This window comes from Rhinolophus hipposideros, assembly GCF_964194185.1.
Source record: "Rhinolophus hipposideros genome assembly, chromosome: 15".
In the NCBI taxonomy this organism is placed as follows: Eukaryota; Metazoa; Chordata; class Mammalia; order Chiroptera; family Rhinolophidae; genus Rhinolophus; species Rhinolophus hipposideros.
Genome location: NC_138061.1, coordinates 64,645,040 through 64,933,397, shown reverse-complemented (window position 1 = coordinate 64,933,397; position 288,358 = coordinate 64,645,040). Strand labels below are relative to the sequence as shown.

Here is a 288,358-nt window from a genome sequence, read left to right as displayed (position 1 = left end):
ATAAGATTTTATTTGAGCCAAACTGATGACATTACCAGGAAGCAAGATCTTAAATGCTCCTGAGAATAACAATTTGTAGTTTCTTTTGTGTATTTGGAATTATGAAGGGAATGTAAGGAAGATTACATGAAGATGGGAGAAAGCAAGGTGGATTACAGAATAGTTAGCAAGATAATGTGCTCTCTTGAGGGTGGCTAAGCTTTTGAGGGGTCTGTAAAAGAGGCATTTCAAAGGTGTGTTAACTTAGATGCATAAGAACAATAAACAGGGCTGGCTTAAAACATTTCACTGAAGAAGTTATAGGCCTGGCTTGTGACTAGCCGCCATGACCTGTCCAGTAAGGAATTTATGATCAGATCACCCTGTGAGGTTACTTTTGGTCACTGAACTTGTGCATATCCCCTATTTCGTCCATAACTGCAGAAATGTTTAGAAGTTATCCCACCTAGAAATAGCCCAGAAGGTCCTCTCTCCTCGAAACTCTACAGGGCAGGCATTTATGCAACCTCTGTAAGAACTGGGCTGTTCTCCAGTTGATGGAAACCTAGCTCCAATTTGAGAATATTCCTGGTATTGGTTGTGGAATGCGGATCCTGTGGGGCACAAGGCAGGGAACATAAACACAGTGATGATTTTCTGGTGCTGCTCCCTCTGAACTCACTGAACAAAATAGGACTGAGATCCAGAACGTTTGGCAGGTCATTCTTACCCTCTAGAACTATATGCTAATGTAACCGCTGTATGATTCTGACTAAATGAATGTGCACAATAGTTCTGGTCATATTTCTTATCTCTGGGTAGTAGAACTCAGTGGTGAGTCTCCATTCGGCCCCTCACCAGCTATATGACCTTGAGCCAGGTATGAAGCCTCTTAGAAAATCTGTTTCTCCATCTGTAACATGGGATTAGAGATGCTTGATTTATACATCTGTGGTGAGGTAGATATGAGATACTGTATTTGAATGCCTGGTACACATTATAGGCCTTTGCTAAGGGTAGCTGTGATATTGTGAGTTATACAATATTTGGTCTTCATCCAAAGTATATGACTCACAGTCCCACATCTCTTGCAATTTCTTTTTTTTATTCTAACAGGAGAATAATAACCAAATTCAATGAAATATGTAGGTACAAAAACCCCACATATATGAGAGATTCAGATGCAGACAGGTAAAATGAGGTATATATGACATCCTAAGCTAAGATGTGAGGCAAGGCATGTTGGGATTTCAGAGGGAAGGAGGATAAGAGAGCAGATGTTCAGTACCCTTGGTATTTCTTAAGTGATGAGCATGATAATGGTGTTTTTTTGCTTTATTAAGAGTGATCTGGGGACCCCATCCAAGAGTGGGGGCTTGTTGCCAGGAGAACTAAACATGGGATTAGAAGATTAGATCTTCCAGTCCCACACCCTGAGGCAGAGAGCTGGAGGTGAAGTCAATCCCCAACGGCCAATGACTTAGTTAGTCACGACTGTAATGAAGTCTTCATGAAAACACAGGAGGACAGCTCATTGCTCTTTTTTGTGGGAGGAGCTTCCAAGTTGAGGAACCAGAACAATTTCACGTGCTACTGAGCAAGGCCCCAAAAGTTCCTTTGTTGGGGACCTCGCCCTATGTATCTCTTCATCTGGCTGTTGACTTATATTCTTTAAAATCCTTTGTAACAAATTGGTGCTCTAGTGAGTAAATGGGTTTTCTTGAGTTCTGGGAGCCATTCTAGCAAATTAATTAAACCCAAGGTGGCGGAGGGTGGAGGGTCATTAGAAACTCCAATCTATACCTTGTTAGTCAGAAGCACAGGTAAAAGCCTGGGTTTGCGACCTGCATCTGGTGTGTGTGTGTGTGTGTGTGTGTGTGTGTGTGTGTGTGTTTGTGTGTGGGCGCGTATGTGTGTGTGTGTGTTGGGGGGCAGTCTTGGAGGACTGAACCCTTAACCTGTGGAATCTAATGCCATCTCCAGGTAGAGAGTGCTAACTGGGTTGAATTCTTGAAAACCTCCCCAGTGTCAGCCAATTGCTTATTGGTGTGTGGGGAGCTGCCCCGCCTGTGTTGGAAATTGGGTCCAGGAACCCCATTCAGTAGCCACTATGACCCTGACAGTTACTGTTACTAGTAACTGTTAGTAGCCACTGCCTCTTTAGGGTAGTCAATAACTAAGAGAATATCAGAATATTTGCTTCACAAAATCTTGAGAAATTTCACTGGCCTTATGATGTCCACCAGCTTCATGGTGAAGGAGGAGCAGCTCGTAAAAGTAAGTATTCTTGAAGGTTCACATGAGAATATGTCCATCCATATCTCAACATCTTTCCCAGTCTCAGGCGCCTTTCATCACCCTGACAGCCCATATCCCATAAATAAGCAGGTAGGGCTGTTATCAAGTCAGGCAGCAAGGGAGCCTTTGCTATTTTCTCCTTTGCTCTTTCTTCATCTTGTGGATACTTGTCATTTTGTGGTTTCCAGCACTTTCCAGTTTGCTTTCTAACAGTTTCCTGTGGCTCCAAGTGTTTAAAAACTCCAAGTGATGTTTTTAAATGCCGCTTAACTCCACATGCCTTTTCCCTGACATGGAGTACAGCTAAAAGAGCACTCATGTTATGTACATCCTGCACGGGCAGGAACCACAGCTGTAGCTATTTAGCTAGGCTCTAAGCCAAAGAACAGGCTGTAAGGGCCCAAGGCACAAAGGACCAGGGAACACAGATGGCACAGGAGGCTGTTGCCCACAGGTGGGGTCATAAAGGAACTTTATAAGAACAAAGGGCCCAGGTACAACCAAACAGGGGGCTTGAAGATGCTCTCCACGCTGAACACGAGCATGTAAAGAACTGGAGAACAAGGACAAATAAAAGGCCTGACAGGTGACTGCAGATTTCTGACACTTAGTGGCAGGAGGCCCAGTGTTGCTTGTGTCAGTTCCATTTTAGCATCTACTTTTAAAAGCGTATTCATCAGTGATCACGTACCTAACCATTCTTATTTTTGATAAGTAGTCCCCATATGACAGAGGGATAGAAATCCAGTGGACCAAATGTATGCTAGTATTATTTTTTTCCTCCTAAGTTTTATTTTTGGAAAATAGCAAACATATATCATCTAGGTTCACTAGTCGTTAATATTTTGCCACATTTGCTTTGTGTCTCTGTTTATTGTATTGGAAGCAATTTAATGCAAATGTCATGTCACTTTCCCCCCAAAGTACCCAAAACAAGGATATTCTCCCACAGAACCATAATATAATTATCACACTCAGGACACTTAATATTGATACAAAACTATTTCTTAGCATATTGTCCATATTCAAAACCGCCCGATTTTCCCAATAAAATTTTTATAGCATTTTTTTCCTAATCCTGCATATAATCAAGGATCATGCATTGCGTTCGTGTGTCACGATTCCTGGTAGTGATTTGCTTGGCTTCCAGGTTAAGAACTGAACCGTATAAATTTCCTGATGACAGCTGCATTTCACAGTCTCTCCAATTCCCCTTTTCCATGTGGATCACGGTGATTAACCCTGATGCAGCATCATCAGGCCACACCCATCACTTGTCTCTGTACTTCACTACCACCGCTCCCACTCATAGCCAATCAAGGAAAGCCCCAAATAGCCCAGGGTCCTCTGCAGCTGTTCCCCAGGGATTTCCTCACTTTGTGCCCCTCACGCTCCAGTCCATTCCTGTTCTATCAGCTATCAATCACGAATTGCATGTGAGTGTGACACCAGTTTTAAGGCCCTTGAACATGGTGTGATTCTTGGTTTCCTTGTCTTTGACCGCAGGCAAAATACTTTGACTCAGACAATCTGCTCTGATTTTTCTCTCATTTGGTCACTCCAAATGTTAACAATGAAAATGCTTATTTTGTAGGTCAAAACAGACAAATATTTCAATGGTTCAACATACAAAATTACCCTTGGGTGATTCATACACCTAGGTACCCAAAAGCTGGCACAAGCCCCATGGCCAGCCCGGCAGTGAGACTGGTTTCCAGTTCAGTATGCATTCTGTTTCCTTTCCTTTTTCCAAATGTCTAATTATTGTATTAGACTCTCTTTTGATGCCTGGTAAGTCCCTTCTTGTTCTTTTCAGAATTATTTAGACTACTGTTTCTTGTTTTCTTTTCCCTCATGTACATTAGAATCAGCTTGCCTGTACCAAAAATATACTGTGGGTGTTTGAAAATAGATTTATAGATCAATTTAGAAAGAACTGACATCTTTATAACTTTAAATGTTCCTATTCAAAAACAGAATATGCCTTTCCATTTACTCAAGTGATCAATTTATTCCTTGGTAGAATTAATTCTTAATGAAAATTTTATTGCGATATAATTCAAGTATCACAAAATACACCATTTAAACTGTGCTATTTACTGGTTTTTAATATAGTCAGAGTTGTCCATCACCACAATCAATTTTAGAACTTTACAACACTTCAAAAAAAATCCATACCTTTTAGCTCTCACCTCTCAGTCCCCTATTATCCCACCCCCTAGCAACCACTAATCTACTTTCTGTCTCCATGAATTTTCTTACTCTAGATATTTCATATAAATGGAATTATACACTACATGGGCTTTTGTGACTGGCTTCTTTTATTTAACATAATGTTTCGAAGTGTAAGCCTTGATATATTGATCAGTACTTCATTCCTTTCTACTGACTAATTATATTTCATTGAATGGATATCCCATATCTTTTTTATCCATTCAATAGTTGATGGACATTGTGTTGTTTCTGCTTCTTAACTATTAGGAATCGTGTCCAGTACTTTTGCAACAGCAGACATTTTTGCTACATAACTAGCTATAAGGAAATGTTGCTATAAAAAAGATAAAATAACTGGTTGACAATTTGTTTGTTCATTTGGTTGATTGGTTGGTTGACGGCATTTCTCCATTGATGAATCAATCAACTGCCATAAAAAAAGATAAAATAACTGGCTTACATTTTTTTTTTTTTGGTTGATTGGTTGGTTTCATTTCTCCATTGACAGATCAACCACATTCAGCAGACTAATTAAGCTAGTTGTCAGTTTGGTTTCATTTCTCCATTGATGAAATTCTCAGTTATTCTCATTTTTATATTATGTATAAATCTCAGCTGGTCCTCTAATGGTCTATACAGTGACGAGTAGATGTGGTGGTGGTGGTCTTAAAATAGTGAGCATTTCTTCCAGATGATAATGATTTGCCCTATGAGTTGGTTTCTTATTTTCGAACACACTACAACAGGAAGGAAAAAGCAGGTGGAGAGCCCACTTGAGGGGATAAAGTTGAACCCTCATTTCTCATAGAATAAAGACAAGTGCTTAGGTGCAATCCACAAAATAAAATCAGTGATTTGCAGTGTTACCAAGAGTCTACACACTTTTTAAATGTATTCAAATATTTTGTATTTCACAATAAAGCCTCTGGCTTTTTTGTTATGTTCTTTTAATGTCCCTCTTTTATTTTTCATGATTTTATCTTTTTTAGAGCAAAATTGCCTTACAGCCAATTAGGTATGCAGCAAACATGCTTATAGCAAAGATGCCTACAACAAAGATTCTTACAGAGAAAGTATCTAGAACCATTGTGAATAGTGCTGCTAGGAACGTTGGTGTAGGAGTATTTGTCTGAATACTTGCTTTCATTATTTTGGGTATATCCCTAGGAGTGGAATTGCTGGGTCATATAACTTCATATCTAACATTTTGAGGAACAGCTAAACTGTTTTCCAAAGAGGATGCATCATTTTACATTCTCACTGTATGAGGGTTCTAATTTCTCCAAATTCTTTTTTTTAAGGCCTGTTAGCTTGTGCAGTCTTTGTTTATTTGTGTGTTTTTTTATTAGGTTCAGGTGTATAAAACAATGTAATAGACGTTTACACGCCTCACAAAGTGATAACTCCCCTCCCCCAATCTACTACGCCTCTGACATCGTACACAGCTGTTACAGTTCCACTGACTCTATTCCCTATGCTGTACTCCACGTCCTATGACTATATATATACATATATATATATTAAATTATAGATGACATTCAATATTATTCAGCTTCAGCCTTAGGTGTACAGCACAGTGGTCAGGCATCTACCCTGTCCATTAAGTGGTCTCCCTAATAAAACAAATGCCCATCTGACTCCCTATAAAATCTTTACAATATTATTGATTATATTCCCTAAACAGTCTTTCGTATCCCCATGGCAATATTGTGGCTACCCACCTCTTATCTAGCAACCATCAGTTTTCCCTCTATATCTCTGAGACTATTTCTGTTTAGCTTGCTCATTTATTCTTGTCGCGTCCAGCACAACACAGGCAGTGAGTGAACGAGAAGGGGCAGCGAAGGCTTAAGAAAGAAACAGAAATCAAGAAAGTTATGAAACAGGGGGCCAAGGGTCTCCCAGCCTCAAAGGACTGAGAGCCCCGAATCGGGCCACTTTGTTGCTTTTATTGATGTACACACAAGGAAGTAGCATTGTTTTCTCTACCGTCTGTGAGTCTCATACATCATACCAGAAAACTGGTTCAAACCAATCACCCTTGCCTGCAAATAGCCGGAATAGAAAGTCCTATGATGTCTTAACAATTATGGTATGTGCCTCCCCAGGGACAAATCCTTTATGCTGAGGCTTATTTATAAGAATAGAAGGAGAACTGATGTTAGCACATCATTGAATCACTTCCCAAGCAGGTTGTGGGAAGGAATATGGCCACATAGGCAGAGGCTCTCCTTAGCCAGGGAAAGGTGGGGGCTGTGCCCACCTCTATTGACCCTGTGAGTTCTCCTGGTGGTCCCCACGTGGCTGTGCCTGGCTTGGGTTGCTCCTTCCGTGGGGAGTCTTATCCGTCATTGGCTGACCAACCATCTTTTGGGGACCAAACAGAGAGACATGAGGTGTTAGCACAAAGGTGAAGCAAAGTCCCTGAAACGAACAGTCTCACAGACTCTTCTTCTTTACGGATAGGCGCAAGGGGACAGAAGGTTAGGCTGCTGCGTGACATATTCTATTCTTTAGATTCCACATATAAGTGAGATAATATGGTATTTATCTTTCTCCATCTGACTTATTCACTTAGCATAATGTTCTCTAGGTCCATCCATATCGTTGCAAATGGTAAGATTTCATTCTTCTTTATTACTTTCTCCAAATTCTTACAAACACTTGCTATTCTCTGTATTGTTGATTTAGCTATCCTAGTGGGTGAGAAGTTGTGGTTTTGATTTGCATTTCCTTAACAATTACTGATGTTGACTATCTTTTCATATGCTTTTAGGTTACTTGCATGTTTTCTTTAAAATGCCTGCTCAAGTTATTTGCTCGCTTTTAATTGTTATTTGAATTTTTAGTGCTCAGCTGTTGAAGTTCTTTCCTGGATACAAGTCTCTTAACAGATATATAATTTGCAAATATTTTCTACCATTCTATGGGCTGTCTTTTTATTTTCTTCATGGTATCATTTGAAGCACAAATTTTTTAATTTTGAAAAAGTCCAATTTAGCTAATCCTTTTGTTGCTTGTACTTTTAGTGTCATTTAAGAGGCTTTATCAAACCCAAGGTCACAGATTTAACTGCTATGGTTTCTTCTAAGAGTTTTATAGTTTTATCTCCTGCATCTAGTTATATGATCCATTTTGAATTAATTTTTATGTATGGTGTGATGTATGTTCCTACTTCTTTCCTTTCCACATGGCTATCCAGTTGTCCCAGTACTCTTTACTGAGAAGACTATCATTTCTCTACTCAATTGTCTTGGCACCCTTGTGGAAAAACCAATTTACTATAAATGCAAAAGTTAATTCTGGATTCTCAATTCTATTCCATTGGTCTATATATCTATCTTTATGCCAGTAGCACAGTCTTGATTACCTTAGCTTTGTTTTTAAGTGGGTGAAGTGTGAGTCCTCCAATTTATTTTTCTGTTTCAAGATTGTTAGCTATTATGTACAATAATTTGGGAAGTATTGCCATCTGAACAATATTAAGTCTTCTGATCCATGAACATAGCATGGCTTTCCGTTTATTCATATCTTTTTAAATTTCTTTCAACAGTATTTTTTAGTTTTACGTACTTTTGTTCCTAAGTATTTTTCTTTGATTCTATTGTAGTTTTATTTTTAATTTGCTCGTTGTTACTGTATAGAGATAATGGATTTTTGTAGATTCTTCTTGTATCCTGCAAAATGAACTCGTTTATCAGTTCTAATTTTTTTTAGTGTTGCTGTAGAGTTTTCAATATACATTTGCAACTAATCCAAGTTCACTTTCAAACAACATTGTACTGCTTCATGGGGAGTGCAAGTGCCTTCTAGCAGAGTATTCCCACAATCTTCTTCCTACCCCTTACAACATTGTGTCATTCATTTCACTTATCTATAAGGTATAATCACGGAACACTTGGTTTCCTGTTGGATTTTGAACAAATTGTTATCTGTTGGATCCATTAAAAATAACAAAAATACAGGATTTTATTCTACTGTTTTTCCTTTTTTAATATAGATCCAAGTTTCTAACCTATATTATTTTCATTTTCTCCGAAGAAGTTCTAACATTTCTTAAAAGTAGGTGTACTGAGGACAAATTCTCTCAATTTTTGTTTGTTTTTGAAAGTCTTCATTTGCCTTCAATTTTGAGGAATATTTTTACTGGATACAGAATTCCAGTTTTGTTGTTGTTGTTGTTGTTGTTGTTGTTGTTTTAACATTTTAAATATTTCTCTCCAATCTCTTCTTGTTTGCCTGGTTTCTGAAGAGAAGTCCAATGTAATTCTTATCCTTGTTCCTCTATAGGTAAGATGTCCCTCCTCCCACCTTTTTTAAGGTTTTCTCTTTGTCTTTGATTTTCTGAAGTTTGGATATAATATGCCTAGCTGTAGATATTTTGGTATTTATTATACGTGATGTTCTCTGAGATTGCTAGACCTGTGGTTTGGTGTTAGCCATTAATTTTAGACAATTGTTAACCATTGTTCTTTCAAATATTTCTTCTATTCGTTTCTCTCTTTCTCCTCCTTCTGGTAATCTGATTAAGTATACATTATTCCTTTTGTAGTTGTCACACATTTTTGAAAATTCTGTTCCTTTTTTTATTACATTTTCTCTTTGCATATCAGTTTTGGAAGTTTCTATTGACATATCTTTACGGTCAGAGATTCTTTCCTTGTCTGTGTTCAGGCTACTGATGAGCCCATCTAAAGGCATTCTTCATTTCCATTAGTTCTTGATTTCTAATGTTTCCTTTTGATTCTTGTTTAGAATTTCCATCGCCCTGCTTTGCATTATTCATCTGTTCTTGCATGTTGTCTGCTTTTTCCATTAGAGCCCATAGCATATTAATCATTGTTATTTTAGGTTCCAGTCTGATAATTCCAAAATTTCTGCAATATGTGGGTCTGGTTCTGATGCTTGCTTTGTTTCTTCAGACTGTGTTTTTTGCTTTAACGTACCATGAATTTTTTGTGGAAAACATTATATGATATATCAAGAAAAAGAACAAGGGCAGGTAAGCCTTTAGCATGAGATTTTATGTGTATCTGGCTAGGAGTTAAGCTATGCGTACTGTTTGCTGCAGCTGTGGGTGTCAGACGCTAAAATTTCCTCCAGTGTCCTCAGGCTGGTCTACACTAAGCTTTCAACAGTTTATTGATTACAGTTTAAAGTGTTTCTGCCCATAGTGGCTCCAGCTGAGGACTTCTGCTTCAGAGCTGCTGCTCCCAGTTAGTTGGAATTCTCTATACCTCTTTCTGTCTCTCCAGTTTTTGAAGCAGTGTGTCCTGTGACCTCAATTCAAGATAACTGTGAGAAAAGTAGTTGATGTTTACCGTATTTTCGGAGAAATATGGTAGTTCATTTAGCTTTTTTCTTATGGTGAGGATGGGAGTGATGATTTTTAAGCACTTTATATATTGAACCAGAAACCAGAAGTCTCAACTCTTAATATTATCTTTCAATAAGATGAATCACTTCATCACTTATTTATTGCTGCTTTCAAGATTCTTTCCTTGTCACTTTGTTTTTGAAAAGTTTGATTGTAATATGACTATGTATGGATCTCATTGAAGCTATTTTATTTGGAATTCACTGAGCTTCTTAGATGTTCAGATTAATGTTTTTCATTAAATTGGTGATGCTTTCAGGTATTATTTCTTAAACTACTCTATTTGCTGCCCCCTCTCTCTCCTTCTTGGACTCTCATTATGCATATGTTGATACTCATAGTGTTCCACAGTTTTCTAGGCTCTGTTGATTTTTCTTCAGTCTTCTTTCTTTTTGTTCCTCAAACTGTCTGATCTCAATCAAATTATCTTCAAGTTCACTGATTCTGCTGTGTGCCAACTCCTGTGATATTGAGTCCCCTAAGTGAATTTTTCATTTCAATGATTGATTGTACTTTTCAACTCCAGAATTTCTATTTAGTTTTATTTTAATATTTGTATATCTTTGTTGATATTTTATATTTGGTGAGACATTGTTCTATACCGATTTTTTTTTAGCTCTTTAGACATCTTTTTAGATCACCTTTAGTTTCTTGACCATGTCTGTAATAGCTCTTTCAAAGTCTTTCTCTAATAAATCCAATGTCTGGGCTTCCTCAGGGACAGTTTCTATGAACTTCTTTTTTCCTGTATATGAAGCATACTTTCCTGTTTCCTTGCATATCTCATCATTTCTCATTGAAAACTAGACATTTTAAATAATATAATTTGGCAATTCTGTAAACCAGATACTTATGACCCCGGATTTATTTTAATTAATATTTGTTGTAGTTATTTGTTTGTTTGGTGACTTTCCTATATTAATTCTGTAAAATCTGTTTTCTTCATCACGTGTGGCCACTGAAGTATCTGGTCACTTATTTTAGTTGTTAACCAACGATTGGACAGAGATTCCTTACATGCCTGGAACCAATAAGTCTCCCAGCCTTGCCAAGGGGTCTATGTTTCTACGTTGCAGCACACCTCAAATGCTCTGTCAGTTTACAGCTTAGCCTTGGCCTTCACTTCCTGTGTGCACTGAGCCTCAACACTAACCAGAGCTCAGAGATTGGGGCCTTCTCAGGTGTTTTCTGGGCAGGTGCACTGCCTGGCATGTACATATGACCTTAGATCCCCAGGAATATGTTGGAGCTTTTCAAAGTCTTCCATGTACAGCTTATTCCCAAACTCTTCCTTTTAAGTTTTTGGTGAGTCTCTTCTTTGCCACCACTGTTATTTCTATTTCAGGTACATGCAATATTAATATTACTGATTTTTTTTTTAACAAATGCCCCAAGAAAAGGCTTTTCATAGTGAGTAAGCTCTGAGTGAGGTTAAATAAGGATGAACCCTGAGAGTGTGGGCTCCCAGGAGCCCCCAAACAGGTCAAATTATATAATTCTCTGAGAATGGGGCTTTTCCAAGAGCTCCAAACCTGTTCTTCTCACTCCAGTGTCTGCTAAGCTGCTGGGTTCCATGGCTACCTTGTTAGTAAGGCTGTTGGTTTTCAAGGCTACCACAGAGCTGGGAGGAAGGGAATCAGAATAGGGGAAGTTACAATGCCTCAGAGCTCCTTGTTCTTACTGAGATTCAGCCATATTTCTGAATAAATGTTTGTTAGATTGTTGCAAGCCTTTGGTTCATTTTCAGAGCTCTGAAAATACTGATTGCGACAATTTTTGCCAGAGTTATCATGCTTTTATGGAGGAATGGATTTTGGGAGATTCTTAGTCTGCCATTCCATTCTTGTTGAATTGTTGTATTACTTATAATATTTGTTGTAGCTTATTTGTAATCGTTTTTTATTTTATCTATCTAATTTTATTTATAATAGTTTATTTGTTTTTGATTCTCATGAATTTCTAGGCAAATGAAGATATTTTCTGCAGATAATGATTCTTTACCATACTTTTCCCCTCCAATGTTATACATGTTCTTCTTATTTAAAAGTATTTGTTAACACCTCCGAAGCATGTTAATAGTAGTGAAAATAAGCATCCATGTATTGTCCTGGCTTAAGTGGATGTTCTTCCATTGTTTTCCCACTAAGCTTTATAGTGCCTTTTTCCCCCCAATCATCTTTGTAGTTTTTAAATATGTGCAGATGACTTGTGCATGCCCTCTGCCTCATTGCTCTTCATCATGGCTTCATTTCAAGGCAAATCTATCGCAGCCTTCTCTTGTCTAAGCTGGGGTCCTCCTTATCACAACACCCGCATATCTCCACCTTGATCAGAGCAAAGAGGACTAATCCTCTGGAGGAATACCCCAAACAGAAATACAGCACAGAATTGAGAACAGCATTAACAACATACCAGAGGGAAACTTTTGAGACTACGAAAGTGAATATTTTAAATCAATATTAGCAAACAGAATACAGAATCACATAAAAGTAACGATGTTTCAGTAACATGTCTTTTTTCCAAGCATGCAACAGTCTTCCAATAAAATGGAATCTAATAATATAAGCTCACATCTTAAAAAGTCAAAGAAGATAGATTATCTTACACCATACACAAAAATTAATTCAAAATGGATTAAAGAATTGAATGTAAATCCTGAAATCATAAAATTAGGAGAAAACATAAATAATAAGCTCCTTGACATAGGTCTTGACAATGATTTTTTTGGATTTGACAACAAAAGCAAAAGTAAACAAGTGGGACTATATCAAACTAAAGAGCATCTGCATAGCAAAGGAAACCATCAACAAAATGAAAAGCAAACTACAGAACAGGAGAAAATACAGAGGGTGCCAGAAAATGTATACATATTTTAAGAAAGAAAAACTGTATTAAAATTGTAATACTCAATATATACCAATAACAAAAGATGAATACAAGTCACATTTGATTTCTGCAATTACAAGAGGTGCTCAAAGTGATTACCATCGGCGTCCAGACACTTCTGATTATGGTGAACTACCGCTTGAGCAACGTTGACCAAAGTGTCCATATGTATACATTTTTTTGGCACCCTCAGTATTTGCAAATCATATGTCTGATAAGGACTTAATATATAAAGAATTCATAAAACTAAACAACAAAATAATAATAATAATAATAATAATAATAATAATCTGATTTCAAAATGACTAGAAGATCTGAATTCCAAGGATATACAGATGGCCAACAGGTACATGAAAAGAGGTACAATATCACTAATCATCAGGGAAATGGAAATCAAAACCACAATGAGATATCACCTCACACCTGTTAGATTGCCTATTATTAAAAAGACAAGAAATAGCAAGGGTTGGCGAGGATGTGGAGAAAAGAGAACCCTGGTGCACTACTGGTGGGAATGTTATTTGGTGCAGCCACTATGGAAAACAGTGTGGAGGTTCCCAAAAAATTTTTAAATAGAACTACTATATTACCCAGCAATTCCACTTCTGGGTATTTATCTGAAGAAAATGAAAGCAGTAACTCCTAATGATATATGCACCCCTTTGTTCATTGCAGCATTATTTACAGTAGCCAAGATATGAAAACAACCTAACTATTCAACAATAGACAATTGGATAAAGAAGATGTAGTACATATATACAAAAGAATATTACTTAGCCATAAAAAAAAGAAATCTTAACATTTGTGGCAACATGGATGGACCTGGAGTGTATTAAGCTAAGTGAAGTATGACAGACAGAGAAAGACAACTACCATATTATCTCATTTATATGTGGAACCTAAAAATAAAAACATAGATAAAGAGACCAGATTGATGGTAGCCAAGGGTGGCGGGGAGGGAGTGGAGAGTGGAGGGGCATGAAATGTTGTGAAGGGGCTCAAAAAAAAAAGTAACAGAGAAAAACCATATAATCATCTCAACAGCTGCCAAAAAAGATGTGAATACGTACAAAATCTATTGGGTTTTTCAGTTTTTTTTTTTTTTAATTTTATTGGGGAAGGGGAATAGGACTTTATTGGGGAACAAGTGTGTTATTTCCAGGGCTTTTTCCAAGTCAAGTTGCTGTCCTTTCAGTCTTAGTTGTGTAGGGCGCAGCTCAGCTCCAGGTCGCATTGCCGTTGTTAGTTGCAGGGGGCATAGCCCACCATCCCTTGCAGGAGTCGAGGAGTCAAACCGGCAACCTTGTGGTTGAGAGCTCACTGGCCCACGTGGGAATCAAACCGGCAGCCTTCAAGCATTAGGAGCACAGAGCTCCAACCACCTGAGCCACTGGGCTGGCTCCTCTATTGTTAATAAACAATAACAATAGTAAAATTGTTAGTAAAATTAATATACTTCTTTAACATAATTTTTCCAGGGCTAAAGGAACCCTTGGACTTTTTCATTTCTTTTCTAGTCACCAAATGTGTGTCTGTGTTTGGGGTGAAGGGTTCAACTCACCAAGCAATGCTCTGATTCTCTAGACACCAGCTAGATGTCTTAAAATGTAACTCAAGTCTGACACTATCTACCGAGAGACAGCATTAGATACCACACATTGAGGGCTCAGTCTCTCAAGACTGTCCCCCTCCCCAATTCAGATGCCAATGGCAAATCCGGATTGTTACCTGTGCTTCTAATGGGTATAAATTGGAGGTTCCCATGACTCCCTCTTTGGGTTTGATTAATTTTCTAGAGAGGCTCACAGAGCTCAGGAAGACATTTTAGTTCCTATTTGTTGGTACAAAAGTAATTGAGGTTTTTGCAATTATTTTTCGTCTTTTAAACCACAATTACTTTTGCACCAACCTAATAGATTGCCAGTGGATTATAAAAGAATATAATTCAAGAATAGCCAGATACAAGAGATGCATAAGGCAAGCTGTGGGGAGGGCATGGAGCTTTCAAACCCTCTCTGGGTGACATTCTCCCAGCACCTCCCAATGTTCACCAACTTCAGAAGTTCAGAACCCCATCCTTCTGGGTTTTTGTGGAGGCTTCATTACATCAGCATGATTGATTAAATCATTAGCCACTGGGGATTGATTCAACCTTTGGCGTTTGTCCCCTCCCCTGAGATCAAGGGGTAGGACTGAAAGTTCCAGCCCTTTAATACCATGACTGGTTTTCCTCATAATCAATCCCCATTCTTAGGGACATTACAAAAGTCACCTTATTAATATAAACTCAGGCTTGGTGGAAAAGTACTTGTTAAGAAAAACAAAATACACCTTTATGGCTCTTATCACTTAGGAAATTCCAAGGGTTTTAGGAACAGAAGAAATTACATCTGATTACTTTCCATACAGCAATTTAATTTTGATTTCAAGTCCCCGTTCCACTGGGATGATAAAGAATTCCATCTCAGCCCTTTTGGGGAGTGTTCTCCTGTTCTCCAGGGTATGTCAGGGTTATGGAGATTACAGAGTCAAGATTTTAGAGGGGGTGTCTATATGGTGTTTGGTCTTCTGTCTCCCCATGTTCCTGGGGAGATACTCATTGTCTCTGGCCATGTGGTCCCTTTGGATCTAGTGACTCAAAGAGAATCCCTTGGGTAGGAGAGACCTGGGTCTTCTAGTTTCATCTCCTGGATACATCCCTCAACCATTCCTCTCTAGTGTGCTTTTACCTCCCCAGGAAACTAAAAAGATGCTCTGTTTCCTAGCCACATAGCTCCTCCTATGGAATAACAAACGATGTGTAGTAACCTGAGTGCTGTGAGCCCAACAGGTAGGGCTTTGCACTAGGTCCGTGTCCCTAAGGCCTTTATTGTCCCTCATCTAACATGGTTTCTGTCACGTTGTGGAATACGGAAGATCAGTGTGCAAATCCCACCACATACTAGCCATGTACTCTTAGCAACTCACTTACCTCTCTGAGTCTGTTTCCTCATTTGTGAAACAGGATAGTTATACCTTCTTCCCTGGATTGTTGTAATGATTAGACAAGACTGTGCATGTAAAGCAATGGCACAGTGTTTGGGTGCAAGAGTTTGAAAAATTGAAGCTATTGTTATTCTAACCTAGGCCTCTAGCTCACTTGTAATACAAACCCAGACAAGAAGACCCATGGGAAAAACTCACTGTGGGGACAAAGCCCCCAAAAAACAGTTTCCAGGCTCTCGGCCTCACATAGAAAGGTGCTGGCTCGGGTAGTAAATGGCCATCAACTGTGATCAGATGGCCAGCAGCTGTGGCTAATTGGCCGTCAGCTGTAACCCGTAGGCCACTGGCCACTAATATAACATCTGTGGCTATGCTAGCAGAAAGGAATGGGGGCTAGCAAGAAGATGGTGGCTGGCAAGCGCGGACTGCTGTTAGGAAGATTATGTAGATCCTGCTTCCTGTGTCTCCAGCCCAGCTGCCAGCGAGAATATATTGGTTTGACTCCCCTATCTATGGCTCCGTGGGTGTTCCTTTTTGGCCTTACCGTGTCCTGCGTTCTTGGGCAGGGAGTGGGAGCTGAGACACTGCACGACAAATGGCGCAGTGAGCAGGGTCCCCTGCGTGACACTCACCCCTGCTTCTGACCTGGCTGCACTTACAGAAGTCTATTAAGACTATAGTGAACCCTGATTTACACACATACACCCCCAGACCCATCAGAACACTTCTTTATGTTCTTAAATAGGTTTAATCTGCCTTATGAGACTCCACTCAGTAAAGGAGTGAAGGTGGACCTTAAAACTACCAGTCTCATTCTATTCTGATTCAAATAATCTGAGGATGGCTCAGACTTTTCTGGGGAAAGACACCGTTGTTCACATTTCTTTGCCCCTCCCTTCCTCTGTCTAACTCCAAGAGTATGGACCCATGGAGATGGGTGACTGCCATCAATAAGAGAAGTGGCCTTGGAACTATCTTCAGTGTCTTTGCAGGTCTTGTTACTGAACTAAAAGGGCTGTTTTTACCTGCATGCATCAAAGCCAAGCAAGACACAAACAGGGGTTTGCAACAAATAAAGTAAAGGTTTATTTAAGGAAAATGGCGCCAAGCCAGAGACACAAGTGAGCTGGTACTCAGAGACCTGCTTCCTCGATGGCCTCTACGAGATGGGTTATACAGGGTGTGGGGACAAAGCCCCAAAAAGCAGTTTCCAGGCTCTCGGCCTCACATAGAAAGGTGCTGGCTCGGGTAGTAAATGGCCATTAACCGTGATCAGATGGCCATCAGCTGTGGCTAGTTGGCTGTCAGCTGTAACCCGTAAGCCATTGGCCACTAGTATAACTGCTGTGGCTACGCTAGCAGAAGAGAATGGGGGCTAGCAAGAGCGGATTGCAGAGAGGCGGATGCCGCCGGTGAGAATATATTGGTTTGACTCCCCTACTTATGGCTCCGTGGGTGTTCCTTTTTGGCCTCACCATGTCCTGCGTTCTTATGTGGGGAGCGGGACCAGAGACCCCGCCGGACGCCCTGCATGACAAATGGCACAGCGAGCAGGGTCCCCTGTGTGACACAGGGGAAAATCATTAGTCACGGTAGCTAAGAGAGGTGGGATCATGGGCTGGAGCTGAAACACAATTGAGGTCAAGACGTAATCTTTAGTTTGACCAAAACTCTGTTTCTTTGGTCAACAGACCTGAGACTTTCTTCCTAAGACTGTTTGATGCTGTCTAGAACCTGACGTCCTAAGGCCTTAATGACGGAGGGAGTGGTCAGCTGTGCAGTGTGTGCAAAGGTGGAAGGATATGGATAGAAAAGCAAGTGAGTCATGGTGCTATTACACTAAGACAAGGTCAGTTTGAATCAAGGAGCAAGAAAAGAGAGAAAGTCATTTTAAAGAAGTGAAGTTTTTGCACAGTTACAGTCTCTGCTACGTAGTCATGTGTGTCTGTTGGGTCCCTGAGTCCCTTGTCTATTACATATGGCTGGTGAACTAGTGACCTGTTCTCTTGGCTCATCTAGTCTTCCCTGACTGATTTGGCTTCCCTGTGGTATTGTGGGTGCTGCCACTTTCCTAAAGTTCTGGTTGTTATTCCCATTCAATAGGGTTTCCGTCACCCCCAACGGATTAACTGCATCCCATGTTCCCATCTCTCCTGGGGGCATGTGTCATCAGAATCACTGGCGCTTCCCACACAGGCTGTGCCACCCAGGCGGTTCTCTCTGCCATTGCTGTGCTTTCACCCTCCTGGTTGCTACAGGACCTCCAGGCAGCAACATGCTGCCAAGATTTCAAATGGTTTTCTCCTTCATCTAACATGTTTTATCAATTAGAAATGTTTTTGCCTGCAAGTAATGGAAACCCCAACTAACAGAGATATAAATCACAAGGTTATTCACAGGTAGGTCCAGGAGCGGTGGCATCAGGAATGGTTTGGTAAGTGTGGGGACAGAGCCAGGAGTGCAGTTTCCAGGCCCTCGGCCTCACATAGAAAGGTGCTGGCTCAGGTAGTAAATGGCCATCAACTGTGATTGAATGGACATCAGCTGTGGCTAGTTGGCCGTCAGCTGTAACCAGTGAGCCATTGGCCACTAATATAACTGCTGTGGCTACGCTAGCAGATAATGGGGGCTAGCAAGAAGATGGTGGCTGAGTCTGCAAGGGGAGCAGTGAGGGTTGCGGACAGTGTGGATCCAGCCTCCAGTGAGACTGTAGTGGTATGACTCCCCTACCTATGGCTCCGTGGATGTTCCTTTTTGGCCTCACCATTTCTTGTGTTCCTATGTGGGAAGTGGGAGCAGAGACCCGCAGGCCACCCTGCACGACAAATGGCCCAGCAAGCAGGGTATGGTGCCGGCCAAAGCTCTCCGAAGGGTGGTGGAGCAGTTTGTGCATATAAACACTCAGTCTCAGGAAGACCAGGAGGAGAAGCTGGACCTCCGTGGAGGGGTGGGAAGACATGGACGGTTCCCCAACCAGCAGAGGCCGGAGAAAGCGAAGGTCGTTGCAGCCCTGTGGGCTGGGAAGTGCTTGCTGAGGCAGCCCAAATGCAGGACTTGTAGTCCCAGGAGGAAACGCTTGCTGAGTCCTCCGTGGGAGATGAGGGTGAGGTCAAGGTCATTCCTCACCACCAGGACAGCTCTGGCGAATGACTATGGACTATGGGGAATTGCCTTCCATCTTTAATTTAATGGGCGGCTTGACTGTTTGCTTGGGAACATGCCACCATGTAGTGGAACTGGCAGATGTTTGTGTGGGGACAGAGCAAGGAGTGCAGTTTCCAGGCTCTCGGCCTCACATAGAAAGGTGCTGGCTCAGGTAGTAAATGTCTATCAACTGTGATTGGATGGCCAGCAGCTGTGGCTAGTTGGCCGTCAGCTGTAAACAGTGAGCCATTGGCCACTAATATAACTGCCACGGCTACGGTAGTAAAAAATGGGGGCTAGCAAGAAGATGGTGGCTGAGCTAGCAAGCGGAGAAGTGAGGGTTGCAGACAGTGTGGAGCCAGCCTCCAGTGAGACCACAGTTGGTATGACTTCCCTACCTGTGGCTCCGTGGGTGTTCCTCTTTGGTCTCGCCATGTCCTGCGTTCTCATGTGGGGAGCGGGAGCAGAGACCCCGCAGGCCGCTCTGCACAACAGTAAGTCAGTGATGTCATTGAGAGCCCAGGTCCTTTCTACTTTTTCTCTGGCATTGAGGTTCTTGGATTCCCCGTGACAGAAATCGAGAGGAAACCCCATAAAAATGTCCAGATGAATTTTATTAAGCTTATGTTGGAACACACAGGAAGAGGAAGGTCTTCCAAACTGACTCAGTCTGGCTCTGCTTGGCTGCTTTTATAAACTGGGGACAAAGCAGGCTTGCACAAAAAGGTGGGCTTTTTGAAAAAAGAGACCTTTTTTTACCAGTTATATTGCCTGATAACTATGTCCGCACCTGCGCTACAAAATGGCGGACTTCTTATTATCGCCAAGGAAGATCATACAGCGGTCAAACCTTGATCAGCGGGGCATGCAGAGCATTGGTTTCTACATCTATATGGAAGTAAATGGTTAGAAGGGAGTTAATAAGCAGCTACTTGTGCATTTTTTGCATAGGGAGTGATGGGGTGGACATTCTAGTGGTCAGCTTATCCAGCGTCCTCCTGGCCATCAGGCATTCCTTTGGCCCCAGGACTAAGTGCCTATGCTGGCTCATCTCTGTTATCCTTAGTATAATTGTTTTTCAATTTTTGTCATCTAATTATTATAAGATGGCTGTCTCAGCCCCAAATATTACAGTCACATTCAAGAAAGTAATAAGTGGGACCAAAAGGCACCCACACCTCTCTGTTGACGCCTTTTATTCAAAAACAAAATCTGTCTCAGAAGCTCTAGAGAAAACTTACACGTGTGTCTAATTGGCCAAAATGAAGTCACACAGCTACCTCTAGTTTAAAGGGAAGTTGGAAAAGAGAGTATTTGGCTTTCCAGCCTCTCTAAGAGATGATTACCGGGGAAAAGGAACTTGGGAGTACATGGTGAGCAGTCACCCAAAATGTTTGGTGATTATACCCACTTTCCCTCTCTGGGATTTTGGAGTAGAAAGAAGAGGTTGGGAACCATATGTTTTACCACTAGGAACTTGAGCAATGGGGGCAGAAGGCTAGATTATATTTCCTCATATGAATGTTGTAAGAATTAAAGAAAATTGTTTATGTAAAGCACTTAGCCTAGTACCTGGCACAGAGTAAGTGCTCAATAGATGTTAGCTATTGTTATCACTGAAATTATTATTATTAACTCTGGTTTTTCCCTTTCTTTGTTTCTTCATGCCATAAGGGACAGGCTTTCTATCTCTTCGCTGAAGAAAATTCTCCAATTATATACCCTAAGTTTTTTCTACATCAAAACTCTTTAAGTCAGGCTTGTTTTTGAAGTCTCCATGTAGCTTAAGAGGGGTGAACATACAATTTATCATACAAACTAGAAGACTTCATAGAACAAAAGAGAACACTTGTTTTTACAGCTTTATTGAAATAAAATTCATATACCATACAATTCAACCTTTTAAAGTGTGCAATTCAATACTTTTTTATATATTTACAGTTGTACAACCATCACCACAATCAATTTTAGAATATTTTATCATCCCCAAAAGTACCCACTGCGCCTTTAGCTATAACTCGCCAGTCTCCCATCCCTCTAGTCCTTGGCACCCAATATTTTACTTTCTGTCTTTATATATGTTTGTCTATTCTGGACATTTTACATAAATGGAATCATATATGGTCTTTTGTGACTGGATTCTTTCACTTATCGTAATGTTTTCAATATTCATCCATGTTCTATAATATATCAATACTCACGCTTTTATTGCTGAATAATATTCCATTGTATGGCTATACACATTGTGTTTATCCAGTCACGAACATTCAAGTAGTTTCCACCTTTTGGCTATTGTGAATAATGCTGCTGTAAACATTCATGTACAAATATGTATTTGAGTACTTGTTTTCAATTCTCTTGGTTATATACTGTTAAAGAAAAAGTTCAACCAAACAAATTTGAATATCTAATTGACTATTAAGTGATCCATGAATTGGGCAACCCATCTAGCAACTAGAAGGGAGCTGGGAGGGGTTCTACAAAACAGAAGGTTTTTATAGGCAGAAGAAGGTGGGAGCAGGCACAGGAGCTATTGACAAAAGAAAAGAAAGGATTATGTTTAGACCAGGACAATTTCTGATGGAGGAATGCGATCAGCAAGGGTATTTATCATGCAGACTGCCTCTCCTTTCAGGGTTTCCCAAGAGGTTGGGGGTGAGGCTCCATGTGACACCTGACTGATGACCTCATTGATGTTGACCAGAAAATTCCAGCTCTGTTGATTAAGATTATGTTTCTGGGGGAGGTTGAAACATCAGTTAGGTTTGGAATTCAATCTAGGTTTGGTATCACGGGCTTTAGCACCAGAGACACCATTTTGGGCCTGTGGTTTTCTCTTTAACAATACCCAGGAGTAGAATTGCTCCTTTAAATGGTAACTCTGTTTAACTTTTAAAGGAATTTCCATCCAGTTCCTGTATCTCCTCATCGTTGGCAACACTTTCTATTATCTGTCTTTTTGATTATATTGTGTTTTCCCGAAAGTAAGACCTAACTGGAAAATAAGCCATAGCGTGATTTTTCAGGATGCCATACTCTGAACATAAGCCCTAATGCTTCTGTTGTGCTAGGCGGCAGGCGGGGTCTCTGGTCCTGCTCCCCACATAGGAACGCAGGACATGGTAAGGCCAAAACGGAACACCCACGGAGCCATAAGTAGGGGAGTCATATCACTATATTCTCATCGGCGGCATCCACCTCTCTGCAATCTGCCCTTCCTAGCCCCCATTCCATTCCTGCTAGCGTAGCCACAGCCGTTATATTAGTGGCCAATGGCCTACGGGTTACAGCTGACGGCCAACTAGCCACAGCTGCTGGCCATCTGATCACAGTTGATGGCCATTTACTACCTGAGCCAGCACCTTTCTATGTGAGGCCGAGAGCCTGGAAACTGTTTTGGGGGGCTTTGTGCCCACAGCGTCTTTTGGAGCAAACCATAATATATTTTAAGACCCGGTCTTATTTTCGGGGAAACACTGTGCTATCCTGTAAGTGATATCTCACAGTGGTTTTGATTTGCATTTCTTTAATGAGTAATGATGTTGAACGTTTTTTCATGTGCTTGACCATTAAGAGGACACTTTTTAAACTTTTTAATTTTGGTATACTTTTATATTTACAGACAAGCTATAGAATAGTTCAAAAAAATCCTGTATACCCTTTATATACGTTCACCAACTGCTAACATTTTGTTCCACTTCAGTTATTCTCTCTCTCTCTCTCTCTCTCTCTCTCTCTCTCTCTCTCTCTCTCTCTCTCTCGCCTCTACACACACACACTGTTTTTGAACAATCTAGGAGTCATTTACATTAATCATGCTCCTTTATTCATGAATACTTGTCTGAATTTCATGAGAAAAAGGACTTTTTCTTAAACAGAACCTCGGTATATTTATCAGAATCAGAAAACTTAATATTGATAAAATAATATTGTCTAATACACAGTCCATATTCAAGCTCCTCCAATTGTCCCCGAGTTCTGTATTCAAGTCAAGGATCTGGCCTAGGATCAAAGACTGCATTTAGTTGTCACATTTTTTAAGTTGCATTTAATCTGAAAATCTCCTCCACCTTGCTTCACCTTTCATGGCCATAATTTTGAGGGATATGGGCCAGTTATTTTGTAGAATAAGTTTGTCTGATTATTCTTTGTGATTAGATTAAGTTATGCATTTTTGGCAGGAACTCCACAAAGAATGTCCTTAGGGCATCATTGGAGGCTGATTTTTGCCGTGTTACCGGAGAGCACGCCCTTCTCAGAGCGATGTCCAGGCTTGGTTTCCACACCAACGGTCGAGCCCAGCGGAGACCGGGCTAGATTCCAACACCAGGGGTTGAACCTGGGTCTTTGAGCAAAACTGGGACTCTTCACCGCTCCAGCTGCCGGAGGGTGGGCCTTCTTCGGCGTGGTGTCCAGGTTCTTGGCATCTTGAGCAAAGAATTGAATGAGACAGAGGTAAAGTGGTGAAAGAGCAGTTTATTACAAGAAATAGTACACTTCAAAGAGATAGAAGCAGGCCTGAGCAGAAGTCAGTGGCTCAAGGGCCATTATCAGAAGAGAAAATACAGGCCAAGCAAAAGTGGTTCAAAAGGCTCAAAGGTGCTGACTGGCGAGGACTTGGAGTTTTTATCCCTTTTTTTCTCTAAAATGGGCTGTTCCTCTCTGGGTGTGGGACCACTTGATTGACACCTGTGACAAGGGGTTATTACCTCATCTTTTTGTGTTATTACCTGCACATGTTCCTTCCCAGAATCAGTCTGTTATAATGATATTAATGAACGTCCGGGCATGTGTATGATGTTATAATGATGGTATAATGAGGCCCAGGTGAAATGAAGATCGTTGTGGACTTTACTGTGCAGGTGTGAGTGACCGGTTTAATCTAGTTGGGTATTTTGTACCCATTTGTTTCCACATAGGGGTAGATAACTATAATGACAAGGGTAAGTTTTGGGCAGTCGCATTCTGTGGGTTGTGTTGGACATGCAGGAATGCAGAGACCCAATGCCTGTCTCTAACTACCTGCCTTGTCTTTCCCTGGAGAGATGTGATCCCCATAAAATGTCTGTGGGAATTTGAAGGATAGGAGGTCTTTTCTTCTGTATCTGCTTCCTGCTGGGCAGAGGTGTAGAGATGTCCCTACCTACTGGGGGATTCACAGAACTCTCACCCTATCTGATCTTAGATGAGAGGAAGGGGTCTCAAGATCTTCCTGGTTGGTTTCTTTGGTTGGGACTGGTAATCTTACTGGTGTATTATATATATCCCCAAGGCCCCTGAATGAGGAAAAATAGATTTTAATTAATAAATTTAAAAGTGGTTGGCTTAAAGAGCAAAGCTCAAAGCTATTGATGTGAGGTGGCTATGTGATGGAAAATCCGCTCTAGGAGTCTGTGGCTACTCAACCAGTTATTCAGGTGATGTTGGTTTTTCAGGAGCTGAGTCCAGAATGGGTTGGAAAGAACATTAGGCTTCAATGATTACAATCAACAAGGATAACTCACAAGTTTTAGGGTAATTATCTAAAGCAGGGGGTAGGAGAGTGCTATGATTCAGGTTAAAAACAATCTATTGTTTATGATTAAGAAACTGATTTGAGGGGCCAGCACCATGGCTCAGGTGGTTGGAGCACCCGTGCTCCTAACGCCAAGGTCGCTGGTTCGATTCCCATATGGGCCAGTGAGCTGCGCCCTCTACAGCTAAGGTTGTGAACAACAGCTCTCCCTGAAGCTGGGCTGCCGTGGGCTGCTATGAGTGGCTGGTGGCCAGCGTGAGTGGCCAGCAGCCATCGTGAGCGGCTGGCAGCTGCCGTGAGCTGCTATGCACGGCCAACCGATGACCGGCGACCAACTGCCTTGGGGGGGCCGGGGTGGGCGGCAGCGCAAGGCTCATAACACCAACATGGGCCAGGGAGCTGTGTCCCACACAACTAGACTAAGAAACAGCGACTTGAACCGTAGTGGCGGTGGGTGGGGGAGGCTGAAGAAAGGAGGGAATTTTTTTTTAATTAAAAAAAAAGAAACTGATTTGAAAAATTATTATAACCAGGGGTTATGGGTCCAAAACACCAGGGAAAAGAAAACCCAGAGTCTCTACTATAGTGTGAGGCCCTCTCGTCTGGCCCTTGTCAGCCCCATCACTAGAGATTAGCTTTGATTACTTGGTTATTACTTGGTTTGATTACTTTGGTTACTCGGTATCACTTAGTCTCCATTGAAAATTACTATATATTTTTCCTTTGGTAATTAATAAGCACTTTGCAGGGGATAATTTGAAATAATATAATATTCTTGTCGACAAAAGAACATTCAGTCTAAGAAAAAGTATTATAAGAGCTTATTTGAGCCAAACTGACAACAATTACCAGGAAGCAAAATCTCCACAGATTGAGAAAATGCTCTGAAGAATGGCAGTTTTGCAGTGTATTTTATAGATTAGAATTAAAGAAGGAGACATAAGGAGGGCTAGATGAAATCCACTGGTGGTAGGTTAAGGGGGTGGGAGAAAGCAAAGCATAGAAATTTCTGGGATTGGATAAAAAGCTAAACAGAGAGATACTTCTTTTACGCTGGTGGATACAGGATCGTTAACACAGCACACAGAGATGGTATGTTGCCACAAGATTACAACGTGCTCTTTGTGCTCTGATGTTGGTAGTTGTACCCTGAGGGATCTGGAATAGACAATTACTCTGACAGGGGCGGATGGGTGGCTCAGTTGGTTAGAGCGTGAGCTCTGGGCAACAAGGCTGCCAGTTCGATTCCCACATGGGCCAGCGAGCTGCGCCCTCCGCAACTAGAATGAAGTCAATGAGCTGCCGCTCAGCTCCCTGGTGGCCAGATTGCTCAGTTGACTGGAGCGTGGGCTCTCAACCACAAAGTTGCCAATTGGACTCCTCAACTCCCTCAAGGGATGGTGGGCTGCGACCCCTGCAAGTAACAACAGCAACTGGACCTGGAGCTGAGCTGAGCCCTCCACAATTAAGATTGAAAGGACAACTTGAGTTGGAAAAACTCCCAGACTACACACTGTTCCCCAATAAAGTCCTGTTCCCTTTCCCCAATAAAATCTTAAAATATATATATATATATTTTAAAAAATTACTCTGACATTTCAAAGGTATGTTATCTTAGATGTGCAAAGAAAATAGACAATTTCAAAGGTGAAGACTGATCTTTGTCAAGGAAGCTACAGGCCTTCATGACCTCCTTTTGAGGCAGGTTAGTTAGTATGAAATCAGGCAGTTAAAGACTCCTTGGTAGACTGAGCAAAAACAGAAAAAAAACAGAACACAGGGCAACCGTAGGGATAAAAATGTCATCAATGATACTCTGGGAAACATGGGTTTGTTTCACAGGCCTCTGAGCAGTAGAGCGAGACTGGGAAACATTGTATCCATAGGCACCAGCATCCCAACATTCCCCTTCCAGGTAGAAATAAAGGTATATGAACACAAGCTTTTTGCTTTAACTAAAGGGCATCCCAGCTTCGGGTACCCCCTCCCGCTCGGGAGCTGTAACTGCTTGCTATAATAAATTATCTTCCTGTGCAACTCTTTGCCTCTCCTTGGTCCGTGTATCCATTCTTCAGCTCCAGGAGACTACAAACCCCAGCATTCACTAAGCAACATCCTACATCACTTTTAGTTATGAATGTTTACATTCAGACCACTCTGTGTAGTTATTCTCAGTGTCTGAGTCTGTATGGCCCACCTCACCTCGTGGGCCTCCCCTGAACTTGTCAGGTTTAGTATGTGGCCCCTTTTTCATCCACATTCTGTTCCTTGTTAAACTTCTACTCACTAGTTTCAGCATCCTGTGTCTTTTTTAAAATTCAGTTCTGAGATTTAATTTATATATAATAAAATTCACCTATTTTTAAGTGTCCAGTTGGATGAGTTTTGACAAATGTCTAGAGTCATGTAACTGTCACGACTGGTAAGAAACATCTAAACCTGTAAAGAATTTTTATGAGTTTATTCAAGCCAAACTGATGATGTATGCCAGGGAGCAAGATCTCAAATGCTCCAGAGAACAGCAGTTTTACAGTTTCTTTCATGCATTTGATATTAAGGAGGGAATGTAAGGAAGAGGAGAAAGCAAGCAAGCAGGGGATCAGATTACAGGATAATTAAGACTCTGTGCTCTCTTGCAGGTGGTCACCCTTCAGCAGGAGGGGCCTGAAAAGGCATTTCAAAGGTGTGTTAGCCTAGATGCACAGAAACAAAGCGCAGGGCTTACTTAAGGCAAAGAAAAGTGTTTTACTAAAGAAGATAAAAGTCTGGGGTGTGACTACCCACCATGACCTGCTCAGTTAGGAATTTATGATCGGATTACCCTGTGAAGTCACTTTCCATAGAACCCTTTTCCATCTACATAACTACCACCGTAATAAACATTTAGAATATTTCCTTCACTTCAAAAAGGTCGAAAGGGAGTCCTTCTTAATAATGTAGACAATAGACATAGACATAGACATGGGCTATCCTAATCTTAAGGAACTGCAAATCTCTTCCTGAACCAGCCTGACCCTCGAGATCATTGCCTTGGTAGGAACGCAAATAGGAGACAGTATGGAGACACAAAGCAAAACAATGAACCTGTGTTCATGGTGGCACCGGCCTCCTCCCTAACTCAATGGGTGGGAGGCCATGAGGCAACAGGACTTAAGGGCATGACAACAGATCTGGACATGTTTCCGGAGTATCTCTCCACACACAGGAGTCTTGCTTGTCCTCATTGCAAAGGTGCTTACAGGCCCCACGACCTCTCAGAGAGCATGGGGACACTTTCAGATGTGCTCCCTCAGCACCCCGGGGGTCCTGGGGACAGAGAAGCTCCATACTGCTGCCATCACCAGGCCTTGTGGTATGGGCATGTTTGAAGACCTCTCTCGCTCTCGCTGGGCCCCACAGGAAGTGAGCACATCCTTTCCCCACTTGAAGATCCCATTGTCCAGCCTTTCCTCTGCTGCCAACACTGGGTGGGGTAATGGGTCGTACACGGAGCTCCCTTTCAGGAACCCACATCAGTGACTCACTCTATTGCTCCCCTCTCCAACTCTCTTTTCCCCAGGCCTATGGGATCTTCATCTAGTCTGAGTGGGTGCTAAGTATTTTTCAATGCCGAGTGTTCAGCCTAAAAATTGGATTTATTGATGCCCCAAAAGCCTTTTCTCCTAAAGTTATTGTCTCTTCCATGGGTTGTGAAAGTCTATTGTGAAATTAAAAGTTGAACATTCAGTCAAATCTTTCTGAATTACTGCAGGAAGTACCCTATTCTCAGCACAAAGGTACCAGCAAGTAGAGTAGGGTGAGAACAAAGGGCAAGCCTCATTGGCTAATATTTGTCAATATCTTTCCACTATTGTGCAGTTGATTTGGAAAAATAAACACAGGACTTCTTGTTTATCTACCTTATCATCATTTATCTACCTTTGTCCCTCCTCCTTTTGACTTCAGGACAAGCCAGTTAAGGAAATATGCTTATTTACTTTTTTTCCCTGGTATTGTAGCAGGTAGGAGGAAGGCAAAGGGAAAGTAAAGCTGACTGGTAAAGCAATACTGGATTCGATCCTGTGGTGGGCTTTGAGTCTGAGCTTTACAAAATAGAGGGCCCGGGCCTGAAGGGAAAAGGAGGGCCTTTCCCAGCAGTGTAGACAATGGTGTGTGCGCTGACAAAACAGTGTGAGGCTAACTGGGGAGAAAAGGAGGTCCTCAAACTTCACCTCAACCTATGTATGTTCATTGTACAATAAATGAAACACATTAATAAATACCATAATAAATAAAGAAGTACCATAATAAACCTAATACCATTTCACTTCTCCGGGAATCATGGATAGTTTCTTAATGCTACTCCAGACCTTAGGAATGTAGGCTTCATTCTAGTCATTCTGGTGACTATGACATTTCTCTTCCGTGTGGTGAGATTTGGGGCATTGCTCTAAACAGTAGGAGGGAAAGGGGTCTCCATGTACTTGGATATAATACAGAGGGTGTCAAAAAAATGAGTATACATTTTAAGAAAGGAAAACTATATTAAAATTGTAATACTCAATAAATATATACCGATAACAAAAGATGAATACAAGTCACGTTTGACTTCTGCAATTACAAGAGGTGCTCAAAGTGGTTCCCATCAGTGTAGAGACACTTCTGATTATGGAAAAGTACTGTTTGAGCAACGCTGACCAAAGTGTCCACTTGTATACATTGTTTGGCACCCCCATAGATGGTGGAATTTGAGAGGAGATCTAACTTTGGAAAACATTAGAACGGGCCGAGTTCCTAATTAGCTAGGCATCAAGGTCATTCAGCATGCCCATCTGCAGCATGAGTACAATGGGACTACAGAACTAAAATAAAAAGGCAAAGTAAAGGAACGCAAAAAGTACTATAGAGTTATAACTCTCATTGCTATTTAAGCTAACCAAACGCTTCCAAACTTGAAATTGTATTCCAAGTTCCCTTTCTACACTTAAACTTCTGGCATAGTTCATGTATAACTTATGAAAGAGAATAGTAGCTCCATCTGCCACCTCCTTGTGTACTCGTGCTTACACAAAGATGCACACCCTTGTTTTTTTGTGTGTGTCTGTTTGATTTTACATTCTTGATAGAGGGACTTGGCATTAAAAAATTGCCAGCTGTTGACATACAAAAGCTTCCATTTGGTGGAACCTGCTAGACACATCTCTAAGAGAGGCCTCTTGATACTCTGAGAAAGACACTGGAATCACAGTTAGAATGAAAGGAAAGAAATGTAACATTTATGAAGTACAAAGAGTAGGAGTTTTACCTGTATTACCTTAGCCTTCCCAAGAACCCTGAGGAATAGTCATAAATGCGCATATTTTACAAATGAAGAAACGGACTCAAAAGCCCGTTTTGTTACCTGTCCAAGGTCACATATGGCAGAAACAAGATTTGATCCCACTTGTGTCTGATGCACTTCGCCTGTTGTTCTCTTTATACTTTTGAATGCTGACTAGCTAGATAATTAAACTTAGATAAGCTGCGTTTTCTTTCCATGACTATTTATGTCTCAGTAAAACAATACCTTTCTTACCAATCTGTCCATTTTGATATGAGACTCGATAAGCAACTTATAAACTCTCATTATGTTCACATAAAAGATTTCCAAGATTTAAAGAGTCCAAAGAAATTTCTTTGAGAAAGATAAAAAGAGAAAACTGGGTTATGTAGACATTCTTACTCCTTTTCCATCCAGCCATTCATTCAACAAACATTTATTGAGTGTGTCTACCTTATGCAGCATGGCTTTAGACAAACTGGAGGAATGGTGGAAGACCGGGGGCACCCGACTGCATCCTCTTGTCACTCAGGTCAGTCGACACTTGGGAGCAGGGGAGGCACAGCCATTGAGCAAGAGCCTGTGAGGTGTGGAAGCAGAGACCCTGAGAAAGAAGGTTTTGTGTGACAGCAAGGACCAAGGCGGAGAGCCGATAGGGCAAAGAGTAGTCTACAAACTCAACAAGGAGCAGTAGAGTGCCTGAAAACGTGGGCGGTAGGATTCTAAGCGTGACACTGCATTCTCTATTTTCAGGACCTAACACCCTAAATTTCATTCCATTCAACAATGCATTTTAGCTTAAAAACTTTTTCTTTTCTTTTCTTTGTTTCTTTCCTTAATGCAGTTCAGTTTGTTTGTTTTTTTAAATTTAGTGTGGAAGGGGAATAGGACTTTATTGGGGAACAGTGTGTACTTCCAGGATTTTTTTCCAAGTCAAGTTGTTTTCCTTTCAATCTTAGTTGTGGAGGGTGCAGCTCAGCTCCAGGTCGCATTGCCGTTGTTAGTTGCAGGGGGCAGAACCCACCATCCCTTGCAGGACTTGAGGAATTGAACCGGCAACCTTGTGGTTGAGAGCCCACTGGCCCATGTGGAAATAGAACCGGCAGCCTTTGGCGTTAGGAGCTTGGAGCTCCAACCACCTGAACCACTGGGCTGGCCCTTTAATGCAGTTTTAATGACTACTATGCATAATACCAGTTTCTGTTTATTAATACTATGCACATCAGTTTCAATGACTCTGTTTACATTGACTTGGAAGAAGTCTTTTCAATATCTGCATAAGATCCACCCTTATACCCCTTTTTTCTCTCCCCTCTCACCAAACTACTTGGAAGCACCTCCTTTTCTTTTTCAAATCAACCAGGAATTGCTAGACCACTACCGTCTTTCCTTTATTCTGCCTCTACGAGTCTATAAAAATCTCTTGATCATGTGGGAAATGAGGAGATGGCCTTTGGACAGGAGTCCACCACCCTCCCAGTCTTTCCACCAACCTTGTCTCGCGATTTTGGCTCACAAGGAAGCAAGCAGCAGGACTTTAACCCGGCAACAAGATTAGGTTATGAGAGTTTAAATATTGACTCCATCACATACTAACTATGTGACCTTGGGCAAACTGTGCCTCAGTCTCCCTGTCTGTAAAATAGAGACTACAATGTGGGGTGTTGTGAGTAATGGGCTTTGCTTTATACAAACTTTATACATAGTGCAAAAGAAGGTGTCTGCCTTGAAGTGAGCTCTCAAGAAATATTTGGAAGAAAATTAAAAATGCTCTGTCTTTGAAAATAAAACAAACAATAAGTGAATCTTAAGAAAGGTTTAATAAAAGAATATCATAAAGCATGTGTTATGGATCACCTCTCCTAGTTGAGGATACAGAATATTTAAATCCAGGAAGCTAAACAGAAAGTGCATATTTACTCGAGGAAGACTAAACTTGAATCCAATCTGTTGTAAGTGGTAACATTTCCTCTGTTGTATTTTTCTGCCATTCAATGCAAAAAGACAAAAACTCTCTAAAACCAAAACAATGTTTATCAGGAATTGTGCTGGCTGAGGATACCCCTGGTCATTTACAGAATGTGAAATAATTCACAAGACACAAAAAGAAAGGAAGTTAGAAAGTTTATTTAAGAAGAAAGGCACAGAGAGGCTGCTGGGCGGTAGAGTCTTAAGCAGATTGCTGCACAGCTATGCTGATTTTTAGATTAGCTTTTTCTTGTATAGGAAAGGGGGAGTCAGCCAGGCAGGTCTGAGGGCTGACATCCCTTCCTGGGGTCTGGTCTGTTTGAAGACAGTGTTATCTCCGGACTCCAGACTCAGACTCAGCCAGAAGCCTGGGGCTTTATGCATCATCAGTAAAAACTGCAGGGGAGTTATAAACTGGATTCCCGGTGTCTGGGTGCCTGAGGATTAAGAAATTGCCCTTTCCACTGCTAATTAAACGGATTAACGATTTATGTGTAGTCTTGAGAAAGGGAACAGAGTTTTTTAGTTAATCAGTGAGGGGAGAAACAAAGAAAAAACAGCTGAATATCAGGATGGATCAAACTGCAAACTAAGTGCTATTACAGGTGGCTAGATAGCGAACTACGTGGTGAGTCACACTGCAAACTAGCTCAGTCTAATTACATATTGATTCCCTGAATTTCACTTTTACAGGAATTATGAGACATGACCAGCTAATTAAGAGAAATCATAAAATATGACTGTGTAGATTTTAATGGTTCATAAAGTGTAGGTATTGTTAATGACTTCGAACATGAAAGGAGTTTAAAAATGGACTTACAGCATTTGGGTAGTTTTCATTCCTATTGTTTTAGTCTACTTGGCTGCTATGGGGACAGAATCACAGAGAACAGTTTCCAGGCTCTCGGCCTCACGTGGAAAGGTGCTGGCTCAGGTAGTATATGGCCATCAGCTGTGGCTGGTTGGCCGTCAGCTGTAACCAGTTAGCCAATTAGCCACTGACATAACTGCCGTGGCTGTGTTGGTTGGTCAGTCGGTTGGTTGGCAGTCAGAGAAGCGGACAGCAGGTTGCAGGTCGTGTGGATTCAGCCTCCAGTGAGAATATAGTGGTATGACTTCCCTACCTATGGCTCCGTGGGTGTTCCTTTTTGGCCTAGCCATGTCCTTCGTTCTTATGTGGGGAGCGGGAGTTGAGACCCCACAGGCCGCCTCACATGACAAATGGCGCAGCGAGTAGGGTCTTCTGCATGACAGCTTCCATAACTAAATGCCACAAACTGGGTGGCTTAAACAATGGAAATTTATTTCTCACAGTTCTGTAAACTGGGAAGTCCACGATCAAGGTACTGGCAGGGTTGGTTTCATTTGAAAGCCTCTTCTCTTAGCTTGTAAACAGCTGCCATCTTGCTCTGTGCTCACATAACCTCTTTGTGTTGGTGCTTGAAGAGAGGGGAGCTCTCTGGTATCTCTTCTATAAGGGCACTAATTCCATCATGGAGTTCCCACCCTCGTGGCCTCATTTAACCTTAATTACTTCCATAAATGCAGTCACATAGAGGGATGAGGGCTTCAATATGTATTGGGAGGTAGGGGAGGGCAGCAAAACATTCAGTCCTTAATACTGGTCTATACCTAGTCCCTCTTGTCCAATTGTATAACCCCACCCCACCCCCAACTATGATTTCCCAGTATTTGCAAATAGCTGATATGTGTTGTCTTCCTTCACAAGGAGTTCACAATGAGCCTAAAAATATTAAAATGCTCTTGGCCATCTCAAAAGCAAAAGACAGTGGGGAGCTTTCATTATCCCTCAACACAATTATCCCCCTCCCACATCGAGAGCCCTTAATACTAACCGAGACCCTGGTATTCTTCAGAAAGTTCTGCATATAGGAACTTTGTTGGAAAGAGGGAAGACAGCATTTAAATTGCTGGCCCTCTGACCCCAATTTTTAAAATACTGCTTACTAGCATTCTTAAAAGTACAGAAATATGCAAAGAAAATCACTTAGTCCCAAATTCCACTTCCCATAACACATATTAGTATTTTTAAAAAACAATATATACAAAAGATTAGAAAAATTCAGATGATACAGAAAGTGAAAAGTAAAGCCTTCATCCCTCATTGTTCCAACACTTCACCCCAAAAGTAACTACTATTAATATTTATTCATTCATTTTAAAATACTTGCTGAGCACTGACTATGTGCTGGGCACTGTTCTGGGTGCTCGGAGTCCAGTGGTGAGCAAGATACGTCAAGTCTCTGCCTCCTGAACTTGCATTTCAGTGGACAAGGCAGATGATAAACAAGCAAATACATAAGAAAGTATCAGGTAGTGGTAAACACCGTGAATGAAAAGCAGTGCGGAAGGAAAGAGTATTGGAGAGGAGGACTATTCTGAGCTATGAGCTGCAGTGAGGGAGTGAGTGAGCCTGTGAATATCTGAGGGAAGCTCATTCCAGAAAGGGAGAACACCATCCCTGGGTGAGAGTTCTCTTGGTTTGAGGAATACCAAGAAAGCCTAAGTGGCCAAAGTAGAGTGCTGAGGGGGCGGTGGGAGGAGCTAAGACTGGAGAGCAAGTTGAGGGCCAATGACACAGAGCAGGGCAAGTACTGAGATCTGCCCTCTCCGTGTGATGGAGAGCCATGGGAGGGTTTAATCAGAGGAGCAACTGGTCCTATATGTGTCTTAAATGTCCGTTCTGGTACTATGTGGCCAATAAACAGCAAAAGGGTGAGAGTGGGAGTGGAGAGGCCAAGTTTTGAGTTATTACCGTAGTTCAGGTGAAAGCCTTGGCCTAGGTTGTGAGAAGAGGTTGGATTTGAGATGCACAGTGAAACTAGAGTGAACAGAGATTGCTGGTGAATTGAATGTGTGAGGTGAGAAATAAAGGATTCCAGGATGGGTCCAACTTCTTTAGCCTGAGGAACTGAGGGCCCCATTTCCTAAACAGGTGACACTGGAGGAGGGTTTTCTCGGAGATACTGCCAGAAATGTTTTTATGTATATATTAACACATAAATCCTTATCTTTTAAAGGTATGCACATGGCATCGAGTTGTATACAGTGTTACAGTGATCTGTTGCAGTGTAACAAACCAGTCTAACAGTGGCTCAAAATGACCACTGTTACTTTGTTATTATCTTTCCCAGTCCTGTGGGTTGACTGAGCTCCACTGAAGGGTTGCCTCTTGGGAGCATCGCTCATGCAGCTACAAACCAATGGCAGTGTGATCAGCCCAGGTGATTTGGGCTGGACATGCAGACCTGGTCCCCTAGGAGCTCAGCTAAGTTGACAGAAGAGAGTGTTGGCATATGGTATGGTATGAAGCTTGGGCTTTTCATAGCTCGGCCCGTGGGTTCTGAGGAGGCTTGTCCCACGAGTGCCCAAGGCAGACACTGCAAGCTTTCTTATCACCTAACCTCGGCAGTCCCAGACTCCCCAGCTGCCAGCCATAATTCACTGACTAAGCAGGTCACTTAGCCAGCCCAGATTCAAGGGGAGGGGAAACAGACTTTGCTCCTGATGGTGGGGAGACAAGATTACATTGCAGAACAGTGGATATTATGGCCGTCTTTGAAAAGTATAATTTGCCCACACATAGTCACACAGTTTGGCATCTTGCTTTTTACCCTTAAAAGTATACTTAGAGTCCTTTTAATATCAGTACATAGAGAATGACTTCATTCTTTTTTAACAGCCCTATAGTTGTCCATTATGACTATGATAATTTTGTAATGAGTTCGCTATAATTGTATTTAGATTCTCTCTCTTCTAATAGAAACAGTGCTACAATGATCATTTTAGTGCTTATATATTTGGCAGACTTTTGCCAATATTTCCAAAGGGTAAATGCATGCATTTTAAGTTTTATCATTGTTGCCTACAGATTCATTTACAAACAACAACAACACAAAGTATCAGAAATCAAAGATATTTTAGGCCAATATTTCTTACATGTGCTTCCTGCACCTTCTGTGTCAGAATTAAGCGAGAAGCTTACCTAAAATGCAGATTCCTGGGCCCCAGACCTATGAGATGAGACTCTCCAGGTGGCATCCTAGGAATCTGTATTTTCAGAGATTCCTCCGTGATTCTTATGCACTCTAAAGTTCGAGAATAATGATTTGATTCAACTACCTCACTTTGTAAGTGGGAAAACTGAAAGCAGATTGATGGCTACTTGTACTTCCATTATGTTTCTGTCATGTCCGGTAACATGAAATACTCTCTTCACAAAATGGAGAGCTATTCAAGACAGGTCAATATTAAGTGTCTCAAATCCCAGAACTGAGCACCACACTTGGTTTGTGATAAGAGCTCCATAAATATTTGCTAGATGTCAAAATCAATTGACCACACATATAGGGTTTATTTTTGAACTCTCAATTCTATTTCATTGATCTATAAATTGTCCTTAGGCCAATACCACACTGTCTTGATTACTGTGGCTTTTTAGTGACAAAAGCTGTCTCCTTGACCAGACTTCAATCAGAAGCCTATGAGCCCTCTTCTGAACTGGGCTTCAGCTTTGGAGTCTGACAACTGCAGACTCACAGCACAAACAGTTTTGTCCACTCTCTAATAGTAAGAAACGTGAACAAATGCTAGCCTAGTTTCTAACCTGTATCCTTAGAATGACAACCCAACCCCCTTAAGTTCCTCCCTGAGAAAGCTAAATGCTGCCAAAAGAATTTGCTGTCGGTTCCAGTCAAAACATGACGATAGGCCCCTGACCTCCCTTTTCTTAGAACATTCACTACAGAAAACTTGCAATTGTAAATCCTTTCTCTGTCTCCTTGAGATATATCTTTTATAACCCAAAAATTGTTTTCCCCAGGACTCTAGAGCTATCCCTTCGAAGTGTAATCACCAAGAAGGATAGAGCCCCCATCTCCCAATCTCTGCGGGAGGGCAGGAGCCTAAGTACACAAGTGGCCTAATCGCAATGACCAAATCTCTCCCCACCCCAGTGTCTTCCAGTACTTTTTCTTTAGGACAACCCAGCATGTAAATGCCTCCTGCCTTTTGTTTTGGTGGAGTTGAACCCAGTTTATACCAGAGACTCTGTCCCCTACTGCAGTTGTCTGAATAAAACCTACGTATCTTGCCATTTTTAACAAGAAAGAGTCTGGCACAAAATTTTGGGGGGGATGAGGCGACTCTTCGCTAACTGAAAATTCTCTGAAGACCTTTGGGGTATTGGCTCCTGGACAATGGTGATAAACCGAGCTGAGCTGCGAGTGGTGAAAGAGATCAGCCTGCCCACCAGCTCTGGTATGTGCCTTCCCTAGCAAAAGGGGCCTTTTACTTTTGCACCAACGGCTGGAAATCAGAATTTTGGTGGGTATCCAACTTTTCTAAATACCTCCTTGTATGAAACGATACACCTCCCTTTGCCTGGAATAGTGTGATTAATCTGTCACTTGTAGTATCTTATTTCTTTATTTGGCTTATTAAGAGATGTTATCCTGTATGCCCCGGCTTGTAAATTTATTATAATTCCACCTGTGCAAACCTGTGCTAAATAAATCGCTGACAAAGACAACTCAGTCTCTGAGCATAACTTCTGCTGCCTCTCACAAAACACTACCGCTCTCCTCCCGCCTCGGAGCCCTCCCGCCTGAGGGGCTTCGGGAAGACGCTGCCCCGAGTGAGACGTGAAGGTGGCTGGCTGACTTTCTTCTTTCTGATTCTGGTGGCTGCATTGACTTTGCAGGTTCTGGGCCATGAGAGCTGATCAGGGCTGGGGGTGTCTGTGTGCATCAGTCCAGACCTACTGGTGGATAAGTGGCCACTGCCATGAGACCCCTGAGGGTCTCCATTTAGCATGCTGAATAGCCCAGCCCCTCCGTACCTCAGCAGACACAGAAATGAAAGAGGTAGCATTTGGCACAGCAGGGTCCCCCAGATAGACTGCTGGCAGCTGTGCTGATGGGGCAGTGGTTGAGTCGTGCTGCTCGTTCAACATTTTAAATATCATCCCAGAAAGGAGGAAGACACTGTCACCAACAAAAGCCATACTGTCAGTGCCTTATCTTCAAAAGAAGGCAAGCGTCAACTCCACAAAGGTACAGCAAGGTCAGGGAGGCAGTGGTTTCTGGGTTCTTTGCACAATTGCTCTAAGCTGTAAACACAGGATCTTTGACCAAATAACCTTTAATTCATTTAACAAACAAGACTCTGGGCTTCCTTGGGGACCCCTGGGTCTGCCTTTCTCTGCAACAAAATCTGGTTAGGTTCCTCAGTGGTTAATCCCAGACATGTTTGCTCTAGTTTCATCTCTTTGTTTCCATGTTTATTGTTTTCAAGCTCCTCTAGGTACACTTTCCAATTGCCTTACAGAAAACAGAAAAAAAAAGATTGTTTGACAGTGGTCTTCCCAGTCCTTCTTTCAACACCTCCCCAGGGTGGACAGGCCTCGTAGAGCTTGCAGTGTCCCTGCAGGGCCCAGGAAACCCATATCTGCGACAGTTCCTGCTGGTAGAGAACCACAGGTGACAGAAACCACTGATAAGTGGTTTCACAGTCTCACTATAAGTTTTCCTTGGAACTGCAGAATCTGTGTCCCACTGTCACCCTTGCCCAGTGTGGGGGTTCACCTTATAGCACCCCTGATGCTGTAAAAGACCCTCTGCTGCGTCTTTTGGCATATGGACTTGGACTTCTCTTACTGTATTAAAATAGATGGAAATATTCATTTTGCATAAATGAATAAATGCACTTCCTTGGCCTCCATCTTTCTAGTTTCTGTAGAGTGAAAACTCTATTGAATGTCTGACATAGTCTGAGCCCCTAAATCTAGAAGCTAGTTCACGTCTGGACTGAGCACTTGAACCCAAAACATTTCCTTTTGCTTCTGCTGTTTAAGTTCGTTTTTCTAATATGACTGACAATATCCTGATGTCTCCAGAACCTGGTCCTGCTGTGGGGTTTCACAAGTATCAGATCCAAAATGAAAAACCGATAGGGGGTTGGATTTCTCTTTGGTGAGGATCTCCCTTTCCCTCGTTGAGAACTCAATAATTCACATGCCCTGGATACTTTTCATTTGCCCCTTCAAGCCCACTTGTCACCAGGGAGGTTGGATGAAGTCCCTGAGAAGGTGTGTGTGTGTGTGTGTGTGTGTGTGATGGCACGTCTGGGATAGGGAAGGGATCCAGAGGGAAAGTTGGAGGAACAGGAGAAGGTCAATGTGTAGGAAACAGGTGGGGCAGTTCTCACCTCTGTTCTCTGAGAGATAAGCAGTGAGATTATTTTCTAGGTATGAAGGAGACACAGGGGGGTGGGAGTTTTAAGAAATGTGATAACAACGTGCAAAGGCTCCGAAGAAGGACGTATGGGAGACAAGTAATCAGCTTGAAGATCGGTGAGAGGGGCCCCGTGATCCAGAGCACCCAAGCCTGCAGCGGCCTCCATCAAGGACTGTGTGGCCATGGGTCCTGAGCAGCTCTGTGGAGGCAGAGGTGGGGGCAGGGACCGGCAGGGTCCATCCACAGGTGGGGAGAGGGTGGCACAGTGGAAGGCAGGTGCTGAGGAGCTCACACTCTGCCTGACATCCTACTTGACTCAACCCTCCTTTGTCTGGCAACCTGCAGTCAGGTGAGGTAACACCTCTGATCACAGTGGCCAAAATTCCCTGAGAGAGTTAGCAACAGGAGTGATGTCCATTATGAAGACTCCACTTCAAAGCCTGGCTCACTAAGGCCACCTTACACAGCTTAGTAGGTGTTAGGTGGTGAAAGAGAATGGCATATTTCCTCCCATTGCCACCTGACTAATCAAGTGTCAGCAGGTCTGAGCTTCTGCGGGCAAAACAGTATTTCCCATTTCAAAGACAGTGCATCCCAAGGGATTAAAAATTAGACCAATGGTGTCCACCAGAAATTCCTGAACATTCTGTGTTACAATTATAGGAAGAAAAGTCTAGTTTAGAAAGAGAAGTTTAGAGAGAAAGAGTACAGAAAGAAATGCCTGGTCCTCATGATAGCCCATGAGGGAAGCACCTGAGGCGACCCTACTCCCTGAGACCATAGTCATTTCCCTGTGACAACGTGTGGAACTCTACAGCTTACTAGGTCGTCACTGATCCCCTCAGTCTCAGTGCAGAAAGTCAGAGCAAACACTCCCCGGAGGGCACCTCCAGGTCTGAGGGGCTGCTCACTATTACCACTGCTGTCTAACAGACAGAACATGGTGTGGTAACATTTTAAAGGCTCGCTTGTAAAATCAACTGGGCAAAGACATAGATACACACAAAGGGCCAGCGATACTTTTTTCTGTAGCATCTATCTCCCACCAGAGTCAGGAATCTGTGTTAATTTAATTAAAAGACCAGCCACTTATCAATTTAGCAAACATCAATCCCTCTGGGTTAAGTTAAGGAAGATGTATTTCTGAAAATAAGATAATTCTGGATTGGGACTTAAAAGGAAGGATTTGCTGTGCAATCACCAGGCCTTGAATGAGCACCCAACAAGTATTTGTCAGACAAATGTCCTGCGTGTGCCAGTCCGTTGCTCATCTTTTGTCAAAGGCCCACCGGTGACATTATAGAAGAAGACCAAACTATAGGAAAGTGAGGTATGGGGAGCCTCAGAAAAGGCGTTTACCTAGCAGATATGATTGGATTTCACAAGGTATCTCATAAAATGTGAAGTTGAGGCTACCTGAGAGGAAATTAGCAAGTAACAACTTACATGTACCAAGATCACCCACCTCCAGGAGGTAGGTGCCCCCACCTTGCCTCTTCACCGGAACCACCAGCTGCAGGATGGGAAGGGTGTATTCCTGCTGAAAGGGGGCCTCATGCTTGTGGCTCGTGGGACTGTCCCCAGTGTGAAGGCAGATGCTGTATCACAAAGACAGAACTGAGCAGGTCGTCCCTTACACTCCCCAGAGAAGAGGAAGCTTCCGCCACCAGACTCCAGTGGAGAAGGATGCAGCAAACTCCTGTGACCTGAAGATGCCGCCATTATAAAAATAATGTCATCACCTCCCTTTATCTGGAATTGGGCTGAATGCTTTAGACACATTTCTCACTTATTTTTCATGCCAATCTTTTAAGGGGAAGAACATCATCTCTATTTACTACACCTTGACCAAGGTAACACAGCTATGTGGGAGCAGAAGTTGGATCAGAACCTACTTCTGTTCTAACCTCTAGGCTAAGTCTCCTTGCCGTGATTCTGCATTTACCTGGCTCCTCAGGCAGTGTTTTCTAAAGGAAGAGACTGTCTTAGAAGCAGTGAGGTACAGGACAGGGTGAAGGTTGGGAGTTCCAATGCAGATACTCTCATTTATGAGCTCTTGGGATAGTGACAGGATCTTCCGTTTCCTCAGATGTAGAGACGGGACACTTAGAGACCTCCCTGGGAAAAACTCCCTTACAGTCTGCAGCAGAGCAGCCTCTCCATACACATTGTTCCCTCTCCCTTCCTGTCCCCAGTGTGATGAAGGGAACTTGTTTGGTCGATACTCGCATATGGGCTTCTTGGGGGTTTGGTACAGCCTTGTGAGGTCACAGATCAAAAACAGCAGTGATTTGGTCCATATAATCACATGGCGAGCATCACAGCCTAGAACATGGTAACCCCCTGGGACACTATTCCCCATAAAGGCCTGGCAGCCAAGCAAGCCAGCTGCCCGGGAGAGTTTCTTCATTTCATCCCTTTTAGCTATAGCAATATGAAAAACACACTGGTACAACACTCGTTGCCGTGAAAATCCATTTCAAAGGAGAGTGATAGAATATTTTCTCTCCTGAGGTGGAGCCTAGAATGGCATGGTAACTGCTCCCGGAGGCCATAAGTGACCTGAGTGGAGGAAGAGGCTGGCACATGGCACAGAGTGCACAGACTCCTGGGGCAAGGTGGAGAGCACAGGTGCCCCTCTATAAGCGTTTGTTATGGCAAGCTGGTCGGGCAGAACGGAGAGCAGGAGCTTTTCCACGTGTTGGGGACAAGCTACTTGTGTGTGGTTATTCTGTGACAGGCTGGTAGCTCTGCTGAGACGCAGGAACTAGTCCAAACAATGAACAAAGTCTCTCGTGAGTAAAAAAGTTTATCAATAAACAAGCCTCGTAGTAACTCTCACCCCCTCCTTGCATAGCACTTTACAGTTTCTATAACCCCTTCCACATACAAGGTGTGATCAAACAATACAGTGAATGTTTAAAAAAAATTATTACAGTAAAAGACACATTGCCATCAATTCCCCTCTCTTCACACACACTTATCCCATCCTTCTTGCTACTTTCTGAAGCAGTTCTGGAAGTCCCCTTTCATACGTGTCTTTAGTTGTGCTGTCGTGGCTGCCTCAATATCCTGAATCATTTTGACTTTGGGGAAGAGCCAGAAGCCACTCGGTGCCAGATCTGGTGAATAAGGTGGATGAGGATATGCTGTAATGTTTTTATTTGACAGAAATTGCCATATACCAGAAGCGATGTGTGACACAGAGCATTGTCATGATGGAGGATGATTTATGGCACACTTTAAACACACCTTCTCTCAGCCACAGCTCACACCTGACTGACGGCACCAAACAAGTTGAAACTTGTCACACACTGTTCCTAAGGTTCGACCTCTGGCCTCCCGTATTGAAGATCCCGCCTTTCTGTTGGAGGGCGCTCGGCAGCAGCGTTCACCATATTTTGTGATCACAATGGAAAAGCTCCGTGTCAAACATCACTTCTAGTAAGGCAATTTATGTCAAATAAAAACATTACGATGTGTCACATGCACTGTTGTGCATCTTCCTTTCTCCTCTTAGTACTGTATTCAAATTTAGATAACCAGTCTCCTATCCTATCACTAAGATGGCTGTTGAAGTTGATTCTCAGTTTTGCTATTACCAACCATGTTGCTACAAATGAGTGTTTACATGCCTTTGAGCCCAATTTCCATTTTTTAAAACTTTTTATCTTGAAGTAATTTGACACAAGAAGTGCAAAAACAGTACAGAGAGTTCCCATACCCCCATCTTCTGCAATGATAACATCTTAAATAACCACAGTCCATTTTCAAAACCAAGAAATTGGCATTGGTCAAGTAGTGCAACACTATAATTAAACTATAGACTTAATTCCAATTTCATCAGTTTTTATATGCAGTTTTTGGTGTGTCAGCTCCCATTTAACACCATTCCCCTTGGCTTCCTTGGTCTTTTCCACCCATGTTACTTTTGAAGCAGGGTTGAGTAAGTGTAGGTACATCAATGCCTGTGACGTCTCACACTGACTTTGTCACTTGCCCAAAGTAACACAGGACATAGTATAACCTCTTCATAATTGACACCATTGACTAGATGGCTTTTAAAGCTTTTGCCCATCCCCTTTCTTCTGACCCTGGCCCATGCTGGTATGTGAGCCTTGTGCTTCCCCCCAGCTGAGGCAATTGGTCGCCAGTCATCGGTCGGCCGTTCACAGCAGCTCACGGCAGCTCACTGCCGGCCACTCATGCTGGCTGCTGGCCACTCATGGTGGCACACGGTAGCCCACAGCTGCACCCAGCAGCTCACGGCAGCTCACGCCAACTTCCGACTGCTCATGGCAGCCCAGCTCCAGGGAGAACTGTTGTTCACAATCTTAGCTGTAGAGGGCGCAGCTCACTGGCCCATGTGGGAATCAAACCGGTCACCTTGGCGTTAGGAGAACAGCGCCCCAACCACCTGGGCCACCGGGCCCGCCCCTAGATGGCTTTCATAAAGGTCCTTGATACATTTTCTATTTATTTATTTGTGTGTGTGTGTGTGTGTGTGTGTTTGTGTGTGTGTACACTAAATCTGATGTAGCTGGAAAACCTTAGGATTCATACCACTTTTTAAATATTTTACATATTTGCTTCATATCTTTTCCCATAAAGGCGGAAATTATAAATTACCGGTATTAACAAGTATAAGAGATCAATCCAAGAAAAAAAAAAGATTTCAAATATGCCAACTACTCCACGGCTTCTGGGTGTATGATCCTGGGCAACGTATTTGAAACAAGTGGCACAGTTTCCTGGTTCTTGAAAGTTAGTATCTCTTAGGGTAGGCTTAGGGTTGTGGGCTATGTAGGCAGACATGCCAGGGCTGGAATCCTGCTTCCAAAATGTTTACCATATGATCTCAAGCAAGTTATTTAATCTACCTGTGCCAAATTATTCATCTAATATGGGGATCATAATTAAATGCGATAAAACGTGCTAAAAGTAAAGTCAGATCAGGTCTCTCCTCCAGAGGCTTCTTATCTTGCTAAGAATCCAAGCTGGAGTCCTTCCAGGGCCTGTCAGCTTCTCCATGACCCTTTTCTTCCTCACACACTCCACCCCAGCTTCCCTCACAACTCCTTCTGGCCCTTAGACACCTCCAGGTCTTTACTCAAATGTCACCTTCTCTGTAGTTCTCTCCCTAGATGACCATACAACATCTCACCCACACGTCGGCTATTACACTCCCTTCCTTCCTACCTTCGCTACCTTCTTTTTCTACAAGGCCCTGACAATGCGTGAGCTCTAGTGAGAGGAACTGAGAGACTGGGAGACAGGTGGGAGAGAGGCTTTTGTTTGTTTTTTAAATAGTGGTTTAAATGTTCATGCATTACCAATTTAAAAGTTAAATATTTTAAAATGTGATGAACCCTCCAAAGGAAGCCTCACAACCTTTCTAGCTATTAACCATATATGAATAAAGGCAAAGAACTATATTATAAATACTTGATAGATCTAAGTAAAAGTTTAAAATCTCTATGTCAAAACATATCACTTTAAAGGTAAAAGTAAAAATGAGGAAAATTTCTCATTCCTTAAGTCTAACTCCAGAGTCTGTGTTCTCATGATGAAAAAGTGAGGAAAATATATGTAGCATATGTGACAGTTGAAGATTAATACCTTTAAAATATTAAGAGCATATTTACTAATCCAGAAGTAAAATACAAACACCCCAAAACAGAAAAACAGGTAAAGGATACAAGTGAACAGGCTACTCACAAAAGAAGAAATACAGTTGACTAATAAGTATACCACAAAATGTCTACTTTGGCCAAACTTCAAAGAAAAGTAAATTAAAACAAAATAACATTTCCCACCTATCAGATTAGCAAATAATGAAATAATACCGTTTACCCAGAAATTCTATATCTACAAATTTATCCTAAGGAAATTAGCATAAATGTGGGGACATTTTTATCTAAAAGATGAAATTCCTAGTTAAAAAAATGTCAGAAACACAAGAGGAGATTGATCCAATAAATGAGGGCTTAGCCATTCTGTGTAATAAAACGTAGCCATTAAAGCAGTGATCAGATCTATATTTATTGATAGGCAAGAATGGTCATAGCATTGCTAAACGAGCAGAGCAGAGTGGATAACAATATGCTACACCGATGTATCACAGTAGGTACAATGTTCCACCTTGGGGAAAAGTGCATAGGATTTTTGTCTCTCCTAAATGATAATATACCTAGAATCCTCTTAACCCTTTCACCGCATTGATTCCAAAATGTGTCAAAAATTCACAAAAAATAAAAAGTTGATATTTTGGCTATTTTATGCATTTAGTAATAACGTTTTGAGCTGCTTTGTACATAAATGACATTATTTTTATTTTAAACCTTTGTTTATGGTAATAAATTTAGCAATATATTGATTTTTAGCAAAAAAAATACTCAAAACATACTAAGTGGTATCAATTAGATTTAAGTATAGATAAATTAGTATCTAATGGCATTGACAATATAAAATATTTATTACAAAATGTTACACAATATGGCATACAAAACCTCTTTGTTGTTGGTGGTGCAAGCCACAGGAAAACATATCCGAATGTCGCAGCAAAAGTTTAAAAGAAATCCTCCAAGATGCTGACGGTGGCTCTTTTGGGACCAACCACAGCATTTTCCCTTCTGCTTATCTCTGTTCACTCATTTTTGACCACACATATGGAGTGTGTGTGTGTGCATGTGTGAAATAAATAAATAAATAAATGGAACAGTAATGCTTGTTCAGTCTGTTAAGATAAAAGTTGAAATAGGATCAAAATCAGGCAGGTTTGGGCAAAGCTGGCTGCAACACATCTGGAAAATACTGATCATTTTTTTTCCTTCTTTCCCAATCCAGGTAGGAAGCACTCACACCTGCTCACAACATCCCTGCCCCATCACAAGCCATAGTTCATGTTTGGGGTGGGGGTGGGGTGGGAGGTGGGGGACCAAGAGGGGGCAGATAGGGACAGCCTTCTTGCAGCACCTAGTGAGTGGCAGATGGGCCCTTTCTCGCTTTGGCACTGGTTGGCCATGTGGAACTCCAGCGTTAAACCGGGTGTGATTGTATTCTGCAGGGCTGCTCGTACCAGGCACTGAGCCAAGGGAAGGCTGTAGATGGGAACAAGCTCTGGCCACTATCTCAGTCACAGAGTTCTGAGCTGGAAACAGCAGCATCTGTTCCAGCATGTGTGAGCAGGAAAAGAATTTAGTAAAGGTGTTAGTCAGCTCACAGGCTTTGTGGGAGGCCAGAGACATTGACTTGGCTGCCACAGGCCAGGTAGGTCCCCCGACCCCTACTGCTGAGTGCCACAGCAAGGCCTCACCGCCAACGCTCACTGTCACTGCCCTGCACACGGGCTGCAGAAATCCTCGCCCTAGGAGCCTCCTCCTCTACCATCACTCCCAGGAGACTCTGCATGATGCCGGTTTCCAAGAATGCTCTTTGAGGGGGTCCTGCTCTGTGTATCTGATTGTGGAACTGAGGTCACATGCCTGTGATAAGGATGTTAGGACACAAAATCTTAGGTATGGTGGGACTTGCACTGCAGCAAATTCTTCAAACTTGGTGTTTCTGAAAAGGCTAAGGGGCCACTCACTATGACCAACATGCTCCTAACTTCTAGGAACCTAGAGTCCACAGCAGTTTAAATGAGCAGGTGACAGCAGAAGCATGCAGGAGCCTGTGATGACCCTAGTGAATGGGGAGGCAGCCCTCCAAGGGAACAGGAGAGCTAAGCCACGTGGTATTGGGAGGTGGCAAGACTGGTTTTAGGGGTGGTAGAGGTTGGAAGAGGACAACATGGCTGTGACCAGCTCTGAAGAGCTTTGAGAGCCAATTGGCTTCTTCAAGAGGCCTGAGCTTTCACCTGCGGGTGGAGGGAACCCAGGGTGGGATTTTAGGCACTGTAGCAAGCTGTGGAGAGATAAAACGGGATAAAATGGTGTTACAGGCCGAATTGTGTGCCCCCAAATTCATATGTTGAAGTCTTAACCCCTCAGGACCTCAGAATGTGATTGCACTGGAGATAGGGTCTTTAAAGAGTTGTTGAAGTTAAAATGAGCCCATTAGCATGGGTCCCAATCCACTATGACTGGTGTCCTCATAAGAAGAGGAGATTAGGACAGATGCACACAGAGGAAAGACCCTGTAAAGACACAGGGAGAAGGCAGCCATCTGCAAATCAAGGAGAGAGGCCTCAGAAGAAACCAACCCTGCCAGCACCTTGATTTCAGACCCCTGGCCTCCAGAATTGTGAGAAAAGTAATTTCTGTTGTTTAAGCTGCCCAGTCTGACGTATTTTGTTAATGGCAGCCCGAGCTTGATTAACTCAGAAATGGAACGTTCCTCAAATATACCAGAAGTTTCTGCTTGCTGCTGCTCCCCAAAGCCATCCTCGGCATGATGAGGCCAAGAAGGCTTTTGTGGAAGATGATTGTTGAACAAAGAGAAGGAAGGCTTGCTTGATGCAGCAGGCAGTAAAGACTTGAGATTCAAGAAGAGTTTTAGAAAGTTCAAGCTGCTTAAGCCTAAGTAACTTGTCAAGGAAAGTCGGCCGCGGGGTGCTGCTTTCTCATTCCACCGAAGTAGCTCGGGGCTGTCTGCTCTCTCAGAATAGACCCCAAGGACAGTGCCCTGGTGGGCCTGCTGGCCTGACCCACTGAGTATTCTAACGCCTCCTTGGAACCCAGCTTCACTACCTGGCTGTGTGATGGGCGTCCCTGAGCCTGTTTCTGTGTGAAATCATTTTAGATAGCATTCACTCAGCATGGGGGAAGGCTCAGGAAACAGGAGTTCTTTGCTTGCTCATGTCAAGGGCAAATACATTTTAGGGGTGGATATGACTAAACATAATTTATGAATAACTCATAAATCACCTGAAGCCAGTTTCCTGTTGATACTCAACCCTCTGTAATCAGAGTGTCCTTGGCACGTTCTTCCCTAATGATGCCGGATGTGTTGTTGCTGGCTCCTATATAAGTTCACTGTGACTTTCCCTGGATGCACTTGCCTCTAAGGACTCCTGCTTGTCATGATGGTAGGTAACTAACTGATTTTGTACATAAAGTTCAGAAAAGAAAAAAAATGAATATACAGCATATTCCTTATGTTAATGTACTGTGATGTGCGTTTCTGCTGGGTATAATTTAATGGTAAATGTGACTTAGTTATGAGTCTTCTCTAGATTACCTGCAGTTCCATGTGTAGTGTGTAATAAAGGTCTGCGAGCTTGGGGAACTCTTAATGCATTTAGGGCTATATATACTCTCTAAAATCAAAGCTGTTCTTTCTTTTTCTTTTTTTAAATTGGGGAATATTGGGGAACAGTGTGTTTTTCAACGATGTCAAGTCATTGTTTTTTCAATCTAGTTGTGTGTGGGGCGGGGGCACAGCTCAGCTCCAAGCTCAAGCTGTTGTTTTCAATCTAGTTGTGGCGCAACTGTGGAAGGCGCAGTTCACTGGCCCATGTGGGAATCGAACTGGTAACCTTGTTGTTAAGAGCTTGCTGCGCTCTAACTAATTGAGCCATCTGGCCGCCCCCAAATTTGGTATTTCTTTCATGAATTTGGGATTCAATTAGGTTTCACTCAGGGCTCTAATTCTTGGGCCTTGAGTGAGTGATTTGTGAAATTAAACATAATCTCAGAGCTACAGCACTGCATCATTTTACAGCACTGCATCATGAGAAATCGAGCCTGGGGAGGGGAAGAAGCTACCACGGGGGTCTCACCATGAGCCTATGGGGAGCTGAGACGGAAACCCAGGTGTCCTCCTCTCTAGGCCAGGGGCTTCCAAACCCAGCTGTGCCTGGGGGCTCTAATAAATACTGATACCTGACTCCCGCACCAGCCATTCTGAGATAATTGGTCTGCAGCGTGGCCTTGAGAACTGGGCTTTCAAAAGCTGCCCAGGTGGTTTTAATGTTCGGCAAAATTTGGAAACCACGAACCCTTTCAGTGTATCATGTTGTATTAAGCAAGAATTTTGCATCAAAATCTATAAAAACTCATCTAGGCCCCCTTTTTATCTTTAATTCAAACTTCACCTTTTAAAAGTATCCTTTGCTAGAACCAGTGAAAGGGAACGGACTGAGCTGTTCTCGGGATACAAAGAAGAGGAAGTGGCCGAGGCACAGGAGCAGGCAAGTAAGGTTGGAGGACCCTCAGGGATGGCCTCTGGGTCTCCCTCGGACTGGGCCTCAGAAATGGTGTCAGGGAGATGGCAGTGGAGTGGCAGGAAAACGGCAGCTGGGGCCCTCCTGCTCTCCTCAGACCCTCCTTCAGCCTCAGAGTGAACTGTGTAAGCTGCACATCTGGCAAGGGCCTGCTCTGCTTAAGACCCTGGATGACGCCTGACTTGTGGGAAAGACCCAAGGAGCAGCAACTTACATAAGGGGACAGGATCTCTAGGGGCACTGCCAGCCTGCTTCACCCCAAGGCTGGTACAAAGCCACACCATCTAGAAAGTGTGACAAATGCCGGCCTCACAGCTGCACTGTCTCCTATGCCTGCACGTGTCAGGTTCTCAACTTCACTGAATGCAGGAAAGGAAGTGTCCTGCGGGGTGGCCGGCGGGGCCTCTGGTCCCGCTCCCCACATAAGAACGCAGGACACGGTAAGGTCAAAAAGGAACACCCACGGAGCCGTAAGTAGGGGAGTCAAACCAATATATTCTCGCTGGCGGCTGGGCTGGAGACACAGGAAGCAAGATCTACATATCTGCCTAACAGCAGTCCGCGCTTGCCAGCCACCATCTTCTTGCTAGCCCCCATTCTTTCTGCTAGCGTAGCCACGGCAGTTATATTAGTGGCCAATGGCTTACAGGTTACAGCTGACGGTCAACTAGCCACAGCTGACGGCCATCCAATCACAGTTGATGGCCATTTACTACCCGAGCCAGCACCTTTCTATGTGAGGCCGAGAGCCTGGAAACTGTTTTTTGGGGGGGCTTTGTCCCCACAGGAAGCAAAGGAGGTGGGAGGAATTGAACATGGGAGCAGGAAGGGACATCAGAGCTTCTGTACTAAGGTGGCCCTCAGGCCAGCAGCACAGCCATCACCTGGGAGCTTGTGAGAAACTTCCGGGGATTCATACCCACGTTAAAACAGCACCGGTTTTGATCATGTTTCTCGTACTCCTTACCTGGGGGATTTGGTCAAGAAGCAAAGGCCTTGGCCTTGTCCTACTTGAGCTAGAGACTGTGTGTTTGTTATTAGCAGCCTGGTGACTTTGATACCCACCCAAGTGGGAGAACACCTCTTCTTATGGGGAGGGAACTGAGGCAGAGACAGAGAGAGAGAGAGAGAGAGAGAAGAAAGAGGAGGGGAAGCACCAATGGCAGGCTATATGTGAGATATTGTCAACTGGTTAATCTCAAAACTCCATCCTCTGCTCTCCCGTCACCATGTTTGAACTCCATCCCGGAGTCTCTGCTCAGAGCAGCAGGAGATCTGGGAGTTCTGCACCCCTCACCCACCTTGGGCTGCAGCCCAGCTTGTGCCCACTGTCACCTCTGTTCCATGCCGAGGCGAAACAAGACCTCCAGAATTCCTGTAATTACCACCACTCCCCAACAACATCCTTTCTGGATGAAGGGAGCAGAAATTCTGTCAACAAGGCTGGATTTGTTGTGGGTTTGTTGTTGTTAGTTTTTTTTTTTTTTTGAGAAAAAAAATCAGGTTACACAGAATGAAACAGAGAGCTGGTGCAAACTTAAGTTCTGGTGTGAGCTAAATGTATTGAGGGTTTCTTGTAAGTATTGATTTTTGTTGTTGTTGTTATAAAACCAATGCATTTCATTGTAGACAATTTAGAATATAAGACGAAGAGCCCAGAGAAGAAAGTTGTCATAATCTCTCAGCTCAAAAATGACTTGTTAAAATTTGGCACAAAATTTTTAATCTCTTTCTGCACATACTCCTCTATGTGTATCTTTTTACGTCATAAGAATCACACTGTGCACACTGTTTTGTAACCTGTATTATTCCACTGAATGATACATAGCGATCATTTATGTCATTTCATATTCTCTTACCTCCTCAGTTTACCAGTTTTTATTTTTTCTGAATCACCATGTTCTCAACCAGCCCTGTTCCTGGGCATTTTGGTTATTTCTATTTCCCCACTGCAGTGGAGAAACCTATCTCCTTCTCTGTGCTATTCTTCTTAGGATCAAGTCTTAGAAGTGAAAAGGTGATGTAAAGTGTTGTAAACAGTTTTAAGAATTTGGATACACACAATCAAATTATGCTCCATAAAGACTGTTCCAACATACACCATCCTTGTGCATTTTACTTCCCATATATGCCTCTATTTTCCTCTGAGTACTAGAAATCATTCTTGCCATCTCATTACAGTTCTATTTTATCTACATATTTACACTTATTGTGCTATCGGTAAGTTAAACTTTTTCATGTGTTTGTTCATAATTTCTATTTATGTCTGTGTATGTGTTTGTGAAATGTCCCTTTATTTCCTTTGCCATTTTTCTACTAGGATATTTTTCTTTTTCTCATTGATATATAGAAATTGTTTATGTAATGATGTCGTTCTCCAAATTTGGTAATTGCTTTTTAATTTTGTTTATGGACTTACATAATCAAATTAATTTTTTTCTTTTTCTTTTATACTTAGAATAAAATTAATACTTACCTATATTTTCTGTGATTAGTTTATGATCTTTAAAACATTTTTAAAGTATAATAAAGTACAGTAAAGTAAAACAATTTTAAAACATTCAATATTATATTAGTTTCAGGTATGCACATAGTGATTCAACATTTATATACCTTATAAAGGGGTCTCCACAATAATTCTAGTAACCATTTGTCATTGTAAAAAGTTAGTTTACAATCTTGTAAAAATTCAACCTTCAAATCCTCTTAGAATTTCTTTGTGTGGGAACTAAAGTAGAAAATTAATTTTGTTTCTTTTCAAAATAACCCACCACTTGTTCTAGTACCGTTTATTGAATAATCATTCTCTACAGATTTCAAAGACTAAGTTTATTTTATAATAAATTTTGATATGTATTTAAAAGTACACTTCCTGGGGTCTCTATGTTGTTCCTCTAACCTGTCTTTCTATTCTTATATCAGTAATGCACTACTTCAGGTAGTATCGGTGAAAATTAATTTTAGACATCTTACAGAAAAAGTACCCTCACCCATCTTCTTTTTGAAAAGGTTCCTGGAAATTCCCACATTAAAGTTTGTTTATTTAGCTTGCTCGTCTCAAAATGATGATAAGCATAACTTGATATTTTGTTTCTGTCCTGCAGATCCAGTGTCAGCTAGAGATGAACTGATAACATTCATTAGCCATCAACGATTCCTTTATCATTTAGAAAATGAAGTTCTTAGCCTCGTTTCTTTCCTTTAAATCATACATACTCTGCAAAGCAGTTAAAAAATCAACATCTTACAAGGGTTTCCCGAATCTCCTCTGTTATAAAATATCACAATATAACTGTTGGTCTATGATCTTTGACTCACATTTAACTCTTTTTCCAGTCGATTTTAGTAGCTTGTCTTATTCCTTTGCTAGATTACTGGAGGGTATAAGCTCTACCTTTACATCACCTTCCAGGAGCCCAGCAGTGATCCTCGTACAGGCTGCTTAGTCAATGACTACCATCTGAATTCATTGTTCTCCTTTCCGATATTTCTTTCCATTATAGAAAGCTTTTCTGGGCAGCCTCGTGGTTTTCGCCACCTTCGTGACTTTGTGCAATACCCAGTGCCGTCAACTGCCTAACACGAACTTTCCGAATGATGTCTCTAATGGTAAGTTCTGGCTTTTCAAATTGATTCTTTTACTGCAGTCCGGTAGTTGTAACCTTTTGGCAGATGAAGGCCTTTAAGTCTACATGAGAAGGAGGGCTAGGGGCAGATATAGTACAATGAGGGACTTCAATTTGCCACTTATATAAGATAGTGGTTCTCACCCGAGCTTTTGAAACCTACCAATGCTCAGGGCCTATCTAAGACCAGGTAAATCGGAATCTCTGTGGTAGGAGCTATACATTTGAAAGCTTTTCCATTGACTTCGTACGTGCAGCCAGAAAATCATCAATTATTCCAAAGCAGTACTTCTCAAACTTTAATGTACACGTAGCTATCTGAGAATCTTGTGAACATACAGGTTCTGATTTTGGGCCTGGAGCGAGAGAGAGAGTTGGCATGTCCAACACAGCGTCAGGTTGTGCTGATGCTACTAGTCCCCAAAGCACTTGGACCACCAAGGACTAAAGCAGTGGTTCAACCTTTGGTTGAACATTTGAATCACTTGGGGAGCTTTCTAAAAATATGGTGGCCTGGGCCCCACACCAAAGGATCTGAGTTCATTTTTTCTGGGGTAGGACCCAAGCATAGATTAAAAGAAAAATACCCAAGATATTTTCCATGTGCATTTGAGGTTGAGAAGCAAAACAAAGGGAAGTGGGAAAATGAGACATTTACCCAGAGATAATCCTGCAGAAAAAAACGTGGCTCATAGTACCTCTAGGACCATAATAGCTATCTGATTAAAGAGGAAGGTCTTATTTTTCCTTGAAATGTCTGTTCTGAAATAAAATCTGGAAGGATTTAAGCTTGCTGTAAGAAAATATCAGTGGCATGAACTGGACAGTCCTGGAATTTAGCTGTGGCTGATCACAGAAACACTTTCTTTAGATGCCTTCAGAATCGATGAGATTCTCCTTAGGGAGGGGTGCAGATGGCAAGGGCTGGCCTGTATCCTGCAAGCCTTGTTCCGGGTGCATGACGTGGGGATTCCACTGACGATGCCACATGTATTATTTTAGAATGCAAAGAGGTCAATGGAGTCACACACCCGCTGAACTCAAAGTGGAAGACTGAAAACTGTGAGGAGTGTTCTTGTAGCCCAGAAGGAATTGAGTGTTGCAACATGTAAGTCGTCGCCAGCCAGGCTAAGAGGGGATGTGGCTGTTGTTGTTGGGCTGCTTCCTGAGGTACAGCTGCTCCATTTCAAAATCCCATCCTGAAGAGGGTTTCGTTTTCAGTACTATTTCTTTCTTTTTTATATTGTGGCAAAATATGTATAACATAAAATTTAGCATTTTATCCATTTTCAGGTGTAAAATTCAGTGGCATTAAGTACATTCACATTTTTGTACACCCATCTCCAACATCATCTCTAGAACTTTTTCATCTTTCCTAACTGAAGCTCCCTACCCAATAAATAACAACTCTCCATTCCCTCCTCTCCCCAGGCCCCGGCAACCATCATTCTACTGTCTCTATGAATCCGACAACTCTAAGTGAAATTGTACAATATTTGTCCTTTTGTGACTGGCTTCTTTCGGTATAATGTCCTCAAGGATCACCCATGTTGTAGCCTGTGTCAGAATTCCCTCTCCTCTTAAGGCTGAATAATGTTCCATCACATGTATAGACCACATTTTGTTTATCCATTTATGTGTTGATAGACATTTGTGTTGCTTCCATCTCAGTCTTACTTCTTTTAAGTTGTTTTTGCAACTTGATAAATATCTTTACTATTAAATACTTATATCCTGATGTGTTGCTGAAGATAGGAAAGGGTACCTAAAGGTCTGAAGCTATTGTAAAGGTTATCTGGTCTTCACTTCTGCTTTTGCCTGTGGTGATTTGGAAGAACAGCAGTGAGTCAGAGCACAGGCAGAGGGTATAGGGTGTGAGGAGGAAAGGATAATATGTACTCAAAACTCTAGTTTCTTCACTGCTAAAGTTTAAATTGTCAGCCCCAAATCACACAGATGTTTTCTGCTGGGTTGCTGTGGACGCCAAAGGTCCAGTACTTGGGCCGATAGAAGAGAGTACCTGCAGTGTGATCCTAATTTTCTTGTTTTTGTTCCACCGCTAAGTCTATACAGTCACTCCACTCCACCTCTACTCCCCACCCCCTGGCAAATTCCACTTGATGCCTTCACTTCAGCCTTAGCCTATAGTGTTTTGGAAGAACAGGAGTGGCTTTGATGAAAGAAGCATTGGTTAAACACAAACAAAGTAGTGTTTCTTAGATTTGCCTGATCACAGACTCATCTGGGAAGCTTGCTGAGAACAGGTTTCTGGGGCCCATTCAGAACCTACTGAATCAGAAGCTATAGCGACCTAAGGAATCTGAATTGTAACAGGTATCTCAGAGTTTTATGACACCACCAGAGAGTAGAGCAGCAAGCACTTGACTTAAATCAGAACATCTGAATGCTACTGAGTAAGTTTAAGTGTCTGGAAAGTTCCGAACACATTTATTGAGGATGCTCCATGCTAAGTGCTTTATGGAACAAGAGAAATATCAGGTCAGGTCAGGAGACTTTCTGGCTGCCTGAAGCAGGTTCCCAGGTATTGCCTTGGCTGGGTCACTGCATGTTACAGCTGAACCTTGATTTTGTGGCTCCAGAAATGTGACACTGTGTTAGTATCATGTGTCAGTGTGACTCTGGAGTTTGATTATATCAGCCAAGTTAAGAGCTAGTGAGCCTTTTCTCCCTGGCCTTGCAGCACACCTCCAAAGTGGCCAAAGCTTCCATGTCACCAGGCTTTGACACGCCCCCACCTGCTCAGGGCTGCATCTTCAAAGCCACGTCAGTACGACTGTCTTCTAGGGTCCTACGGGCAGAGCGTAGAAAAGAGTGACGTGGAAAGAGCCTTGATACCGGAGTCACAGTAATGGAGTCTGAATCTCCATTCCTGGCATACCTGCTGTGTGACCATGAATATGTTTCTTAATCTCTCTTAGCCTCGGTTTCCTCATTGTAAAATAGGGATAATAGGGGTTTAATGAGAATTAAAGGAGATTCTGCATATAAATTCAGTAACCTAACAAATATTGAATGCTTTCTCTATGCCAGTTCTGTGTCCCCTAAGCCTGGGACAGTAACCAACACCTAGTTGGAGCTCAAGGTACCCCTTCCCTCTTTCCTTCCACCTGCCTATTCCATTTGGCACACTTCTCCCTACTGTTCAGAGCCAACTCCTTTCCCCTGTAATTGCCCCATAGCCTACCAAGTTGTTCTCATGGTGTTTTTTTTCACTACAGCAAAATACAGCTTTTGATTAAATTTTCTCTGGGAGAATTTTTTTGACACATTTTACTCTCTGAGGGACACTGTCCAGATTGCAAGCTGCCCAGTGGCCTCCCCACTACCCAGATCCCTGCCCCACATGCCCAGGGAAAATATATTTCCAGTTCTCACTTTGATTACTAGATTACCCTTTGGGAGGAGGACTGAAATGTCCTCTTTGGTTAAAATACGTCAAGGGTCACCTTTTGGAAGGAAAATTGTCACAAAGTGCCCTGGGGATGGCTGCTTCTGTGTACACATTGGGCAGGGGTAATTAAATCTTGGGTGTATGGATTGGTTCTGGGAAAGTACTGACCCGTAACATTGTTTGCTCTCTTGAATGTATGGATGGACACTCCTGGGAAGAGGGCCCCGAGTTTTTGTCAGCGTCTCCCTGGACTCCATGAGTCTGGCCTGGAGTGACTCTTTGCTCATGTTGGCTGAGCCAGCTCCTAGTCTAATAGGTCCCCATGACAGAGATGTTCCCTTTCCACCTTCAAGTAGCAGTACTGCTGGCTATTACCTGATCAGGGAGCACAAGAAGAGTCAGGCTGGAACAAGCTGCTTGGTTGGCCCTAGAACTTGCCTTTGGGCCTCTTAGAACTTGCTGTTGTCCTGTGCACACAAGATGGATCTCAGGAACAATGTCAGGGATGGTCTAAGTTTTCATAGCCCAGGTTCCATGAAGGCATCACTTAGGGGTTGCAAACCAAGGGGTGCCCTTAAGTTGGTGAAGGGCGTCCTGCACAGTTGGAGTGTGGGCTGCTTCTACCACAGAGCTGGCCCTGAGGAGGCTGGGCATCCTCTCCCTTCTAACACGCCTTCTTTTGTCTCAATGACAGGGCAGCTACACCTGTGAATTATGACCACGTCAAGTGCGAGAAAATCCTAAACAAGGAAACCTGCACCTATACAGTGGTGGAGCGGAAGGATCCAGAAAAGACTTGTGATGTCAGTGGTTGGGTGATATAATGTGCTTCTAGTAGGCCTGGGTCTCCCAGCCAGACGGGGCCCAGGTCAGGCCTCCTTGTTCTATGGCCTCTAACAGTCTCTGATTATGTAACCCTTCCTATCAGTAAAAACATATTGAGCAAACACTTGAATATGTGTATACTTTCAACTTATAGATTATGTATGCATTGAGTTCTGGCGTGTGGATGGGGAATGGCTTGCGCGCAGCATTCCAGTATCAGTTATTTCTTGCTGCATGCAGACCACCCCAAAATTTGGGGACTTAAAACAGTGACAGTGCTGATCATCTCTTGCTTCTGTGTTAGAGAACATTTGTTCACCCAACAGGACTTTACTGCGTGTCTTGGCCAGGCAGTGCTCTGGGCTGGGGGTACAGCAATAAACGAGAGAGACCAGGTCCCTGGTCTTCTGGGGCTTGGAGTCAGGTGTGTGTGTATGGGACAGATGACAAACAAGCAAACATGACAAACAAGCAAACAGTTTTCTGTTGAACAATCCACGGGCAATTGGTAAAGGGCTTTAACCCTATCTGTTCAAAAACGTTACAGGACCAGCTGAGCAATCCTAGGCTCCCTTAGATTTTTTTTGGTCACTCTAAGATAATACAAAAAAGTGCTTTGGTCACTTTTAGTGAATCTGCATCTGAGTTGAAAAGGGAATGGGGATCAGGGAAGTTAAAGGTATGATGCAGTCTTGGCTCCCTGGGTTTGCGGGCTGACATTTTACACTGCCCCTCTTTCTCCACAGCTCCCCTTCCACCTACAGGCTACGACTGCCTTCTTAGCTTCTGCATCTGAATCTGTTCCCTGGTGTTCTCAGGGGAGATTGCCTTGCCCCTTGGAGGAGTCACTCTCGGGTGGGATCCATAAAAACCTATTGTGATCATCTTTGTAAATCCTACTTAGATGGCTCTTTATCTTGCTGTGAAACATGGGGCACAGTTAGCACCAAGTATGGGGACCTCTGTCTAAATGGAAACAGAAAGATTCCTATTTTAACACCTGCTCACAAATAAATAAACAACAACAAGAAAAGCTCCAAGGTGATGATGCCGCCCATGCAGAGTGTAGAAAGCTGTGCTGTGACACGGTGCAAACAAACGCATGCTTTGGAATCAGATACTGTGGCTTGGAATGTGGACTCGGACATTTATTTATTTAAAGAATTTCTAAAAAAATTGTGGTAAAATATATATAACATAAGATTCACCATTTTACCATTTTTAAGTGTACAATTCGGTGCTATCAAGTGCATTCACATTGCTGTGGAAAGATCACCACAATCCATATCCAGAACTTTCCATCATCCCAAACGGAAACTTTGTACCCATTAAACAGTAATTCCCCTTCCCCAAGCCTGTGGCAAACACCCTTCCATCTTCTCTTTATAGATTTGACTACTCCAGGGACCTCATATAAGTGGACTCATATAGTATTTGTTCTTTTGTGTCATCTAACATTTATTTTTGCGTCCGTACGTTAACGCTAAATAACACCTACCTTGTGAGCACATTTGGTGTGAGAGAATCACTTAGGGTATTCCTCCCTACGGAGTTTGCCTTCAGCAAAGGCTTGTTTCCTTTAATCGTTTAATCCGACTTACTCAGTGAGGACAAAAGGACTGGGATCAAGAGCTGGGGAGAGAACGTGCGCGTGCGCCTGCGCGTGCGCCTGCGCCCTGCGGGGGGCGGACCGCGCTCCGGGCTGACCCCCAGCGGAGATCTCGCGAGGTTGTCAGCCGGGTGGCGTGAGGTGTGGTGGAAGGCCGCGTCTCGCGAGAACTCCGCCATTGGGCCCTGGGTTTGTGTCGGCTGGTGTCTCTCCGAGCAAGGTCCCCTCGCGTCGCCGGGAGTTGCGCTTGGAGCTGGTAAGGACGGGCGGGGGCGCCCCCTCCGGAGCCCCGGGCTGGTCCGAGGACCACGACTGCTTGCCTCACGGGCTTGCGCCGGCTTGGTGAGGCCAGTTTCTCCTGCGACCCACCCGGCTCGTGGGCCGCCTTCTGCCTGCCCTCTGCCCGGCCACCCACACTCGGCCTGCGGCCGCCGCCTCCTGCGTGCCGCCGCCTCCTGCGTGCCGCCTTCCCTCCGGCCCCGGGTGTGACAGCTCCCTGTCACAGCGTCTCTTGGAGTGAGGGGGGCCGTTTTCTAGAACGGGCCGAGGCTATGCATTCCTAGCCTGTTGGGTGGGAACGCTAAGGAGACAGATGTTTTTCCGGCCTTCTGTGCCAACGTAGCTGGATTGTCTCCTTTTCTACAGATGAGAAGAGCGAGGCTTGCTCATTCACTGATTCATTCCCCCCCCAGTCATTTATTCAGTGCCTATGTGTTCAGGGTGTTGAGGACATAGCAATGAGAAAAATGGACACAGCCCTGTTTTCATGGAACTAAACACCACGTCAGGGACAATAATTATATGGTCTTGTGCGCCACGTGGTGTAACGTGGGATGATGTGATCAAGAATGGCAGAAGTCAGACTGCCAGGGTTTATGCAAAGAGGGTTTTTTCACTGTACCATTTCGTATTGTTTTCTCATCACGGGTGGGTACACCATAGTGTGACTGTTTCCACCACCCGCTGGGTAATTTGGAAATATGAGACTCTTGAGTTACTTCTTGGGGTGAGGATGGGGACCTAATCATAGTTGGCTCACTTCTGCAGTGGGGTCCCAGTGTGACATTTCTGAACTTTAAATAACATCAGGCCCTTGCAGGAAGACTTACCCATTACCCAGATGCTACAGTGGAGGTGTATTTTGTATACATGTATTTTGTGGCTTAGGCAAGTTACTGGGTAGGCAAGTTACTGGGTACGCACGTAACAAGGTTTGCCAGCTTATGGATTTGTAAGTGAGAATATATGTAAAGTCTAGCACAGTAACATTTCTTTTGTTTCTCCTTCCGTCTCTTATGTGGACTTTTGTCCTTGGGTCCCTAGGGAAAATCCTAGAGGTTTAAAGTTTTATGATATTTTGTGTACTCTGTAATTACATTATTAATTTTGGGCAAACAGGTATTTTAAAAGTGGGAAAGCATGGAGAACTGTGGAAGGAAAGGAAGATGTGATTTTCAAAGGAGGAGGAGATATTTTAGAATTACATAGGACTTCCCACCCCACCCCCCTTCAGTAAATCAGCTTAGCTGTGCCAGAATCTCAGGAACCTATGTGAAGCCTTCATAAAACTGCACAGGATATTCTGACACATCCTTCCCACAACCTGAGAGCCACTTACCAAGTGTTTTATAGTTTCCCTTATAGAGTAAGTGTGAGCATACTGGAAGACATTCACAGCCATTCATTGTTGCTGCTGATGGACTTTTAAATTTGTCTCTTGTTTCATAGAATTAGTATTTTCTGCTAGATTTTTGGTGAATCAGTGGCACAAATTCTCTAGATGGCAAGTTCATCATTATGTTCTAAGGGACCCTCATGGTACATGTCAGCTTAGGCACTCAATAAATATCTGTTGAATGAATACATAAAGCCTTAATAACTAAATGTAATAATTTGGTTCAGTGAAGGAATGAATAACTTACAAGATAGGTTAAAATATTTTGTTTGTCTGCTTGGTCATAGATAAGATGTTAAGTCTTTTAATACTTGGATGATTACAGATTTCATAAGAACATAATCTTTGGTATATGGTGACTTTTATTTTGTCATTATTGCTAGTCCTCAGGCTTTACAAGAGGGAAAATGTTTTATCAGTTGTTTACTTATGTGGGGGGAAAACCACAAGATGTTTACCATATAAAATCGGGATAAAGTGGTATTATTACTGTAATGGCAGATAAATAACATGTTTTTCTATCCTTGTCTATATTATGGTAAGAAGTTTCAAGTTGAAGATTGGGCAGGGCCCCTGTTCTGAAAGCCTACTAAACTTCTGTGATGTCAGCTGGAATTTCTGTGGCACTGCAAAATCTGAGCAAAAAAATCCAGGGGTGGCTGTAAATACAGCACTATTTCCCATTTTACTGACAAACATGCTGGTGCTTGTGGATCTGTTTAGCTGAGTTTTGAAGGGTCTAGCGTCAGGAAAGACACTTTATCTCTGTGTCTATCTTGGAGTCATGGTTTCAGTGGCAATATCCTTGCCAATTTTGTCTTGTTTGAAAGAAAACTGAAAGTAATAGTTATGCTAGAAACATTTCCACGTTTGAAAAATCTTCCTGAAATAATGCAGGCCTTAGTGGGACGTCAAGTTGATTATCTGTGTTTAAAGCAAAACTATACCTTACTTATTGTAGCTGGTCTTAATTTAAGCATTTGTTTATCATTTATTCATTTATTCAAACATGCATGAAGCCTCTGTTGAGTTTAGGACCACAGCATTGCATAACTCCAAGGACACCATTCTCTTTGTGTCAGTGCAGTAGAGCACATGGACTGTGAAAGGGGTTGGTAATACCAACATACCGATACCAGGCTGTCTGTTCAGCATTAGGTGTACAAAGCCAAATAATATAGGGTCTCTTCTCTTGGGGAGCTCTCAGGCTAAGGAGACAGATATGTGACAATAAGGGTAACGTGTTACAGGTGTCATGCTGGAAACCTGTGAGATTGCAGAGGGCCAAGGGGACGCAGCAACTAACTTGATTGACCAAAACTATTGAGGGACGGGTGCTTGGTCAGGAAATGCTTAGTAGTGGCTGTGACTTGAGCATAGTCAGAAAAGTGACAGATGGGGAGAAAGGAAGGAACTGCCATTGCTGGCAGAGAAAGCTGAGAGACCAAGCTGGACAAGGTGAACCAGCCTGGACTACGCACGGGACAGCTGTCTGGCAGATCATGGTGTTGGTGGCTGCTCTGGGGAGAATGCAGGAGTCAGGCTGAAGCCAGAAAATAGAGACCTTTATTGTCTTTATAAGAAATTTGGACTGCATCCTGTAGGCAAGTGTGGAACCATTGGAGAGTTACTGTTTACGCTCTCTTTAGATGACATGATCTGGTAGGAAATGGATGGTTCTTTTGTTCTGAGACAGTGTAAAAATCTTGAAGCAGAAGAGAGGTAAAATGCTTTATGAATTTTTCCCCTTTAGAACCTAAACATTTTATAAAGATCCAAGGGCAAATAATTCAGCTTAAGGGAGTAAAGAGGTGCCTGCCAAGTGGTCTGAATGCAGAATTCTGATAGATTTTTATGATTTTTTCCCCCAGTCTTTTTATGTTTATGTAATATTTAATAAATCACATCATTGTAGTAACAGCTAACGCTGGCATAAGCTGATAGAATAAACACTGACTCCCAATAATTGTGTAACTCAGTGGAAGTTCAAGGGAGGGAGAGCTGGAACATTTTGTGTGCTGAAGCTTTGGTCAGGATCTTTTGATGAGGACATAGTGACCATCCACACTAAGTTTCAGCTGTATTTACGTTATGACTATTTTATAGGGGCACATAAAAGATGAAAGTTCTTGGCATCGGTTATATTTTAACAGACTGAAAATTCATCCTTTCTAGCCATTGACTTAAAGTACAAAGGGCCATAAAATTTTAACTTTTAGAGGTATGTCTAGTGTTTTTTTGTACACTTACAAAATGTGTTATCTAATATTTTGAATTAAGAGTGAAATTGTTTTCTCATTATTTTTGTTAATGAATATCTGAAACGGGATCCCAGAAACTGTGCATAACAGATAAAGCGGGCACCTCCAATAACTATTCATCTGAAATCTGAAGGATGCTTAATTGTGGGTGATGGCCTTTAGTGTTACCTGTTTTTTGCTTTATTAACTCTTACTATTTACAAAATAGGTTCATGTGCAAAGACAAGAGCAAGTATTTCACATTTAAAAAATTAATTGAAAGGGAATGACAGTGCTGTCTGTATTTTGTCTTCTGGTCTGATTGGATATGCAGACTATAAGGATTTTTGGAGAAAGGGGCACCAAACTAGAAGTGCCATGAACATCATAATCAGACCGGAAACACTGTGCCAGGCAGTGTCCTAAACATTTTACATATATTAATTCACATAATTCTCTTTGAGTTTTTTCCGTTATTGTCTCCCATTTTATAGATGGGAAATTGGGGCATATATTGGTTAACTGACGTTACCCAGCATCTAAGAGGCAGAGCCAGGTCTAGTTCCAGAGGCCATTCTCTTCACTACTGTGTATTACTGGCTGTCCGGGTAGGACTCTCAATTTTACTTGTGTATTCTCAGCACCGAGAATGGTGCTCGGCATCTGGTAAGTACTCAGTCAACTTTTGTTGAATGAAAAGCATCCACGAGTGTTAAAGTATAACTGAACTGAGGCTCGGCGGGGGGAGGGGGTGAGACGGGGAGAGAGAGCTAGAAAGAGGAGGGACACACACACGGGGTGGGGGTGGGGCAACAGTTAGAGGTGTGTCAAGGATGCGAGGTGTCTGACAGCCTGAAGTAAAAGCCCAGGGCTGAACCCCAGCTGGGCTGACAGTGGTCATCTTGGAGTGGTAAGGTATTGGCCAGGAAGATTCCAATAATGTTATAAGTCGGTAAGCCTGACTGCCCCACGTTTGTTCTTCTTCTGTAGTGATTAGCAGCAAAATCCTTAAATCATAGACGTCTTAACGATTTGCGGCTTGGAAGGGGTGCGCGCAGGCCAAACGCTGGGGCAGGTAGGCCGGAGAGAGGCTGGAGAGGAGCCGGAGCAGGAGGGGCGCACGTCCGCCCCTCGCGGGAGGTTAGGGGCCTGGGGCTGCCGGGAGGGCGGAGTGCGTGCCCGGGTGGGCGGAGTGCGTGCCCGGGAGGGCGGAGTGCGTGCCCGGGAGGGCGGAGTGCGTGCCCGGGTGGGCGGAGTGCGTGCCCGGGAGGGCGGAGTGCGTGCCCGGGAGGGCGGAGTGCGTGCCCGGGAGGGCGGAGTGCGTGCCCGGGAGGGCGGAGTGCGTGCCCGGGAGGGCGGAGTGCGTGCCCGGGTGGGCGGAGTGCGTGCCCGGGAGGGCGGAGTGCGTGCCCGGGTGGGCGGAGTGCGTGCCCGGGAGGGCGGAGTGCGTGCCCGGGAGGGCGGAGTGCGTGCCCGGGAGGGCGGAGTGCGTGCCCGGGAGGGCGGAGTGCGTGCCCGGGAGGGCGGAGTGCGTGCCCGGGTGGGCGGAGTGCGTGCCCGGGAGGGCGGAGTGCGTGCCCGGGAGGGCGGAGTGCGTGCCCGGGAGGGCGGAGTGCGTGCCCGGGTGGGCGGAGTGCGTGCCCGGGAGGGCGGAGTGCGTGCCCTAGAGGGCGGGGCCTGCAGCCCCGTCGCCGACGTGCGCGCTCCCGCCCTCTGTTCGTTGCCGCCCGTGGCGTGAGCGGGGCGGGGCGTAGTCCGTGCTCTTGGGGACCTTTCTTCCCCCAGGGCCTGCCTAGAGCAGCCTCCGGCTTGCCGAGCAGCGTGCGCGGCGGGGACCTGGCCTTGGAGGTACGTGGGGCAGCCCAGGGCCGCGGCGGAGCCGTCCGGGTGGGCTGGCCGGCGGGGCCCCGCCGGGGCTGCGCGCATGCGTAGTGAGCGTGACCGTGCCCGCTCGGAAGCCGGGCGTGAAGGCGCGGCTGCGGCTTCCAGGGACCTGGGCTTGGCAGGGTGACTGTTCTCTTAGAAAGTGTTGGAGAACCTGGAAAGTCCCTTGAGCCACTGTTGCTTTGAACTAGAAAAGCCTGGCTTAGCGTTAGATGGTAAAGCCCAACTTTGTGGTCAGTTTTCCGTGACTGCTTCGGAAAGTTGAAGTGCTGGGATTGATTGCTCAGGCTTGTATAAAGGTAGACAAATCTGAGCGCAGTAAGCTCTGAAGTGCTGAGCAATCTTAAAATATGCTCTCGTGGTTTCATTATTGCTTTGCTTTGTTTAAGTCTCTTCAGGCATTCTCCTTTATTTGCGTGGTTTTAAAAAAATTACGGAGAAGCACATCCTGAATTTCAGAAATTAGTCTTGATAAAGAACTAAAAGTGGGCTAGAATAAGATACATGTAATCTTCGAGTTAATTAATATGATACTAAACATTTTTATTTTTTTTAACTGAAGGAGCGTGTGAAAGAAAAAATGTCTCAAGGTAAAATTGAATGTGGAATAATTGTTTCATAATTTTTTTCCTGAAAATTTGTACATATGGTCCAGGATATTGCCTCATCAAAGATAATGAAATTGGCAGTTAGTATTTCGAATTTAGTAATCCAGAGAACACATGGGTATTCTGTGGATTGCTTTTTAAGGGCTTGGGTTTCTAGCAATGATTTGGATGCCAGGAAAATAAAAATAATTTATGAGTGATGATAATGAACTAAAGGAAGAACAAGCTGGACAGAGAGAGAACCCAGGACTAGACCTTAGGAACCCAAACCTACCTGTTATGGCTGTGGCCCTTTAGATGTGTCACGTAAACTATCTGGGCCTTGCTGGCTTCATCTATAAAATGAGAGCAGTGTACTAAAGAGATGGTCAAGTTTTTTTTCAACTTCAGATTGTGGTTTGTGTTGGTCACAAGAGGGTCATAGCTCTTTGGAAATTTTATGGTTAAGCCATATGATGATGACTTAGCTTTATTTGTGGTTAGTTGCTCAATTCTGTTTCCATGATCTTCAGACTTGATAACTAGATTTGTGCAAAGCATTGTGCAAATATGGCAAATAAAGTTTGTAGAGCTCCTCTTTGAGGAAAGCTCCAGGTTTTCCTGGAGCTTTATTTATTATTTGAGGGGTATGTGTGTTTCTTCCTCCTCCCTCCCCCAAAGCCTAGATGCAGGCTTTGCCCTTTTTTAGAAAGGACTTAAACTTTTAACTTTGTCTCAAAAAATTACCTTTAAGGCAATTCTCTTTGGACAGTGGCAGGGCAGTAGTTTTGATGGGAAAGGTGAATATGGAAAGACATTTTTAGTAGTCTTTCATTGATTTGACTTTTAGAATTAGAGCTGATTTGGTCCAGTCTTTCTACAGGAAAGAAAACAGGCAGAAGTGTGCATACTTGGTTTAGACTATTGAGTTGATAAATGGCTACATGATTGTAAGTAAGGGCTTCATCACTTCAAAGCTTTCTTTGGCATTAGTGTTCCTTTCTATAGTCCAAAGATGGAGGAAGTTCGTAAGGTCCCCATAACTCCTTTAACTCGGCTGAACCGAGTAACATAACAACTAGAGCGTTAAAAAGTACAGGGGCTGGATTAAGTACTTATAGGCAGAAATGTCACACTTTAACGTCACTGCAGGCCTTTGTAGCTGCTTTCATTTTCTCCATTTTTTCCAGGGAAATTGATGTGGGAGAAGTTAATTAGTTTATGGATCGCAAGCTTGCAGATGCAGTTGGAATTCTGGTTTGTCAGACCTCAAAGTAACCTCTTAACCATCATGCTCGCTACACTGGCACTTGGACCTGAAAGTGCCCGTGTGAACTAGAACCAGTTACCTCACGCAGGTCTCTGGATGTGGCGTTGCGTAGCTAGCTCAGGCGTCACCTCACTGTGCTTTGAGTTCACTAGTGTAGTGAAGTTTTCGTTTTTCGCCCTGAGGGCTTCGTCCTCTCTGCAGTACAAGAGGACAAGCTTTCCACACCTCTCTTCCTGGGATCTAGGCTTTGGAAGCTGACTCGTGAGGGAGAGGAGGGGCAGAGCCAAGGGCAACAAAGGGACGAGCACCCTGGGACTGGCCACAGTGAAATGAAGCACATCTCCTTAGTGGCTGACAAATGGGCTCTAAAGACCTTATTCTAACAAGATGACTGTTTTGAAGGATAACACTCATTTTAATTTGAAAACGTGATTAGTATGTGGGGAAAAATCAGTTTTGTAACTTTCAAATCTCACCCTACCTTCTGTTCATAACTGATAAGAGGACATTTCAATTTGTGTACTTTTGCCATGTTCTACTCTTGTTAGGCAGTTTTATATAGTACATGTGATTGAATTGAGAAGAGTTGTTACTTTAGGGAATACAGTCATCACTGTATGCATTTAAATTTGTCTTCTACATGGTCTAGAGCACTGGGGTTTTGACTTTGTGAAGCAACATTTTAATTTTTTGATTACATTTTCCATTGTGCCAGGCATTGTGGCATTTCACACAGACGGTGAGGACCTAAGAGTGGGAAATTCGGCACAGGTGAGGTTTGGTGAATATATTTGAAAGACAGCTGAACTTGCCTTGCGTGTAACTAAGTGCCAAGTGAAGCAACTTGTGGCAATGAGGTGGCACTCTCGCTTTCTACATCTGAGCCAACAGTTTACTGGTGTTATACAGCCGTTTTCCAAAGTCTCTACAGTGTGTACCAAGTGTACACTAATGTCTGTACTTAAAACAGAGCAGCTTACAGTGTGAAAAAGAAGGCAGCAAAGTGTTTTCAAGGGTTGGAAAAAATTTCAAGGATTCCTGTCAAATCCTGGGGAAACAGACTGAGGAAAAAAATAGTAAGGGGAAGTTAGAAAGTTTCCTGAGTCTTTCAGTTTTTTTTATAGAAAGCCTGTAGTTGCTGAATGTGAATCTTTTGCTGAGATGGCCAAAGAAAGCCTGCTGGGCTTCTTTCCGCAGTTTTATTTCAGAGGGTGGGGATCACACTGATTCTGTCCCTTTCCAGATTCTAGCCAGCTACCTGGCTCTAAACTTAGGCCTGAAAATGCACTTGAAGCCAAAGTTCCCTGGGCCCAGATGAGCAGCCAGCCATTTGGAGGACTGCATGTGGCAGGCTACTGTTCCACTGAAAGCTGGCTTCTCTGAGGCCTTCTGGACTGTTGTTGGGAAGTTCTTTCATACACTGCCTCAGATACCTCCCCCCCACACACATACTTTGTTACATGAGATTACATGGGAAATATCTGTTCCCATGTAAAGTGTGACTAAACGGTTGTATTTGACACATCTTGAGAAATTTGAGAATAGTAATCATGTCCTCCCAGAGACTTCTCTTATCAAGGCTAAACAGCCTCCCTTCTGGAGAAGGTTTTCATAGTTTTGAGGCCTCTTTCCCATTTCTAAATGCTTCTTTCTAAAGTGTGTTATTCAGAAGGAAATTCCAAATTTAGTCTGATAAACATGGAACAGATTAGTCCTGTGACAAATGCTGTACTTGTAATCAATTCAGTCCAATAGTGTGTAAGTTATATTTTCCTCAGAGCCAGCATACTGCTAACTCACATACAGCATCATTTCAGTTAAAAATCTCCGTCCTCTAAAAAATTTATTCTCTTCCACTTTGTCCCACCACATTCATCTTCAAAAAATTTACATTTGATAAGATACAACCTCTTGTAGAGATCATTTTGGAATCTTTCTTTCACAGACTCATGTTATCTCCAACTTTAATGTCTGACTACTATGTTTTCTTCCAAGTCATTAGGGAAAACAGTTGAGTAACTGGGAAAAATAGGGACATACCTCTAAAAACTTACAGTCTGGCTTCAGTCCATTCTCCTTTGAGTACTTTGTAAAAATAATCTTCTGATTTAGTTGTACTTCATTTTAGCCCATATTCACTTTGTCTACAAAGGTAGCATGCAGCCTTGTCACAGTCCTATTGTCCAGGTATATCGTGTGTACAACGTGACATTGACTGGCCAGTTTCGTAAAACGATCCAGGGGGGAAATCACTTTGGTGACACAGGGCTTAGGGAACCCATGCTGGGCTACAGTGATCACTGCTTTCGTTTTCTGCATGTTTAGAGGCCTTCTTTGATTTTAGATCTACCCAGGATCGACAGCAGAGGCTTCTGTCAAGCTTTACTTCATTGCATCTGTGACACTCTTCTGTCCCAGTCTCCTGTCATTATATCTTTGATTATGTGCTGTTCTATCCACTTCTATTTCTTATCTCTAACGCTGAGCTTGTTAGAGAACTCTCTATAGTTTCCCACACTAATTTCTGTACCTCCTTTATATCAGAATCCTATGAAACTATTCTGTTAGCTTCCTAGCTGTGAGACCATCTCTACATTGTTTCTAAATTAAAAACAAACAAACAACAACAAAACAAACACTGAAAAAAGAAAAGAGGAAATAAATGAAAATTCCATCTTCTGAAAAAATTTCGGTACATGCCAGATCTAAGCAATGTTCTAAACTCTGTTTATTGAGTTGTGTGTTTTTTTTGGCAGCTTTTTTCAAAAGTAATTATGGATGCTTTAGACCTTTTAGTCTTCGCTTCTAAATCTGTAAAACAAGAATACATGCCCTCTGTGACTTCATGTGTGTTACAAATAGAAAGAAACTTACATTCTAGTGTTGTTTTAACTTTTTGGAGGCTGTATGCCTTATTGATTTCAGAAAAATTAGTGTATTTTTTTTCAGAAATATCTGTTCCCATGTAAAGTGTTACTAAAGCAGATTCATAGACTCTTACGACAGGAACACAGTGGTGGGCAGGGAGGGGGAGGCAGTGTTTATGAAGGATACACTATGTGCCAGGTCCTCTGCTGGAAGTGATCTAAGTGTTAGTAACTGGGAGCTGGTTGGAATGATCATTTGGGGGTGGAAAGGTGGTTTTGGGTTGTAATTATGGTGCAATTGGATTGTTCTTTTTTCTTTTAAAGGAGCAGTGAGCAGAATGAGTACTTCCCAGGACCAGAATGGCTCCAGTTCTAGAGAACCCCTTTGGAGGTGTTGTGATGCACGGAGGGACTTGGAGCTTGCTATTGGTGGAGTCCTCCGGGCTGAACAGCAAATTAAAGATAACTTGCGAGAGGTAGAACGTGTGCTTTTCACTTGCCTTGTCTGGACTTAGCACAGGGATGGTTAGAGTATGGCCGCGGGCTTGGCTGTCAGTGCCAACCAAGGAGTTTCACCCCAGGCCTTGCATGGTCTGCTGACAATGGTGATGCCTTTGTTTCCAAAGGGCAGCAAAGCACTTGTTAGAAGGGTCTGGAAAACCTTGTACCACCTTGGAGAATTAACTTTCTAATGCATTTTGGATTGCTTCTCAGTATGGCCTCTGTGCCAAGCTCTGCCATCAGTACAGAAATAGCAAAATGCAAGAGCAGTATCCTGCTGAGTTATGTCCTTGATGCATAAAGGATGATGGCACAGCAGCCTGACCTCTGCCATCTTTTAACCTGGCGGTGGCATGGTTTTGGTGGTGGCCTGGTTCTATAAATGACTTTATCTTAGAACAAGCCAGAATTAAATACAAGTATGTTCATTCTATTGGTTTAATAATATTTTCTTGGTGAGTGGGTAGACCAGGTAGCACAACATGACTTTAAAATCCAGCTGTATTGTACAGAAGAATGTGTTTTAGAATAGTATCTTAATGGGGATTCTCATCGATAATATATTGCTGATTTGATTTTTTTCCTTCGGATTTTTATATTTATCTCCCTTTTGAATCACTGTTTATACTTCCAGAAACCTTTAGTTTGTACTTAAACCATCTACTCTAGTGGTCTGTGGCCCTTGACATGTAGTGGCACATCTCTTTACTGAAGTAGCGTACTGTGAACGGATCGCTCGTTTGTCGGGTGAGAATGAGATAAAGGCTAGCTATTAAGCCAATACTCTTGTCTTACTTACAAATTTGTGAAACTATAGGTTTTCAGATTATATGGGAAACTGATGGGGATCAGTATTACGAGACATACGAGTCTTTTCTCCTGATTACTTTAGGATGCCCAACATAAACCTGATCCTCTTGGGAGGGAGAGGTATTGAAGGAGGATTTCAGAGCTGAAGTCTGCCTTTATGGCTGGAATTCTCAAACTGGGCCCCTGGGTCTTTGGGACACTAAACCCTGAAATTATAGGCAAAATTTTGAGTATATGCATTTTTCTGGGGAGATGCTCTGTAGATGTCATTGGATAATAAAAAGGATTTGTAACCCCCAGAAATTTAAGAACGTCACAGTTCTGTGGGAAACACCATTCTTTGGGTTTGTAACACTAGTGAAACTAATACATGTTTCTTAGGTCAAAGCCCAGATTCACAGCTGCATAAGCCGTCACCTGGAATGCCTTCGAAGCCGTGAGGTGTGGCTATATGAACAGGTAGATCTCATCTATCAGCTTAAAGAGGAGACGCTTCAGCAGCAGGCCCAGCAGCTCTACTGGGTAAGGCGGCTGCAAGGCTGTATGAAATTAGTTTCCTATGGTTTCCAGGTTCCGGACAATGTCCTTCCTATAATGTAGCATTAATACAGATCAGATAAAGAGTTTAATCTCAGGTGCTATTTGTTAACTTGGATAAACATGGTGCTTTTCGTATCATTGTGGCTAGAGGGTTTAATTTTTCTTACAGTTACTGGGCCAGTTCAATTGTCTCATTCATCAACTGGAGTGCACCCAAAACAAGGATCTAGCCAATCAGGTCTCCATGTGCCTGGAGAGGTAATGGCCCTTTTTGCTTATTTTATATTTTGGCTCTTTGACTTTGGTGTATCCAAAAAAAGTCAATATTGTAACTTATTGCATGTGTTGGACTTAACTTGACTTCTCTAGTCCTGGGATAAGATCATCTTTATATATTTAATATTATACTTCGTACGTGGGTAAGTCATCTATCTTTGGTTGAGATTCTTAGAAAAGTATGATTGTTTAAAATAATTTATAATTTGGCTTTCGTTTTGGATGAAGTAAAAATGGATATTCCTTAAAAGTAGGCAGGTTTTATTTATTTTTTTTCTCCAGACTGGGCAGTTTGACCCTCAAACCTGAAGATTCGACCGTCCTTCTCTTCGAAGCAGACACAGCGGCCCTGCGTCAAGCCATTACCACATTTGGGTCCCTCAAGAGCATTGTGAGTAAACATGATCTCGGAGGGCTCTTTGCAGGCCCACAGCCTCACAGGGGCCTTAAACACATCATATTTGTACTGTGAATGCTGACTCTGCTCAGAATTTGGTAGACTTCAGAAATTTCATGTTCTGATTAAGTCTATGGAGCACTGGTCTGATAGTTCTTGGAATGTGGTATTGTCTCATGGATAATCTCTAGAATTCATTTTTTAAATACCTTTGACATATTATATAATTTATGTCTTAATAGTCTTTTTCTTTTTTTTTTTTAAAGATTTTATTGGGGAAGGGGAACAGGACTTTCTTGGGGAACAGTGTGTACTTCCAGATTGTTTCCAAGTCAAGTTGTTGTCCTTTCAGTCTTAGTTGTGGAGTGTGCAGTTCAGCTCCAGGTCTAGTTGCCATTATTAGTTGCAGGGGGTGCTGCCCACCATCCCTTGCGGGAGTCGAGGAGTCGAACTGGCAACCTTGTGGTTGAGAGCCCACTGGCCCATGTGGGAATCGAACCAGCAGTTTGGAGTTAGGAACACGGAGCTCCAACCGTCTGAGCCATCGACCCAGCCCTGAATGGTCTTTAAAGAACCAAACATGGTCTCATTTGGGTCTTGTTAAAGTAGTAATACCAATTCTGGTGAAGATACCATATGACAATAGTTAACTGGTAGAGAAGTCCCAGATTTGATAACTACTTCGTAGGTCATTGGATTTATTGTAAAGATTATTCTAATGAAATGGTATTGCTTTGCTTAATACTTTTAAAATTTGGGAACTACAATTTTACTTTTTTGGGGGATGAAAGTAAAACATTAATAAACACAATTAATTCGTTTTTATTTTACAGCAAATTCCTGAGCACTTGATGGCTCATGCTAGTTCATCAAATGTTGGGCCCTTCCTGGAGAAAAGAGGCTCTATATCATTGCCAGAGCAGGTAAAAATGTCACTTTGTTTCTCATAACTGAGTTATTACTTGACTTGTATTTCTTTTGGGTTTTGACTAAATCACTGTTTTTTGCTACCGTTTATAAAAAGGCACCAGAGGTAATGAGTTAGTTTCTACAATTAAAGGCTTCCCTTGAAACTGAATGTCAAATAGAAATTCAGAGGTTTTATAGGTGTTGAATAAGAGAGAAAGTAATTGTTGTCGATTAGTTCATAAGAAATTGTCATTAGGTCTCTTGATTGGGTTGGTTCTCTCTTGGGGGTCCTTCTCTCTATAATGCACAGAGATGATTTACTTCTAAAGGCAATGCAAATATAGGTTTCTAGATGTTTTGAGTTGAGAAGAACCCTGGAGATCAGCTATACTGCTTGTTTTATAATTGTGAAAATGGAGGCTTAGGCAAGTCATGTGACTTGTACAAGGTCAGTGGTAAATTAAGATTGGAGAGCGTGGATCTCCTGCTTTTCTCGTGAACTTTCTACTGCATTTGATATTGCCTCGTTAAGCAGCAAAATATTGTGTGATTAGCAGAAGTCAGCATCCAGCACCCCAGCTGTCTCTCTCAGTGAATGGCTCCTTGGAAGCAAACCTGCCAGTGGTCGTCAGGCTCCTTACACACCCAGCACCAACCTCCAGGACTGGCTCACCCAGAAGCAGACCTTGGAGAATAGTCAGGTGTGTTGCTGCTTTATTGTTTTTGAGGTAGATATAGTAGCAGATGGGGTTAGTTAGTAACTGAGAGTATATGTCTTTGTTTAGTCTTTCGTTCTAGTCTAGAAACATATATTTTTCTATCACAATAGTAACACCTCTTCAGAAGTACAAGCCCATAATCCCAACATGCAGAGACAACCACTGTAATTTTTATGTACTTCATTTTTCTATCCGTACATACACTTTAAAATAATCTTTAGTAAAAGGTGAAGATTTATACGATCTGAAGAGAAACCAGAGTACATACACTTTAAAATAATCATTCTGTAAATCCTATTTTGGCTAGCAGATCGTTTTCACTAATAAAGCATGAATATATTTCTTCCATAAAATCCTTAGTAGTATATAATATTTCATTGATTGGCTATAACTTAAATTTCATTGTTTCTGGATATAAACAGAGTTCCTCTAAACATCCAGGAGCTAATTATTTGTATTCATTCTTGGTTAGCTCCGTAGGAGTAAATTCCTAGACATTGCATTCCTATATACAATTCTGCATACCCTTTAAGACTTTGGATACATATTGCCAGCCTTGGCTTTCTAGGAAATTGATACTAATTTATAGTCCCGCCATCAGAGTATTGAGGGCACTTGCTTCCCTGCAACTTCTCTAATAGTGGCAGTCATACTGAAGTTTTTTTTTTTCTCTCTGAATTTGACACAAAATAACTGTTTTGTTTTGAGTTTTGTTGATTACTAAGGAGGATGAACATTTTTCATGTTTATTAGCCTTTTTTGATGACTAGCCTAATCATATCCTTTGCTCATTTTTGTCTTCTTTATTCATAAAGGCATATTATGTAAAACTTCCGTCTTTTCTGTCAAATATGCTACACATGATTTCTCCTAGTTTGCCATTAACATTTTTCAGTTTTTTTAAACTGCAGAATTCCCCCCCCCCCGCCCCCGATTTTATTGGGGAAGGGGAACTGTGTGTATTGTATTTCCAGGACTTTATTTGGGGGAACAGTATGGTTTTCCCAGGACCCATCAGCTCCAAGTCAAGTTGTTGTCCTTCATTCTTAGTTGTGGAGGGTGCAGCTCAGCTCCAAATCCAGTTGCCATTTTCAGTCTAGTTGCAGGGGGCGCAGCCCACCATCCCATGCGGGAGTCGAACCAGCAACCTTGTGAAGAGCTCGCTCTCTAACCAACTGAGCCATCCGCCCGCCCAGAAAATTAAAATTTTTATGTACTCGTATTTTAATATCACAACAGAGAAATCCCTTGTCTCTTGGCTTTGTATACTTAATTTACAAACATTGGGCAATGCAGTAAATACGCAGTTAGAACGCTTTCATTGTTGAATACCAAAGCAGTCAGAATGTTCTGGTGAACTGACATTGTGTACTTTTTGTGTAGACTTCTGCCAGAGCCTTCAATTTCTTCAGTAATGTCTGGGGCAACCGAAAGGGCTTGGAAAACTGGCTCCACAAGAGTCAGCAACAATTTCCTGAAAAACCGATTTACCAAAAGTGTACCAGCAATTCTACCACTGATTCCTTTTCTGATATTGAGAAGGTTGGCGATCTAGAGCTTCTTGATGAGGTGGACTTTTCTGATTGGCTGGTGACTCCCCAGGAATCCCAAAGGCTGGAAAAGCCTGGGAATGGCAGCAGTGAAACCACTGAGAAGTTTAAGCGCTTGTTCCAGGTGTTCCAGGAGTCCTATTGTGTGAATGATTGGCTTCTCAAGCCCGATTCCTGTACCAGTTGTCGGGGCAACCAGCCCAAAGGTGTGGAGATTGAAAACCTGGGCAACCTGAAATGCCTGAATGACCACATGGAGGCCAAGAAACCCTTGTCCACTCCCAGCATGATTATTGAGGATTGGCTTGTCCAGAACCATCAGGACCCATATAAAGTAGAGGAGGTCTGCAAGGCCAACGAGCCCTGTACAAGCTTTGCCGAGTGCGTGTGTGATGAAAATTGTGAGAAGGAAGCTCTTTGTAAGTGGCTGCTGGAGAAAGAAGGAAAGGATAAAAATGGTGTGCCTGTGGAACCAAAATCTGAAGCTGAGAAATGTATCGGTTCCCTGAGCATGTGGCTCTGTCCTTCCAGAAAAGAGGCAGCAGAACAAGCTAAGTCACTAAAGGCAATGGTTCCTTCTAGAATTGCTGATTCCTTCCAAGTCATAAGGAACAGTCCCTTGTCCGAGTGGCTCATCACGCCCTCATGCAAAGAAGGGCGTCCCAAGGAAGTGCCTAGTACTGAGGACAGTGCTGGCAAGCAAAACGTTACAAGCCCCGCGGCCTCTTCCTGGTGTCCCTTTAACACAGCCGACTGGGTCTTGCCAGCAAAGAAGACAGGAAACCTCAGTCAGTTATCCTCAGCAGAAGACAAGTGGCTACTTCGAAAGAAGGCCAAGGTGGGCAGACACCAGTATAGCACCATTTGAAATAGGTTTAACAGTTTTGCTTTCTTAATCCCAAACCTTGCACATGGCCCAGATCCTTAAATACATTAACTTAAACTTGTCTTTATTAATTTTGGTGCCATGTTAGCAATAGATGGGAGGATTTATGATTATTCAGACTGAAATTTTTGTGCATTTTCCAAAATTTTGTGCATTTTGTACATTGTCCCAACCCCCACCCTGCAGGAAGAAACCCAGCCAGTTTTGTTGCTATTTACCAAAAAGATTTAGGGGTAGAGAAAGCAATCACCACCCTTGCTCCTGATTTTTAGAATGCCCAACATTTACATTATCAAGACCACACTATTGGGAAAATTATTTGGCAGATAAGTTGGTCTCATGCCTCCCAGTTGTCATGTAAAAGCCACCCTTTTTGTCTTGCAGGAAGTATTATTTAATTCGCCTCTACAGGAGGAACGTAACTTCCCCCCAGACTGCTATGGCCTCCCAGCAGTTTGTGATCTCTTTGCCTGTATGCAGCTTCAAGTTGATAAAGAAAAGTGGTTGTACCGAACTCCTCTACAGGTGGGTACATGCCACTAGTGAATGTTACAGATTTACTGCTTATAAATGTTTCATCTTATATGCGTTCATACATTGCCCATTGAACCATATTCCTTATTAGCCAAGTGAGGGTGGGAGAGGGAGACCATAGAATTTCATGTATTTGAACTTTATAAAAGATGATGTAGCTGTTGGGAATTTTAAGAGTCTGTGTGGATTCTACTAGCATACTAAGAAATGAGTCAGTCAGTACTTTAAAGAGGGGAGAAATTCGCTTTTATGCTACAATGAAGTAACTTGTTATCTGTGGCCTTTTCTTTCCAGATGTGAAGGAATGGAGAACTTGAGTCAGGCAACTTTTCTGCAAATTATCACACATCCATGAGCCGACTACAGCTTGCCAAATCATTGTGTTTCTGGGTCTGAGCAGTCAGCTTAGTTTCTTTCTTGCCTAATTTTGAACTAGTGAAATGTCATCAAATTATGAGTTACTGTGTAAAAGAAAAGGCTGTTTGTTAATGCTGAGGTGATGGTTCCTTCTTCCAGAAGCATGAGTTCACCCCTAGGCTAGAAACAGCATCCTGGTGGATAGCTCTCTCATCAGCCTCCATGGCTCCTCAACCTGGGTGCTTACTAGCACATTAAAACACTGTAGTTTTCAAAATTAAATACGTCTATAACCAAGCTGTGTTGGTGTATTGTAAAGCAGTTAACTTCCTTAACCTTTAATTACCCTTTAGTTGCTTCCTTTGCTGTGAGTTTTCTAACTTTAGTGGTGAAAATGATTCTTTTGTTTAATTAATATATAGTATATTTCACAAATAATTAACCTTGAGAATATAGTGATTTTTTTCTTACCAAAATGTGTATCAACAATTTTTGACATTATGAAATATTTTAGCCCATATGTCAGTCTGCGTGTTTTTTTTTTTTTTTTGAAAGAAATTTAGCTACTGCAAATTTTGTCTTTCTTTGCTTTTCTGAATGTTATTGAAGTGTCTAGTGAGCTCTTTTAGAAGAGCTCCGTGTTGCTTCAAGATGGTATTCTGGGTTGTCCTAGCCTCTTTCAATATATTCTGAAGAACTGCAGGCAAAAGAGCCCCAGTGCCAACTAATCAAAAAAAGGAAAAGGCGACACGTTGGAATGCAGTACTTGAACTTCACTATCCTACCTAAGGGTTATTGGTGCATCCTGTGTAAATGGAAGCTGAGCTTGACACCTGGTGCTTTTAACGAGGGATAAATTCTGTCCTCTCACTGCAAGCACAGCATACCTATACCTCTAAAAGTACAATGCAGTGACGTTTTAGTGAACAGGCTGTTTTGAACACTTGTGCCTTGGGGTGTTTATTGAAGCTTTATGAAAACCATTCATGTTCTCAATAACCTTAAACTCACATCCATGCTTTAAAAAGTTTCTCTGTAGGAGAGAGAAGGGATTTATAATGTTTTAAAATTCTCTAAGATATAGCTGCTTTCCAGGCCTTTAAACTGTGAAGCCACTCAATTTGCCTATGTGGTATTGGAAAACTTTTCAGTTTGTGATGTGATCTGGAAAGCCCTTTTGGGGAACCTTCACGGTCCGGCAGTGTCATTTGCCATACACCTTCATTAGAATTCTTGAACCACAGCTGAAAAAATCCTATTAATTTTCAGTCACCCCAGACACTATTTAGAACTTGAATAATAAAGGTGGGTAAAAACTTAAGGAGCCTTTCCATTATCTTAGGTTGCAAGAAACTTTGTAGTTTTTGAAGTTTAACACAGTGTATTCCTAAATTTACATTAATCACTATGCTAATGAGTATGTAAAAGTATTTTGCATTGATGCATTTTGTACCTCCCTCCATTAAAAGCATAACAGCCATAGTTGTCCTGTGTATTTATAAGACTGCATTGTCACAAAATATTTGGTCACATTAGATAAATGTGATGACCTTAGGCTAGTTAGTACAGCTGAGAAACAACATGAAAAATTGTAATATTCAATAAAATATCAGTGTTTTATGAATCTTAAATTAGCAAAGAATAGGTGTTATTAATAACTTTCAGTCTTTTGTTGCAGACTCTTCACATCTACTTTTAATTTTTAATCTCTGTTGCAGATGAAATAATTAAACTTTGTTTTTACTAGAGGACCTCAGGTAAAGTTCAGTGCTTTTCTGCCCAATTCCTTCTTACTAGATGCATCCAAAAAGGCCCTACTTTACTCTTTCCAATCGTAATAATCACCAGTTGTTCAGTATTTGTATGTGTAATGTGCAGTGCAGTTTTATTCCATAGATGAGAAAACAGACTGAGAAATAACTTGCCTTATTTCCTTTAACTTTCCCAAAGCTTCCTTTAAAATCTTAAAGCTCTAGTCTATTTCATCTTTTTTTCTAATTATCCCCAGTAAGGAGATGAGTTAATGCATACAGGATTAAGCACAGACTGTTCTAGCACACTAATGGTATAATGGTTAACCTGAAATATTTGAGGTTGTTTAATGTCAACTTTGATGGAGAAAAATTTTAACCTGTTAATGTCGCCAGTATCCTCTTCATTTCAACACAAACATGAAAACATGTTTTAATTTATTTAGTTGGGGCAGAAAAAGATACTAACAGTAACTTTCATTTTATACCCAGAAAGATGCTTTTAAATAGAGGCCACTATGTTTACACTGGAGTTAGGACTTTGGTTGTTTTCACCCTTTATTGGGAATACAGGACAATTTGAGAGTTTGGATCATGAAATGAACAAATGTGGTGACTGTACTGACAACAAGCATGACCTGAATTATGGGAGTGAGTGCTTTTCCAGTTCAAGGGTGGGAGCGAGAACAGGTGCAGGTTCTCCAGAGGAGAAGAGAGCCATATTACTCAGTCACTAGCGGGTTTTGGCTTCAGCCGTGAGCCAGTCCTGGTCACCATCCATGATCCTCATCACGGCAAATCGGCATCTCCACACGTTTTCAAAGTAGGTAAAAGAGTAACTCCAGACTGACTGGTAGTGGTGTGGATGACTACTCAAGTGTCCTCTATTCAACTGGCGAAGTCTTCAGAGTGACGGCTGCAGCACAGAGCCTTTCATATGCTCCCAGTTGTTATACAGTGCGTAGAGGCTGGTGAGCGTCAGTCCTGCCAGGCCACCGCGTGCCACCCCTCGGAGACCACCTGGGAGAGAGCAAACCAGACCCATATGGCACAATGTCCCAGCATCAAAGGGTTAAGTAAGAGCATCATAAAATTGACACATACATGTTTATAAATACTCCATCCCCAAAACGAGAATCTTTTAAAATAAAAAACCAAGACTACAGTTCACGAGAAATTCTCTGAATAAACTTGTCAATACACACACTGTATTTCCATATTTAAAACCTATTTTACTTTTAATGTCACAATTTGTACTTAAGACCATCAGCGTTAACATTTTTTTTCTCCCCCAATCTGGCTTGGGGAGAACATAACACTCAGAAAATAAGCTTTTCAAGCCCCAGCAAATCAGTAATTGCCTGTGAGTCATACAGTTTAGACTCCCCTGGCACTGTCAACTGATAATAAAGCTATGATGAAAACAAGGCAACACCCTCTGGACTGCACAGGTCCTCCAACACTCACTGAAGACTACGACGAGGTGATAAGGCGGCTGTAATCAAGCTTGGAGTTAGATGCTGATGAAGCACCTCCCCCCCCCCCCCCCCCCCCCCCCCCCGCTCCCGTTTCCTACACTGCTGCAGCAGACAACCTTACTAATGAGCAACGAAGCATTCAGTGTCCACACACTAGTTGACAAACATTCAAGGATTAGAGTTTGGACTGTTGCTTAACAACAAAAGAATAGTTTTCATCTGGAAAAGGAGTGCTAACATATTTTGAAATGGAGAAACAAAAATGTTTGTTTCAATCAGTTATCTGAAAATAGTCCCCAAGTCTAATAGGAATGGGATCACCCAAAGAAGTTTTTAAGTGCTTGATGTTCTCTTCCCCTTTCACAAACATCAGGACTATAAACTTCAAGCATCTTGTACCTGTGGAGTCTGTCTCAAGTGGTGTTATTAGGAAGGCAAAGGTGGAACGGAGCTGTCGTCCAGTTGTTACCTTACTAGAGGCGCTTTGGTGACAAGCCAGTAAATTCTGTGAAAGTCAGTGATGTTGCTGAGTCAGAACCCTTCAGACCAATCATTTCTGCAGCGAATGTCCTGCCAGGTGGCTTCAGCTGATAGATTAAAGGGCCACTCCCTCCAAGAGTGCCTCCAGTCTGAAGCGTTCTGATAGCCTACCTGCTTCCACTATGAGATGCCCTAATAATCTCTCTTCAACAGACTGAAACAGAAATTGCACCCATCATCTATAAATAGCTGTCAAATATGTGGGAGGGGGATCAGAAACATTAAAAGTACTTCAGTAAATGGGATGTATCTTCAGGTCCCCATCATCTTTTCATATCATTCTGCCATAGTTAAGACTACGTGTGGCAGTTGAACTTGGAACTGTATTCAATGTGGTTCAAACATAAAAGCAATGTATATTCAATCTGCTCATTTAGAACACTCTAATAAGGATCTACCTCATACCTTTGATGAGTAAGTCAATAAAAAGTTGCATGGGCTGAAAGTGAACTATAATTAAACCAAATTTCTGAAAACGGAAAACTACCAAGTATAGGGGAATACAGGCTAAGCTATCTGCAGTAGCATTATGATGGCTTCGTTATTACCGTGTTTCCCTGAAAATAAGACCTAGCCGGCCCATCAGCTCTAATGCGTCTTCTGGTGCAAAATTAATATAAGACCGGGTCTTATATAAGACACAGTCTTTATTATATTAATATATTATATTACATTGTATTATATATTGTATGTTATACTATACATATTTATTAAACCTGATCTTATGTAAGACCCAATCATATAAGACCCGGTATTATACTGTATTATATAAAACCTGGTATTATATATCATACCCAGTCTTATATTAAAATAAGACCGGGTCTCATATAATTTTTGCTCCAAAAGACGTATTAGAGCTGATGGTCTGGCTAGGTCTTACTTTCGGGGAAACATGGTAGACCTAAACTTGTGAGTGTAATGAGGGTTCTTTCAAGGTTACAAAGATTTTGTAAATACTCTAACCCATTCTGAATCAACAAAGCAAAAGCTAAGGTGGCCTCGCTGCTATTTATTAATAGAAAAATGATGGAAGGCAGGTAATCGAAAGCACACTTTTTGCAGATACTATTTCCTGGGACCAAACATCAACTTCAGATCAACTCCCTTAGTAGAACCTTTAGTAGATTTACAGATCCACAGGACTCTGATGTCTGCCTACTGGTTTGGAATTAGCTACAAACTATTCCTGCCAGTCAGCCCTTTGCTTTCAGTGTCCTAAGAACATGTTTTCTACTGAGCCCTTTTGGAATGCTTTTCACACTGGTTTTCAGCTCTCAAATAAATCTTCGGGGTATAGGCACTGGGGTAACAAAATGAAATGGAACCAGAAGGCTTTCAGATACTGGGGACATGCGTGGTTATTAAGTGTTCATTAAGAATAATTCATCCCCCAGAAAGCTTTCTATCTTCTCACCACAATGAAACAAATTTAGTTCAAATCAACTGTTGCTTTTTTAAAGGCTAGAAAAAAGTTATTTGCAGCAAGAAGATACCAAAAATATGCTGTTTGACTTTCTAAGCAGTTCATCCTGACTCAAGGGTAGCTTTAACCACATTCCAGCCATGTTTTAGTTTTAACTTTCCATTAATTCCAGGATTTTCCGACTGGCTGATCTGTTAAACCTTCTGAGGACACAGTGGTTTTGGGCTTTCTGTAATCAAAGAACTTCTAACTAAGCACAGGAAGTTGATTAGCAAACACACCTGCTTTGAACACAGAGTAACCAAGTAAGGCCAACGGTCAGTCAGTCTCTATAAAGCACAACAACCATGTGATGTGCTTCCCAGTTTTATCTTCAGTCCAGTAAGGGCACATATTAGCTCTTCTAAACATGGGGAAATGAGGCCCAGAATATTTAAATGCCTTGTTTGTGGGGCAGGGAGCTAGTCAGAGGCAGAGTTCACACACTGAATTGACAATTACTTGAGAGTAGGAATCAGCAAATTTTTCTTAAAATGACCAGAAAATAAGTATTATCAGGCTTTGAGGGACCAAAGGCTGTGACTTAAATAATCATTTCAAATGTACCTTAAAAAACATAAAACACACTCTTAGCCTGCAGGCGCCGTGGCCCCTGGTGTATCCTGAGATGGCTACTGAACACCATTCAAAAGGTTTGTGCACTCTTTAACTTTAAAAAATTATTTTTAAAAACTGTGGTAAAATACACATAACAAAATTTACCATGTTTTAGTGTACAGTTCAGTGGCATTAAGGACGCTGGCACTGCTGTGCTGCCATCACCACCACCGTCTCCAGAGAACCTTTGTACCCACTAACCAGTAACCCCCCACTCCCCTCCCAACCTGCCTAATTTATTATGTTGATACAGATTCGCATACCTTTTTTCTTTTTTTTAACCAAAGTAGCCCATATACATAAATTTTAAGTCAATACAGTACTAAGAGATTTCAGTGATGCACAAGTCTGGTACTAATCCCCACCCTCCCTACCTCCCCCTGCTTCCCAGGTCCCAAAGGCAACCACTTTAATTCTTTGCTCATAATCTTCATGTTTCTAAAGAACATGATTATCTTGCTATTTCTTGATTTTTCTAGGAAAACTGTTAAGTCTTGTAAGAATTGTACAAACTGTGCTTAAGGCAGAAAGGAAGTCACTAGTTTTATATGGGTTATCTTGTTTACAAGTCTATGATGGGAACAGAGGTCCTTCTTGTTTTACAGGCAAAGAAACGGAAATTCAGACAAGTTACTGTCTTTTTCACACAGTCGTTTAGTGATCTAGTGCCAGTCAAGCCCAGCCTGACTCCAAAGCCTACGGTCTCTTTCAGCACACCACATCGCCTCCAGGATAGAGAAAAGAGCAATGAGGGAAATGTCTTGAAAGGGGGAAGGAATAACAGTTGAACTGGGCCTTAAGGATGGACTGGGTTTCAAATTGATCTGTCTGGTCATCTGACAGGAATAAGGAAGGTAGGAGAGACAAGTTTGGAAAGATAGATTAGGATCACAGGATGGAAGACGGGTGAGAAGTTGCAACTTAGGTTGAAAGACACCGTGTCACCACTGAAGGTTTTTGGACAGGAGTTATCAGATTTAGAACCATCCTTGAGGAAGATTAAGCTAAAAATAGTGAATACGTAAGATGGAATCGAGGTAGAAGCCTAAAGTGAAAACGGTCAATGAAAAATATTGTTACACAAGTTTAGGGCTTGTGATCAAGGCCTTCACTCAGGTGATAGGTGGTAAACTTCACAACTGATGAAATGAGGGGATGGTGAGAGAAAGACAGAAAGGTTTATCCTTTCTTTGCTTTGGAATCAAAGCAGCTAACTTCACTGGGCTTCTCTCACCACTGTCCCATCCACCTTTTCCCTGCAATCCCTGTTCTTCCACGCAAGAGTGAACCCACTAAAATATCTCAGTTGTTTCTCACTCCCTACATTACTGTGTACTTTTAGGGCTATCTTTTACTAGATTCTTAGTCTTTTGGTGGTTGCTTTTCTGTGGGTGGTAGGGAATGTCCCAGAGCCCTTTGAGAATCTTATGGAAGATTTAGAGGGTTTATCAACCTTGAGTGAACATCTCTTCATGTAAACTCTGTATTCAGGAGAAAGGTGGAAGTTTAACTCCGGGAGTTACAATTTAAGGCTTAGAAGTAAATGGAAATGCAGTACTCAGGAGGTAAGAACGAATATCCAGGAGAGCAGCCCCTTCACAGTGGGCCATGCAGCTGTCTTCTCCACCATCTGGTCCCTGGTGACATGTACGAGTCCGGATTCTGCTGCTCTTCCCACTGTCTTTCAACTCCCGCTGTCACCGTCACCTCAGTCCCTCCCTCCACACTTGTCACATGAGTCCTCATCTGTCTATGTTCAAGTACCACCTTCACCGGAAAGCCTGTCGCAAACACCCCGGTGCAATTTTGCCTGGATGCCAGTTTGCTGCAGAGTAACCTGCCGAATGTCAGATGACTTGAGCAAAGAATCTTCATATTGAAAGCATCAATAATGCCGAACTGCCCTGAAAGTGCTTGTTTATCTTTTGCTGATAGTAAGAGTCATCTACCATCACTTCTAAGCCATTTGGTGAAAAACACTCATTTATTTTGATTTTTCCCTGGCTGCTTGTGAGACCGAGCAACCTCTACTGTTTAGTAGTCATGTGTATTTTTCTCTTAAGTGTTGTGTCATGTGCTTACTCCATTTTTTTATTCGGTTATTGGTTTAAGGAATTTGTTGAAATGTTTTATATATTATGGCAGCTAACCCCTTGCCTATGATGTTTTTTTTTATTTTTATTTACTGCATTTTTATTTACTGGGAGGATGTTGACGTCAGTAACAGACATAAAAAAGATACCAAAAGGCTCTTTCTGGCACATACAATTTAATGTCGAAAGCCTGGCATTCATAGGTAAACAGGACCTTTTAACAATAACCCTGATAATTGCTTAGTTTGATAAACTGGACATGTGTGTCTTTTTACTTTTACTTAATTTGCTTTTTATAAGATGACTTTCTTATAGAAGGAATAGGATTAACAGGTCAGGGAGTTTTTGTGAGTGGAAAGGGGGCGCCCATGTTTTGGTTCCTGAGGACTTGTTTTCTGAAGATGAAATGACCAGGCCTCTTACACATTTCTAAGGACGATAGCAGAACTACAACTGTCTTTGTCCTGGTAGAATACTGGTCATTAAACAGATTTTCATGTGCCACAGGGAATCTAATGACATCTCACACCCTCTGGAAAAGAGTTCCATGGCTCATTAAATAAGCATTAGGAACTAAAATCATATTAGAATTATTATTTTAAAAGTTAGCCTCTCTTTGGTCTGACAACTACCTATTTTCTCATGTATTTTTCTTCATGATTTTTCTTTCTACTACAGTAGCTGCATACCTGAGTCATACTGCTTTCGTTCTAAAGTTCTTCCTTTAAAAAAAAAAATCTGTTTCTGAAGAGCATGTTGGAGTTGGAAATATTTCAGGTTGGCAGGAATTAGCCATTTCCTAAATGTAAACTTTGTTCCTTAACAGTTTATGCTGGGTCTACACTAAGAGTGCCTGAACTCTTTTCCAAATCTGGAAGTTGAAGTTATATCTGTATTCCTGCCACACAAACTTCACAATTCTGTGCTCTGTCTTCTTAAGTTTATTCCAAAGCAGACATCAGTAAGACACACTGATTTCTTGTCAGGCTGACTTTGGTGTGTGAGCCAGGGCTGTGAAGCAATGTCGGAATTCTGGGTCGGAGGACGATTTACTTCCTCTGTGCTCCACACTGCAAGGGAAACTGCAACCAGCTTGTCACCCGACACAGGATTCACGGATATTCTTTTTCCTTTTTCTCGTCTGAGCCAAGGACCTTTTCTTCCGTAATTTATGTTGGAGGTGTCCCTGGCTGTTATAAATGCCATTACGGCAAGGAAATCCTTGACACAGAAAGCTAGGCTCTCATGTCTTTTGATAATATCAAGTATTCAGCCTTTCCCTTCCTATCTTTTAAATATGCACACGTCTTAAACCAGAGGACCAATCAGTTCTTACATTCAGGACTGCCCGCAACACAGGCTATGCCATAGGGCTTTCCGTGAGTAAGAACACAGGAATGGTGAGCACTGAGCTGGAGCTTCGGTGCCTGTCCCCATGGCAGAACCCCCTCACCCCCACCCCCAGCGCCAGCCACATGACAACACACAGTGGGAGCTTGGTGTCTCCCACTCACTTGAAAAAAGCTGGAATTCCAGATGTTTGTGTGAAATCTCCTGGTTTTAAAATATTAATTTGATCTTTTCAAATACAGTTTGCGTCAACCAAACTCTTGCTGACTGAGTGTCACTGCCAATTAAAATTTTAAATTTGTTTGTCTGATACTACAGATTTTCAATGTGAAAGTACTTTTAGGTTTTTAACAAGGTTTTTCTATGCCAAGGTAATGTTTACATGAACATAAAATGTATTTACTGTCTTATTCTACCTGGGAGCTCTGTTTGTGTGTAAATACAACTACACGTGCTGCAAGAAGTTTTGTGAACTCTTAGGAATAAAAGTCCAAATGCAACCTATTACCTTACTCTTGGATATGTCAGGAAAGCTTTAACTTTGTAATCCTGTTGAAACTTCTCTCATTTCTTTCTAGTAAAAATAAAGCAAAAATGCTATTTGACGGTGGAGGAATTACTAAAAAACAATTGCTCAGTTAATCAAGTGTCTAATACATAATAAAACAATCAAACAAAAGTACTTTTCAGAGGTAGGAGTACAGGACATATGCAGTTTAATTAAACCATTTTAAACAGAAATGTGCTGACAAATTTGGAGTTATCACTAGTTATACGACATTTTGAAAGAGGTCGCCTTAGTAGTGTGCTCATTTATAAAATTGGGGTGTGATTATCTCTTCACAGAGTTTTAAATTACACAAGTTAAGTGCTTATTGCTGAGAGCATAATCATAATTCAGTGAATGTTAATTTCTTCCCTCACTTTAGAGGAGAATTTGGTATCTGAACTTCATCCAGATCATTTTGGTTCAACTCTTAGGGCTTTATTTTCTCAAAACTGAATATTAGTTACCTATGTTCGTTCATTAACAATATTATTCACAGTAGCCAAAGGTGGAAGCAACCCAAGTGTCCATGAAAGATAGATGGATAAATAAAATGTGGCATATATGTGCAATGGAGTACTACTTCAGTCTTAGAAAGGAAATTGTGACACATGCTACAACATGGATGAGCCTTGAGGACATTATGCTAAATGAAATTAGCCAGTCACAAAAATACAAATATTGTATGATTCCACTTACATAAGGTACCTACCAGAGTAGTCAATTTCATAGAGATAGAAAGCAATTTGGTGTTTGCCAAGGGGCTGAAGGAAAGGTGAAATGGAGAACTGTTTAATGGGTAGTTTCAGTTTTAGAAGATGAAGAAAAGTTCTGGAGACTGGTTGCACAACAGTGTAAATAATACTTAACATTGTGGAACTGTACACTTGAAAAATGGTTCAGATGGTGAATTTTATATGTATTTTACCAAAATTTTTAAAAAATCATAAAACAAAACCCAAAACAACCACAAGGTTTCAGAGAATACTAGATTATACTACAAAAGAAAAAAAAAGAAAAAAAAAAAGAGTAGTTTGCTTTGGAAACTATGGATAAAACACATACTTCAAGTATACTAAGAAACAGCTCTCCATTCAACAGAACCTACCTGTGCATTTATACAACATGCCTGTCATGGTTCCAGCTGCTACTGTATTGAGGTCATCTTCGGCACCTCGTGTTTTCTCAATGATGACGCCAAATGCACTATAGAGCAAAGCTACAGGGGAAATGGAACTGATCAGTAATAAAAAAGGGACTGCAAGTCAGTATGAAAATTCTATTTAGATAAGTGTATCCTACAGATACCATTCTATAAGTATTCAAAGAAAGAAAGAATGATCAAACACTGTAAAACAAAAGCCTGGGTACAAATAAAATGCCCATCAAGAGGGGACTGATCCAAAACGGGGCTTTCCATATAATGGAATAATACACACTCACTTAAAACAAAAAAGAGGAAGAGCTATCTATGTTCACTAATTTGTAAAGCAGGCACGTGTGTATGACTCTGGATTTGAAAAGAAGGTACTTGGGAAGATTCAGAAGAAACATTAATAGTAGGTATTTACGGAAAGTCTGGAGACTTTACTGGACTTTACTGGAGAGTCCCAGGAAGAATATCTTTAATTTTTACTTTTATTCATAATAGCTGTACTTTGGATTTAGAAACAAACACACATGTATTTCTATTTTAAGAAAAATATAACTTTAAAAAAAGATGAGGTTTGGTTCTTGCATGTATAAAAACTATAACACTAACACTATTTAGTTTTCACGAGATCTCCTATGCCTGCAGAGATTCCTATTAGCCACGAATGCATTCATCCTTTTCCTCACCCTTTCTCAAAATTGCCACATTTGATCCCTGAACATTATACCAAGCTCGGTCTTACAACTCCTCTGTTGTGATGTTTTTATAGTTTTATAAAGTCTCTTCTTCCTGTTTCAACTTATTTACTTGAACAGAACACTGTAATATGATCGATATTACAAAGGGAACACACATGGTGACTGGCCATCCCAGTCTGCTCAGGACAGGGTTTCCTGGAACACGAACCCATAGTACTGAAATTAAGGAAGTCCCGGGCAGAACAGGATGGCCGATTACTCTAGGTAATAGGAACAAATAGGAACAAAGGAAGATAGGGTGACTGTATACGGGGGTGGGGGCAATTGGGGCATGAGCAGCATTAAGGAAACAGCCATTTACTAGGATCCCAAACATGAGTTTGACTTTACAGTGTGAAAGTGCACTACTTCCAAATTTCATGACAAGGCTAGGATCTTACCTTGTCAACAGAGGCCTTTTCTATCTTTCAATTAGATGTCTGCATTTCCCCTTACTGAATCTGCCACATTTAAAACGATTTTCAGACTTTCGACTAAGTTACAAAGAATCTTGGATGTTAGGGCCTAAGTGCCACAAGTAGGTTTATTTTAAGTCACGAGTAATGAAAAGATCAACCATTCATAAAAAATATAGTATGAAATATAGTATGAAAACATCTTGCTCTGCCTACTACTATATCACCCCTTGCTTAGAACTGCAAATGTTTTCATTATCTGCAAGGGCCCCACTTCAACTCTGGCAAGTAAGTCTGGGAAATCTACTCAATGTAAACAGAATGCTGAATGGGCTATTGGGAAAACACAGCAAGAGGGCTGGATGAACCTAGCCGATCTCATATAGGACCAAGAGCCACCTATTATATCTCACTACAGGATCATGGACCTTTCCTAAGATACAAATCCATTGGCCTTGGACCTAAATTATTTGCATTTCATTTAGTTAAAACACAATTTTATTTGGTGTCTTGCTTGGACAAAAGAGTACGTACTATTTAAAAAGATTTAAAACATTTAGAGATAGTATTCAAGGTAGTATTAGCATCGGGGATTATTTTGTCATCTAGTTCACTGTCTTTTCCTGAGTGGTATCTACATTACTCACTAGAGTGTGGATTGAAACAATATTTATTATCCTAGGACCAGAATTTTGGTTGATAAAACTGTCCGTGATATGTGTGCATTCTTTCTTTGCATTAATTATTTATTCTCAAGTGAAATCTCTACTTACCTAGAGAACCTAGAGTATTAGCCCAAAGTGCCCCTTGTCTGGTCACCATGTTCAAAATTCTACAAGGGCAGAAAGAAAAAGAATCTGTATTTAGAATCATTATTTTTCTAGTAATTTGAAAAACCATGATTGCAGTTATTTAAAAAGCAGAAACCTAATATCCAAAGTTACCTTAATTTAAGAATGTACTACCTCCTCAGAATTCAGTAAGAATGGCTTTTATTTTATAGAAATATAAATGAAGGTAGGTTAAAACCTCCAATCTTTTGGGAAACAAGTAGGGAAAATTCTTCTTATTAAATATATAAAATTATTAAAAATATATCGAACATATAAAGACTTTGAATGACAGCCTGGAATGTATTTTATAAAGAAGTTAACAAAACTGATCTGTGTGAAAAAAAAAGCCATTATAATGGACAAACTAGCTTACAATTAAGTTTTTTTTGGGGGAAAGGGGAATATATATTTAGAATATTAAGTAGAATCAAAGCATGGAATATTATAGAATATAAAGCTGAATTAAAGAAATATACTCAAAGAAAGGGAAAAAGCGAATAGAATACACAGCGAAAGCATACTGTGTGTGTGCTTCCAGACTAGAACTAAGCAGCCAAAAGGAACGCTTAGCGCACTCTCAAGGAAGCACAGTTCTGCCGTCACCAGTGCTAGACGCCACCAGAACAGTGACGGAGGCAACTGAAGGAAGAAGACAGAACATTACTCTCCCAGCAGTGTAACACCATCACAGGAATGGTTTTGTCCGGACAGCTGACTACTGCTGGAGATTATGGAATTACAGTAACAAATAGGAAGAATTCATTTAATTAAAGAATTCATTTGAATTAATGCTCAACAACAAATACTTGTATTACCACTAAAAAGTTGTTTATGGAGAAGTAATTGTTTCTAATTATGTTACATATTTACTAATGTATTTTAAGTTTAGCACATTGTTTTTTCATTTGTAACAAGCTTTTAAAACTGTGAATTTTCATTATTGTATTGCTGGTAGCACTGCAACCTGGTAAAATCCTTTGGGTTGCAACTAGGCAAGATACCTCCATTTACTGGTTCTTTACCTACTTCTCACTTTAATCATCTCTCAACAACCCTTAAAGGCAGAAAGTATAGAAAACTTACCTAAGATCACGAAATAGTGAGTAATAAAACGAGGCTTTAAAGCTACATAGATCAGTCTGCCCGAAGCCCTATCTTCTTTCCATTTTTAAATGCTGTCTCCCTATCTAGGACAATTAGAATGATATTAAAAAATGGCACAGAAGACTTAAAAAAAATGCAAACCCATTTGACTCTCTCCAAAAAATTATTATTGTTTTAAGAAACAAAGGTTATTTTTCTAGACCTTCCACTTTCAAATTGATGTTTAATGATCTGTCATTGGGGAGATGTGTATTCCCTTCCAAAATAATATGGAAGGGAAGAAAGGGATGGGATACAATTGGTCCTGGGTGATGGTTGTTGAGGATGGCTTAGGGTTCACAGTTGTTCACTGTACTATTTTGTCTATATTTGGATATATTCAAAATTCACCATAATACAAAAAGTTAAAAAAAAGTTATTGGAGTAAGGAAAAAATATTCAATATAAGGATATTCAAGGATCTGGGCTGGTAAAGCAAGGGCACCGACTGACACAGTAACAGGAATATGAAAAACTTCACACTGCCTTCAGGAGTCCAGTCCCAAGGTCTAATTCTAGCACACCTGCTGCCATCTGCTGGCTCAATAACAAATAATGAAGATGAAGTTTAAAGTATCCTAAAACAAAACTATGAGCCACCATTGAAGAATATATACTGTTGATTCCACTCACATGAAGTACAAAAACATGCAAGACTAAACAATTGTTACTAAGGGCATATCAACAGGGACTAGTCATGTTTATTTCTTAAGTAGGGTGAAGATACACATTATATATGCATTTTCTGATCTTCTAAATTAAACTATCCCTTCTCTGCAAATCAATTTCCTGGGAGAAGACTGTCTTATTCCTTTCGGAATGATCTCTAAGTTCTAGGACTTTCAATTAAATTTTCTGCAGCTTTCCATTTCAGAAATGGAGAGTGAACTTAAGTTCAGGTCAAAGAATAGCAGATCTAGCAATCACTCTGATGTGCTTATTTCTTCATTACCATGTCCTCTGCATGACCCTGAACAGTCCAAATAATGTACTTGTAATTGAACTATTTGAAAAGCAGGTTATATAGGCCCACAGAATAGAACAGGTGTATCTAAGAAGTCAGGATGGGGTGCCACCAGCTGACTGAGGGACTCAAAAATCACTCCTTTCAAAAGCTTAGATTCAGTAATCTGAATCCTTAGTTCCTTTTATTTTGAATAAGGAAAAAAATTGATCAAAAACCACATCAATACTCTAAATATTTGTAATTTCAAAGTTGTGTTCATCAAGGCAGAGTAGAGGTTAATATTCAAACATCACTACATCAGATGATTACATGAGACTTACTGTACGTTTCTTGGTTTGGACCAGGCCATGTTCTGGGTTTCCTTCAATCCTAGCCGTAGACCGTTCATTGCCCCAAATGCAGCCCCTAGTAAATCATAGTAACAATTCATCCAAATAATATGGCTTTGTATTAAAAACAACTGCACTTCTGATTCTTTTTCATTTTTATTTAATAGGAATAGATTAAAACTGTAAAGAATGATTCTTAAAACAACACTGAAAGCAATATTCTAATTGCTTTTGATTTTAAGCAACTTTGACTACTACTTGGATTGAGGACACGTAAAAAAATTATACTTACCTGTCATACAACATCCTCCAATGGTGAAGAAGGCCAGTTCAAATCTGCCCCGGGTTTTATTAGCTCCAGTTGGTAAAATGAACTCATCTGTATCCTAAAGAGATAATAATGAAAAGCAAGCTTGAAGTAACCCTTCAAGACAGTACTTGCAAAATATTTTTGAATTTGTTCAAGTAATTTTTCACAGAAAGTAAAATCTTAAGTTAACTAAAACTATACTTAGTCAAACAAAAACTTTCTGCAATAACAGCACCTAAATCAAAGTGAAATGAAATATACAACATGTATAGTTATGCTCATTAGTTCTTAGGAGGGATTAAGTTCTTAAGGCAGGATTCTCGCTCAGAACTGTTTCTCAATGTAAGTTTGATAGATTGTATATAATTTGCCTTATTTAGTGATAAATTTGAAGCAATAATGTAACAGTTTAGGAAGGCCAGCTCTGAAGAAAAGAAAATTGAAAGCTATGAGAAGTAACAGTTGATAGAATAAGGCTGGAAGGAGAAAACTCATTCTGTTGCTACTATTTATCAAGCACCATTTTAACACCGGTAAGACCAAATTCATTAAAAAAAAAAAAGAGCAGAAACAACAAAAGCACAGCAGTTTGGATCATCTATTTAAGGGCAAAATTCCTTTGACCATCTTAGAAAGTGTTAACTGTTCTTTCCAGTAAATGCATACACAGAATTTGGTACAAACCTCTTGAAGGTCACTCAAGAATCCTAGGTTTGGAAATGCTACTATAAGAGCACAACATGACTACCTGTGCAATATAATACACTCTTATGAAGAACACGGTCCAATACATTTTTGCAAAGCTTTCCATACAAAAAAGGTTAGAAAAAGCTTCTGTCGTACACTCACTGGGCAACTCACTGACAGGTCCCTTTGCCAAATACTGACCTTTGGCAAATATATCCCTGATTAGGAAAACCATATCTCTGCACTGATTTCTGGCTTGTGCATACATTCTCAGCAAAAATTGCACAAATAAGCAAGCACATCTACTCTTAATCAAACAGAAATGGTCTGTTGGGCAGTAATAAGTGAACTGTGAATAGATATCATGATTTATTTATCATACATTGTTTTGTAAATTTTGGGTGTTTCTTGATTTTAAATTAAAGACTTAGTTTTAAATTTAGATTCTGGTTTGAGGTTTTTAGAAATGTGATATTTGACTTGAGGTAAATAATTATCTTTCAATCTAGAAATGGGTCACAATTTACAAAAAGGAAATTAAAAAAAAAGGTTGCAATGAACATTACTTAGCACACATGCATGTTACTCATCAATAACTTACCCTTCGCTGAGGTCAACTACAAGGACAGCACTATGAGGGTTGAAAGCAAATGTACATCAATTCACATGCAAAGCACTTGAAAACAATGTGATGGTTACTTGTCATTGGGGCTTTTCAAGTTAATAAAAATGTACTGTTTCATAAAATGAAAATTTGCAAAGATTTTTTTTAAGGGAGTAGACCCTGGCCAAACTACATTAATCTTTTTTGGGGGGTGGGAGGAAGCCCCTATTAAATTAAATCTCTTGGTTTCTATAAAATTATGATGAACAGCTTTTTTGACTGTCTTGGCACCCTTGTTGAAAACTTGACTATAAATGTGTTGTATTTCTGGACCCTAAATTTTACTTTGTTGCTCTGTAGACCTAGGCTTATGTCTGCACCATAATGTCTTTTTTTAACTTTCATTTATTTTAAGTGTGTTTTTCCAGGACCTATCAGCTCCAAGTCAAGTAGTTGTTTCAATGTAGTTGAGGAGGGCATAGCTCACAGTGGAGCATGTGGGGACTGAATCGGCAACCTTGTTGTTAAGAGCACTGTGCTCCAACCAACTGAGCTAAAGAGCCACCCCACAATGTCTTAATTACTGTAGCTTGGTAGTTAAGTTTTGAAACCAGTAAGTGCTCCGATTTAAGATTGTTGGCTATTCTGTATCCCTTGAATTTCCACATGAATTTTAAAATCAGCCAATTTCTGCAAAAAAAACGAAAAAGCCAACCTTTTTTTTTTTTCAACCTGCAGGTTGATTTAGAAATTATTATTTTAACAATATTAAACCTTCCAAGAAACTGGAGTATCTTCCAATTTATTTGTCTTAAGGTTTTTTCAATAATGTTTTATAGTTTTCATAGTATAAGTTTTGCATTTTTGTTGAACTTACTCCTGAATGTTTTATTCTTTTTGATGTTATTGCAAATGGACTTGTTTTTGAACTTTCACTTTTGTGGTGTCCATTGCTACTGTATAGAAAAATAAATGATCATGTATACTGATCTTCTATCCTTGAACTTTGCTGAACTTATACATTAGTTCTGTTTTTTTGTGGTTTCTTTAGGATTTCCTATACACAAATTCATGACACCTGCAAACAGGTAATTTTTTCTTCCTTTATCAATTTGGATGCCATTCATGCTCTAGCCTAATTGCCCTAGTTAGACAACGCTGTTTAGAAGCAAAGACAGTGGACATCCTTGTCTTGTCCCTTATTACTGGGAAAGTATCCAGATTTCCACCACTAAGTATGATGTTAGCTTTGGAAGTTTTGTAGATACCATTGATTAGATTGAAGAAGTTCCCTTCTATTCCTAGTTTCTTGAGTGATTTTTCAAGTCACAAAGGGATGTTGAATTTTGTCAAATGCTTTTTCTGCATCTATTGAGATGATCATGTAATTTCTTTACTTATATGGCATAGTACATTGATTTTCAGATGTTAAATCAGCTTTGCATTCTTCCGATAGCCAAAAACCACTCTTTGAAGTTTCTTGATTAGTTTAGTCCCCTATCCTGATATTGTAAACTGAGCTTTAAAAAAACCCTGCCATTTGCAGCTTTACCTGTAGTGAATCAGCGTCTTCTGTAAATAATCAAAAAACAAATAAAACCAAAAAACCAAAACAAAAGAATGCCAATGTGTAAACCTCAAAATGTATAACCCCAACTTCAAATATTTGTGTTCATCTGACCGCTCTTATCTCACATGTCTGAATATTAATGTGACCTAACAGACTCAAGAAATTAAGTACATTTTTTAATATGTAAGGATTTGATTCCAGATTTCATTTAAAAATTTCCAAGGCTTTACGTTTTCATTTAACTTATTAGGTTGGTGCAAACGTAATTGTGGTTTTTCGCATTGTTGAAATTTGCCGTTTGATACTGGAATACATTCTTAAATAAATGTGGTTATGTTATAATCATTTTAATGCACATTTCTCGCTTTACATTTTTTGCCAATGACGTATTACTTGCTGTTTATATTTATTTTACACTATGGAAATGATGTTAGACAAAAAGCAAATTCGAGCAATTTTCTTATTCGAGTTCAAAATAGGTCATAAAGCAGCAGAGACAACTTGCAACATCAACAACACATTTGGCCCAGGAACTGCTAAAGAACGTGCAGTACAGTGGTGGTTCAAAAGTTTTGCAAAGGAGACAAGAGCCTTGAAGATGAGGAGCTTAGTGGCCGGCCATCGGAAGTGGACAACGACCAACTGAGAGTAATCATCGATGCTGATCCTCTTACAACTATACGAGAAGTTGCGGAAGAACTCAACGTCGCTGATGCTAAGGTAATTCAGCATTTGAAGCAAATTGGAAAGGTGAAAGAGCTCCATAAGTGGGTGCCTCATGAGCTGACCGCAAATCAGAAAAATCGCTTTTGTACTGTCATCTTCTCTTATTCTACGCAATAACAAACCATTTCTCGATTGGATTTGATGTGCAACAAAAAGTGGATTTTATGTGATAACCAGCGACGACCAGCTCACGGGCTGGACCAAGAACAAACTCCAAAGCACTTCCAAAAGCCAAACTTGCACCAAAAAAGGTCGTGGTCACTGTTTGGTGGTCTGCTGCTGGTCTGATCCACCACAGCTTTCTGAATTCCAGCGAAACCGTTGCATCTGAGAAAGATGCTCAGCAAATCAACGAGATGCACCGAAAACTGCAATGCCTGCGGCCGGCGTTGGGCAACAGAAAGGGCCCAATTCCTCTCCACGACAACACCCAACTGCACGTCGCACAACCAACGCTTCAAAAGTTGAATGAATCGGGCTATGAAGTTTTGCCTCATCTGCCATATTCACCTGATCTCTCACCAACCAACTACCACTTCTTCAAGAATCTCAACTTTTTGCAGAGAAAATGTTTCCGCAACTAGGATGCAGAAAATGCTTTCCAAGAGTTCGTAAAATCCCGAAGCACGGATTTTTACGCTACAGGAATAAACAAACTTATTTCTCATTGGCAAAAATGTGTTGATTGTAATGGTTCCTATTTTGATTAATAAAGATGTGTTTGAGCCTTGTTATAGTGATTTAAAATTCAGTCCAAAAATGCAATTACTTTTGCACCAACCTAATATCAATGATCTCTTACAAATTTGTAACTAATAACTCCAATATTTTTACTGGAGTGCTATTTCCTTGTTGCTCTTAAAAATAAACTTTTGTGTTCTAATCACTCACTTACTGCTGCTTCTCATCACATAGGTACAGACAAAGAAGCAGGAAGCCATTTTTGTTGCGTGCGCCCCTGGCCCTAAGTGACTTTCAGGGAATGTAAAGAGCTGGTCCGTTTTTTGTTTCTCCCTTTATTTTTTTCTTTCTCCTTCTTTGGGAGCCAGACATCAAAGACCAGGGCATTTAAAAGCAACTGCTGACAAAGGCAAAATTAGAAAGTGACATTCCCAGGAAAAAGTATAGGCTCAGAAAAGAAGGAGAAGAGCTTAAGTTTACACCTCAGGCTAGTCCTCAGAAAAGACACAGCCTGTAATAATATATTTAAAAAACAACCAAGAAAAACAAAACAATAACAACAAAACAAACTTTGGGAAAAAAGATAAATCTGATTTCCAGACTGTCCAGTTTTCAACAGCAAATCATAAAACATACAAAGAAACAGGAAAGTATGGCCCATCAAAGGAAAAAAAAAATAAACAGAAATGTCCCTGGAAACAAAAATAAAGAAACCTGGTCGTGGATCTACTAGGCAAAGACTTTAAAACAATTGTCTTAGGATGCTCGAAGAACTAAAAGAGATGTGGAGAAAGTCAAAATAATGCCTGAACAAAATTAAGTATCAATAGAAATAGAAAATTTCAAATAACAAAAACAAATTTTGGAGTTGAAAAATACAACTGAAAAATATCACCAAAGGAATTCAAAGCAGATTTGAGCAGGCAGTGACAAAGTGACAAAGATAAAAATCACTGACCTTGAAGACTGGACAATAAAAATGACTGAGTTTTAGGAACAACAAGAAAATCGGTTGAAGAGAAGTGCACACAGCCTAAGAAACCTGTGGGGACACCATAAAGCAGACTAAGATACAGATTGGGGGAGTCCCAGAAGAAGAAAAGAGACAGAATAAAGAATGGCTGGAAACTTCCTAAATTTGATGAGAAGTAAGTATGAACATCCAAGCAGCTCAATGGAAGCTAAGATAATTTCAGACCCACATTGAGTCACATTAAAATCAACTTTGAAAAGCCAAACACAAGGAGAGTATCTTGAAAACAGCTCATCACACATAAGGGATCCTCAATAAGATTACCAGCAGATTTCTCAAGAGAAACTTTGAAGGTCACAAGGCAGTGGGATGATAATACCGTGTTTCCCCAAAAGTAAGACCTAGCCGGATAATCAGTTCTAATGTGTCTTTTGGAGCAAAAATTAATATAAGACCGGGTCTTATATCACATAAGACCCGGTCTAATGTTATAGTAAAATAAAACCCGGTCTTATATTAATTTTTGCTCCAAAAGACGCATTAAAGCTGACTGTCCGGCTAGGTCTTCCTTTCGGGTAAACACAGTATTTTTAAAGTGCTAAGAGATAAAAATGTTGACGAAGAAATCCTCTCTTTACTAAATCTGTCCTTTAAAGTGAAGGAAATATTACGACATCATCAGATAAACAAAAGCTGGGGGAGTTCATGATCACTAGATTTCTCCTAAAAGGTATGATCAAGGGAGTCCTGCAAAGTGAAATGAAAGGACACTATACAGTTAACTCGAAGCATTTTTAGGAGATAATCTCAATAAAGGCAAATACTTGGGAGATTTTAAGTTAGTCTTATTGAACTGGTTTCTCACCCCCCATTGCTGTCTACGTAATTTTAGAGTAGGCATTTAAAGAATTATTAGTATGTTTTTGGGCTCACAATATGTAAAGATGCAATTTTGTGACATTAACAACAGAGACAGTGTGTTAAAGGAGCATTTTTGTTGTGTTACTGAAGTTAAACTGGTATAAATTCAAATTAGTATTACAATTTTAGGATGTTAAATGTAATCACCATGGTAGCCACAAAAACAAAGCCATAGAATATCTGAGAGTATACAAAAGGAAATGAACAAGAAATATTTCACAAGTAAACAATGCAGTAATGCAGGAAATGAGGGACAAAAAAGCTGGAAGGCATATAGAAAACAAATAGCAATGAAAAAAATCTCTCCAAATCAGCAAGTACTTTAGAAGTAAATGGATTAACTCTCTAACCAAAACACAGAGCTTGGCACAATGGATTGAAAAAGCATGATCCAACTATATGCTGTCTACAAGATTCACTTTAGATCCCAAAACACAGAAAGATTGAAAGTCAAAAGGATGAAAAAATATGTTCCATGCAAATAATAACCAAAAGAGAGCAAGTGGATATACTAATATCAGAAAATATAGATTTTTAAGTCAAGTAAGGTTACGAGACAAGCAAGGACATTATATTAATAAAAGGTTTAACACAGCAAAGAGACATAAAAATTATAAACATTTAGTTACCTAATAACAGACCATCAAAATATATTAAGAACTAAGTGACAGAATTAAAGATAGAAACAGAAATATCTACAATAATAGTTAGAGCCTTTAATAGTCCACTCTCAATAATGGATAGCAACCACGTTACCAGACATGAGATACAGAAATATAGGACTTCAACAACACAATAAACAAATTAGACCTAACAGACATATATAAAACACTACCCAATGAGACTACACATTCTTCTCAAATACACATGGGACATTTTCCAGAATAGACCATATATTAGGCCACAAACTAAGTCTAAAAAAATATTAAGGTACCACATAAAGTACCTTCTCCGACCACAAGTTAGAAATCAGTAACAGAAGTAAAACTGGAAAATGCACTAATTTATGAAAATTAAACACCCCCTTAAACAATCAATAATGGATCAAAGAAGGAATCAAAAGGAAAATTAGAAAATACTTTAAAGATGAGTAAAAAAAAGAAAACACAACATATCAAAACCTATGAGACTTGGTGAAAATGGTGCTGAGGGCAAAATTTATAACTATAAATGCGTACATTAAGAAACAAAAAAAACTCAAATCAACAATCTCACTTTACAACTTAAAGAATTAGAAAAAGAAGAAACTAAACCCAATCTAGTAGAATGAAGAACACGATAATGATTAGAGCAGAAATAAATGAAAGAGAGGGGAAAAAAAAAAAAAACAGGAGAGAAAAATCAATGTAACCCAAAGCTGGTTCTTTAAAAAGAAAAACAAAAACTGAAAAATTTTTAGCTAGACGGGAAAAAAAAGGAGAAAAAGCGATAGAAGGCTCAAATTACTAAAATCAGAAATGAAGGCGAGGTCATCATTTTGATTCTACAGAATTAAAGATTGTAAGAAAGTACTATGAACAACTAATTGTATGCCAGGAAATGGGATGACCTTGATGAAACAGACAAATTTCTAGGTACACAAAACTCACCCAGAAAGAAAAAATCTGAATAGACTTGTAAGGTGATTCAGTCAGTAACAAGAACAAAAAAGTATCTCACAACAAAATCAAGCAAAGCACTGAACTCAATGGCTTCACTGGTGAATTCTACCAAATATTTAAAGACGAATTAAGAATTATTTTCAGACGTCGTCAAAATGGCGGCGTGAGGTGAGCCTTCGTAAAGCTCCCCTGGAATTTAAAACTAATCGAACAACCATAACTCCACAAAAGACTCCCTGCACAGCAGACAGGCAAGACGAAGAGGCTCACTACTGAATGCACCTAAAGGTGGGAGAATCGCGCGAGCGGGGGAGGGGAGAAGGGAGAAGTGTGGAGACGGAGCCGCACTGGCGCAGGACGCAGACCTAGCTCAGTGCTCGGAGCCCGCTGCATCCCGGAACTACCGCAGCTGCGGGAGAAGGAAGGACTCGGACTGCTAGGGCTCCGCTTACGGCCCACAGGGCTGAGGGGGCAGCATATAGCACGGCTGAACCCAACACTCACGGCAGAGACCTCGGAGAAAAGACTGAGGGAAGAAGGCTGAAAACGGTGGTTTAAGCCCTCACTGCCGAGCGGAGAACGGAAGCCATAGGCACTGAGCCTAGCCGCCTCTGACCTACCCTCCTGGAGCTCACCCCGCCCCCACCTGCCGGGTGCTAGAAGTGGAACAATAGGAGTGTCAGAACAAAAGAACAGAATATTTGCTGTTCTGAGAACTGGGGACCCCAGACAGATTCACAGCCCAACAAGTTCCGGCAAAGGGGAGGGAGCTGTGGAAGGGACCGGTTGTGATGATGGTCACCGCCATTGCTCTGGGCCAATTCTCACACTCACCACATGTGGGGCCCTACCTATCTGGGTGGATCCCTGCAGAAGTAAACAGAACTGCTGAAACATACGGGCTCTGAATCTGGTGCAGGAAGAGCTTTGGAACTTCAAAAGCTCTCCGCATACCCAAAGGACACTGTGCCCTGTGACCCAGGTTAACTATTAACAGAGGAGAAGCCCGTCTCCCAGGGGGAGATCCATTGTGTGAGAAGCTGTAATAGTGCAGAGAAAACATAGCACTACCGTGTGAGAGAGAAAAAAAGGCTGCAGTTGGAGAGAAAATAAAACATTCTACCAACAAGTATTGGAAAACAAAAGAAAGACCTCTTCCTATCAACCTGTTGCAGAAGCCACTCCTGTAGATGTCTAGGAAAAGAAATAATAAATCAGTAATTGCCATGAATAACCAAGGCAACAAGACAGCTCACAAAAAAAATGAAAAGTCTCCAGAAAAGGAACTTAAAGATATGGAAATACGTGACTTAAATGACAGAGAATTCAAGATTTCAGTTCTGAAAAAACTCAACGAGATGTAAGAAAACACAGAAAGGCAGTTTAATGAACTCAGAAACACAATCAAAGACAACATGAGCATTTTACGAAAGAGATTGAAATTTTAAAAAAGAACCAAATAGAATTTCTGGAGATTAAGAACTCAATAGAAGAAATTAATGAAACAACTAGCTTAGGTAGTAGAGTTGACCAGATAGAGGAAAGAATCAGTGACATCGAAGATAGAAACCTGGAAATTACAGATGGAAGCAGAAAGAGACTTGAGACTTAAAAGAAACCAGAGAACTTGACAAGAAATTTCTGACTCCATCAGAAAGAGCAATATAAGAATAATGGGCATACCAGGAGGAGAAGGAAGAGAGAAGGGAACAGAGAATATATTCAAACAAATTGTCGATGAGAACTTCCCAAACTTGTGGACAGAACTGGATCCTCAAATCCAAGAAGCAAAGAGAACAACTAATTACCTCAATCCCAACAGGCCTTCACCAAGGCACATTGTATTGAAGCTGTCTAAAATCAACCGCAAAGAAAGAATCCTGAAGGCAGCCAAGAAAGAGAAGACGGTAACCTACAAAGGAAAGCCCATTAGATTATCATCAGATTTTTCAGCAGAAACTCTACAAGCCAGGAGGGAGTAGACCCAAATATTCAAACTATTGAAAGAGAGAAATTATGAGCCAAGAATAATATATCCAGCAAAGATATCCTTTAGATATGAAGGAGGAATAAAGACCTTTCCAGACATGCAGAAGCTGAGGGAATTTTCTAATACACGACCTGCACTTCAAGAAATACTAAAGAGGCCATTTGACCATGATCAAGAGGGACAATTTGTGGCAACATAAAAAGGGGGAGAGTAAAAGCCTGAACCGGACTATGGGAATGGAGAAAGTAAGCGTGCTGAAGAAAATGGAATACTCTATATATCAAACAAACTTTCTTTTACATAAACTTAAGGGTAACTACTCAAAAAAAAATCCAGAACTGAAATATATACTGTAATAAAACAAAAGAGGGAAACATCATACGTACTGTAATAAAAGAAGAAACAGAGGGAAACATTATAGAATACAACCACACAGAAATAATAGACAACAACAAAAAGGCAAAAAAACAATGGAGACACAGCCTTACCAGAAAACTAAAGATAGAATGACAGGAAATCCTCACGAATCAATAATCACCCTAAATGTAAATGGACTGAACTCACCAATAAAAAGGCACAGCGTAGCAGATTGGATCAAAAAACTAAACCCAACCATATGCTGTCTCCAAGAGACACATCTCAGCTACAAGGACAAGCATAGACTCAAAGTGAAAGGGTGGAAATTGACACTCCAAGCAAATGGTACCCAGAGAAAATCAGGTGTAGCCATAATGATATCAGATGAAACAGACGTCAGGGTGAAAAAGATAACAAGAGACAAGGAGAGACATTTGATAATGGTAAAGGGGACTATCCAACAAGAAGACGTAATAGTCATCAATATTTTTGCCCCGAATCAGGGAGCACCGAAATACATCAAGCAACTATTAACAGAACTAAAGGGAGAAATTGACCAAAACACAAATATATGAGGGGACTTAAATACATCAATTGACAGCTATGGATGGATCATCCAAACAGAAAATAAATAACAAAATTGCAGCCCTAGATAACACATTAGTTGAAATGGACATAACTGACATATATAGAGCACCTCATCCAAAAACATCAGACTATACATTTTTTTCTAGTGTACGTGGAACATTCAAACACAGACCATATATTGGCACATAAAACCGGCCTCAGCAAATTTAATAAGATTGAAATCAAGCATATTCTCTGATCACCAGGCTTTGAAATTGGATATCAACTGCAAAAAGAAAGTAGGAAAAAACCACAAATACATGGAGATTAAACCACATACTTTTAAAGAACGACTGGGTCAAAGAAGAAATTAGAGGAGAGCTAAAAAAATACATAGAAACAAATGACAATGAAAATACATCCTACCAAAATTTTTGGGATGCAGCGAAAGCAGTTTTAAGAGGGAAATTTGTATAATTACAGGTCTACCTCAAGAAACAAGAAAAATCCCAAATGAGTAACCTCGTGTTATACCTTGAAGAACTAGAAACAGAACAAGGTCAGCATAAGAAAGGAAATAACAAAAATCAGAGCAGAACTCAATGAAACAGAGAACAAAAAGACAATAGAAAAATTAATGTGAGAAAGAGCTGGTTCTTTGAAAAGATTAACAAAATTGACAAAACCTTGGGTAGACTCACTAAGATAATAAGAAAGAAGACACTAACAAAATCAGAAATGAAAAGGGAAGTTATCACGGACACCACAGAAATACAAAGGATCATGCAAAAATACTATGAAGGATTATATGCCACCAAATTCAATAATTGAGAAGAAATGGATAAGTTCTCGGAAGCATATAGCCTTACAAGGCTGAACTATGAAGAACTGGAAAATCTAAACAGACCAATCACCAGTAAAGAAATTGAATCAGTCATCCAAAACCTTCCCAAAAGTGAAACTCCGGGACCAGATGGCTTCACTAGTGAATTCTACCAAACCTTCAAAGAGGATCTAATACAAATCCTGCTCAAACTCTTCCAAAAAATTGAAGAAGACACAGTACTCCCTAACTCATTTTACGAGGCCAAAATTACCCTGTTACCAAACACTGGTAAGGACAACACAAAAAAAGAAAACTGCAGACCAATATCTCTGATGAATACAGATGCAAAAATCCTAAACAAAATTCTAGCAAATCGAAAACAACAATGCATTAAAAAGTTTATTCATCACGACCAAGTGGGGTTCATCCCCGGGGCACAAGGATGGTTCACCATCCACAAATCCATCAATGTGATACATCACCTAAACAAAATAAAGGACAAATATCACGATTATATCAATTGATGCAGAAAAAGCATTTGACAAGATACAACATCCATTTATGATTAAAACACTTAATAAAATAGGTAGAGAAGTAAAACATCTTAACATAATAAAGGCCATACATGACAGGCCCCCAGCTAATCTCATAATTAATGGTGAAAAACTGAAGCCCTTTGCTTTGTGGTCAGGAACAGGACAGTGCTGTCCCCTATCACCTCTGCTTTTCAACATAATGTTGGAAGTCCTTGACAGAGCAATCAGGCAAGAGAAAGAAATAAAAGGCATCCAAATTGGAAATGAAGAAGTTAAATTATCACTCTTTGCAGATAACATGATGCTATATATAGAAAACCCTAAAGACTCCACCAAAAAGCTGTTAGAAACAATCAACGAATATAGTAAAGTTGCTGGCTACAAAAATCAACCTACAAAAGTCTACTGCATTCCTATATACTAACAATGAAATCTCAGAAAAAGAAATACAAAAATCAATTCCCTTTGCAATTGCAGCAAAAAAAATAAAATACCTAGGAATAAACTTAACCAAGGATGTGAAGGACCTACATGCTGAAAACTACAAGACACTTTTAAAAGAAATTGCAGACGACACAAAGAAATGGAAAGACATTCTGTGCTCATGGATTGGAAGAATCAACATAGTTAAAATGGCCATATTACCCAAAGCAATATACAGATTTAATGCAATCCCCATCAAAATCCCAATGGCATTTTTTAAAGAAATAGAACAAAAAAATCATCAGATTTGTTTGGAATCACAAAAGACCCCAAATAGCCAAAGCAATCTTAAGAAAAAAAAACAATACTGGAGGTATCGCACTCCCTGACTTTAGCTTGTACTACAGGGCTACAATAATCAAAACAGCATGGTATTGGCAGAAAAACAGACACATAGACCAATGGAATAGAATTGAGAACCCAGAAATAAAACCACATAAATATGGACAGATAATTTTTGACAAAGAAGCTAAAAACATACAATGGGGGAAAGACAGCCTCTTCAATAAATGGTGCTGGGAGAACTGGATAGCCACGTGCTAAAGAATGAAACTGGACTGCTATCTGTCACCATGTACCAAAATTAATTCAAAATGGATCAAAGATTTAAGCATAAGAACTGACACAATAAACTGCGTAGAAGAAAACATAGGTACTAAACTTATGGACCTTGGGTTCAAAGAGCATTTTATGAATTTGACTCCAAAGGCAATGGAAGTAAAAGGTAAAATAAACGAATAGGACTGTATGAAACTTAACAACTTCTGCACAGCAAAAGAAACCATGGACAAAATAAAGAAGCAACCTGTTGCGACCTGCACAACACAAGCCGTGGGAAGGCGAGGGAGGCAGCGAGGGTTAAAGTATAATGAAGAGAGAAAGACTCAAATACAGGTAAACCACAGAGGACCAAGGGACTCACAGCCTTAAGAGACTGGAGCCCCGAATCGGGTCACCATGGGTATTTATTGATTTTTTACAATAGAAATCACATGATTAGGGGCAGGGTCTGCGAAACTCTTACACCACACAATAATCATTCATTCCAAATCCCATAATAGTCCCAAAGCAATGGATGCATCCCATCCCCCAAATGACCAAGGTGTGGTGCATACAATCCCTGGGGGAACAAGTCTCACAAGATGAGATTATCCCAGGAGCCACACAGGAGGAGCAAGATGTTATCGCTCAAATGGGTCCATTACACCTGAGGGTATAGGATAGTAGTTGAGGCATGAGTCAGCAGCTTCTCAGAAGAGGAGGGGCACAGCTACCTCCTAACTTTACATTAGCTCATGGGGGTCCTAGGGGGGTTCCGTCTGGCTTAAGTCGGTCCTCCCATGAGGAAACTTACTCGTCTTTGACTGCAGACCCTGCCTACAAGGACCAAACATGGAGACTTAGGGTAACATAAAGTCAACCCCAATGAGGGACAATCTCGCAGGATCATCTTCCACTAAGGAAAGACTGGGGAGGACAGAATGCTAGGTTGCCGTGTGACTACAGCAACCAACTGAATGGGAGAAGGTTTTTGCAAACAGTGCCTCTGATAAGGGGCTAATATCCAAAATATACAATGAACTCATGCAACTCGACAACAAAAAAACAAAAAACCCAATTGAAAAATGGGCAGACGACCTGAAGAGACATTTCTCCAAAGAGGACATACAAATGGCAAATAGACATACGAAAAAATGCTCAACATCACTAATCATCAGAGAAATGCAAATGAAAACCACAATGAGATATCACCTCACCCCAGTCAGAATGGCTATCATCAAGAAGAGAAATAATAAACAAGTGTTGGAAAGACTGTGGAGAAAAAGGAACCCTCATACACTGTTGGTGGGAATGCAGACTGGTGCAGCCGCTATGGAAGGCAGTGTGGAGGTTCCTCAAGAAATTACGAATAGAATTACCATAGGACCCAGCAATTGCTCTCCTGGGTATCTACCCAAAAAATCTGAAAACATTTATCCATAAAGACACGTGTGCTCCAATGTTCATTGCAGCTTTGTTTACGGTGGCCAAGACATGGAAAACCCAAAATGTCCTTCTATAGATGAATGGATAAAGAAGTTGTTGCATGTACACAATAGAATACTATTCGGTGTTAAGGAAAGATGATATAGCAACATTTGTGACAACATGAATGGATCTTGAGAGTATAATGCTAAGCGAAGTAAGTCAGACAGAAAAAGCAGAGAACCCTATGATTTCACTGATATGTGGTATATAAACCAAAAATAACAAAAGAACAAGACAAACAAATGAGAAACAAAAACTGATAGACACAGATAATAGTTTAGTGATTACCAGAGGGTAAGGAGGGTGGGCGAGGGAGATGAGGGTAAGGGGGATCAAATATATAATGATGGACGGAGAACTGACTCTGGGTGAACACACAATGGGATTTATAGATGATGTAATACAGAATTGTACACCCAAAATCTATGTAATTTCACTAACAATTGTCACCCCACCATGAAAAAAAAAAGAATTCTTTTCAACTTGATTTTCAACTATTGAAGTCCAGGAAGTACCTGGGACACTTCTATAACTCTTCGTATGAGGCCAGTATTATTATCCTACCCTGACACCAAAGCCAGAGAACGACACTACAAGAAAACTACAGACCAATATCCCTTTTATGAACACTGAGGCGAAATCCTCAACAAAATACTAGGAAACCAAATACAGTACCACATTAAAGGGATTTTATACACCATGACCAACTGGGATTTATTCCTGCAATGTAGAATTTTTTTATTATTCCTGCAATATATGAAAATTGATCAAAGTAATACACCACATTAACAGAGTGAAGTGGGAAAAAAAAACCTCCACAGGATCACCTTAATTGATGCAAAAAAAGCATCTGACAAAATCCAACACACTTTTGTCATAAAAACACTCAACAAGTTAGCAATAGAAGGAAATTACCTCAACATAATAAAAGCCATATATGGAAAATCCTGTGAACATTATACTGAAACGTGAAAGACAGAAAGCTTTTCCTCTAAATTGGGAACAATGCAAGGATGCCCATTTTTGCTACTTCTATTCAATAAACAGTACTAGATGTTTTAGCCAGAACAACCAGGCAAGAAGAAATAAAAGGCATCCAAATCAGAAAGTAAGAAGTAAATTTTCTTTCTTCACAAGTGATCATACATGTAGAAAATCCTACAGACTGCACAAAAAGAACCCTGTTAGAATAAATGAAGTCAGCAAAGTAACAGGATACAAAGCCACACTAAAATCAGATGTATTTCTATCTACTAACAATGAATGGTCTGAAAAAGAAATTATGAAAATAATTCCTTTTATAATAGAATCAAAAAGACTAAAATGCTTAGAAATTAATTTAATCAAGGAGGCAAAAGTGTTCTAACTGAAAACTACAAAACTTGCTGAAAGAAATTAAAGACATAAATAAATGGAAACATATCCCATGTTCATAGATTGGAAGACTGAATATTGTTAAAATGTGAACGTTACACTCAGCAATCTACAGATTAAAATGCAATCCCCATCAAAATACCAATGGTTTTTCTGTAGAAAAAGGAAAACCCATCCTAAAATTCATATGGAAATTCTCAACGATTCTCGAACAGCCAAAATAATCTTGAAAAAGAACAATCCAAACTACAGTAATCAAAATAGTGCTGTATTGGCATAAAGACAGACATATAGACCAATGGAATAGAATACAGAGCCCAGAAATAAACCCTCGAATACATGGTCAACTGATTTTCAACAGGAGTGCCAAAACCATTTTACGTGGAACATGTCTTTTCAACAAATGGTGCCGTGAAAACAGGATAGCCACATTAAAAAGTGAGTTGGATCCTTACACTAAAACTATACAAAAATTAAGTCAAAATGGATCAAAGACCTAAATGTAAGGCCTAAAACTATAAAACTCTTAGAAGAATACATAGGGAAAAGCTTAATGACATTGGATTTGGCAATGATTTCTTAGATATGATATCAAAGGCACAGGCATGAAAAAACTTGAAAAAATGACCATGAAAACTGGAAAATTTTGTGCATCAAAAGACAGTATCAACAGAGTAAAAAGGCACAGAATGTTACAAAATATTTGCCAATCATGCATTTGATAAGGGGTTAATATTCAGAGTATACACAGAACTCCTAAAACTCAATAACAACAATAAAAAAATCCCCCACCAGATCAAACATGGACAAAGGACTAATAGAGATTTTTCCAAAGAAGATACACAAATGGCAACATGAGCACATGAAAAGATGCTCAACATCACTCATCATTAGGAGAATGCAAATCAAAACTACAATGAGTCACCACCTCATACTCATTAGAATAGTGATGAATAGAATAGCCATGATCAAAAAACCCCAGAAAATAACAAGTGTTGACCAGGGTGTGGAGAAACCGGAGCTCTTGTACAGTATTCGTGGGAATGTAAATTAGTATAGCTGCTGTGGAACACAACATGGCAGTGCCTCAGGAAATTAGTAATAGAATTACCATATCATCCAGCAATTCCACTTCTGGCAATATAACCAAAAGAATTCAAAGGAGGGTCTAAAAGAGCTATTTATACATGTACATCAATGTTCACAGCAACAGCATTCACAATAGCTAAAACATGGAAGCAATCCAAGTTTCCATGGTGAGATGAATGGATAAGCAAAATGTAGTAGTATTATTCAATGGAATAACATCAGCCTTAGAAAGGAATTTTGACATATGCTATAATATAGACGAACCTGAGGACATTATGCTAAATGAAATAAGCCAGTAACAAAAAGACAAATACTATACGATTCCACTTATTTGAGGGACTTAAGAGTACACAAAGCAGAGACAGAAAGCAGAAGGGTGGTTGTGAGGGGCTGGGGAGATGGCAGTATGAGAAGTTATTTTGTAATAGGTACAGCAGTTTCCCCTTACCCATGGGTGAAACATTTTAAGACCCCCAGTGGATGCCTGAAACAACAAACAGTACTGAACTCTATATATACTGTCTTTCCTATACATATAATCTAATTTATAAATTAGGCACAATAAAAGATTAACAACAATAACAGTAAAATAGAACAATTATAACCATATACTTTAATAAGCTTTGTGAATGTGGTCTCTTTCTCTGATAACCCAGACATCTACTAAGTGATTAAGGGGTAGTTAGTGTATACATCACGAATCTGCTGCACGAAGGGATGGTTCACGCCTGGGTGGGATGGAGTGGGACAGCATGAGATTTCATCGCACTACTCAGAACAGCATGCTATTTAAAATGTATGACTTTTCCATTTAATATTTTCAGAGTGTGGCTGACCACAGGTGACTGAAACCACAGAAAACAAAACTGTGGATAAGACGGGGACCACTGTACAGAGTTTCAGTTATGGATACAGTAGGTGGTGATGGCTGTACAATATTACAAATGCACAGAGAAACACTGAACAATACACTTAAAAATGGTTAAGATAGTAAAATATGTCACTGTATTTTACCACAATTTTTAAAAATGGTAAAAACCAAATCACCAAACCCTTTAAAGGGATTTAATTAACTAGTGTCAGGGAGAGATGCAAGCCATGTCCCCAGGATTTGTGTGGAAAAAAAGGGTGAATTTGGAGACTAGAGACTTGGTGCCTACATATCACAGATCAGGGCCGCATAAGTACCTGGTATTTTTAATTTTTTTAAATGGTAAGATTAAACCTAACTATATAGTAAAATCATAAAGACTAGTCTTAATCTTACCTGCACGAGATATCGTGGATCCACATTTAAATAAGGAGACAAAGGATTCATACCAGTCACTAGAGAGAAAACAAAGCATATTACAACAAATTTTTTAAGTTATTTCATTTAGTGTTAATACTGTTCTTGTTTCATGTGTCTTGCAATTTTATCTTATAGGCTCACTGAATGTGAAGTTTTCTCCCACTTTTCTGTGCTATCTTTCTTGTCTGGCAGTTTTGGGGTTGCCTCCTCCAGGGTTACTCAATCCCAAACCAGGTTTTGTACTAGTGACTCAGGCTCTCACACAAAGATATTGGCAGTAACGTGGAATGAAAAAAAGCAAAGTAGCTGAAAGCATAATACAGGTCAATTATAAAGTTAATTTATTTCTACTTTGCTACAAGAATAAGTGACAAATGTACAAAATACAAATAAGCTTGACAAGAGACCGATGAATTCCATGGGAAAAACAGTGTTTGGGTTATGTGTTGTGTACAAATATTTTATGGCAGTCCCTTCGGATCTTAGTGTTAACAGTTGCTGACAATTGATTTATTGTGGCAGAGTAAAGAATTCTTGGTTTATCGCCATAGGTATGAGGTCAGGATAAAAGAAAATGGAAACTCAGAGTGACAGACTTGAGTCCCACTAACTTTGAAATTAGAAAAATCTATCAGGGAAAATCAACTTTCTCATTTTAAATTTAACCTTTGGATCCTTCTGTATCTCAGCTGATTTCTCACAATCTATGCAGTATCTGTGACTATGCAAATCTATGACAGATCTTTGCATCAACTGAAAGTCCTATTCTATATTCAACAGCTATCTTGTATTGCTATTTATAACCATCTTTATTGCTACCATCCTAGTCCAACCATTAAACATCACCTAGACTACAGTAACAATCGACTACCTAATTGGACTCCTTAATCGCTCTAGTCCCTTCAATTCACTTTCTACACAGCAACTAAAGTGGTTTCTTAAGTAGAGGAAATCAGCCTTAATGGTTGTCATTTACACTTGCAATCAAATGCAAACTCCTTACCATGGCTTACAAAACACATTAGCTGCCATTCTTGGCCCCTCTGATCTCAGCATCTCTGACCACTCCAACCCCTCCAGACTTTGTACACACGATGACCTAACAGACGATCCTCAAACAGCACGTTTGTTTCTGCCCCCAGGACGTTTTTTTCCTCAGGACATCTGAACTAGTCACTTTCACTGGAATACTGGCCTCCTCCCAGGCATCTGTATTCTGATCACAGCTCAATGCCAATACTCCTGACCCATTCTAAGATGGCTTCCTGGTCCCATCACCTCCTCATGATCCTGTTTCATTGCCTGCACACACTTATCACTAGCTCAAATGTTTTTGTTACTCCACTCACTTCAATAGGGTGTAAACTCCACGAAAGCAGCAGCCATCCTTTAAAACATTTAACTGCTGCAGTCCTGCTCCCCGAAAAGCCATTAGCCCATCGTGGTGCTTAATGAATGGTGTTCACCCCTGGCTCTCTCACTTTACCGTCCAATCTTAATCAAATTAACGTAACAATGTCTTGCCACATTAAGGCAGTAACCTCTGTGCTCCAAAACTCAGAACTCCTAAGACTCCTATAAACTGCGTTCTAGATGCAGTTTTGACACATGACACTAGGAAATTGAAAGGACTTTTTTGTTCTTGAGCATAAAGGACCTAGAGAAACAGCACGATTCTCAAAAAATTGGATAGTTTTATAAAGCACTTATCCTCCGACTTCCTACAATCTTTAAGCCCGCGTTGTATTCCTCCACAAAGACCAAAAGATCTGGAATACACATTCGGAAGGTTGGGGAGAGGGCACAGACGTGGCACTCAGGCTTCCGCATCCTGGATCTTGCGTGTTTCCTTCCCCCGAAATCCTTCTTCATGGCAGTGAGAGCGGCTCGCTTCCCAGCCCCTCCGGTGGTCTCGACTCCGATTTCTTTCTCGTCTACCCGGTACCACTGAGCGTTCTGACCTGACAGCTACTTTACGGTTTGGAATATGCGACCTGGTGCTAAGATGATTTCTACGGGGTCGCAATTTGACCTGCATTTCCGCGTAGAGCTGGGCTCTCCTCTTAACCTAGGGCCAAGCACACAGCCCAACACACAAGGAACGTGTGGGAAGCACGACAGGCACAGAGCTTGACTGCAGAAGGAAGCACACACGCAACATCTCCTGAGTCCTGGTCAACCAGAGAACTTCTCTGGGATCCATGGCTCCAAAACTCGTTCCGTCACGAGAGCGGGAGGGCGGACACACGAACCCCCCCACCCCACTAATACTGCACAATGTGAACGCCACTCAGAAAAAGAACAGGGCAGCGGCACGTCTGGCGGAGTCGCCAGAACCAGTCAGAAATGTTCGCAAGCTAGGCCCGATACTTACGCGGGACGCCGGCCAAATCCGCGTGCGAGTAACCAGCTCCGCCGGCTCCGAAAAAGCCGGCCAACCCCCCTGTGGTTTTGTTGCCGCTTCCCCCGCCGCCCTCCATAGTGTCGCAGCAAACTGCCCGTTTGCTTCTCACCGCCGCCTCAGGGCAGGGTGGTCGGTACCGCCGTCGCTCCTCGGTAACGCCGGAGACACCGCGCTACCATCGACCCCTTCACACGCTGACCTTCCGGGCGCCCGGGCCGGCCAAGCCTCTCACTTCCGCTTTGCGACAGTGCACGCCCCGGAAGCCGAAGGCGCCTGACGGCAGTTTTCCGGTGGTGGGAAAGGGAAGGAAACCAGAATCAGAACGGCGCTTCGTGAGGCAGGCGCGGAGCCTGTGGAAGAGGGAAGGCAGGCGACTGGCTAGGGCCCGGCTCGGGAGGGCGGCGGAGCGGCAACTGCAGAAGCGGGCAGCGGCAGGCGGGCATGGTGCCCGGAGGCGCCGAGAAGGAAGTGCAGTCCGTCCCTCAGGGTTAGTGAATGAGGCTCTCCGCCCGGGCCGGCCGGGGACTGTGCGCTGCGGGTCCCAGCATGAGTGCGGGCCCCGGCTGTGAGCCCTGCACTAAGCGACCTCGCTGGGGCGCCTCTGCAACTTCTCCGCCGGCCGCCGCGGACGCCCGGAGCTCCCCCCGCAGACAAAGGCGCGTCCTCGATCCCAAGGACGCCCCGGTGCAGTGCAGGGTCCCACCTTCGTCAGGCTGCGTCCCGGGGCGGGCGGGACCGCAGCGAGGCAGCACCACCTCCCTTGGTACGTGGGGAAATCAAGATTGTTGTCCTTCGCCTCGGCCCACCTCTTCGTGCTCTCTGTCTGAGGACCCAGGGGCTCCGAGTCGCCCCTTTTGGACCAGTGTGCACACTCTGAAGTCCCCTCGCTGAGCTCCCGAGGTCACGCGTGGAGGAACGGGACCACAGTTTCCCCGTCGCGACTGGTTGATGAGAAACCCTGATGAGCAGTCACTCGCAGGGTGGGAAATGGCGGAGGCTCTGCCTGTTGGTTTCCCGCGGGTTTGGCTGAGAAGTTGCCTTAGTCGTTAGGTGGTGTGATTGTGTACGTGACGCTTCAGTTCTAGATCGAAAAAAAGGTACAAAGAAAGGCACAACTTCCCTCACTTCGGATTGTAGGCCCCTGGGAGCAGAGCCCCTCCTCCTGGCTGGCGTCGTGCTGGGCTTCGGTGTGCGCTGTTGGCCAAGAGGAACCGGGCCTCCGTGTTCAGGAGAGGTGGACAGTTAGAGACGGCGGCGTGGGGAGAGGCGACGGTGAGGGGCAGGTCGCGGTCGGGGAGTCAGGCCCACCTGATGCGGTGTGCAGTCAGGCCGTCTCCCAGAAGGCGCGCGGCTGCTGCCGAGCACTGCGCAGCGAGGGGGAGTTAGCTAGGTGAAGGGGAAGCGAGCACGCCCCCAGCGCGCCGGGCGCCCGGGGAGAGCAGTGGGCAGTGGGCAGTGGGACTCGGGGGGGGGCTGAGGTGAGGGCGCACTGGGGCGTGTCGGCCCTGCGGAGGGTTTGAACTTCATCTCCAAGGGCAAGCGGGGGCCACTGCAGTGTTCTCAGCGAGGGAGTGACTTGATCACACACACACACACGTATGTTTCTTTTTGAGGGGTAAAGGTCCCTGTGGCGGATGTGTGAAAAATGAAGACTCGATGGAAAGTGAGCAGAAGTGCAGGCCCAAGACTCATTAAGGATTAGTCTAGGTCGGAGGTGAAGATGGGTTATACTAGGCTGGGGGCAGCAGGGAAGGGGAGAGGGGTTGGATTCAGGAGAGAATGGGCTGTGCGAGTTTGGGCATTACAAATATCTGTGCTGCAAATATAGATAGGGGAGTTCTTGGCATAAACACAATTGATATTATAGAAGCAGATTAGGTCATATAAGGCATGTAGAGAAAATAACGGCGACCTAGGACAGAAACTCTAGGAGCACTACCACTGAAGTACAGACTGAAGAGAAGCCAGAACAGTAGGAGGAAAGCCTGGCTTTGTTGTGTCATGCAGAGAAGAGACTATTTCAAAAAGGACGCATTGGTCAGCAGTGTAAGGCCGGGAGAGGTGAGGCAGTCCTCTAGGGAATGGTGCACACTTAGTTCTCCCAGGAGTTAGAGGCAGTGGGGAGCAGACCCAAACCAAGTATTGCAGGATACGCAGGGCTTGCTGTATAAATCAGAGAGAACATGATATAGGCAGAGAGAACAGCGTGTGCAGAAGGTGGTAGGACTGGAGCACAGAATGCCATTACATGAGGCAGGGAAGGCTGGCAGGAGCTTATGGACAAACGAGTGTCATTTCAAGGCGTTTGAACGTTATTTATTCTGTGGTTAACGGGAAGTGAGCCACTAAAAAGCTTTTAAGAAGGGAGATATTGTTTGGTCAATATTTTAGAAAAGATGGCTTAGGCAGTGGCCTTTGGACTTTTCTGACTACAACCCACAGTTTCAATTTCACCTGGTACACAGATGTACCTGGTAAATATGCCATATTTATAACATGTTTTATGAAATAATACCCTTACTATGTGTGATGCATTCTTATATTGTGAATTATTTCATTAAAAATTTTGGTCATTTGTATTCTGTAAAACACTGGGTTAGAGAAAGTCAAGACTGTAGACAAGGAGACCAGCTGCAAGAAACAAGTGCAGTTCCAATAAGAGATGTACCTGTTCTTTTAACATTGGTGTTATTTTGAAGATAGACAGGAAGGGATGGGTTTAACATTTTACGTTAGATTTCAGAGGACTTGGTGGTAAAGGAGCTTGGGGAGGAGGAGGCACTCCAGGACTTGTGACAGGCTAAGCTGTGGTCCATTGACTTCATTTGCATATAAAAGGAGGAGTTAGTTGCAGGTGGGAGCAGTCTTCCATACAATCTTCAATGGTTGTATCCTCTGGTTTTCTGCAGGAAGATTTTCTTTGAAAGAGGAACCAAATTAATGCTTGGGCTGTACTTCATGTGTGTAAATGTTTTCAGTATACCTGGCACAGGACAGAAATTAACAAAATGTTCGAAGTCTAAATTTGTATCAAAAACTATTGTTTCAAATTCTGGATTTTTTTAGGAACTTCGTATTTAAAATGTTTATATATATACATATATATATATATATGTATATATATTCTAGAAGAAGTAGGTGAGATAGGAAAGTGGATATTTATTCAATATCTTTACATTTTGTTATTTATCGTCCTGGGCTTGTTTTTTATATTAATTAAAATCTGCAAATCTGCACATAGGCAAAACTCAGCATTCTATTCACATTCTGATGGGGAATGGTTTCTCCAGTTGTGTTGCTACTGCAGCTCCCCTTTTCTGCCTGTTACAACTACTTAGAGTTTCTCTGCCCACTCCAGAGATAGTTCGAGTGTAGGCCAGTGGTTGGTGAACGGGGGCTGGAGCTGGCTTGTCCCCTATCCTGTCATTCTTTCAGACTCAGTGCTGTCAAAAACATCTTCAGATATCTTTATTCATCTCAAAATCTCCTCCACTGTCCATGCTCTTTGGTCTCACCACGTCCTTCCTCCCATATTTTATCTTGCTGCTGCTAGAGGAAAGAGACTTTTTGTGGAGTGGGATGTTCCTTTGAAGTGTAGGTAAATTTTACTTGTTTTGTGCCTTTTGCCTGCCTTTGTAGTGCCTAATTGAATGATTTGCTCATTGAAATAAGCTGGTTACTGAGTGATGTTACTGATTAGATTATGTGTAAATGGTGTGAAGTCAGAATAAAGTTGGAGAACTACTGATCTCAGTGAAAAAAGATTGGGTGAAAGTGTTGGAAGAGAATACATTTGTTGAGTTTCTGCTCTGAGACCAGATACTTAATGTTTTCTCTTATTGATCAACATAAGCCTTGAAAGTATGGATTGTTAACCCCATTTTATAGGTGAGAAAAATAGAGGCTCAAAGATCTCTATCTCATTTGATTCCAGGTCTTGTATCTTTTTCATCACCTATTGCCTTCCTTTTTGTTTACTGTTATTATATCTAGTTAAAGAAAGAAATTCCCAGGAAACCTGAGAAGTATCATTTTATGCTTACTTCAGGAATAAGAGGGGTAAAACTGAAGCAGCCCTGTGATGTGTTGTGAAAGAAACTTTGGAAGCCAGAAGTAGTGGTATTGGAAAGAGAAGTAGTAGGCAGACGTTTCTCTGGGGACCTCAGAAGGACACAGGAATGTTTTGTTAGTAGGACATATTGGTTCCCCACCTGTTGCTTCTCCTTTTTCATCCTGTTCTCAGGCTTTGGGAATGATAGTGCGTAGCCTGAAGCTAGAGGGGGAATAGGCTCAGTGTCAGAGCTGCAGGAGAGAGCGCTCCTTCAGCCAAAGTGGAACACTTGGTAGTTTTTTATGAAGGGATGTTGTATGTAGTCTTTAGGTTCTGTAGACTTGTCATCATAGTATTGTTTTTCGTGTGTGTTACAGGGAACCTAGCCACTGCATACCCTTTAATCCTCACAGTTGTGGAAAAGAGTGTTTTAAATTCTACAGACTCAAAACATGACGTTTTTTGCTCATTGCTCTAATTGAAAATTAGAGGATTTTCAATACGTGGCTGTGTTTGATATAATGAAATTAAGTAGAGAAGAAGAAACTATAGAAAAAAATCTCAGAGTCAAGGATTCATCCTCTTCCCTCCTTCTGGCTGAAACTAATTTTTTCTCTGAAGCCGGATTTGCTGTAGAAGTACTAACTTAATAAAATTGCTGGAGTAGTCATGTGTAACAAGAAATATCAGATATATTCTTCCCACCACTTCTTCACCACAATCTCAAAGATTACTTCTGTGAGAGAAACTATTTTGAAAATGCTAAACAAGGATTTTTACTAGTTGGAATGTTAGTATTCTGTGGAAAGTACAAATTATGTGGTGCTCAATTACAGTGACAAATAAGCTGTTGATTCCCATATATTTGGGACAGCATCTGTTTTTCTCATGTTACTGTATATGAGGGGACACAGGTAGATGAGAATGAGTCTATGACATAAGGTGCCTGGATCCTTACATTGCAATTTAGACGGTAATTGAGAATGTTTAAGATTATGTGTGTGTTTTATACTAAAATATATACATTTATTACACATGCAGTGCATTGATTTTGAAAGCGTGCTTATTTCTAATGCTCACGTAAATTGTGGCTGGCATTTATTTGTGTTGCATTTCCCTCTACTGATTCATCAATTCTACTTTTGCTACTGGCTGCTGGTCATTTCTATCTAGTTACCTCTTTGGCATCTCAAATTTAGTATGTTCAGAATTGACTTAATCATATTTCCCCCCAAATCCAGTTCTCTTATCTTCCACCTTTCTAATTAATGCTGTTGCCATCTTTGAAGTCTCAAGCTAAAACTTATCGTCACCTTTAACTTTTCCTATGATTGTGAAGTCATTGTGGTGACTCTCACTTCTCAACTTTTACTCTATTCTGACAAGGATTAGTTTTGGTCCTTGGTCAGTAGTTCTCCAACCTAGTTGATCATCAAAATCCGTTTTTGAAAAAATACAAATTCTAGCTTTCCCCGCACCTCCATCATCACATATATAGATTCTGATTCAGTAGGTCTGAATGTGGCCCTGGGATCCATTTATTACCAGCCTCAGTAAGAAATGATTCAGATGGTTTGGGAACCACTGACCTAGACCAATAACTTCCTGGCTGGTTTCTACCAATGGTCTCTTCTTGCCCCTTCAGATTTGCCCTCCAGGCTACTTGTGCCTGACTGGGAGCTTCCTAGATTTGAATTCTGGAATTACAGCTCTGAGTGTGACTTTTGACAGTTTTTTTGTAATCCCAGGGGAGAGACTATTAATTTACATGTTTACAGATAAGGAGACTGAGACATACAGAAATGACCCCTCACAACATCACGTGGGGATACAGTGGGAGAGCCAGGATTTGAATCCAGGTGACCTCATTCCAGAGCCTATATTCTCACCCATTAGGCCATACCAACTCTTTCAGAAGCCAGTTACTCTCTATTCTATTGCAAATGTATTTATATTTATGTTCTCTCGTGTTGTCTCCCATTTCTTGAGTGTGGAAAGAGTGATTAATTTTTGTTTAACCCACAGAACTTAGCATAATGCCTCACATGTATTTATACCGCTATAGGTATTTTCTCTTTGAAGGCATGTATGCATATACATTAATGTTTTGGGTGTTTTTGTTTTGTTTTGTTTTTTACAGTTTTCAAACAAAAGTCTATTACCAGTTGGATGGACACTAAAGGAATCAAGACAGCTGAATCAGAAAGGTATAGAAACATGTCTGTATAGAGAAATGAATAATGTGATATATGGATGTTTTATCTCGCTTCATGCTATTTCCTCTCTTTCTTGCTTTCCCATTTTTCTTTATCTACATTTATTCATTCTTCCAGTTTATGAATAATAACTTTTTAGAGTCTCCTATATGCCAGGGACTGTGCTATATACTTGAGATACGGAGCTGAAGGAGGAATAGTCTGTGTCTTTAAGATACGTATAGTGTAGTGGTGGTGACAGATAAAAAACACAGGATTACAGTAAGTCCTCACTTAACATTGTCAATAGGTTTTTCATCTTTAAGTGAAATGACACATAATGAAACCAGTTTTACTATAGGCTAATTGGTATAAACAAGAATTAAGTTCTAACTGCACTTTACCAACATTATAACAAAATGACATTGAATGAAACAATGTTATTTGAGGACCTGCTGTATTACTTAGTATGATAACTGCATAAAAATAAGGTACAGTGGTGGCTAGCATACAGAACAAATAATCCAGTTTACCTTTGCTGGAAAGACTGCACAGGAAGTGAGTAATTTTAACACTTCATTCTGGCGGGTACTTGTTAGGCACATAGTTAGGGGAAGGGCATTATAGGTGTATGTGCAAAGTCATTGAGTCATGCTACGTGCTTTAGTATCACAAGTAGTTTAATTATTGCTGTGACATTGTGGGAATGTGGTTGGGTAAGTGGTTTTTACATCATAAGTTCTTTATCATAAGTTCTGTTGTATCATTAGTTCTTTCTATTTTCTTGTAGTTTGCCTAGTAAAGAAAACAACAATACAAGAGTAGAGTCCATGATGAGTTCTATACAAAAAGATAACTTTTATCAACATAACATGGAAAAATTAGAAACTGTTTCTCAGCTAAGTATTGATACATCACCAGTTGAAAAAAGTATACAGTATTTGAACCAGCATCAGACTGCAGCTATGTGTAAGTGGCAAAATGAAGGGAAACATACAGAGCAGCTTTTGGAAAGTGAACCTCCAGCAGTAACTCTGGTACCAGAACAGTTCAGTAATGCTAACGTTGATCAGTCACCCCAAAATGATGATCACAGTGACACAGATAGTGAGGAAAGTAGAGACAATCAACAATTTTTTATACCCGTAAAGCTTGCAAATACAAAGCAGACTACAGAAGATGAACAGGCCAGAGAAGCCAGAAGCCACCAGAAGTGCAGCAAGTCTTGTCATCTTGTGGAAGACTGTGCAGGTTGTCAGCAGGAGGAGATAGATGTGGTACCAGAGAGTCCCTTGTCAGACATTGGCTCTGAGGATGTCAGTACTGGACTGAAAAATGCCAACAAGTTGAGTAGACAGGAAAGTAGTCTAGGAAATTCTCCTCCATTTGAGAAAGAAAGTGAGCCTGAGTCACCGATGGATGTAGATAATTCCAAAAATAGTTGTCAGGACTCAGAAGCAGATGAAGAGACAAGTCCAGGTTTCGATGAACAAGAAGATAGCAGTTCCTCCCAAACAGCAAATAAACCTTCAAGGTTCCAAGCAAAGGAAGCCGACCCTGAATCAAGGAAATGGTGCTCTGCTAAGGGAGGTGAAATTCAATTGCATTTCCAGTTTGAAGGAGGAGAGAGTCGTGCTGGAATAAATGATTTAAACGCCAAACTGCCTGGAAGTACTTCTAGCCTGAATGTAGAATGCAGAAATTCCAAGCAACAGGGGAAAAAGGATTCTAAAATCACAGATCATTTCATGAGAATGCCGAAAGCAGAGGAAAAAAGGTAGTTTTTGGCCTCAGGAGTATCTCCAATAGTGTAATGTGTTTTATAATTTTGTAAGGGGGGTTTGACAAATTTATGTTTTACACCGAAGCAAAGAAACAGTAGGGTTTCTTGATAACTATTTATGTTGAATTTAAACCTAGACTCAGAGTTTTAAATTTCAAAAAGGTCAGAAACAGAAAACCAATAAATAAATATTATTAGTAAGATTTTTAGTTTCATGAACTTCCTTCTGAAATTTATGTGAATTATCAGAACATAAAAATATTTGATTGGTAGTAGCTACTGTTTTTTAGCCATTTTCCTAGGCCATTGTATACTGCATTTTCTCTAATGCTCTGACGGGCAGGCAGGTGGTATTGTACTCACTTCACAAATGAGAAAACTGAAATTTGGGTTAGAGAATTCACTGAAATTATGTCATTGGTGGGTGGTAATGCTGGGGTTTAAATCCCAGTCTGTCTAATTACAAAAAAAAAAAAAAAATATATATATATATATATATATATATATATATATATATATAAATTACATTTTTGCAATTATCTCATATGGACTCTTAAAGCCCACTCTGTAATTTCTGTGATTTTTTTTCCTAGTAAGCATGTCATAATAAGTTCACATCATTGAAAATTACTGCCTAGAGTCCTGAGAAGTAGCTGATACTATGAACTATGACTCATTTGTCAAGCTCATATTGTTACATGGTCTTTTTTCAGAAAGTGATTTATGTGTGTTTGGAAATTTCTTCCACGGACTATTGAAAATAAGCTCTTGAAACTCTTGGGTTTTACTATACGCTCTATAAGATTTTTTTGTTTGTTTTTGGTAATTACCAAGGAGGGAGAACAAACTTGGCACATTTAAAAAAATAACATTCTGGGTAAGTTTTGTATTGTGTATTATTAAATGAATTTAAGCAGTGACTGAATACTTTTGTTTTGACCTTAGAAAAGAACAATGTGAAATCAAGCATCAAAGAACAGACAGGAAGATCCCTAAATACATTCCACCTCACCTTTCTCCAGATAAGAAATGGCTTGGAACTCCTATTGAAGAGATGAGAAGAATGCCTAGCTGTGGGATTCAGCTGCCTCTCTTGAGACCTTCTGCCAATCACACAGTAACTATTCGGGTAGGTATTACCTCTCACCTATAAAGAGAGAAGATTAAGTCTTGATTTCTTGTGATACTATTGTTAATGTGAAAAACAGACCGAGGTCTAAAAAGTGCTTCTTTTTCTGCATGTAAGAGGTGTGATCAACGAATATGGTGAATGTTTAAATTGAAAAAAAATTTATTACAGTAAAAGAAACATTGCCATTAATCCCCCTCAAAATACTTCTCCTTGCTTTGAACACACTTATCCCATTGTTCTTGCCACTTTCTGAAGCAGTTCTGGAAGTTCTCTTTTCGTGAGTGTCTTCAGTTGTGCTGTTGTGTCTGCCTCGATGTCCTGAGTCATTTTGACTTTGGGGAAGAGCCAGAAGTTGCGCGGTGTCAGATCTAGTGAATAAGGTGGATGAGGACACACTGTAATGTTTTTATTTGAGAAAATTGCTGTATACCAGAAGCAATGTGTGGCATGGAGAGTTGTCATGGTGGAGGATGAAGTAAAGATACTCATGAAAGAGAACTGCTTCAGAAAGTGGCAAGAACGATGGGATAGGTGTGTTCAAAGCGAGGGGGAGTATTTTGAGAGGGATTAATGGCAATGTGTCTTTTACTGTAATACATTTTTAAAATTTAAATGTTCACCGTATCTTTTGATCACACCTCATATAAGGTATAGAGACATCTACAGAATGTAGAAATATGATAGCTTACTTAATACTATATTTAACAAATCTGTAACATGAATCATTGTCAGCTGATGAAGAAACTGGAATTTTCTATAATTTTAAGAAAATTCATTGGATTCTCTTGTTAAAAATATTTAATTGACAGTATTTATTAACACTACATGTTAAGTATTGGGTTGGTCTCTAAAATTCAAAGTTGTATGTTTTCAGGATCCTCAAATAATTCTCCAGTTTTGCCTTCTTTTCTGAGCTTTAGATTCTTCTAGATATTTCCATCACTGTTCCATAGGTATCTCAAACTCAACATGTCTAAAACCTACCTCATTTTTAAAATTATAGTTAAATATACATAATATAAAATTTGCCATTTTAACCATTTTAAAATGTATGTTTCAGTGGCATTAAGTACATTCATAATGTTATGCAAGCATTGCCACTCTCCATTTTCAGAAATTTTCCATTATCCCACACAGAAACTTGGTACCTCCTAAACAATAACTTCCCATTCCTGGCAAGCTGCTGGAAACCTCTTTTATTCTTTCTGTGGGTTCTTTTTTTAAACTACAGTTTTATTGAGGTATATAAAACTTACCCATTTTAAGTGCTCAACTCAATTCAGTAATATTTAGTGAATTTACTCAGTTAGATAACCATTACCATAATCCAATTTTAGCAGATTTACATCACACATTGGATAGTTTTTTGGTTTTTTTTTTATTGGGGAATTTTGGGGAACAGTGTGTTTCCCCACGGCCCATCAGTTCCAAGTCATTGTCCTTCAATTTAGTTGTGGAGGGCGCAGCTCAGCTCCAAGTCCAGTCATGGTTTTCAGTCTTAGTTGCAGGGGGTGCAGCCCATCATCCCATGTGGTAATTGAACTGGCAACCTTGTTGTTGAGAGTTCCTGGTCTAACCAACTGAACCATCCGGCCGCCTTGGATAGTTTTAAATAGTCATCTCATTGATTAGTCACACTGTTACTAGATTTTACAGGGACTACTTTAAAAAATCCCTTTTATGGTACAACTTAGTCTAGATGTGATTAAATATATTGAAGTACAGAATTCTTTAGCGTGGTTAGAGATAGAAGTGATGTTTAGCAGGGTGGTGGGGTTTGAGCTGAGCTCAAAAAGATGAGCAGAAATTTCTGAAGTGGAGTTAGTAAGGCAAGAGAGTTCCAGACAGATACATAACCTATGTAAGAAAAGGCTGTGTAGTTGAAAAATATGTTTAGGAATGGAAAACATTTGGTTTGCCAGAGCTTAGAATTTGGATGGGAAATGGTGGAAGAAAAGGCTTGAAATGTGGATTGGGTTCAAATCAGAGAGGGCTTCAGGAGCCAGGAACTACACTTGACTCTGTAGGTTTTGGAAATCATTAAAATGTGTGTGCAGACAATAGTTGTGCTGCAGCAAGAGTAATCAGACCACTGTATGTAAAAAAAAACAAAAGAGAAAAAAATTGAAGTGAGGATCACTTCAGTTTTACATTACCAGGGAAAGGTAAGAGCTCAGATAAGCGATGAGACAGTAATTATCAAATTGTACTGCATGGAAATGGTTCAGAGGTTCTTTTGAAAGTGTACCCGTTTCTTTCCTAAATTATAATTTTAACCAGTAATACAAAAACTAACAAACAATTTGAAATTGTGTTTGTTAGTTCAAATTTGAAATTTGAAAATGCTTGATACCACCTTTTAAACAGCAGATTTACCAAGAGAAGTCATTTTTGTGCAGACCATAGAATCAAGGTTCTCTTGCCACTGCTGTTTAACTGAAGAATTTCCTTAACATCAAAATAACAATTAAGAAAATTACCATTTGCTACTATTTAGGTGAGTAGGGTTTTCTTAACAATGTGTAAGAGGTATAAATGTGAATTAAATAGTTACTTTAGCTGTCATCCTTAACTCCCAATTTCAAATTTTGTACTTCTTAAAACAGTCATCCTCATTTATTGATGTTAGAGTAAGTAAAAATTATTGTAAAAATTTTATTTATTAAAACAGCTTTCATTTGATTTTAATGATTTCATGTCAGATTTCTTTTTTTTTTTTTTAAAGATTTTATTGGGGAAGGGGAACAGGACTTTATTGGGGAACAGTGTGTACTTCCAGGCCTTTTTTCCAACTCAAGTTGTCCTTTCAGTCTTAGTTGTGGAGGGCTCAGCTCAGCTCCAGGTCCAGTTGCCGTTGCTAGTTGCAGGGGGCACAGCCCACCATCCCTTGCAGGAGTCGAACCGGCAACCATGTGGTTGAGAGGACGCGCTCCAACCAACTGAACCATCTGGGAGCTCAGCAGCAGCTCAGCTCAAGGTGCCCTGTTGAATCTTAGTTGCAGGGGGCGGAGCCCACCATCCCTTGCAGGACTCGAGTTGTTGAACCAGCAACCTCGTGGTTGAGAGCCCACTGGCCCATGTGGGAATCGAACTCCTCAGCCTTCGGAATTAGGAGCAGTGAGCTCCAACCGCCTGAGCCACCGGGCCGGCCCTCATGTCAGATTTCTTAAAGAAAAAACAATTCTATTTTAAAAAGTTTGAAAATCACTGAGATAGGGTAATGGTGGAAATAAAAAAGGAGAAAATAGATGGTTGCACTGTTTTGAGGTAAAACTGATAGGACATGGTGAATTCTTAAATAGTGGGCGATACAGGAAAAAGAGGTATTGCTAGTGTATGTAAAATTAAGACACCCACAAAGAAAACTCAGAGGATCCTATACAATCGTTACTTAATCTCTATAATTATTGTTTATTTATTTGTTAAAAATCTTTTTAAAATTCCTTATTACAAAAGTAATGCAGTCATTGTAAAAAAAAATGCAACTATTATGTAAAAGTATAAAACTCAGAAAACCTGTCTCTTAGTCCTGTTGCCAGTTTTAATAATTTGGTGTATTTTCTTGTAGATTGTTTTTCCTGAATATGGTAATATATATGTGTAATTAATTGTTACTATTAGTAAGTTAACAGTCCTTAGTTATATTTCTAAGATGCCAGGTATTAATAGTTACAGAATTTGAATAAAATAAAGCTGATATTTCGCATTAGAAATGTAAGGCAATCTGAAATGCATGGACATGACGTTCAGTGCTTGATTATCTATAAACACGTGGATGAACACACATAAACATACATACACGCACATAGATGCACACACATCACCACATGCACATCCTCACATTCAGACACAATGTGCGTGCATACACGCGTACACGCACATAGATGCACACACATCACCACATGCCTGTACTCATGTTCAAACACACAATGCACGCACACACACACAAAGTATATTCTCATATGTGCAAGCTGGACTGGTACCTGTTTTATCACCTCAGATTATGTGGAACAACTTTACAAAATCACCTCTGGGGTCTCCATCTGGAGGTGAAAATATTTTCAGCGTAATTGATGACTCAGCCACTTTTGACCATTCTTTTCCTCCTTGGAATATTCTCATCCTTTGGCTTCAATGACACCATGTAATCCTAGTTTTCTTCCTACCTCCTTAGTCACTTTTTATGTTCCTTTAGCTCTTCTTCTCTGTGTGGCCATTCCCCAAGGCTTTCTCACACATCCACTTTTCTTCTCACTCTCTCTCTGGGTAGTTTCATTCACAGTTATGGTTTTAATAGTCACCTATATAGATGGTCTGCAATGTAGTTCTCTTGAGTTGCAGACTTTTTATGAAGCTGCCTATTTGACAGTCTTTCTTTTCATAAGCTGTTCCCTTTTTAAGGAATAATCTTCCTTTCCCCCTTTTCCTGGTTAAGTTCTTTTTATCCTTTAGAGTTCAGCTCAATTGTCACTTCTCTATGTGCACAAGTTAAGCTAAAATTGTCTAGAATAGCTTCTCTTAACACCACGAACTTCTTGTTCATAGCGTATTACAGTTGAAATATTTATGTGATTATTTGATTATCTGCAATGAAGTACTGATTCCTGCTACAACATGGATAAATGTTGAAAACATTATGCTAAGTGAAGAGGCCAGATACAAAAAGCCATGTATTGTATTATTCCATTTATATGAAATGTCCAGAATAGGCAAAATGTAAAATTTTTATGTTTTAAAGTATCTCCTTCCTCAAACATTGATTGAATGCTCATTATAAGTAGCAAATGTGAATATATGCACATATGTGTATATTTACATATATATATATATATATAAATACACACACACACACACACACACAATGTACATATAAAAATACATGCCAGGCTCTGTTATAAATATTCAGAATACAATGTTAATATGGTTATTATTTTCAAGAAATTTAGAGTCTAGTAGGGGAAGGAAACACTAGTGTGCTCTAGTATACTAATCTAATAAAAAATAGGAGGGAATAAACTACTGCCTTTTAAAAAGTTTCTGAAGACTTCTTAGAGGAAATGAAAATTGGGCTGAGCATTGAAGGTGAAATTAGATGTTTAACCAGATAGTGTTTGGGTAAGAGGAGAAGTTTCAAACTGGGAACATCATTTGGAATCAGTATAGGCAGAGGGGAGCCATATCAGAAGCCTGGGAATACTTGAGAAAGATAATGTTATTTCCAAGTGACATAAGAGTTTAAGGGGGATGATGTTCTGGGAGCAGACGGAGTTAGGGAAAGGGAGGGATAGAAAGCTGTTGGCAGAAATTCAGGCAAGGGATGAGGACCAGGCTCCTAGAGAGATTGGAGGTAGAATGCCCAGGACGTGGTGACTTGGAAACTGATTAAATGGAGATCAGGGGTGGGAACAGCTGAAGATTTCTTGTCTAGGAGCTGGTATTTTATAGCATTTGCTTTGGCTGCTTGATTTGGATTCTTTTGTAGACAATACACCTAGTTTTTATGCACTTACAGTTTTCTTGCTAACCTCTATTTCAGGTAGATCTTTTGCGAGCAGGAGAAGTTCCTAAACCTTTTCCAACACATTGTAAAGATTTGTGGGACAACAAGCATGTTAAGATGCCTTGTTCAGAACAAAACTTGTACCCTGTGGAAGATGAGGTAAGAACAAATCTCATGTTCTTTTAGTATCTGATCTAGTACAGTACATTCTTACTTGACTCCTGATTCTATGATGTGGGAGATCCTTGAATAGCTTCCTCATTTATTTTTCCTTTTCCTCAAAGAATGGTGAGCGAACTGCAGGGAGCAGATGGGAGCTGATTCAGACTGCACTTCTCAACAAATTCACACGACCCCAAAACCTGAAGGTGTGTTCTTTTTGTTATTGCCTCCTACAGGCCTTGTGTCTCCTCCCTCAAAGACATTTTTTGATCTCTAGTGGACTTGGATAATGGCATTATTTATATGCAATGTGCTTGCTTCCTGAGGAACTGTTTTCAGAGACATTCTTGGTTTCCATCTATCACTAAGAAAATGAGTAGAAGTATTGAGAGTTGTAAATGACTTGCCAGGGGCCTCACAGAATAATTTGGAGAACCAGGAATAAGACCTCTGTTTCTTTTTTTAAAAAGATTTTATTGGGGGAATGGGAACAGGACTTTATTGGAGAACAGTGTGTACTTCCAGGACTTTTTTCCCAAGTCAAGTTGTTTTTTCAATCTTAGTTGTGGAGTGTATCGTTCAGGTTCAAGTTGTTTTCCTTTCAGTCTTAGTTGTGGAGGGCTCAGCTCAGCTCCAGGTCCAGTTGCTGTCACTAGTTTCAGGGGGCGCTGCCCCCCATCCCGTGCGGGAGTCGAGGAATCGAACTGGCAACCTTGTGTTTGAGAGCCCATACTCCAACCAACTGAGCCATCTGGGAGCTCAGCAGCAGCTCAGCTCAAGGTGCTGTGTTCAATTCTAGTTGCAGGGGGCGCTGCCCACCATCCCTTGAGGGACTCGAGGGGTTGAACTGGCAACCTTGTGGTTGAGAGCCCACTGGCCCATGTGGGAATCGAACTGGCAGCCTTCGGAGTTAGGAGCGTGGAGCTCTAACCGCTTGAGCCACTGGGTCTGCCCAGACCTCTGTTTCTTGATTCCACATTCAATTTCCTTTGGTCCAGGCTTCTCTTTTATTTTTGTTTCAGAATTGTCATGTTTCCGAAATGTCTTTAAAAATAAATGAGGAAAGAATTATGACTTCAGCAATATTTGCCTTAAGGGAAGCTGAGTTTCCTAATGATTAAAGTATACATTAAGCATTCTTTTTTTTATTGCTTTTAATATAGCTTCTAGCAGTTTAATAATTTGTTCTTATATTTTGGCAGTAATTTATTTTTGATTTTTTAAATATTTAAGACTGTAAGGGCAATCATGAGATTGCTTTTCTGGTAGCTAAAATATTGGTGATATACGTTTATTTTTGGCACTACAGCTATTTAAACTTCTAAAGTTTTTCTAATCTTTTTTAATAATTTTATTTTGCAATTAGAGGGACATACAATATTATATTAGTTTCAGGTGTACAACGTAGTGATTAGTCATTTATATAACTTTCGAGGCGATCCCCGCAATAAATCCAGTACCCATCTGACACTATATATAGTTATTACAATATTACTGACTATATTCCTTATGCTATACTTTACATCCCCGTGACTATTTTGTAGCTACTAACTTGTACTTCTTGAACCTTTCCCCTTTTTCAAACACTGCCCAGCCCCGCTCTGAGCTGGTAACCATCAAAATGTTCTGTGTATTTATGAGTTTGTTTCTGTTTTGTTTATTTCTTTATTTTTTTCTTTAGATTCCACACATAAGTGAAATCATACGACATTTGTCTTTATCTGTCATATGTAAGGGTCTTGTTTTCTTATCCATTCAGCCATCCTCGTCTTTTAAGTGGAGCAGTTAATCCATTTACATTTAAAGTAATTATCGATAGATAATGCAGTTTTTGCCATTTTATTATTCATATATTTGATCAGTTGTTTGTTTTGTGTTTTTTTTTTTGTCTTATACAAGTTCATCTAACATTCCTTGTAATTGGTTTGGTGTTGGTGAACTCCTTTAGCTTTTTCTTCTCTGGAAAGCTCTTTATCTGTCCTTTGATTCTAAATAATAGCTTTGCTTGGTAGAGTAATCTTGGATGTAGGTCCTTGCTTTTCATCACTTTGAATATTTCATGCCAATCCCTTCTTACTGCAAAGTTTCTGTTGAGAAATCAGTTTACAATCTTATGGGAGCTCCCACGTAGGTAACTAACTACTTTTCTCTTGCTGCTTTTAAGATTCTCTCTTTCTCTTTTTAATTATGATGTGTCTTTGGTGTGGGCCTCTTTGGGTTCTTCTTCATTAGTAGTCTCTGTGCTTCCTGGGCTTGTATGTCTGTTTCTGTCACCAGATTAGGGAAGTTTTTAGTCATTATTTCTTCACATAGGTATTCAGTTTCTTGCTCTCTCTATTCTCCTTGGTACATGCTTAATGTTTTCTTAGAGGCCCCTTAAACTCTCCTCATTTTTTCGGATTATTTTATTTATTTATTTATTTTTGCTGTTCTGTTTGGGTGTTTTCTGCTACCTTAACTTTTAAATCTCTGATTCGATCCACTGCTTCATCCAATCTGTTGATTCCCACTAATGTATTCTTCATTTCATTTATTTTATTCTTCATTTCTGACTGGTTGTTTTTTATGTTTTCTATCACCATTTTTCTGTTTCCTCTTTCTTGAAGTTCTCCCTGAGATCATTGAGCATGCTTATAGCCAGTGTTTTGAGCTCTGCATCTAGTAGATCGCTTGTCTCCATTTTACTTAGTTCTTTTTCTGGAGCTTTGTTCTGTTCTTTCATTTGGGACATGTTTCTTGGCCCATTTTGGCTGCCTCCCTGTGTTTGTTTCTGTGTATTAGGTAGAGCTGCTATGTCTCTCAGTCTTAATAGAGTAGCCTTATATAGCAGGTGTCCTGTGTGACCCAGTGGCACAGTCTCCTTGGTCACCTGAGTTGTGTGCTCCAGGTGTGTCCTTTGTGTGGGTTGTCTGTGCCCTCATGTTGCAGTTGAGCCTTGGTTGCTATTTGCACATCAGTAGAGGACTGGTTGTGACTACAGTGGAGGAACTATTGTCCAGGGGCTGATCCTATGGAGCAGGATTTGCTTTAGCAGGACTCTGTTGCGTGTCCAGTGTGCCCTTTGGGTGTGTCTCCTGTGGAGGCGGCTAGGTGGTGTTCCAGCTTGGTCTGCAGCCAGCTGCCACGCATGCCGACCCCAGGGCCTCCTCTGAGGAGCCCCACCAAGGAGCAAGCCAAGTTCAGCCAAAGTCTGTGTTCTGCCTTGGGTCGTCTGACATGAGCCACAAAGCAATCTGCAGATGGCAACCACTGCTCTGTGCTTGGAGGTGCGTGGGAGAGGTCAAGGTGTGAACCGAGGCCAACTTCTGGGCTTGGGGCTGCTTAGCAAGAGGTACAGGGCTCTGTGAGGCCACAATATGCTTGTTTGGGTCTTGTGAATGTGGAAAGATTTTAGGAAAGTCTGCCGCATGACACAATACAGGCTGTTTATATGGCAAAGCCACTGGAAGCGACTTGAGTGGGTTTCCAAGTGTGTTGGGCACCGTCTCAGGGAATCACCATGGTGAGGTGAATCGTGTTAGCTTGGTTGAGGGGGACTGAGATATGGCAGCTGCCTTCATCTGCACGCCAGGATGGGGGAGGGCTCAGTAAAGAAATAATGGCTTCTTCCACACTTTTATCTGTGAGAAAGCTGCTCCTCCAGCTTTTGCTCTGAAGCCAGAAAACTCAGTTCCTCCCTGTAGGTACCTGGCACCTGTCAAGCTGCTGTCCCAGTGCTGGAGCTCACAGCGAGTGAGTCGGTCTGTGCGCGGGCCCTTTAAGAGGAACGCCTGGAGCTCCAGCCGCCCTCCGTCTTCCTCGGCCACCATCTCTGCTGGTTTTCCCAGCCAGAGTTATGGGGACTCCCCGCACTGGAACTTTGGACTGAGGAGCCTGGTGTCGGGCTGGGACCTCTTGCTCCAATGGGGGGCCTCCACAGCCGAAATATTTCTCCCCATTTTTAATTGCCACATGCAGGTGTGTGACAGCTCGTTCCACGTTTCCACCCCTCCTACCAGTCTCGAGGTGGCTTCTTCCTTATATCCTTAGCTGTAGGACTTCTCTTCGGCTAGACTTCAGGCAATTCTCAGTGATAGTGCTTCTGTAGTTTAGTTGGTAGTTTTGATGTGGCTGTGAGAGGAGGCAAGTGCAGGGTTTACCTACCCACCCCACCATCTTGACAGGAAATCAACTTTTAACGGTTTTATAACTACAAACTGTAACAGGTATTTCTACATTTCCGTGAAAATGGGTTTCATTTTCTTTGAGACACTTATTTTGTTGTGTACAGTTTCTCAGGTTTTATGCTCTTTCCATTTATAGTTACAGTTTATTCTTAAACTCTCTATACCTTTTTATAGCTCCTGTTTTTTTTCTTAACATGAAAGATGTTGGTATATTGTACCATAATGTATTTTGACAGTTTTATTCCTTAGAGACAGTGTTTCTCAATCTTGTAATGTACTCCTTAAAATGAGAGAAATTCTCAGGATCTGACAGAATTTACTTATTCTTAGTATAAAATTAATTACATGTGTACTAACATAAAACTAAATATAAACTCTTTATACTTACTTTGTACGGCTATATCAATTTGTTTTTTTCTATTTTAAGCCTTACGAGTTGTGTTCATTATCATAGTGAAAACAGTTGGTAGTCACTATTCCCTTTTTGCACAGAAGTTTTTTTAACCACTGATTTAAACCCCCAGTTAGTATGCTGAGAAACTACAAAATACTATATAAAGAAAATACAAAATTTTTCATTTTGTATTATATTTACTACTTTTCTTATTAATCACAAACAGTTGGTGAATCTTGGTAGATGCAAAGTTGGAATCTGTATGCAGAACGTCAGCTTGCAGATAAACATGATAGTGACCACTTTGGTACCAATTTTTTATAATTTGATATTCCTGTACTGCGGTGTATCTTAGGATGGCTTAATCTTTCCTTCAGTTTAATCTACTGAAAGTACCAGCCTTCATTCCTATGGTGTGTTGTCTTTTGGCCATTTATTCTAAAACCACACTTAAAAAGTCACAAACACCAAAGTAGGCCACCCAAGAATACCTTCCAGACTCTATTTGAGAAACACTGCCTAAGGGTCGTTTTGGCCTTATATACAGGATTATTTAAGCATTTTCCTATTTTTTCTTTAAACTTAAATGCCGAATAATCATAGTGTTCTCTAATAAATTACATCGCTCACTCACCTCTAGCAGTTCCTTAGTGCACCACGATTACTTTAGAAAGGGATAATTGCTTTAGTCTGAATTTCCCTTTTTTTGTTTATTTTACGGTAGATTCTGTAGAACAGAGTAATCCATCGAGATTTTCTTCTATCTGCTTATGATAGTTGTTTCCTTTGCTGTAAGAACACTGTGAGAGGGAGGGGAAAACATTAAATCCCTAATATATAAATATATAAAATAATCCTTTTGCTCTTTTTCTGCATTTGGTGTTGATTTAAGAGGGATTAAAAATGTTAAAAGTTTAAAATAGGAGCAGTGTCCTCAAAGGTTGATTTACACAGTAATATTTTTATAGATGATGTGTCTGGTAATTTGCAAAGAATGGACTTCTTTGTGTTTTAGTTAATGGTGCTCTTATGAATTATGCACTTTAAAAAAACCCTCACTCAGTAGTTGATAGTTAAGGACACAGACTAGCATCCAGTTTTTCTAATGATAGGAGACCTACCTCATAGTAGACTATTTTGGAGACTTGAAGACTGAAGTAAAAGTAAATAGTAATAGTTAGGAGTTAATGCTAATTAGAAAGCCCCATTACATAATTAAAGTCTAAATGCCATTTAAAATGTTTTTCCTTACCAACTTTGAGGAATAATTTACATATAAGAAAGTGCATCCTTTTAAGGTATGTGATTTGTTGACGCTTGACATTTGCATGCACCCATGAAGGTCCCACTACATTCAAGACACAGACCATTCCTGTCACGGCAGAGATCCCTCTTGACCTTTGTGGTTGACTCTTCTTTCTGCACTGGCCCCACACAACTGTTGATCTGCTTTTTAAACTATAGATTAGTTTATATTTTACATGAATGGAATCATACAGTGTGTGTGCTAGTGTGTTTGGCTTCTTTCACCGAGAATGAAGGCTTTCAATATTTATCCATGTTGCTGAGTGTATCACTGTTTTTCTTCAGTATTTTCAGTATATGCATTGTTTATCCATTCACCTGTTGATAGACACTGCTATTTTAATACTTTGTGTGAGGTTCTGAAATCAGTTACAAGTGATTAGGAAAAAAAAAAAATCCTTAAAATCTTTTTTTTCCCTGATGGAAAATTTTATATTATGGCTATGAGAGAAAAATAAAAACTTCTTTTGCCATGCTATTTTATGGTTGATACTTTTTTTCCCTTTTTGAAAGAACTTGGATATCCCCCGATTCCAAGTAAATAATGTACATTTTGTTGGCTCATTTTTTAACCAAGATGCTTGGTAATTATTTATATGGCATGAAGTGTTTTTCAGGAAACTCTTTGGCAGTGTTAATTTTGTAAAACTTTTTTAATGATGAGGAAATTTGGAAGATTTATAGTAATAATTTGTTTTTCAGATTTATATACACCTTCAGTAAAATTTTGGGGTGTGTATTATGAATATTAACAATTGTTTATAAATTCTACATATTTATTACTTTATTAATATAATGTGTAAATTATAAAATATAATCATAGAAATTTAAAAGGATGTGATGAAGTATAATTGTAAATCTTAGTTTTTTCTGCATAGCTAATGGATTGTCTTATGTATATTCCACCCTGGTGTTAGAAAAACAAAATTCACCTGAGTAAATTTTAAAGCTCTTACTGGTATTATTCAGTGATTCATGAATTTGGGTAGTATCCCATCTAGCAGATAGAAAGGAACCCTCGGGAGCTGTACAAAATAAAGATTTTTTTTTAAGGAAGAAGGAAGCATGAACCATGATGTTATACTAGCAAAAGGTGGGTTTGTTGTTACAAGTTTACTTCCTTTAGGGGATGGCAGGGGTCTGTTGTGTTGATTGCCTCACTAGTACCGACCAGGTGATTTCTGATTGATGGGATTAAGATTCCATTTAGAAGATTCCATTAATTAGAAGAGCTGAAACTGCGATTAGTCATATTTGGGTGATAAGGGGTTTAGCATAAGCAACTCCAATTTGAACCTGTTGTCTTGTTTTTAACACAGGTAACCACATATAAAGTACTGTTTATTCAGACAGTTAAATATTTGACCAGTAGATGGCGTATTATTTTGACTTCATTCTACATAAATCTGTATGTAGTTTATGTGAACTGTTGGGAGAGGATAACCATTAATATGTAGCTTATAAAAATAGCTGATAATAAAGGAAAAGAGACCACTGTATGCTTTAGGACAGTGTCCTCAATCTTTTTTTTACTATTACGCTCTCCAGCAGGAATGCTTTTTAGACATTTTTTCCCCTAATTTACTCTTCCCATGAAAATTTCATACTACAAATATACTATATATGTATTTGTACATATTGAATCATACTACATATATATGTATATATATACCTTTTGATGGCCAGAAATCATAATATTTAAATTTTTTATCTCCAGGATCCTATTTTTGTCCAGTTGGAATATGTCATCTCTGTTTAGAATGCATACTTTAGAGTAATTATGGTGTTTTTTCACCTATTACTTGACCTTTCTAATCTCATTTTTCTTAAGTGAATAACAAATTAGCATGCCTTCTGTTTGTTCATAGATACTGATGTGGAGTAGTTAATGGTAGGCGGAAGCTTGTCTAGCATTAAGAAATTTACTGGATGTAATTCATAAAGGAGACAGGCTATTCATAGATAATTCATTTGACTGTATCATGAGGGTTCTTTTTCTGCTTTTTCCATAGGATGCTATTTTGAAATACAATGTGGCGTATTCTAAGAAATGGGACTTCACAGCTTTGGTTGATTTCTGGGATAAGGTAAAAAGTATGCTTATTTCCTTAGCTATGAAAATAATATGACAACTCTGTAAGAAAGTTTAAGAAAAGTACCTGTAATTCTGTCACACTAACACGATTATCTTTTATTTTGTGAAAAATATTTCCTGTTGTTTTATATGCATGTTTTAGAAGCTAATTTTGAATTTTGCTTTACTCTCATAATATGCATTTTCTCTTTTATGGTTGTACCATTAGCAGCGTTATCAAAAGCTGTCATGATATTTTACAACTAGATTTTGAGAATTTAATGATTCTCATATTCTCAAACATCTAGGTTGCATCCAGTTTTATTCAGTTCTCAATTACAGTGTAGTAATATCTTTACATATATATGTGTATATATAGGTATACACACACACACACACACACACACACACACACACACACACACACACATATGTAGTCATGTGCTGCTTCACAACTGCTGCTTAACGTCCTGAGAAATGCATCGTTATGCACTGTCCTCACTGTGGGAACATCACAGAGTGCACTTACACAGACCTAGATGGCACAGCCCACTGCTCACCTGGCTGTGTGGTGTAGCCTATCGCTCCTAGGCTACAGGCCTGCACAGCATGTTACTGTACAAACAACACGAGATTAAATCAGCACAAGAGAAACTGATGTGATCAAGAGACGTAAACACAAGATGTGTGAAGCTACTGCTGCTGTAATGACAGGTGCTGTAATGACTTTTTTTATAAGTAAAAAGAGTACGTACACTCTAAAATAATGAGAAATAGCAAGTATTATGTACTTTACATAATTGTACGTACTATACTTTCATACAATTGGCAGTGCAGTAGGTTTATTTGTACCAGTGTCACAACAAACACATGAGTAACACATTGCACTATGATGTCTTTTGGTGATGGATATTTTTTGGTTCTGTTATAATCTTATGGTACCACTGTCATGTATGTGGTCTGTCATTGACTGAAATATCGTTATGCAGCACATGACTATATATGTTTTCCCAAATTTTATATTGTTTCTTTAGGTGATATCCAGAAATTAGATGATGAGGTCAAAGGCCACAAAATTTTATGGCCCTGGATTTATGCTATAAAATCATTTCCCACAGGAAACTAATAATTTAGTATGCCATCAGCAGTGGGTAAGCATACCACTTTCATAGTACTGTTAGAGGAATGAATGGGCATCATCCATTTTGAAGAAATGGCATTATATCTTTTTTAGCATTTTCTTTTGAAATAATGATAGATTCACAAGAAATTGCGAAGAAATGTACATGAGATCCCACGTGCACTTCATTCTGTCTTCCCAATGTCAATCGCTTCAATAAGTGTAATGCAATATCAAAACCAAGAAACCAAGAGCTTATTTAGGTTTTACCATTTATACCTGTACTTATTTGTAAGTGCACTTTTGTAACTGGAGCTTTATGTAATCACCATCACAGTCAAGACACAGAACTGTTCCATCACCACCGTGCTCACTGGTACTGCCCAGTAGAGCCCCACCAACACCCTCGTGATTTCTGGCAACTATTAATCTGTTATCCGTCTCTATAATTATGTTATTTCAAAAAGATTACAATTTGTAACCTTTCAAATTGCCTTTTCTCACTCATAATTCCCTGAAATCCACCAATAGTTTCTTCCTTTTTCTTGCTGAGTAGTATTCCATGTTGTAGATGTATTATAATTTGTTTTACCATACATGCGTTGCAGGATGTTTGGGTTGTTTCCAGTTTGGGGCTGTTACAGCAAATCTGCTGTGTACTGTCATGTGCAGGTTTTGCATGCACCTAAGTTTTTATTTTTCTGGGATAAATGCCTAGAATTGTGATTGTTGAATTATTTGATAAGTGTATTTTTAGTAGTAGAAGAAACTTCCAGTATACTTTTGCTAGGTAAGTAAGTCCCCTCCAAAGAATTATGTTTTTACATACAATCTATTTAAAACATTTTTATAACTTTTCCTCACATTATTTTTAGTCATCTATATTATGTATGCTTTATTTACTAATAATAGAAACTGTAACTGATTTTTGAAATGGAAACATTTTGATTTGTAATTTTTTTCAATATTACGTAATTTTGATTTACCTAATAGAGAATGATTATTGAACTTTGAACATGTCCTATATTTTTTATGTTGGGGCCTTGCCTTCTCCGGCCTTTTTTTTCCGATAAATAACTGAGGTAAATAAGAGAATTGTTATTATTGCTATCATAAGAGAGTAGTTGTGATTTAGAAATAGACTTTCTTTGCCAGAGTGATGGAGTTGGTTCCTGGGAGGGCCGTATAAGCCAGTCATCGTTCTTCCTGCTGTTGCTTGCAGTCGCAGTATGGTGTCCCTCCGTCCCTCTGCACATACCCTCCCCTCCAACTTGCTGCCTCATTTGCTCTGTAATAAGAGACTGATATGCCCACTTCCTCCACTTTTCTCTACTGAAATTCTGTCTACCAGATTCACATTTTCCTGTCCCCTCCAAAATGAGACGTCACCTTTCTTTGAATTTCCATGGCACGTTTTAAAATTTATCTTGTGGCACTTCCTCTCTTTGCCTTTCTTTATTCTTGATGAAATGTTGATGTTCTATAGTACGTTAAAAGTTTCATGGGCAGAGATTGTCTTTCTTAGCTTTTTGTTTCCTATAGCACCAGTGCAATGCCTTACATATAGCGAGTACTTCGAAAGTAGTTATGGCCTGAATTTCACAGGAGATCAGGTAGTTATATTGGTTTTCAGGGTTACCAAGGTCAGAAGAATATTACCTAGAAGTAATGGTTCAAGTTAAAAAAAAACAAACTTGTTATGTTTCTGTTTCCTATCCCCGCTCCTTGCACACGACACACCTAAATACAACAGACTCTTCCTTTTCTGAGCATTTTTAGCTAGTTATATTCCAACATGCTCATCAGTTCATTTCCTGTGACATTACTGTACTTATGATTTGTCTGTCCTCTAGGGCTGCTAGTGACAATACAAAAGAAAGTGGTTGGTTAATTTCATTGTCAGGAATCAGACATTAAGATTATTGTGAATTCTTATAGTTACCTTCTGTTAATTCACAAGAGCCTGAAAATGTGAAAATGCCATTGACAGTGGTATAAATAATACCACCACCACCCCCTTTTTTCCAGAAATGATTTTGATTATCTCACAAAGTATTTGTGAGGCAGCATGAATCACAGCAGTGACTCTCAGATTCATGGTAGACCTGAGTCCTGTGGCGGGCATGTTAAAACACCCCACTCTGAGGTTTTGATTCATAGGTCTGGACTAGGATCTGAGACTGCATTTCTGATTGGTTCCTAGGTGATGCTTCTGCTGCTGGTTCAGGGACCACACTTTGAGAACCACTGGTGGAGACCAGGCATAGAATTAGAAATGAGAACCATGGGTTCTTAGTCTCAACTCTGTGGCCTTGGACAAGCCATGTGACCTCATGTAGTTTCCTCATTTGTTAAAATGACAAAACAACCACTTCATCCACCTTAATGGCATGTATTAAGGATCCAGCTAATATATCTGAATTCACTTTTAAAACTCTGGAATGACAATCAAATATGTTGTGACTTTCTTACCTCTGAAAACAGTGTTTTGCCACTTAAAAAAAGTTACTGGGATCAGGAAAAAAAAAAAAGTTACTGGGTTTTTTTTGTGTTTTTTTTTTTTACCATTAACATATTTGAATTGCAGAAAATTTGGAAATTACAAAGAGTAAGACAGTAAAAATTGCCCATGATTTTGCTAACGAGAAACAAATCCCTTTTTAACATATAAAAAAAAATGTGATTCTATCCACCTATGCACATTGAATGTAGATTTTTAAAAGTGTTACTTTTTACAATGACCATCTTGGTGCCTGAATCTTTTGTATCATTGATTATTTCCTCATAATCAATTTCTAGGAAGGTAATTATTGGATCAAAAGGTATGTTGGTTTTGAGGCCTTTGATACATACTGCTAATTTTCCTTCTTGGAAGGTTGTGCTAATTTTCATTCTCACCGACAGTGTCTGAGAGTCCTGCATCATCATACGCTTCTCAGTGTGTTTACTTCAAAGTGTGCTTTGAATACATAATACATAATACATAAAGAGCCCTGCATACTATCGTCTTCAGAGAAAGGCCTTAATATGTTTGTTAAATTTGTTGCCTAAGAAAGTGTAGCTATAATATTCAAGCCTCTTGGAAAAGCAAATTTTGGTTAGAATAAAGTAATTTTCTAGCAACTACATAGAATCACTGTGGGATAAGAGTCCTGTCATTTAAATGTCGTTACTTCTCAGACTCCGTAGGTAATTTTACTAATAAGACGTGGGGTTCATAATATAAATTATAAATTTGAAATTACTTGATTTGAAAGTTTGAGATTTTTATTCTGGGTATGTCCTCTACATACAACATTTTTTTCATAGACCTAAAGAGGTATGTTCAGTTACTTTGAGGAAAGGAGAAAAAAAGGAAATGGCATTTTTTTGAGTACATATGTATACCAAAAGGAATATATTATTGACTACAATCCTCAAACACTTTTGTGATGTGTAGGTAGCACATTCAATTGAGAGAGGAAAATAAATTTAGAGACCTCAAGTAACTTGTTCCACATTAAATGGATGAATCTAGATTCGAGCTCAGTTCAGTTCCAGCACAAAATAGGTGACCAACCGGTAACCATTTACTGGATACATGAAGGACTATTAGAGTCCTAAGCCTGTGTTCTTTTTAATTGTAATGATGTTTATCCTTTAAAGAACACTGAACACCCTTACATATAGTAAGTCATTCTATGTGAAAGATACAGAATTGACTGACAGGCTTATCCTCAGAAGGCAGGGGCATAATTATGCAGAGTGGAGGAAATGTTCTGGTAGCATCTGGTGCGTTGTAAAAGGGCAAGAGTTTTATTTTGGATCACAGGGCAAATGTTATAGAGGACATAGTATTTGGATGGTGGAGTGTAAAATGTGTAGAGGAGAAATACTAATAGTTAAAGGAAATATATTACACACATAGCCTGTAAAGTGCACTAACTTCTTTTAATTAGCATAATGTTTTAAGGTTCGTCCATATTGTAGCATATATCAATACTTCATACCTTTTTATTGCTGAATAATATTCCATTGTATGAATATACCACATGTTGTTTATCCATTCATCAGTTAATGGACATTTGGATTATTTTCACTTTCTTTCCAGCTAGTAACAATGCTGCTGCTATGAACTTTCATGAGCAGGTTTTAGTGTGGGCATGTTTCCGGTTCTATAACTAGCATTCCTAGGAATTACTGGATTATGTAATAGCTTTTGTTTAATATTTTAAGGAACTGCCAAACTGTTTTCCATAGTGGCTGCATCACTTTACAATCCTACCAGCAATGCAAAGGGGTTCCACTTTCTCCACATCCTTATTTGTTAATCTGTGTCCTTTGGATTTTCATCATTCTAGTGGGTGTGAAGTGGTATCTCATTGTGGTTGTGACTTGCCTTCCTCTAATGACTAATGATGTTGAGCGTCTTTTTGTGTGCTCATTGGCCATTTGCCTTCTTTACATACCTTCTTTACAGAAATGTCTACTCAGATACTTTGTCCGTTTAAAAAACGGGGTTAATTGTCTTTATTATTGAGTTCTAAGTGTTCTTTATATGTTTTGGATGCAAGTTCCTTATCAGATATATGATTTCCAGGTATTTTCTCCCATTCTGTGGGTTGTCTTTTTCACTTTCTTGATGGTGTCCTTTGAAGCACAAAAGTTTTTATTTTTGATGAAGTCTAATTTGCCTATTTTGTTTGTTCTTGTTTTTGGTATCATATCTAAGAACCTAACAGAAAGTCTCAAAGATTTAATTCTGTGTTTTCTTCTAAGAAATTTACGGTTTCAGTTCTTACCCTTAGGCTCATGACCCATTTTGAGTTAATTTTTATATATGGTATAAATTAGGGGTCCACTTTTATTGTTTTTCATGTGAATAGCTATTTTGTGTTAATTTTCATATATGGTGTGAGGTAGATATCAGATTTCATTATTTTGCCTGTGGATCTCTGGTTGTCCCACCACCATTTGTTGAAAAGACTATGCTATCACTACTGAGTTGTCTTGGTACTCTTTCAAAAACCAATTGACTGTAAACATGAGGGTTTATACTGGCCTCTCAATTCTGTGCCACTGATCTGTGTGTCTATCTTTATGGCACTAACACACAGTCTTGATTTCTGTGACTTAGCAGTAAGTTTTAAATTGGGAAGTGTGAGTCCTCTAATTTTGTTCTTTTTTCTAGTTTGTTTAGGCAATTTTGGATCTCTTGAATGTCCATGTGAATTTTAGGGTCAGCTTGTTAATTTCTGCAAAAAGTTAGCTGTGAAGGACAATTTTATAATTATATTAATAGAATCCAAGCTGATTCTGCATCTTGAGATAGGACCAATGATATCAGGGCACCTTTTTGCGCTTTGGACCCATATGATATTTAAAGTCAGGCCTAAAGTAAGTAATAGAAGCATTATGCCTGTATCAGAATATCCTAGACTCTCGTTTTCTTTCTTCACTCTTACCAGAGGTGTAATTTTTGATACAATGAAAAGTTGACCAAACTGATATAATCTTTGTCATTTAATTATAAAATATGGAGGGTCTGCTTTCCTATATACCAACAATGGAATCTCAGAAAAAGAGATAGAAAAAACAATTCCTTTTGCAATTGCAGCAAAAAGAATAAAATACCTAGGAATAAACTTAACCAAGGATGTGAAGGATTTATATGCTGAAAACTATAAGACATTTTTGAAAGAAATTGAAGAAGACACAAAGAAATGGAAAGACATTCCGTGCTCATGGATTGGAAGAATCAACATAGTTAAAATGGCCATATTACCCAAAGCCATATACAAATTTAATGCAATCCCCATTAAAATCCCAATGGCATTTTTTAAAGAAATAGAACAAAAAATCATCAGATTTGTTTGGAACCACAAAAGACCCCGAATAGCCAAAGCAATATTAAAAAAAAAGAACAATACTGGAGGTATCACACTCCCTGATTTTTGCTTGTACTACAGGGCTACAATAATCAAAACAGCTTGGTATTGGCTGAAAAACAGACACATAGACCAATGGAATAGAATTGAGAACCCAGAAATAAAACCACATAAATATGGACAGATAATTTTTGACAAAGAAGCAAAAAACATACAATGGAGGAAAGACAGCCTCTTCAATAAATGGTGCTGGCAGAATTGGATAGCTACGTGCAAAAGAATGAAACTGGACTGCTATCTGTCACCATGTACCAAAATTAATTCAAAATGGATCAAAGACTTAAGCATAAGACCTGACACAATAAACTGCATAGAAGAAAACATAGGTACTAAACTTATGGACCTTGGGTTCAAAGAGCATTTTATGAATCTGACTCCAAAGGCAATGGAAGTGAAAACTAAAATAAACGAATGGGATTATATGAAACGGAAAAGCTTCTGCACAGCAAAAGAAACTATTGACAAAATAATGAGGCAACCAACTGAATGGGAGAAGATTTTCGCAAACAGTTCCTCTGATAAGGGGCTAATATCCAAAATATACAAGGTACTCATGAAACTCAACAACAAAAAAACAAACAACCCAATTGAAAAATGGGCAGAGGACCTGAAGAGACATTTCTCCAAAGAGGATATACAAATGGCAAATAGACATATGAAAAAATGCTCAATATCACTGATCATCAGAGAAATGCAAATGAAAACCACAATGAGATATCACCTCACCCCAGTCAGAATGGCTTTCATCAACAAAACAAATAGTAACAAGTGTTGGAGAGGCTGTGGAGAAAAAGGAACTCTCATACACTGTTGGTGGGAATGCAGACTGGTGCAGCCGCTATGGAAGGCAGTGTGGAGGTTCCTCAAGAAATTACGAATAGAATTACCATATGACCCAGCAATCGCTCTCCTGGGTATCTACCCCAAAAATATAAAAGCATCTCTATAGAGACACGTGTACTCCAATGTTCATTGCAGCTTTGTTTACGGTGGCCAAGACATGGAAACAACCAAAATGTCCTTCGATAGATGAATGGATAAAGAAGTTGTGGTACATATACACAATGGAATACTATTCGGCGTTAAGGAAAGATGATATAGGAGCATTTGTGACAACATGGATGGATCTTGAGAGTATAATGCTAAGTGAAATAAGTCAGACAGAAAAAGCAGAGAACCCTATGATTTCACTGATATGTGGTATATAAACCAAAAAGAACAAGACAAACAAATGAGAAACAAAAACTCATAGACACAGACAATAATTTAGTGGTTACCAGAGGGTAAGGGGGTGGGGGGTGGGTGATGAGGGTAAAGGGGATCAAATATATGGTGATGGAAGGAGAACTGATTCTGGGTGGTGAACACACAATGGGATTTATAGACGATGTAATACAGAATTGTACACCTGAAATCTATGTAAATTTACTGACAATTGTCACCCCAATAAATTTAATAAAAAAAAAATATGGAGGGTCTGTTTGCATTTTGTAATTTTTCTGGGCTTATATCAGACAGTGTTGTTAATTTTGGTAAGAAGTAATATTAAATTTGATACCTTGTGATGGTAGTAACACATGCCATTGGTAAGAATACCTCTGTCACCTTGCTATAAGGTAAAGTAGTCGTTTTTTCCCCTTTTGTAATCAGACTACTCACACAGAATCTCATTTCCCCTTTGTCTAGTGACCTTGTCCAGAAGTAAGGGTAATATATAGCACGTTTGGTGTGTTTAATGTAGATCATAAATGAGGTGCTGATGATAGTTTCACATTTCTATAGAGAGTGGATTTTTGACCTTCTGATTTTTATTTATTTTGTAAACATAGAGGATTGGAGGAGTCTCCACAATTGTACTGTATTCATTTCTTACTATTTCCTTGAAGTCTTTACCCATATATATAATATTTTATAGTTTTATCTAGATATAAAAGCATGTTTAAAATATTTTATGATGTATTATAAAATCTGTGTTACATAGCTTTACCATACTTAGTCTTAATGGTTGCATAACATTCTATCAAATTGATACATTTGCTCAGCCATTCCAGTGTTAGAGATTTAAGGAAACCTATTTGTAAAGATTATCTAGAGTCTCAAGAACGTTCTTTCCTGTGACTGTTTTTTATTCTATTATTGTCAGTGTACTTAACACAAGACCTTGGATATTTAATACACTTTTGTGCTTTTCTGTTCATTCAATGTACAAAGGTATTATATAGACCTTCACTATAGCACGGCCCACAAAAATAATATTCCCCAAGCCTGCCAGTGGTTAGTAAGCAGGAGTAAGTGTTAGGTGGGCTTATGTGGGTTGGGTTGGAGGAGGAAAAGGAGATCTTTAGTGCAAGGGAAACAATTGTTTGGCTAAATTTTAAATTATAAATGAATTATATTTGTTTTGCATTATCTGTGTCCTCATTTTAGAATCAGAATACTTTTTTAAAGGAGGTTCTTAAATGTTGCTTATTAACAGTATTTGGAAATTCTTTGTCACATTGAACTGTGAGTGGCTTGCTTTGCTAAGGTAAAAAAATGAGGTTCAAATTTAACATCAATTTTAATGTTATTTGGGGGCTGTTAATACATACCTCCTTAAAACCTTGTTTTGGCTAATTTTGTGAGTAACAAATTTTGTAGTCCGAACTACCTGAAATAGGAGGTGTTAACATCAATAGTCATTTAGTATGGTTCTATGTTACAGCTATTACTTCTGCACTAGTAGTATCTAGATCAAGAAGTAAGAGACCCAGAATCCTGTTAATCCTGCCATGTGAGCATCCTTATTTGGGGTGGAAGTGAGGAGTATGGCCTAAGCTTTTGTTATTTTGTCAGAGCCCACCTAGCAAAAAGGTCACAGAGATCAATCTGTTATTTTGTAATTTATAGTTAAATATTTAGGTGCTACTGAGTTGAAATGACCATTATTTAGTGTTTTTTGCATATTGAGTGCTGATATTGGTCTTCCTCACTGCCAGCTGTTAGAAGGGTTAAGACCAAATAATCTGTGTTTTATGGCTCTCCTGTGTGGTGTTCCACAAAATTAAATTCAAACACGTCTATACTTTGTATTCTAAATGGATCAATACACTTACTGCTGGCATTTTCACAGGAAATGTCCTGTGTGTTAGAAAAGGTTCTCTATTAATGCATTTTATGTTTTTAAAATATTTCCATCTTATAACCCCTTTGTGGCACTATTTCTTTTCTCAGTGAAGTAACTTGTGAAATTTACACAGCATATTAAAGCCACAGTGATTGAAGATGGATGGGTGTGTGTGAGCAGGACAGGTATGTTTCAGAGAGGTTACTTCTGTTTCTGTGATCCTGCCTCCTATTTCTAGACTTGGATGGCGTTCAAAAATGGATGTTTGCTTTATAATTATTCATTAGACCATGCATCTATGTTTTATGTACTTTCTGAATATATAATTTCACAATAAATATAAATGTTATTCAATATAGAGAGCTTTAAATTCTGAAATTGATTTGTATAGCAAGCATTGTCAGCAAATGCGTTAGCTGATCAAAGGAAACCTAAGGTTTTTAGTGACTGTTATATCTTCCTTTCCATCTTTAGTTTTCTGTCTGGAATAGATAAGATAGGAATGAGTAGGCCTCTTATTTCCTCACATATGTTGATTTATCTATAAAGACTGCCATAACTAACAAAACGTGTGTTTATTGTTTTTTTTTTCTTTTAATTACATCTGTGGCTGTTAAATGTGAAGAATGAGAGCTAGGAGTACAGGAATGAGAGAGCATTTAAAAATAAAAACTGAAAAAAATTAGAGTTTAAAGTAGAAATGTTCTGTTGCAGTTATTTGGCTATTAATATATTACTCTTTGGAAGCCACACTTTTTTTTTTTTTATAGTAAATACAACAGAAAGTCTGTATCTCAGGTAATACATACCCAATAAATTATTTGTTGCAACTTAGAAATGATGCATCTTTTGCCTTTGCTATAGTTATTAAAAATTTAATATGTGTTGTCCTGTGATTTAACAGAGAAAGGCTGTGTAAAGCCTCTTTCCCCGCAAATGAGGGTGTGTGAATTTATCAGCTTGCAGTCTTGCTTATGTACTACTAAATTTTAAAAGGTAAATGAGGGTCGTATTGAGTTTTGGAAGATGCAAATTAACTGGAGCAAATTACTATGCCTAAGTCATCTTTTCCTTCAGAGTTCTTTATGTGTAGTTTTAAATTTTAAAACCAGGTATATTAGAATTTATTGTCCCTAAAATTGAGGTGTATACTGTTATATTCATGCCTGATTAACATCTTTTTGAACTTATATGACCATGAGAAACTTTAAAAATTATAATTATTAACAGAACATCAGTAGAAACTCAGAAAAAAACAAACATAAGCTTGTGTTAAAATAGATTACCCAAAAAGTCATCTCACATATATGAAATAGTGGCTAGAAGAAATTGTTAAATTTTGATTCATATCTTTATTATGTGATAAAAAGTTAAAATATGATGTTGAAATTATTAGATAAAAATCAGCAGAAATCACCTGTCATTAAATAGCATGAAATACAATAGTAGTGTGCTTACTCATCACTTGATGGACCCTCAGTGCATTCCTACGTAAGTGGTGTCTGTGAGCTTCCTGGCCTCCGGTGTGGGGCATACTATTATGGGCAGCTTATGCAGTAAGAGCTATATCAAATATACGTAGTGCTTTTGTATATTAAAAACTTTAGAACAAAAGTATTAGAGGATCATTTCTTTTTGTCTCTTCATTCCACTCACTCCCACTCCTACTCCCTTTACCCCCACCTCCTCCAGAATCTCTGTAAACATTTCATGAAACATTACTGTTTTTTAGAAGAGTTTGTGAAAAGCTGACGTAAGGCAACAGGTTGTTGTAACCACTGTCTGAAATCAGAACAAATTTCTTTAATAACCAGTAAAGATTGTGGTCTTCCACAGCAGTCTTTTGTGTTTTTGGTAATGCAGAAGTAAGTTTCTGAATGTATATAAACACATTACTCCTTAGCTTTCAATTCCAAATTGAATTCTTCGTATCTAATCTATTTTCTGGATCTTTCTTCAAAGCTTAAAAGATTTAAAGTGTCCTTGTTATATTTGTCATAAAGAGCCTGTAGCAAATTCCTAATCAAATGAAAGCAGCCTAGCAGCCTTGAATGTTTCATAAGACTACGGCTAATGTCTTTATCTCTCTAGCTTTGGAACCTCTGATTTGGAGGTCAGTGGAAATTTAACCTTTTTGGACTTCTTCCCTTGGTGGTGACTCACAGTCTCTAGAATCAATAAGCTCTGCATTGCTTTACAGCTTGACTTAATTTAATTCACGAGAACTGTAGGAGCCAAAAGAGAGCTAATCAGAGTCACGAAAATATTAAATTTTAGATTTATATGAAATATGTGGATTTTCCTCTCTTCCCCCCCGCTACCCTAGTTTGGTTAATGTATGCTTTTGGATTGGCACATATGTTGAGGGCCTCATATTCATGAATTATTTTAAATAGTGCATATTGCATAGGACTAATTGCTCCAATTGAAATTAGGTAACTTGCTTTATAAAGTTGTTAATTTATTATGGATAATTAATCTTAGTTGAGCCCTCCATGCACTAGATCATTGATGAAATTAGAGTTGTTTTTCATTTGTGAAATGCTGCCTGAGTTGTAATTATGTGTGTGGAGGACAAAGAAGATGGAAATTATAGATACCCAAAAGTGGAAATCCATTCAGTAGAATTCCTCCTGTATTCTAATAATGAAATTAAGCTAGTACATTAATGTCCTTTAACTCCAACCGTATTTATTTGATTCAAATAGCCATGGAAGCCATTAGTTTTAAATGTTGCTATGGCATTGATTTCATTATCCAGAAATCTCCTAGAGGAGTGATAATAATTCCATGTTTTAATCTCTCGCATGATTTATAGCCTTATCAACTAGCTCTGAGGTAAGGTGATTTTTTTTCACACAATCCGACATGATGTCTTGATTTATAATATCTGCTAAATTAATTTACATTTACTCTTCTTATGCTCCTACTCATTAAAAATAAATTCTGTATTCCTTTGGAGTAAGCTCGTAACACTTTTATCTACATGTAGGACCTCATATTTAACAGTAAAGGGATATTTGTGGTATATATTGTCTGAAGATAAAAATAATGAGGAAATAAAAACAGAATGTAAATCTGCTTTTCAAATTTGTATACTGTTTCAGTGTGTTCCCTACATAAACCATGTAGCAAACTCGGTCATCAAGACTAAATAGGTCCATTGTCTTCTTGCTGCAGAGAGTACTCCGTTAGTGCCATGGTAGCTGCATCTAACGGGGACTGAGCCCGAAGTCTCCATATTCTACTGTTGGTACTAGCTGTGAAAAGGACTTCTATGGTAATGACAGGTAATGGTTACCTGTATGAGGCAGTCAGATTCTAAGCTGTCTGATCAATTATTCTGTATAGTGTTAAAGAAATTTTTTGAAAGCTGAGTGGCACAGTACCTTGCTGCCTCAGATGCTCTTTGATTGCATGAAACGCACTATAAAAAGACATTTTCTGCAACAAGAACCATTTCTAGCATAGTGAAATATGGAATATTTTCAAAAGAACTCCCGAGTGATACTATTGGGCTAATTTGCCTCAGCTCTGGGAAGTCCCGCTCACAGATAAATAAGGTGTCTTAATCCACTCAGGTTGCTGTAACAGACTATGACAGACTGGGTGGCTAATGAACAACAGAAGCTTATTTCTCACAGTCTGGAGGCTGGCAAAGTCCAGGATCAAGGTGTTGGTAGATTCAGTGTCTGGTGAGGACCTACCTCCTGCTTCACAGATGGCTGTTTTCTGCTGTGTCCTCACACAACAGAAGGGGTGAGGGAGCTCTCTGGAGTCTCTTTTAGAAGGGCACTAATGCCATCATGAGGGCCCCATCCTCATGACCTAATCACCCCAAAGGACCCACCTCGTAACACCACATTTTTGGGGAACACAAGCGTACAGTCTTTAGCACAAAGGCATGGGGAGTGGAATGTTGAACGTGCTTGCTGTCATAGCTCACTGGATTGAGCAGCTGTGTACACAGCCTCTTTCCCCAGCATTGAGTTCTGTCTCGCTTTATAAACCTCTCCTTCTTCCTGGCCTACTGCTTAACTTGCAGACCATGTCACCTTCAATTCATTTGCAAACTCTTATCCATTAGGGGCTTAGCCCTAGCTCCTCCTACACTTCTACCCTTGTAAGTAATCTCCTCAGTGTTTGCTGGAACATTCGGTTTGATTGTCCGGTGGAGACTGTGGTGGTGCTTATTATTGGGAGGTTTACTGTTACTTCTAAGTACAGTGGAAGCAGTATGTTTCATCATTTAATTCTCACAACAACCCCATTAGGTAGACACTTAACATTTCCATTTTACAAATGAAGCACTGAATACCAAGGCTTAGAGTTTAAGTAACTTACTCAGGTGATGAGCCAGGATTTCAACCCAGGTGCCTCTCACTGCAGAGTCTTAGCTCTTACCTACTATATCCTGTTGTGGTAGTTCTCGTCTGTGAACGGTTCTGCTTCCCAGGGGACATTTGGCAATACCTGGAGACGTTTTTGGTTCTCACAACTGCGAGGGAGGTACTGCTGGCTTTTGGTGGGTAGAGGCCATGGACGCCACTGAACACTATAGGAATAGGATAACACTCCCCGTGACAGAGAATTATCCAGCGCCAAAGGTCAGTAGTATCAAGATGAAGAAACCCTTCTCTATTGCAGTGGCTCTCAAGGTTGGGTCCCTGAACCATCAGTGACAGCATCCCCTGGGAACTTGTTAGAAATGTGCATTCTACTGCCCCATGCGAGATCTACTGAATCAGAAACTCTGGGGGTGAGGCCCGGCCTTCTGTGTTTTCACAAGCCCCCAGGTAATTCCGATGCACTTGAAAATTTGAGAACCACTGCTCTCATCTTTCTTAAACCTCTCCTTGGATAGTATGTGTCCCACAAATTTTTACCTTACCTGAAGGAGCTTTTTCTATTGGCACTTTTTCCTTTTCCGGTGGAACTTGTTAGAATGAAGAGTTGTTTTTCTTCTTAGCCTCCACTGCTGGTACCTGTCCAGTGTTGAACTCTTTAACCCTGTTGTAGACCTGGGAAAATCTAGGGTGATAAGTGTAGATCTGGGTTGATGGGGGCCTCGGCTTTTGTTTGTGTGCTATGGTGCGTGTCATCAGAACCAGCCTTTGGCGTAGCACCCAGAGAGGAACTGGGTCAGTCAAACATGATGTCCAAACATTAGGTCAGCTGGAACTGCTCAGGGAAACGGGCTGAATCATCACAGAAACCAACTGAATAAAGCTAGGGAGGCCCAAAGATTTGACTTATAGTTAGGAAAAAACTCAGAAAAATCCTCTAAAAAAGTGATGTTCGCAGCCAATGGCCTTCAATCTGGCATCATTTGAAAGCACTGACATAGAGAGGGCACCTGCCACCATCTGACAGCCGTTGTTCCTTTGAATCCTTTACCGTCTGGTTGTGTCCCCTCTTCTCATTCTTACCTGCCCATCTTGAAACCTCATTTTCTCTCAGCTCTGTTACCTGACATCAACTTGGGCAGCTTTGGTTGGTATTCATGTTGATGACCTATGTGCTAATGTGACTCAAGTATATATTTGAGACCCTCTGATGTATTAACCTATATGATCACATACAATCACAAGTTGGACCGGGGTATCCACTGGGCCAATTCCTTCTATAAGATCATAATTTTCTCCTACCATAGCCTCCTAGTTTTCTACTGTCTTATACCTTCTCCACTCTGTTGTTAAGGCTACTTCTGCTGTCCCATTTGGGCCACTGTTTCCCAGGTTGCGCTGCTCAAATACTTCGTAAATAAAGAGTTGAATGGTCAGGCTATCCTGCTGTACAATATATCCTTCTACGGGAAATAGTTCTCAGGAGTCTTATAGTAAAGAAACATGCTTGGTTTTGGTAAACTAGACATTTTCCCCAAACTTACTTATAAACAGAACCCCTTTCTGTGTAATAGCCTGTGCTTTCCTTTGTAGCCAGTATTCCATGGAACACACCTGGCAAAACAGGTGTACCTGTTGATTCTCTCCTGCCCTCTTCCTGCCCAGCCTGGTACCTGTCATCTACTTTTTCTTTCTTTCTTTTTTTCAGTTTTTTAAAATTTATTGGGGTGACAATTGTTAGTAAAATTACATAGATTTCAGGTGTACAATTCTGTATTACATCATCTATAAATCCCATTGTGTGTTCACCACCCGGAGTCAGTTCTCCTTCCATCACCATATATTTGATCCCCCTTACCCTCATCACCCACCCCCCACCCCCTTGCCCTCTGGTAACCACTAAATTATTGTCTGTGTCTATGAATTTTTCTTTCTCATTTGTTTGTCTTGTTCTTTTGTTGTTTTTGGTTTATATACCACATATCAGTGCAATCATGTGGTTCTCTGCTTTTTCTGTCTGACTTATTTCACTTAGCATCATACTCTCAAGATCCATCCATGTTGTCACAAATGTTCCTATATCATCTTTTCTTACCGCCGAATAGTATTCCCTTCTGTATATATACCACAACTTCTTTATCCATTCATCTATCGAAGGACATTTTGGTTTTTCCATGTTTTGGCCACCCTAAACAAAGCTGCAATGAACATTGGAGCACACGTGTCTTTATGTATAAATGTTTTCAAATTTTTGTGGTAGATACCCAGGAGAGGGATTGCTGGGCCATATGGTAATTCTATTTGTAATTTCTTGAGGAACCTCCACACTGCCTTCCATAACGGCTGCACCAATCTGCATTTCCACCAACAGTGTATGAGGGTTCCTTTTCCTCCACAGCCTCTCCAACACTTGTTACTATTTCTCTTGTTGATAATAACCATTCTGACTGGGGTGAGGTGATATCTCATTGTGGTTTTCATTTGCATTTCTCTGATGATCAGTGATATTGAGCATTTTTTCATATGTCTATTTGCCATTTGTAAGTCCTCTTTGGAGAAATGTCTTTTCAGGTCGTCTGCCCATTTTTCAATTGGGTTGTTTGTTTTTTTCTTGTTGAGTTTCATGAGTACCTTGTATATTTTGGATATTAGCCCCTTATCGGAGACACTGTTTGCAAAACCCTTCTCCCATTCAGTTGGTTGCCTCTTTATTTTGTCAGTCTCTTTTGCTGTGCAGAAGCATTTAAGTTTCATGTAGTCCCATTCGTGTATTTTAGCTTTTACTTCCATTGCCTTTGGAGTCAAATTCATAAAATGCTCTTTGAACCCAAGGTCCATAAGTTTAGTACCTATGTTTTCTTCTATGCAGTTTATTGTGTCAGGTCTTATGCTTAAGTCTTTGATCCATTTTGAATTAATTTTGGTACGTGGTGACAGATAACAGTCCAGTTTCATTCTTTTGCACGTGGCTGTCCAATTGTCCCAGCACCATTTATTGAAGAGGCTGTCTTTTCTCCATTGTATGTTTTTTGCTTCATTGTCAAAAACTATCTGTCCATATTTATGTGGTTTTATTTCTGGGTTCTCAGTTCTATTCCATTGGTCTATGTGTCTGCTTTTCTGCCAATTCCATGCTCTTTTGATCATTGTAGCCCTGTAGTACAAGCTAAAGTCAGGGAGTGCGATACCTCCAGTATTGTTCTTTTTTCTTAAGATTGCTTTGGCTATTTGGGGTCTTTTGTGATTCCAAACAAATCTGATGATTTTTTGTTCTATTTCTTTAAAAAATGCCATTGGGATTTTGATGGGGATTGCATTAAATCTTTATATTGCTTTAGATAATATGGCCATTTTAACTATGTTGATTCTTCCAATCCATGAGCATGGAATGTCTTTCCATTTCTTTGTGTCGTCTTCAGTTTCTTTTAAAAATGTCTTATAGTTTTCAGCATATAGGTCTTTCACATCCTTGGTTAAGTTTATTCCTAGGTATTTTATTCTTTTTGCTGCAATTGCAAAAGGAATTGTTTTTTTGTATTTCTTTTTCTGAAATTTTATTGTTAGTATATAGGAATGCAATGGACTTTTGTACATTGATTTTCTAGCCAGCAACTTTACTGTATTCGTCGATTGTTTCTAATAGGTTTTTGGTGGAGTCTTTAGGGTTTTCTATATATAGCATCATGCCATCTGCAAAGAGTGACAGTTTAACTTCTGCATTCCCAATTTGGATGCGTTTTATTTCTTTCTCTTGCCTGATCGCTCTGGCGAGGACTTCCAACACTATGTTTAAAAGCAGAGGTGATAGGGGACAAACCTTTCGTGTTCCTGAACGTAGAGCAAAGGGCTTCAGTTTTTCCCCATTAATTATGAGATTAACTGAGGGTTTGTCATGTATGGCCTTTATTATGTTAAGGTATTTTCTTCTATACCTATTTTAATAAGTGTTTTAATCATAAATGGATGTTGTATCCTATCAAATGCTTTTTCTACATCAATTGATACAATCATATGATTTTTGTCCTGTATTTTGTTTAGGTGATGTATCACATTGATGGATTTGCGGATGTTGAACCATCCTTGTGCCCCGGGGATGAACCCCACTTGGTCATGATGAATAATCTTTTTAATGCATTGTTGTGTTCGATTTGCTAAAATTTTGTTTAGGATTTTTGCATCTGTATTCATCAGAGATATTGGTCTGTAGTTTTCTTTTTTTGTGTTGTCCTTACCAGGTTTTGGTATCAGGGTAATGTTGGCCTCATAAAATGAGTTAGGGAGTACTGTGTCTTCTTCAATGTTTTGGAAGAGTTTGAGCAGGATTGGTATTAGATCCTCTTTGAAGGTTTGGTAAAATTCACTAGTGAAGCCATCTGGTCCCGGAGTTTTGCTTTTGGGAAGGTTTTGGATGACTGATTCAGTTTCGTTATTGGTGATCGGTCTGTTTAGATTTTCCAGTTCTTCATGGTTCAGCCTAGGAAGTCTATGTTTCTAAGAACTTGTCCATTCCTTCTAGGTTATTGAATTTGGTGGCATATAGTCCTTCATAGTATTCTTTGATGATCCTTTGTATTTCTGTGGTGTCCGTGATAACTTCCCCTTTTTCATTTCTGATTTGGTTAATTAGTGTCTTCTCTCTTTTTAGCTTAGTGAGTCTAGCCAAGGGTTTGTCAATTTTGTTAATCTTTTCAAAGAACCAACTCTTTGTCACATTAATTTTTTCTATTGTCTTTTTGTTCTCTATTTTATTTAGTTCTGCTCTGATTTTTGTTATTTCCTTTCTTCTGCTGACCTTGGGTTTCATTTGTTCTTTTTCTAGTTCTTTAAGGTGTAACATGAAGTTATTTTTTGGGATTTTTCTTTTTTCTTTGGATAGGCCTGTTATGATATAAACTTCCCTCTTAAAACTGCTTTCGCTGCATCCCAAAAATTTTGGTAGGATGTATTTTCATTGTTTCTATGTATCGTTTGATCTCTCCTCTAATTTCTTCTTTGACCTGGTCGTTCTTTAAAAGTATGTTGTTTGATCTCCATGTATTTGTGTTTCTTCCTGTTTTCTTTTTGCAGTTATATCCAATTTCAAAGCCTGTGATCAGAGAATATCCTTGGTATGATTTTAATCTTTTTAAATTTTCTGAGGCTGATTTTATGTTCCAATATTTGGTCTATCTATACTTGAGAATGTTCTATGTACACTAGAAAAAAATGTGTAGTCTGAAATTTTAGGATGAAGTGCTCTATATGTGTTAATTATGTCCATTTCATCTACTGTGTCAATTAGGGCTGCTATTTCGTTATTTATTTTGCATTTGGATGATCTATGCATAGCTGTCAATGATGTATTAAAATCCCCTCGTATAATTGTGTTTTGGTCAATTTCTCCCTTTAGTTCTGTTTGTAGTTGCTTGCTATATTTCGGTGCTCCCTTATTGGGGTCGTAAGTATTGATGACTGTTATGTCTTCTTGTTGTATAGTCTCCTTTACCATTATGAAATGTCCATCTTTGTCTCTTGTTACCATTTTCACCCTGAAGTCTATTTCGTCTGATATCATTATGGCTACACCTGATTTTCTCTGGGTACCATTTACTTGGAGTGTCAATTTCCACCCTTTCACTTTGAGTCTATGCTTGTCCTTGTAGCTGAGATGTGTCTCTTGAAGACAGCATATGGTTGTGTTTAGTTTTTTAATCCAATCTGCTACGCTGTGCCTTTCTATTGGTGAGTTCAGTCCATTTACATTTAGGGTGATTATTGATACGTGAGGATTTCCTGTCATTCTATCTTTAGTTTTCTGGAAAGGCTGTGTCTCCATTGTTTTTTTGCCTTTTTGTTGTTGTCTATTATTTCTGTGTGGTGGTATTCTATGATGTTTCCCTCTGTTTCTTCTTTTATTATAGTACGTATTTCAGTTCTGGATTTTTTTTTGAGTGGTTACCCTTAAGTTTATGTAAAAGAAAGTTTCATATTTAGAGTATTCCATTTTTTTCAGCATGCTTACTTTCTCCATTCCCATATTCTGGTTCTGACTTTTACTCGTCCCCTTTTTATGTTGCCACAAATCTTCCCTGTTGATGGTGGTCGAATAGCCTCCTTTAGTATTTCTTGTAGTGCAGGTCGTGTATTAGAAAATTCCCTCAGCTTCTGTATGTCTGGAAAGGTCTTTATTCCTCCTTCATATCTAAAGGATATCTTTGCTGGATATATTATTCTTGGCTCATAACTTCTCTCTTTCAATAGTTTGAATATTTGGTTCCACTCCCTCCTGGCTTGTAGAATTTCTGCTGAAAAATCTGATGATAATCTAACGGACTTTTCTTTGTAGGTGTCCGTCTTTTCCCTGGCTGCCTTGAGGATTCTTTCTTTGTCGTTGATTTTAGACAGCTTCCATACAATGTGCCTTGGAGAAGGCCTGTTGGGATTGAGGTAATTAGGTGATCTATTTGCTTCTTGGATTCGAGGATCTAGTTCTGTCCCCAAGTTTGGGAAGTTCTCATTGACAATTTGTTTGAATATATTCTCTGTTCCCTTATCTCTTTCTTCTTTTTCTGGTATGCCCATTATTCTTATATTGCTCTTTCTGATGGAGTCAGAAAGTTCTTGTAGAGTTCTTTCATTTCTTTTAAATCTCAAGTCTCTTTCTTTTTCCATCTGTGTAATTTCCAGGTTTCTATCTTCGATGTCACTCATGCTTTCCTCCATTTGATCAACTCTACTACCTAAGCTTGCCATTTCATTCTTAATGCCTTCTCTTGAGTTCTTAATCTCCAGAAATTCTATTTGAAATTTCAGTCTCTTTCGTAAAATTTCAATCTCTTTCGTAAAATGCTGATGTTGTATTTGATTGTGTTTCTGAGTTCATTAAACTGCCTTTCTATGTTTTCTTCCATCTCGTTGAGATTTTTCAGAACTGCAATCTTGAATTCTCTGTCATTTAAGTCACATATTTCCATATCTTTTAGTTCCTTTTCTGGAGACTTTTCCTTTCTGAGCTGTCTTGTTGCCTTGGTTATCATGGCAATTGCTGATTTTTTATTTCTCTTCCTAGACATCTACAGGAGTGGCTTCTGCAATAGGTTGATAGGAAGAGGTCTTTCTTTTGTTTTCCAATACTTGTTGGTAGAATGTTTTATTTTCTCTCCAACTGCAGCGTTTTTTTCTCTCTCACATGGTAGTGCTATGTTTTCTCTGCACTGTTCCAGCTTCTCACACAATGGATCTCCCACTGGGAGACGGGCTTCTCTTCTGTTAATAGTTCACCAGGGTCACAGGGCGCAATGTCCGTGTGGGTATGCGGAGAGCTTTTGAAGTTCCAAAGTTCTTCCTGCACCAGATTCAGAGCCTGTATGTTTCAGCAGCCCTGTTTACTCCTGCAGGGATCCGCCCAGATAGGTAGGGCCCGGGGTGAGGTGAGTTGTGAGAATTGGCCTAGAGCAATGGCGGCGACCATCACCACAGCCGGTCCTGCTTCCACAGCTCCCACCCCTTTGCCGGAACTAGTTGGGCTGTGAATCTGTGTCTGCGGTCCACAGTTCTCAGAACAGCAAATATTATGTTCTGTTTATCTGACAGTGCTACTGTTCCGTTTCTAGCACCGTGCAGGTGGGGGAGGGGCGAGCTCCGGGAGGGTAGGGAGGGGGCAGCTAGTCTCACTGCCTAAGTCTTCCGTTCTCTGCTCCGCAGTGAGGGCTTAAACCACCATTTTCAACCTTCTTCCCTCAGTCTTTGCTCCGAGGTCTCTGCCGTGAGCATTGGGTTCAGGCGTCTTATTTGCTTCCCCCTCAGCCCTGGGGGCCGTAAGCGGAGCCCTAGCAGTCCGAGTTCTTCCCTCTCCCGCAGCGGCGGTAGTTCCGGGATGCAGCGAGCTCGGAGCACTGAGCTGGGTCTGCGCTCTGCGCCTGCACGGCTCCGTCTCCGCACTTCTCCTTTCCTTCCTCCCCCACTCGCGGGATTTGCCCACCTTTTGGTGATTTCAGTAGTGGGCTCTTGGTCTTGCCTGTCTGCTGTGCAGGGGGTCCTTTGTGGAATTATAGTTGTTCGATTAGTTATAAATTCCAGGGGATATTTACGAAGGCTCACCTCACGCCGTCATTTTGATGACGTCTTCCCTCTACTTCTTCATCTAGATTCTTCTTGAATTTTGGTTCTGCTAATTTCCAAATCTGATGACATAGAGCTACTTGCTTCCTTTGCTCTTAAGAAGCAGAAAGTTATACTTGTTTAAAACGGGAGGGAGGGAGGCAGGAAATACACCATAAATTTTACAGATGGGCCTTACTGAGAGTTTGTGTTATTGTATCTTAACTTGGCCTTTGGTTCTTTTTGTCATCTTTTACTTATTTCCTGATTATTCTATGGCTCTGAACCTTTTCATTCTTCTCTAATCTTTGCCCTTACTCTACTATCCATCTGCTTTGCTCCTACTTCACACCTCACTGGGAGATTTGAGACCATCTAAAAGGTAAATTCTTACAGTTTGTTCATTTTAGGTTTTCAATATTCTTCATCTCTTGATATCTCAAAGGAAAGCTAGTCTTATTCATTTTCTCAAACTCAGCATGTCCAAAACATAATTGTACTTTACGTTACATATGCTTTATTATAAAAAAAATATGGTGAATGCTGCTGTCAAGTACCATCCAGTGGAAAGGCAGGGATCTTCAATACAGGAAGCGGCATGTCGAGCCTTAGTGTGACAAGCTTTAACTTGTCAGTCGGTCGGGTTGAACTACAGTTGAGAGGTGTGTTTTACAGTGTACCATAAACCGTCCTCTTATCATGACAGCACTCCATGTCACACACGTTGCTTCAGGTACAGCAATTTCTGTCAAGTAAAAACATTATGGTGTGTCTTCATCCACCTTATTCACCGGTTCTGGCACTATGTGAATTCTGGCTCTTCGCCAAAGTCAAAATGGCCGTGAAAGATAAATCTTTTGAATCGATTTTGGACATCGAGGCAGCTGCGACAGCACAACTGAAGGCACTCATGAAAGAGCACTTTCAGGACTGCTTCAGAAAGTGGCAAGAATGATGGGATAAGCGTGTTCGAAGAAACAGGGTTGTATGGCAATGTGTCTTTTATTATAAATTTTATAAATTAAAGATTCACCATATTTGTTGATCACGCCTTGTATGTCATAGTATCTATTCTGGCCTCATCCTTCTTCCCCCGAAGCCTGTTGTTTCTCGCTTGTCCTTTAGTGTTCAGTGTAACTGGCACTTCTCTGTTGTTGACTTTTTACTTGTCCATCTCCCATGCTCTTACTTGAAGGAGGCTGTGATTTCTTCTTTGTTAGGTCTTGTCACTTAATAAAGTGCCACGAGCTTTACCCCTCAGTGCTGGGCACATTCAAACCTTTTATTTCAGTTCCTTCTCTGTCAGCTTCCTAAATAAAGACAATACTTTTATGTCCTAAGCACTTGTTGACTCTCACTTCTATTTCTGTTACATTTGTTTAATTGATTCTGTCATCATGACTCAGATGGTATATTGCAGCCGTCATCCAGCTGACCCTCATGTTTAGACTCCCATGCTCCCTTCAAATCCATCCTTCCTGCTGCTTACACAGTGAGCTATCTGAAGCATATATTTTCAATCCTTACGTGGCACCTCATCTGTTCTCAGCTCTATTGGGTGACATATATGGTATTCCACACTTTGTCTCTGCCCACCTCTCCAGCATTGTTTCTTGTCAATGTCCTCTAAACCTGAGATATATATATATCTCATATATATATGTATATATATATATATATATGTACATACATATATGTATATACATATATATGTATACTTTTTTTAAATTGGGGAATATTGGGCAACAGTGTGTTTTCCCAGGATGTCAAGTCGTTTTCCAATCTAGTTGTGGAGGGCGCAGCTCTCTGGCCCATGTGGGACTCAAACCGGTGACCATGGTGTTATGAGCACCACTCTCTAACCACTGAGCAAACCGGCCACCCACTGGTGTTTCAGCTCCAAGCTCAAGCTGTTGCTTCTCACTGGTCCACGTGGAAATTGAACCTGTGCTGTTGGTGTTATGAGCAACACGCTGTAACTACTGAGCCAACCAGCCGCCCACCAGCGGCTCAGCTCTAAGCTCAAGCCATTGTTTTCAATCTAGTTGTGGAGGGTGCAGTTCACTGGCCCATGTGGGAATCGAACTGGCACCCTTCTTGTTAAGAGCTCGTGCTCTAAACAACTGAGCCATCCAGCCACCCTAAACCTGATATTTTATTGACTGAATTGCTTGTGGTTCTTTGGCATGCTGTTTTCTTGCTCTTAATTCGTCCTTTCAGACTCAGCGCAATCTATACCTTTTCCGGAATCTCTTTTCTGTCCTCCCAGCCTGTGCTGAAAACTCTGTGCTCACAGTAGGACCTGTGTATGCCTCCATGCACTTGCCACAGAATGCATGATCTGTGTGTAAAATGTCTGCATCCTTCATGATGCTGAATTTCTCCAGGCAACCTAGTGTTTTCCTCAGTAAATGGTTCTTAAACTACAAGATATTCAAGGAGAGTAAGATCAGCATACAGAAGTGTGGGACTTAAGCCACAGTCTCTTACTTATTTGTATGAAGTGAGAGTTGACAATTTGAGATTGGCAGTAGGTAGAGAGAAAAGGTAAGACCAGTACACATAACCCCATAGCTGTTTATGGGCATTTTTACTTTCAAAATTAGCATGTTTCCAGAAGACTTCAGCCTCGCATTGTTTGCCTCGTGTTTGTCGTTCACAGAGTTCGGTGTGGTGTCCTGGGCACAGTGGGTACTCAGTCCGTGCTAGAACTAAATAGCAACATACGCTGGAGCTAAGCGTGAAGTACGGGCTGCACCTGCGGGGCCGCTCTCTTTCTTGGAGTCCTGAGCTCAGCTAATGCACAGTTCAGGGACCCGTTTAGCGTTTTGTTCTCTCCATGTAAGAAAAGAAAGAATGAACCGGCTGATAGACTGAGCCTGAGCTCTTTAGCTGTTTTATTTGATGTAGCTAAATGCTGTATGAGTTGTCACGTGACTTCAGTTTCATATAGACTATAAAGCCAAAGTTATTTCAGAAGAAATATTTGACTATTTTTAAACTCATCTGTATTTTTAAATGAATTGCAATTTTCAAAATTAGCCCAATGCAATTGAATAAAATTAGGTGCATTTAAAAATCTCCAAACAAAAAGGTGCAGATTCAGCCTTATGGATTTGTAGCATCTAACAGTACACATGTCTGGGAACCTTTGAAATCTTCCTTGGATCATTCTGGTGAATATTTTATTCGAATGGAGTAGCAAATAGGACTAGATCTGTGTTGTCTAAACAGTAGCCAATAGCCATATATGGTTATTTAAATTGAAATTAAAGTGAAATAAAATGTGAAATTCAGTTGCTTAGTCACCGTAGCCACGTTTCAGATGCTGGATCGCACTTGGCTACTGTCTTGGATGGTGCGGGCAGGTTTGCTCTGCACTGCGCCTTGGTCACCTCTGAGGTTCCTTCTGTGTCTGACATCTGGCTGTTCTCACTACCTGGAAGTGGCTGCTGGTCAGATCTCCTCACAGGGAACTTCAGAGATTTATCAACATTCTTTGGTCACATTTGGAATTGTTTTTCTAGATTGGATATTACCTGAAATAATTGAGCTGCTGAGCAGAACTTGGGAGTCATTTTTTTTTTGAAAGGTATTTTCACTGTAATAGCATTTAACTACTAATGGATATGTATTTTTTCTCCAAAGAATCTGCCACCAGAGGGTGCCCTCAAACCTTTTGGGAATGTTATGTTTCAGCCTTATTAATAAGAGTGAAGTTTGGACTGCAGTATTGATTATTAATTCATACTGAATAATTTAAGAATTAAATGAAGAATTAAGCACTATAATATGTATGTATGCACATTACTTGATTTGTATAGCAAATTATTTTCCTAGTAGTGTTTGAGAAGCTATCATAGAACTCTTAAAAATTACTTAAAAGTTTTTAAGTCTTATAATTTAAAAGTATTTCTTATAGTTCAAAAATATTCTTATTAAATTTAAAAGTATAAACTATAATAAGAGATTGAAGTTATTGCTCACTTACAGTTCTTGGACAAATTAAATTAAGTCCATTTTGCTTCTAGGACTAGAAAACTTACATTACCATTAGCTATTTGCTAGTTCTCTGACATCTTGTCATGTTGAGTTTGATTGCCTGTCTGTAAAAGATGGATAATAGTGTGACTGTATGGTATTGAAACTATCTGTTGGCTTGTATGTAATAGCACTGTGGCTTGGTGGTGTTTGCTGAAGTGATTGATGGATAGGGCCATATAGTCACACAGTAATAGAAATGAGAGACGAGAAAGACCTGTCAGAGGTCTTGTGCTAGCATGCTTTCGGGATTATGCCCTAAAGATAACATTTACCATAACAGTACTGAGGAATAAATTCTTCTTTGGAGACAGAAGATAATGAGGGCATATTGTTATGTTTTGTCCTTTCTAAGGTAAGAGTACTCTGTGAATTTTATTATTAGCATGAAAAAACATAGTGATTATCAGTGAATACTGTTTAGAGAAGAGCTTCTTTCATGTGTCATAAACCTACACAATTCTATTTTTCATATGTAGTTTAATGAAATTTGTTAGTGTGGCTGTTTTTTATTAGAGGCATATTTTGTTTCAAGAATTGGATGAAGATATTCTTCCTCAATTGCTTGTGTTCTCAGATTAGTTGTTAATTATTTGAATTTAGGAGTCCACGATGGTGAAATTTCCATACCCATCTATAAAAGCCTGTGAATTTTAAGCCACTGATGGCTTGTTTTCTGAATGAAGTAAAAAAGTAATGCAGAGTACAGTCATGAGAAACAGAACAGTGATTGGGAGAGGTTAGAAATGGAGTTGTGGTGAGGCTTAGGAGGAGGGACTCCTCCTTACTTCATTCCTCTTTCCTCTTCCCTGTCCTGGCTAATGAGAGTTTGGCTATGGGATTGGAGATTAAGAACAAAAGGAGATTCCATCGTTTAGCACTCTTTTTTTCTCCTTCTGTCAACCAGTGATGGGGAGGAAAAGGAAGTCTCTTAGCAGCCTGATTTATCCCATATTAAACAGCTATCAAATTAACATAATGATAAAGATTGTTTCCTGTGTAAGTATTAGGACAAATACTTTAAAAGGCGCTTTTGTATTACCCCTAAAACAAATTATTTCCAATGCCTGTAATGAGCTGTGATTTTTATCAATGCTTCCTGGACAGATTATAGTCATAGCACTTTGAAAATTCATAGGGAAACTCTTAATAGCTGTTTGAAGATGAAAACAAAACAAAACCAAAAGATGATAGAAAGGCTGACTAGCTTCTCAGCATTGTAGATTTCCCTGTGTCAACCTCTGTCACCACTGCCGACCCTGTTAGCACTCAGCCTTTGAGATTGTCTTGCCCTCTGCTACCACATTCGTTTTGTACAGTTTTTGATTCCATGAGATAAAATTTTTGGACAATTTTATTTAGGTCTACAAATTAGTTCAATAATTTGTGAAATATGCCTTCTTAAATATGAATATGTTAGACTATTTCCTGAAAACCAACTGGACTTTATTAAAATTTGGAGAACAGTTTTATTGAAGCCATAATTGTCACAGGTGATACACATGAGAAAGCACTCTGTTGTCGGTCTGTCAGACTTGCATAAGGCTTCAGAAATATTAAGGGGAATGAGTGAGTTTGTTTTCTTGTAAGCTGTCACGTTCTCTTCAAAGTGTCAGCCTGAGTCGTGAACACATAAATGTTAGAAACATTCACCTTCTCCAGTTGATTTTATTACCGTTACATAATTTAGTGCTATAATTGTTTTTTCCCTCTAATGTTTAATTTTTGTAGTCTAAAAACATGCTTGAAGAATAAGTGGATCTGAAAGATCTTAATAATTCAGACTTGTGTTATTTCTTTTTAATTTTTAAAATAGGAACCTGTGTGTTGGACTTGGGAAGCTCCAGAGGTAGCTCCAGTAAGTTGAAGTTATATTATAGAAAGCTCAGTCCATATGCAGTTTAATTTACTTTTCTTAAACAAACAAACAACTCTAGTGTTTGTCTTAAGCATTGGTGGTTCAGATAGGCAGTAGCAAGGAGGGGAGCTTTTTAAAATCACCTAACTTTGATGGAAAGCATCAGTTAATTTAACAGATATTCTTACTGAGAATGTTACATATAAATATCACTGTTCACGGCATAGTAAATCAACATAAATCTTGTCTCAAAGGAACTTCAAGTAAGCACTAGAAGACATGTCCATAAATACTACAGCATAAAGCAGGAAGTCTTAAGTGTCTTGTGAAAAAAAGTACGGATAAATTACAAGAGGGAGAGTTACCTTCCAGCTGGCAAGTCTGTTTGGATAGACTTTGAAGGAGTGAGTTGTTTGAGCAAGACATTAAAAGGTTAGGTAAGTTTTAGAGCTGAGTAGGAAAGATATTCTAGGCATAGTGCAAATTGTGTCTGTGGAATCATAGGTAGTGCTAGAAGAGAGTGAATGGCTGAATTGCCTGGTAGGTAAAATGCACAGAAGTAGTGTGCCTGTGTATCCTTAATAAGACTAGACAAACATCTGTATATAGCCAGAAGGCTCGATTATTAGTTCACTGAGTGCACTGTATTGAAAAGGCAATAAAAAGCCATTGAAAGCTTTCAAGTGGAGCAATGGACCCACCAGGTGTACTTGGGCAGAAACTGAAGTTGGGCTAGCAGCGGGACAGCAGCTAGATCACTGTGGTAATCTTGGTGAGATTGGATGAGGGGCTGAGTCAGGGTACTTTAGTAGCGATTAAAAAGGTAATGAATATGGAAGGCCCTGCTGGATCAATCAGGAGGACTTGGCAGTTAATTGATGTAGGGGTGATGAAAGGAGGAGGCTCCAGAAAGGTGCTGAATGACTCGCCCATTAGATAATAACACTTTACATTTGTATATGGAGCTTTAGAATTCATAAAACACAGTTATAGCTGAGCTTTCATATCTCTGTAAGCTAAACAAAGTTATTAATTCGGTGCAAAAGTCATTGCAGTTTAAAAGGTTAAAAATAATTGCAAAAACTGCAATGACTTTTGCACCAACCTAATAGAATGATCCTTATTATGGATGAAGAAGTAAAGAATTCATGGATTTTTCTGTGTTAATACAGGGGAGTAAACAGATTTGGGCCTCCTCTACCTATAATCTTCGTTTCTTGGCTAGTGTTCTGTTCTCTAAAATACCTTCCTTGTGAGCCTAGGGAGAAAAGTCCTGACATCTAGTTCTAGTTATGTCACTAAGTTTGAATGTGGGAAACTGCTTTACCTCCTTTGAATTTCAGTTTCTCCAGATATCCTATGCTTTTTACTTTGCAGGGATATTTTCAGGATAAAATGTAATGTTTATTATTTTCATTAACTCTTTGGCAAATAATAATGAGTACTAAATACTCTACTTGGTACTGAAATGCAAGCTGTATAAGATAGAATCCTTGCTTGTGCAGTGTTCCATAGATTAGAGAAGGAGAGCTTCTCTAAGGAAAATATGTAAATAAATAATTTATAATAAGCTGTAATAAGTGCTCTAGCAGTCTAGGTACATGCATGTGACTGTAGAGTCACAGAAGCAGCAGCAATTAGGAAAGTCAGGAAGGTTTCACGGAGATGCAAACTAAGTCTTGACACATAATTAGTGGTTTAACTGTAGTGAAATATTAAACAAAGCAGAGGGTGAAATATACATCGTCATAGTAGGAGCTACTATTTGTTGAAAGCTTCTAAAAGCCACAGAACCCCAAGGATTGCTTGTAGGCACCACAGACGAGGAAGAGGCATAGAAGGATTCTTCTCTGGAGCCTATAGAGGGAACGTGACTCAACGTGAAATCAAGCCAACACCTTGATTTCAGACTTCTAGCCTGAAAACTGTGAGGAAATAAATTTTTGTTGTTTTAAGAGACCCAGTTTGTGGTGTATAAGTTGTAGCAGCCGAAGGAAACTAATATAGTGTGTTAATGGCATAAGAATCAGATTGATCACTGGAAAACCCAGAAATAGACCCATAATGATATAATCATTTGATTTTCAACAAAGATACCAAAGCAATGTAATGGGGAAAATAAATGCCTTTTTAACAAATAGTGGTGCTGGACAAACTGGACATCCAAATGGGAAAAAAATGAATTTCAACTCTTCCTACAGAGGATACATAGAAAGTAACTCTAAATGCAAAAGCTAAAAGCATAAAACTTCTAGACGAAAGCATCATTGTCACTTAAGCAGTAGACAAAGATTTCTTAGAACACAGAAAACATTAACCATAAAAGAAAAAAATAAATACTTGTCCTCAAAAGACATTAAGAAAATGAATAGACAAAGCTTAAAGACAGGGAGAAAATATTTGCAAAATGTTTATCTAATGAAGGATTTATATTTAGAATATGTAAAGAACTACACTGTTTCTGGAAGTGTAAAATGGTACTACCACATTGTAAAAAGCTCTAGCAGTTCTTTAGAAAACTAAACATTTACCTACCCTAAAACCCACTAATTCCATTCCTTCCTTTACCTACCCAAGAGAAATGAAAATATATGTACACAAAAAGTCCTGTGTATAGAAGTCCTGTGTATTCTTATATAGAAGAATGTTCCTGGCAACTTGATGTAATAGTCAAGACCTGGAAACAGCCCTGTTGTCCATTAATAGGAGAATGAATAAACAAATTGTGGTATATTCATACAATGGAATAAAACAATAAAAGGGAACAAAATCACAAATACACCTCAAAAACATTGTGCTGAGAGAAAATGTCCTATGTTTCCTATATATGAAGTTATATACAGTCTAAATCCATAGAAGAAAACATTTAGAACAATGGTAGTCTATCAGGTGTAGGGGCAGGAGTTGCTTGGGAAGGGGCCCAAAGGAACTTTCTAGGGTGATGATAATGTCCTGTATCTTGATAGGACAAAAAGCATATATCAAAATCCTTAAAAAAAGAAAAAGAAAAAAGCCTATGCTTTTTGATGTAACATTTTCACTTGTAGAGATATTCACGCGGATGCACAAGATGTATGTACAATGATATTCATTACAATGATGATTATAATAGTGGAAAATTGGTAACAACCTGTAAATCTGTCATAATAAAATTGGGGAAGTAAATTGTGTGTTCAAATAGCAGAATAATACCCAGCTATTAAAAATAGTGATATAAGGTTATATTTATATGGGAAAATGCCCACTTTGTAAATGAAAATGAAATACAAACTTTAATAGATTGTAGCCTGGAAGGATGTATCTCAAAATGTTAGCCGTGGATATCTTAATAATGGGTTTATGGGTGATTTTTTTTTTGTTTATTTTAATTTTCTATAGTTAAAATGCATGACTTTTTAAAAAGGAAACATTTTTCTAGTGATGTTTATGAAGATTATGTAGCAAAAGAGAAAATTCTTTTGTTGTCATATTAGATGAAAATATATATTAAATTGTTTGAGCACCTTGATTTCAAGTGATTCCTTATGTTTATGAAGAAAAGCAACATGCACTTAAGAGGTTATATTAATTCAGGATCACAGAATTATGAATTTTTCCTCTGTGTAGATTTTGGAGCGACATACTTTTTATATTGAAAAATTGCTTAATGAAATTTAATGTTTTAGATCTTTTACATAATTATTAGTAACTTTAAAAAATTGTACTGGCCTCTAACTAGATTTAGACCAATAGATAAAATGGAGTGATTTGAGGTGTTTATTACATTCATTGATTTGTGATTGGTCACTTTAAATGTTGTTTGCTGTGAGCTATTTGAAGAACTAGATCTTTGGAAATTTTCTCCTTTGGTAAAGTAACACTAGTTTTCTGATTTTTATAAACTACAGATTTCATTTATTCACTCAAAGTTCAGTAGTCATTTTTGTATTTAGTACTATCTGTTTGCCAGGCACTGTACTTAGTCTTGGATGACTATGTCATTAGTGTTAGAGCACTGCTAACAGTTTTATTTTTAGTTGATCAGTTATTCTAAGAAAGAAGCAATAAGTAAAAATCTCTTCTATTTGTATACTGCTACATATTTAAATCATTCATGATGTTTTGAAATTTGACAAATTCAGTTACTCTGTTTCAGTAGTTTGTCCATGTTTCTGTCTGCTGAAGGAAGAAAGATAGCCTCTCCATGGTCACTGTGATGAGGTTGCAGTAATTACTATCCTTCAAGGTTAGAGCTGACATATTGAGGGGTCGTAGAAAGAGCATAGGGCTTTCTGCTGTGAGATTCATGAGGTCAGTGATCATGTCTATTATTGTTTACAGTTCTGTCTTTATTCCTGGTACAATGTCTGGCACGTAATAAATATTTGTTTACTGGCCAGTCAAATGAACAAACAGACCTATAGTCTAAAGAGAGGAGATGGGCAAAATAGCATTGTAATTTGAAACTCATTGTATGAATTCTGAATGAGACATATGTATAATCAATTTGTCAGACTAGAATAAAATGACAAATACATACACACACGTACACACACACACACAAATATGCAGAATACTTCCTACTTATATTTATGTAGACTGTCCATTAGAGGGCAAGGCTTGACTTATGGAAGCATTTAATGAAACTTCCCTTTCTACCATAATGTAAATGCTTATTTTTCCTTGTCATCATCATCATCATTGTAAATAAATAACATTATATAATATAAAAAAATGTTTATTTAGTATTTAAGGTTCTTACTACTCTTGAAATTAAGAAATAATTTGTGTTCTACGAACCTTTTACTGCTTATATCTTGGTTTGCATTGTACAGATTAATAATTATTAGACGAGATCAGGCGCGTTCAGGGTGGTATGGCCGTAGACCAGATTAATAATTATTAAATAATAATCTGTAAAAGGTAAGATTTGCATAAAGATACTAATAATATGTACGAAGGTATAGGTCATGCTAGAGTTATAAATTATGCATTTCATCTCAAATAGTAGTTGGGTTCTCAAATGACATTTTTTTATGTTACCATTTTTGTTTCCAAAGCAGCATTAGACATTAGACATATGTCTGAAGTGTTGACAGTTTTGAAGAAGTCCAGTGAAATAATGCTTTATCCAATAAATAAGTCATATTCTAAAGCTTGTGACAGCCAGCAAAGCATGGCAGTAACTACTCATATGACAGTTTTAAAAGACATGGACAGGTACCCAAAGGAGAAGAATCTGTCAGTCTATTTAGACACTTAAGGTTAAATATGTTTTGGTTAAAATGTTTAGACAGGCACATCTCCCTATCGCTTCTGCAAAATACAGCAACCCCCCCCCCCATGCTATGTAAACATAAGAAATCTCTGAACAATGGAGAGAAGACTGACTAGCTTGGATCTGTGGGGCCTTAGGAAAGACACAACACCAGGGTGGTATCAGCAGAAGCCTGGTGGGGAGCCTGAACTCTCATCCTCACCCAGTGGTATCAAGATTCCTCTCTCCCTCCTCACTCTGGAACTCAATAAAGGCCAAGTAGAAAACCTGAGTTTCTACTCCCAACTGGCAGTAATGAGGCAGCCCTCCCTTCCCATGTCACAGAAGGCCTGCTAAAACAAGATTTAAATAGGATCCAGTCTCATAACATAAATCCAAAATATCCAGATTTCAATAAAAAATCACTCATCACCAAGAACCAGAAAAATCTGAATTCAAATAAGAAAAGACAATCAACAGACACCAACCCTGCAATAAGACAGATGTTAGCATTATCTGACCACGATTTTAAATCAGCCATTACAAAAAGGCTTCAGTGAGCATTTACAAAACTGCTTGAAACAAATAAAAAAATAGCCCTAGCAGAGAAATAGAAGCTATAAAGAAGAACCAAATGGAAATTTTAGAACTGAAAAATACTGTAACTGAAATTTTTAAAAAATGCAGTGGATGTCCTTTGTGGAGAAATGAGATGACAGAGGAAAGAATTGGTGAACTTGGAAAAGAACAATAGAATTACTCAATATGAACAGCAGATAGAAAATAGACTAAAAAAAAAAACAGTTTAGGGACCTATGGGATTATAACAAAAAATCTAACATATCATTTTAGTACTGAAAGGAGAAGAGAAAGAGGGCAGGTCTGAAAAAAAGACTCAAAGACATAGTAGCTGAAAATTAGAAATAATACCTGGAAATTTCCCAAATTCGATGAAAGAGATAAACCTACAGCTTCAAGAAGGTGAGCAAACCTCCAAACAGGATAAACCCAAAGAAATCCATACCAAGACTCATCATATTCAAACTTCTTAAAACTGAAGGCAAAGAAATGAAAGCATCAAGAGGGAAATGAAACTAATAGGGTAAAGCAATTTAAATGATAGTGGATTTCTTATAAGAAAACACAAAGGCCAGAAAGAAGTGATAAAAGAAAAGAACTGTCAACCCATTGTTCTATAAACAATGAAAACATTCCTCATTAATGAAGAGGAAATCATGACATTTTCAGATGAAGGAAAAAGAAGAGAATTTGTCATTAGAAGACTGATCCTAAAAGAATGTCTAAAGGGATTTCTTGAAACAGAAAGGAAATGATAAAAAACACAATCTCGGAACATCAGGAAGGAAGGAAGAACAACAGAAAGAATAAAAATATAGTAAATATAATAGACAAGTTACATTAAATATAATCGACTTTTTTTCTTGAATATTCTGAATTGTTTGACATTTTCTTTTATTGTTTTCAAAAAATTAAAACTGTTAGATGTGGTTCTGAATGTGTAGGGAAATAGTGAAGTCTATTATAAATGGGGGAGAGTAAAGGAACTTAATGAAAGATAAAATTTCTTCACCTTACTAGAGCTGGTAAGATGTTGACACCAGTAAACTGTTAAGTTATGTAAATGTAATGCCCAGAAATGCCAATAATAAAATCTATTCAAAAAGATGTACTCAAAAAGCACTTTAGAGAACTTGAGGTCTAGGTGGCATATTAGGTAAACACTGTGATCCCCTCCTCTAATAACCACATCAAAATTACAACTAAACTACATAACAACTATCATTGAGAATTGCCTGAAATCTGCCTGTACAGAAATCCTATAACTAAAGATATACAGAAGCAGTCACGGGGAGACTGATATAAGTAGTGGAGTTGTGGAATGGATTGGTGCCAGAACCACATGTGGCATTTAAAAATTGGGAGGGCTATCTCAGCTGCAAAGGTTCCCCTGAGGAGCCAGGCATCCCAGCCACACACCAGGCTCCCCAACCCAGGGTTCCAGTGCTTGGGAGGAAAGGCCCCATAACTCTGGCTGTGAAAACCAGTGGAGATTGTGACTAACATGGAGAACTGCTGGAATCCCAGGCATTCCTCATAAGGGGCCTGCACATGGACTTACTTATTGATGGACTCACTTGCTCTGAGCTCCAGTGCTGAGGCAGCAGCTAAAAAGGAGCCACGGACACACAGGGAGGAACTGAATTGTCTAGCTGCAAGGCGAGGACTGGAGGGGCCCCTTTTTTCTTGACACAAGTGCTGGTAGAGCCATTTGATTTTTCTTGAACCCTTCTCCCACCCAGTAGCTGGGTGCCATATCTGAGTCTCCATCAACCTGGCTAACACCATTTGCCCTGCCCTCGTGATTTCCTGAGACCCTGCCACACTCATTTTGCAGGCCTGCACAAGCCACTTTCAGTGGCTTTTCCATACAAAGGGCTGTCTTCACTCATGCTGCAGATTTTCCTAAATTTATCAAAGATGCACAAACCCCATACAAGCAGCATCTGGCCTTGGTGTGCCCTATACCACTTGCTAAGCAGCCCCAAACCTGGCATTAGAAGCAATCAGGCTTGGTTCACAGTTGAGCCTCTCCCAGGCAACTACAAGCCCAGCACAAGTGGCAGCCATCTGCAGATCACCTTGTAGCTCACACCAAATGGCCCTGTTCAGGGTACAGGCAGCAGCTGACCTTGGCTTGCAAAAGAACCTCTCCCAAGAGCCCCCAAAACCAACACACTCAGTGACCAATTTCAGACCACACCATTGTACCATCCACTCCACAAACGACACACCCAAAGGACAGACTGGGTAGGCACCAGAGCCCCACTAAAGCGAATCCTCCTCCGTAGGGTCATCCCCTGCACAACAGTTCCTCCACTGTAGTCCTGGCTAGTCCTTACAACTAATCAGCCCGAGGGTCAGTCCCTCCAATTGACATGCAACAACAACCAAGGCTCAGCTGCAACAGGAGGGCACGCATGACCCACATAAGGGACACAACTGGAGCACCTAGTTCAGGTAACCAGGAAGACTGTGCCACTGGGCTCCATAGTACACCTACTACATAAGGCCACTCTACTCAGACTGGGAGACATAGCAGCTCTTCCTAATATATAGGCTCAAAAATGGGGGGGGGGCAGCCAAAATGGGGAGACAAAGAAACATGTCCCAAATGAAAGAACAAAACAAAGCTCTAGAAAGAGAACTAAACAAAGTGGAGACAATCTACCAGACACAGAGTTCAAAACACTGGTTACGCAATGTGTGATCAAAACATACAGTGAATGCTGCTGCCAAGTGCCATCCAATGGAAAGGTAGGGATCTTCAATACAGGAAGCAAGTAGCGCATCAAACCTTAGTAACAGAGTGTGACAAGTTTCAACTTGTTCAGTGCAGTCAGTCGGGTGTGAGCTACGGTTGAGAGAAGTTGTTTTAAAGTGTGCCCTAAATCAACCTCTGTTATTAAAATGCTCCGTGTCATACACCACTTCTGGTGTACGGCAATTTCTGTCAAATAAAAACATTATGGTGTGTCCTCATCCACCTTATTCACTGCATCTGGCACCATGTGACTTCTGGCTCTTCCCCTAAAGTCAAAATGACCATGAAAGGTAAACATTTTGAATCGATTCAGGACATTGAGGAAGCCATGACAGTGTAAGTAAAGACATTCATGAAAGAGGACTTCCTGAACTGCTTCAGAAAGTGGCAAGAATGATGGGATAAGTGTGTTCAAAACGAGAAGGAGTATTTTGAGAGGGATTAATGGCAATGTGTATTCTACTGTAATACATTTTTTAAAATTTAGGGCCGGCCCAGTGGCTCAGGTGGTTAGAGCTCCATGCTCCTAACTCCGAAGGCTGTGGTTTGATTCCCATATGGGCCAGTGGGCTCTCAACCACAAGGTTGCTGGTTCGATTCCTTGACTCCCGCAAGGGATGGTGGGCTGCGCCCCCTGCAACTAGCAACGGCAACTGGACCTGGAGCTGAGCTGCGCTCTTTACAACTAAGATTAAAAGCACAACAACTTGGAAAAAAGTCCTGGAAGTACACAGTGTTCCCCAATTAAGTCCTGTTCACCTTCCCCAATAAAATCTTTAAAAAAAAATTTTTTTTAAACGTTCACCATATGTTTTTAATTCACACCTCGTAAGAATACTGAATGATCTCAGGGAGAGTTTCAACAAAGAGCTAGGAAACATAAAAATGGAGATAGAAAACATAAACAAATAACCAGTGAGAAATAATTCAATAACTGAAATGAAGAATACATTAGAGGGAATCAACAGTAGACTAGGTGAAGCAGAGGATCAAATCAGCGATTTAGAAGATAAGGTAGCAGAAAACACCCAATCAGAAGAGGAAAAAGAAAAAAGAATCCAAAAAAAACGAGGAGCCTCTGGGACAACATCAAGCATAACAGTGTTCACATCATAGTAGCACCAGAGGAGAAGAGAGAGAATAAGATATTGAAAACCTAGTTGAAGAAATAATGACAGAAAACTTCCTTAATCTGGTGAAGGAAATAGACATATAAATCCAGAAAGCACAGAGAGTCCCAATCAAGATCAAACCAAACAGGCCCACACCAAGACACGTTATAATTAAAATGCCAGATATTAAAGACAAAAAGAGAATCTTAAAAGCAGCAAGAGAAAAGCAGTTAGTTACCTGCAGGGGAGCTCCCATAAGACTGCCCAATTTCTCAGTAAAACTTTGGATGCCAGAAGAGATTGTCATAAAATATTCAAAGAGATGAAAAGCAGGACCTAAAACTAAGATTACTCTACCCAGCATAGCTATCATTTAGAATCAAAGGACAGATAAAGAGCTTCCTAGAAAAGAAAAACTTAAAGGAATTCATTACCACCAAACCAGTATTATGGAAAAAAAAATGTTAAAGGGACTTATTTAAGAAGGCGGGGAATAAAAGAAAATATGAATAAAATGGCAATAACTACATAGCTATCAATAATTTAAATGTAAGTGGATTAAATACTCTGATCAAAAGATGTAGGGTGGCTGAATGGTTAAGAAAACAAGACCCTTACATATGCTGCCTACCAGAGACTCACTTCAGATAGAAAGACACATATAGACTGAAAGTAAAGGGATGGAAAAATGTATTTCATAAAAATGGAAATGGAAAAAAAATCTGGGGTAGCAGTACTTACACAAGGCAACATAGATTTTAAAACAAAGGCTGTAACAGACAAAGAAGGACTCAGTAATCCCAATTCGGCGTATGTATCCAAAGAAACCCAAACACTACTTTACAGGGACATGTGCATCCATATGTTCATTGCAGCATTATTTACAATAGCTAAGATATGGAGGCAGCCTGGGTGTCCATCAATGATGAATGGATAAAGAAGAGGTGGTATGTATACACAATGGAGTATTATTTAGCTATAAAAAGGAATGAAATTTTGGAATCTGCAACATCATGGATGGACCTAGAGGTATTGTAATGAATAAAATAAGTCAGAAAAACAGAAATGCCATATGATTTCACTTATATGTGGAACCTAAAAAAGAAAATAAATGAACAGATAAAGCAGAATCAAACTCATAGATACAGAGAACATTTTAATGGTTGCTAGATGGGAGTGGGATTGGGATGGTTGAAAGGGGAAGGGATTAAGAAGTACAAATTGGTTGTTACAAAGTAATCATGGGGATGCAAAGTATAGCATAAGGAATATAGTCAACAATATAATAATTATTTATGGTGTCAGGTACTAGATTTATCAGGGTGATGACTTTGTAAGTTATATAAATGTCTAATCACTGTGTTGTATACCTGAAACGTATAATATTATATGTCAATTGTAATTGAAAAATAAAAGAGTATTAAAAAAAAACACTTTAGATAAATAAAAGTGGAATTTTGAGTAATTCCATTTTTCAGGAAGGAAGTAAAAAGAAAACAGATAAAAGAAATAGATAATAAAAAAATTAATGAATATGTTCTTATATATCAGTGATTAAATGTAAATGGTCTAAATTCACGAATTAAAAGACAGATTTACAGAGTAGATTTTTAAAAATGACACACTATATGCTGATTACAAGAAATCATTTCAGATATATGCAGGTTGGAAATTAAAAGGCAGCTTTATTTGTAATTGCTGAAAACTGGAAATAACCACAATGTCCTCAGTAAGTGTATGGTTAAATATAAGGTGTTGTATATTTATACCATGGAATACTACTTAGCAATAAGGAAGAACTATTGATATGTACATCAACTTAAATAGATCTGAAGAGCATTATGCTGGGTGAAAAGAGTAATTCTTAAAAAGATATTTACTCTGATTCCATTTATATAACAACAAAATTATAGAGATGGACAACTACATTAGATTGGACACCCTAATGACTGAATGGGGGACCTTGTATTACCCAGGAGTGACCAGAACCTGCAGGAACAGTGGAAGCAAAACTCCCGTTGCTCTGCACCACAAGTTCTGCTTTTCAGTACACTGTTGTATAAAGAACTTTCTAAAAGGGAGAACTCTTTGCCTGGCTAGGTCCTAAGTGCCAAGAGGACAGGGTCGGCATCTGTCTTGTTTATGATTGCATCTTCAACACTTAGCACAGTGTCTGGCATATGCCACATATTTTATAAACATTTGTTGAATGAATTAATAAATATTAATAAAGCTGAAAAAAAATATAGAGATGGAAAACAGTAGTGGTTGCTAGGGTTTAGGAATGGTTGATGATAGGAGGGGAGGGTGTGATGGTTAGCATGAAGATCTTTTTTGTGGTCGAGCAGTTCTGTATCTTGGTTTTGGTGTTGCTTATGGGATAAAATGGCATAAAATGACACTCTGTCACTCACTCTTTTGTGGTCCCGTACTGATTTCCTGGTTTTGACATTGTGTGAAAGTTATGTAAAATGTAACCATTAAGTGAAACTGGGTAGAAGGGTAAATTGGACCTCTCTATACTATTTTTGCAACTTCCTATGAATCTATAATTATTTCAAAATTGGTTTTAAGAAGGGAACAGATACATTATAAGTAAGAAGAGTGAATATTTTAAACAAGTGCATTAGTACATTTTGTGCATCTTCAGGTATAGGAAAGCAATTAGAGATGGGAAATTATAAGACAAAAATGAGCCATGAACGTCATCTTTGTTATGCTTCAAATTATGATATGGGAATATTGTGGTTTTAACTTTTAAAGAGTGCTTAGAAAAGGAAAATTCTAAGGTTATCTTGTGTACCTTTAAAATAGTAAAATAACTTTTATGGATGTATTTTCTTGATTTAGTTTTATTTTTATTAGAGTTAAAGAGGCTTCATTAGAAGAGTCAGCCATTTAAATTATTTAGCTATTTTTTAAATTTGTTTACTTCCTGTTATAGAAGATTAGGATTTAGTTATCATTTAGTTTAGCTATCATTCACTTCCCCTATCACCACTAACACAAGCCATATTTCTACTTCCCCATTTTCCCACTATAGTGATCATATTTTCTTGATTTATTCATATTTATTTCTGTTAGATCAATATTGGTTTTTTTTAGTAGGATGTAAAAACATTATATCTAAGATGTGATTGATTTTCTGCTTTTATCCAACTTTTTGTTTTCCCCCAAATTAATGATTGTCTTATGTTGTTCACTTGTTAGTTTTTGGGGTTTTTTTAAAAGATTTTATTGGGGAACAGTGTGTACTTCCAGGACTTTTTTCCAAGTCAAGTTGTTGTCCTTTCAATCTTAGTTGTGGAGGGTGCCGTTCAGCTTCAAGTTGTTGTCCTTTCAGTCAGTTGTGGAGGGCTCAGCTCAGCTCCAGGTCCAGTTGCCATTCCTAGTTGCAGGGGGCACAGCCCACCATCCCTTGCGGGAGTTGAACAGGCAACCCTGTGATTGAGAGGACGCACTCCAACCAACTGAATCATTCAGGAGCTCAGCAGCAGCTCAGCTCAAGGTGCCGTGTTCAATCTTAGTTGCAGGGGGCAGAGCCCACAATCCCTTGTGGGACTCAAGGAATTGAACTGGCAACCTTGTGGTTGAGAGCCCACTGGCCCATGTGGGAATCGAACTGGCAGCCTTCGGAGTTAGGAGCATGGAGCTCTAATCGCCTGAGCCACAGGGCCAGCCCTAGTTTTTTATATAAGCATGAATTGCAGCTGTTCTGTTCATTCTGAAAATCAGTTTTACCATTGTCCTAATTTTAAAAGGGTGCTAAACATAGGTTGGATTTGAGAGCTTTGGTATAAAGACACAATTCTTAGTGTTAGAAATTTCCTATAAAACCAGAGTGAATATAAATGAAATATCTTTGTTACTTTTTCCATTTACACACAAACCCTGTTTAGCTGCAGCTAGATGAATGGATATTCCTTTATTTCATCTTATATCAAAGGATATCTGTAGATACTTGTGAATATTTGTATTCTGGTAGCAAAGGAGAGCTGTAGATATTTGTGGGAGTCTGTGTTCTCATCAATCCCAGACATTGGTCACAGCAGGAAGCGAGGAGACCCGTGGAGCAGAGGCAAGAATGCTTGGGTTCTAGTTATGATTAGTTGCTAATAGATCTTTTCAGTCCAGGATGATCAGGTAACCTTTTTCACTTCTGTTTCTCTTCTCTATAATAATGACCAGATCAGACTGGATTATAAGTGTGACTTCTTCTAGTTCAAATGTGATTTCAAGTAGATAAATGATTAACTTTAATCCTGACTGTATATGTAGTATCTCCAAATTAAGTGTTGTCATTTTCAGTACTTTAAAAGAACTACCCTGATATTTACAGTGAAATTGGATTAAAAGGCCTCAAGTAATTTCTGAAGCCTTGTGGAGATGGGAAATTATAAAAGACAAAAATGGGCCATGAATGTCATCTTTGTTGTGCTTCAAAATTATTATATGGAATTGTGGTTTTAACTTCCAAGGGGTGCCTGGAAAAGGAAAATTCTAAGGTCATCAGAAACTTCATTGTTTGCTACTCAGTAGGTTAGATTTGACACATAAAATGACCTGAGATAATTAGTGTGGTTTTTATGGAAATTTTTTTAAGTTGTAGACTGTTTAATTTAGATGGAAGCCTTGAGGGCTTCTGAAAGAGTTCTTGATGGTCTAGCAGTTTTTAGTTGATGTAACCAAAGGCAGAATGCACTGTTTGTTTTTTTGTTTTCCAAGTGTTTTATTTAATTGTAAATGTTGATATGAGAGATATTTGATATTTGGGATACTTAGTTTTCAGAGGGCATTAAGGTGAATTACATACATTTGGAAATGTATTTGTAAGTTTACTTAAGTTCACCTTAGTGCACCTTTTGGTAAGGATAATGTGCCTTATGGGAAAAGCAGGTGTGTAATTTAAGTTCATAACAAACATTTATTCATTGGTTATTATTCACTGATAATGTGTTTTATTGGTTTTCAGGTACTTGAAGAAGCAGAAGCTCAACACTTATATCAGTCCATTTTGCCTGATATGGTAAAAATTGCTCTCTGTCTGCCAAATATTTGCACCCAGGTTAGTGGAAATAACTTCTTCCTTAGTAGCTTTCTTTAGACTCACAATTGAATTTTCTTTAAACTCTTAATGACCGAGGTCAAAGAGGGAGAAGAGAGAGTTGGGAAACAGTTTTTGCCAATGAATATGATGATTTTTCTAGAAAAGGTTAGAGGCTAGAGAGAATGCTGCAGAAGGACATTAAAAATGCAGCATTCAATTTGGGAGCTTCAGTTTACACTGTTGATGTTTGTTTACTCAGACTTCTTTTTCTCTGTTTTGTTTAAACAGTCTTTAACTTTAAAAAAACAGGCATTATTTCAAACCATTCTAATGAATTTAGAACATTTTATCTTACAAATGGCTTAATACTACCCACTCCTTCCTCTCCCACCCCCAGAGTGGTATCATACATAACAAATGAGTTCATGGTATTATCTTAACTTTTAAAAAGAAAAGAAAAAATCTGGTAATATTCCGTTTTGTTTGGAGTGTATTAGTTGTTTATTGCTGCATAACAAATTACCTCAAAGTTTAGTGGCTTAAAACAAGCGTTATCTCACAGTTTCTGTCTTTCAGGAATCCAGGGTCAGCTTAGCCAAGGGTTCTGTCTTAGGATGTGTCTTGTGGTTGCAGTCAGGGTGTGGGCTGTGGTCATTGGAAGGTTTGGCCAACAACACTGGAGGGGCCATTTCTGAGTTGGCTCACTCACATGGCTTCGCCATGGGCCTCTCCATAAGCTGATGGGGTGTCCTCATGGCACAGTTGTTTCCCTAGAACAAGCAACCTAAGGGACAGAGCGAGAAATGTCATTGTCTTTTTTGACCTAGTTTCTAAAGGCACCAGCATCACTTCCACTAGTGTCTGTTCATTAGGAGTTAGTTGCTAAATCTAGCCCACATTCCAGGAGATGGTAATTAGACTCTGCTTCTTAAAAGGAGGAGGTGTCAAAGAATGTGTGTACCTGTATATGTTTTCAACCACCATAAGAGGGTGCTGGTTTGTTCTTGGTGAGTTTCTCCCGGTTTCTCACAACAGGGGCTGGAATTTGCCCTTGTCTTTTATTTCTAGGCCAGCCCCCATGTTGCATTGGTGCTGGGCAGGGTTCTGCTAACACTGTTGCTCAGACGCCCTGGGGACATTTTAGGTAGAACCTAATTTTCTAAATGTGGGATAGTCCCACACATTGCAATCTATCATTGGGGTACCCCAGAAACCACAAGTATAGTCACTGGGACAACCAAAAAACATGTCCAAATGCCTGAACGCCATGCTGCTACCTTCAGTTGAGAACCACTGAATGTTTTCAGTGAGCCATATTAGCACTTTACCGTGGTAGTTCCAATTTTAGGTAACTTTAATTCTACCTCATTAATGAATTGTGTCTGAAGTAAGTTTTTCTATTGGGCACAGTAAATATATTGTAAAACTCATCTCATTTTTTGTTGGAAGTTATAGGCATACCTTGGGGATATGGTGGGTTTGGTTCCAGACTCCCCAGTAAGTATCACAATAAAGAGAGTCATATGACTTTTTTGCTTTCCCAGCGCATGTAAAAGTTATGTTTATACTATAATCCATTAAGTGTGCAACAGCGTTGTCTAAAAAATGTACTTTATTGCTAAAAAAAATGCTTAAAACCATGTGAGCCTTTTGGGAAAATGGCGCCAATAGACTTGCTGAACACAGGGTTGGTTGCCACAAACCTTCAATTGGTAAAAATGTGGTTATCTGCAAAGTGCAATAAAGTGAAACTCAACAAAACGAGGTATGCCTATATTTGCTTGCTTATGTTTTATGTTCATTCTTTTTCTTTTCCCTCCTTGCCTTTTTCCTTTCCTAGTAAAATCTCTCACTACCTCTAACTTTTACTTCCCCTGCGACGCCTGCCCTACCTCTCCCAGCCAAAGCTAATCCCTCCTATAGCACTCAAATCATACTTAGCACATTATTTCATAATTTATGACTTTATATACCTCATCTCATTAGATTAGGTTCCCCTTGAAGGGAGATCCTCTTTATGTTCCCGAGTTTATCAAGGTGCTTAATTAAATGCTTTTTGAAATCAATATGTAGTTTATAATTGACAATATAGCGCCTTAGACATGAATTACTTAATCTTCTCATGCGTAGGACAGAGTGTTTCCATATTTTATTTAATTATATATATATGTATACATATATACATATATATATGTGTGTATATATATATATATATATACATATATATATATAAATATATTCAAAAGCATTTAAATTTGTAAGCTGTAACAAGTCATTGGTAGAACTGAAATCAGACTTGTGGCTCCCCAATTTTTGTCCTGGCTTCAGATAACTTTGTTCTCCCATTAGTGTATTAACAGAGAGAACACTTTAATTCTGTGCTCTGTCGTCTGCTGAGAAGTAAATCTCTGCTGTGAAAGTTAACCTTTCGATTTGGTATCAAAATACACCTTTGGCAAGTTAAATTGCATATGTTGTTATTTAATGATTTATCACATTAACATTCTCTAGGCTAAATCTAAAATAGTTAGTTTTAGATTTATAAAAACAAAATTAAAGGAAACAAGTTTTGGACGTGAACATTTTGAAAGATCTTTGTTTCTATTCACCAGTCTCTTATTTTAATTGAGCTGAGTGCTTGATAATATTTATATCCTCTGGTTTTTCCCAAATGAGCTTTTAGGCATTTCTCCTCACCAAGAGAACAGAAATCATTTATTGTATTTAAAATTATACTGTTTGATTATTAGGGGAAAAGAAATGTCTGTGTTTAAAGTCTATTAAACCTAAAATATCACCATTAATTTTTTAAATCAGTTTTGTAGATAACTTGGTAAATATGCCAGCAAGTACCAGTTTGCTTTAAGCCACTGACACATTGTCACCTTTGCTAAACTCATTGCTGGGTTGTAAATAAATGTATAGGATGGAAAATGGAGAACATTATGAGCTATTTACTATTTCTTATAAACGGTGATTGGTAAGGCCTGAAAGAAGAGAGAATTTTGGATACCAAAGGGAAAATAAATTCTTTGTTTTCCTTGTTTGTTTACCTTTGTATTTTCCAAGAGAAATAGTTGGTTGCAATTTTAATCTTTTTCTAGCAAACTCTTATTCTAGCAATGGTGTGTAGTTTCTGATCCGAGGAGAAAAGTTAACTGTTACAGCATTGCAGTTTTAACTTGTCTTGCCTGCCTTTCCTCAGTTACACTTTGGGTGCCGATTCCTGAGATATGCTCAGAACAGTTGTCTCTGCATACTGGTTTGAAATTCAGGCAGATACCAGGATTCTAAGTTCTGAGTTTTGTTGAACGGGAGAAGGGAAAACATCCCCTGGAGAACTTTGAAACTTAACAGCTGATGTGTAAACCAGCAGTTGATCTTGGGCTTTACCATCTTGTCTTTAAATGTATCATTTAAACATTTAGAATAGAAAAAACCTACTGGACACAGTTTGTAGGTCCTGGGGATTATACTGAAACTAAAAGGTCAGTGAACTTGGGTTTGGTACAACTAGAAGGTATTTCAGACATCAGAATTTCGAAGGGAAAATATCCTGCTGCTTCCTTGACTTGAATGATTATGTAGGAAATACCTGTCTTCCTACAACTTGTACATAAGTCTGTCTACATCTGTTCTATTAATTGCTGTCCTAAAATTAGATTTGGGTCTCACAAAGAAACTGTCATTGTGAACTGATTCAGAATTAGAAGAAAAGGACTTATTTATTGAATTATTTTCCTGAGATCATTTTATTTAGCACTAAAAGAGAAAAATTGTTGCTCTGTCCAACAATATATAAGTGAGAGCAAAATGTAGCATATGCAGTAACAGCTAAACTCAGTGTTGTATTTTTCTGTTTCATCCTTTGTTTTAATTTTTCATTAGATGGATTATGTGTTTTTATTTCTTACTTGCTAGAGCAATATTGTTTTTCACTAGTAAGTAATGCTTTGTGTTCTCTTCGCTATCGTTATTATTGATCTGCAATCTGCAGTTAGTCAAACAAGTGTATTTTTCCCCATCATCCTTGAAGAACTGCCCTTGACTTCAGCAGTATTGATGATTTAAGAATTCAGGAGTGGCTTGAAATTATCCCTACCTTAATTTAGCAAATGCAATTGGGTGCCTCTGCTTTTGAAATTGCTAAACTAATTATTGCTCTTCTTGTCTGTATTTTTGTTTCATCTGTCAGCCAATACCGCTCCTGAAACAGAAGATGAATCATTCCATCACAATGTCGCAGGAACAGATTGCCAGTCTCTTAGCTAACGCTTTCTTCTGCACATTTCCACGGCGAAATGCTAAGATGAGATCGGAGTATTCTAGTTACCCAGACATTAACTTCAATCGGTATGTTTTCAGAGAACATCTCTAGCAATGAAATAAAGAGGGTGGAAGGAACTGGTAATATTTATTGATTGTTTTGTCAGGGGCGGGCCTTCAGAAAATTGTTACAATATAGTATTCTCTTTCTCAGCAGGCTGTGTACCATCATCCCCCACCACCTCCCTCAGTGCCTCTGAGGGTGGGATGGTGTGGGTAAGAGGTTCAGTCATGGAGCAAAGTCAGGCTTTTGAGTGCCATTTTGGTTGTGTCTTCAAAGTTGACTGATGTGTTATTGCCACTCTTTTAGTTTACCTTTTTGATGTTTCTTTAAAAACTTTTTGTCGTGTCCAGCGCAACACAGGCAGTGAGAGAACGAGAAGGGGCAGTGAAGGGTTAAGAAAGAAACAGAAATGAAGAAAGTTATGCACTAGGGGCCAAGGGTCTCACAGCCTCAAAGGACGGAGAGCCCTGAATCGGGCTACCGTGTGGCTTTTATTGATGTACACACAAGGAAGTAACATTGTTTCTTCCACGGTCTGTGAGTCTCATGCATCGTACCAGAAAACTGGTTCAAACCAATCACCCTTGCCTGCAAGCAACCAGAATTGAAAGTCCCATGATGTCTTAACAATTGTGGTATGTGCCTCCCCAGGGACAAAACCTTTATGCTGAGGCTTATTTATAAGAATAGGAGAACTGATGTTATCACATCATTGAATCACTTCCCAAGCAGGTTGTGGGAAGGAATATAGCCACAAAGGCAGAAGCTCTCCTTAGACGGGGGAAGGTAGGGGACTGTGCCCACCTCTATCGACCCTGTAAGTTCTCCAGATGGTCCCCATGCGACTGTGCCTGGCTTAGGTCGTTCCCCCCCATGGGGAATCTTACCCGTCATTGACTATCCAGCCATCTTTTAGGCGCCAAACAGGGAGACATAAGGTGTTAGCACAAAGGTGAAGCAAAGTCCCTGAAAGGATCAGTCTCACAGACTCTTCTTTCTTTACAGATAGGCACGAGGGGACAGACGGTTAGGCTGCTGCGTGACAACAACTTTTTATTTTGAATTGATTTTAGATATGTAAAAAGTTGCAAAAATAGTACTGAGAATTCCTGTACACAACTCACCCAGCCCCACCTTATGTTAATATTACTATGTGACCATACTGTGTAACGTACTATGTAACTGTAGTAAAATTAAGATAAGGTTGGAATAATATTAGGTTGGTGCGAAAGTAATTGTGGTTTGAAAGGTTAAAAATAATTCTAAAAACCACAATTACTTTGGTACCAACCTAATACTATTAACTGAACTACAGACCTTACTTGAATTCCAGTAGTTTTTCCTACTATATTTTTCTGTTCCAGAATCCTCCCAGTTTGCCCATTGCATTTACCCTGTTGCTTAGATTTTCCTTTTCTTTCATGACTTTGACACTTTTGCAGACTGCTCATCAGTAATTTTGTAGAATGTTCCTCAGTCTGGGTTTGGCTGACATTTTTTTCACAAATGGAATGAGGTCATGCATTTTGGCAGAAATACCACAGAACCAATGTTGTGTTCTCAGTGCATCATATCAGTGGGACCATGATGTTGGTCAGTCTTGTTACCAGTGATCACCAGGCTGAGGGGAGACTGCTTGGTTTTCCACTATACAGTTACTACATCTCTTTTGGGATTAATGAATATCTTGGGGGAGATATGTTGGCACTGTGCAAACATTTGCCTCACGTTTCCCCCCACTAACTTTAGCATCCCTTTGTGGATTTTGTCTGCAACAGTTGTTACTGTAGTGTTTATTGTGGTTCTTCTAATTCCATCTTTCCTTCTGCATTTATTAATTACAATTCTGTTGTAAGGAAGAGCTATCCCTTCCCTTTCCCGATTTTTGATACCAGAATGGACTTATGGATACTTATTTTATTCTGTGAGTTAAAATTTAACATTGTTATTTATTTTGCTTCTCAGATTGTTCTAACTTTGGCCATTAGGGCTTCTTCATGTTGGCTTTTGTGTTCTTTTAAAAAGTCCCCAACCTTTATTTTGAGCAGTTTTACTTTCTAGCCTCACAAGATGATCTAGGCTCCTCTTATATTTTTCATGACCCAACTCTAGAAGCAACCATTGTTCCAAGGAACCCTAGTTTCTCTTATTGGAGGGTGGTATTTAGAAACCAAGATCTGGGTGTTCATTGCTGCTAGAATGTCATTGTTTCTAATGCCACTTTATACGGGCAGAATTTTTGACAACTCCACAAGGCAGTCAGTGGAAATGGATTCACAGTTCTCTGCAGTAACATGGAATGTTAGCCCCAAAGGTAAGATTTTTAGCTTCCTGAATTTTAGAATGATTCTCTCTCTTAAGGTGGGAAAATTCTAGAATTTAACTGATTAGTATGTAATGTAAATTTTTATTAAAGCCAACAGAGACACTTCCAGTATACTTACTGCATTTATTTTATTTATTTGTTTGGCAAATGAAAGCATAACAGATGATTTACATATAAGAATAATTTTAGACTAATAATTCTTGGGCTATATTTTTAAGGCTTTCAAACATTAAAATATAAATGAAAATTCTTGTTATTATATCCAGTTACTCTCATCAACACTAAGGAGAAGCGGGGCAACAATGAAAAATAATATCACCCCTGTAAGAGAATTTCTTTAAAATCCCAACATGTTGATATTGGCAGGTGAGTGAGGAGAGGCATCCAGGGTGATTTCTGGGTTTGCACAACCTGGAATGCACTTGTAGTTCTCACTACTTTTCCTTCTATTCCGCCTACCCTATTTTGTTGTAATTGTTTGTTTAATTATTGTGGGACAGGAATCTTGTCCTGTTTTTTGTTGTTGTTTTCATTAAATCTCATGCATTGTAGGCCTTCAGTAAATTCTTGTTTAGTGAATAAAAATAAATGTGAAGATGAAACATTTGAGAAATCAGGTGACTGGTGAGTGGCCAAGTGCTAGGACTGTAACTTAGACTCCTCGTTCTCAGTCTACTGTCTTTTACTTTTCAAACTGCATCTTATTCTTAGGAATTAGGAGATGTTTTGTTCTTAAGCCATATATAATAAGCAGTTTTTACCTTTCATTTCTTTAGCATTTGGGGTAGGACTGAGAGAAAGCAAAGAACATTGGTATCTGTAATTGCAGTTGTGTAAAGAACCTGTTTACAAATACATTTTTTTTGCTTATTTGAAAAATGATTAAATAATTTTCTCTACTGTGCAAGTAGACCCACTAGTAGTTAAGGGCTTTGCGTCTCTTGCAGGTTTTCTTTTCTAATATAGGAAAGGAAATGGTGAAATTTTATATGTAAGTAAAGAAATGGAAATTTAGTTTTATGGGAATATAATTATCTGTTTCCACAAAGAGTATTGGTAATATTAATAGTAAGGATTCTACAAATAGTGAGTAGCTTTTCTGTTTTCTTGGAATAAGTGATAGATCAGTGCCAGGATCTGCAGAGATATTGTTAATTATAAAATTTCTATCCAAAATTCTGAAAACAATCCCAGTGGTTCTAGGGTTTTTTCCCCCTAGATTTTGGTTTTGGTATGAAGTAGCTGTGATTACTAATGCTTTAAAATTAATGTTGCAATGGCCACTTACAATTTGTTTCTGTGGAATGAGTAGTTAGCTAGTGCGCGTTTGTTGATGGTCCCTAAGGGAATCCTTTGCTGTCTTAGGTACAGACTTTCTCAGAAGATTGATTCTTTGATTTAATTGTAGACTTATTAAATTATTTCTTTGATAAGAGCTGTGTGTTCTCTTACTAAGGTTGTATCAGAAAGTCTCTTCTCTACAAAATTACGTTTATAAACTGTATTAATGGCTGTTTTCATAGTAAAATAAATATAACAGTATAATAAGTCCATATTTTAATCACCCAAATTCAATACTTAACAGTATTTTTTGCTTTTTTTACCTATCCAATCCCACATTTTTTTTCTAGAATATTATAAAGCAAATTCCAGACATTAAGTTTCACCCACTAAGAATTTAAACTCTTCACCGATGACTTTAGTCCTATATCTTGGTTAAGTGTTTATAGCCCTTTCCTCAGAAAAGCTTAAGGCTCTCTATACATAACTAAATACACATTCCTTACCAATAAAACAAGGAAAAACACAAGAAAGGGAGCAGAAAGTTAAGAATGATTAAAATCAGCACTCCAAATAAAAATTATAAATGGAATATGATCTCAATTATATTAAAAATATCTGTATCTATTAATACAGTCCTGTGTTCACATCTGTGCATATAGATGTATGAGCAAGGAAATGGACCAACAATAAAATGGATCAGAATATGATTACCATTGGGTGGTGAGATAAAAACGTTTAACACAGTTACTTTATCCTTTTCTATATTTTCACACTCTTTATAATGTGCATATATTACTTTTATAATCAGAGAAAAATAGTACTTAACAGGAGAAAAAAGTCAATCATTAGAAATGGAGCAGAAGACAAAGTTAATAAAAAGAGTGGACGATTTTTGTAATTTGATTTTGAGGGTACGATCTCACAGATTTTTTACTTTTCCAAAGCTAGTGTGGGTGGCTTCTTCCTTCCTAAATATAGCCCCATAGACACAATATCATTACCTCACTTTCACCCTAACTTTTCCATTCAGCATGTAAAAGAAACACAAGTACGCAGGGCCCTCTGAGGGCTGGCCATCTGCAGCACTGACAGCTGTCTTCTCTCAACACAAAAATGGACCACGGGTTTGGGATGACTGACAGGTGGAGAGAAGTCAAGTCCTGGGAAGCTTGACTTTTGTAGCTTCCCATTTCCTGCCACCAATGACCAGAATTTGAATTAATTTTAATATATGTTTTAATTTTAAAGCATGTTTGTTTTTCAGCTAAACTTCTGACAGGAATGCTGGGGCTTCTGGAAAACAGCATCTTTATCTTTTTCATTGTTCATGGTTACTTATCCTGAAGACTGAGCTGATTAGCTCTGAGTGTCAGCATGTTAGGCTTGATGGGAAAAGAGGCTGAGCTACTTTCCTTAATGAAGGGAATATGGATTAGAACAGTGTAAGCATTTTATGTAAATGAGTATGTTTTACTTCCGGGCATTATGCACAAGTTCAGATCTGTCTAACAATCTGCGTAACGTTGAATATTTTTTGTATGAATATCTCTTCATAATACTTACTATTAAGTACTTGCCATGTACCAATCACTGTGCTATTTTTTTTTATTTAATCCTCATATTAATCTTATAAATTAGGTATTGTTGTTTTTCTCATTTTTTCATACAAGGAGATGGAGGCTTAGAAAGGGTCATTTACTTCACCAAGTTAACTGGTATAATCGGGATGCAAACTCAGGAGGATATAGACCTCTAGAAGTTCTGCCCCATAATCATTCTACTCTATAGCCTCCCTGTCAATGGATTGTATTAATACTTGTTATCTCATAACTAGTCAGAAATTAGAGCTATTAGAAATAATTCTAAAAAAATAAAAAATAAAAAAAAAAAAGAAAGAATTCTGGATCTGTAAAATGAACCATAGCCACTCATGAGTCCAGAGTGACCATGTGGGATTTAAACTCACAGTATCCCAGGAGTATTTTCACCAAATAGAAGTTTAAGTAGGTCTGTTGAAGACTTGAAACCAGGCGTACTGTTATCTTTCTGGCTGATGATGTTTTTTGTTCACTAGAACATTGAAAATGAATGGAGTGAGGAAAAGCCTGTGGTTGTAGGGACCCCTCAGCAGCCAGCATGTCTGTACCTGCCTCTCACTGAGGTGGTACGTGTTTTAATAAACCTGAACTAGCGCCAGCAGGAACAGAGACGACTACTCGTATATGTAATCATTGATGCAGTGTGTTGACAGCTCGCTTTGATTCTCTGTGGAAATTTCTAGGTGGGGAAGCGTCTATACTAGTAGTTCAGCATGAGTAAATAACTTCTCAGCAGACTGGGACTTGAAGACTGTCTTCTGTTCAAACTCAGTGATCTTTCATTCTGTCTCACTTCCTCTCAGTTGCTGTTGAGTGCACTCCAGAAATGGAAAACAACCAAAAGTTCCCCCTTTTTTATGTGGGTTATAAAAGATCAAGTACCTAATTTGATGAGCCTTTTGGCAAGCTGATTATTATAGAGTGTTTTGTTGTTGTGTTTTCTTCTTTGCATAGTTGCTATTTATGATTATAGTTTTCTGGCAGTTGGGAGGGGTGTGTGTGTGTGTATTTAATCTCAGAAGAGGTATGACTAGCTAGTTGATTGAATAAGAAAAATGGTTAAGAGTATGTGGTGGGAGGCTGACGTCAATAAATTGAATAAGTCTTTTAAAATTTATTGTTGTGTTCTTCCAGCCCTGCTTAGTTATGTTAAATACCGTTGACCTTTTCCCCTGCTTGCCTTGAAGTACTTAAACATTCATAGAAAGGCCTCCAATGTCATTAGCATTGATGCTTCTAAGATTGTGTAGAAACTGATGGTCAGAGATTAATTGTGGGCTGCAGCAGTGGTCAGCCCAGGAGCCGCTTACATCTGCCTCTGCCTGGATTGAAATGCTCTGGGGCCATATGGCAGAGCACTTCACAGAAGAGCCAAGAATGGCTTTCTGGCTGGGTTCCGGGTTATCATTTGCTTCCATTTTAAAGTGGAGGTAATAGTGCTGTGGGGTTGATTTACTGTATACTAATGGGATTAATCCTTAACTTGAAATCACATGGGGGTGTGTGTGTATGTGTGTCTAGAATCCAATTCCAGTAATGTTATCAATATGCCATTCAGGGAAAGACTGTATAAACTATGTTTCTCTTTATGTGTATGGAAAGAAAAACACCGGTTAATAAATATCTGACCCGTGATTGACTTATTCCCTTGAAAGTAAAAAGTTTTGTTTAAAACAAAAATCAGGTTGCTTGACTAGCTTTTCCCGTTTGCTTTCTTTAATAATCTGTAATTAATTATCATTCAGTCAAATGCCAAAATGTCTTCCCTACATGCAAAGGGGTTTATATGGCCTAGTTTATGTTCATGTTTACATACACGCCTGCTGGCTCAAAATATGCCTTCAAATATGCATATCCAGGACCTGAGAATCTAAATTTAAAAAAAAAATTGTTGAGAAGTGAAAACATCAGATGGTGCTTGATTATTATGAGAAGACCCCATTCTCTTATTCTCCTTTCTCTCTTCCAGTCTTTGTCTGAATGTGTTTCTTTCTGTGTGAGTTTATGTCTCTCATACCCTCCCTCTGACTCCAACCCCATTCTGTCAGTCTCTTTCTTCTCTATTTTCCCTGCTCTAACTTTCTTTCTTCTTTCTCCAGCTCCATCCTCAGTTCCTTTGTCTTCTTCTTTCTCCCTCTCAAAAGCTGTCCCTCAGATAATACATCACTCTTACGATGACTTTCACTCATGCTGTTTGCCGGTGTTTTTATGTTATTTTTCACTTGTTTTCTTAACAGGATGATTTATTTTTTGGGAGTGGCTACACATAATATGTACTTATAAAATTTAACAGCAGCCAAGTCTAAGAATTGGCATAAAGGTTTTAAACCTGCTTCGTATTCCCTGACTTTCTCTCCACCTTCCCCTTCCCTCCCTACATCCACCCCACACACACTTCCCTGTTCCATCAGGAAGATGGGGAAGCATATTTGGTTACATAGTGATTTGAAATTGGGCTTTGGAGCAATGAAGAAACAGAATATGTTGAGATTCTGCTTCATTTGTACCTCTAAGGTTGGGAACTGCAAAATAAACACTGGTGCTCATAACAGCCACATAATCTTCCAGGAAAGTCCGTATCAGTAGGTAATAAATCTACAGTCCTAAGGCTCCTAAGGTAAATAATTTGTCTTCATGGTTATGAAATATGTGAACTTTTATGTGATTTTATACACAACTGACCACATGTAGAAGCTAGGGACAATTTTTATGTTTGGGGAAACTTTTTTAAGGGCAGCAGCTATTTTCTCCTCACTGCAACAGTTCTGTGTAAGAGGAACTTTTCCCCCTTATTTGAATTGTGTGGTACATCAATTCATCTCTAGGAAAAGGTGGTATGGTTGTCTTTATATGTATTCATACTGCTTCCCTCTACTAAGTAGTAAACCTAGAAAGGGATTTTGTAATGGATCCCAAGGTGTTCATTTAGTAAATCATATTCATTTCATACAGGATGTTTAATTAAACTGCCAAGTGGCTTCTTCATTTTGACTATCACTTTGATTTAAACTCTGTTTTGGTTGACATATTGTGGAAGAAACCAAGCTGAAACCTGCTTTTTCAAAGATAATTTCTTTTGACAGGCAGTTAGATTTTTAAGAGTATTTGTAATAAACATTTTAGAAGAATAAGTTCTATTAGATGAGTGAAAATTATCATACAGGCACTCTTAAACTATTTGTAAGAATTAATTAGATTGTAGATTTGGTTAAAATGCTTTCTGACATTAGTATTCTTTTCAGGAAATAAGTATTCAGATAAATTGTTTTCTCAGAATTTCAGATCACTGAAAACAGGGTCATTTGAAATCTGCATTTCCTTCCCTTTTCCTAATTCATTTCATTTGCTCAGTAGGATTTTCTCATGGAATTAACTTCTTCCTCCCCGCATAGTTACATAAGCTTGCTTTTCTAATCATGAAAATTTTTATGCATTTTGGCATTTACTAAAGTGAACTTTTACTTGAGGGTTTCAGGTTTTAAAGCCAGGGTGATGGCTGGAGGCAGATGAATCATACCTCATCATTTATAGCCACAGAATTTCTCTGTAATTTTTAAATGCCTTTGGGAAGCTAGATGTTTTGCCTAAAAGCATGCTTTTGTATTTGAAATCTTTTAGAGAACTACTTGCTTTGATATGCTTTCAAAGCTCTGCTTTTCTTTCCTCGGGATAAATTGCATTATGTGTTACCAATAACAATGCCACATCATTTCAAAGAAAACTGAATTAAGTCGCGCAAGTCCAGGTTGCTGGCAACTAGACGACATAGGGTAGGAACTGCCATACAGAGAGTGTATTGGTTTAATTACCAAGGATTGGTCGCGCCCCCCCCCCCCACATCTTGTCGTGTCCGCTTTCGTTGTCACTATCATTGTTGCCTCCCCTTCGCCCCCCCCCAACATAAACAATCATGCGAATTTTTTTCAGATACCGTTTTTGTTTAATCATTTAACTATCTAGTAATACTTTGAATTATAAATAGTATTTGCCATGGGAAAATGATGGAGTATTAACTCACTGGCCTAATTGACTTTGGGGGACCAGATGGTGCCTTCTCCCGGGAGGAAGATGGATTGGAGAGACGTGGTTGTTAGAGAGTACCATCTGACTTGAACAACTTTTAAGAAGCCTGGTCCTCGCTGGTTTCAGTGCTCTCTGAATGCCATCTGAATCCAGACAGTTTCCAGTTCTGTCATTACACAATTGTCTCCTGGGAGAATTACTTTTTTTATTATGTGGTAGCAATATAGATTTATTTTTTTGTGAATCATTAAAGCATTTTAAATTATCCTTCACTCTGTTTTTGGTCTCTTTCAGATTGTTTGAAGGACGTTCATCAAGAAAACCAGAGAAACTTAAAACGCTCTTCTGCTACTTTAGAAGAGTCACAGAGAAAAGTAATTCCTTTCATTCTTACTTTAATTTTTTATCACTGATGGGGACAGTTCAGATCAAGAACATTTTGTGTTCAAAGTACACCTTCCTTTCCAAACCAAATAATGCAATATTTATAATCTAGATTTTATGCATATGTTGGGTATATACATAACTGTGTGCTATGAGCATGTGTGGGTTTTATATACTCTGGAATTAGACCAGCGTAACATACCCTAATGGGTTTTCAGGGAATAAAAATAACAAATGAATACTTTTAAAGGAAAGTATATTGACCAGAAAATACATTTTGGGTGTTCTTTACTTAAAGAAGCATTGACTATCACAATCAGTTTATTTGTAGAGGTCAACCAATTTGTTGTCTTCCCTCTCTTTTGTGCCCCCTTTAAACCCTTTGTAGAATTCTTATAAAACAGTGTACCCATGTCTGTGTTGGACCTCCACCATCTTGTTTTCCCAGAGGCTAATTGTAATACCTGAGGCAGTGGTGGTAAATGTCTAACCAGGGCTCGTAGTGACAGCTAATTCTATATTGGTAGTGCCTCTCCTTTCCTAGGAACTGGGTGGTCACAGATTAGTTTCTTAGCATCTCTAAGTCTCAGTTTCCTCATCTGTAAAATAAAAGAATAATGATAATAACCTCATAGGATAGCTTTAAATATTAAATGAGAAGTTACATGCTTAATAAATGTTAGCTATTAACAATGGGTGGCTTTTCCTGCAAGTCAGTTATGAAGAAAGCCAGAACCTCTCAAAAGTGCTTCTGCTAGGTCAGCTCTGGTCAACTGAAGTGAGTTCTTTGCAGTTCTGGTCGTCCAGGTTGCGGAATTGTCTTCAAACACATCCCTGAATCATTCATTTTAAGGTCATTTTTCTCATATCCTTGCTTTAGTAAGTGATCTCACTTATAGTGTACTTGGCATTTTTCCCCCTTGAATGTATTGCTATTGGACATTGTTCAGATTTTTTGAAAGAAATCGATTATTATCCAAATTTTTAAATTTAAGGGAAAAAATTATATGCTTCTTTAATAGAGGATTGTTTATTTCTTAGTTTCTCAATTTTTAGTTTTTTGCTCTGTACTGAATGAAATATTAAGGAAAATGAGGGCTTATTTGAGGACATTAAACCAAATTAGAAGTTGTAATGATTCATTATAAAAATGAGTACATTTTTTGCTATTTTAAGTCTAAATAGAATGAATACCATTATTATTCCTAAGTAATCTAGAGTTTAGTTTTCTGTCCTTGGAGTCAAATCATGTATATCTTCTCTAAAGGCTAATATTCCCTTTCTGCATTTTAAGATTTTAAATAATTTGAGGAAAAAAGCTGAAAGTTTGTTTTTTCAACTAGAAATTTATAAACCATTATAAGTGTTAGGAATTAGTCATACTGAAATAATAAATTGTAAGTAGACATTTTGTTTCCTGGCTTTTTCACTATACATTGTAATTTAGTTCTTTGTAGAAATGTAGTGAAACATGCTGTAGGTTTTCAGGATGTAAAACTACAGACTTAAGGAGGAAATACTAAGTGGAATAAGAGAGGTTTGCAATTTAATGATTACTTTATATAGAAGTTCTGGAGTCTGATCAGAAATTCTAACAGCATTTATTCCTTAGTTCAGTGATTATAGCTGACTTCTTTATTATTCTTTTCATTTATCATTATTTTCTAAATATTCTACCCTAAATGAGCATGTATTGATGCCGTCTTCAAAAATATAGCAATAAATGTTACTTAAAAATGGAAAAAAAAAAGTTCTGGAATCTACTGAATAGAAACTAGAAATGTATTAAAAGTACTATATATTTCATCAAATCTAGGACATCATAGATGGTAGGAAATGCCACTAAGTTTGTATCACTATGAAGAGAAAAATACTCAGGATGGGGAATCATCGTCGACCTCTCTTACAAACCTGTTACACCAAAGATCTGTACCCTTAGTCTAAGGATAAATGAGAAATTAACCTGGCCTTGCAGAAAAGGGACAAGCAGCAGACTGCAGCTGTCAACCTTGGAACTGGGTAGAGACGGGACAAAAGAGTCTCCCCTGCTAATTTGAACCAGAGGGCCCAAGTTTGGGGTCTGACATCATGTTAAGAGTGTGATCCACCAAAGTCTGCAACAGAGGATTTACTTCCGATTGATCTCAGGTCGGTGGTGCTCTCAGAGGAGAGCGGTAGCAGATGCACATCTTCTCTGGGAAATTTGACTTCAATTAGACTCACAGCAATGGCTAGGTACCTTTGATGATGGAAGATGTATCCCACTTTCAGAAATTTAATACATAAAAAAATGTGCTTTTTAGAACTGATAAAATATCATTTCATCAGGACCAACTTCTGTGTTGTCAAATGTCACCATTTTATATTTGAGGATCTTGAGACTGAAAGATTTTAAAGAGCTTTCTGAATTAAATTATTTTCAATAGTTATAGGTAAAGTATCTTATAGATGGAATATTTAAAAATTGATGATTCATATGCAGTATATATTGTGATTCATTAAGAGAAATATTAGATAACCAAAATAACCTATTCTGGCAGGAAAAGTAGTCTGATGCCTCTTTTTATGGAAGAAAGGTGATAGGCATGCTCTCAAGGTATTTTTGTAATTAATTGTATCTAAAGAGCCCTGGTTGTCTGCCTTTACTCTTGCTTTGCCAGCAATGTTCATTTGTGAATTTCTTTGGGGCTCTCCTCGTGTATGTGAAGGACAATTAATGTTCTTATTTCTCTGTTAAGTTACGGAAAGATGATAATCTAAGGAATATTTTATAATTCATGTTAACAAAACTGTTTTCTGATACAACTATTCCCTATTCTTTTGAGTTATTACAGCTTGTGAATGAAAATAGAGAAGTGCGGCATCATCCAAAGGCATGAAATGATGCTTAGTTTTCATTGGGACTCTACCATTGTTATCTGTAATAGTGCCTGACATATTTCTCTTTACTTAAGAGCTTTTATTTTCTTTTTAAACAAAAGAAAATAGAAATGGCCTGGCCTTTTTAGTTTGTTCTTTGATTTGAGTCAAACAAATTACTGTTGGCCAGCTTATTTATTTGTTGCTTTTCCCACTAGTTAAAAAATTTTTACAAAGTAAACCTAACAAAAAAGAATCTTATCCTCTAAAATTTACTGCATTTTGCTCCTTATATCTATTGCTCCCTGAAAACTGTGTCATCTGTCTTCTCAAAGTAATTCCTCCTTCCGGCTAAGGAGCCTCATGAGCAGAGTAATTGCTTATCGTCTGAGCCCTGGATTTGGCTGTGCCATCTCCAAAGACATGCCAACAATTTTCCTTTTTAATCCTAAACATTTTATTTCATTATAAAACAAATAAATAAGTGTACATTCACCAGTTTTTAGGTGTAGGGTTAAGGTTTTTCTTTGAGGAGTCCACAGATAAAAATTCAGTTTTGTCTTTTTTATATAAGCTACACCTATTATGCACCTTTTTTCCCAATTATTTCTTAAAAGTTTATGCAGTTTAGAAAACGTCACTAAAAAGTACAAGCACTCAGATCCTCCTACTGTTGTGCTGTTCTTTGTATAGTTCTGTGTTTTAGGGAGGGCTTAACTATTTTATAAAAAGAGTTCCTACTGTAAGGATAATGTTACTTTTTTTGAAGGTGTGAAAATATCTTTATTCTGTCCCATACTTGACAGATAATTTGGCCAAGTGCAGAAAACTAGGTTCAAAACTGCTTCCCACTGTCTTCTTACACCCATAGCTACCCATGGGATGTCTGATGCCACTGCAATTCTCACTCCTCCCAGCCAACATTTTACTTTATATATATATATATATATATATATTTTATTAGTTTCAGGTGCACAAGGCAAAGTAATACTTAGATGTTTATCATTTATATCCCTCACACTGTGGACCCCCCTCCCCCAATCCATTATCTCTCTGACATCGCACCGAGCCATCACATTTCCACTGTCTCCACTCTCAATGCTGTACTCCGCCTCTTATAAGTATATACATACATATGTATACATATATATAAAATTATAGTTGGTATTCATTATTGTTCAGCTTCAGGGGTACATTGCAGTGATCAGGCATCTACATCTTCCCTGAGCGGGGAGATATGTCCATCGAATACCCTACAAAATCTTTACAACTTTATTGATTACGTTCCCCAAATTAATTTTCAAAATCCCGTGGCCATCTTGTGGTTACCAACTATTTTCTAATCCCCTCACCTTCCCCCTTATCCCCACCCCCCTGCCCATCTAACAACCTTCAGTTTTTCCTCTTTGTCTCCAAAACTGTTTCTGTTTAGTTCATTCATTTATTCTCTTCTTTAGATCCCGCATATAAATTGAGATTATATGGTACTTGTCTTTCTCTATCTGACCTATTTCACTTAACATAATGTTCTCTAGGTCCATCCATGTTGTTGCAAATGGTAAGATTTCTTTCTTCTTTATGGCTGCGTAATACTCCATTGTATAAATGTGCTACAGTTTCTTAATCCAGTCATCTACCGATGGGCATTTCGGTTTCCATGTCTTGGCTATTGTGTATAGTGCTGCGATACACATAGGAGTACATAAAGATTTTTGAATTGGAGTTTTGGGTTTCTCCTGATAGATACCTAGGAGTGGAATTACTGGATCATAGGGTAGTTCCATTTTCAGATTTTTGAGATATATCCATACTGTTTTCCATAGTGGCTGCACCAATCTGCAATCCCACCAACAGTGCACAAGCGTTCCCTTTTCTCCACATCCATGCCAGCACTTATTGTTTGTTGATTTATTGATGATAGCCATTTTGACTGGGATGAGGTGGTATCTCATTGTGGTTTTTATTTGCATTTCTCTGATGGTTACTGAGGTTGAGCATTTCTTTATATGTCTGTTGGCCATCTGTATGTCCTTTTTAGAAAAATGTCTCCTCAAGTCCTCTGCCCATTTTTTAATTGGGTTGTTTGTTTTTTTGGAGTTGAGTTGAGTGAGTTTTTTTATAGATTTGTGATATTAACCCTTTATCAGATATATCATTGGCAAATATCTTTTCGCATTCAGTAGGATCCCTTTGTGTTTTATTGATGGTTTCCTTTGCTGTGAAAAAACTTTTTAGTTTGATGTAATCCCACGTGTTTATTTTTTCTCTTACTTCCCTCGCGCGAGGGGATATATCAGTAAAAATCTTACTCCGGGCAATGTCTGTGAAGTTTCTTCCTATATTTTCTTCTAGGAATTTTATGGTTTCAGATCTTACATTTAAGTCTTTAAGCCATTTTGAATTTATTTTTCTATATGGTTTAAGGAGGTGGTCCAGCTTCATTTTTTTGGATGTGTCTGTCCAGGATTCCCAGCACCATTTATTGAACAGACTGTCTTTACCCCATCGTACATTCTTACTTCCATTGTCGTAGATTAAATGGCCGTATAGGTATGGATTTATTCCTGGGCTCTCTATTCTGTTCCATTGATCTGTGTGTCTGTTTTTTATGTTTTGATTACTGTAGCCTTGTAGTATAATTTGAAGTCAGGTATTGTTATACCTCCCTTTTTGTTCTTATTTCTCAAGATTGCTGAGGCTATCCGGAGTCTTTTATGGTCCCATATAAATTTTAGTATTATATGTTCTATTTCGGTGAAAAACGTCGTTGGTAGTTTGATAGGAGTTGTGTTGAATATGTATATTGCCTTAGGCAGTGTGGACATTTTAACTATATTTATTCTTCCTATCCATGAACATGATATGTGTTTCCATCTATTTGTATCTCCTTTCTTTCTTCAGTGTCTTATAATTTTCTGAGTACAGATCTTTTACTTCTTTGGTTAAATTTATTCCCAGGTATTTTATAGTCTTTGGAGCAATTGTAAATGGGATTGTTTTTTTAATTTCTCCTTGTGATGTTTTATTATTGGTATATACAAATGCAACTGATTTCTGAATATTAATTTTGTATCCTGCAACTTTACTAAATTCATCTATCAGCTCTAATAGTTTCTTGCTGGAGTCTTTAGGGTTCTCTATATATACGATCATATCATCTGCATATAATGATAATTTTACTTCCTCCTTATCAATTTGTTGCGCTGGATGTTATCCCAGAGGTCTCTTAAACCATCTTCATTGTTTTTCATTCTTTTTTGTTGTTGTTGTTCTGTTTGGGTGATCTCTGCTAACTTGTCTTCTAAGTTGCTGATTCAATCCTCTGCTTCATCTAACCTGCTGTTAATTCCTTCAAGTGAGTTCTTTGTTTCAGTAATTGTGTTCTTTAGTTCTAACTGGTTGTTCGTTATGATTTCTACATCCTTTTTTATATCTTCTCTAAGCTCCTTAAACATTCTTATCACCAGTGTTCTGAACTCTGTCTCTGATAGGTTGGTTACCTCTGCTTCATTTGGTTCCAGTTGTGGAGGTTTCTTCTGTTCTTTTATTTGGGACATGTTTCTTTGTTTCCCCATTCTGTCTGACTCTCTGTGTTTACTTTGATGTATTAGGTAGATCCCCTAGATTTCTTATTTATTGCTTGGTTATCTTATGTAGTATGTGTCCTTTTTATTTGACTTGCACTACTTCGTTCTTCTCCTCTGCGTGTGATCCAAAGGTGACTCTTGTGTTGTGTATATTGTTCTGTTAAAGAAGAACTTTAATTGCTTTTTGTTTGTGAGTAGGTGGGGTTAACTCTTAGGCTGACTAGTTGTGAGACTTGGCTCTGCCAAACGCAGGGTGTTCTGCTGCTTAAGAATTGATCACTTAAATGTGGTTTGGCCTCTATTGGCTCTTGTGCCTGCAGAGAATTCCTTCTGGGTATGTGACTTGTACGTCAAACACGGTAGTACTCTGGTTTGGCCTGGAGTTGGCCTCTGGATATGTTGAATCTTGTGCTTCTTAAGCTGGGCCCTGGTAGGGCAATTTCAGAACAAAGCAAATCACCAAGCACAACAACAACAACAACAAAGAAAAAAATCAAATGCATTCACATGAAAAAACACCCGATAACCCCCACTCAACACAGGAAAAGATATCAAAGATATAAAGACAAAACAAAACAAAGCAAAACGAAAAGCAGCGCCAGTTTTGGCTTAAGCTCAGCAAGTAATCTCCAGGTTGTCATCTGCTGTACCAGAGTCCCCTGCCTATTGTGCAGGCTGAACTGGTCACCTGGTGCCCAGGGTGACTTTGGGACTGTAGATTTAAATTCGTGGGGCTGGGGAGTCTGGATGACAGTTTTTACAAAGTCAGTGCAGTTTCTTCTCTTGCCTGCACATATGCACACTGATAGTAGCAACACCAGCCGTGTGTGCAGCACTCCTGAGTCTTAGGGCACTTCTTCTGTTGTGTGTGTGGGGGGCAGGGGGTGGGCGGGAGATTTCTGAGCTGCTGAAAGCTGGTAGCTCTGTCTGCCACTTACTGCTGATCTGTGGGAGTGCCTCCGCAGTTGCAGGTGCCCCGCCCTAAGCAGGCCTGAAAGGGTGGGGGCTGGGGATGGAGGGGTCTTCTCTCTTCCAGCCCAGCCATGTCACACTCTTCCCGCAGTCCAGAAAAGGTGGTGGATGGGCAGTGGAGAAGTCTCTTCTCTCCTAGCCCAGCCAAAATCACACTCTTCCCAGCCTCTTCCTTGAGTCAGAGTTGCCTGTCAGTCTTCTCAGAACCTGAGCACTATGGCCCCTCTGTAATCTGACACTACTCCTCAGTTCAGGGGCCAGTTTAAGTCTCTGGAAGGGCGGGGGTAGGATTGGAAGGGGTGGAGGGGCCCAGGTATGGAGTCTGTGTTCTTTGTCCGCCCTATGGCTCACCAAGCTGTCCCCCTTGCAGGAGTGATCAACTGTGGGATGCAGGGAAAGAGCCCACCTCCTGTCTTTTGTATTCTCTGTTCTGCCCTGGGGACCCCTGTGTCTTTAGAGCTGCAGGTTACCGGTGCCGAGGCCATATCCGCCGCCAGCTGATTCCACCACGGGACCGCGTGTTTTCACTCTGCTCCCTTCCTTCTCTCCCTGCTCGCCCAATTTGCACACCTTCAAGTAATATTTCCACAAGTCTCTTAGGAGTCTCTTAGCTGTTCTGCGTGATGAGCAAAGAGTTATTTGATGGGTTATATGTCCCTTTTGTAATAAGATCCGGAGGAGAACTCAGAAGGTGCGCCCCGCTGCTGCCATTCCTATCAGGATAATATTATTTTAAATCAGTCTTCTGTTGTTTTACAACACCACGCTTGGTATTTCCTGATTAGTTATAGCCATTGTTAGACCGTTCTTTAACTGAACATATATATATATGTATATGTATACATATATACATATATGTATATATATACACATATGTATGTATATATACATATATATGAACATATATATGTTCATATGTATATATATGTTCAGTAAAAGAACGGTCTAACTATATAAATATATATATGTAACTATGTATATATAAATCTAACAATAGTTATGTATATGTATAAAACCTATTCAAAATCAAAACTTATTTGGGGTGTGTTTTTTTCTTTTATTGCTTTTATAGAACCTACTGGATTGGTGACATTTACAAGACAGAGTCTTGAAGATTTTCCAGAGTGGGAAAGGTAATAATGATAAAAATAATCCTGGAATCTTAAAATTAGAAGGTTTCTTTTACTGTGAGAGGATTTTAATTTACAGCCCCTGGAAAAATGGTTTTCTAGCCTCTTAATTGCCCTAGTCCTAGGGAGTTTCTTCTCCAAAGTGATAGCTCGCGTTGTTTAGAAAGGTTGTGCCTTTTGAATCAAAGTCTGCAACTCTTTGACTTCTACTCTTCTGCTTAGTTTTGTCTTCCAAAACAAAGTCCTATTTAGAACTAAGGAGTTTTGTGTGTGAAGACATTAATTAACTGGAACACCAATATTTAATGTTCTTCCTTACCCTCCATTTTTGGTTCGTGTTTATGTTTTCTGACATTTCTTCCTGGAAGACAAGATTAAGAAAAGTTGTTTTTGTTTTTGTTGTTTTAAATAAACTAACATGTAAATAGTAATTACCTACAATTTGTCTGAGGACAAGAATTTTGAAGTTTGGCTGTCCATATGTATTACTGGCAGATTTTGTGGACATTGCTAATTTACTGTGTTTTTTTTTCCCTTATTCTTATCTGTAAATACTGAGGAGAATAATAACCAATATGAGTTCATTTAGATTTCTCAGTGCCCTGGAATAGTTAACACATTTCCTAATCTAGAGCACATCCCCAAAGCATTAAAGAAGAATGGATCAACTTTTTCAATCACGTGAAGACGTGATCAGACATACTAAATGCATATTTTGGGTGTACATTCACTGCCTTTCATTTTCACTTTCTGATAATTTTATTGTAGTTTGTAATTGTTTTGTTTGGAATTAGTGATGAAAGGGCCTCACTCTTAAGGTTGTTAACTTGAGAAGGCTTAGGTAGCTTTCCCATGGTTTTTCATTCATCAAAGATGTTTTTTTGTGAGGTGAAAGAAAAAACTTTAGGAGGCTGACTGCATGGCTGAGGTGATTATTAATACAGGGAAGTGGATAAAAGATTAAATAACTTGAAGAGAGAAAAAAACAGAAACAAAATTGAGCCAGAAAGGACAAGAACATGTACAGCATTTTGGAGTGATGGCATGTTAGAGATGAAAGGGACCCCAGGAAGTCTTCTGGCCCAGCTGCCTACTAAAGAGCAATCAATTCTTTGATACTGATGACAGAGACTAGACAGCTTCCATGATGGGAAATTCTCTATTTCACCTCAGTGAATTTTTATATTACTATCTAAGTTATTGGACGATAGATATTGTTATTATTATTATTATTATTATATTATTATCTAATATTATTATTAGGTTATATTATTATCTAATACTTTCATTCACTAAAAAAGTGTTTTCCCAATTATCCTCCCCGCCACCCCCCATACTTGTTTCTTCCTTTTGGAGCTACAATAAGTAAATTTAATTTTCTGTAACATTCAACCCTCTTTCATGCATCTTAATGCTTTCTTGACTCACTCCACCTCTAACAATGCACACGGGTACATACTAAAATTACTCATTTCTTCTATTGCATATATAATAGTAATTCTAAACCCCTTATCTTTGTTCTTTACATACCCCAGGGCATTGGTCCCTCTTCAAATGTGGTGCCTAGAATTAAGAGTAACAATCTGCTATGTTACCTGTTGGAGTGCAGAGCAGTGCTTTCCTTAGCTTTTCTGTTAGTCTCTGATAGGAACACAGATGTTTTGTTCATGTCACTTTGGTGTAGAATTTACAGACCATTCAGGGGGCTTGTTTTTCATTTAGCTCACTATCTCTGCTCTGCCTCTGGCATTCTTTGGCATTAATGTGCGAGGACACTCATTTGTGTATTACCATCTGGGAGAGAAGGGATAGGTCAAAATGCAGACTTCTTGGAGGCTGTTGTGTCAGTGAGATAACTTTGCCCCTAAGGAAGATCTAGATTTTCCCCTTAACTTTGATACGCAGCATTTAACTGGTAACCTTTCTAACTTTAAAAATGAAAGGGCCTCACTCTTATGGTCTTTAAAAAGAATTTTTTGATCTCTGTTTTGTTTTAGCTGCTTCATAAGTGAGTTGGCTAATGTAATTAAAATCAATCTCCCAGACTCTAGTGAACCAGAAACATGCATTCACTTAAAGAGGGAGGATGAAGAAGAGATGAGGGATGTTCCCAAGAGCAAGGGGCTGAACAGGTGCCTGGAAGTTAGAGGCTTTTCTGACTTCCAAGCTTTGGACTTGTTACAGTCAGCCTGTGATTATCAGTAAATACCTCAGTCAGGCTTATTAATCACAGAGAGCCACAGAGGCTATGTCCTTGATCCCTGGGGCAGTGGAATGGAGGATTTGCTGGGGCCAGAAGGGGAAACTTCTCGGGAATTTGGAGGATGCTTTAAAAAAACAAAAACAAACAAAACAGAAAAACCCACTTTCTATCAGTTTTGTAATTTTATTGAGAACTGTTGACAACTTCAGTGGTGGAGAATTATTGAGGACAGTTGAGATTTCTGTTTTGAAGTCCTGACTGCCAAACCAGAGATTTCTGGATCGTGGCTCGTTATCTTTTCAGTAGTATCCTCACAGGTGTTCTCCTTTGGAATAAAATGGCTAGGAAAGTAAGACCCCTCCTCCAACACAAGAGTTAAAAAAAAAAATCTTATGATACTATTTTCTACAAGAGATTTGGAAAGTAATTTTTCTAAAAGTATAGCATATTTTTTTCAAGTAAAGATATTTTCAAGTCTTTATTGCTTCATTGACTAGCCTTCTGCAGGTTACTTAACTGCTTTTTGTGTTTTGTTTTCCTCTGTAAAAAGAGGTGGTGATAGGGCTGTTGTGAGGATTAAAGGAGTTCGTGTAAATGAAGTTCTTAGAACCTGTAGTGAATTACCTTCTGAGTTTAAGGTTGTCAGTCTGTTGGACTGAAGCTTAGCCAGAAATGTATTTGGACTCATTGAAACCAGGAAAAAAGCAAATCCCAGTAAGTAAATAGTGCTTCCCCAGCTAAGCTGTTTTTAAAAGTATATAATTGTTTTTAAAAGTATATAATTCCCCTCTCCCCCCAAAATTAATGCTACCCATATAAGTTAGGGGTTTGGATCTCATCTGTTACATTCTATTATAATTTATATTTTTTGTTCAACAAATAGTCGGGGAAAAGTGTACTAAGGAAAAATACCATCATCAAATGCTAGTAATAAAATTGAATTTTTTTTTAATATACTGTAAGCCAGACTCTCTTAGGGTCTCTGGCTAGTTCTGAAAATTAAAGTGACAAAGATGAACTGAAACAAAGCGTACACATTTATTTGATGTAAGTTTTACATGACATGGGAGTCTTCATAAGGAAATGAAGGCCCAAAGACATACCCTCTGTACTTTTATGCTAGGTTTGATGACGAGTAGATAGCCATGGAGGAATAGGATGGGTTAAGGAGTACAAAGTAATTGTAGTGAACTGGGGAGACAGCATGGTCTGTTTGGTAGGATTATTCTTGGGATCCCATTTTCTTCTAAGATAAGGATGCTCCTTTCCTCTGGGAATAGGGAGGGCACCTCTCACAGAGGGTACTGGGGCCTGTTTCAGGAAAGAAGGGGCAGGAGGCCCGAGTGACCTTTCTGCTTCTGCCATTTTCTCAGACTTCTTCAGCTTTAAATATTCAGAGTGCCAGAGTGCTATATTTTGGGGTAGTGTGTCCTGAACTCCATAAACACCTTACACTAAGGTGACCGTGGTTTATGAAAATGAAAGAAAATAATTGTGACTTACAGATACTAGGTTCGTCTGTCAATTTTATTAATATAACAATACCATAGATCAGAATTTCTGTGGCATGTATTTTCATCAAGACATCCCCCCACACATACACACTATTATCAAACTAGTGAAAATAGAGTCCATTTGAGAATCATACATGACTTATTGTCAAATTTTTCTATCTTTTATCGTAGATTGCCAACTGTAGTATAATAATAAAAATTATAGATCTTAATTTTTTTATATTTTGAGAAGTTTTTCAACTCTTAAAGAGGAGAAACTGATATTTTGTAGGTGAAAAACAGGTTTCGAAACAGTATATTACCTCATTTTAATTTAAATATATATACTTATATGTTTGAATAAGAAAATATTTGGCAGAGTCTACACCAAGAATGTTAACAGTAAGAATCTGTTTCTGGCTTTTGAGATTTGGCGTGGTTTCAATTTTTCTTTCATAGCTAATCTGTATTTTCTGTTGTGAAATACCTGTCATTACAAAAATAAATAAGGGAATATGTTTTTCAATTGTAGATGTGAAAACCCCCTGACTCGACTACATGTCACTTACGAAGGTACCATAGAAGGAAGTGGCCAAGGCATGCTCCAGGTAGGTGCAGCGGCATGCGTGTGTTTGGGAATTTCTCTTGTCAAGCTTCTGACAGCAAAGGGAGTTTGAAAAGCTGTTTATTTATCTCCTAAGCTGATTTAATGCAAAGAAGCATGATAGCAGAATGGAGAAAAACACCAAACAGATCCTCTTGACAGTCTTGGTAATATTGTTACTTGCCAGTGTATGTTCTCTGTTTCTTACATGTGCCTCTTTAAAAAGCCTTTGACAGAAAGTCCCAAGATCTGGACAGCATCAGGCCTCTTGTTTCAGACACTGAGTGTAGATTGATGGTGGAGGAAGTTCCCAGGGTATGGGCTCGACAAGCTGTCACCTGACAGTTTTGTTCTTTTTCTTTAAAGGTTCTTGCTCTGCCCTAAATGATGACCATCTTGAGATGTTTTTCTGCCACCAACCTTGCTTAGATCTAGGAGGCAGAGGTCTAAGACTGGTAAGGTGACCCGTTAGCTCAGTTGGTTAGAGCATGGTGCTACTAATAAGACCAAGATTGCCAGTTTGATTCCCGATGGGCCACTGTGAGCTGTACCCTCCTTAAAATAAACAAACAAACAAATAAATAAATCTTATAAGAAAGTCCTTTTTCCCACATATAAACATTTTACTCATGTGAAACAACTATGTTTGCTGTCTTTTCCCTGTTTTAGAGCAGGTAATATCCCATCTCTCAATATTTGTTGTTAATCTGTTATTGCCTTTATTTTAAAAATATGTATATTTCCAAAAAGGAGTTAACAAGTATAACACCCTGTGTATCTACCTTTAAATTGATGTAACACCTAACCTGAACATGTGTTTTCCTTTTACTTTATAGTGATTTTTAAAAAATCACCAGAGAGAAAATGTTAGTGATTTTTGTTCTTATCCTTTTTATAAGAACATTATAATCTCAGTTTTCTTTGACAGAATCTTGTACATTATCTCACTTATACTGGAAACGTCTGATTTTTCTTCTTAGATCCTTATTTGATACATATATCCTGTCAGAAGCTAAATAAAGCACTTGACTGAGAATGGACTGCTATGTTTGAATAACAATGTTTATTGTAAAATGGCTAGACTGATTGGCGTTTGGCTAGTTATATGATGCTATAAATGCCTAATGATACAGATTCTTTTTAGAATTGCCTTTTATTTAGACATATTTGTAATTTAAATCTTCAAAGAGACAAGCCATGTTTTGTTTTAAATCACCTCCCAGTGATTGAGATTATAAACAAAAATACTTAGGATAACTGAATTAATATTTGTCCTATACTTAAAATTGTTCTAAATGTGTATTTAATCAGTACTTTCTCTTCTGTTTAAAACAATAATTTTGAAACAGTTAAAATTTGTTTCAAGAGAACATCGCTTTTTCCCCACAATACCATCTTGATGAAGTTCTTTCCTACATTAAAGTCTTTGATTAGCTGAGGGAGTCTTAATACACATTGAAATCAACAAAGCTCCTTACTGCTCGCAGGGATGCTGGCCTTTCGTTACAGTACATTTCAACAAGGAATTATTTAACAACATTCAAGGCTGAGGTTCCCCCACTTCCCTGGAATATATTATAGATGAAGGGTGAAGCCTTGCTAGATTAAAAGAATACCATAAAAGCTTCCATTAATTGTTCTCCCTACTTGGCCATGTATTCCCAGGAGGTCAGGGAATATTGTATCGCAGGGCCATAAATAAAGCTCCTTGTGTAGTGTATAAATTACATGATGTTGAATGGCAATAAAAGCAAAAACCTCTCTAAGGAGTGTTATCATTTCTCTCTTTTCATCAAGTTATAATTCAGAAGCTGAGTAATCTAAACAAGTAACTTTAAAGTAAAGTGAGCTGAAAAATGACTGGCTGAAAATAAAGAAGCACTCACATGCTTGTTTTCATGTACTGGAACAACAGGCTTCTCACCTGTAATAGCCTTTTATTAAGAACTTTTTTAAGTTGTAGAAACTCTGATTTTTTAAAAAGACTCCTGCTCTGAGAGGCAGATTGAATTTAGTGTATTTATTTCTATGCATACCTTTCAAGTAATAAATGTTGGCCTTTTATTCAAAGAATGAACAATAACATGCACCTTGAATGTATTTCATTTATCCTTACCAAGTACTGCATAAGTTGGATAGAGCTTTTCTTTCTATTTTGGCTGTGTACCTTGTTCCGGTAAAAATTAAGTTTAGTTGATCTCAAACCTTTGTTTCTCATTTGTATTTATAATACCATTATACTTAGCCAGTCTGTCAATTTTCAGGTGCTGTCCCTTTTCTTTCTTTGTTGGGTCTCTCTTCCCTTCACTCTCTTTCTCACTGACCTCTCTGAGACCCTAGTAGTGCTTATATTAATATAAACTATTCCATGGTCACCTAATCAGCCTCTCTGCTTTTACTTTCATACTTTTTCAGGTCATTCTTTAAACTCTAGCCTGAATTACCTTCTGAAAACACAGGTTCTTTGTTGGTTCTTTTCTCCTAGAATCTTTCCCAGAAACTTCAGAATTAGGAAACATTTCCTGGACCGCAGACCACGTCATCACCAGTTATAACCCTCCACATACCCTACATTGCCGAGAGGCATGAGGAATCTGCTACGACGCTCCTCAAACAGCTCTTCACATTTGGTTTTTCCTATGTCCTTGTGCAGCTGTTCCCTCAGCCTGAATGTCAGCAAAATCCAGATTGAATGACATATCCTCTTGTTACGCTCCCTGTCCTCCTCCCCATGCTTTAATTGTAGTTAATTGTGTTATTTGGGCAGTTTCAAATAAATACTAATAAGTCCTTTAATAATCATCTTATCATTCTGCTTATGTGCCGCACTCCCATCTAGATTGTAAATGCTATGAAGCCAGGAACCATGTCTTACTCATCTTTGTGTCCCATGGTTCCCAATACAAGATTCAGTCAATATTTGTTGAATTGAATATTTTAAGCCATAAATCACCCAATGCATAAAGACCTCATTATGTAGTAGGTAACTGATTCTAATCAATGGATTTGTTTAACCAAAATTATTTTTCTAAATAAACTAAAGAGTTACTCTGTTTTTCAGCATTGATTTAGTATGCCAGAATATAAACCCAAATATATATTTCTCTGTGGTAACTTATTTTGAGAACTTGTCCAGTCATAATTTTCATTATTTTCTAAATTCTTCTATAGTGCAGGAAGACTACTTTGCCTTTGATTCATTTCTGTCTTTTCACATGTATTTTTCTATCTCAAAAGATTCATATTCTTGTTTTACTCTTTTGTAAAATAGGCTTCAGATAATATCATCATTGCCTTAGAGAACACAGACAACTCTTAAGACATCTCATATTTGAAAATAGTCTGAAAGTATATGTGAAATAATAGAAATATACACACACACATATATAGATACATGTATATGTATATATTTGTATACGCCCCGTTTTTGGCACAGAGCGCCTAAAACCCTGGTAATTTTCTAAGTGATAAGAGCACTGGGAATATCTGTTGTTCTAATATTTGGTCTTTGACCCTGATTCCTGACACAGAGCTCCTAAGTCCCTTAGAATTTCCTGGGTGATAGATGTTTCTTTTGTTCTATGGAGGCAACTCTTGGTGGGCTTCCAGAGAGCTTCAGGATGGGGGCTGATTACCAGAAAGACCAAGCCATAACTAGAAGTTTGGAACTTTGCACCCAGCCGCCCATCCTCTGGGAAAAGGAGAGGGACTGGAGACTGAGTTAATAATCAGTGATGTTTACATGCTATAGCCTCCATAAAAATTCCAAAGGCACAGGATTCAGAGAGCTTCCAGGTTGGTGAAGATGTGGAGATGCTGAGAGAGTGACTTGTGGGGACAGTGACTTGCCTGGAAGCCCTGTGCCCCTTCCCACATCCCTTGCCCTGTGTATCTTTTCATCTGGCCATTCATCTGTATCCTCTGTTATATCCTTTTAAGTAAATCAGTAAATGTAAGTGTTACCCTGAGTTATGTGAGCTATTCTAGCAAATTATTGAACCCCAAGAGAGGGTCATAGGAACCCCAATTAGCCAGTCAACTAGAAGTACAGGTAACAACTTGGGACTTGCAATTGGCATCTCAAGTCAGGCAGTCTTGTGGCACTGAACCCTTAGCCTGTGGAATCTGATGGCTAACTCCAGGTAGATAGGGTCAGAACTGAATTGAATTATAGGGCACCCAGGTGGTGTCACAGAATTGTTTGATGTGTGGAAAACCCACACATCTGGTGTTATACATGTTGTGAGTTTGATAGTAATGTGAAATTAAAGGAGAGACCCAGACGTGTGTTTTTCCTACACAGTCTATAAGCCCCTCTTACTTACTAAAGTCTGTTTTCTGGTGTGTGTGACTATGTATGTACACAGTTGTGTAGATGTGTGTGATCTAACTCCTCAAATAGAATAATCTAAGGCAAAGTTGGAAACCATTCCTTACTTACTGCCCCATAATGCCTAGCATAGTGTTAGAAGCTTGGTAAGGTGCTTAGTGAGTTTAAGACAAATAATGATGAAAGGTCGAGTTGGTTTTCTCTTGAGGATTGTGTAACTCGTTATTATCAATGGGAGCTTGGGGATCCCATCTTGGTACTCAACGGAAGCTTATGTACAGTTTTAAACTAAATTGGAAATATTAGTTTAGTTGAATCTTTACTGTTAAACTAGGTTTTCTGTCTTCATTTCTTTTCCTTAGGTTTATTTTTTAAAAAATTATTTGTAACGTTCATGCAGTTGGGCGTTTGCAATTTTATTTACGACTTAATTTCTATCCCTTTATTCTTTCATAGAAGAAAAAGGTTACCCAAAAAAGATCAGTACGAAACTTTACAGTTCTTTTTTTTTTTTTTTTAAGGACAAGTGTTTGATTGGCATTATATAAGAAAGGTATAACTATATTAAAGCCTATGAAATACATAAATGGAAATTGAGTAGTGAATGGTGGGGAAATTATCTTGAAACCTTTCCAGATAAAGCCTCCCTTGCTTTGTGGCCCTTGGAGCATAAATAAGGTTTTTAAACAAAAGCCCACATAATTACATTGAGTTTTTTGTCTAAACCAAGGGTGTCAAAACTGTGGCCCACGGGCCAAATGCGGTCCGCAATCCATTGTTAATTGGCTCGCAGCAAATTCCAAAAATATATTTAGTTTTGTTAAATAAACCAGGTGAGGCAATACATACTTCTCCTCGAGTGAGTGGCTCAGCTGTTTGTGTATTTTACCACATGTGGCCCTTGGTAAAAAAACGTTGAAAAAAGTTTGGACACCCCTGGTCTTAAACGCTCTATTTTCCAGGTTCCTTCTAAGGTTTTGGGATCCAAAGAAATATGCAGAGATGTTAACTGTTAACGGCAGTGAGATGGAAAGAGTGCGATCAACCACAATCTCTTCTCCCTGAGATACTATTTTGGGGATTGATTTATATGGGAAAGGAAGGAAGATTAGAAGTAGTATACTTTTTTATCATGTATCTAGGTATTTTAGAGCATCATTTAATGTGTCACGTTTTCCCAATTAGGTGGATTTTGCAAACCGTTTTGTTGGAGGTGGTGTAACCAGTGCAGGACTTGTGCAAGAAGAAATTCGCTTTTTAATCAACCCTGAGTTGATTGTTTCACGGCTCTTCACTGAGGTGCTGGATCACAATGAATGTCTTATCATCACAGGTTAGTTTGGGGAAAGGTGGACAATGGGGTAGTTTTCCCCATCTATGAATGAATATCTGTCATGAAGACTAGAGGCCACTTAGATAAACTTTTGTCTATCATGGGTATTGGTCCCACTATTTTTATTCATTAATTTATACTTGTTTTTTTTTGAAATTGTTACAGAGTTGACTCTTGAACTGCTGACTCCCCCCACCATGCAGTCAAAAATCCACATACAGTTTTTGACTCCCCAAAAACTGAAGTTGTCCCTCGCTATTAGTTGCAAACCCCCCTGTGGATACCAAAATCCACAGATGCTCAAGTCCCTATGTAAAAAGGTATAGATCAGGCATACGGTCAGCCCTTTGCATCTGTGGACTCCCAAATGTGGATCAAAAACAGTACAGGTATTTGAAAAAAATCCACATATACGTGGACCTATGCAGTTCAAACCTGTGTTTTCAAGGGTCAGTTGTAGCTTTATCTTCCTAATCTTGAGTAAGACATTTTATCCCCACCTTTTTTTCTTGGCATCTTTATCTGAGGAACAATGGTAAAAACTATTTAATTATTCTCCATTTTGAATTTATATAATACAGTGGTCTTAAAAAGAAAATCGTGATGTGTCTTTGAGGATGTATTCTATTGTTATTCCTCCATTATATTTCTAAGTGATTTATTGTACTTCAATATGAAGACACTATATAAATGTAAAAAGCACAGTTACAGCATTTGGAGAGAGTCAGTACAACAATGAGCTTTAAAGAAGAGAAATAAATTAGTAACTTAATGTTTATCCTAATTTCTAATCCTAAGAGAAAAAGTGTGATTATCTTAGTGCCTCTCCTTGATTTAAGTTAATATAGGAGAAGAGAGGGAAATACAGTCAAATTTATATTTTAGGTCTATTCTTGAGATTTAATTTTTTTCTTTAAGTTTCTTTAGATTGAGATACCATTGTCACAGTATTTTCTTATGAATGAGCTACAAAAAAAATTAATGATTAATTCATAGCTCTTAAGAAGCTCTTAATCAGCTACCTTACATAAGTTAAGCCTTTTATTTAAGTACCTAAAATAACATTCCCACATAAAAGCCATAAGCATTCATTACTTGCTGATCCTTTTTTCTTTTTGCAAAAGATGATTTTCTATTTCCTTTTTGAGTCTATTGCTGCTTTGAGATTAGTGTAGGAGACTAAACATTCACCTGGGTTAGAGAATTTGGTTAATTGTTATTCCCAAAGATCACAATGGGAGAAAAACTATATGAGTAATATCAAATGTATATTCAACTAATTCACCTCCAAAGAGGTACATGACGGAACTAAAGACTCTTGAGGTCTCATCTTGAAGCCACACTCTTTGCCTCAGATGCATTTGTAGGCAACCTTCAGGAGAGTATCTAAATTTGTTTTTTTATGTTTTGTTTTCAAGATTCTCTCTTTGTGTTTTGTTCAGCAGCTGATTATGATGTGCTTAGGTGTGAATCTCTTTGACTTTATCCTATTTGGAGGTCATTGAGATTGAATGTTTAGATAAATTTGGTAAATTTTTGGCCATTATTTCTTCAAATATTCTTTCTGTCCCCTTTTCTCCTCTCCTTCTGGGACTTCCATTATGCATATGTTGGTACATTTGGTGGTGTCCCATTGATCTCTGAAGCTCTGTTCATTTTCCTTCATTCTTTACTTTTTCTTTTCCTCAGACTAGATTATTTCAAGTTCACTAATTCTTTCTGCTCTAAATTGCTTTTGAATTCCTCTAGTGAAACTTTTATTTTAGTTATTGTACTTTTCAACTCCAGAATTTGTTTGGTTGCTTCCTTTTTTTAAGAATTTCTATCTTTTTGTTGAGAGTCTTTATTTGCGAGGCATTATTCTCATGCTTTCATTTAGTTCTGTAGGTACAGTTTCCTGTAGTTCTTTGAACATATTTAAAATAGTTGACTCAAAGCCTTTGTTTTGTAAGTTCAACCAATTACTACATTGACTACCTTTCTTTTCTGAGTAGGGGCCCTACTTCCTTGTTTCTTTGCATGTCTCAAATTTTTGTTGAAAATTGGACATTTTAAATAATGTGGCAACTGTCTCAAAATCAGATTTTCCCTTCCCCCAGAGTTTGTTTTCGATGCTGCTTGTTGTTTGCTCAGTGACTTTCCTAAACTAATTCTGTAAAGTCTGTGTTCTTTGTTGTGTGATCACTAAAGTCTCTGCTTGGTTAGACTGGTGATTGGACAGAGATTTTTTTTAAGTGCCTAGAACCAGTAAGTCTCTTAGTCTTTGCCAAAGGGCTCTGTGTGCTGTTGAGGCTCACCTTCAACACTCCACCAAGCAGTTGGCACTTCCTTCTTGCTTGTACTTGATACTTCACTTCCTGCTTGCACAGAGCCCCAAGATCAAACAGAGAGGAGATCTTAGGACCTTCTCAGTTCTTTTCCTGAGCATGTGCACAGCCATGGGCATGTGGGTAGTATTCCTGGGGATACTTCGAACTTTTCCAGGTCTCTTATGGACATCTCATTCCTCAGCTTTTCCTTTAAAACTTTTGGTTAGCCTGTTATTTTCCCCAACCATTAGCTGCTGCCTCAGGCAGCCACACTGTTATACAATTGCCTATAATTGTTTTTAACAAACACCCCTGGAGATTAGACGGTTTGCACTGGGCAAGCTTCAAGTCAAGTCAAATAAAGATAGCTTTGCTAGTGAGGTCTTCCAGGGAATCACCAGATACGTCATATGGTAACAGTTCGCTGAGAATGGGGCTTTGAAGGAGCTTTAGCCCTTTTCTACCACCTCTGGTGGCTACCAGTCTCCTGGTGTTCACTGTGATTATATGCTCTTGGTTTTTTAAGGCTACTGCAGAGCTTGGGAGAGCAGAATAGGAACAGGGCAGGTTCAAGACCACAAAACTCACTCTTTTTACCAAGATTGAGTCATTTTTCCTCTATTAAACACTCTTTGGACTGCTGCAAGCCTTTGGATGACTCTCACAGTTCAGAAAATGTTGAGTCTCACAATTTTACCAGTATTCTTATTGCTTTTAGAGAGGAGAAAATTTTCAAAGATTTTTACCCCATCAGTTTTTCCGATGCGTCCTTATCTTTTATAAGTACTTGTTGGTTGAGGGGCTTTCAATAAGTTATCTCACATCCTTAGATAGCCTGTGTTATTTTTTTATAATGTCATTGTGAGTCTTTTTTTGGTGTGGTAAGGCAAAAAATATAACAATTGTTAATTGTCTGAGTTTATATAGGAAATTAAGAATGGAACCTCAGCAAAGGAATTTCTTCTTGGATAGAGATTGTGTTCCAAATTGTACTGACATGAAATAATAGAATGCTTTTATTCTCAGTGCTTTCTCAACTCACATATTGGTTTAGCTATATTCATTTGTTGTTTGTTTATTATATATACAGATACAAAGAACACAGTTGGAAGGTATGAGGGAAGAAGACAATACATGGAATTACAGAACAAAAAATTAAACTGTCATAAATCCATTGTAGGCAAATAAATAATTTGAATATTGGTCTCATACTGTTTTAGAGAGCTCTGAAGATATGAAAGGTGACTGTCTCCAGTATTTGGGTGTATCAAATAATACTTCAAAAGAATTTTAATTTTCAGCAGATAAGCTAGATTTGAACTGAAGACTCAGAACAAAATATTCCATCAACTTTTGAGATGAATTTATAGTTGACCCTTGAACAACACAGGTTTGAACTACATGGTTCTACTTATATGAGTACATGGATTTTTAAAAAATAAATGTATTGGAAAATTTTTTGGAGATTTTTTTTATTACCGTGAAGCATTTTTATCAATTATACTAAGCAACCATGAAGCAATCATATTGCTGCTTCTTTGTTACCAATGCATGAATTGTTATACTTTTTTCATATTTTCATTTTTTTATGTGTAGTATTAGTATTACATATAACATCTACAGGTTTTGTATCGTAAAAGACAATATGATATAGACACTGACAGACAGACAATTTCTTTTATAAACTGACTATGTAAACTTACAGTATCAGGAAATACAGTGTAGTACTGTAAATGTATTTTCTCATAGTTTTCTTAATAACATTTTTCTTTAGCTTACTTTATCATAAGAATACAGTATATAATAAATATAACATACAAAATATGTGTTAATGTTTATGTTATCAATAAGGCTTATGTCAACAGTAGGATATTAGTAGTTAAGTTTTTGGGGAGTCAAAAGTTATACATGGGTTTTCGATTATGTGGAGCGGGTGCCCCTAACTCCCATGTTGTTCAAGGGTCAGCTGTATGTCGTTGAAATAAAAGTGTTGATAGAATGCTAGGCATTTAAACACAAAGCTAATTTGTCCATTTCCTTCATTTCTTTTGTACTAGGAAAGTAGTAAGTCTCTTGTCATCTATCATTAATGTTGCTGTATATAAAGGATGTAATTTCCCTATAAAAGGAAAATATTAGAATTTTTTTCCTTTTTTAAAGATAGTTTGTCCCTGATCTAAAAAAGAATCGTCACTCTAGAGTTACGTCTGGTCTCTAACTTACCTGCAGGCATCGTAAAATAAATGGAAAATTGCAGATCCACGACTCACCTTCACATCCACAATTACCTCAGGCTAAGGACATCTGGGGTGACTTTTAACTCAGCATTTTTCCCCCACATCCACTTAACTCTATTATAGAGACTCCTAATTAATATCTGTGATGTGATGTTCTCTTAATGGAAATGGCCATTTCATCATCTATTTGATGTTGGATTTCTGCCATCTCCCTTCTTAGGAGACTTTTAACCATGCAGTGCAATCTATCTGCCTGATCAATCCCATTCCTTCAATGATTCATCTAGGCTCAGTGAGCTAATGGCTGTGACTGTGCTGCCTGAATCTGTAGAAGAGTTTGAGAAATTGGAAATAAATTAAATTTGTCATCATTGTGGGGCATCTGGTAGGTATCAGACTTTTAATGAATATGAAACAGGTCATGCAAACAGGCAAATACTTTCATCCAGACCGTGTTATCTCTCTGTTTGCTATGACCCTCTCTGGGGCAGCCATGAGTCAAAACATTTCAGGAAGTATAGATAGAGGAAAAATTAAAACTCCAATCTTTCCTTTTTCCCTTTTTCCCCTCTCTCATATTCCTCTACAACTAGCAGCAAATAGCTTCAATACGAAAGGGTTTTACTGTGGTTATGGAAGATCGTTTTGTTGTTTCTGTGTGGTGAACACATAAAGTAGATGCCTAGACATGAAACTTACTGAGCAGAATGTTAGTCCGTTTAACATAAAGCCTGCACTCTAGTGAACCAGTTATCCCAGACATCACAGATCCTTATGTGAGTGTCAGCAGAACTGCTAGAAAGGACAAAAGTGGACACCATTGCTCAGAGTATTTGCTTTTTATATATATAGAATGACATTGCTACAAAAACAGCCCGTTGCTAACTTAAATGACACTAGGTCATTGGGAAAGATCCATATTCAGTTGGAGTTTGGCTTTTCTTAATTTTTATTAATCATGGAAATGAAAGGAAAGAGTGTTTTATCTGCTGCATAATCACCACTGTGAGTGATAGTAGTACAAGCAGAGTAGGTGGCTTTCATATTAACCATCTTTCTAAGGGCACAACCTATTGATAAGTAGAATGTTTTTAATTTCCAAATATTTTTCCTATGTTCGTTCACAAACTTTCATTACTAGTAAGAGAAAATAAGAATGTTTCTAACTGCTAATCTAAAACTCATAAAGGTGTCATGAAGTCTTAAAAAGATTTGAATGGGTTCCTTCTAGTTTTGTGCTTAAGTGAAGGTTTGCCTTTGAACGTGAAGTCTTATAGGCTGTCCCAAGAGAGCTATCACAAAGGTCATTCAGTCTCTGACTCTTGTTTGCTGTTAGCAGTTTCCCTTTGCATTTTCATTGTAGCTTATCAATAAATTTGAATTTGAAACGTTAAGGGTATCCGTTTTTCAGAACAGTCGACATAATTTTGAAAGATGTCTACTTAGAAAACCCAGGATTTAATTTGTGTAGAGCAGAAGCATCTGTGTGTGATTTTTATTTCCCATAACTAAAGGAAATAAATCTAACCTTGTTTGTCTTAGGAAAGACGACTAAAACCATCCTAACTTGAAATAGAAATATGATAATTGTTATTTATACTTTTCAACTACTTTCTTTTTAATAGACAGAACAGGTGTTTGTTTTCATAGTTAAGAGATCAGAGTTGGCAGCATTTTTTGTTTGTTTATAAACAGGAAAATGAGGCTTGGCCATTTGGGGGCAGAAAATAAAAAAGAACAAGACTCTTCCTGTCAGGCCAGTGGACCAGGTTTCTTTTAAACCCCCATATCTGGAATGATATATCTTTAATTTCTCTACCCCCTCACAAAGGGGGTAGAGAAGTCTAATGACACAATACCAACTGCTTTATGGTTTTTAAGGATTTTAAACTCATCTTATTTGGTTTTCCAGGCAATTCTGTGAGGTAAACAAGCATTATGCCTAAATTTTAGAAGACAAAATGAAGTCCAAGGAGATTTCATTACTTAAGGATTTACTGTGGGTTCCTCATACTTCCTAATGTTAGTGTGTGCTCTTTGTAAATGGGAATTTTCTATATGTGTCAATTATATGGTACTTTCAATTAAGTACTTCTGGAGTCATTATTTAAACCTATTAATTCAATATTCTTCCTGTTTTTCTCATTAATTATTATGTTTATACGGCAAGTACTTGCTCAGCTGCTTCTATACTCTTGCATTACAAGATGTTAATGTAGACGCAATGTTAATAATGTATAATCCCCACCCTCGAGAAGTTAACAGTCCCAGTGAGGGAGTTAGGTTACAGTTTTTAACTGCTTTATTGAGGTATAATTGACATACGATAAACTATTTTCAGGTCTGTAATTAAGTTTTAACATACGGCTATACTCATGAAACCACCTTTTGCCCATATTTTAATTGGGTTGTTTGTTTTTTTATTGTTGAGTTTTGAAAGTGCTTTATTTTTTTAGATACATGTCCTTTATCAGATATGTGTGGTGTGTCTTATCATTATCTTAACAGTGACTTTTGAAAATCAGAAGTTTTCAATTTTGTAGCTTAGCTTATTGTTCTTTTTGGTTTTGCTTTTTCTGTTTTGATTACTGTTGCTTTGTAATAATTCACGATATCAGTTAGTGTGAGCCCTCCAACTTTGTTCTTCTTCAGAGTTGTTTTGGTGAATTTTAGAATCAGTTTGTTAATATCTGCAAAAAAAGCTTGCTGGAATTTTATTAGTGCTTTGAGTCAATTTGGGGAGAATTGACATTTTAGTAACATTTAGTCTTTGGCACATGGATGATATATTTCTCTGTATGTTTAGGTCTTTAATTTCTCTCAGTAATATTTTATACTTTTCATTGTGTACTTTTACATATTCTCAGATTTATCCTCTAAGAATTTCATATTTTTGTTGCTATTGCAAATTTTTTTAAATATGTTTTTATATATCAAATATGTTTTTAAAATGTTTCTGATTGTTCATTGCTACTGTATAGAAATTAATTGATTTTCAGATTTCAATTTAATATGTCAAGTGCTCTAGTGATGTTAAATGCAGAACACTGGGCCAGCCTGGTGACTCAGGTGGTTGGAGCGCAGTGCTCCTAATGCGGAGATCACCGGTTCCATTCCCACAGGGGCCAGTGAGCTGCGCCCTCTACAGCTAAGATTGTGAACAACAGCTCTATCTGGAGCAGGGCTGCCCTGAGCAGCCGGCAGTCAGTGTGAGCCGCGGGCAGCCAGCGTGAGTGGCCGTCAGTGGCTGTGAGCGGCCAACCTACGACCGCCTCAGCCCGGGGAGCGCAAGGCTCATAATACCAGGATGGGCCAGGGAGCTGTGTCCTACACAACTAGACTGAGAAACAACGGCTCGAACTGGAGTGGGGGGATGTGGAAGAAAGGGGAGGGAAATGTGGAACACAGAGAAGGAACAACCAACTCTGCTTATGGTGTCACAGAAGGCTCATACAAGAAACAACATTAATTTTGTAGTTATTTTCTTGATTTATAGCTGAGTATAGGATTAAGGTATAAATTATGTTAAATTTTTGAAAAATTATTTTTATGAAGTGTGCTAACTAATACATTAGAAACTAGTATTGAGTTTAAATGTTTGAAGTTTTATTGTGGAAAGTTTTAGTCATATATGAAAATACATATTTTTAATTTAGTATTTCAGACAGTATTTTTCATAGCTTTATTGAGTATTTGTATATAGTTTTTTGTATTTGTATGTATGAGAAATTTTAGACTTACAGAAAAGTTGCAAGAATAATACAAGTAATCTCCATATAATCTTCACCCAGATTCACCAGTTTATATTTCTGCCCTACCTGCTTTATCATTTATTTTCTTTTCCTGAACCATCTAAGAGTACATTGGAGACATTGTGCCCTTTTACCCCAAATATTCTGTTCTATTTTTCCTAAGAATGAGGACATTCTCCTTCGTCAGTACAGCACAGTCATCCAAATTAGGAAATTTAACATTGATAAAGTATTATTAGCTAATCCCTAGTCAATATTCTAGTTTTGTCAATTATCTTAATTATACCTTTTGTAGCTCCCCCCCTCTCCCCAGTTTACAATCCAATCCAGGATCACGTCTTGAATATAGTTGTCATGTATCCTTTACGCTGGGACAGTTTCTCAACCTTTCCTTGTGTTTGTTCACCTTGATATTTTTAAAGTACAAATATATAAGCCAATTACTTAGTAGAATGTCCGTTATTTTGCAGTTTGCCTAGTGTTTTTTTATAACTAGATTCAATTTATTCATTTTGGTAGGAATCAGTCTGAAGTGATGTGTCCTACTCAGTGTATCTTTTAAGGAGAAAAGTAATAACAGTTTGTCCCAATATTTGTGATACTGGATGTTATGACTTGGTTAAGGTGGGAACGCCAGATTTCTCCACTGTCAAGTTACTCTTTTTGTCTTTACAATTAATCCGTAATCATGTAATTTACATACTTTGAAACTGTAAATATGCTGTCCTCATCAAATTTTCACCCACTAATTTTAGCAGCCCTTGGTAATTTCTTTAACTTCATTGTTCTTTCTACATTTAGTAGTTGGCACACTACTGTAAGGAACAATTTTTCCCTTCTCCCTCATTTATGTATATTTGTTTGTAAATATTTGTATAGTCATATGGATTCTTGTTTTATTCAGTGGGTTATAATCCATTACTATCTATTTTGATGCTAAATTTTACCAGATTTGTTCAGTGGGAGCCCCTTCGAGTTAGCTATTGTGTCCCTTAGAATGTGTCATCATTCTTTAATGCACTTCCTTTTTTATCCCAAAAAGATGTTCCAGGCTCATCTTGTAAATTCCCTTCCCCAGCTGTGGAATCAACCATTTCTCCAGGAAGTCCTGGATCTTAATGAGTTTTTAGAAATCGAGATTTGAGTACTCCATATGCTTATTGCTACTAAGAATGTCATTGCTTCTGTATCCTCATGTCAGACAGAACTGGGGCATACATGTTGGACACACACATGCGTACACAGACACACATCCAGCTGAAATCGTGTGGCTGTCTCCCATTCCCATCCGACATCACAACATACATTCTCCTCTTCCCCTTTTCCATATTTGGAACTCATTTCCCCAACAATGTAAAATGTGTCTCCCGCTGTCCTCCGTTTATTTTCTCATTTGCTTAAACCTAGAATACACAAAAGGTGATTTCAGAACTTCTAAGCCATGTCATTGCAAAAAGCAAACCTGTTAAATGGAGTTCAGTGTTAGTTTATAGCCCTTCCTGCCTGCCTGCCTGCCTTCTTCCTTCCCTCTCTCCTTCTTCCTTTTCTCCCTCCCTCACTTGGTCTTGGCCTAAGGGACACAATGTTAAATGCATAATTTGGTGAATTTTGGCAAATAGATATACCCTTGTGTCCCACATCCCTGTTAAGACATAGAACAACATGTTCATCACACCAGACAAAAATCCTTGGGTCCTTTTCTGATCAGTCTCCAGGCCAGCCCCAGCAACAACCACAATTTTTTTTTTATCATAAATTAGTTTTGTCTTTTTAGAAGTTCATGTAAATAAATTTATATAGTACATGATCTTTTGTGCCTCATTTCTTTTGCTCAGCATAATTTCTATGAGATTCATGTATGTTTTTGAGTGTATTAGTTCCTTTCTTTTTAGTACTAAGTAATATTTGTGTGATTATGCCACTTGCTATTTCCTATTAATAGATATTTGAATTGTTTCCACTTCTAGGCTTATGATGGTCTTTTTTATATGTCAACTTGGTTAGGCTATAGCCCCCAGTTACTCAAACACTAATCTAGGTGTTGTTGTAAAAATATCTTACAGATGTAATTAAAATCCATAATCAGTTGACTTTAAATAATGGAGATTGTCCTAGATAATCTGGGTGGGTCTGATTCAGTCAGTTGAAAGGTCTTAGGAGCAGCACTGAGGCTTCCCTGCGAAGAAGAGATTCCTCCTGTGAACAGCAGCCTCAGCCTCTGCCTGAGAGTCTAGCCTGTCCTTAGGACTCGCTACGTAGTCAGCCCCACTGATTGTGTGAGCTAGTTCCTTGCAGTAAGTCTCCTAATACGGAACTCCTACTAGTTCTGTTTCTGTGGTCAAACCCTGACCAATATAAAACTATTATGAATAAAGCTATTATGAGCATTCTAGTACGTAGTTTTTGTGGGCATGCATTTTCAGTTTTTGTTGGGTAAATACCTAGGTGTAATTTCTAGGTTAAAGGCTAGATGTATGTTTAATTTTGTAAGAAATTGCCAAAACGTTTTCTAAACTTATTGTCCGTTTTATGTTCTACCAGCAATATATGAGAGTTTTACTTGTTCTACATCCTTGTCAACATTCAATGTTGTCATTCTTTTTTATTTTAGTCATTCGGTTGGGTATGTAGAGGTAGCTTATAGTGCTTACAATGTACATTTCTCTGGTGACTAGTGAAATTTACATTTCTCTGATGACGATTTCTTGTAGGCATTAGCCAGTTGTTTACCTGCCTCTGTGAAGTTTATGTTCAAGTCTTTTGCCCATTAAGTTGGGTTATTTGTTTTTATTATTGGCTTGTAGGAGTTCTTCAAATAATCTGAGCACAAATTTTTGTCAAATACTTGTTTTCAGAATATTTTTCCTCCAGTCTTGCCTAAGCATTTTCCTAACAGTATTTTAATGTTGATCTAGTTTAAAAAAAAAAAAATTACTGAGGTTACTATTTTCTTTATCCTGTCTAAGAAATCTTTACTTACCCCAATGTCATAAAGCCATTCTCCTATGTTTTCTTCTTAGAAGTCTTATAGTTTTAGGTTTTATGTTTATATTTATCTCAAAATAATTTTCACTCATAATGTGAGGTAGCAGTTGAAGGTTATATTTTTGGGGTTTTTTGATATGAATATCTAAGTATTTCAGCAACATTTGTTGGAAGGACTATTCTTTTCCCAATAGATTGTTTTAGCACTTTTTGGTGAAAAGCCAATTGCCCGGGCAAGTGTGGATTTACCTATTCTATTTTGTTCCGTTGATCTATTGGTTTTTCCTTAGGCCAAGACCAAGTATAGTTGACCCTTGAACAATATGGGTTTGAACTGCACAGGTCCTCTTATTTGCAGATTTTTTTTTCCAATACCTGTACTGTTTTTGATCCTTGGTTGGAAGTATACGTATACGGATGGACTACTATATGCATTGATGTACGCCATTTTATATAGGGGACTTGTGCATCTGCAGTTTTGTTATCTGTGGGAGAGGAAGGGTGGTTCTAGAACCCCCCATGGTTACCAAGGAACGACTTAAGTTTTGGGGAGTCAAAAGTTATACACATTTTCGACTTTTCAAGGTTCGGCACCCCTAATGATCTGATCCCCTGCATTGTTCAAGGGTCAACTTGTAAATGTTGAATCCTCCAATTTTGTTCTTTTTGCGAAAATGTTTTGGCTGTTCTAGGTTATTTGCATTTCCATGTAAATTTTAGAATTATTTTCTCAATTACTATTTTTAAAAGTCTGCTAGGATTATCAACAAGATTGAGGAAAACTGATATTATAACAGTAATGAGTCTTCTACTCCCTGAACATAGTCTATCATTCCATTTAATTAGATCTTTACTTTTTCTTGATGGTATCTTCTACACCTTTTATTACATTTTTATGTTGTTGTTTTAAGTTTCTTGGGGTGACAATTGTTAATAAAGTTACATAGATTTCAGGTGTACAATTCTGTATTACATCATCTATATATGTCACATTGTGTGTTCACCACCCAGAGTCAGTTCTCTTTCCATCACCATATATTTGATCCCCTTTACCCTCATCTACCAACCCCTCCCTCCTTACCCTCTAGTAACCACTAAACTATTGTCTGTGTCTATGAGTTTTTGTTTCTTCATTTGTTTGTCTTGTTCTTTTGTTGTTTTCGGTTTTACATACTATATATCAGTGAAATCATGGTTCTCGACTTTTTCTGTCTGACTTATTTTGCTCAGCCTAATAATCTCAAGATCCATCCATGTTAGTACTAGTTCATCTTTTCTTATGGCAAAATAGTATTCCAAATTTTATGGGTTTTGATGCTATGATTTTTTTAAAAAGTTTTGTTTTCCCACTGTATGCTGCTAGTATATAGACATAACTTTGATCTTACTGCATTTATTGAAATAAGCTTTTCTTTCTTTTCTCTTCCTTTTCTTCCTCCCCCATCCTCGTTTCTTTCTTTGTGATTCCTTAGGATTTGCTACAGAAATAATCATGACGTGTGCAGATAATGGTAGTCTTACTTTTTTACACTTTATGACTTATTTTTTTCTTGCCTTATTGCAGTGGCTAGGACCTTCACTGCAGTGTTGAATAGAAGTGATGAGAGTGATAATCCTTACCTTGATCTGTTAAAAAAGAGACAACAGGCCCAAAATGGAGTCAGTTGTGCTAAGCCCACATAACCAAACTGAGATTTTTTAAAAAATTTGTATTGGGGGATACTGGGGAACAGTGTGTTTTCCCAGGACCCATAGCTCTAAGTCAAGTTGTTTTCAATCTAGTTGTGGAGGGCTCAGCTCACTGGCCCACATGGGAATTGAACCAGCGACCTGGGTGTTATGAGCACTGCTGCACTGTGCTCTAACCAACTGAGCCAATAGGCCGCCCATCTCCAAGTCAAGTCATTGTTTTTCAGTCTAGTTGTGGAGGGCGCAGCTCACTGGCCCATGTGGGAATCGAACTGGCAACCTGGGTGTTACGAGCACTGCAGTCTAACCAAGTGAGCCAACTGGCCGCCCCAAACTGAGATTTAATACATAACTTATTTACAGTTTCAGCCTTCCCCGGGAGTGGAATCTTAAACCAGTCAATCTGGAATTACCTGGTCAGCACTAGTGAGGTTGTCAGCCTGATAGACCTCTGCTGTCCCCTAAAAGAAGGTGACCTCGCCTGAAACAATCGGCTCTTTGCTTTTATAATTTCCTTGTCCTGTTCCCTTCTGTCTGTAAAAGCCTTTCATTTTGTACAGCTCTTCTGAGCTCCTTTCTGTCTGCCAAGTGGGATGCTGCCAATCCATGAATCATTGAATAAAGCCAATAATATCCTTAAAATTTGCTCAATTGAATTTTGTTTTTTAATAGATCTTAGGTGGAATATTTTCACCATTGAATATGAAGTTAGTTGTAAGTTTTTAAGTAGTGATCTTTAATAAGATTGAGGAAGTTCCTTTTTATTCTCAGTTTTGCTGAGTTTTAATCATGAATGGTGTTTGAATTTTATCTTTCCTGCAACTTTTGATACGATTATGTGGGGTTCTTTAATCTGTTAATAGATGAATTTCATTAATTGATTCTTCAAATGTTCTACCAAAATAAAAGCATAATTGTTATGTCTTTCTGATGAATTGACCCTTTTATCATTATGAAATGTTCTTCTTTATCTTTCATAATACTCTCTAACTTTGGAGTCAGCTTTATCCAGTATTAATATACTATGCCCATTGTCTTATGATTAGTATTTTCATGTTTGTTTCCTTTAATTTATAGGTTCCTCCCTTTTTTCTTTCCTTACCTTTTCTCTTTCTTTCCTTCCTTCCTCCCTTCCTTCCTTCTTTCTTCCTTTCCTTTCCTTCCTTCCTTCTTTCCTTCCTTCCTTCCTTCCTTCCTTCCTTCCTTCCTTCCTTCCTTCCTTCCTTCCTTCCTTCCTTCCTTTCTTTCTTCCCTCCCTCCCTCACTCCCTCACTCCCTCCCTCCCTCCCTCTCTTTCTTTCTTTATGTTGGTCCTATAGAGTTTTCCAGAGTCTGAATTTTCCTGATTATGTCTTCATGGTGATATTTAATGTGTTCCTCTGTGTATAAATTGATAGTTAAATAAAGAGGCCATTTGTAATCTTCATCACTACATTTATTATGCTTTGCATATAAAAGCTTCAGAGTTAAGTAAACATGTAACAAGTTAACCCAACCCCCAAAATTGAATTAATTTGATTTTGGATAAATAACTGACAGTTCATAATTAGCATGTCATGATTTGATTTTGTATTCTTTTTATTTTTATTAAATATGTTCTCTGTTTTTTATAAATTTATATTTTCTGAAACACTGTATATTCTAGAATCATTTTCCCCTGTATATTAAGTCTTTGTCGTAAATATTTTCAGTATTGGACCTTTATTATGTGAGTAGTCGTTTGTTCACAAGTGGTAGTTCAGCTGCCTGAAAGAGTCAGTCTGCTTACATTTTATTTACGGGCAAAATTAGGACAATTGTACTAAAAAAATACTCTTAGTTATCAATGCTTTTGGGTTTTTTTTTTTTGTCTTTTTTCTTTTTTTATATGTGTGGTATTATCTTGCTCAGGGTTTTCAGCTCTTCATTTTACTATTTTTTTGTTTTTTGGGGTTTTTTCCATTCTTGAAAACTAAAGTGATTATTGAGTTGACCATAGGAATTGGAATGAACTTATTTAGTTAAATAGTGGAACAATTTTGACACCATCCCTCCTGATATGTTCAGGTACCATGAATTAGAAATCTGGTACATGGCAAGCTTGATACATGTTCTCATCAGATTGACATTAATTATGCCTTTTTCCCTCCCTTTCATCTCATGCCATAATATCGTGGTCTTACCAAGCCTTTTTGAAGTACCTTGCTTATTGATAGGCAAATCCTAGATTTAATTTTAATAATACTTTTCTTAGCAGGGAATGCCTTTAAAATTTCTTTCCTCAGCAATACAAACTAAATATATCATCAGGTTACTGACATTGAAGACAGGGGACTTTTACAAAACAGTCTTGCTGCACTCCTCATAAGAGATGGAAATGAGTATGACAGCATATTTTGTTTTCTATGTTGAATGGGACATTCAGTCACTGTATGATAAACACTGTGGTGGGTTTAGGAGGCATCGTTTCTTTTCTCTATGGGAAATAATAACAAGTCATTAAGACCAATGTTTGTTTGTTTTTTAATTGTTACTGGTTTTCAGTTGACATTTGCCAATAAGGTATTTCCAGAAAGGAGGAATAAGTTTATTTATACTTTTTAAGAAGGTGTAGCTTGTAGGAAAATATTTCTGAAAAATAATATTGGCAGATTATTTGTTTCAGGTACTGAACAGTACAGTGAATACACAGGCTATGCCGAAACGTATCGTTGGGCCCGCAGCCATGAAGATGGGAGTGAAAGGTGAGTACGTTTCTGACTTTAGTATCGCATGGCCAAAGCTAAGGAATGTGACCTGTACATCCTGCCTCCCGTTATTCTTATTTCAGGAATTTAACTTTCTTTTAAAATTCAGTATTATAGGTTCATTAGTAATTAAAATAGTATTACCATCTCTTTATGCCCAAGAGAAGAACAGAGAAATAAAAGCCAAAAGCCTAAGTCAAGAACAAGAAAGACAGAGCTCTCAGCAGTTCTTTACCTCTTTGCTGCCAAGCTAAGCAGTTAATGGAGCTTAACTTCCAAGACCAAACTAATTTAGTATAGGTTCTAATTATAGCTTAAAGCCTTTAAACAGCATGTTTCGTTATCCTTAACTTTTCTGGGAGATTAGGTAGCTGGGGAAAACCTATGTTCAGACAATTTGCCTAATGCCATGAAACAGTTGACAGCAGAACTTACAGTGAACTTGGCTGCTGCTATTTTTTATTTATATGTTTACATGTTAACTATTATATGTTTAACTATTTTTTAACTATTTTTAACTATTGTATTTTAAACTATTTTTTAACATATTTTTATATTTTAAACTATATCTGTTAACTATTATATGTTTACTATTTTTTATTTATATGTTTACATGTTAACATCCTTCCCCCACCAAGTTGGTTTATCAGAGGTAATTTTTTACAGAAATGATGCCTGAAAGCGTGTGTGTATGTGCCTGTATGTGTATGTGTTGCGTGTTTGTGCACACGTGCATGTGTTAATGAAAAAGCCATCGTGGCAGAAAGAATCAGCTATTGCCCATGTAGCCATGCGGACTTTGTAATAGCTCAAGTCCAGCCCCTGGTCTCTTTCACTTTGTTTTGGTTGAAATATGTAGTTGCAGCAATTATCTGTGTAGATGTTTAACTCCTGAGAATTATTTATAGACTAACATGAAGGTTTTTATTGCTGTTCTTCAGTGTGGAAAGTTGCTTGGCATATCAATATATGCAAGTTGGTAAGAAATGAAATACTTGGAATTTCATGTTTCCAAAATCATCTCACCCAGTCCTTCCTCTTTCCACAGGCATTGTGTAATTGTCTGCTCTGCTGTCTTTGGCTTTTTAAAAACAATTTCACACATTCAGAATTGAGCACAGTAGGTAGAATGTTGTACTGAGTCATTACACAGTTTTTGTAACACTTGACTTCTTGGGATTATTTCTTGGACAATATATGGTCATGTCACGTCCTCAGTGACCTAGAGCAGGTCTTTCAAAACAAAGGAGGAATGAGCTCTTGTCGAAATACAAATGCCATGTCTTTAGTATTAGATGAAAACAAAGAACTAAGTGCCTCTTTTTTTTTGCCCCCAAATCCTTTAACCCTTAAGACTCATAATAAATAATGTACCCGTTTACAATACATCATGTTTGTTGTCTCTCCTGATTTTTCATTTTGCTGTTTAATGCCCAGCAGTCCACACTTGTATGCCTTGGAATCTAGAATAAAATGGTGTTTTCTGCCTTCCTGTTCTGCTGAGACCCGTAGCCATGGGTTGGTTTGTTTGTTCATTCGTTCTTAATTTTTTAACCCTGCCAGTCTCAGAAGCCTAATATGGGAGGCTCTCACTGTGTGAGGGCCGTTCACCCCTCCCCTACCCTGGTGTCCCCTCTTTCTGCCATAGGGACGACTGGCAGCGGCGCTGCACCGAGATTGTCGCCATCGATGCCCTTCACTTCAGACGCTACCTCGACCAGTTTGTGCCTGAGAAAATCAGACGTGAGCTTAACAAGGCCAGTAACCTTATTTCTTATTTCATCTGGCCGCTGTGATCTATTTACTGTCATTTTATTAATGCTGAAATTAATGCTTTCTGGTAATTCTTGTAGTGTCAGTATGTCTGCCCACAGCTCTCCTGATTTAATGGGTCTGTCTGCTTGTACAAGATGTACTTTCCATTTCGTAATTGTTTGATTACTGATGCGAGATAGACTGTTGCTTAACATGAAGCCCACACATGCATTTATCTCATCAAGTACTTTTAGCTGCTTTGGAACATTGTCAGTGTAAAAGCACATAGGACTGAACAAATCCTGAACGTTCTTTTAGACCTACCCAGTGACGTTTCCTCTATAAGGTATGCTGTCAGGGTAAACAGAGATAAACCATAAAAGGCAAGTTATATTGTTCTGTTATTTGTAAGAATTATGTGTGAATTGTACATCAATTTCGTAATTTAATATATTGTGATGGAATCTGTGACTTTCTGTGACACTTAATGCTGTCTACTATAATTACTTTCTTTTCTAATTGTATTACAGAAAAATTAAAAAGAGCCATTTCTATTGTTAGTTCAAATTTTCACTACTGTTCACCATAATAAATAAACTCGATTACACAATAGAGTGCTGATACTATTCTCTAGATTTAGGGTCTTACCAAGACAGTTGGTATTTTCTTTAGTTCTTCAGAGTTCTCTCAAAATCAAGAAGACTGACCCAATTCTGAAAACCATTGTTTAACGCCCACAAGTAGGATTTAGTTATGAAATTGTTTATTAAGATGATGAGGTTTGTAGTTTTGCCGTAGGTATATGTGTTCCAATCCCTACACATGAACTTGGTAATGACAGCAGCCTGGGCGTACCACTGCAGGGAGACTGGGCTGCGTGTGGCATCTGCTCCCACGTCTCCCCATCTTCTCCCTGAGTCTCACCGCAGGAACTGTCTCTGTGAGTCTCCTCTTCTCTCAGCTGAACCACCTTGCCTGTCTATTATTCGGAAAAGAAACAACCAGATAAAACAGAAAGGCTTTTTTTACACTTACAACTTGGTAGATACTATGAATATGATTACATTTATTATTATATATCCTAATCTACTTGAGAATCTTATTGTTGGACATGTTCTTATAAATAATTTATTAGGTTATTTCAATGTTTAGTGTTCTCAAAGGAATCTCACAAAAAGTTTGAAGAATAAATGCATTGTTTTCCAAAGCTGAACTTATTAACAGATATCATTTATCTTTTTTAAAAAGTAATTCCGTTATCCAGAAAGACTGTTCTTTGGTATATCAATAGTTAAATTTCTCTCTTTCACCTGACTCTTTGAAAGTCAGACATTTGCCTGAAGAATATCTTTTATTATATTAGGTTGATCTAAAAGTAATTGTGGTTTAAAAGGTTAAAAACAATTACAAAAGCCACAATTACTTTTGCACCAACCTAATATTAGGTAGTTGTAAATGTGAGCCTGCTTTCACTGTTCCAAACTCTTGTCTTGTAGCAGTTGTCCCCAAGCACATGTTTTTATCATATAGTATATCAAGTAGAATAAGAAGATTTATCTTTAAATTTTCATTAGCTATTGTGTATTAAACAAACGTACACGTGAACATGATCATTGATACCAGAAGACATTTATACAAGCAGTAGGTAGTTTGGAGGGACATACATGAAAAGGAAATGTGTTTAAGCATAATCATATATTAGCACAGGTTTAAAGGCCCCCTTTTTTATGGATAAAGTCTGTATTCCCATAGATACTTTCTGTACGTGCTAGATCATTCACTTTTAGAAATTATCAACAAATAGGATCTTTTTAAAAGATAAGCCTGGGCATACATAAGTCTTTTCTTTTTTAATTCCCCATGACCAGTTGATGTTCTCTGCATCTACTTGTATAACACCAACTTCAGTTTACCAGTCCTCAAAGACACCAGAAATTTTAAAAATGTGAAGCTTTGATGTATGTGAATAGGTTGTTAGTTGTGTTACCAACATTGAAAAGCATTTATTTGTAGAATGTAGAGTCATTATGAGATACACTTTATACAAAAAGAATGAGTCTTTAAATAGCCTTCAGAAGACGTTTAATTTCATTCAGGTCGGTTCAGTGCCTGGCACACTGCCTTACTGATGGGAACTTCTAAAAAATATTTGCTAAATGAGTTAGTCAATGATTAATTAAACTTCTTCCGTATTACCAGTACAGTTTTTAAGATAAACTTTTTAGATATAAATACATCTCAGATCACTCAAAATGTTACAAATTTGTGGATATTTCCTAAATATTCTTTAAATGCTAAATAAAGCCCAGTAAATCCAGTGTCAATTCAAGTGTGAAACAGATGAAACAATATGAAGCAGACGGATTACCTTTTAATGTATAGTAATGCAGTTCTCTGTTTGTGTTCAACCTACCATTATTTATGTCAATATGCAATCAAGTCCAATTTATATGTCACAGAAGATTCAGTCAAATGCATGTAGAAACTTTAAAAAATTATTCAAGTAACAATAGTAAGAATAATCGCTAACATTGAGTGCTTACTATATGCTAGGCACTCTACTTAGCCCTTAAGATTCGGTGTCTGATTTAATCCTAACCACCCAGGGAGGTGTAGACAGTGATTCTAATCTCTGATTTAGAGACAGTGAACTGAGCCCCAGGAAGCTGACTAAGACTGATTTGCCCCAGGTCACACAGATAGGCAGTGAGGAAGCCAGGACTTGGATCCAGGTTCCCTTCCTTCAAATTACTTTTTTAATATCTAGCTCCTCCCACCTTTACTATCATTGTATGTCTTTCTAGACTTTTTACCTATTTCAGTCTTATGTCATGAAGGTTATTCCCACATTTGGTAGACACATGATCTTCTCTAAGCACGTGTGCCTAGTTTACCTCTTTCAGTCATTCTCCTGTACTGTGAGCAAGCTGCCACTGAATGCTTTTCTCAGTACCCTTTTCTGTTTGATACACTTTTTCAAGGAAAATTGAGAATCCCCTTCACCCAGCCTATTTAGTAAATTCCCACGAGACAAGGAAATACCACAGGTGTATTTCCTTGGTATTTCACAGGTGCCCGTTGACACATTTTGTAACACTGAGAAAGCACCTGGTTCAGGCCTGGCACGTGGGAAGGCATTTGATAAATGTATGTTATTTTATTCACTATATTGAAAACATTTGCTCTTTTAGCACAGAATTAGTTTTCTAATTCTATCATTGAGAAAAGAAGAAAGCAGTAAATGATTTTGTTAAATATATTGATGACTTCCTTAGAAAACTAATCCAAATAACTTTGGGTATTCTACATTAAAGCATTTCATCATTTATTATTTACACTTACCTATTAAAATAGAGTTATGAATTTTAGTACAAGCAACAGAGTTTTCCATAAACAGCACCACTTGGAGAGAATATTAAATGTTTTACACTGTGTTTTGTCAATTTAGGTTTAAAGCAGAAGTCTTTTATTAAATCACTTTAGAGATGACTCGCACAATTCTACTTTTTTTTTTTTTTTAAGAAAGCAAAACAAGGTTTATTGAAGTTAGGCAATGAGGATGCCCGTGGCCGTGGCACTTCTACTGTTTTTTTCATGCCAGAGAGAAAGTAGGAAGGAATAGAAAAACTCCATTTTTCTAAATGAAGCAACAAAGCATCAGACCAGTTTTCACCATCAGAATTCAGTGTGGATCTTTGAACTCTGCAGGCCTCTCTGCTGCTTTTAGGCGTAATAATGGATAATAATGGAAATAACCGGATAATAATGGAAAGGGCAGTCCCACAAAGTGCCTTGTTACCTCTGGAAACAGTCTGCTCCATCCAGGCTCTACCTCTCCTATTGGCCCCACATGTCACCTGCAAGTAGAGTTGGTTTTTAAAAAGAAGAATTAGTCTCCTTTTGTCTAACTGATGCTGTGAAGCTATGTTTTATCCTGTGAGAAATCAACTGGGTGACATTCTAGAAGAGAATTACCTTGTGATTGGAAATACTTATGACTCCAGCTTGCAAAAGTGGCAAATAGCTCAGCAAGGGAAGAAAGAAATCATCTGTGAAAAGTTGTATTGAGCCATGTTAGACTCATTCCAGTAAGATTAAGTAATGAATATATTTCGAGGAGGCTTCTGAATCAGACATTTAACAGTAAAGAGACCACCCCAGCAGGAAATAACCACCATTACCTTTTTTTAAATTGATTTGTTTATTGACTTTTTTATTTTATTTTTTTATTACCCATCTCCAAATTTGGAAGGGGGTTGTTATTAAACCAGAGCTTGCTTGGTTAATAAAACTTATCAATACTTGCTGCTGATATTTCTAAGAAGTTTAACATCTAATCATTTATGATCTTAAAGTGTCACTTTACTTTTCAGGAATATTAGTTCAAAATGTATCATTTTTAGTGAGTTTTCCCTTAAGTCTCTCAATATACAGAATCAGAATAACCAAAGAGATACCTAATCTAGTGTTTAATTTCACACATGAGGAAACTAAGGTCTGCATAAGACCTTCATTTTATATTGCATTTTTAAAAAGCAAAATCAATTTACCAATGTTACAGTTATTTTAAAGACAAAAAAGTCATCCATAATCCTACTTTCAAATAGTTGTTTTTGTTTGTGTAGGTATTCTTACATGAATATTTAGTTTCATATAAATGTGTTCAAAAGTTACTTACAATTTTGTATTTTACCTATTAATCATATATTGTAAATATTTTTCATACTTTTTAATAATCTTAATAATTAATGTTTAATGGCCACAAAATTGGTTGTATCGATATACTGTGACTTAACTACTGTTTTTGAACAATTAGGTGGTCCCAATTTTTTATTATACATAGTATAGTAATAAACGTCTTTGTACAATTGCTATTTAATCAAATAACAAGAAATTTGCAAAATTGTTATTATTGAGTCTAAAGATAATTTTAAGACTTCTAATTAATATTTTATTCTCTTTCAAAAGATTATTTTTTTAATTATTTATTTTTAAGTATAGTTGGTATACAATATTATATATAACTCATGTCCTTGCGTGAATGTTTGTGACTATTCCCCTGAGGACCATCTGTTTCCTGGACCCAGTTCTGGGCCTGTGGGGTTTTACTACGGTTTTCTTAGTTTCCTTCCTGCATCTGTCCTCACCACTTCCTGGTTAGGCTCTAGTTTTTAACTCTAGATACCAATGTTTTCCTCCTGCCTTTTGCTTCTCTTTTGAAGCCTTCAGGACTCCAAAATTACCTTTATCTTCCCTCTCTTCTTCCCTTCCCATCAAAACTAGTTCTAAGGTATGACTGTTCATTGGTATCTTCTACTTTACTGTGCTGAGGTATGAGTATTTCCTTTTTTCCTTTTAAAGTTGTTTATTAGTGACAATAAGTAGCTCTTGCACTGGTGAATGTCATGTCAGGATGTGAGTGAAATTCAAGCTGGTTTTCTTTGACTCTTACTGCTCTGATTAATCTCCTCAAGTGCCCTGGTTCTGGGTGGAGGAAGTAAAGTATTTGTTGCCAGGGTGCAGCTCTTGAGAACTCCTAGTACCTTTCCCTGTGAAGTAACAACTTGGCAGCACTTTTCAGGTCTCTTTTGTTCTTATTAAAGGAGCTCAATTACTCCTATAAAAGGAGGGGATTTCCTGAGTAGTGGCCCTGCCCTGGTCTCTATAATTTGAGGGGTCCCTCTCCTTACTGGAGAAGGGAGAAGCTTGGGTTGTCCTTCTAAAGGGAATTCAGAGGAGCTTACTGTTTCTCTCCTGTTTCTGACCTTGGAAATGCTTGGTTTTAATAGAATAAAAGAATTTTGTATTTAATCATTATAAACAGTTATTCTTACATCTAAGTACTATGTGATTGTTTTATCATTTCAGTTCTATCTGATTAACTTTTTAAAGTTTTATTTTATTTGATAAAAACACCAAATGCAGATTAATTTCAGTCTTATAGTTTGTTTTAGTTGTGGCCATTTTTTAAAGATAGATTTTTTTTTTTTTTAGCAAAATTGGTTAATGCTTTACGTTAGATTTTGCTTCTAATAATCTAAATATTTCAAATTTTCTGTAGTTAGGCTTTAGTTTCACTAAGCTATTTTTGTTCATTAAAGAAAAGTTAGCCCAGCTATGTAGAGACAGCAGTGAGGAAGAGACTAAAACCATTCTGACAGTACAAAACAGAAATGACACAAACTAGGAAACTACGGAATCTTTCTCTTCATGTAGGCATGTTAGGAGAATTTGACAGGAAACCAAGTGGCAGAGTTATATCTCGTCTGACAGTGAGGTTGTTCTCCCTCTTGTTGGCACAAAGGCAGAGAGAGAGAGACTTTGTCTTTCAAGAACTTGCTCAAAAAATTGAGGTTTTTGATATTTTTCACCTGAAAGAGATTTTCAGAAGCTCCCTGCATCTGATTATACAGGTAAATTTGTGAGTTCTCGTGTAAGCTCTGTACCACGTCATTGAATAATGGTCTGGTAGCGACTTATTAATATCTGTCAGGATTTACAGCCTAGGAGGGGTTGGAAAGAATAGCCTTGTTAATCCACCCAGACAGTGTGTAAAGTAAATTTTTATACCTTTGTGCAAACTTCAGAGAGCAATTTACTGTATTTCTTTGTATGGCTTTCATAGAGCATCTTTCTTTATCCTTGGGTTTTCTCTGGGAACATTTGTCACAGATTATTCTTTTTATTTTATTGACTATATGCATAAGCTATATTTTCGGCTTTGTTTCATACTTGAAGAGAACCCAGGGGAGATTGCTTTGCGATTGTATTCAACCTCGGAATATAGTCTGATAGTTTCAGAAAACTAAGAACTCTTAGGAGACAGAAAGACCAACTAGGCTGACAGCAAAGAAATGGAAACCAGAAACTCTGGGACCTTAACCTTAAACTGCAGTCTTCTCATATACAAAGTGAACTGTTCATGTAATTAATATTTAGCCAGCATCCTCGGGACATATTGTTCCTTTCTCAGGTTATGGCAAATTTTAAAATATTCTAGTTTCAAACAGAGCTGTGAAACTAGAGATCTTGGAGCTGGAAGGGATCCTAAGGTTATTTTGTAACCAGGTGTAGGAATTCCTTTTCCATACAGTTGCTTACTCATTGTTAAGCATTTTAGTGGCAGGAAGCACATTTAAAAATCTAGTCACAGTTATTAATCTAGTCCCAATAATTCAGAGAGAGCTGGAAGGGATCCTAAGGTTATTTTGTAACCAGGTGTAGGAATCCCTTTTCTATACAGTTGCTTACTTATTGTTAAGCATTTTAGTGGCAGGAAGCACATTTAAAAATCTAGTTAGTTATTAATCTAGCCCCAATAATTCAGAGAGAGAGTGCTGAGGAAGCATAATAATTATAACCCCTTACTTTAATGAAAAAATGGTGATCAGGAACTTTCTAATGAAAGTGTCTGAAGTGTCTTTCCTCCCTTTATTGGTGGTTTGTAATTGTGATACTATCCGTTCTTGAAATATCTCTGATATTTCCATTTATATGTCTTTGAGTTGGAAAAAGAAACCGAGATCTGTATTGGTTTAAGGGCTTGGATTTGCCCAGTATCAAAGCAAATAAATATTAGAATTGATCATTTCTTACTCTCTTCCTTGTATAATCCTCTGATTTTCTGTTTTCCCTCTACTTTGGCCCCTAAGAATCAGTCAAAAAGACTGTTAGTGTCTAGTTATTCATGTGCTTTGATATTTCTTTCCTCCTGAAGGCTTACTGTGGATTTCTCCGTCCTGGAGTTTCTTCAGAGAATCTTTCTGCAGTGGCCACGGGAAACTGGGGCTGCGGTGCCTTTGGGGGTGATGCCAGATTAAAAGGTGAGTGGATAAGCTGTTACAAGGATACTAGCATTCTGACTCAGGAGAAAAGGTAGTGTTTCATACTGGGTTGCTAATGTTCTTTCATCTTAAGAGACCACAGTATCTCAGAGAAGAGGAAAAGAGTATTTCACAGCATCCTCTTTTGTCTTACGGTGTTTAAAGGAATTTTTATTTTTATTTACTGTTTCCCTTCAGGGGTCACTTATTTCTCTGATCTCCCAGACAACTAAATTTCTCTTTAGTTGACTAGAGAGAGGGAAGAGTCCAAATGGCTATGAAGTTTCAAACCAAAGCACCCGCTCAAGCAGGTTGCTTCACAGAAGTCATTTTGTGGACAGAGCTATTTCGCAGACTCATTCATTCACCAAATTTATGGGGCATTTTCTCTGCCTCCTGCACTGTGGTTTGCTCTGGGAATACAAAGGGGAATAAGATGTGGTCCCTGCTTTGGAATCCACAGTCCAGAATATCAGAGAGAGGCATAGAGCAATACAGCACACAGCAATGCGTGCTTTCATAGAGGTGCACCGTGTGTGGCAGTACATCTTGGGGAGCTGCATGGATGACACAGATAAGGAGGCATTGGGGTACCCAAGGATCAACATTACTGGCATTTTATTGTGTATGGTATAAAAACATCACAAAACCTGATCAACAAAGCTTTTGGCTATTTACTAAATGATGACATTTGCTTTATTCTCAAAAGTATGTTATAGAAAATAGTGTCATAGCATTACTGAGGATGGTTACTGCTGTCTGCCAGCCTAACTTGTCTGACAGCAGCTGTGTGTGCTGCAGTGCAATCTTGACACCGACTACCTAGAGGTAGTGCAGGCCTCACAGCTTAAGGGCAGAGTCCTCCATAAGACTGCTCCTGTGTCACACTCCAGCCAAAAGTCTGGGGGATGGGGGAGGTGCCTCCCAGGCCACCCACACCTCTGACCAACTGGCTACCAAGTTGGGAGGTTCCCACAATCCCCCTCACGTGTGGTAATTCACTAGCGTGACTAACAGAGCTCAGGATGGTGCTAGTATATAATTTTATTATAAAGGATACACATAGGTGAGATCTGGGAGGGAATACAAAGTTTCCCCGCCCTCTCCCTGTGGTGTCAGGGCAGTCACTCTCCCAGCACATCAGTGATTTGCCAATCAGCAAGCCCACTGACCTTTGGTGCCCAGAGTTTTTATTGGGACTTCATACATAGGCATCATTGATTGGCTCATTGGCCACAGCACTGAACTTAATTTCCAGCCCTCCGGTCACTCCCTGGAGCTCTGTGGCTGAAAGTCCCAATGCTGAAGCCCTCTAGGGGCCCACTAGGAGTCACTGCATTAGCACGACAAACACACTCAGGGAATTCCTAGGGTTTTTGAAGCTTCTGCCTAGAACCCAGGACTAACATCAGACAAATCCTTTATTATACTACAGTTATCAAAATAAGAAAACAAAGCAAACATAAAATAACCAGCTGGCCTTGACAGCCAAACTAGATAGAGATAAAATCCATCTTGTTGGGAATAGAACAGTGGAGTCTGTCATAATTTATGAGTCTCTTATTTTTGTAAAAATGACACGTTTATTATTTTAAAATTTTTGCGTTACGTGAAAGTCACCAGAATTCACTGTTAACTTTGTGGTGACCATCCTTTCAGACATTTCTATGTAACAATCTATGTATCGTTTTGATATAAATAACACTATATAGTCTATGCTCTAACTTGTTCATTTTGAAAACCCTACAGTGTCATGAATGGCTTTCAACACCAACTAATGTAGATGTGCTGTTGACATTTTTCCATAGCTACATGACTTTCCATTGTATGTACCTATATACCATAATTTGTTTCACCGATTCTCCATTCGTAGACAACTGGTTTGTTTCCTTTATCTTATAAGCAATACTGCACTATATAATGATATGTTACATATTAATTGTTTTCTGAGGTTTAATTCCAGAAGTAACATTAATGACTCAAAGGATATATATACTTTATATTTTGATACTTGTTACAAATTGTTTTTGAAAGTCTGTATCAAATTATAGTCTCCTTTGTATGGGCAACCTCACAAAGATGAGATTGTCAATCTTTTTAATTTCTCTGAGGTTCAATAATTTTCATATGTTTATTGATCATTTTTATTTGTTTTTGTGAAAATTGCTTTTTCACGTCTTCTGCCCATTTAGTTCTTAGGAAGTCATTTCGATTTTTCATTGGTTAGTAATAACTCTTTGTATATTAAGAGATATTGATTATTTAACTCACATGTTGCAGGTATTTTTCTCAGTTTTTTTCATTTATTTCATCCTGTTGGGTTGTTGTCATATGGAGTTAATTTTTATGTGTTCACATTTTTGTGACGTGCTTAGAAAAAAAATCTCTATTTCTTCATTCTAAAGACTTTCACCCACATTTTCTTTATATTCAAAAACAAAGACTGCAAGTTGTGATTTTCAGTGTTTTGAAAGCCTGTAGAAAAAGAGTTTCTGATTTCTAGTTTGTGAAATTTCTTCATCACCTGAATTTGCTTGAGGAAACCTGTTTTTCGCTCTGGACTTATTGACCTTATGACAGAGCTCTTCTCTGTTTTTCTCTTAAGTAAAATGAATGAGTACGCTCAGGTCATCAATCCAGAAACCAGGTCTGCCATAAGCTTTGCTCATTTGTGATGGACAACTTGGGAAGCTTTATAAGTGTGTTTGTTTCATTTTCTTTCTTTATGGCATAAAAGCCTTTCAAACTGCAGCTTTGCAGCCTCTGGTAACTGTCAAGCATAGTACAAAAATTTTCACCATGTAATTTTTTTTGCTGTTTTCAAGATTTAAACTTTAGAGTGACGTTTTGACCTTCCCCTTTATTTGCTTGAATAATCATTTAAAAAGTAGAAATAGTCATAATGTCCTTTAGTGGGGGTTGTTTACTAAACATGATTTTGAAAAGAAAGTTGTGGTACATGTACGTACTGAAATACTACCCAGGCGTTATTATTAACTATTGCAGAAATATAACTGCCGACATGGGAGGATGTTTTCAGAATCTGCCAGGTTGGGGGGAAATGTACAGTACATGTAATATAAGTCATTTTTAAAATTAAACTGTGAACATAAAACATACCCAAATTTGAGATTCTCTGTGTTTATCTGTTTATGTACAAAGATCAACAATGGTTGTCTCCAGGTGAGTGATACAGATGTTCTTTTCCTTTTAATCTGTATTATTCTGTTGTGAGCACACATTGGTTTTTTGAGTTTTTTAAAAGATTTTATTGGGGAAGGGAACAGGACTTTATTGGGGAACAGTATGTACTTCCAGGATTTTTTCCAAGTCAAGTTGTTGTCCTTTCAATCATAGTTGTGGAGGGTGCCGTTCAGGTTCAAGTTGTTGTCTTTTCAGTCTTAGTTGTGGAGGGCGCGCCTCAGCTCCAGGTCCAGTTGCCGTTGCTATTTGCAGAGGGCGCAGCCCACCATACCTTGCAGGAGTCAAACCTGCAACCTTGTGGTTGAGAGGACGCACTTCAACCAACTGAGCCATCCGGGAGGCAGCTCAGCTCAAGGTGCCGTGTTCAATCTTAGTCACAGGGGGCGGACCCCACCATCCCTTGTGGGAGTTGAAGAGTCGAACTGGCAGCCTTGTGGTTGAGAGCACACTGGTCCATGTGGGAATCGAACCGGCAGCCTTCGGAGTTAGGAGCACGGAGCTCCAACCGCCTGAGCTACCGGACCGGGCCACACATTGTTTTTGTACAAAAAATTGTATCAAAATTTTTTTCTGACAACATAGATGGACCTTGAAGGAATTATGCTAAGTGAAATAAGTCAGACTGAGAAAGACAAATGCCATATGATCTCACTTATATGTGGAATGTAAAAAAAGCAAACAAAAAACCAAACTTATAGATACAAGGAACAGAGTCGTGGTTGCTCAGGGTTGGGGGGTAGGCGAAACCAGTGAAGGGGGTCAAAAGGTACAAACTTCCTATTATAAAGTAAGTCATGGGGATGTAATGTACAGCATGGTGACTATAGTTAATAATACTCTATTGTATATTTGAAAGTTGGTAAAACAGTAGATCTTGAATGTTCTCATCACAAGAAAAATAATTTTGTAACTACATCTGGTAATGGATGTTAACTAGCCTTATTGTGGTGATCATTTCTCATTATATACAAATGTCAAATCATTATGTTGTACAACTAAAACTAATATAATGTTATGTTAGTTATATCTCAATTTTTTAAAAAAATGTCAGCCATTGGGATGGTATAAGTTCCTCTTTATAAGCCCACCATCTCATTGATCACACTGCGGACATGAGCAAGGGGGCATTTAAATGCTAGATTAATCTCCAAGAGAACAGAGCACCAAGAAAGAGGTGTTTGCTTGTGAAGCAGTATTGGGGAGATAGAGCAAGTGCATAAAGAAGAATTAGAGGCTATGGTCCAATTCAAAGTATCGATGAATGACACAAAGTTGGAAAACTGAAATCCTCTGAGAGTAGATAAACACGAGCCAATATTAACTTTTTCTCTACTGGCCATCTTTATCTGTCTTACTAAACCTTTCCTGAAGACTCTTCTGAACCATCACGTGCTAACAAGGAAAGGAAGGAAGGAAAGGAGGATAGTAAGAAAAAAAAGTCATGGATGGAGAACATGAGGATGTGTGAATCCTTAAACTTGTTCTAGTATTAGAAATAAGGCTAAATATTTTTTAATATGCTTGGTGCTTAATTGTACTTGAGTTTTGCAATTTATAACCATTTAATTTTGAACTGCTTCCATTGTGTATTATGCTTACAGCTATTAAGAGAATATTTTTCATATATTCGTTTATTCAACAGACACTAACAAAATTCTGCCTCCGCAGGCAGTGCCCCTGGAGCCAGAGGGTAGGAAAGGAGGGGCATGGGGAAACTGGAGGGCTTGGTGCCGACCACCACCACCAGCAGCGGCCCATTACCTGTGCTGCACACACACCAGGGCTACCAAACGGGTGCTCTGTCCTGCCAGACCCCCACCTTTCCGAGCGCTCTGTGGACACCCATAGGAAGGCTTTTGAGTGATTGTGGACTGGCCTATTTCTGGGGCTCCTAGCTATTCCAAAATGACTCCTCTCCTCCTCCCACTCCCCCCACGCCCAGTCCACATTTGGCTTTTCAAATTTTATTAGTTTTAGCTGACTTATTCTTAGCCATCTGTATGGTGCCCACTTCGTTCTCCTGTGCTTTTTCAAAGATAATAGTTTCTGTGTTTCATTTCTTCTTCGAGGGGCTTGTCATACTTTGGTTCCCTGCAAACTCAGCTCCCTCGTAGACTCAGGAAAGGTAGGATTCTGTAGATCACTTGTCCTTTTTTCATAGAAGCAGTGTTTTTTGTTGTTTAGTTTTTGTTTATGGGTTTTTTGCAGCTTTAGTCACCTCATCTCAGTAGAGACTGTGAGAGTGGAGTGGCTCCTGCCCTAAGTGTACCTACCACCAGGCATGATATTCAGGAGATAATTTAAAACCATTTCTAAATGGGTGGTTCAAAAAAAAATTGTTTCTTTTATCTCTTTTTTCTAATTTGATTGCATTGTAATCAGAGAGTGCAGATAGTATTATTTCTTTTTGGAGTTTTTTGAGCATCTCTTTGTGGCCTAATGGTTAATTGTTGTAGATATTATGTTGGCTCTTGAAAGATGTCTCTGAGGGTATAGAACTTATTCTATGTCTGTTAGACTCTATGCCTATTAGGTAGGACCCTATATCCTTCTAACTTTGCTTGCTTTGTGAAGAAGGTATTGAGTGGCGCTCTTGTTAGTGTTTTTGTCAATTTCTCTTTTTTTTTTTCTTAATTAAATTTTATTGGGGTGACAATGGTTAGTAAAGTTACATAGGTTTCAGGTGGACAATTCTGTAATATAGTATCACATCGTGTGTTCACCACCCAGAGTCAGTTCTCCTTCCATTACCATATATTTGATCCCCTTTACCCTCATCACCCACCCCCCACCCCCTTACCCTCTGGTAACCACTAAATTATTGTCTGTGTCTCTGAGTTTTTGTTTTTTCATTTGTTTGTCTTGTCCTTTTGTTGTTTTCAGCCTTACATCCTATATATCAGTGAAACCATATGGTTCTTGACTTTTTCTGTCTGACATTTCATTTAGCACAATAATCTCAAGATCCATCCATGTTGTCCCAAATAGCAGTATTTCATCTTTTCTTACCGCCGAATAGTATTCCATTTGTATATATACCACAACTTCTTTATCCATTCATCTACTGAAAGACACTTGGTTGTTTCCATGTCTTGGCCACCGTAAATAAAGCTGCAATGAACATTGGAGCACATATGTCTTTATGGATAAATGTTTTCAGATTTTTTGGGTAGATACCCAGGAGAGCGATTGCTGGGTCATATGGTAATTTTATTCGTAATTTCTTGAGGAACCTCCACACTGCCTTCCATAACGGCTGCACCAATCTGCATTCCCACCAACAGTGTATGAGGGTTCCTTTTTCTCCACAGCCTGTCCAACACTTGTTACTATTCGTCTTGTTGATGACAGCCATTCTGACTGGGGTGAGGTGATATCTAATTGTGGTTTTTATTTGCATTTATCTGATGTTCAATGATGTTGAGTATCTTTTCATATGTCTGTTGGCCATTTCTGTGACCTCTTTGGAGAAACGTCTATTCAGGTCCTCTGCCCATTTTTTAATTGGATTGTTTGTTTTTTTGTTGTCGAGTTGTATGAGTTCCTTATATATTTTGGATATTAGCCCCTTATTGGAGGTATTGTTTGCAAAAATTTCCTCCCAACCAGTTGGTTGCCTGTTTATTTTGTTGATGGTTTCTTTGTGCAGAAACTTTTTAGTTTGATATAGTCCCATTCATTTATTTTAGCTTTTACTTCCCTTGCCTTTGAAGTCAAATTCATAAAATGCTCTTTGAAACCAAGGTCCATAAGTTTAGTACCTGTGTTTTCTTCTGTATAGTTTATTTTTTCAGGTATTATGTTTAGATCTTCAATCCATTTTGTCAATTTCTCTTTGCATTTCCTTCAGAGTTTATTTTTTGTATATCCCCATAGTGTGTTACCTGACTTGTGAAAGATTATGCCATTGCTACTTTACCGTAATTAAAAGGTATTTCTTTTCACCTGTTACAACCCTTTTTTCAGTTTCCTGTGTACAGAACAACGTAGTGATTAGACATTATATAACTCACAAATTGATAACCCCAACAAGTCTGTTACCCATACTTCTTATTACAATATTATTGACTAATTCCCTATGCTGTACTGTATACCTCTGTGACTATTTTTTTTAATATGGTTGACATTCAATATTATTTTATATTAGTTTCAGGGATAGCATAGTTGTTAGACATTTCTATAATTTGTGAAGTGATCCCGATAAGTCTAGCACCCATCTGGCACCATCAAGTTTTACAATATTATTGACTATATTCCCTATACTGTATTTTACATCCCAGTGGCTATTTTGTAACTACCAATTTGTGCTTCTTGATCCCTTCACCTTTCTCACCCATTCCCCAACACCCCTCCCATCTGGTAACCATTAGTTTGTTCTCTGTTTCTATGGGTCTGTTTCTGTTTTGTTTATTTTGTTCTTCAGATTCCACATGTAAGTGAGATCGTATGGTATTGGTCTTTCTCAGTCTGACTTATTTCACTTAGCATAATGCCCTCTAGGTCCATCCAGACTGTCACAAAAAGGTATCTTGATATTGTAGTTCTGTTAATTTTCTTTTCTTTCCCTATTCCCTACCTTCACTGTCCATAAGTGACTTTCAAATACAATGTGCTCAATGAATTTCTATTTAACAAATTTATTCAGTAACCTCCGTATGCCTTTCGTTAATCTATGGCTTTGCACATTCTTAAATTGTCTCTCTATATCTGGCTAATTCCTTCTGTTCCTTTAAGACTCTACTCCAATGTTAACTATTCCACAAAGATCTCCCTTCCTCTCCCACCCCCCAACCCCCCACCCTGCAAAAAAATTCTGTATTAGGACTCTTTCAATTGCAAGAGACACTGATGTACCTTATCACTTGAAGCCTGAGAGGGGGTTATTATTGGCCGGTGGGGCTGAGAAAGGAAGAGTAGACTAGGCCTCAGGGATGACTGGATCCCAGGATCAGAGGCTGCCTCTTGTGTCTTGTTTCCTCTCCTGCCTGCTTCTCTCAAGATGATGGCTTCACTCTCTTCTATTTCTGTTGGTTATCTGCGTGACAAGAGCTGGGACAAAATAGTTCCAGGCTTACAATATTGTACTTGAGTCCCTAGAGGAAAGGAGGACTCCTTAGTTTAAAAATTTTATGGAAATCCTCAAATTTGACCAACTTAGATCATTTTCCCATACCTTGGACCAAATCATTTTAGCCAGGGAGTCAGTAAACACTGGACACATCCCCTAATGAGAATTTCCAGTTGATTTTTATTGCATATTTACATTAAATGAAAAGTTTTCTGAGAGTATAGAAATTTTGTATAAATTCGTTTTCTTTCATACCTTATGTCCCATTTACATCAAACTTAAATGATGTTTTTGCTAGTTATTTTGCTAGTTTGGAGTCAAGATAGGTAAACTCCAAGAAAACCATTGTTGTAGAAAAGATTAGAACCTAGACAATGCTGAGAATCATCTTCTGTGGTTGGCATAGCCTCCCTCTTTCACTGGGGTTTGTGGGAGGTCTGGTTGGAGAAGTAGGAACAGGGTGACTGTCAACAAAAGGTAGGAGGTAGAAGAACAGAATTATGGACCAGCTCATTCCAACTTATCTACCACAGTTTCCTCCTCTCCTTGGTTCCTTCTGTCAGGACACACCACACTCTGCATTTTTCTCACAGCCTTGCTCCTACACACGGGAGTAGAATATTTCTTCCTTAGCATTTCTGCATTGTTCTCATCTGTTGGGCATAGTGCCTAGAATAGGCTCTTGTATGATAGTTCATTCAAAGTGGAGTGAGTGGAATGGTTGTTACGAGCACTTTGGAGATGCCACTGAGTTGGTGGATCTTGGAAGTGGCTTTGGGATTTTTTTTTAACTCTGGAAGTTGCTGGTGATCAGCCAGGTTTAAGAAATGCTGCATTCTCTTCTTTTGTTTGCACAGTTACTCTTCAGTTTATAGCCTCATTTTTACAATGAGGAGACAAAGGTTTGTAGAGAGGCTAGTAAACCTGCTCAAAAAGAGAGAGCTGGTCAGTGTCAGAACCAACATTAAAACTTGGCCTATCTTCCTCAAAAAACAATATGTCTTTTTATTATGATGATGATTTTATTAGATGATGATGATGATGATGATGATGATGATGATTGAACATGTTGAATGCATTCTATGTTCCAGGAAATGTACTAAGTGCCTTCCTTAAGTATATTAGCTCCGAACAGCCTATTAGGTAGATTTTATTTTTATCTTTATAGGTGAGATAACAGGCATAGAGAAGTAAGTGACTAGCCTGGGATCACAAGGGTATCAAGTGGCAGTGCTGGGGTTCAAACCAGGATTGATGCCCAGGAGCCTTATGCTCTTGCTGTTTAATCTTAATTGACACAAACTCCGTATCTGGATCTAGATTTGGGAGTTGGCATTCTGGAGATGGTGGTTGAATTCTTGAGGAGAGAAAGAAGTTAAAGCAGATAAAAGGACCAAGGATTGAGCCTTCAGTAATATCTGGTGAGGGGTAGGGTGGGGAGGGGCAGATGATATCAATATTAAAAGCAGTCGCCAGAGGTCAAGACCAGTTAGAGAGTAAGAGTCGGCCTGGAAGCTCGAGCTAAAAGCCTTTGGGGCTGGTGCAGTGCTTGAGCTTTCAGGATAATCAGACCTGAGTGCTCACAAAACACCTTGGGTTTCATGAGAAGGACATCAGTGGTACTTTGAAATATATACTGTTTTAGCCTTGCTTGCCAGCATGCATCTAAATAATGTAAATAAACAATGTGAGGCAGTTCTTCTGACTGGCATGTGCTAAGTTTTCTTGGAGTAGAGCACGGCATAGCAGCTTTACAGCATAGCAGGTCGATCTGCCAGGGTTCAAATGTCAGCTCCACTGCTTTCTGACTTTGTGACCTTAGACAATTGACCTACCCTTTCGTGCCTGTACGAGGTGTGACCAAACAATAAGGTTAATGTTTAAATTTTAAAAATTATTACAGTAAAAGACATGTTGCCAGTAATCCCCCTCACTTTGAATACACGTATCCCATCATTCTTGCCACTTTCTGAAAAAGTTCTGGAAGTCCTCTTTCATGAGTGTCTTTAGTTGTGCAATCATAACTGTCTCAATGTCTTGAATCATTTTGACTTTGGGGAAGAGCCCGAAGTCGCACGGTGCCAGATCCAGTGAATAAGGGGGATGAGGACGTACTGTTATGTTTTTATTTGACAGAAATTGCTGTACCAGAAGTGATGTGTGACACGGAGCATTGTCATGATGGAAGGTGATTTATGACACACTTTGAAACACACCTTCTCTCAACCATAGCTCACACCCGACTGACACTGAACAAGTTGAAACTTGTCGCACACTGTTACTAAGGTTGGACACGCTGCTTTCTGTATTGAAGATCCCTGCCTTTCCGTTGGACTGCTATTTGGCAATAGCAGTCACCATATTTTGTGAACACAACAGAAAGGCTCCATGTCATACATCGCTTCTGGTACGGCAATTTCTGTCAAATGAAAACATTACAGTGTGTCCTCATCCGCCTTATTCACCAGATCTGGCACCGTGTGACCTCTGGCTCTACCCCAAAGTCAAAATGACCATGAAAGGTAAACGTTTTGAATCAATTCAGGACATGGAGGCCGCCACAACAGCACAACTAAAGACATGAAAGAGGACTTCCAGAACTGCTTCAGAAAGTAGCAAGAATGATGGGATAAGTGTGTTTTGAAATAAGGGGGAGTATTTTGAGTGGGAGTAATGGCAATGTGTCTTTTACTGTAATAATTTTTTTTAATTAATTTATTTATTTATTAGTTTCAGGTGTACAAAACAAGGTAATACTTAGACGTTCATCATTTACATCCCTCATACTGTGAACCCCCCTCCCCCCATCCACTATCCCTCCGACCTCACACTGAACCATCACATTATATATATATAAAACTATAGTTGGCATTCAAGTATTAATTTTTTTTTATTTAAACATTCACCATATTGTTGATCACACCTCATATATCCTTATTTTCAAAATAGAGATAGTACTACTATTTACCTTCTTCAGTTTTTGCGAGGATTAAATGAGTTAATCATTGTAAATCTTGTTTGTATTTATAAAGCAGCATGATATAAGAGCTCAGTGTTAGCAGTTGTTACTAATATTACATGCTGATGGCCTCAAACCACACCTATGATGTGAATATCCATCATTTTACTCATTTTTTGTTTGCTTCATCTGTTGCAAGAGGACACTATGAATTGTTTTTTGATGTTATTCAGATTTATTTGAATTTCTTTCATAGCTTAATTTTGATGCCAAAAAGAAAATTAAAACCAGGCTCCCTGCAGGTTAATTTAAGTGATTATTTTGGCACCTAGTTGTGCTTGAAGTTAGAATTTAATGTTTTTATATCATACTTGGAGTAGGTCCATACATCCTATTAGATTTGTGATGCAGGAGAGTTCACTTAAATCATGAGACACAATTCTCTAGATTTGCAAAGGTCTTGGAGATGTAGATTGTGACGTCTGAAGACAGTTTTGTTTAAAATGATCCCTTGTTAGTGATTCCTGATGCATCTAGGGTGAAGATTAATTTATATTTCTGAAAATTTCATTTGTATATTTATAGTCTAATGCAAGGAGAAAGATTGCAGAAGAGATTATGGAATCCTACCCTCTGAAAGAGTCTTTAGTGTTCTGATTGAACTCCTTCATTGCATAGCTGGGGAAATGTGGGAAAGAGAGTTCAGTGACTTGGCTAAAGTCATAGAGCTCGGTGGCTAGCAGAGGGGTGAGGACTGAATGAGGTCTGCGGTCTTTAGTCCCAGCTTGTCTAACACGGGCTGTATCATTGTGAACCCAAACAGAAACAGATGTGAAATCAAGAATGTGACATGAATTGGTCTCTCTCATTAGGATCCAGCCTTTTTTTTGTAGCTCTGTCAAGCTTCACAATAAGAGCCTATCCACAGGGACAAAATGGCCTGTGAAGCATTTTAAAAATAAATTCTATAGGGAGATAAATTTTAAGTGTTTTTATTAATATTTCGTTTTCATATATGGCAAATGACCGACCACTTATCTAGTATTTCTATATGTAAGAAGGAAATAGGACTAAAAGGACATTTCTTTGGGTCTCCTCTTTTTTTAAATAGGAAATACTTAAAGCCAAATTTTCATTCAAACTAAAAGATAAGAAATGATACCTCTTGGTAGAGGAAGATGACGATTTATTAGTTTCCATTTTTACGTGTAGTTGAGGTTAATTTGGAACCTTTTGAAATTGAGTGTACTGAAGCTTTAATGTCTGTGTAAGTTGGTTGAGCAGTTTTAATTAAAACATCTGTATTTTGAGATTAATTACTTCCAATACTCTGAAACTAATGAGGCCTTGTCATGGTACTTCACGTGTTGTGGATACCCAATAAATAGTAGTTTGGAAATTAGGAAAAACTTTGGTATTTTAGAATCTCACATGTAGTACAGTGTCTTAGATACCTTCTAAAATCTGGGGATACTCAACTATGTCAAATTTACTAGTTCAATTTAAAAATATTTTTCCTTCCTACATAATTTTTAAAACTTTTTATTTACAAATAATTTCAAATTTATAATAGTTACAAAAAGTGAAATTAACATCTGTATATGTATATATATGAGGTATGATAAAAAATGGTGAATGTTTAAATTTTAAAATTTTATTATAGTAAAAGACACATTGCCATTAATCCCCCTCAAAATACTCTCCCTTGCTTCAAACACACTTTTCCCATCATTCTTGCCCTTTCTGAAGCACTTCTGCAAGTCCTCTTTCGTGGGTGTCTTTAGTTCATCCTCCATCATGACAATGCTCATGTCACATATTACTTCTGATACAGCAATTTCTGTCAAATAAGAACATTACAGAGTGTCCTCATCCACCTTATTCACTGGATCTGGCACCGTGTGACTTCCTGGCTCTTTCTCAAAGTCAAAATGACCATGAAAAGTGAATGTTTTGAATTGATTCAGGGCATCGATGCAGCCACAACAGCACAACTAAAGACACTCACAAAAGAAGACTTCCAGAATTTTTTCAGAAAGTGGGAAGAACAGTGGGATAAGTGTGTTTGAAGCAAGGGGGCGGGGGGGTTGAGAGGGATTAATGGCATGTATCTTTTACTGTGATGATTTTTTTAAACATTCACCATATTTTTTGATCACACCTTGTACATGTATGTGTATCTATATATGTATAAATGTGTACACGTACAATTTTTTTCTGAGCCATTTGAGCTTAGGTTATATACATTATGCTCCTTTGCCTAAATACTTCAGTGTGTTTCCTAAGAGTAAAATATTTTCTTATATAAACACATTGTATTTATTAAGTTCATAATTATACATTGAGATTTTTTTATCTGCTCTGTCATCTATGTTCCAATTTTGTCAGGTATCCTAATAGAACCATTTATAGCTTTTTGCCCTCCAATACAGATTCTACAGTCAGGCATTACATTTAATTGTCATGTCTTTTAGCCTCCTTTTGAGTCTGGAGTATTCCATAGCCTCTCTTACGACATTGTCATGTTTGAAGAATACAGTGTTCCTTCAGTTCGTCTGCTGTTTCTCATAATTAGGTTGAGGTTATGTATTCTTGGTCCAAGCAGTGCATAGGTGATAGTGTTTAGAGGCACTTGATGACATCTAACCCCACTGGTGAAGGTAATTTTGATCACCCAGTCAGGGTGTCATCTAATTTCTCCACTATGTAGATACTGAGTTTTTTCTCTTTCTTGTAGTTTTCTTGTAGTTAGTCTGTGGGAAGACACTTTAAGATCAGATTTCCCTTAGATTTAGCATCCTTTAATGATTTTTGCCTGATCCAGTCTTTACTGTGATGGTTGCAAAAAGAGGATTATCTTATTCTAACACTCCCTCCACACTTACTGGTTGGTCTTTGGCAAGACCAACCTTTCTCTCCTTTATTTATGTATTATGTAGTATCATTGTCATCTCAAGAATTCATATTTTTTCAGTGGTTTGTAATTTATTACTGTACTTCATATTTGAGTGCTTAGCTTGTCCAGATTTGGCTAATGGAAGCTGCTTCTTCAAATTGGCTCCTGTATCCTTGTGACAGGCTCCCGTCAATTTTTCCCCCATCATTCTGAGCATTTTTTTTACTTTCTTGTAAAATATTTTGGGCTTGTCTTGTACCTATCCTGTCTAAACCATGGAATCCAGCTTCTTTTAGGTAAATGGAATTAGATACCAAGATACGGGCACTTGGGTGTGCTTATTGCTACTGGGATGTCTTGTTTTTTGGCTTTTTCAACAGACAAAGCTAAGAAATGTTCTCTCCCTTTCTCTCTCTCTCTCTCTCTCTCTCTCTCTCTCTCTCTCTCTCTCTCTCTCTGTCTCTCTCTCTCTCCCCCCCTCTCTCTCCCTTTCTCTCTCTCTCTTTCTCCCCCTCCCTTCCCCTCTCTCTCTCTCTCTCTCTCTCTCACACACACACACACACACAAATGGACATATCTTAGATATGAGTACACACCAGTGCCTTCCATTTCAAGTCCATTCTCCCAGAGTTATTTTTTTGTCTTTTCCCATTCCATGTTTGTGTGTCCTGTCTTCCACAGAGAGAACCTCAGCTCCCAACAGTATCAATACATTTACTCTTTTGCTCAATCCTGAAAAATATTTAAAAATATTTTCAGGATTGCTTTGCCTATACCACTATGGTAAGCAAATCTAGTAAGAAGAGTTGGAGATTTGTTTGTAATTCTTTCCTCCTTGCCTAAGACTGAGGGTATATTAGTCAAATATTTTATTCATAAGCTACTTGTATTAGTTCTTTCATTCTTTGCTTTTTCCTTTCCCTTCAGTGTAGTCATGTTATTCTTTTAAAATAAAATTAGGCTCATTTGTTTTAGTTTGCTTTCAAGTATAGGTTCCTCTTCATTCCCATTCTTATTGTTCTAATTTTATTTTTTGAATATGTAGAATATTAACATCCTCTCAAAAATCAAAACTGTATAAAACCTATCCTATTTTAGTTTGATTCCCTCTTCCCCTTTTCTGAAAGAAAAAGATATATAACTAGCAAAAGGCCATTTATTGTACCTATGTTCAGTTTTGTTGTTATTTAAAATAAATTTTGTCTGTTGAGATGAAGATTATAAAAGAACTTAATTTTTGGAAACATACTTGAGGCTCAGTGATTTGTAACTGATTTCTGGGGACAGTGATTCTCAATGATTTTGCCATTCCAGCACACCAGGTTACCATCCAGTGTTTGCGATAATGTTCACTGCTTGCTACAGTGATTGGGTGCGGTGAGTGCAGGGAGGGATTAGTGTGTGCTTTCATCCACTTTGAGATGCTTGCGATAGGGTTAATGAGAACATTAGAACCTCCCACTTACATTGGTCAGGGAAAATCAAAGACTCCTGTGATAAGAAAGACCAGCGACTGTGTAATAAGACAAAATAATTAAATCAAGCAAGTAAGAACAGAAATTTTAGTTCCAGATCAACATAAGCCAGAAAATATGACCTTAGTGTCTTGACTGGACTACCTTAAATGTCCTTCCTTTATTTGTTTTCCCATCCAGGTGCATGAGTGGGAATTCTGTGGCTTAATGACATTCTCAGCAACATGTCTGAAAAGTCACACAACTAGATGATTTATACCCATCCTGTATTTGCTGTTTCTAATAATGTGTATGTTAGGTTTATAAATCTTTAATGTAGGATGGAGCTGTGGCACACGAGCTATAATTTAGGTGGTTGAAAGAAGTAAAGATGTCTTGATGGGAAGTGTCATAATATAGTTGTGTTTTTTCTTCTCTGCTAGCTTTACTCCAGATCCTGGCAGCTGCTGTAGCTGAGCGAGATGTGGTTTATTTCACCTTTGGGGACTCAGAATTGATGAGAGACATTTATAGCATGCACACCTTCCTTAGGGAGAGGAGACTGACTGTCGGTGAGTAGGAGGGAGTCTTGACACTGGTATTTAGGTGGGTTTAGCAGGAGGGACGTCTGCTACATCTGGACGGACCACAGTGAATAAGATAAAATGAAAGTGTGATTGTGAGGGTGGGGGTACAGATTCTTAGAGAGGCAACATTTGTAGAAGCAGTCTTTCTGGGAAAGTGTTATCCCCAGTCTTGAAAGGGCATGTCAGCTGACTAAAGTAAGGCCAAGAAGCTGCAGTTGATGACCATTTTTATTTTTGTGTGTATAGAAAGCTACAAGAGGGACGGTGTGGGAGGGTAAGTTCAAACCTAAGTGGCCTCACTGAGTCATATTTCTGAGACGTGCCAGCATGCTCATGTGGTGTGTTTCAGCTGTACGTGAGAGGCCTTGCGACCGTGGGAGCTGAATGTAGAGTCAGAGTTGTCACCAACTCCCAAAAAGATGCATGGATCATGTACTATGTGCACCCTGTTGTAATCAGGAGTTAATAAGTCGTTTCTTTAAGGTATTTTTTTTTTTAAATTTTAGGTCAGGAAAGCCTTCAAGCATATGAAATTCCTACTCTATTTTTGGAAGTCAAATTTTAGCCTGTGTTATTTAGATTAAGATAGTAGTTTTATCCATCATGTTCTTTAATAGTTTTATCCATCTCCATCCCTTAATGTGCAAATTGGTCTGGACTTTTATTCTCCAGGAGAAGTATATAAACTTTTGCTACGATATTACAATGAAGAATGCAGAAACTGTTCCACCCCTGGACCGGACATCAAGCTTTACACATTCATATACCACGCTGTGGAGTCCAGTGCAGAGGCCACCAGCCAGCCAGGACAAAGGCCCGGGGCCTGAGCAGCGCAGGGAACAGGACCACTGTCCTCATCTTAGCAGAAAAGCCTGTTTGAATTGTCGGCTGTAATATGTAAACTGACTTAACTTAATGTAAATGTGTATATAATCCACACTTGTACACAGGGATACAATCCCTTCCACACAACGTGCAGTTGTCAGTATGTACACCTAAGCCCCCTCCATCCTGACTTATGTAAGCTTACATAGATTTTCTTTCCAGGGTTTTCTGTTCCGGTCTTCATTCTTTGACTGTTTTCTTTTGCCCCTCAGGTTTCTTGTGAAATCCCATGAAAGGCTGTCTCAGCCTATTAGGTTTTTGATGCCTGTATATTATACAAATTGCCTCTGCTGCTAGCAGATGGCAGTAATGCCAGGGAAGAAGTTGAAATCCAAGAATCTCTTTAACTGGTTTTGCTAAAAGCTCCTGTGAGCCTTTCATTCCCAGCTCTCGTTATGATTGTGTTTGAGGTTTTCAATTTTGAAAATTAAGAGTTGGGGTTTTATTCATACATGTTATATAATGCAAATCTCCTAGGTTAAAACAGTTTTGTATTTAAGACAGAATATTTTCCAGAACTAGTTCCTTTTTCTGGAACCATCTGTTATGGTTTGTCTGTCCTTTCTTCATCTGATCAGTTTTTATTGATAATGTTTCTGGAAACTGACCAAGATGGAAGGAAATGTAGAATAAAACAGAATTTCCCCCAAATGGTGTTAAAAAAGATTCAAGAGAGTTCAAGGATTTTGTTGTTTCTTGGGATTTTTTTTCTTTTCAAATTAGGATGATTGTTTATTTCTTGGTGCTTGAGGCATATTCATATAACCAAAGTTTAAGAACTGGGAACTTTGTGCTAATTTGTACATATTGAAGTTTCTCTGGTATTCAAATGTTATATAGTTAATAAAGTTTCATTAACAGTCATTTGTCAGAAACTCCCTTATCATCTATATTTTATATATATATATATGTGTATATATATATATATGTGTATATATATATATATATATTTTCTTTAAGTGTGTCTCTGTGCAAGCACATAAAAAATATCTGAATAAAACTGGAGTTGTGGGAAATGATTATGTTTAAGCTTTATCAGGGGCTCTGTTTAAAATTCTTTACTAACAATTGCATCCATTAAAACTGGCAACAAACATAAATAATACCTTTCAAAAGTTAAAGTGAAAGCCAATATCAATCCTGTGTTAATGGAGAGTAGAATTTAATCACAAAAGCACTTATTTTACTGTTGAAGTTCTAGTTTAGTCAACTGTCAGGAAAAGCTATTGGAGGTCAAATCCTATTATGAGGAGTTTTGGTAGATTGTCCGAACTCCTGGTGTCAGTATTGGCGGGGAAAACAATGGGGGCTTGGCCAATGTCTGTAACTCTTTTGGTTTATGTAGAGATTGAGCAGTTAATGGAATTTGGCAGTTGAAGACAGCCACTTATTAACGAAGTTCTCTGCCTTAATAACTGAGATTTAAATCCTCTCTCTAAGTCCGAAGTGTCTGGCTGGTGTGAAAGTCTTCTGTTTCCTTCCCAGCCCGTTCTGTGCTTTTGTCAATATTCATACTTATATTTTCTTTTTTCTGTCTCCATATTCTTTCCCTGTTACCCAGCCCCAAGACTAAGTAAAAGTTCTTTATAACATAGATGAAAAATACAGGATGGTTCATGTGGTAGATAACTTATTAAGTCTCGGTAACTGTGCTCGTATTGCTGAACAGGCTTAGTGACTGGGCCACCTAACTGATTGCTTCTCTCGCTGTGGAGAGGTTTCCAAGAGTAAAACCTGCCAAGTTCTTTGTTCCAGTACATTCTGGGATTGGGACAGTTTGATCAAATGGAACGCTACAAGAACTAATGTCCATTTTTTGAGGAAGGAGAAAGTTGGAGGGAACATGATTGCTTTATTCAGAAAAAAGAAAAAAAATCAGACGTCTAATTAACATTTGTATCTATTCTAAGACATTTAACAGCACCTTTTATTCTCTTTCATTTGGGGTTTATTGGTTTAGTTCATGTTTATCCTTCTGATCTATTCAGGCATAAAAGGATATCTTTAGTTTAGAATTCTTAGGTTTTTAACATAGTCACTTGCCCACTCAAATGTACAATAACAGTTTAAGGAAACATGGTGGAAGAGTGGAAAGGGCATGAGATTTTAAATCAGACTAACTGGGTTCAGATGCTAGCCACATCCCCAGCTAACATTTTAACCTTCTCTAAATAAACTAAATTTCTGAGCCTTTCTTAACTCATCTAGAAAATGGGCTATTACCACGTATCAGGAAATACTGTTTGTAATATAACAGTCATAGGGTCTGGCACATAGTTGGTGCTCAGTAAATGCCGACTATCCTAGTTGATCAGGAAACATTTATACAGTAGGAGCACCTACTGTATAATAGTTATTGTGCTAAGTTGCTTTACATATTTGCTTTACACATTTTTCCAATGAGCTAACAGATGCCCAGAGGTTAGGAAATACCATCTCAACCTCCAGCAGTTCATTAGGAAAGGAGACTTGCTTTGTCATCTCTGAAGGGGATCTGATAGAGCAAAGACTCTGATACTCTTGATCTCTACCAAGTTCCTAGTATAGCTTATTCTCCATCGTGAATGACTAGTTGTCAGTGGAGTAATTTAAATCATCGCTGAGAGAATTATCTCTTTCTTTGTTGGGTGAAGTGACTTTAAAGGCAGGCATACCAAATCGGTATTTAAAAGAGACTGAAAAGGAAATCTAAGCAAGCTCCATGATTGCTGTGCAGGTACTTAACCAACATAATTGCTTCAGACACAGTATTGATTGAGCTCTCCCACTGCGAGAATATGATAGAGCAAAGACTTTGCTGGGTTGAAGAGAAGCAGTTACATAGATTCCCACCGACTTCTCCGATCTATGGCTGCATGTTCGTGGCGTTTTTCCTGATGTAAGGAAGACCTGGATCCTAGTGTGTCTGCTTTAAAAATAAATAAGGTTTAAAGGTCCTGTACTTTCTTCTGTCCACCCTGTGGATCAGCCCCAGTCCTTTGTCTTGACGGAAGGGAAAAGACTGGCCATTACTGGAATCTGAGCTCAGAGTATTTAATCCTGTCCTTTGGGGCTGGGCTGATACTAGAACAATGATACTTACGAGGACAAGCTGCTAAAATCCACTTACTCACTGCTGCTCTTTGTGCCACAGCACAGCGCCCTTGAGCCCCCTTCACCGGGTCACACACGGATCACTGAGCCTTCAGGGGGTGGTTTCCCAAACAAGACGGCCCAAACTGTGTGTGTTCATCTGATCACTGGATTTATTTTTTCTGACTGTTTAAGTGTAGGGTTAACGTGTCATGATGACTTTGAACTTGGGGATACAGAGAGTCTGTGCTAATATTTCCATGATTTTTGTAGGGAGAGAATAAAGAAATTCTGATTTCTTTGTCATCACCTTTTTTTCTCAAATCATTATGCCACTTTTGAGATTTCATGTGCATGCTCTCATTTAAAAAATCTAGTGTGTCTTGGGCGTTTGGTGAGTTTTTACATGTAGATTTGTTATTCTACATTAGGTGTCAGGCACGTAGAGATGGTCGTTGGCCTGAGGAACATTCCAATGGTAAAAAGAAATCTGACTGCATTCGTTTTTCTTCCTTGCCAGGTTCCTGAGGTCATGTTTCCTAGTGCTCATTCCCCTTTCCTAATTTTCATCTTCCCTCAAGAGAGGTCGAATCAGGGACAGGGAAGATGTCTTGAAGGTTCTGAGGACACTCCTTCCATCCATTACCATATCCATAGACACTTAAGAGCGCCTTCTCTGGGCAATCACTGAACTCTCAGGGGTACAAAGACGAATGACTTTTCCTCTGCTCTCAGACCAAAAACAAGATCTAAAAGAGGGTAAGTGATCTAAAACCCTACAAATAGCATTTTCTTTTCACTATACTTTTCCAAATCAAGCTAGAAAAACCAGTTGAAGTTTTATGCTATCAATTTAGAAACCTGAATAGAGCCCTGTACCATGTCAGTTCACTACAGTGAACTCGCTTACACAGCTTCCTCAGTTGGAGAGTGTGTAAACAAAGGGCCTAACTTATGTTCAGATGGGCTACCTAAACGCCCGTCTTGCTTCATTCAGGCCCTGCCATGTTGAGTTTCTGCCATCTCGATTCCACTGGTTCTTGGATTCTGAGAAAGTAGCACTGGAAGCTAAAAAGTAGATTTACTAATGGAAATGTTATTTTTACCTGTAGGTGATTCCATACAGGGTAGGTAAAAGGTCATGTTTCTTTAATTTTAGCTGGAATTATATTGCCTCAGTCTGAACACTACACATTTAATCAAAAAAATGAAGAAAATTAGCTTACCTAATGAATTTTACTTAATACCAAAGTATTTCAAAATACAGAGACCTTGTCGATAAAATAATGAAAGGGTTCCTTGGTGGTGAGAAGGTGGAGACCATCATGTCATAATGTTGCATTTTCGGTTAAGGTTTGTAACAGTAACCTATAAACTTAGACTTAAAATTTCAGTATTTGGGAAGAAATATACTCACTGTAGAATTGGTAAAGCCTACAATATATATGATAATGTGCTCTTGAACATGTATGAAGCACAGTATTTCAGAGTCTTCATTTGTTCCACAAATAACGTATTTCATTAATTCCAAAATGAACATTTCATTTTTTTCACATGTGGCATCCGAAATCCAAACACTTCTAAAAATTTGTGATATATCATAATCTACTTTGCAGTATTTTTTTTCATGGTACAGAAAATAAAGGTATTTTATAATCTATGACATCTTATATTTGAAGAAATACGGTAATTAGAATGCCACCTAATGATACGTCAGTCATTTTTATTAAGCTTTAGAGCTGCAGTTGTGACCAAAGTGGATTGGGTTGTTGTCATCAAGTTTATACTGTAGCGGAGAGCACAGATAAGAGCCTGTGATAGGACTTCGAGTGGGTAGTCAGGAAATGGTTTTCTTTTCAAGGAGAATTTCAGACATACAAAATAAAACAGGGTTATGAACCCCCGTATAAGTATCACCCATCTTCAACAGTTATCAATTCATAGCTAATCTCACTTGCTCTACATTCCTACCCATTACTTGCCCCAAATTATTTTGAAATTCATCCCAGGCATATTTCATCTGTAAATGAGTGTCTTAAAGACATTACCACACACACACACACACACACACACACACACACACACACACATTAAAATAATAGAGAAAGGACTTTTGATTCCAAAGGATGGAGTCAACAGACTTTTCCCTATTTTTCCTGCTAAGTACAGCTAAGGCTTCTGAACATGATGCATAAAACAAACATAAGAAAACAATGAAAGGTGGAAGAGAAGAAAGCAGACTGGTAAGGAGGTCTGGGGAACCAAGGAACAATACAGTGGTGAGTTCCCTGGATTTCCCTCTTGCTTCATATATCCTGTGCTGACTACTGGAGAAAGTGACAACCCAGAAATTCTGAATACAGATAAAGGCCCAAGAAAGCCTGCTTTCTCTAGCCAATAGACCAGGAAAGGGACAGCATAATGAGAGAGAAAACTTTTATATAATAACTGCTCTACTGTAGCTAAACACCATAGAAAAAACAGACCCCACCAGCAAAGATAATGTGTAGAGCCTAGACTTCTATCCTCTCCAGGTTATAACAAAGCACCCCAATTGTCATGTAAAGAGGTTCTTTCCCTAATGCAGTGTGAGTAGGGAACACCGAACTTCTACCTCCATCTGGAGTTAATGAGTCTCCACTCCCACTTCCCATAAAGCGGTATCAGAGGAAGCCTTCAATACCAGAGTCAGATGTCAAAGTTACCTCTGATAACAGAGTCAGAACTTTTCACCACTGCTTGGAAGAACTGAGGCCCCTTAAACACCTCCATCCTGAATTGTCAGTGAAGGATACATGGGGAGGAGTCACTGGGTGCTCCTCTTCCTAGCCAGGATTATATCAGGTAACCTATGGTGGAGCCTGAAGTCCCCCAGCAGTGACAAGTCCTCTGTATGTCTGCTGAGGCAGAGAGGAGAACCTGAACTTCCATCTCCACCTGGCTATAAGGAGGCAGTGTCTTGCTCCCCAGCTGGATTGGTATCAGAGAAGGCCTGCTAAAACCCAGGATTTAATGAGATCTGAAGTCTCATAATATCAAAAATATTCAACTTGCAATGAAAAATTACTTATACCAAGAACCAGGAACATCTCAACTTGAATGAGAAAAGACAACAGAGAGCAACATTGAGATGACACAGACCTATCTGACAAGGATTTTAAAGCAGCCATCATAAAAATGTTTCAACAAGCAGTTATGAACACTTGAAATAAATGAGAAAGGAAGTCTCAGCAAGGAAATAGAAAATCTCAACAAAGAAATAGAAGACATAAGAAAAACCAAATGGAAATTTTAGAACAACAATAACAACAAAAAAAAACCTCCATGGATGAGCTCAACAGCAGAATAGAGAGGATAGATGAAAGAGTCAGTGAACTTGAACTTGCAGGTAGAACATAGAAATCAGCCAATCTAAGACAACAGAAAAAATAAGCTGAAGAATAATAATAAATGGAGCTTCAGGGACATTTGAGACTAGAAGAAATGATCTAACGTCTCATTGGAGTCACAGAGAGGAGAAAGAATGTGGGGACTGAAAAAGGAATTGAAAGCATACTTTCTAAATGTCCCCCAAATTAGCAAAAGTCAAACCTATAGATTCAACAAGCTGAGTGAACTTCAAATAGGATAAACCTGAAAAAAATGGCACTGGTTAAATTATTTGCCCACATGGACTACCATACAATATTAACACTACTACAGAAATGTATCCTTAAAGGAGCCCATCTCAGTGTCCTACCACGCTATCTTGATCACAATGTGTATCTTGATCACACATTTTAAAGTGAAACATTTTTTTTTACATAGTATATATACCCCAGTAGGTATATGTCTAACCACTGACAAAAGAAAAGTCCGCTATTTTTATAAATGCAAATTCACACCTAGTAAAATTATTGTTACTAGACATTAGTTGGCAAACATTACATATCAAATCAAATAAAGTACTAAAAATTACAGTTAAAGTCTGTATTATAGATGATGTAATACAGAATTGTATACCTGAAATCTATGTAATTTCACTAACAATTGTCACCCCAACAAATTAAAAAAAAAAAATCACACCAAAATGCATCATAAACTTCTGAAAACCAAAAAAAAAAAAAAAAAAAGTCTTTAAAGCAGTGAGAAATGACATATTACCTACAAGACAAACACAATTCAAATGACAGTGTATTTCTCATCAGGAACAATGAAGGTCAGGAGGAAGTGGCACAACACTTCAGGTGCTGAAAGAAAACTCAATGCAGAATTCTATATCAAGCAAAAAAATGCTTCAGTAATAAAGAGGAAATCACGACATCATCAGATGAAGAAAAACTAAGAGAATTTGTTTCCTGCAGACCTGCCCTAAAAGAATGATTATAGGAAGTTATCGAAACAGAAAGGAAATGATTAAAAAAAAGGAATCTTGGAACATCAGGACAGAAGAATAGAAAAAGTAACAATGTGGATAACCACAATATACTTCTCTTGAGTTTTCTAAATTATGTTTGTTGAAGCAAAAATTTTAACTGTCTATTGTCGTTTTCAATGTATATAGAGGAAATAAGACAATTATAAACAGGAGGGTAAAGTGAGGTAAGGTTTCTATACTTCACTCAAACTGATAAACTGTTGACATCAGTAGACTGATAAATTTTATATCTATAATATAGTACCTGGAACAATCACTCTAAAGAGTATAGAAAGAAATATACTAAAAAACACTATAGGTAAATCAAAATTGAATTTCAAAAAATGTTCAGTTAACCCACAAATAGGCAGAAAAACAAACAAAAATCTTTAACATGAGAACAAGCAGAAAATGAAAAATAATGGCAGACTTAAATATTCATGCATCATAGTTACATTCATCAGAAGCTAAACATTAATGAATGCCAACTATAACTTTATATATATAATGTGATGGTTCAGTGTGAGGTCGGAGGGATAGTGGATGGGGGGAGGGGGGTTCACAGTATGAGGGATATAAATGATGAACGTCTAAGTATTACCTTGTTTTGTACACCTGAAACTAATAAATTAATTAATAAAAAAAAAAAATAACAAAAAAAAAAAAAGACATTAAGTGGAAAAGATGGATATTGGCAGAGTGGATTTAAAAAAAAACACATACAAGGGGACAGCCAAGTGGCTCAGTTGGTTAGAGTGCGAGCTTTCAACAACAAGGTTGCTGGTTCAATTCCCACATGGGATGGTGGGCTGCGCCCCCCCACAACTAAAGATTGAAAACGGCGACTGGACTTAGAACTGAGCTGAGCCCTCCACAACTAGATTGAAGGACAACGACTTGGAGCTGATGGGCCCTGGAGAAACACATTGCCCCCAATAAAATTTATTTTTTAGAAAAATTATCTAAAAAAAAAATACGAGTATGACCCAACCATACAAAGTGTAAGAAACTCACTTAAAATATAATGGTATGGGTAGGTTGAAAGTGAAAGGATGGAATAAAATATACACCTTGCAAAATAATCAAAAGAAAACAGCAGTGGCTATACTCATATTAAATAAGTAGACTTAAGAGCAAGGAAAGTTAGGGACAGGGAGGGATATTGCATAATGATAAAAGTCAATCCACCAAGAAGATAGGAATTCTAAATGTTTATAACAAAACAGTAGGCCTGAAAGCTATGTGAAGAAAAAACGGATAGAAACTAAGGGAAACAGATAAATCTACAATAATAATTAGGGATTTTAAAACCCCTCTTTCAATAGTTGATAGAGCAATTTGATAGAAAATCAGCAAGAATATACAACTCGACAACACCATCATTCACCAAGATCTCCATAACACTTATAAAAAACTCTAGTCAACAACAGAAGAATGCACAATCTTTTCAAGTACCTGTAGAATATAAGGTAGGCCATTGCTGAGCCATAAAACAAAACTCAACAAATTTAAAAGAATTGAAATCATATAAAATGTGTCCTCTGGCCACAATGGAATCAACTAGAAATAAATAACAGAAAGATAAAAACAAAGTAGCCAACCCTTAGAAACTAAACAACACACTTTTAAATAATCCATGGGTTAAAGTCTCAAGGGAAATTAAATATATATATAGAACTGAATGAAAAAATATATATCAAAATATGTGAGATACAGCTAAAGGAGTTCTGAAAAGGAAATCTAGGAAACTAAATAAGTACATTAGAAAAGAGGGAAGATCTCAAATCAATCTAAGCTCCTACCTCCAGAAACTAGGGGGAAAAAATCAAAATGAAGTCAAGAAGAATGCAAATATTAGTAAAGAGCAGAAAGTAATGAAATAGAAAAATAAAAATCAATAGAGAAACTCAAATGAAACAAAAAGCTGGTTCTTTGAAAAGATTAATAAAATTGACAAACCTCTCACAAGACTGAAATAAAAAATATGGAAACGACTCAAATTACTAATATCAAGAATGAAATAAGGAATACCACAATAGACCCTTCAGACATTAAAGGATAATAATGGAATGCTGCAAACAATTCTACACATATATTTGACAACTTAGATTAAGTGGACCAATTCCTCAAAAAGAACTACTACAACTCACCCAGTATAAAATTTGTAATTTGAATGATCTGTAACAATTAAGGAAAATGAATTTGTAATTTTATAACTATCACAAAGCAATAATCAGGCCCAGATGTTAGAGAATTAACAACGTATTTATACAATCACTTCCTGGAAATAGAAGAGTAAGGAAAACCTCCCACTTTGTTTTATTACCTTGATAGAAAACCCAGACAAAGACTGTAAAAATACAGACAACTACAGACCAGTATCTTCATGAATATAGCTGCAAAATCCTTAACAAACTATTAGGCAATACAATTCAGTATTATAGTAGAGAATTATACACCATGACCAAGTGAGATTCGTCCCAGGTATGCAAGGCTTGTTCAATTAATGTAATATATCACATCAACAGGCTAAAGAAGAAAAGTCTTAGGATCATATCAATAGATGAAGAAAACGCATTTGACAAAATCCAAGACATTCATGATAAATTCAGCAAAGGAAGAATAGAGGGGAACTTTCTCAATTTGATTTTTAAAAATCTACAAATGTCCATAGCTAACATCATACTTAATGTTGAGAAACTAGATGCTTTTTCTCAAGATCAGGATCAAGGCAAAGATCTCTCTCACCACTCCTGTGCCACATCATAGGACTTCCAGTTGCAGCTAATGCAGTGTCAGTAAAAGGTTATATAGGTTGGGAAAGAAGAAATAAGACTAATTTTGTTCCAACGACATAATTATCTATGTAGAAAATCCCAAAGAAATGACAAATAAACCTCCCAGAACTAATATAAGCTTATATAATAAGGCTGCAGGATACAAGGTTCACATTAAAAAAATCAGTTGCATTGTTATATACCAGCGACAAACAATTGGAATGTGAAATTAAAAATGGTACCATTTACATTAGTACCCCTAAAATAAACTATAGATATAAGTCTCACAAAATATGTACAAGATCTGTCTGAGGAAAGCTACAAAACTGTGATGAAACACATGAAAGACAATCTAAATGAATGGAGAGATATACCATGTTCACCAACAGGAAGACTCAATATTGTTAAGATGGCAAAACTTGATCTATAGACTGAATGCAACCTCAATCAAAATCCCAGTGAGTTCGTTTTGGATATAGACAAACTGCTTCTAAAGTTTATATGGAAAGACAGAAGACCCAGAATAACCAACACAATACTGAACATCGGCAGGCTGGCATGGCCTGACTTCAAGTCTTACTATAAAGTACGGTAATCAAGATGTTGTGGTATTAACAAAGTAGTAGATTAATAGATCAATGGAACAGAGTACGAGAGCCTAGCAACAGAACCACAAAAATATAGTCAACTGACTTTTGATAAAGGCGCAAAGGCAATTCCGTGGAGAAAGGATAGTTATTTCAACAAATGTTCAAATTGGACACCCACATGAAAAAAATCTAGACACTTGCACCTTTTACAAAATTAACTAAAAGTAGATCATAAACTAAATGTAAAATGCAAAACTGTAAAATGTCTTGAATATAACAGAGGCCAAAATCTAAGTGACTTTGATTTGGTGATGAGTTTTTAGATACACCACCAAAAACACCATCCTTGAAAGAAAAAAATAGATAGGTTGGACCTCATAAAAATGAATAACTTCTCTTCAAAAGGCACTATTTAAAGAAATGAAAAGACAAGTCACAGACTAGGAGAAAATCTTTGCAAACCACATACAAGTATCTGACAAAAAACTTGTATCCAAAATGTACAATGACCTCTCAAAATTCAAAAATAAAAAACAATAAGTATGTAGAAACACTACATACATATTAGAATTGTGAAAATCTAAAACTGCCAACACCAAATACTGTTGAGAATGTGGAGCAACAAGAACCCTCATTCATTGCTGGTGGGAATGTAAAATGGTACAGCCACTTTAGAAAACAGTTTGGTGATTTCTTACAAAACTAAACATACTCATACCATACGATCCAGCAATCACACTCGTTGGTATTTTACCCAGTACCAATTTACCCATTTTAAAACTTGTGTCCACACAGAAACCTGTATGGATGTTTATAGCAGCTTCATTCATAAAATTTGCCAAAACTGGAAGCAACCAAGGTGTTCTTCAGTAGGTGAATGGATAAATTATACTCCGGTACATCCAGACAATTGAATTTTATTCAGCACTATAAAGAAACGAGCTATCAAGTCATGAAAAGACATGGAGGAAATTTAAATGCATATTACTAAGTGAAAGAAACCAGTCTGAAAAAGCTACATACTATATGATTCCACTTACATGGCATTCTGAAAAAATGCAAAAATATGGAGATAGTAGAAAGATCAGTGGTTGCCCGATTAGGGATTAGGTGGAGGGAGGGATACATAGTTGAAGCACAGTGGCTTTTTAGGGCAGTAAAACTATTCTGTATGATGCTATAATGGTGAATACATGCCATTCATTATACATTTGTCCAAACCATAGACTGTATAACCCAAGTGTGAACCCTAATGTAAGCGATGGACTTTGGATGATTATAATGTGTCAATGAAAGTTTATCAGTTGTAACAAATGTATCATTCTGGTGCAGGCTGTTTCTAGAGAGGGGAACTGCATATGTAGGGACTTGGGGTATATGGGAAATCTTCTGTTCAATTTTGCTGTGAACCTAAACTGCTTTAAAAACTGTATTAAAAAAAATACCCCCCCAAAGTGGGGAGAAAGTCTGAACAGACATCAATCCAAAGAAGTACACAGATGGAGCCAATACGCATATGAAAAGATGCTCAATGTTATATATCATTAGGGAATTGCAAATTAAAACAACAATGAGATAGGGCTACACATGTATCGGAATGACTAGAATTCACAACACTGACAATACCGAATGCTGCTAAGGATGTGGAAATACAGGAATGCTCATTCATTGCTGGTGGGAATGCAAAATGGTACATCCACTATGGAAGACAGTTTGGCAATTTCTTACAAAGAACAGTCTTGCTATATGATCCAGTAATCATATTCCTAGATACTTCGCCAAATGAGTTGAAAACTTACATCCACAGAAAATCTTGCGTGAGAATGTGTATAGCAGCGTCGTTCATTATTGCCCAAACTAGGAGCAACCAAAGCATCCTTCAGTAAGAGAATAGATAAACTGTGGCATATCCATACATTGGAATATTATTCAGTGATTAAAACAAATGAGCTACCAAACCACAAAAAGACAGGGAAGAACCTTAAATGCATATTGCTAAGTGAAAGAAGCCTGTCTGAAAAGGCTACCTATTGTATGATTCCAACTATATGACTTTTGGACAAGGTGAAACTATAGAGACAATAAAAAGATCAGTGGTTATCAGGAGTTTGAAATAGGGAGAGAAGAGGGGGGAGAGGTGAGAATTTGGAGCATGGGATTGTTAGGGTGATGACTATACTTTATGATAATGTAATGGTGGATACATGACATTATGCATTTGTAAAACCTGTAGAACTTTACAATACAAAGAGTAAACACTAACATATGTAAGACTGTATTAATAATAATGTATCACTAGTGGATTGTCAGCTACAAATATACCACACTAATCTAAGACGTTAAGAACAGCTGACACTCTGGGGAAGAGGGAACTAACTCTATGTACTATCTGCTTAACTTTTCTGTAAATGTTAAACTTCTCTAAAAAAATTAAGTCTCTTAAAAAAGAGAGAGAATAATATGAATTGATTATGGGACAAGACTGCACGGCTGAAGATTTCAGTCTGTAGGAACAATAGGGACCTCAGGTAGGGTTTCAGTGCCTTGTGTTAAGGTTCTATGATTGAACACCTGTATTTCTGGGCCTTTTAATGGTAGTGAAGGTCATGAGACTTTTTCACTAGTCTGTTGAAATGTAATTCTCTGCACCTTTATGTATCTATGAAAATGCCTAACCACTACGCTGTACACCTGAAACTCATATAAAATAATATTGAATACCAACTATAATTTAAAAATATATAGTCACAGGATGTCAAGTACAGCAGAGGGAATACAGTCAATGGTATTGTAACAGCTGTATACGACATCAGAGGGGTAGTAGACTTGGTGGGGTTATCACTATGTGAGGGGTGTAAATGTCATTATGTTGTTTTGTACACCTGAAACTAATAATAATAAAAAAAGAAAATATCAGCTCCCCCTTCATTTTTTCAAAATAGTAAGCCTAATTCAATAAACATTTACTCCATGTACTGGATTTTTAAAGTTTACCAGACACTGGGGCTATGAAGGGGCCTAGAGAATTCTGTTTCCAGCAGTAAGGTGGAGTAAATGCTAAAAACAACTATATTCTAGATATGACATACCTTTATGGTTTTTTTGTTCTTGAAACATCCCTCCTCCCTTCCACTTCCCTGCCGATGAATTAAAACTAGGAATAGCAAATAGTAAGCAAATGGGAGAGACAAGGTTAATCTGAGGGCATGTGCCAATAATGGCAAAATCATTAGCATTACTAAACTTTGGGCCAATAAAGAAGTGGGAATAACTAAGCAGATTAGAAAAATAATCAACTAAAACCTAAAGAAATGGAAAAGGTTGATTAAATGATTGGATTAGATGGTTTGAAATCCAGGGGATATATCTGAAGACATTAAAGTGAAATACAGAGAGGAAAGCCAATGAATAAAAATTCAAAATAAGTAAGAGATGGTGCATTTGAACGCCCCCACGGATCTGTGTCTTGATTCAACAGTCTTTAGATGGGAGATGTGCCAGTCTCCTGTGCAGACTCGACTCCCAGGATCCCTCTAGATAGCCCATGCCGACAAGACCTCCTAACACTGTATTTTGTGCTCAGTGCCTTTTTTTCCAGCAAGAGCTCCCAGGTCCTTCCGAATTATTTAAAAGAAGCCAAGGCCACTGTCCACTGCCTGGCCAACCTGCATTTGTGAGGCTCCACCATCTAACTCTTTCTGGGCTACTATTTTAATTGCAATGTGTGGCCCTAAAGGGTGTGTGCCACTTCTGTGAGTTGGCAAGGCAGAACAAACACGAGGATACCAAGTGCCTCTTTGCAACTCCAGTGTGGTGACAGTGCCTTCTTTGAGGATAAGCAGGTGTCTTGAGATGAATCAGGTCCTACCTCAGATGACTTAGGGCCTTCATGGTTCTAGAGAAGAGTCTGAAGCTGGCCCTGCGAGACCTGCACCCTCCAAGTTCTGCCATCACAGCCCCTCGTGTCTGTGGCTTCTTAAAGAACCACTACCTAAAGCAGGAAGTGAAACCCATCCAGAAGATGGGCTGCTACCTCACCAACCTGCACAAGCCAGGCTTGGGTAGTACCTCCTTGAAAGACACTGCTAAACATGGTTAGAGGCCTCCAGAATTCAGAGGTTTTCAGGGTCCTGCTGCAGGCCCCTGGCCTCAGGGATCCATCTGAGCTTCTGCCCTCATCCCCAGGTCAGGTGCTTATACACTCCCCAGACATTATTCCAACTGTGGACCAAGTGGAAACAGTAAAGTTTGTTTGTTTGTTTGTTTTATGTGTAAAACATTTCAAATTTAACATTAGAGGACAGAATGAGATCTAAAATAGGTCTAACGAGGGGCCGGCCCTGTGGCTCATGCGGTTGGAGCTCTGTGCTCCTAACTCCGAAGGCTGCTGGCTCGATTCCCACATGGGCCAGTGGGCTCTCAACCACAAGGTTGCCAGTTCAATTCCTCTAGACCCGCAAGGGATGGTGGGCTCTGCCCCCTGTAGCTAAGATTGAACACCGCACCTTGAACTGAGCTGCCGATGAGCTCCCGGATGGCTCAGTTGGTTGGAGCGCATCCTCTCAACCACAAAGTTGCCATTTCGACTCCCGCAAGGGATGGTGGGCTGTGCCCCGTGCAACTAACAACGGTAATTGGACCTGGAGCTGAGCTGCACCCTTCTCAACTACGATTCAAAGGACAACAACTTGACTTGGAAAAAATCCTGGAAGTATACACTGTTCCCCTATAAAGTCCTGTAAAAATAAATAAATAAATAAATAAATAAATAAATAAATAAATAAATAAATAAAAATAAAATAGGTCTAATAAGAGCCCCAGAAAAGAATAGGGGAAATGGAGGAGAGGAACTGTTTGACAGGAATTTGTAGGACTAAAGAAATATGTACCCAAACACATCGGCATGAGATTGTAGAATAGGGAATAGCAGAGTCTAAAAGCAGAAAGATAGAAAACAATGATACTGTGTAAAGAAATAAACTTAATAAAATAAGAATATTATTATAATTTTTGAGATCTTGCTTCCCGGCCTATGTCATCAGTTTGGCTCAGATAAACTCTTGCAAAAATCCCAAACAAGATAATGTTATTATAATATAACATTATATTATAATTTTAATAAGTTTTTGTATATTGTATATTGATTTGTATTATAATTATATGATAAATTATAATAATGAGTGAAATAATATGTTAGTGAGTACAAATTCATGAAATAATATCTTTAAATGCTGGAAGAATAATTGTTTACCCAGTTGACCATCTTTCAAGAATGAGAATAAACACATTTTTATTTTATTTTATTTTATTATTTTTTATTTTTTTAAATTTTATTTTTACATCCCTCACACCGTGAACCCCCCTCCCCCCATCCACCACCACCCCAACCTCACACCAAGCCATCACATTATACACATAAAATTATAGTTGGCCTTCATTAATGTCCAGCCTCTGGTGTACAATGCCATGACCAGGCATCCACAGCATCCCTGAGGTGGTCTCCCAAACAGGACACATGTCCATCGGACACCCAACAAAATCCCCAAACACTATTGAATAAGTTCCCCAAAGTAATTCTCAAAAAAACCCTGAGGCCATCCTGTGGTCACCAGCCGCGCCCCAATCCCTTCACCCTTCCCCCCATCCCCAACCCCCTCCTCCCTGCCCATCTAACAACTCTCGGTTTTTTGTGTCCCCAAAACTGTTTCTGATTAGTTCATACACATATTCTTTTCTTTAGATTCCGCATATAAGTGAGATCATATGGTACTTGTCTTTCTCTTTCTGACTTATTTCACTTAACATAATGTTCTCTAGATCCATCCATGTTAATAAACACATTTTTAGATAAAACAAAAATTAAGAGTTTACCTGTTATGCTTTTACTAAAGCAAATGCTTAAAGAATATACTTTAGGAAGATGGTAAATGATTTCAGAAGGATAGTCCAAAATGAAAGAAGGAGTGATGAACAAATATAATAGTAATGCATGAGTAAATATAATTTTAAAAAACATGTTGGTATAACATGAATAACATTAATGTTATTAATGAATTGAAATACTTAATATAGCTAAGATAGCAGTACTCCCAGAAATGATCTACACATTCAATGTAATCCCTATTAGAATCCCAGCTGAATTCTTTATACAAATTAATTAGCTGCTTCTAAAATTCACATGAAATTGCAAGGAACCAGAATTAGCCAAAACAATCCTGAAATTGAAGAATAAAGTGAGAAGACGCACACTTCCCAGTTACAAAACTTACTGGCACCAGGACAAACATACAGATCAATGTAAAGTTGACTCCAAGACAAATCTTAATAAAAGTATGAGACTTCAAAGATAAAATATTTTCAGAGCCTCCAGGTCTGGAAAGACCAAACAACTTATAAGAGCAAGAGAATTAGACTGACATCAGACTTCCCAAAAGAAACATACAAAGCAAGGAATCAGTGGAGCAGTATCTAAAAATAAACTCAGAGTTCACCTTGGTCACCAAAAGCAGGCCACTCTAAATGAAAGTGAGCAAACAGAAACAATTTTATATTTAGCCAATCTGTCTTTCAAAAAAACACTGTAGAAAAACCGTTTTAAATATGCAACAACTCAGGCTCATATGCACACGAATACTTGGTTTATGAGCAGAGGGGAAAAGGTGGTTTTTGAATAAATGATGATTGGATAATTGACTAGCTATATGGATAAAAACTAACATTAACCCTTATCTCACATTATACAGAAAAAGCAATTTAAGATGGCTTGTAAGTATAAATATTAAAATCAAAATAATGAAGCATTTAGAATTCAGTAAAGAATATATTTTTGGCCTCAGCTTAAAAGAAAACTTAAAACAAGACCCAAAACATAAGCATAAAGAAAAAGAATGATAAATTGTACTGCGTTAGAATTATAGACTTATTTTCATCAAAAGACACCAAATACAGATGAAAGAGCAAGCCGCTGAGTAAGACGTTTGCAGCACACATACTCAACAAAGAGAAAATATAAAGGACTACTCAGATCAGTAAAAGACTGACAAACTCCAGAAAACAATGAACAAGATACTCCCAATAGGAGTTCACAAAAGGGGAAATAAAAATGGCCAGTAAACTTAAGGAATAGCACTAAATATCATTAGTTATCAGGGAAATGCAAATTAAAATCTGAATGAATATCATTACACATCCATTATATTGGCTATTAACAAGAAAAAAGAATAATACCAACTGTTGGCAGAGGTGGGGACAATTATATAAGGGGACTTAAATACATCATTGACAGCTATGGATAGATCATCCAAACAGAAAATAAATAATGAAATAGCCCTAAATGACACGTTAGATGAAATGTATATAACTGACATATATAGAGCACTTCATCCTAAAACATCAGACCATACATTCTTTTCTAGTGTACATAGAACATTCTCAAGGATAGACCATATATTGGGACACAAAATCAGGCTCAGCAAATTTAAGAGGGTTGAAATTATACCAAGCATATTCTCTGATCACAAGGCTTTGAAATTGGATATCAACCACAAAAAGAAAGCAGGAAAAAATACAAATACATGGAGATTAAACAACATAGTTTTAAAGAACGACTGGGTCAAAGAAGAAATTAGAGGAGAGATCAAAAGATACATAGAAACAAATGACAATGAAAATACATCCTACCAAAATTTTTGGGAGGCAGCAAAAGCAGTTTTAAGAGGGAAATTTATATCATTACAGGCCTATCTCAAGAAACAAGAAAAATCCCAAATAAATAACCTCATGTTACACCTTAAAGAACTAGAAAAAGAACAAGCGAAACCCAAGGTCAGCAGAAGAAAGGAGATAACAAAAATCAGAGCAGAACTAAATGAAATAGAGAACAAAAACACAATAGAAAAAATTAATGTGACAAAGAGCTGGTTCTTTGAAAAGAAACTGACAAACCCTTGGCTAGACTCACTAAGATAAAAAGAGAGAAGACACTAATTAACAAAATCAGAAATGAAAAAGGGGATGTTATCACGGACACCACAGAAATACAAAGGATTATCCAAGAATACTATGAAGGACTATATGCCACCAAATTCAATAACCTAGAAGAAATGGACAAGTTCTTAGAAACACATAGCCTTCCAAGGCTGAATCATGAAGAACTGGAAAATCTAAACAGGCCGATCACCAGTAAGGAAATTGAATCAGTCATCCAAAACCTTCCCAAAATCAAAAGTCCTGGACCAGATGGCTTCACTAGTGAATTCTACCAAACCTTCAAAGAGGATCTAATACCAATCCTGCTCAAACTCTTCCAAAAAATTGAAGAAGAGTCAGTACTCCCTAACTCATTTTATGAGGCCAACATTACCCTGATATCAAAACCTGGTAAGGTCAACACAAAAAAGAAAACTACAGACCTATATCTCTGATGAATACAGATGTAAAAATCCTAAACAAAATTCTAGCAAATCGAATAGAACAATGCATTAAAAAGATTATTCATCACGACCTAGTGGGGTTCATCCCCGGGGCACAAGGATGGTTCAACATTTGCAAATCCATCAATGTGATACATCACATAAACAAAATAAAGGACAAAAATCATATGATTCTATCAATTGATGCAGAAAAAGCATCTTCCTCTATACTTCTGTTTGGGCCTAATAAATACACTCTGGTTTTGCCTTTCAACTCTCATCTCCGGTCTAAACCCAGCAACAAGTCTTGGCAGGATGAGGCTTTCCCTTACCCTGTCCCTGATCCTTCTCCTTTCTGAGTATTTTCTGAATACTAAATAGTCTGGTAAAACCTTTCTCTCTTTCTCTTTAATACTTTTCCCTATTGTCACTAACATAAAAACAACTTTTTTTGCTTGATTCTTTACTTGGCTGATTTGTCTCTCCTGCTGGAAAGATACCTCTTTAGAGGAAGACCTGTGTCCCTTATTGTGTCTCTTCTAGAATTTAGCACAGCATCTTTAATGGAATAACTGACAAATGCTTACTGATTTACTGTTATTAGTGTCTCAAGGAACCAAATGGATTCACAGATTTGCATTTATGTGAAATAACCATTCATCTATACAGTAGAGACATGAAAACTGTGTTCTGGAAAACTACAAACTATCTGTAAACAGCATCTTAAATGCATTTAAAAAGAACCTGGATGTATAAAACCTATGCTGAAGTCTTTTGTAAAGTGAAGGCTTTAAAGTAAAACTATCATTATTATATATTACATATAATTTATATGTTATATCATTTAATGATCACTGCTCAATAATCTGTTTTACCTGTATGGATTTTGTCTGTTCTGTTGTTTTGGAGAATTTTCTGAAGGCTAGCCAAAGTTGCAGCAAACTTGTGGACACTCAGAGACTTTTGAGTGACAATGTACTCCAGAAGGGGGGTAGTGGGTGGTGGTAAAAAATACGAGGTCGGGCAATTAAGTTCGTGAACTCATCCTAGAAGAAGTACCACATACCTTATTGCTGAATATCACTACAATCACCTTAGAAGTACTCCCCTTGGGAAGCTATGCACTGATGCCAACACCTAGTCCACCCATCAAAGCAATTTTGGAACTCTTTTTCTGGAATGGCCACCAAAGCTGTCATCGTAGTACACTTGATGTCCTGAATATCATCAAAATGGCTTCCTTTCAATATTTCCTTTATCTTCAGATAAAGAAAGAAGTCATTGGGGGCCAGATCAGGTGAGTAGGGAGGGTGTTCCAATACAGTTATGTTTTTACTGGATCAAAACTCCCTCACAGACAGTGCCGTGTGAGCTGGTGCATTGTCATGATGCAACAGCCATGAATTATTTGTGAAAAGTTTAAGTCATCTAACTTTTTCATGAAGCCTTTTCAGCACTTCCAAATAGTAAACTTGGTCAACTGTCCAGTTGGTACAAATTCATAATGAATAATCCCTCTAATGTCAAACATCTGATATCGCTTTGACTCTTGATTTGGACTGATGGAACTTTCGTGGTCGTGGAGAATTGGCTGACTTCCATTGTGCAATTTGATACTTTTTTTCAGGGTCATATTGGTACACCCATGTTTCATCACCAGTTGATAACATGGCGCAAAACATCGTCTTGCCTCTACAAAAGGTGTTGGCAAACTTCAACTCTCCTTTGCTTTTGTTCATAGGTGAGCTCCTTTGAGACCATTTTTGCACACACTTTTCTCATGCCAAGATTTTCCTGTTTCTCTATCAACGTTTACTTGGTCTGTTATGCTTCCAACAGTCAGCCGATGATTTTGAAACACAATTTGATGAAGTTTTGCAATGTTTTTATCAGTTCTGCTCATTACTGGGGGCCCTGACCTCTGTTCTTCAGTGATGTGTTCTCTCCCCTCAGAAAACCATTTAATCCATTTGTACACTGCTGTTTTCTTCATGGCATTATCCCCATAAACTTAGACTAACATGTCCCTGATTTGACTTCCGCTCTTGCCAAGTTTAAGAAGAAATTTAATGTTTTTTGTTGCTCTGATTCAAGCTCAGACATTCTCACAATGGCACACAAAACCACGCAACAACAATAATGAACGCCACTCATCAAGACACCGGCACATGTCGGCATGAACACAGCTGTGAGACACTGATATACTCAGGTTATGACACCTTACCAAGCTGTTTGTACAGTGCTGCCAATGTAGGTGCACGGTGGCACTTACAATTTAGTTCGTGAACTAAATTGTCAGACCTCATAAGCTTGACCTAGACTTGAGCCACAGCTCTGCACATCCTGTGGGAGCCTAACAGCCACCTTCCCTGAGCCCTAGGTTCCTCACTTAAAATTGGGGCTGATGAAAACTATTTTGTAGGGCTCCGGAACACTAGAGGTGAGCACTAAAGCTCTCATTATAGTGCCAGCATCTAGTGGGTGCTAGTACTTTTTTGGTTCTTTTTGCCACGTCTAATATTGCAACACCATTTAGTCCTACCTGCTAATGCCCTGCTTTTGCTTCTCACACACTTTACCCTGCAGGCAACAGTCCCAGTGGACCCAGGATTTTTGGTACTATAAGGTGTCTTCAGATGCTAGATCAAGTTTGTCTATAAAAGTGGGAGCTGTCTGAATTATCCATCTAGATTTGGTGCACCATCTTATTCCCCGCACATGGGACCACTTAAGAAATCAATAATCATTCTAATAGTGGAGTAGGAAAAATGTCTTCTGCCACTTTTAAAAGCCCCGTAGCTTTCTCTGGCTCATCACTGAGAGTACCCAGCCAGCTGAAGATGAAGGAAGGCCAGCACCTGCTCAGGGATGGCAGTCACATCCAGAACCAAGAAACTGGGCAAAGATGCTACACCCGATTGATCTGGCACATGGGTTAGCCGTCCTTATCAGAACACCAGACTTTTGAGTCCTGAGTTAGAACTAAGTGTCAGCCAAAGTGAGGCAAGCACTCTCCATCTGCTTTGGCTTTTCATGAGCTTGTTTAAAAGATTAAACAGTTGCCACTTTGCCTCTAAGAAAAGCTAATTTTTAGTCCCTTGGCATCGTGTTTAGTTTAATATCATTTAGAGGAATCAATAATTTCCTTGCCTTTATTGCCTCCAGAAGAAAAATGTGCTTAGGTAGAAATTTTCTTCTGTGTTTCCTTTCAGATTCATGGACATTTGCACCCTCTGGGAGCAAACCTGGAGAGTACTTGTCTGTCCTAATTGTTTCCTCTTGAAAACATATTTCCACTGTGAACAAAGTCATCAGTTCCTGTAATGGGCAATGACCATCCTGCTACTGATTGAACAACAGCAGGTGCCTGGAGAATATTTTCCCTCCTTACTTGATTTGCATCCTTAGAAAACAAAATATAAGTATGTATTCCTTAATATGGCTGATATCTTCAAACTCAGATGCCAGCCTATGTTTCTAGTTCAGCTTCATCCTCTCAGTCCACTGCCTTTTCATCCTATCCCTTCCTCTATTTGGAATGTCCTTCCCAAGTTCCTACTCACCTTTGAAGATGACTTCTTTGGGGAAGCCTTCCCTGACCCTCTTAGGCAGAGTCAGCTCTCCTCCTCTCAGACCCATGCTGCCCACAGCCCCTCACCTCACAGATCAGTGCTTCTAAAATTTGGAGGTTCCTGTTAAAGCACAGATTCTGATTCTGGAACATGTCTAACAAAATCCCAGGTAACTGATGCTCCTGGTCCACGGCGACACATTGCGTGGTAAGAATACAGAGTTCTCAGCCCAGGATTTTGTTCCCATCTGCGTGTCTGACTCTGTCTTGTTAGCTGCACAGCGACCGGCTGGGTGCCCAGCACGGAGGACAGAGCCAACAGCACCACTCTGAATGTTGCTTAAACGCGGTCACTTGCTAATGTCAGTTTCTTCTCTTCCATCTTTACAACCACTTCATAGATTTTTATGCTACTGTCTTTTTTTCATTCTCTTTATGGCAGGTCTTTCATTTTTGGTGTTCACTTTACTTTTAAGGCAATCAAATGCTGTTGGTTTTGATATTCGGGAAACAGATACTTAGAAAAAGCTCCAGACCACCTGGTCAGGCAGGTTCATTAAGGCAAAAGGGCTGGCTGCTACTTTGGTTGTGTGCCTTCAAGATCCCAGCACCCATTATGTGCTCAGTTCTCACTTGTGCACTTCCTGTTTCCTTTCATTGCTTTGTTAGTGCTTGGATGGGGCTTGGATTTCAACTCGTTTAGATTCCAGTTAATGAATGTCTAGCCCAATTTTAGATGTACTTTGAGGATGGTGGGAGAAGGATAAAGTTTGTGAAGGATGAGTCGCCTGACCCACCCACTCGCAGGACACTCTTGGATTCCCTTCCCATGACAAGTACTCAAGAGTTAAAAGGGTCTCATTTTTTCACCCCAGGTCACATCCCCAAGCCATTCTCTTTTTTCTTTTCTCTCTGTCTTCTCTCTCTCTTTTCTCACGCACACCTTTGTAGTCTGATATGTACAATGGGTATACAAGCAAAACTAAATTATTTCATCAAAAGATACACCGTATATCAGGAGACGCCTTGCAGTGAGCATTTGAGATGATGCGGTTCTGCTCCACTTTAAAATATTAAGCAGCCATAGGATATCCCCTCTGGAAAACTTGCAGAGATCTCTGGTCTAAACCTATTTTCAGATAGGAAAACTGAGCTCAAAGAAACTAGGTAGAGAGAACATCCGAGCGAGGACCAGAAATCAGTGACTCTTCTGTTGTGTCTGGAAGCCCTTGCCCTTGAACCTGATAGTAAAGGCCAGACCCGAGCAGCACACTTCCTCCTTTGGGGCGACCCTGAGGTCCCTTTGGGCCTCTGCAAGCTACTTTTTCTTTTTTTCCTTTTTGAGGTTCCAGGTATATCAGTATTTACTCAAGATTTATATTCTTCTTCCTCTTGACTCATGTTATTCCAGCTTTACCAACTTCTCTCTTCTCGGGCCCTGGGCACTGCTCTTTCCATCAGACATGACTGATCATGCTAAGTGTCAATATCCTGTTTACTTCTTTCTCTGTCTTTACTGCACAGACTGTGAATCTCTTGAGGGCAGGGATTGTGCCATGTTCACTGTCCCCAGCACAGTTTCTGGTGCACAGTAGAGCTCAGTAAATGAGAATCTACTTGTCAGGAAAAGGAGAGACAGTGCATTCAGGTCATTCACGTTTTGCATACAGACCTCTTTGCTAGTCACTGACTAATGCCAGGCTGCAGGCTTAGCCCAGCTTTTGGAGAAGGATGCTGTTGGGCTCTGACCCAGGAACTAGTTTATTAAGCCCCATTTTCCCTCTTCTAGTCTCTTTTATCATGACTGTGACTCTTGTAAATGGGTATTAGTGTTCAGAAAGAGCTAAGATATAACATTCTCAGAAATAGCAAAGAAAACCATACTTTATCAATGCAAAAGCCCCCATACATCTGCCAGCCATTCATAACAGAAGTGATCAGATCTTAGTGATCTTGTAAGACTTGCATATCTTTATCCCACTCCAGGGCACTCCAGACACTTCACATTGGATTGTCTCATCTACAATTTACACACTAGAAATTGTGACTTGACCAGGGTGACTCTGTGACAAATCTGGGGTTTAGATTGAAGTCCTCCATTAGTATGGCTTTTCTCTTATGATAAAGCAATAAGGCACTGATTAATTGTGTTAAAGAAGTGAGCTTCCAATGGTTCAGAAGTGATGAGTTGCACATTTCCTTAACTACCACAATTAAGAGCACAGTTCATCAGCCTCTCCAGAGACAGATTTCTTCCCATACCCTCAACAGGGGATTGTACATCTCCAAACTCAGCGTGGCTCCTCTCACTGAGCCGGGGTCTGATCCATGATGAGGGTCAAAGAGAAGAAATAGAGCCAGCCATAAAGGCTTAACCGTAATAAAACCTTTAAAAATGTATATACTAAAAATACGATGCAAACCTTCCTAAGAAGACATGTCTGTGAATCACACACAGGCAAGACCCTCACAGTTTATATTCCTACAATCTTCCCTAAAAGTCATAGAAGGAAAGACTCCTTAGGTAGCACTTGGGAGAAAAATAATTGCCTCCTGGAAAGAGGAAAGGAAAGATATTCTCAAAGATTGGAATTCTTGAACATATAGTCCTAATTTTTCTGAAGGTAAAGGACCGAAGGATTCTTCAGGTTACAGCGAGCAGTGCTTCTCCAATTTAATATGCATGTCACTTGTGGATGCTATTTAAATACAAATTCTGATTCCATAGGCCTGGGGTGGGGCCTGCTAACCAGCCCCCGGTGATGCTGCTGCTTCTGGTTTATAGACCCAACCAGAGGAGTGAGGGCAAAGATGATGGGGAAGCCCAGTTCCTAGAACATGTGAGCACTCGTGTTCCGGTTCTCTGAGCTCAACACATAAGACTTGTTTCCTAAAGTTTCCTGAGAGGTCAGCAGAGACAGCCTTCCCAGCTGTGATTCACAGTGCGAATAATGACAAATATCTCCTTCCCTCTCCTGGGCTAACCGTGGAGAATATGTGTTTTGCAATTTTTTTATTTTGGTACAGTTTACATCATAAGACAACGTCTCTATCTGCTGATCTTTCAATAGCTCAGTTCTTCTTCATGAAATCAATCTGAACCCAACCATAACGGGACTGATTATTCCCCCAGGCCACCATCTCTAGCCCACATGCTTCATATAATACAGGAGACTATCCCAATGTTATTAGCTAACCTTGGCCCACACTTATTCCTTGCTTCCACTGTAAGTTAATTATACTGCTGTAGTTTCTAATTCACTATGCTTATAATTGCCTAAATATTTTTCAGGAAAAAAAATTAGTAAGAGTCAGGAAGTCAGGTTTCTTAACTTCTGTAATAATGCAAAACGCAAGTAAACCAAGCAGTGTTTGCTTTCAAAATTTGTAGATTCATTGAAATTTGAAGGTCAGGGTTTATGCTGTTCCTGGCAAGCCAGGATCGGGGTAACCTACTTAGTACTGTAATATTTAAGGTGACCAGGGAGTTTGTTTCATAATGAGAAATGCCTTTGAGATATTCTTAAGAGAAAGAGGCCTCTGCAAGTTGTGAAGACAATAGATCAGTCCACCCTTATACACAGGGGATACCTTCCAACACCCCCAGTGGATGACTGAAACTGCAAATAGTACAGATCCGTATATATACTACAGTTTTTCCTACATACTGTTGACTCTGAGAATATACCTGCCAACAAGGACTCCTCATGGTTAGTTGGGCTCAAATTCATAAACATAATCTCACAGCCATTGTTTGCAGAGGCCCCAAAGTCTGGGCTGCCAAACTTCCTGCACTGTGCTCCTACCAACTGAGTTGAACCTTATAAGAGAGCTCTTAGGATCTATTTCAACCAGTAGGACTGAGGCTTTCCCCATCCAATCAGAGCTGCACAGCTATATCCTCATTTGCATCTTCAGCAACCAGAGCTGTTCCATTCTGACCAACCAGGACAGTGCTTTTTAGAAATCTGTGAGGACTTGGAGTCCTCATTTGCATCATAACGGACCAATCAGGGAAGGGGGGGTAAACACTACTCTCTGTGTAAGCCACCTTCACTTCCACCTCACCAGAGTGCAATTTTAGTTTCCATGGAAGATTGAATTTCCCCCGCTGGACGCACTGAAACTGGAGTTGTAACACCAGAATGGAGCAGACTGTCTTCCTGGATGAAGCTGTCTCACTGGTGTGGAGCAGAGCTATAACACCCAAGGAGTAACACGAGGGACACTTTTTCCTGGCTGCCTCACCCAGGCTGTTCCAAAGTCGTGCTGTATCACAACTGAGCTGTTTGCAATGAATAGTCTCCCCATCACCGTACCCCAAATTGAGGACTCCTGTTGATGTTGAATTGGCAGCAATGACCTGTGGTTGATAATATTATATACATAGCTATGATAAAGTTTAATTTATAAATTAGGCACAGTAAGAGATTAACAACAATAATAAAACAACAATTTTAACTATATACTGTAATAAAAGTTATGTGCATATGGTCTCTCTCTCTGAGCAAACGAGCAGAAATTTTTTTCTTCTTCTTTACAATTTCATGGATAGATTCGTTCTTACTCTCGATCTTAGCAACCTCAGCATACAGCTGTTTTCCTTCTTAAGCTGAGAATTTTCACCTTTCACTTAAAGGGAGCAATTATGGCTTTTCTTTCAGAACTGCCAGCATCCCTACTCTTGTGCTTTGGGGCCATTACTAAATAAAAGAAAGGCTACTTAAACACAAGCACTGTGGTACTATGACAGTTGACCTGATAACTGAGATAGCTGCTAAGTGACAAATGGGTGGAGAGCATCTATAGCATGGATATGCTACAAAAAGATTCATGTCCCAGGCTGGATGGAGCAGGACAGCCTGAGATTTCATCACACTATTCAGAACAGGATGCAATTTAAAACTTATGAATTGTAGATTTTCCAGTCAAAATGGCAGAGTAGGTAAATGCTGTGCTTGCCTTCTCTCACAATCACATCAAAATTACAACTAAACTACAGAAGAGCCATTATTGAGAACTACCTGGAATCTAGCTGAACAGAAGTCCCACTACTAAGGACATACAGAAAAAGCCAAGTTGAGACTGCTAGGAGGGGCAGAGACACTGAACAAGCTGGTCCCACACCGATGTGTGGCAGTTAAAAATTGGGAGGGATATCTCAGCTGCAGCGGTCCCCACTGATGAGTGAGGGATCCCAGCCCCACATCAGGATTCCAGCACCAAGAAGAGAATGCCCCGTAACTTCTGGCTGAGAAAACCAGTGGAAATTCTGGCTGAGTGAGATGGAAGGTGACTGGAGTCCCAGGCGTTCTTCTCAAAGGGCTTGTTCACAGACTTATTCACTGATGGACTCACTTGTTCCAGCACAGGGGCAGCAGTTTGAAAGGCACCAGGGACATACGAGGAGGAACTGAATTATCTGTGTCGGTTTTTTTTTTAAAGATTTTATTGGGGAAAAGGAACAGGATTTTATTGGGGAACAGTATGTACTTCCAGGATTTTTTCTAAGTCAAGTTATTGTCCTTTCAATCATAGTTGTGGAGGGTGCAGTTCAGCTCCAGGTCCAGTTGCCATTGTTATTTGAGGGGGCATAGCCCACCATCCCTTGCGGGAGTTGAACTGGCAACCTTGTGATTGAGAGCTCGCACTCCAACCAACTGAGCCATCCGAGAGCTCAGCGGCAGCTCAGCTCAAAATACCGTGTTCAATCTTAGTTGTAGGGGGCACAGCCCACCATCCCTTGTGGGAATCGAGGAGTTGAACTGGCAACCTTGTGGTTGAGAGCCCACTGGCCCACGTGGGAATCAAACCAGCAGCATTAGGAGCACGGAGCTCCAACCACTTGAGCCACCGGGCTGGCCCCTGATTTTTTTTTAGGGTGAGGGTTGGAGGAACAGCTTTCTTCCAGACAGAAATGCTGGCAGAAGCCATTGACCTCTCCCTTCACCCAGTGTACAGATGCAGGGGGCTGCCACATCTGAGTTTCCATCAACCTAGCTAACACTGTTTGCCCCACCCTGGTGATTCACTGAGACCTCGCCCCACCCAACTTTCAGGCACAGCCAAATCACTTCCAGTGGATTTTCCATACAAATGGCCTGTCGTGGCTCATGCTTTGGACTTTCCTAAAATCTCCTAAAGGTTCAAAAACCCCAAACTCACAGCATCTTTCCTCAGCATGCCCATACCTCTTATTTTGCAGCCTCAAGCCTGGCAATAGTAGCAGCTGGCCTTGGTTCATAGCTTTGCCTCTCCCAGGCACCTTCAAGCCCATCTGCGGATTGCTTTGTGGCTCATTCCAGGTGGCAGGCAGTCTGTGGCTGAACTTAGCCTGTGGTAGGGCCTTTAACAAGAGGCCCCGGAGCTGGCATCCCAGTGTCTGGTTTCAGAACAATCCAGAGCACCACTCCACTGCCTCCAACGATGACACAGCCAAAGGGTAGACTGGGCAGACACCAGAGCCCTCCTAAAGCAAATTGTGCTCTGTAGGGTCAGCCCCTGTACAACAGCTCCTCCACTGTAGTCACGGCAAATCCTTACAACCAATCAGCCTGAGGGTCAATCCCTCCTATGGATGTGCAAACAGCAACCAAGGCTCAACTACAACAGGAGGGCGCACACAACCCACAAACCTGCAGCACATGGCTCAGGTGACCAGGGAGATTGTGCCACTGGGCCTCACAGGATTTCTACTACATAAAGACACTTTACTAAGACTGGGAGACATAGCAGCTCTACCTAACACATAGAAACAAACACAGGGAGGCAGCCAAAGTGGGGAGACAAAGAAACGTGTCCCAAATGAAAGAAAACAACAAAGCTACAAATAAGAACAAAACAAAATGGAGACAAGCAATCTACCAGATGCAGAGTTCAAAACTTAGCTGGTTATGAGGATGCTCAATGATCTCAGTAAGAACTTCAACAAAGAGATAGGAAACTTAAAATTAAAAAAAACCAGAGATGAAGAATACAATAACTGAAATGAAGAATACACTAGAGGTAATCAACAGTAGATTAGATGAAACAGAGGATCGAATCAGCAATTTGAAAGACAAAGTAGCAGAAACGACCCAATTGGAACAGCAAAAAAGAAAAATGATTTCAAAAATAAGGATACTTTCAGGGGCTTCTGAGAAAACATCAAGCATACCAACATTCACATGATAGGGGTACCAGAAGGAGAAGAGAGAAAGCAAAAATTTGAAAACCTATTTCATGAAATAATGATGGAAAACTTCCCTGACCTTGTGAAGGAAATAGATATACAAGCCCAGGAAGCACAGAGAGCCCAAACAAAATGAACCCGAAGAGGCCCACACCAAGACACATCATAATTAAAACGTCAAATGTTAAAGACAAAGAGAGAATCTGAAAAGCAGCAAGAAAAAAGCAGTTAGTTACCTATGAGGGAGCTTCCATAAGACTGTCAGCTTATTTCTCAAAAGAAACTTTGCAAACCAGAAGGGACTGGCACAAAACATTCAATGTGATGAAAAGCAAGGTCCCTACAACCAAGATTACTCTATCCCGCAAAGTTATGATTTAGAATCGAAGGACAGATAAATTGCTTCCCAGACAAGAAAAATGCTAAAGGATTTCATTGCCAGCAAACCAGTATTACAAGAAATATTAGAGGGACTTCTTTAAGAAGAAGAAGAAGAAGAAAAAATAAAACATATGAATAATGGTAATAACTACATATCTAGCAACAATTACTTTAAATGTAAATGTATCAAATGCTCCAATCAAACCATAGGGTGAATGGATAAGAAAACTAGACCCTCGTATATGCTGCCTACAAGAGACTCACTTCACATCGAAAGACACACACACACAGACTGAAGGTAAAGGACAGAAAAAGATATATCATGAAAATGGAAACAAATAAAAAAGCTGAGGTAGCAATGCTTATACTAGACAAAATAGACTTTAAAACTAAGGCTATAATAAGAAGCAAGGAAGGACCCAGTAATCCCACTTCTGGGTATTTATCTGAAGAAACCCAAAACGCTACTTCGAAGGCAATGTGCATCCATATGTTCACTGCAGCATTGTTTACAAGGGCCAAGATGAGGAGGCAGCCTGGTGTCCACCAATGCATAAATGAATAAAGAAAGTGTGGTACATACACACAATGGAATATTACTCAGCCATAAAAAGAATGAAATCTTGCCATCTGGAACAACATGGATAGGCCTAGAGGGTATTGTGCTCAGTGCAGTAAGTCAGACAGAGAAAGACAAATACCATATGATTTTACTTATATGTACAATCTAGAGAACAAGATAAGTGAACAAATAAAACAGAAACAAATTCATAGACACAGGACATTTTGAGGGTTGTCAGGTGGGAGTGGAGTTATGGGGATGGGTGAAAAAGGGGAAGTGATTAAGAAGTACAAATTGATAGTTACAAAACAGCCATAGGGATGTAGGCTGTAGCATAAGGAATATAGTCAATAATATAACTATGTATATGTCAGATGGGTACTAGATTTATCAGGGTGATCACCTTGTAAGTTATATGTCTAATCACTGTGTTGTACACTTGAAACTAGTATAATATTGTATGTCAACTGTAATTGAACAATTTTAAAAATTATTAAAAAGAAATGCAAAAAACCCTTATGAATTGTTTATTTCTGGAATTATCTATTTAATATTTTTGGATCATGGTTGACCACAGTTAACTGAAACTGAGGAAAGCAAAACCTCAGATAAGAGGAGACTACGGTATAATCACAAGTATGTGACAAGTTTGACAGCTATGTAAGGAAGATAGATAGGAAGGAATACAACAAATGAGAAGCACAACTAAGTGGTTTGGTTTGAGTGGAAGGACATGAATATTTTTCCTCATAATTTTTTGTGCTTTTAAGCTTTCTATAATGAACATGTATTGACATTGCAATTAAAATAATTGTGGACTGTATAAGTGACTCAGTTAAGAGTGCCTGCTTTCTGTCTGATGTGTTCATCGCTTCAGTGTTTTTTCTTTTTGTTGTATTCTTGTGGTCTCTTGCTCTTGCCTTCTGTGCGTATTCAGAGCTGAGGGCTCTACTGAGCCTGCTGAAAAGAGTGGGTCTACTGAACCTCTGTGAAAGCAGGGACTGCTTAGGTCTCCCGTCCCACTGAGCTCATATTAGTTCTCCGAGGCTAATGAGAAAACACAGTTCTCTTGGCCTCAAAGATTATTAAGCTCTGCATGAGGCAGGGCTTCTTCAGAGGTGGTAAGCACCTCCCTGATAAGCATGGGGGGTTTGAGCATGCCCCCAGGGGGCTGGAAGGCACCCCTCATTCTTCTTCCCTCAGGAACCCTGTAAACTGCCTCCCCCCCAGCTGATCCCACGTCTGGAATATTCTACCTCGGTCCCTCCTCCCAGGCCCCACTGGTTGCACTGCAGTCCACAGTAGCCTTGTGGCTGTCCCCTCCAATGGGGGTCCTCCACCACCTTCCAGAATTGTTCTATAGTAAAATCAGAGCGAGTCCCCACTTACACCCTGAGGAGGTTCCCCAGCGCTCCGAAGCCTCCAATGCCAGGTAGCACGTGGCAGGCCCTCCGCTGGGCCTGGCTGGGGTGCCCACTGTAGCTCCCGGCCGGGCCTGGGCTCTCCGTGCCCGCCCGCCACAGAGAACCCTTCCCCCTCACCTGCCCTCCAGGACTTTGCCCGCAACACCCCGCTTTGCACCCACGTTTTTCCTTCCTGTCCAGGAAGCCCTCCCTGGTACCTCTGTCCTCATACCCAGTGCCGAGAGCGTGAGCGCGGGGTCAGGCGGGCTGTCTGGCGCAGCCCAGGAGGGACCCTACGCTCGAGTCCCCGGGGCGACGCGGGCGCTCCCGCCCTTTGGGAGACGAAGCTCCCCTCCCCCCCCCCCCCGGGAGCAGGCCGCCCCCCCCCCGGGAGCAGGCCGCCCCACCCCCCCGGGAGCAGGCCGCCCCCCCCACCCCCCCGGGAGCAGGCCGCCCCCCCCCCGGGAGCAGGCCGCCCCCCCCCCCCGGGAGCAGGCCGCCCCCCCCCCCCCCCGGGAGCAGGCCGCGTCCCCCACGTCGGGCGCCTGCGCGGGACCTGCCCAGGACGGTCCCCGAGGAGCTGCTAGGGGCGGGCGCGGGCCTGCTTCCCGGACGGCGCCCCGGGCTCCCCGCCCGCACACGGCGCGGCGCCTCCTCTCGCTTCCGTCCCTCGCAGGGGGGAGGCTGCCGCCCGCGCGCTTCGGCCCGCGCCTGCCTCGTTCACCGCCTGTAAAACTTAGTGGTGGGTCAGGATCCCGGCCCGAGGCCCATTGTCACCCCGCCCCGGGCTCCCGTCCTGCGCTCGTCCGGGCCGACCGGGTGCGCCTGCGGGAAGCCCGTCCCGCGCGGGCCCCACCGGAGGGGCGGGGCAGGAGGGGGCCTCGGCCCTCGCCACGCGCCCCCGGAGGGAAGCCGGCCCAGAGGAGCGCTGGGCTGTGGGGAGCCGCCGCCTGTGACGGACCGCGACGCCTGCGTTCCTTCACTCCGCTAGGCTGGCTGCGAGCCCCTCGGTGGCTTGCTCTGGGAGCTGGGCTCACTCAGCTGCTGCCGGGGAGGAAGCTGCAGCGGGTTGGGGCTGAACTCAACCCTGCGTCCTGCTGCTCCAAACAGAAGCCCGAGTCACTGCCGGGTGCATGCCCGCGCCACCCGGTCTGGGGCAAAGTCTAAAGTTCCAGCTGGAGGTGGACATGCTGTGCAGCAGGGGTTTTACCTTCTGGACGGAAATCTCACCTGTCTCTGGAGATTGGGGGCCAGGCACAATGCTGCCGGTAGGTGAGGCCTGCGGGAGGCAGCTGTGACTGGGGGGAGCTTGTCAAAGTGCTTCTGGAAACTTCTGAATGAACTGACCGCTCCAGACCTCGGACCTGATTTCTGATACATCACAAGATTATCAGAGGAGGCTTGTTCTCCACTTTGAGGCACCCACAGGAAAAGTTTAATATGCCATAGGTCTGGCAACAATTTGTTTTTCTTAAGATGGTAAAAGTTCCCCTTTGGTTTATTTTGGGGGTCGTAAAATGTTCTAAATTGATTGTGGTGATGGTTGCACAACCCTGGGAATATGCTAAAAACTCCTGAATTGTACATTCTAATGAATGAATTGTATGATGTGCAAATTATATCTCAATAAAGCTCAACCCAGAGATAAAACCACACAAATATGCCCAACTGAGTTGTAACAATAATATAGAACCAGTTCAGTGGAGGAAGGAGAGCCTTTTTCAAGGAATGGAGGCAGAGTAATTGTGCATCAGTAGGCTAAGAGAAAAGATAGAGAGCAAAAGAGAGAGAGAAATCCAAAATATCTCAACCTAAGTCTCACCCGTTATACAAAAATTAAGTCAAAATGGATGATGGGCTTACATATAAAATGTTAAACTAGAAAACTTTTAGAAAAAAATAGAGTAGAAAATCTTCAGGATCTAGGGTTAGACAAAAAGTTCTTTGACTGGAAACCAAAAGCCTGAGCCATAAAATGAAATTTGATAAGTTGGACTTCATTAGAATGAAAAACTTTTGTTCAGTGCAAGACCTTGTTAAGAAGATGCAAAGACAAGCAACAGACTAGGAGGAAATATTTACAAACAATCTATGTGACCAAGCACTAGTATCTAGAATAAATAAAGAACTTGCAAAACTCCCAGTAAAAAAAATAATCCAAATTGAAAAGGAGCTAAAAGATATGAAGAGATATTTCACCGAAGAAGATATACAGATGGCAAACAAGCACATGAAAGGACGCTCATTAGCTATCTAATGGGAAATGC

At 39.1% G+C, this 288,358-nt stretch overlaps 4 protein-coding genes across 34 annotated transcripts; 3 read left to right on the top strand and 1 right to left on the bottom strand.

Moving 5' to 3' along the window:
* Window positions 1–50,315: 50,315 nt before the first annotated feature.
* Window positions 50,316–56,948, top strand: MSMB (microseminoprotein beta; the record flags this gene model as incomplete). The annotated part of the gene is made up of 4 exons (XM_081075436.1): window positions 50,316–50,540; window positions 52,590–52,695; window positions 53,715–53,820; window positions 56,819–56,948. 4 exons carry the CDS (start codon window positions 50,316–50,318, stop codon window positions 56,946–56,948), a joined length of 567 nt encoding a protein of 188 aa, XP_080931562.1.
* A 1,734-nt stretch (window positions 56,949–58,682) lies between these two features.
* On the top strand, window positions 58,683–78,042 carry NCOA4 (nuclear receptor coactivator 4). 25 transcript variants are annotated; one of them, XM_081075211.1, is made up of 15 exons: window positions 63,292–63,383; window positions 63,464–63,548; window positions 64,259–64,321; window positions 64,920–64,947; window positions 66,135–66,201; window positions 66,930–66,985; window positions 69,406–69,557; window positions 70,774–70,914; window positions 71,102–71,190; window positions 71,491–71,599; window positions 72,439–72,528; window positions 73,072–73,215; window positions 74,617–75,621; window positions 76,054–76,194; window positions 76,498–78,042. In XM_081075211.1, the coding sequence occupies exons 7-15, from the start codon at window positions 69,420–69,422 to the stop codon at window positions 76,501–76,503; spliced, it is 1,863 nt and encodes a 620-aa protein (XP_080931337.1). In that variant the 5' UTR covers window positions 63,292–63,383; window positions 63,464–63,548; window positions 64,259–64,321; window positions 64,920–64,947; window positions 66,135–66,201; window positions 66,930–66,985; window positions 69,406–69,419; the 3' UTR covers window positions 76,504–78,042. The 25 variants fall into 25 exon arrangements, with proteins under 25 accessions (XP_080931353.1, XP_080931329.1, XP_080931331.1 ...); XM_081075208.1 differs by lacking the exon at window positions 63,464–63,548 and having other exon boundaries at window positions 63,274–63,425; XM_081075216.1 differs by lacking the exon at window positions 66,135–66,201 and having other exon boundaries at window positions 63,300–63,383.
* Window positions 78,043–78,732: 690 nt separating this feature from the next.
* On the bottom strand, window positions 78,733–113,244 carry LOC308508481 (mitochondrial import inner membrane translocase subunit Tim23). The gene is made up of 7 exons (XM_081075228.1): window positions 112,966–113,244; window positions 110,568–110,626; window positions 92,270–92,363; window positions 91,969–92,053; window positions 89,479–89,537; window positions 87,508–87,618; window positions 78,733–79,331 (listed from the first exon to the last, which is right to left on the bottom strand). Exons 1-7 carry the CDS (start codon window positions 113,069–113,071, stop codon window positions 79,216–79,218), a joined length of 630 nt encoding a protein of 209 aa, XP_080931354.1. The 5' UTR covers window positions 113,072–113,244; the 3' UTR covers window positions 78,733–79,215.
* A 32-nt stretch (window positions 113,245–113,276) lies between these two features.
* PARG (poly(ADP-ribose) glycohydrolase) lies at window positions 113,277–254,621 on the top strand. Of its 7 annotated transcripts, none has more exons than XR_013994939.1 (18): window positions 113,277–113,758; window positions 119,187–119,253; window positions 120,032–121,018; window positions 121,970–122,157; window positions 127,697–127,815; window positions 127,941–128,024; window positions 135,696–135,770; window positions 178,898–178,990; window positions 183,168–183,325; window positions 192,828–192,907; window positions 201,408–201,468; window positions 205,694–205,769; window positions 211,281–211,428; window positions 227,031–227,123; window positions 228,775–228,883; window positions 236,599–236,704; window positions 252,729–252,857; window positions 253,545–254,621. XR_013994939.1 is itself a non-coding variant. In XM_081073532.1 (18 exons), exons 1-18 carry the CDS (start codon window positions 113,437–113,439, stop codon window positions 253,697–253,699), a joined length of 2,760 nt encoding a protein of 919 aa, XP_080929658.1. In that variant the 5' UTR covers window positions 113,277–113,436; the 3' UTR covers window positions 253,700–254,621. The 7 variants fall into 7 exon arrangements, 6 of the variants coding, with proteins under 6 accessions (XP_080929658.1, XP_080929657.1, XP_080929659.1 ...); XM_081073532.1 differs by having other exon boundaries at window positions 113,277–113,482; window positions 227,045–227,123; XM_081073531.1 differs by having other exon boundaries at window positions 227,045–227,123.
* The last annotated feature ends 33,737 nt before the right edge of the window (window positions 254,622–288,358 follow it).

Excerpts from the sequence above, each read along its gene's own strand:
- LOC308508481 (XM_081075228.1), bottom strand. The coding sequence starts at position 113,071 with ATGGAGGGCGGCGGGGGAAGCGGCAACAAAACCACAGGGGGGTTGGCC. Across the intron at positions 92,364-110,567 it reads ATCCACGATATCTCGTGCAG|GATACAGATGAGTTCATTTT; the intron begins GTAAGATTAAGA and ends TTATCTCTTTAG. Across the intron at positions 79,332-87,507 it reads CATGTTGTATAAATGCACAG|GTGGTCTCCGAGGGGTGGCA; the intron begins GTAGGTTCTGTT and ends GCTCTCTCCCAG.
- PARG (XM_081073531.1), top strand. The coding sequence starts at position 113,491 with ATGAGGCTCTCCGCCCGGGCCGGCCGGGGACTGTGCGCTGCGGGTCCC. Across the intron at positions 128,025-135,695 it reads CACGACCCCAAAACCTGAAG|GATGCTATTTTGAAATACAA; the intron begins GTGTGTTCTTTT and ends CTTTTTCCATAG. Across the intron at positions 135,771-178,897 it reads TGGTTGATTTCTGGGATAAG|GTACTTGAAGAAGCAGAAGC; the intron begins GTAAAAAGTATG and ends ATTGGTTTTCAG.
- NCOA4 (XM_081075203.1), top strand. The coding sequence starts at position 69,420 with ATGAGTACTTCCCAGGACCAGAATGGCTCCAGTTCTAGAGAACCCCTT. Across the intron at positions 69,558-70,773 it reads TTAAAGATAACTTGCGAGAG|GTCAAAGCCCAGATTCACAG; the intron begins GTAGAACGTGTG and ends CATGTTTCTTAG. Across the intron at positions 71,191-71,490 it reads GTCTCCATGTGCCTGGAGAG|ACTGGGCAGTTTGACCCTCA; the intron begins GTAATGGCCCTT and ends TTTTTTCTCCAG.